The sequence below is a fragment of the Crotalus tigris genome, unplaced genomic scaffold (assembly GCF_016545835.1).
Source record: "Crotalus tigris isolate CLP2741 ecotype Arizona unplaced genomic scaffold, ASM1654583v1 scf7180000017674.1595824, whole genome shotgun sequence".
NCBI classification, from domain to species: domain Eukaryota; kingdom Metazoa; phylum Chordata; class Lepidosauria; order Squamata; family Viperidae; genus Crotalus; species Crotalus tigris.
The window spans coordinates 983,564-1,271,921 of record NW_024096559.1 but is presented as its reverse complement, the minus strand read 5'-3'; the positions used below and the strand labels follow the sequence as shown (position 1 = coordinate 1,271,921).

The window sequence follows — 288,358 nt, the reverse complement described above, 5'->3', positions numbered from 1 at the left end:
AAATTGAAACATAAAAAGGACAAGTATAGAAAGTGGAAAGAGGGGCACATAGCTAAGTCAGAATATCAGCAAATAGCCCGAGCCTCCAAAGATGAAGTGAGGAAAGCCAAGGCTCAAAATGAACTAAGGCTTACGACCAAAGTCAAAAATAACAAAAAAAAGCTTCTTTCAACATGTAAAAAACAAGAAAAAAGTGAAGGAAATGATTGGTCCATTAGTGGGTGAAAGTGGCAAGAAGGTGACAAGCAACAGGGAGAAAGCAGAACTATTTACCACATTTTTTGCATCTGTCTTTACACAAAGGGAAAAAACAGATCAACCTATCAAAAATAGTGCCATAAAAAACAGAATAGAAACACAAGTTAAGATAGGCAAGAAAATGGTAAGTAAGCACCTGTCCAGCCTAGACGAGTTCAAATCGCCAGAACCAGATGGATTACACCCCAAGGTTCTCAAGGAACTGGCAGATGTGATCTCAGAACCACTGAACTATATTTTTCAAAGATCCTGGAGCACAGGGGAACTACCAGAGGATTAGAAAAGAGCTGATGTAGTTCCCATCTACAAAAAAGAAAAAAAAATGGACCCAGGAAATTACAGACCTATCAGCCTGACTTCAATACCTGGGAAGATCCTGGAAATGATAATCAAACAATGAATCAGCGAACATCTAGAGGCAAACAAAGTCATTACTAAAAGCCAACATGGGCTTGTCAAAAATAGATCATGCCAGACAAATCGTATTGCATTCTTTGACCAAATGACGAAATTAATGGATCAGAGGAATGCTGTGGACATAATTTACTTGGACTTCAGTAAGGCATTTGATAAAGTACATTACAACCTACTACTTGACAAGATAGAAAAATGTGGGGTAGACAGCACCATCACCAGATGGATCCATAGCTGGCTGACCGGCCATACTCAGCATGTGGTCCTCAATGGAACTGCATCTACATGGAGGGAAGTGTGTAGTGGGGTCCCCCAGGGCTCTGTTCTGGGCCCCATGCTCTTCAACATCTATATCATGTTGAAGAGCACTGGACGAGGAGATAGATGGGGAACTCATCAAATTTGCAGACAACACCAAGCTGGCAGGAATAGCCAACACTCCAGAAGACAGGCTTAAGATACAGAAGGATCTGGACAGACTTGAACACTGGGCACTATCTAACAAAATGAAATTCAATGGTGAAAAAAGAAAGGTTCTACATTTAGGCAAGAAAAACCAAATGCACAGATATAATATAGGGGGTGCCAAAAAGGCCAACACAGTGCTAGGCTGCATTAACAGAGGGATAGAATCAAGATCACGTGAAGTGTTAATACCACTTTACAATGCCTTGGTAAGGCCACACTTGGAATACTGCATCTAGTTTTGGTCACCGTGATGTAAAAAAGATGTTGAGACTCTAGAAAGAGTACAGAGAAGAGCAACAAAGATGATTAGGGGACTGGAGGCTAAAGCATATAAGGAACGGCTGCTGGAATTGGGTATGTCTAGTTTAATGAAGAGAAGGACGAGGGGGGACATGATAGCAGTGTTCCAATATCTCAGGGGCTGCCACAAAGAAGAAGGAGTCAAGCTATTTTCCAAGGCGCCTGAAGAAGCAACGGGTGGAAACTAATCAAGGAGAGAAGCAACCTAGAACTAAGGAGAAACTTCTGACAGTTAGAACAATTAACCAGTGGAACAACCTGCCTCCAGAAGCAGTGAATGCTCCAACACTGGAGGTTTTTAAGAAGAGACTGGACAGCCATTTGTCCGAAATGGTATAGGGTTTCCTGCCTGAGCAGGGGGTTGGACTAGATGACCTCCAAGGTCCCTTCCAACTTTACTATTATTATTACCTCCACTATCTTTGTTGTTGCTCAGATTTCCTAAGGCCCATTTCACTTCACATTCTAGGATGTCTGGCTTGAGGTCAGTAACCACCCCATCGTGGTTATCTGGGACATTACGCTCACTCTTGTATAGTTCTTCTGTGTAGTTTTGCCACCTCTTCTTAATCTCTTCTGCCTCTGTTAGGTCCCTGCCATTTTGGTCCTTTATCATGCCCATCTTTGCATGAAACGTTCCTTTCATATCTCCAATTTTCTTGAAGAGATCTCTGGTCCTCCCTATTCTGTTGTTTTCTTCTATTTTTTTGCACTGTTCATTTAAGAAGGTATTCTTATCTCCTCTAGCTATTCTCTGGAATTCTGCATTCAATTGGGTGTATTTTTCTCTTTCTCCTTTGCCTTTTGCTTCCCTTCTTTCTTCAACTATTTGCAAAGCTTCCTCAGACAGCCATTTTGCTTTCTTGCATTTCTTTTTCTTTGGGATGGTTTTAGTTGCTACCTCTTGTGCAATGTTGCGAACCTCCGTCCATAGTTCTTCAGGCACTGTCTATCAGATCTAATTCCTTAAATCTATTTGTCAGCTCTACTGTATATTCATCAGGAATATAATGCCTAGTGCTTTACCCTACTTTCTTCAATTTAAGCCTAACTTTTGCAACAAGCAGCTCATGATCTGAGCCACAGTCAGCTCCTGGTCTTGTTTTTACTGACTGTATAGAGCTTCTCCATTTTTGGCTGCAGAGCACATAGTCAATCTGATTTCTATGTTGACTGTCTGGTGATGTCCATGTGTAGAGCCGTCTTTTGGGTTGTTGGAAAAGAGTGTTTGTTATGACCATTGTATTCTCCTGACAAAATTCTATCAGCCTGTGCCCTGCTTCATTTTGTACTCCAAGGCCAAACTTGCCTGTTACTCCAGTTATCTTTTGGCTTCCTACTTTAGCATTCCAATCCCCCATGATGATAATGTACACCGCTTAGAGAGTGCTTGCACTTAAAGCGGTATATAAGTCTCATAAATAAATAAATAAATAAAGACATCATTTTTTGGTGTTAATTCTATAAGAAGCTGTAGGGCTTCATAGAACCGGTCAATTTCACCCTCTTCAGCACCAGAGGTTGGCGCATAGATTTGGACTATTGTGATATTGAATGGTTTGCCTTGGATTCGAACTGAGATCATTCTGTTATTTTGGGGATGTATCCCAGTATTGCTTTTCCTATCCTTTTATTGATTATGAAGGCTACCCCATTTCTTCTGAGGGATTCTTGCCCGCAGTAGTATACCTGATGGTCATCTGAGTTAAATTCACCCATTTCTGTCCATTTTAGTTCGCTGATTCCTAAGATGTTGATGTTCAGTCTTGTCATCTCTTGTTTGACTACGTCTAGCTTGCCTTGATTCATGGATCTTACATTCCAGGTTCCTATGGAGAAAAGATCTTTACAGCATCGGACTTTCCTTTCACCACCAGATATATCCACAGCTTTCGGCTTTGGCCCAGTCGCTTCATTCTTTCTGGTGCTACTAGTACTAGCCCTCTGCTCTTCCCCAGTAGCATATTGGACACCTTCCGACCTGAGGGGCTCATCTTCCAGCGTCATATCTTTACATACATACATACATACATACATACATACATACATACATACAATGAAGAGTTCTTGGGTTGAAATGTTAGAGAAGGTGGTAACATATAGAATAGCTCTTTTCAAACATTTCCAGAAACTTATTTCTTAGAAGAGCTAAAGTTACAGCTCTAAAAACATTGAGTAAATTTAAGCTATACAGTAGCTACAGCTTAGTCTACTACCTAATAAAATTATTTTCTTCCCATTTTAACAGTAAGTAAAAATAGCTTAACTTGCATTAGTTTCTGAATTGTTTTTTTTTCTTGTTCCAGAAAATACCACATTTTACTCAGAAGTAACTTTCTATATCCCCTATTGGGAAACATGCAGAAATGCAAATGAAACTCCCTGTGGTCAGTAAGGAGAAGAGTTTTGATTCCAAGACCAGCTTTACTTCTACAAACATCCTTCTGAGCTCTAATGAGGTGAAGATTCTATTCTTGATTACACTCAGTAGATTTGGAAAGCTTTCGAATGCTAATAAATAATTATTACATCAGAAAACAAGCATTTCCTAACCCAGAGGTGCCATTCCATTTTAGGGGAAGAAAACTGCTATTGCTACTAATGGATTGGTTTACTTTGAAATGAAAACACACAATTCAAAGGTGGGATCTTAGTTGGAAATCATAACAGCTGTACAATGAAGGAAATACAAAGTGCTGTAATTTGCAGAATATCCAACTTGGTCTTGAAATGAGGGACACAGGTTATCATTTGTGCAGTTTTCCCCAACAGCTGCCATCCAAATTTGAATTTTCTCAATTAGTTCAGCCAGTGATTACAGTTAGCTGGGACAGATGGTAGTTATATAGATCAAAATATCTGGAGGATAGATTGCAAGTCCTCACTGACCCTTAAGTGAATGAAAGTTCACACGCTAGATTTACTTGTGTTGAATGTGAAACTGGTTCATCTTGGCGTGTGACAGTAATTCAAATTGCAGCCATTCAGCACATCCACCTTAAATGGAACAACTGTATTTTACTTCAACAGAATCGCCAAAGCTGGGGTTGAAGTTGCCTTCCGTGATTACTCAAATCTTCCCAATGCCAGAGCTGGATGTTGACACTCAATATGTAAACTCAAAACAGTTTGGGGCATTCCCTACGTTACTCCCATCACTTCCAAAAATACATTGTTCCTCTTGATATCTGCGGCAGGGAGGGACAACGACTTTCAGCAGCCTTTGTGCTAGACCCAAATATCGTAATAAGAAGTCCTTGATGTTTCTACACCAAGGCTATTCACCTGTTGCTTGATACCTGGAGTTACCAGATTTGGAATGCATCACTCTCTAGGTCAGAAAGACTGAGTAGGGCAGTGTTTCCCAAACTTGACAATTTTAAGGCATGTGGACTTCAACTCCCAGAATTCCACAGCCAGCAATGCTGGCTGTGGAATTCTGGGAGTTGAAGTCCACATGCCTTAAAATTGTCAAGTTTGGGAAACACTGGAGTAGGGAGTAGAAGCCCATTGGTGGGTTTTCTGGAAATAGAGAGACGAATTGATACCAACTGACTAGAAGGGCATCTTGTCCCTCTGCTTTAGAGTAACCATTGCCTGATAACCTGTTTTAAAGAGGATTGTTCTATGAAAATCAGCAGTCCACAGCTCTTCAGGTAATCTCCACAATATTCAGCCATCCTTCAGGGCATTGTGGGAAATAAGATTCCTTCTCCTGCTGTCTACAAAGAGGTTCCCCAGTATAAATTCAGTTTAAGATGAACCAGGAGGAGGATAAAGGAAGGATCTTGGGGTGGTCCATCAGAGTGAACAATTGGACAGCAGCCCCAAATAAAATATTCCTAGTTTTGTACTATATCATTTGATCTGTAGTAAAAAAAAATATGTTTTTCATTGTAACAGTTGTGTTCCTGTGCCTTTCTTCTTCAGAAAACACCTGTTGCAGGCCATTTATACTGACAGTAGTTGGTGGATTCTAGGAATTGTAGAATCAATTTTCTTTTTAATTTGAACCCTGGAGGTACAGCACATAACCTTTAAATTAAAGCCTTTTTGAGCCAGCTTATTTTTTCTGAGAGTCAAGCTAACATGATTGGCCAAGGCTCAGAAAGAAAGGGGTGTGCTTGGATCAGCCAAAGATTACAGATATTCCTTGATTTAAAGCCACTATTCCAACTAGAACTTCCATTACTGATCATTAAATAAACCACACCCAATTTTACCACCTTTTTGCTGAGATTAATAAGTGAATCATGTAGTTACGTTAAGGAATCATGTGGTCATTAAGTGACCTGTGAATCTGGCTTTCCCCATTGATTTTACTTATCAGAAGCCCCCTGGGAAGGTGGTAAATGGTGATCACATCATCCTGGGATGCTGCAACTATTGCAAATACATACCAGTTGCATTTTGATCGCATAACTCCTGGCATGGGTGTGACAGCTGTAATTGTGAAGACTGGCTGCAAGGAACTTTTTTTCAGTGCAGTTCAAATGGTTGTTAAATGGATGGTTGTAAGTTGAGGACTACCTGTATCAATCTTTGGTCCCTATAGCTCTTGGCCATCCCACTTTGCCTCTAATGCAGGGGTTCTCAACCTTGGCAACTTTAAGACTTGTGGACTTCAACTCCCAGAATTCCTCAGCCAGCTTTGCTGGCTGAGGAATTCTGGGAGTTGAAGTCCACAAGTCTTAAAGTTGCCAAGGTTGAGAACCCCTGCTCTAATGTAAAGAACAATGAAGCATTTTATATATCTCCCAACTGGTTTTTGGATGCACTCAGCTTAAGGGGGAAACCCCTACTCAAGAAAGGACTTAGCATCACTTAAAGGCTTTGAATGAAATGACTGTAATGTCATGGGGGACACGGCCAAGGAGAAGGTTGCTGGGCTTATTTGTATTACCCTTGGGTGCAACTGGGAAGGTAGCTCTGTTTTTCCCATGTAAAGACCAAAATGACAGATCTTACTTGAAGCTGCCTTATACAGACTCAGAACTTTAGACCTCCCATTTTTTCACTGCTTACTTTTGGTTGACCTGGTGTTGGATTACAGCTGTGTCATCCCCACCAAATTAGGAAACTGGATGTTTCCTATCCTGGACATCAGCTTTCTTTCACCTGTGCATGAGTATTGTATTAGGATCTTCTTGGAATCTCTGTATGAATTTTGGATTTTCTAGCCGAGCCTTTGACACAGATCTGGAGTAGATCAGTACTCCTCTACCTGGGGCAACATTGCTTTTATTTTAATCAAGCCGCTGTTGATCTGCATTTGATCTCCATCACTACTAAATACTTGTATCTGTGATAGCGTGGATAGATTTTACTTTCTTTCTTTTTAATAAAGCTTGATTTGATAAGCAATTGCAGGATTAATTTACTTTTCAGAAAGGTGGGTGGGACAAGAAGGGCTGTAACTTTCAGTCATAAATTAATGTGCCACAAGGCCACAAAGTTGTATTATAGAAATGCTTTAATTATTCTCCAGTTTTACTTTTTAATCATCAGAAAAGCAACACAGGTGGTGAGAACCCTCCTTTACTAACTGTGGTTAGAGGAAATGCTATGTAGGATACCTGGAAGACAGATGGTGACAGCAGTAATTTCATGCAGCTGGCTGAAAACAGGTGATGGGAGTTAAGACTATAAAACCAGAGAGCTAAATGCTCCATGCTTTGGGCTCAATTTTTCAATTATCATGATGACATTCCATGATATATTATAAAATATAATTGATATGAAAGAGTACACCCAAATGAAAGGAGCACATACTGTATTTATGCTGTGGCAAGTTAAACTTACATCTGGCTGAGAATATGTAAAGTATGAGTCTTCTATGGAACAGCTGACATGAAGCAGCATTCTGAGGATGCAAGTTTCCACATTTTTATATCTCACAATTCGTGTCACATCTAGCAAACAAGCAAGCTGATAGTACAGTCTCAGTGATGTAATGCAACTGCACTCTGGCCTGTATCTACAAATGAGGGCAGAGAGGGTACCTCTCCATTCCTTTCCAGTGGCTAAAAATACTAAAAATTGAGTTTGAATCAATAGAAGAAATTTATTTACTATTACAGAATTATTACCAAACTATGTTGCAGATAATATTCAAGAATGTTTTCCATGCATTGTTTGTGATTTTCAACCTGATTAGTCACTGCAGAATTGTTACAACTATTTATAATAAAATACTGTATTGTTTGATAATCCTAGAGCATAACTTCTCTATTTTATATCTGCATGGATTAAAGTTAGAGTCAATTCTCCAACACATGGAAAATTGCTGGGCTAAAAAAAATGAGCAGTCAGATCTTCAGATAACATAGGACCATCAAAACTTCATTCAGAAAGTGTCATATCTTCCCCTGACTCAAACTGTTTCTTTTTTTTTTTTAAGGGGAACTTTCCTTTGGGTCTCTTAACCAATTAGCTTGGGGGCTTGGTACTGCTACTTACATACATGCAACTGAGCAATGAGGATGCCAAGTATGACACTAGCTCTCCTTTGTATGCTATTAATTTATGAAAATAAATTAGGCAGGAAATTACTGAAAGGATAGAGAGCAGAGAGTCATTTGATTGTTCTGGAAATGATGAGAATTATGATGGAAGGAATTAGGTTGGCTGAATGGATTTCAACCAACGGGCTGCTGCTGCTTCATGTATCAAAAAAGCCAATTAGATGCCTTGCATATTTTTTTTTTAAAGGCAATAATTGCAAGATGCATCTGTGCAGAGGCTCTCCCGACCACGGCTGCCATCTCCCCTTCTGGCTTGAGGAGAAAGCCCCTAAATTATGCACCAATTTTATCTGGGAGAGGATGAACCCATCCAGAACTCCAAGAAGATGGACCTTAAAATTCACAGCCACTCAATCTTCCTTAGGTTGCGTAAAGAATCAGGGCAATGACCTTGAGCCATTTTATAATCAAAGAGGGCTAAAGCATCCCTGAACTCCTGGGAAACAAGATAAGTCATCAGAAGCGACAGAAGCAGGCTCTTTGCTGATTGCACCAAAGCCTGATCTTTTTCATCCAGACCCTCATCGCTTCAGACCTTGAGAAAGAACTTGATAGCACAACTCAAACACAGTATAATAATAATAATAGTAGTAGTAGTAGTAGTAGTAGTAGTAGTATTAGTATTGGAAGGGACCTTGGAGGTCATCTAGTCCAACCCCCTGCTCAGGCAGGAAACCCTATACCATTTCAGACAAATGGCTGTCCAGTTTCTTCTTAAAAACTTCCAGTGTTGGAGCATTCACCGCTTCTGGAGGCAGGTTGTTCCACTGGTTAATTGTTCTAACTGTTAGGAAGTTTCTCCTTAGTTCTAGGTTGCTTCTCTCCTTGATTAGTTTCCACCCGTTGCTTCTTGTCCTGCCTTCAGGTGCTTTGGAGAATAGCTTGACTCCCTCTTCTTTATGGCAGCCCTTGAGATATTGGAACACTGCTATCATGTTTCCCCCCCCCCCCGTCCTTCTCTTCGTTAAACTAGACATACCCAATTCCAGCAACCGTTCCTTATATGTTTTAGCCTCCAGTCTCCTAATCATCTTTGTTGCTCTTCTCTGTACTCTTTCTAGACATGTATTATTAAGTATCATCGGCATGCTTATGATGCCCGATCCCAAACTGAAGCAGTTTCATGTAAATGATAAATAAGAGTGAGGAGAGAAAACAGGCTTGAGGGATCTGCAAAGGCTTTCAGGCCAGATCTCCACCCCTCACTTGATTGGGACTGGCTCTGGAGGAAGAAGGACAACCACTGGAACACTGAGCCTCTCATTCTTAAACCTTGAAGCCAGTCCAAAAGGATACCAAGAATGATGGTATCAAAAAAATGAAGGAGTTTGGGGCACACGCACTTTCCAAAGTTTTCTGTTGGATACAGATCATCTACAATTTCTATATTTCCTATTACTATCCAGCTTGTTCTCCAAATTACCAGTTTGGCTAGATGAAATGTTTGGTTGTCTTCTAGAAGATGTTTTCCCTGAGATTGGATAGCTTTTTGGATTGCCAAAAGCTCAGTTGGTATTTACGCACTTCTATTTTTTTTTATTTTTTATTTTATTTGATTTGATATTCCTGACATAAATAAGTCTTTTGTTCTGGTACAGCATTGTGGTTGTCAATCATGCTGCTTCAGATTCACATAAAAGTCTTTCCTCCAAAGCTTAGGGTATACAAAAGGATTTGACCAACACCGATGTAAGGTTATCTAATAAAACCTGCACTTGCTCGGGTGACATCCGCCTGCAGGTCCAACTCCAACTGAATTAAAACCAGCGTATACGTTAATGCTATTCTGATTACGCTTAACGAGAGAGATGGTGATAAAACAACACACGATGACGGTGAATTAACAGGAGAAAAAGCAAACAAAAGGCTGGATTGCAAAGTAAGCACCAGCATTTTTATAGTCTTTATGCAACCTTGATCACAATTTACATACAGAAAAGATTAAAAAGCCATGAAACGTCCATGACAGTAAGAGTCCAGCTCTGGATTTTTTTTAGGAACAACTCCCAGCTAGAGGAGAGCGCAGGCGCCTCCTGCAAGCTCTACTAACAACAAAGACATGTGTAGAAAGGATCTTGAAACACTCCATCAGTCGCTTCTCACCATCTTGTTATCAAGAACAGCCTGTTCCTAAGCGCCCAATGGCTGCCGCACCATGTACTGGGGGAATGCACAGAGGTCTCTGAAAGGAACTGTGACCCCTCTGTGGCCTGCACCAAAACATGTACTCTCTTGGCCCTGGTTGTTTAAAATGTGACCTGAGATCCAAGAGACTTATTGGGAAACCCAGAAGAAACCCTTCACGCTGACCATGCCTTCATTACAGTGCCTTCCTGTCTTAATACATCCATGCTATCTTTCAGTCCATTCGTATCCGTATTCCAGGGAGTAGGCTTGGGACGGTTCTCTTCTCAAGGGACACTGGAAATGATAGGGCTACGTGGATCAGAGAGACAACACAGCTGAGAACACTGCCGCACCTGCCAAAGAAAGACAGCACAGCCCTGTGAATGAGGGAGAAACCACAAGCCTTAGCTGAGCAAGGATTTAAAGGTCAACATCCCAGGACCAGAAAGCAGAATATGGGCAAAAGGAGACCAAGCCTAAAGACAACAGTCTCTACTGGACGATTGTGATAAACTTAAGACAGAGACGTACAACGTCCCTTGGCATATGGAGGTCAAGTTTCATATTTCCCAAAGCAAGCAGAATCAGTTTCTTTTTGGAAAGGGGGAGTTTTACAGGGAGCCCCTGCAAAGGGGAGGTCACCCATCTTGTTCCTTAAAACCTCCAAAATTGCAAAGGAAGCAGACAACATCCAGCCTGCAGGCCGTATTTTTTTTATACCCTTAAAAATTAAGGCTTCACATCTGCATCTTCCACTTAGCCTAAGAAGACTTTCAGGGAAATGATACACTTTTTCTTGGCTTTGTTGCAAAGCAAACACTCTGTAAGACTTTAATTTCCAGCATCTTTGAAGCAAATTCTGCTCTGCAGGTGAAAGATAGAAGGACTGGAGGTTTGGTCTTTCTATCTGAAGGCATAAACATGACCACCATCCATGTATTTAAATAGTCTGTGTTAAAGTACACACACTTTTACAGGTTCAAAGGCAGATATGAAGGCTTATATTTGTAGCCATGACACTTGAAACACAGACTATAATAGGGGTATGCCAAAACGCCCTCTCCTGCATGTGGTCACAAGCATTTGTAAATCCTGTAGAATATTTATACTGAACCACTGAAATGAATCACCCAGTTGGGAGAATCCTTGCAGATCACCTATCTCATGTCCAGGCTTAGGGCAAGAATCTCCTAAACCAGGGGTAGGCAACCTTGGCTCTTTTATGACTCGTGGACTTCAACTCCCAGAATTCCTGAGCCAGCATGGCTGGCTCAGGAATTCTGGGAATTGAAGTCCATAAAAGAGCCAAGGTTGCCTATCCCTGTCCTAAACCGACAGGGAACCATTTTGCTATCCAGGTCTAGGGAGACTGTCCCATTAACAACTCTCATCATGAGGTATTTCCTCCTAATATTCAGCCTAACTCTCCTTTCTTTTAATTTTAGTCTGTCGGTTCTCATTCCAATCTCAGCTTCAGCAAAGAGGCAGGCCTACACCCTTTTGCACACTGCAGCATTTAGCTGTCCACACGTGTGTTGCAACGCTTGCGAAGTCTCTTCTATTGTCAAAAGATGGTCAGCTCCTTCCATTCTTTTATATGGGACTTGATTTGCAGGTCATTCCATTTTATTAATTTCATGTTTTAAAATTTATTAGCTGTCCATCTTACCGTGCAGTAACCCTGGAGCGGCTTATAATTTATTATTTTATTGTTACACGTATTATTCTGGTAGCCTTCCTCTAAACCCACTGCAGCTTCTCTATGAAATATTTCCCATGACCTGGACATGTTTCCATTAAGCCAGGCCAGGACTGGCCTGGCTTTCTAAAGGGCTGCATCCCACTGCTTGCTCATGTTCAGCTGACACCTTTTCCCAATTCATTCTGGCAAGTTTGATCTCCGCAGTCCTTTATCAAGGAATCTGATTTTTTCCCCCCCTTCCAAGATACAGAATCTTCCACTTATCACAGCCAAATACCAGATGGTCACAGAACGCTAACGCTCAACAGTCCAGGCTACAGAAACGTACTCTTGGGGCTGCTCTGGCCATCAGGTTCAGGGACTTTCCAGTCCATTTTTCTCCCTTTTTCGTAGAGGCCCTTGAGCACCTTCCGGAACTCCTCAGGTTCCAAACCTCCAGTGCTCAGTTCCGTGTATTTACGGTACAGCTGGAGTGCTGTTCGTGCATCTTCAATGCTGTCATGCGTCTCTCCTTGAATTTTCAGGTCTAAGCAAAAAGAAGAGAGAAAAATCTAACCCATAGCAAATGTTGTCTTGCCTACCTGCTTTAGGTTCAAGAAAGAGGAAATCTCTTTAGGCTAAGGCAGTGATGGCGAACCTTTTAGAGACCGAGTGCCCCAAAACCGCCTTGCCCCTGCCCCGCCCCCATCTCTCCGGCCCGCAGGGCCACCCACCACCTCCACGGCCTGCCACAGCAGATCGCCCAGGCGGCCCAGCAGCGTTATGGCAGCCACGCCCTCTGTCCACACCCCGCAGCATCATCTATACATGATGGGGCATGAGGGCTTGTCCCCGCTGCCCAGTCCTTGGCCGCGCTGCTCCGCGCAGGCTGTGCCCAGGGCGATTCTCCTCCGGGGGTCTGCTGGTGAGGAGGGGGGCATGGGGGGGCAATGGCATGCATGCCCACAGAGAGGGCTCTGAGTGCCGCCTCTGGCACCCGTGCCATAGGTTCGCCACCACTGGGCTAAGGTTAGGGGCAAGAATTTATTTCTGTCACTGTTGAAAATGAACTCAACTCCCAGGCTTCGATATTAATCTAATCTGGAAGGCCTTCCTTGCTCCCCATTCTCTATGTCCAGTTGCAAAGCAGCGTTTGAGAAACTGTAAAACTCATGAGGGCAGTCAGCCTTACTAGGTAGACTGGACCAGGAAATCAACTCCACAGGAAAACATAAAACTCCTTTTATTGCGTGTTGGCTTCAGTAACAAAACTGTGCAAGTCTGCTTGTGTTGCACCTCCTCCTCCTCCTCCTCCATTTTAAAGTTCAGTGAATTGGGGAGGCCTCTGCCTGAGCAGTTTCCATGTTCTAGCTCTGTTATTCTGGATTTAAAGTTTCAGCTGCTTTTGCTTAGATAACAGTTCCTGCACATTTTCATCAATATCATCTTCCCGAGAACTGTACCGGAGGGATTCTTTAGCAACTACATTATTCTTTCCGGCAGGGCGGCTTGGCTGACTGGAAGAGGGGCGCAGCTTAATTTTGCCCACAGGATTATTGTACTGACCCAAGAAATACCAGGCAAGGAAGCGCAGGGAGATCATCCTCTTCCTAGGCATGTGGAACAAATACACCGTGTCGATTACTTGATCTCTGGGAACCTGTAAGAGGCAGGCATAGCCCTATTAGCACACCACCACATCATCACGAGATCTCAGTCTACAAGACCTTCTTCTAACCTTAGATTGAAACCAGACTTAGCCTAAGGTCCACTTGCTCCAGTGGAGGCAAGACAAACAACGAAATCTGGTAATTAGTGTAACTGAAAGCAAACTAGCTGAATACCTTTGATTACTCCTGTTTAATAATGTTTTGCTTTCCAGATTAAAAGTAGTGTCCGATAGCAATTTCTGGGCGGCTCAGGAGCTGACCCAAAGCTTTCAGGCACTGTGTGCCCTAATTTAAATAACAAAAAATACAGTTGTTGGTACTGGCTAGTATCAGGCTTTATTACAAGTGGGCAAATCTGATGGCCGAGGCCTACTGGGTGTGCTTTTCAACTGGACTGTCCCTCAGTCAGCACTTGTGGCAAGATGTCTAAAGTAAAATTCTACTAAGAGACAAATCTAGGAACAAGACAACAAGCGTAACCAAAGATAAGAGTTAATGTCTATTCTTTGATAGGCATTGGCCTCAGTAACAGTAGAAGCAGGTAGTTCAAACTCTAAACCAGGGATAGGCAACCTTGGCTCTTTTATGACTCGTGGACTTCAACTCCCAGAATTCCTGAGCCAGCATGGCTCAGCTTGGAAACCTCTCCCTTTCCCCTCAGCATGGCTGGCTCAGGAACTCTGGGAGTTGAAGTCCACGAGTCATAAAAGAGTCAAGGTTGCCTACCCCTGGTCTAAACCATAATATCAGAGAATGTGCCTAGTTATTCAAATTGCCAACCAGGCACGTGCTCTCACTCTTGCCTCTTACGAACTCAGAGCCAATGCATTCAAACACAGCCTCTGGGATTGCCCAAGGCAGGGGGAGAAGCCTAAATGGGGGAAAATAGGAAACGTCAATGACAGGCTGTGAAAATGGAGAATGTCTGCAAACAATAACTTCAGATTCCTCAGTGATTTCAACAAGGGCAGAGGTTCTAATGTAGCTGAAAAGCTCTTAAAAATTCAGGAAGATATTCAGAGATGCATCTGCCTTGAAAGTAGCCCATGCTGAATTGTATAGCACAGTCAAATGTTAACAGTTGACCACACGTTTTGTGACTTTTTTGTATTGTGCTATAAAATGCTTTTACGATAATTTATGTCATAAAATGTTTTATAAAATTTGCCAAATTTCAATTCCACAGGCATTCACGGGTCCTGGACTTTGGACACAGTCCAAAAGGAATCTAAATTAAGGTATTAAGTCATTTACACATATCACTCATATTCGATTACATCTTTGTTATTATACTTTCTTTACACGTGCTCTATTCTTACTCAGTATAAGAAGTTAACCTGTGAAAGAGAGAGATCAATCAAGATTTTATAAGGAGATAGTCACCATGATATTGATGACCCGGAAGTCTTTTTGCAATCCATGGCCCACAAACTTGACTCCAACATCTATAAGGAAGCGTAGCTTTAGATAGGTGGATTTGAGGGTAGTGAGATGTTTGGATGAAATTTTGGCATCCAAATCTCCCGGCTTTATTCCTGAGTACTGAGTAAGATAATCCACAACCTATAAGAACAAAGAAAACAGAATCACCGTGTATTGAGGGTCTGCCTGTCCCTTCTCAATTTCCAGGACTTCCTTCTTTGACCACTGAGTGGATCTACTTCCCATTTAAAAACATATACGTATTATCTGATAGGAAAAAGGAAAAGAAATAATGAAAACGAAGCAAAACTGAAATAACGAGCTTCGGCTCAACCACAGCAAGACTAAGTGATTTTGGTGTTAGGGGCTCCTGGTCCTTGAGACTTGCCACTTTTTATTTTGGATGGGGTTCTGTTACCCCAAAAAGAACCTGGGTGCAATTTGGAGGGGGTTCCTCGCAGTTCCTGTTCAAGGAACAAGCGGTAGCCATCCCCCTAAGGGCCTTTGCACAACTATGTGTTGTGTGCCAGACGTGCTTGGTCCTGGACCAGGAAGCCCTGCTCAGGGTCTCTCATGTCTTGATCATACACCTCTCCTTTGTGGGATGCACTGGTTTCCACCACTGCTTCTAGGTGCAATTCAAGAGGCTGGTGATGACCGATAAATCCCTACATGGCACGGAACCAGGATATTTGAAGCACCGTATTTTCCGGCGTATAAGACGACTTTCTAAACCAGTGGTTCTCAACCTGTGGGTTGGGACCCCATTTGGGGTCGAATGACCATTTCACAGGGGTCGCCAAACAAGGCTGTCCGCCATTTTTTCCCCTTTTCTTTGGCCGCATCCCTGGCACCTGGTGATGTATAAGTGGTTGGGGGTCACCACAACATGGGGAACTGTATTATGGGGTCGCGGCATTAGAAAGGTTGAGAACCACTGTTCTAAACCATGAAAATCTTCTCAAAAGTCAGGGGTCATCTTATACGCCGGAAAATATCGTATTTTCTGGTGTATAAGACGACTTTCTAAACCATGAAAATCTTCTCAAAAGTCGGGGGTCGTCTTATACGCCCAGTCGTCTTATACGCTGGAAAATACAGTATCTTGTCCCCAGCCAGGTTCCATCAAGTTTTTTTCTGTCCTGGCTCCTTCTCTGTACAACATCAAGTTCCTCCAGAGCTCAGACTGGCCTTGACCCTGTTGACTTTTCGCACGCTCTTAAAAACATGGAATATGGTAGAGCCGATGCAGTGGCTACAATGACTGTTATGGAGATGATTGCCTTAGCTGTGAAATTTGATTTATGTTTTCTGTGGTTTTTCTATTGTCTTTATCGTTAGACTGGTTTTCTGTTTTTAATACTGTTTCATTGTTTGTGAGCCACCAAGGATCTTGAATTGAGATGAGCAGTTATATAAATTTGATAATAGACGCGTTGTATTCAGCCTAATAAGGGCAGATCAGATAAGACTGAACAACTCCAAATCTAGCTGTGCTAATTCTTGGGACAACACAGTTGTCATCAGGAATGACAAAAGAGTAGCTGCAGTTAGAGAGCATCGTGTGTTAGGTGGCTTTCCCCATCTGAGTTTTAAGGAAGCTGGAGGAAGCTACTCTGTATAAAAAAACTTGGAACATGCTTCCTCTGGAGAAGCAAAGGGGGTTTTTACCCTTCTGCCCAGTTTCCAGCCATTGGTTAGCATCCAGTACTAGAGTTACTGCTGGGAACAATCCCCAAATATATCACCCCAAACATTCAACACTTAGCAAGCAGGAAAGAAACCCTGAAAAAAAAAAAAGCCCAAATGGAAAAGAAGGCTTTGTAAGAGTTGAAGAACCTTAAGGCAATCTGTTTCCTCAGTGAAGAAAAGATATAAATTAGGGGGAAAAGAAAGACCCCTTTTAATTGCCAGGAAGAATCCTCTATGTCAGGAAGTACTCTTTCTCTATACAGCAAGTGTTTCTCAACCTTGACCATTTTAAGGCATGTGGACTTCAACTCCCAGAATTCCACAGCCAGCATTGCTGGCTGTGGAATTCTGGGAGTTGAAGTCCACATGCCTTAAAATGGTCAAGGTTGAGAAACACTGCTATACAAGGAGAGCTGCATGAGAGCGACTACCGAGTTGTAGCTAAGCAAGACATTTCGCACACCGGGAAAGGGGCATGAAAACGATGTTTTCAGACTGAATTAATTTCAGACTAATCTCTTCCAAAAGATACCTGCTGTACTTCGTGACTGGCACGAGCCTCACTCACTCAAGCGTGTTCCTCTGTTCGTAGGAGGACCATCACAGCATGCTGGGGTGCGGGTTCAAGTTCCCACTTGAGCTGTGATGGTTTCAGAGAGGCCCCTGCCCCCCCCCCCCAAATCCAGTGCCTGAAAAGGGTTTCACACGGCCTCTCATATGGTCAACTCCAACTATGCTTCCTGAAACGGACTGGGGAGGGGGGGGTCTAGCTTCTGTAAACCCTTCTCAGAATAGAGCACTAGCGTGCCCTTAGCGTGGCTTTTCTAAAGGGAGGGTTGCATACCTGTTCTTGTGTGGAAATGTAATCATCAATGAAAGGAACGCCCTCATTGGGACCCTGCCCCCGGACACACGTGATCCTGGCCACTGACATCTGACTGGGTTTGATCGTGGATTTGGTCCCGTCACTGCGAAGCTCAGCTTCCTCCTATCGCAGATGGTGAAAGGGTGAGTCGGCGCTGCCTGTGATCGAAAGGCAGTATCCTGGATCCAGAAATCTTATCTCTCGTCCTAATGTGTGAGGCCTACCTCATTGAGGGTGACAAACTCAGCATCCAGTCCCACCAAGTCTCCAACCTGTGGCATTTCGCTCAGCATGAGGGGGATGAACGTGGCGTGACATTTGCGCTGTTTGCGAGCCAGGGAAGCCTCAGCCAGCAACACGCTGGCTTCAATCGGGTTCTTGACTTGAAACAGAAAATGAAATTTGATCGGCTGACTCACTTCGGAGATTACACTCCGTTTACAGAAAAACCAAAGAGAAAGGGAAATCCCACCTCAGTCAGGGAATGCCCCAGAGAAAACCTCAAGAGCACAACTTCTTCCTTTGCACAACTGATACTATTTTCTAAGAATCAGTTGATTCCCTCACACATAAAGGGCCTAAAACTCTTAAAGAGAAAAGCTCTGACGTCATAGGACTGACTTCTCTAGAAGAACTGAATAACAGAATTTAAAATAAGGATTTTATTTTAATAAGACAGATCCATAACAAGAAGTAACTCAATCCTGAAGCTGGTCGCATCAGTTCCCAGTTCTAGAAACAAGCCAAATAGATTTCTGATGGAACATAGAAAAGGGCAGTTTCGGGAATCCACAACTGCCATTCCCACCCAGTTCAATTCAAAATACATTACAATTAAGATGAAGAACACCACTGCAGCTGCTTCTTGAAAAGCGACCAGTGGCCTTGCAGTAAATATCTGGACACACTGGTTTGTGTGGAAGAACAGCTGCATAGCTACTTCGGCATTCATCTAAACACCCTCCAACAATTTCCACTTCACAGCACCACAAAAGTGTTTTGGCTAGCAATGTTTTTTTATCCTTGATGTGACCTCCGTTTTCTATGCTGATGAGCTTTTTCATCTTATGATGATCGCTCAGTTGGTTTCACTTCTTCTTGAGAGTACCGCACCTCCTTACAAAACCTATTTACTTTGTTCTCTCAATCTTTGTGGTGTTAACTTATGATCGCCTCTCAAAAATTCCATCTTCACACTCACTGACTGTGAAGGAGGACGAGGCTATTTCTCCTCCCAACCGTACAACACTATTGTATGATACTTCTCGGTGGAATTTCCATTTGGGCATAAAGGCAATTGTGGAAAAAAAATCGAAGAGTGGATGCCCAGTAACTGTAAGGAAGGCTGAAAGTGAAGAAATTGGGGTTGTTCAGCATGAGAACGCAGGTCACTCCAAGCAGGATAGAAACCTTCCCCCCCCCCCCTCCTAGGCCACTGAAGGTTTCATGTGCATGGGCTGAATGTGTACAAAATAGATCTCTGAAAAACAACCAAGTGAGGATATAAGAAAATGAACTGGCTAAAAGCTAAGCTAGTCATATACCCCACTTGTTAAGCAGACAGAGCTATCTTTTTAAAAAATGGAAGCAGGAAGGAAAGCTTATCTGCCTTGATTGATAAGGAGAGTTCACGGGGCAATGTAAGACAGGCAGGATCCTCTGCCACTCCAATTGGCAGTCTATGTGCCAACTAAGCCCTATGGCTGATTAGCATGAATATAACCTCTGGCTTTTCAAAATGAGTGTCGTGTCAAGTGAATTATCCATTTGGGGTATTATTATTATTATTATTATTATTGATCATCGCACAGTCTGCCAGATGTTCAGACTGGATTTGGCATTTTGTCTACCCATCGAGTCCTTACCCAGGACCTGGGATAGGCAGATGTGGATGTTTGATGGTATTACAGATATCGTCGCAGGATGGAAGCAGTTCCTAATAAGGCCGCCTTTTGCAATTGACTAATAGCGAATTTGTCAATGCCAATGGTGTTCAAGTGGTGCTCCAGTTGTTTTGGGATTGCACCCAAGGAGCCTATGACTATTGGTACTACCCTTGCTTGCTTTTGCCACAGTCTTTCTATTTCTATTTGTAGGTCTTTGTATTTTGTTATCTTCTCCAGTTCTTTCTCGTCTATTCTGCTGTCTCCAGGCACTGCCACGTCCACTATCCAGACTTTTTTGTCTTTCTTATCGACAATTGTTAAGTGCTAACTAAGCCCTATGGCTGATTAGCATGAATATAACCTCTGGCTTTTCAAAATGAGTGTCATGTCAAGTGAATTATCCATTTGGGGTATTATTATTATTATTATTATTATTATTATTATTATTATTATTATTGAGTTATGTGGGAAGCAATTTTCTTCAGGCAGGAGAATGAGAGGGCCCAGAGAAACAAACTTAAATTAAATCCTAGTTATGTTCTGGATGAACATAGCTTCTTTCCTATACCTAATTTCACCTAATCAGTGTTTAAAACAGGTGGTTTTCTAAACATATTACTTGGACTCAATATTCTCACCAAACATTGTAGCTTCCTGGGATCTATGAACCCGGCTGATGGCTGGAATGACGTACAATTGAATCACACACTATTCGGACTTCAAAGCTACTTGCTCAATAACATCTCTCTCTATATAGGTACCTGTGTACGGGTGCTAGTTGCTGGAGCTTCTGAACAAAGATTTCAGGACACATAGTCCTCAACTTGTGACTGGTTGCTTAGTGATTGATCAAAGTTACGAGGGGCCTCCCTGGGTGTACTTATGACTTAGTTCCAAAGTTGTGACAGCCATTCCCCCCATAATCAAAAGGCCGCATTTCGCGCTCTCGGTAGCTGCCCCACATTTAAGGCTGTTTGAGGCATCCCATAGTCATGTGACTGCGTAACACGACATTTTTTGCCAAAAACTGGCATTTACTTCTGGTTTTCAGAAAACTGGCCCATAGGGAACAATAGATTTGCTTTATAACCATTGCAAACAAGTCACAAAATTGTCTCGGTCGTGTAAGTGGCCTGTTTTACAAACACCACTATTTATGACCATGATGGGCAGGCTCCATTAGGGACCACATCTATGTCATTAGGAATCCCAGCAGTCGTCCTTCTTATATACATACATATACAGAGGAACATTATAATCCTGCCCTAATATTATTGGATACCTGGGTTATAAGACATTAAAGACTATCATCACGGCTGAACCTGGTTCTCAGGTTTTAAGAAACAGCAACTCTTAAATTCTTGCTACCTTTGTAAGTGCACTTCTACATCCACATACACTCACTGTGTAAATTGTACTTGGAGTGGAGGTTCCTCCGCACATAATAAAGAATAGCAGGCACTTTCCAACTCATGTCAAATTGTACAGCCTCGCACTGTAAATCCAAAAGCAGACAGGAAAAAATCAGATAGACAGCAGTGGGAGAACAGACAGATCAGAAATGAGTTCTGGAAGCTGCTGGAGCTGTTTTTAATTAAAATGAAAAAAGAGTGGGGAAAATTAGTCCAAAATAAGAAATGTTGACTTATAATTTTGCCTCTCTGTGCTGACTCAATTTCTTTAGACTCGAATGCAGAATGTTAAGGAAGTTTCAGCATGGATACAAGTTATACTTGGACAAATCAATACCCACATTTGTTTATCCAGGGCAACAGTTCAGGGCAACCCTGGCTAGGTTGTAAAATCTAAGATCCTCAAGACGAGATTTCAAATTTCTCGGGGGGAGGGGAAAGGAGGGGGCACAGCACAGCATCTTGATGCATATTTCCTGGCACAGGGCATATACATAACAAAATATGCCTCATAAATACATCACATCTCTTCTGTAGTACATTATATGTCTCCAAGTAAAACAAGTTGTTTTATGTCCACTTGACTAAAAAAGACATTTCATGTACCGTTTTTAAATAAACAACTTAATATCGTTTGCAGGAAAAAATGTAACATAGAATATAATGCCTCAGCTAGGCTTCCAATAAAACAAGAGATTTACAGAAGCTTTAAAACAAATATCAATTCTCATTAATACGGAAATATGCCTTGAAGCACTCCAATTTATGTAAGGCTACTTCTAAGGATATGCTCTTTCAAATCTATTCGGTTCTGATCTTCATTTTATGTCAAAACACTCTATAACATCCAAGCTATCTAGTTTTAAAAAGCTTGGAAAGTCAATAACTTGGTATAAATATTCATTTCTATTTCTGTTATGTGTAGAAAAGCAAGAGCACAGAAGATAAATCATCATAATATCCTCACCTTATCCACAGGCTCAATGAGAAAGTCATTAAAAAGATACCACTGCTGGTGTGTGACACCCTTAAGAAAAGAAAGTTATGCGTTAAATACAAAGATGTTCAATCAGTGAACATCTACAATCAGATGCAATCATATCCTACAATTAGGTGCAATTTAATCCTTTTAATAGGAACTGACAGTTACAGTCAGTTAGAAAGATCAAGAAGCTCTGCTTTTCATTAAAAGACTTACCTCCTTCCTTTGATGGTAGGTCTCTCCAACTTTGATATGCCCCACAAGGCTGCCCCCCGTCCGGGAATCCAGAATATGTACAACTGTTGCCATGAGGTCATAGACATATGTAGATTCTTGATCTTCCAACATGCCCAACTGCAACGAGAAAGACCGTTCCAGAAGTGGGCTAATTTTCCGTGTGGCTCTAACACGGTTGTACATGGTTTTAATGCATTGGTGCATTTTCCCCAAACAAAGAGGAAAAGCGCACTATTTTTAGTACTCCTGAAGCCAACTCCCTGGATAGTTCACCTCCAATATGCTAGCCTTTCCAGAATCCTATATCCTATATCAGTGTAGCACACGGGTCTTCAAACTTGGCCCGCTGGCTGAGGAATTCTGGGAGTTGAAGTCCACAAATCATAAAAAGAGCCACGTTTGAAGACCCGTGGTGTAGCAGAACAAAACTTGAAGCCAAACTTGTCTTGATTTGTTCACTTATCATCCCTGTTTTTCTCTCCTGTTTCTATGAACTGACAAACTATTTGTTCTCTGAGAACTGATTCACAGTAGATGAATGCAGATAAATATAAACAGGTAGTCTGACTTACAACAATTTGTTTAGTGACCATTCAAAGTTACAACGGCACTGAAAAAAAGTGACTTACGACCATTTTTCACACTTACGACCATTGCAGCATCCCCAGGGTCACGGGATCAGAATTCAGATGCTTGGCAACTGGTCCATATTTATGACGGTGGCAGGGTGTCCCCGGGGTCATGTGATCATCCCTTGTGGCCTTCTGACGAGCAAAGTCAAGGGGGAAGCCAGATTCACTTAACAATGATACGACTAATGTAACAACTGCAATGATTCACTGAACAACGGTGGCAAGAAAGATTGTACAATGGGACAAAACAACAACACTTAGCAACATAAATTTGAGGCTCAACTGTGGTCACAAAATCGAGGACTGCCTGTACATATGAGAAGTTTGGCTGCTGGTGGTTCCCCAGCATGCTTCTGCGTCACGTTTTCCTTTATCTGGACTTATCCTGCCTTCCCTTCCCCACCAGGGCTACTGCTGTGCTATATCTCAACTGTTAGCAGGCAGATGAGGGCCAGCTTGTTTGTCCACGCAACCTTTGTTTCTGATACCTCTTGCCGAGGATCAGGCCAAAATGAACTTTGCATCTTTTCATTCCCACTGCTATGAATATTCAAATAATTGTGTACTGAATGTATAATGATTGTCTTTAATTTAGGTTAGGAGAATAGAGAGCTGGCTGCAGTCTCTCCGCGTTTTCCTGGGATTAAGTCCCATGGCAGTCAGTGGGAGTGACTTTTCAGCACACAGACCTGGAATGGATTGTACAGTGCGACAGGAACAGACTGGAAGGAAGTAGCAATAGCACTTAAGACTTATATACCGCTTCACAGGGCTTTGCAGCCCTCTCTAAGCGGTTTACAGAGTCAGCCTATGGCGCCCAACAATCTGGGTCCTCATTTTACTAACCTCAGAAGGATGGGAGGCTGAGTCAAGCTTGAGTCCCGTCAGGATCAAACTGCTGGCCGTCAGCAGAATGCAATACTGCATTCTAACTAACCACGGCACCATGATGGCTCATAGGAACTACTGGTAATATTTATGATGATTTACAACAGATTGGTAAACTATTGCAACGAATGGTATTTCTCCATAAAACTGTGTTGTTTTAGGAAGACTGTTTCAGGGAAAAATCAAATATGAATTACTGTGTATATTTTCAAGCTGAAATCAAATCCCTGGGTGGCAGCTACATTCAAAAGTATCCTGTCTTTAGTTTGATATATTTGAAAGCTTCTTGAGCCGTTGTTCCCCATCTTGCTCTGGGATAGATGGAAGAAAAGATGCATCAATCCTGAAGTCTGCCTATCCCCACCCTAATAATGTAAGAGACAGATAGGCAGGTGTAGATAACGGAATAGCAGAATTGGAAGGGATTTTAGAGGTCTTCTAGTCCAACCCTCTGCTCAGGCAGGAGACCCTATATACCATTTCTGACAAGTGGCTGTCCAATCTCTTCTTAAAAACCTCCAGTGTCGGAGCACCCACAACGTCTGGAGGGAAACAATTCCACTGGTTAATTGTTCTCACTGTCAGGAAATTCCTCCTTAGTTCTAGGTTGCTTCTCTCCTTGATTAGTTTCCATCCGTTGCTTCTAGTTCTGTCTTCAGGTGCTTTGGGGAATAGCTTGACCCGCAATCTTCTTTGTAGCAGCCTCTCAAATATTGAAACACTGCTATCATATCACCACCAGTCCTTCTTTTCACTAGGCTAGTGAACGTTCTTTGTATGTTTTAGCCTCTAGCCGCCTAATCATCATTGTTGTTCTTCTCTGCACTCTTTCTAGAGCGTCAACATCTTTTCTATATCACGGTGACCAAAACTGGATGCAGACTAGATAATCCAATCACTGCCTTTTGGCTAAATTCAGTCAAGATCATGTGAGGCACTAATACCACTCTATGAAGCCTTAGCAAGACCACACCTAGAATGTTGCATCCAGTTTGGTCTCCGCACTATAAAAAAATGATGTTGAGACTCAAGAGAAGAGTGCACAAAGATGATTAGAGGACTGGAGGCTAAAACATATGAAGAACAGTTACAGGAACTGGGCATGGCTAGTCTAGTGAAGAGAAGGACCAGGGGAGACATAATAGCAGTCTTCCAATATTTGAGGGGCTGTCACAAAGAGGAGGGGGGGGGTCAACCTATTTTCCAAAGCACCTGAAGGCCAGACAACGGAATAACGGATGGAAACTGATCAAGGAGAGATTCAACTTGGAAATAAGGATAAAATTTCTGACAGTGAGAACAATCAACCAATGGAACAGTTTGCCTTCAGAAGTTGTGGGAACTTCAACACTGTAGGCTTTCAAGAAGAGACTGGACTGCCATCTGTCAGAAATGGTGTAGGGTCTCCTGCTTGGGCGAGGAGTTGGACTAGATCACCTGCAAGGTCCCTTCCAACTCTGTTATTCTATTCTATTCTAAATTGCCATTTTTCCCACATTGGTCTAAATCAATGGTTCTCAACCTTTTTAATGCCGCGACCCCGAACCGGTCGTAAGTCGAGGACTACTCAACCGGTCGTAAGTCGAGGACTACTCAACTGGTGCAGCACCGTTTGCAGAATGGGACTTTTGGCGGGCTCAGCAGGGCAGAGACAGCCTGGACAATTCCTATTGGCTTTTGAAAGCCAATAGAATTAGACTCTATTCAAGAGAGTCTATTCTATTGGCTTTCAAAAGCCAATAGAATAAAAGGGAGTAGCACAGCTAAGGGAAAGGGGGAAAAAATGGCGGACTGCGTTGTTTGGCGACCCCCGTGAAATGGTCGTTCGACCCCAAATGGGGTCCCGACCCACAGGTTGAGAACCACTGCTCTAAATAGCCCCAATTACCATCTGGGAAGAAGCTTTACCAGCTTTTATTTGCAAGCTGCCTTAGCATCTTTATGGTGGAATAAAAAACAAATCATCTGAACTTGGTTTTTCCTGCTGAGTACTTTCTCGACACCTTATGATGTTTGCAGCTTAGATAAGCAATGAAGAAGTGAAAACTTGTTCTCACCCGCTGAGGCTTTTGAAAATTAGCTACTTAAATTCTTTGTGGGATGATTTAAGTATAGCTGATTCTCTCTTAAAAGTGAGCAATGGTCCTATGCAACACCATCACCTTGGGAGCACTCACAAGAACTAGGATACCGAGAAAACATTTCACATTTAAGTCAGGTGTAAGGGAAGTATTTTAAGGAAGTATTTTCTTGTAAACGAGAAATACTTTACTTCACTGCTTTCATCCCAGTTGTAAACCTCCAATTCCTTGTTCTTGGACAGCTTCATCTTGATGGAGTAAGGAATCCAGATGTTCTTTAGCTCTTCAATGGAGGTGTAGGAGTGTCCCCCTTCAGCCATGCCTAACTCATTCCTGAAAACAAAGCAAATGCCAATCCTTATCACAGAGGTGGAAGGAGTTATATCAGTGAACAGGGTTGAGCACCGGACTGACTTTTTTCCTTTGCTCAAGCACCCAGTGCTACAAGCCAAAGAAATACGGCTGATTAGTTCAGCAAGAAAAGGTATTAATTATCTCATCATTTGTAATTATAATGGGCCAATGCCATATTCTTTGTGTATTGCTGCACTTTTCCACCTGCAGTTATGATTGCGATTTTACTGCTTCGGGGTCTTTCTTTGTCCTTTAGTTCTGTATCTTGGTATAATTAAGAACGTGGCAGAAGTGGTCATGTATTCAAAAACAAGACTTATCATTAAGGAATGGTAGGGTCAGGACAAACCTTTAAGAAAAGTAGGGATTCCCTGGATAGAAATGGTACTTACCATGCTCCAACTGCTATTTCTCTACTTTTGGGGAATTCCAGGCAACCCTTCTTCATCATTTTCTTCTTAAAAGCATACTGTCAAAGAAAGGATGAACCTGAAGCACAGAAATCTAAATACACATACCTTGAAATATTTTTATTTACCATCGACTCGGGTCGATGTCAATAGATCAAGATAGGAGGCCAGCCAGATATATTTATGTATATATATGTTCTCCATCTGCTTCTCAACATGTGGTATGGGGAACACATTTTATTTCTATTTGCCTATGGCACTTCTGGTTTATGCCCCAAGACACTGGCTCTTTAAGGAGGTTATACCATTTGTGTGGAGTCCATATATATATATATATACAGGTTAAGAAATCCTATGGTCAATTTCCCCGGACACATCTTGACAACTGAACAGCTGAAGCTGACTTCCTTATTTTTGGTTATCTTAACAGAGGTCCTACCTGTAAAAACAGAGGCCTTAAAAATGGAGGGAGGATCTTGAATAGGCCTGAAGCAGAGATGGGGAACTGCTTGACAATGCATTGTCTGATGCTGCCTAAGGGAGGGGATTGCACATAAAGAAAAGAATGGCAATAGAAAACAACGTATGTGTGCATCTCCCTACCTCAGCTTGCATCTTCCAAAATTCTGCTTCCTTGTAGCTGTTGACTTCACAGTTAATGACTAACACATCTGGCAGACAGCGGATGTTGCGTGTCTGGACCTGGAATGGCAAAGAGAGAGAGAGATGATGATGTGTAATACTGACACAGTGGCACAGATTTATTCTTTGATACTGTCAATGTAACTTTATTTGGTAATGTCTAGTTATGGGCATGTTCTCATCAGACTAAAGATCCCTATTTTGATCTTTTAGCAGTTGTTGCTTCATAGAAAAACTGATAGCAGGAGCTGAAATTAAGGGAGAGGGGAAAATACTTTTCTTCTTCAAATTATCTACTTAATATTTTATCTTGAAAATCAATTTACCATTGACCTTGCCATAGGTACTTGAATACTACTTTGGCCTGGTCAGCTGTCAATCAAATGTACAATTTCTATTCTCAAAGCAATCCCAGATAGTATGCCAAGTTTTCTATGTATCAGTGCTGCAAACCTCTTATTGCCTCGGTCTATGCAACGTTTCTCTCCTCACTTACTGTGGGTTGGTACTTCTCGCAGTTCTCACACCAGGCCTGAGTGTTCTGTTCCAGACAAATGCTTCTTTTTAATATCTGGGCAAATTCATAATCCATTGTTTTATCTGGGAAAGATGGAGGCACAAAAAGAAGGTATTTGCATTGCTGCAAAGATTAGAATAGTGCATCAAACATCATGAGTCTGAGATGCACGGGGAAGAAAATGGAAAAGCAGGTGGCATCAAGAAACAGTTGCCTGGACCAGTTGAGAAGCCCAATTCCAACAACTCTCTTCTCAGGAATCTTGAATTTGGTCACTATGAGCACCATCCAGACAAGTAACAAACTGTTTTAGGCCCACTTGACAAGGATCAAGCATACAGACAATTAACATCTATTCCTGCACGAGGCCTAGGAGTGCTCTAGGACAGGGCTTTTCAACCTTTTCACCCATTGTACCATTTTTAGGATATGGCACTATCTGAGTACCACCAGTCGCCTTGCAAGGTGTCAAAAACTTGATGACAAAAAAAAAAGGAAAAAAGTGATAAAGTACAGGTAGTCCTCGACTTACAACAGTTCGCTTAGTGACTGTTCAAAGTTACAATGGCACTGAAAAAAGTGCCCCCCAAGGCACAGCCGAGCAAGACACCTGCCTGCCCACCCATGCTCTTCCTCCTGTCCGAGGTTTTCATTGTTGTGAGCATTTCTGTTGAGGATTGGCAGTGGGGGGGTGGGGGTTGTTTGGTTTTTATTCCCCCCCCCATCTGCTGGGTGGTTGCAGCAGGTTTTGGTCACTTCGCATGACCCTGGGGCACTGTGACATCATAAATATGAATCAGTTGCCAAGCATCTGAATGTAAATCACAAGAGCCTGGAGATGCTGCAACATTCCAGCTGATCGGCGCTTCTTCTGGGCTCAGCAGAAGCGCCAGGATCAGTGCTGCTTTCCAGTTGATTGGTGCTTCTTCTGGGCTGAGCAGAAGTGCCAGGATCAGCGCCAAGCTCCAGCTGGAGCCTGGCACTGATCCTGGTGCTTCGTCTGAGCCCTGACAGCCCCAAAGAAGCGCCGATCGGCTGGAAAGCAGCACTGATCCTGGCACTTCCTCTGAGCCCTGACAGCCCTGCAGCTCCAGCCGTCTCTCACTCAGGCTTATGTGGTGCTGTCACCTGTTCAGCTCATTCCCCTCCCCCGCTATCACTTTTCTAGGATGGTTGCGTACTGCCTGCCAGGTGCCAATGTACCACAGGTGGTATTCATACCACTGGTTGAAAAGCCCTGCTCTAGGAAGAAAGAGAGCAGTTTGAAAACTGAATTTTGTCAAATCCTTTTTTTTTAAATATAAGCAACCTGTGGAAATAGAAGCAACCCATGGTTAATTAATTGCTTCAGTGTTATTGAGATGACTGTTTAATGTACGCATATCACATTAAAACATAGTCTTTTAAGATTTGCTTTCCTATTCTTCTTAAAAACCTCTTTTTTTTGCATCCTGTGTTTTAAAGTTTCTGTGAAAGAGTGGCTTATGTTACCGTGTTTCCCCAAAAATAAGATCTGCCCCCAAAATAAGCCCCAGCCTGATTTTTTGGGGTGGGCCTAATATAAGCCCTACCCAAAAAATAAGCCTGGAGGGGTGGACGTGGCCAGCACAAGCAGTGGCAAGCGCATGGGGACCAATGGTGTCCGGCAGCAGCCGCAGCCTGTCGGTCCCTTGGCGCAGCGCTGGTAAGTCCAAGTGCGGAGGCAGAGGCAGGGAGGCAGGCGATCCAGACGCGCCACACACTTTTTGCCCAGAGGGAGACTGGAAATGTCTGCTTGTGAATGGTGCACTTGGGAACGGAGCGATTAGCCCTGTTCCCTAGCACCCCATTTACAAGAAGAAGCTTCCAGTCTCCGTCATTTCTCTGCCCGGGCAAAAAGTGTTTGGGCCCCTATGGGGCATTTGTAAATGGAGCGCTCCGTTTCCAAGCACCCCATGGGCACCCACACTTTTTGCCCAGACAGAGGAATGACGGAGACTGGAAGCTTTGTTTGCTTGCAAATGGGGCACTTGGAGACGGAGTGAATTACTTCATTTCTAAGGGTCCCATTTGCAAGTAGACGAAGCTTGCGGTCTCCTTCTGGGCGAAAAGTGTTTGGGCACCCATGGAGCACTTGGGGCAGCTCCACTCCACCACCTGCCTTGCCTCACGATGGCAGCAGAAGTGGGCTGGCAGCCACACGGGCTCTTGCCCGACGGGGCTATTGGTGCCACGGCTGGGAGGTGAGGCAGATGTGAGGAAAAAAATAAGACATCCCCAGAAAATAAGACCTACTGCCTATTTTGGAGGCAAAAAAATAATATATTTTGGGGAAAACACAGTATTTTTAATCAATCTGGCTAGTTCTTGGATCTGTTTGATGCATGAGGATGGTAGAAATTATTTAAATTAGGGCAAACAAACTAGTCTTGATTACTCATGCAAGCTAAATATATTTTATCTAATTAATTGTTCACTCAATCAAGCTATTGTATTATGCTTTAGAAACCTGTGATTGAGAAACCAAAATTCTTGTTTCAATCATCTTGTGAACTTAGTATGTTTCCTTCAGCACATTTCTATTTTTTTCAGGGTAAAATGAAAAGTATCATTATAAAATGCAACAGGGTTGGTTTGAATAATAAGGTAAAAATGGAAAAGCACATGAGAGAAACTGCCACAGAAATTAAATAACAGAAGGTCCCCTTTTGGTTAACCAGAATTTAAATTAGGATCAACCAAATGGATTCCAACAACTAAATATCTAAGATACGGTTTGAGATATTAAGGTTTATAAAGCTTGGTTATTGAAATGAATGAATATAGCAGATGACCAAGCTTAGCCTAAGGCCGTGGTGGTGAACCTATGGCACACGTGCCATAGGTGGCATGCAGAGCCCTCTCTGTGGGCACGCGGGCCGTCGCCCCAGTCCTAGGCCTTCAGCTGGGTTTTATAAAACCTTTTTGCTTTAGGCCTCCGCCGTCTGCAAAAAAAAAAAAAAAGGTTCAATCAATCAATTTCAACTTCTCGCGAAAAAAAAAAAAGATCTCGCAAAGTTGGAATTGATTGATTGAACTTTTTAGTCCCACCCAGTCTGCCGTTACCACTGCAACCATGCCTACCCAATGGACCATACCCAGCCAATTGGCCACACCCACCCAGCACCTGGTGATACATAAGTGGGTTTTGGGTTGCAGTTTGGGCACTCAGTCTCTAAAAGGTTTGCCATCACTGGCCTAAGGGAAGGGGTCAAGCATGTCATCAATCTCAAATCCCCTTGTGCTCAAAAGAGATCTACGCCCAACCCAGTTTGAATTCCATTGATTCCAATCTATTGTAATTTACTTTGACAATTAATAGTTCAGATTCTTGTAGAGAGCGGTAGCACACAATAAACTTGTATTCATTTGAACCGCCTTGCTTCCTGATTTCTTGTGCCTGACAGAATAGCCTTTAACTTTTTTAACAACTGCCTTTGATGCTCTAGGTGGAATATTTTTTATTATCATTTAAAAACTTTTAATCCAACTTTTCTCTAAAAAATAGGGGTTTAGGCACGATGAGTCAGAAAAAAGATAAGTTGGAAAAAACCTCGAGCGCTTCGCGTTTGCTGTGCCATGTTTTGAGAAAAGACAAACCCAGTTCCATTCAGCACCATTTATCATTATATTATTTCTGAAACTCCATACCATTGTTTTCAGGATAAGAGAGAGTAAAGAGGAGAGTAGAAGAGACTCGGACGGTCTCTTTGCCACAGCGGCACATACTGCAATTCTCCACTTCACAGCTGAAAAGCTGCCCAATGACTGAGTCCCCGGAAGATCCAAAGTTGCTAGAAGAAACACAACTAGATCAGTAGAGAATGTCACGAGATGATATTCAGGGGCACAAAGCCAGGGCAGACAGGGCGCTCAGGTTGAGAAACACGGCAACAGCCTAATTTAGAGATGTGGTTAGAGAACTGAAAGTTTTAAGAAACAGATGCAGAATATATTCCAGTGGTGTCAAACCTATGGCACGCGTGCCAGAGGCAGCACTCAGAGCCCTCTCTGTGGGCACGCGCACCATGTCCTGGAGATGGCAACCGTCCCTCTTCAACCAACCGCCCGCTAACTCACCGAGCTCCCACGTGGCTGGATGCATCCCAGCATGGCTGGTTTCCCTCCCCCCCATCCCACCCTCCTGGCCTCACATGCTCTCCTTTTCCTGGGCACAACCCACTGCATTGCCTCCTCAGCTGTTGGCTGGCTGTCCAGCTCAGAGACGGCTTCTCTGAACTGCTGGCGGTGGGCTGCAGAGCCCCAGAATGTGCCGGTTGAGGGGCTGGCACGCTGTGGCTACTGACGGACACTGTCGGCCCCCATGCGCTCGCTGGCCTCTGTGCATGGGAGCCAATGCTGTCAGGCAGCAGCTGCCCTGGCCCCTGCCTCTCTTTGCCCCGCAGCAATGGCACCCTTACCCTGCCTCACCCTGCAGGATGAGCCTCCTGCCCACCGCCCCACTTGCCAGAGACCCCCCTGGATCTCCCCTAACCCTGCCCGGCCCCCAGAGATATCCCTTCCCACCAGCAACATTGAGGTGACCACGCCCACCTTGGCCACACCCACCCAGTCTGTCATGACCACAGCCATGACCACCCAGTGCACCACGCCCACCTGGCCCCCGGCGGTAAAGAAGTGGGTTTTGGGTTGCAGTTTGGGCACTCGGGCTCTAAAAGGTTCGCCATCACTGATATATTCTATAATCAGTATACTGTACGACTCATCTTTCTCGGTTGACTGTACTTTCAAAGGAATGATTATTAAATATAACACTGACCCTTAAGACTTTTTTTCTTTTTCTGGAGTACAAAACGCAGACGAAGACCAGACATGGGGCAAGTACATCGTTGTCACAGCTGTCCCACGCAGAAGGTGTATTACCTGCTGCCAATGCCTCGGTAAGCCTGAGGGCCTTCCTGCTCTTGGGTCTCCTGGTGGAGCTGGGTCAGAATGAATCTGTTCCAACTTTGAATCAACCGACCTAAGTTCATCTTCCCTGTGGCTTCATCTGAGTCAGCCAAGATCAATCCCAAAGCAGCTGCTTCTGGGATGGTGCGGAAGGCACGGAGAAAGTTACTCCCCTGAGAGAAAGGGGAGAGAAAATCATGTATCAAAACAATAAGCAATCTTAAGCCATGTCAGCTCTTGAAAGACTACACTCAAGAACCCTCCGCACCAGGGGTCCTCAAACGTGGCAACTTTAAGACTTGTGGACTTCAACTCCCAGAATTCCTCAGCCAGCTTTGCTGGCTGAGGAATTCTGGGAGTTGAAGTCCACAAGTCTTAAAGTTGCCAAGGTTGAGGACCCCTGCTCTACACTCTCTTGTAAGCATGCTTGGCCTGACACTCCCTACATTAGGAATCATGTGGAAAGGACATGAAATCCAAGCTAACCAAAGGTGAAATTAAACAGTGGGAACAGCATCGATACCTATTGCCATACCTATTGTACGATACCCTGCTGAAACTAGACACAAGCTGAATTGGACAGCTTAGACCAGGCATGTCAAACTTGTGACGTCACGTGACGTCGCCCGAGTTATCGTGACTTTTTCCCCAATGACAGCAATGGGGTGGGCGTGGTTTCAGCGTGACGCATCCAGCCCGCAGGCTGGCAGTTTGACATGCCTGGCTCAGACTGAACAACAAGAAAACTCATGACTCATGGCATCCCTGAAGCGATACTGATAGGTTATACTTGCCCCGCAGCAATGGAGGCAGAGGTTTATTTGAAGTCAAACAAAGAAGAAAAGCATGTGTTGGTTGATTATATAAAAGATAACCAAGAACAAGCATTGATGCAAGTTAAAAATTGGAACTTACTGAAAACAAAACATGAATATCAAAAACATATGATTGAAAAAGTGAACAGAATTCTGGCAAGAAAAACATTACAAAGGCAATTCCCACAAAAGAGTGAGGGGAAAGGGGATAAAGATAAAACCTGGCAATAGCTTCCAACCGGAACATTACTGAAGTCTTGAATTTGGCTCTGCAAAAAACAAGCAGTTCAAACTAGTACAATCAAGGCCAGAATTGAAAAAGTGTCAAATGATTCAAAGAACAGATTATGCAAAGTGGAAGAAACAGTAGACTTTATGCTCGATTCATGCAAAGAGATGACAGAAAGTGATTATAAACAACAACATAACACAGTTGCCAAAATGATTCATTGGAACATCTGTAAAAATTATTATGAGCCAGTAATGAAAAACTGGTGGGAACGTATAGACAAAAAAAAAAAAAAGTTGAAAATGAGCAAGTTAAAATACTGCAGGGTTTCCGAATACAGAAAAAGCCTTGACTAATAAAGACACCAGATTTAACTGTGGTTGAAAAGAAGAAAGCGTGAATAACTGATACGGCAATAGTGCAAGACAACAGAAGACAAAAAAATTAGATAAGATCACAAAGTATCGAAATCCGACAGTCAAATTTGAAAGACTGTGACATAAATTGGCCATCAGCCCAGGGCTTATCAGCACATTGGTTGCCATACTAACAAATATCAGATGCATTGGACAAAATTTCCATCTGCCAAGTACAAAGTACCACACCGCTTGGATCCACCACATATACATTTTAACATCCTAGGTTCTTGGGAAGAATGTGATGCATATAAACACCCACACCAACTAAAAAAGTAATCGTTGTAATTTCACATATCACCTATATAATTTATTTACATTCGGTCCAATTTCCAACAATTCTGGGTGACTCACAACAAGCAAACAAGTTACAATAAAACCAATAAAAGAAAAATAATGGTTTATACACGACAGCCCAATAGAAGGAAGCAAGGTGTCTCACTCTCCCTAGCCAAATGCTTAGGTAAAGATCCAGGTCTTCACCACTCTTCTGAAGGATGTATATGAAGAAAGGAGGGCAGCGGAAGGACGTCTATGAGGAAAGAATGAATGAGCAGAGAAGAGGAAGACTGAGAAAATGATCACTGGAGAGAGCATCAACTCTATCGTGAAAGATATCTTTCTCTATCGTCTTCTCTTCATAAAACTTTCGAGAAAAAAGGGCAGTATATGAAGCAGTATATGGATGCGATAAGAAGCAACAGTGGTTTGCAAGGAAAGAAAAGTCTGGAGAGCTACAATGCATGGTACAGTATAAACCAGGTTTAGCTATGTTTAGTTTTCTTACTTCACGTTTTTACTGTTTTGGAATTACTGTTTCTTATTCCTTTTCTGCTTTGCAGAAACATACTTAGCCCAAAAGACAACAAAGCATGAAGAGCATGTATGTATACAGTTTTAAGACTTGTAAATTTTATGATGCTAAATTAATTAACAAGTGCAACAGCACACAGAACAGGGTTAAGTGGTCAACTACAAAACTGATCAGATTAAAGAAAGAAAGACATCTGAAATTATGAACAGCACAAGCCCCAAATTTTATCGTATTGCTTGAAGATAAACGAAGAGGCAAATGCAAATACTGGCAAAGTCAGAACAAAGGAAAATGCAAATAAGGGGAAAAACATATCAACAATCCAATATTGAAAATCAAGTGTAGATGTCTCCTAGCAATGATGTATAATTCTTCTAACCAACTGCCATACCTGAAACTCACATTTTGACAAATTTAACATTTAGCATTGTTTGTATTACAGAAATCCTAAATCCCTATTTTGCCCTGTAACTCTGCTGCTTGACATATCTCAAAGCATTGCCATGCCCAGATAGAAAGCTCCCACCTGGGATTGCTGTAACACACTATGCCTCTACGCAATTGACTCTTCCTAGTGGTGTCCCATCATATTCAACTATCAATAAGTGTAAACCAACCAATGAACAGTTTGTCCCAAACTTGGTAAACCTGGTTTTTGGCCATTAATCATCTTTGTCCAGAAAGCTTATACAACCCCCTGCGCTTCATGCCATTTGAAAAGAAGTTGCTTGTGTTCTCTTCTAAATAACCTTTGACCAAAGTCCCAAAGGTTCTGTTTGTCCTTCCACTATCTCATAAAGATCTGATGAACATGAAGATCTGTTTATCTTTACCTGACAAGGGTCTCCCCTGGACAAATCCAGCATATGGAATAAAAAGCCCAGCTCGCAGCTGAGGCAGAACTCCTTCTGGCATAAATGATTCTGGACCAAACAGCGCACGGGCTCTAAGAAATAAAGAACCTATAAAGATATGATTGATAAACAACGTAGAATTATATAGGAGGAAGGGGAATGTTGCATAGGCATGTCACAAAAAAAGAGAGAAAGAAAGAAACAACACTGTGTTTACCTGTATCATGCAATTGCAGTAAGCATTTGGAATGTGGGGTTCAAGACCACCGAAAAGAGTCTTGTTGTAATGTTTGAAGTCAAAATCTTCCAGGCCCAGCTTGGAATATTTTATCGTGACCTAAATAAGACGAGCCAAAAAACATTCTGGTGTGACAATCATACAAATCCACAAGGACGGTGCACGTATGGTAATTTAGCAAATCAGCATACTGTAAGTCAGAGGCCTTCCACACCACAATTTCTCTTTCTTATAAACTTCCCTAGAGTGCAGATGCTTGATTCTTCAGAGCCTAATTCGGGAAGATTCTCAGATCATAGTTATACTTGTGACAATACCTAAGTAATCTCAATTTCAACATTGGCTTTTCTTACTCCCCAGCTCAAAATTAGTGATAATCTAACTGAGGAGGCTGAGAAGAATTTGTTCCCAGATGGGATTGAAACTTATAAGGTATAGTGTAAAAGACGGGTATTTTTTTTTCTATCTTTGCCCCCTTGAGTATATTCAAACTTTCTCTAAAGAAAACGGAGAAAGATTCTGATAAGCACTTAAAAACGCACCTTCCTGTATTTCTTTGCCACCATGTAAATCCGCGGCTCCTCTTCTCTTCCAATGGGGGATTCAGGGACTTGACTGAAATTATCAAATTCGTGGTCAAGCTCCTTTAATCGGTAGGGAATCTGTAGTAAACAGGAACATACTCATTTTCAGTTTGCCCATTTATCTTTTCCTGTTTTACATTTTGCAACACCAAAACAAAGCAGATACACAAAATGAGATATCGTTAAAAGTAACAAAACCTTCAACTCCCAAATCTATATGGCTGGTTCTTTTTCCTTCCATCTGGTTCTAAATCACACATCAATGCCACACCTTTTGCAGTTAATGTTAACTCCAGACTCAAGCCGAGATAAAGATCTTTACACTCCAGCCAACTCTGATTCCTAATTCTCAGCAACCTGAGCCACTCTGGCCCACAGCATGGAGATCTGAGAGCATTAATTCAATAGTATTTGTAGGATTCCCCTCCTAACTACAAACAGCATGCTCTGCTAAGGCAGTCCTTAATACTTCTTACAGCCCCCTCACATAAAATGGGCAGGTCTCAAATTGGCTACCTGATTCCGGAGCTTGGTCCTGGGGTTTGGAGCATAGCCAATGAAGCCAACTTTCTTCATGGTCCGAAGGATATCTGGATCAACAGGTGGAGCTCGTCTGCAAAATAGGCAATCGTTCAATCATTTTTAAAATCTCTTTAATAGTGACGATGATACCACCAAATTCCCCAACTCAAATGATGTTACTTTCACACAACTTCTATCCCCTTCTTACCACTTCTAGGTTGAAGAAGTACCTGGGTGCAGGGATAGAATTGGCTGCAGGCCAATCAGACAGCAACGACTCCGTGGTCAGAGGTACAGGTATAAGTGACAAGGGCATGAGATCTTGGTTCCAGTCAAGGTGGGGCAAGGTGTCCACAATACAAGGTAAGGCAAAGTCAGTTTCCCGGGAGTAGGCATTGAAGGTGATCTCAGGTGAATCAGCCCATAAGTGGACACAGCCTTCTGAGTCTCCAAAAACCATAGCTTGTTTGCTGGATGACACATCAAAGCTCATTATTAGTTGTCCCACTGTGTTAACGTGAAATATGTCAGCAGGATTGGCTAATCCAGTAGGTTCACAGAACTGACATTGACCTAGAACAGAAAGCAAAAGAAGAAATGAATTCTCGCTAGATCATTAACATAACATTCCCCACATGACTTCATTTATTTCCTAGGGTTAGAGTTTGATGAAATTGCATTCTAAAATTCCAACCCAATAAAGATCAAAGTTTCAGATCAGAGGACAATTCAGCAGGCTACTTGCCTGTCTGAGAGATGATGGCCAAGCGGGATGTGTAGGTAGGAATAAACTTCAGAAACAAAGGATCGATATGGACCTGCAGAGGTGTAATGGCTCGCAACATGCGTAAGTCGTACACCTTGAGGAAACGATCACAAGCTAGGCCGTTCATTCGACTGGAGAAGCCACATGTCACCAACAGATTGCCATGGACGTCAAAATCAGACAAACTGCCTGAGTAGGCATCAAACTCATGTTCTACAGCAAAAGTGCGGAGATCACGCAGGGAAACCTAATGGAAAAGCCTGAGATATATTATATGAGAGCGGCTTATAGCTCTCAGAAGCCAAGAGGTTGAAATAAGGAGGTTAATATTACCTTTCCTGATGTGTGACCACAAAAGAAGAAACGATTTGACTGTCTCATAATTGTAACTCCAGGAATTTCCACCGAGTACTAAAATGGATATAGATACAGATAAAAGCTGGAGTTAAAAAAAAAACCTGGACAGGGAAAATTTAAGCTGATGTTCCTTTTTAACCAAAACTTCCACCAGTTGCCAGGAAAACTGTGTTGCTACATTACCAGGGTGACCCCTTTTTTCTTCTATTCATATTTGTATTATGATTTTGTATTATGATCTTATTCTTAACATTTGTAACACAGACATGTTTGTTTTGAAATATGTACCTTAATTTAACATATCCAAAATTCCATTGAGAAGAACATAATTTTTATTTCAAAGGTACTTCTTTGAGGGAGAGAGAGAGCGTGTATCATTTCATATTGGCCATAATAAAAAATAGTAATAGGTAATCCTCGACTTACAACCACAATTGAGCCCAAAATTTCTGTTGTTAAGTGAGACATTTGTTAAGTGAGTTTTGTACCATTTTACAACATTTCTTGCCACAGTTGTTAAGTCAGTCACTGCAGTTGATTACTTAGTAACCCAGTTGTTAAGTGAATCTGGCTTCCCTATTACATTGCTTGTCAGAAGGTAGCAAAAGGTGATCCCATGACCTTGGGACACAGCAACGGTCATAGATACGAGTCAGTTGCCAATTTTGATCACCTGGCCATGGTGAGGCTGCAAAGGTTGCAACTGTGAAAAACTGTCAGATTACTTTTTTCAGTGCCGCTGTAACTTTGAACAGTCACTAAACAAACTGTTGGAAGTTGAGGACTACCTGTGCTGTCTGAAAAAATCATTACAGGGAGGGAACAATATCTCTCAATTAATTATCTCTCTAACATGAGCTAGGCCAGTGGTTCTTAACCTTTTTAATGCCGCGATCCCCAACCGGTCGTAAGTCGAGGACTACTCAACCGGTCGCAAGTCAAGGACTACTCAACCGGTGCAGCACCGTTTGCAGAATGGGACTTTTGGTGGGCTCAGCAGGGCAGAGACAGCCTGGACAATTCCTATTGGCTTTTGAAAGCCAATAGAATTAGACTCTGTTCAAGAGAGTCTATTCTATTGGCTTTCAAAAGCCAACAGAATAAAAGGGAGCAGCATAGCTAAGGAAAAGGGGGAAAAAAATGGCGGACTGCGTTGTTTGGCGACCCCCGTGAAATGTCGTTCGACCCCAAATGGGGTCCCCACCCACAGGTTGAGAACCACTGAGCTAGGTGGTATCTCTTCTGCTTTAGACTCACAGTTTGTTTATAGGACTGAGACAAATTGATATTTCGGTAGAAATTAGTCTTGCTTTCACCAGATGTCTGCATTTAACCCATCCACCCTGTGCAGCAGTCTGAGGTTATTAAGATCAGTTCCATAGTAAAACAGCAAGTGTGTTCTCAGCCAGGCTGTACCTTCTGAGTTTCCTGCACTGTGTTGAGGTCTATTTCAATCACATGGCTGGTTAGGCCTCCAACAAGCAAAGTGCCAGGATCAGTCAGTAAAAGGCTGTGCATGTCCTCACTTTCATCCATTCTTCAGGAGAAAAAGGGAACAGTTGAGGCCAGATCTGATTGATACCTTCCATTCACACATGGTTTTCTTATACCTTTTTAAGTAAATACAGACAATGTTATATCACCCCCCCAAAAAACAACCACCCGTGGTCATCATCACAGATATTGACACTGTCCCTTATTTTTCCTGAGAAAAGACCGGCTGTGAAATCTAAACTTTCTTCTACAGTTTCTGTGGAGGTTTTTTCAAACAGGCAATAATCTGCTAGGTAATGCATCAGAAATATAAAATGAAAAAGCCGCATCATGCTTCTGGGATTCTGTGTTTCCCATCAGTCAGCAATGAACAACCTTATTCTGCAAAATCCCCACTCAACCTTCGTGTGATAAACCACATGATTCCTAAAATATGGAATCTGTTGTCTTATAAAAACGTTTTGGCTTTATCCAATTTGGGGTTTACCAAAGAGGATAATCATATCTAACTGGAAAGAAAGGCAACTTCCTGATATAAAGTTGTTCTTTACATTTGAAAAATCTCTCTCTTTAAAAAGACTCCATATTATGCTATTATACAATCCAGATTCAATGATAAGCTAAACAAATGAAGTGATTTCACAAAGACATTTATACTTACCATATCTACACCGCCCAGAGTATACAGAGGATAGTTAAGAAATATGAAATATAAATAAATAAATATGGATCATTTATGTTTTGCGATGATTGGTTAATTTCATCATGGAAATTACTTAATTCCTGTTTCACTTCATTATCATAATTCAATGTAGACCTTTACTATATTTTACTATTTTAATAATATGTTTAAAATGGTGTACTATAGACTGAACTCCATAAAATGGATGAGTTCTGAACAAAAAGAGGATTGTGACTAGGACAAACATTGTGTGGAGAATTCCAGAATGTGTCTTAACCTAAGGACATGCAGTTTCAAGGAAGACCAACATCATGATTGAGTGCCTAAATATCTATGTTTAATAATTTTTTATTGAACTTTAAAAACACTTGTAAAAATTAATGTTAAGAAAAATATAACAATTTTTCAACCAAAACTATCTTCATTCTATATTTCATTTATCAGAAATAATACTCATCATTCAATTTTAATCAGCAAAACTGCATTAAGAGTTGAATTTATATGTGTGTGTGTGTGTGTGTGTGTATAAACCTTACACAAATAAATCAATTTTTGTATTTTTTCCCTTTTCTTTACACAATAATTTATCACTTTCTCTAAAAATATAGCCAAAAAATATCTTCTTTCCTTATCTTATATCTGTAAACAAATCTTTAAAGTCTCATCATTCAATTTTAGTCAACAAAAATTCCATTAAGAACTACCAGAAATAATGATGTATTGAAAATCTTGATATTTAATCCCTTCAAATAATATCCCACAAATTAATTTTTTATCATCTTCTCTTTATCTTCTCTCAGAAATTCTGTCACAAGTTAAGCACTTGCCTTTTTTATCATTTTCTCTAAACATGAAACAAAAATTCTTTTTCCCATATCTTATCTACACACAGATTGTTAAAGCTTCATCAAGGAAAAAACCATTAAAAGCTACTTAAAGAAAAAAATATTTCACCTTGATTGAATAAACCAACTTTATAATTCTTTGTCTTGCTTTTAAAAATCTTGATATTCATTCCTTTTAAGTAATGTCCCTAAAGCTGATTCCTTTTCATTCTCTAAAAAACTTGTCCAAGTCACTTTTCTAAGTTGAATTCCACACATTCAAGACACTCTTTAGATTTATTATTTGCGTGTCTCTTCTAGCTATTAAAACATCAACCTGTTTCATTTGCAAGTCCTTATAACATCTTTGTTAGCATCATTTTTGTAGCCTATCGTTTTTAAAGCCATACCCAAAATAGCCTGATTATGTTGTATCCTATTCTACCTTTTCTACTTTCTTCTTTAAATTAATTTTTATAGTAGCAGACAATCTTAAGAAATAGCTGAGTACATTGTTAAATATCCACGAATTCTTTGAAAGTGATTATATAATCACTTTTGTTTTTAATCTTATACAGTAATACTACAAGCTGCTCAGAGTCTCTGTAAATAGAACAGTACATACGTTGTAATAATAAATATATGATAAATACATTTACAAAATCTCAGACCATTTCTGGTGTGCACCATTCACTTTCCAAGAACTGCCAAACTACCCTCTTCCAAGACTAAGTTTAGCGTAGTTCAGAGAGAAACTAAATGTTCTTGCAGTTTGTGGGAATGTTCCGTTCCCACAATTTACGAAGTGTACACATCCGTTTAAATTAGATTTCACTTAAATTCTGTCATGCTGAAAATGCAATTCAGCAAGAGGTCTTGGAGGGTGCTAAGAATTACATTTAAGATTTTGTAGGAAACAAGTTAAAACCCCTTGCTGAATATAAACGAAAGGCTAAAAGAAACAATAAATAGCTTTTGCAGTGATCCAAGAACTCCCATAAATAGAAGGTACTTACAGGTAATCAAAGATTATGAGCCCACCTCTGGACATGTATTTTAGGTTGTTTTTGGTCAGGAAGAGCACACCATTTTCCAGGCTCTGGATCTGTCGAATGTCATCATTGCTGTGTACCTGGAAGGAGGAATATCGTTCCAGGGCTGGACCGAAGAAAGAAGTGGCATGACCCTAAAACAGAGAGAGGCACGTCAATCAACCTTGTTTCAACGTGCAGATACTACAGCGAGAGAGACTTAAAAAACAAACCCAAAACGTGCTCAATTCACAGTCTTCTCAAAGGGCCAGTTTATTTTTATTCTCATGAAATCTTCTGTTTCTTTCACCTGCTCAAATATGTAATACTCTCTGCTAAGTCAACCGACCTTAGTTTGTTTTTCCTTTGGCTAACATACGTGTTACTGTTTGGTCAAATATAGTGAGATCACAAAATAACTAAGTTACAAACCATTCATCTGTTTCATTTTCAAAGCTCGTATCCTATACTTTCCCTAAAATCACCCATCAAGGCCACCAAGTTAGTTTGAAGTCTTCCTCAGCGTATGGTCTAATACAGGGGTAGGCAACCTTGGCTCTTTTATGACTCGTGGACTTCAACTCCCAGAATTCCTGACTCAGGAATTCTGGGAGTTGAAGTCCACGAGTCATAAAAGAGCCAAGGTTGCCTACTCCTGGTCTAATACAAACATATAATCAATTTTAATCAATCTGGCACGTAAACAAAAAACCTACTTACACCATGGTTTCCAACCCAGAGCATTTCTTCATGTAGATCAAAGTGGGAGAAAGAAACAGGTACACCCACTTCTGAAACAACGGTGTGGAGTTCGGAATACATGCCCTCCATGATATGCACTGAGTCAGGCACAGTGATGCCTTCCAGAGGGACTCCTTCTGGATCTAGCTCCATATTCTGTAACAGGCTAGGGTTGAGGTGGGGATCTAGGGCAGGATGTAGGGAAGGAACGTACTCTGCAAGGGCTGGATCAAGACCTTCAAAATTCATGGTGGGTGTTTATCTGTATAGTGGAGAAAAAAATTACAATCCTTAATTTCCTATGTAGTATATAATATGGTAGAAATATTTATTTAATGAGTACAATAAGCTCTTCTTTTAGTCCTAAATGTGAATCAAAGTGTAAGATAAAATCAACTGAGTTATGAACGTGCATCAAGCAATCTGGTTCTCCTAACTGTCAATAGAAGTCTTTAGAAAAGCAAGTCGAGAATATCTACATTCCATTTTTAATCAGAGAAAATTGCTCATGTTCAAATGTTACACTCAGAGGTCACAATCTAGAGAGAAAGCGAGGCAAAGGACTATATACAATAATGCCCGATAAAGGAATAAATTATGATTAACATGCAATTTTAACCCAACAGAATACTGGAAAGAAGTTATGTAAAAAGGCTGATTTTTCCAAAGGCAAGCTAGTTCTCCCTAAACTAAACAGAATGCGTGGAGGAGAGGAAGGGAAGAGAGAAGCCAGCAAAAGAAAGACTGCTCAAATATGGATTAGTGGCTGTGGACAACAAAAAGGCCTATTTTTTCCCCAATGTAGCCTTATGGTGGAGACAGTTGGGACAGTGCACTAGAATGTTGCCGGCTACTCCATTCTAAGCCCCCCTCTTGGTCATGTGACCTATGTCCAAGCTATTATTGACGGGTTGGAAACAATTCCAGAAGCAAGCATTGGTTTTTTTCCTTGTCTTGTGTATTCTCATACTTTCTATGGTTATACTGTATATTGCTGTACAATTATTTTCTGCATAATTACATAAACACTTTTTAACTGAACAATTACATAAATAAATATATACTCAGCATATATTTATTGCTGAATTCAGGAAGGTTTACTCTCAAAACTATGCACTACTCATTAAAAAAATGGAATTAAAAAACTGTAGCTGGTATGAATAATTCAATTTCCCTCTACAAAATTATAGCATCCCGAGAAGGATGTCTGCTGTAGCTGGATTTCAATTATTGTAATGGTGTTGTTTCCAGGCAAGAGGCATTGTCATATCAAAAACATAAAGGCATTACATAGAATGATGTCCATTATTTATTAGATTTTTCTCACATTACTTTATAAATAACTCAAGGTGTCAAATATACCTAATATTTCTTCCTTTCCCCCCCACAAAAACAACGCTATGAGGTAGGTTGGGTGGAGAGTGACCGGCCCTAAGTCACCCAACTGGCTTTCATGCCCAAGATGGGACTAGAAAGTCTTGTTTCTAAGCCAATATCTTAATCACCACAGCAAAGTGGCTCTCTCAATAATAAATTATGATCCAAGCCTCAACTTTTAGGTGTGTAACTTGGAAAAAAGTATATATTCAGCTATCAAACATTTCACAAATGCTGTCCTAAACTCTGGTTTGTCCTAGCACTACATTATGAAGCAAAATTGGACCAAATATGTTGTCTTTCAACTAGAAACTAAATCAGAGGTAAAGCCTAGGGGAAAAAAATCATAATAAAATTTCTCCAATACTAAAATGTGTGCCTACATGTATTAAGTGTGCATTAATTGCCACTGAAGAAACTGAAGATATGCTGGAAACAAAAATAAAGTTGTGCTGTACAGCCACCAAGTCTGTACCTCTAAGTTGTACTCTATGAGATTTACGTCTAATTAAACATGCATGTCTCACAATTAAGCAGAACCAAGTCCTTCCTTAAGGAAGTGTTCTATGCTAATCTATCTTCAGCTCTGACACAGAATCAAAATTCCCAAATTCATGGCAAAGTTATAAATTGTTATGATAACTGGAATTGGGGAATTGCAGTCTTGACACATCTTCCCCCAGTATTTTTGAGAAAAACCACACTAAAAAAGGCTGTCATTCAGGTTCTGATCTTCTCATGCCTGGACTATTGCAATGCGCTCTACATAGAGCTATCTTTGAAGAATATTCAGGAGCTATAACTAGGGCATAGTGCTTTTCTGCCATAGTGCAGTGGAACGATGTACCCCCCCCTCCTGAAGATGTAATCCATACCCTCCCTTCTGGCTTTCCAAAAGAGCCTGAAGACCTGGCTCTGCTAATTTACCTGGGCCCCAATGGGGATGCACCACTTGGAGGTGGCTATCGGATTAAGAGAAGATCCCCCCTCTCCTCTTGTACTTCGCGCTCCCTTCTTCCTCACCTCTCAATTGTAAATGTCATTATTGTTTTATCATTTTAATGTTTACTGTTTTTTAATGCTTGTAAGTCTCCACAAGTCAGTTCTAGCCAGGATGGGGAGCACACAAATCTAATAAATAACATATCTTCTTGTAATTAGCACCTACAAACATCACATTTTCACCATTTTTTATTTATTTATGTTATTTATTTCCAGGAAAGACAGAAAGACGGGGAGGTAACAGACCCAAAGGAATAGCCCTCCTTTCATTAGGTGCGCAAAGAACGACACTGTGTCAGCTGTATGTTATGACAGATAGCTGACTATTCCCTTCCAAATGATCACCCGCCATAAAGCTGAAAGGCTGAGGCTCTTTATATCTGCTGAACTCATCATTGCTCTGCTGGCTCGAGCCGCTAAGAGTTGTAGTTGAACCAGATCTGAAGACTTAAAACGTTTTGGCGACCTCTAGGAAAGGCGAGTAGAAGTTGCTGAGAGGTAGAGCCCAACGCCATTTCCCCTTCGGATTGGGACAGGGGTATTAGGAGCACCTCACAGACTGGCCTCCATAGCCTATTACAGTGTTTCCCAAACTTGACAATTTTAAGGCATGAGGACTTCAACTCCCAGAATTCCACAGCCAGCAACGCTGGCTGTGGAATTCTGGGAGTTGAAGTCCTCATGCCTTAAAATTGTCAAGTTTGGGAAACACTGGCCTATTATGTCAGCCGAATTCATAAGCTGACTCTCCCTGCCCATAACCCACCGCGAAAAGTGAGGCTACGGGAAGTTGTTCATAACTTCCTGCTCCGTAACCTCGATTACTTGGGAGCCGTAGTGTTCACACGTTAAGCGCCTTCCCATCCTTTCGGGAAACGGTACAAACTCCCCTCTCGAAAAGGGGGGGGGGAGAGAGAGAGAAGAAGCATTACCCACAATGCTTTGCTCTCCGGGTTCGCTTCCTTCGGCGGTTTCCGGTTCCTCACCTCCTCGGCCTCTTCGCCGCCGCTATAGCAACCCAAACCGTTCTCATTTCTTCTCCCTCGTCCACCTCTCAAGGCTCGCTGTGGAACAAAGCATCCCCGCGCCTCGACCAATCAGCAGAGGCCTCGTGGGAGAGAATCCAATCAGCGAAGACGTCGCGTGGCCGTTCAGCGTGCAAGGACGCTCTTTCCTCGCTGCGTAAAGGGGAAGGACGGAAATTCAAAAGGGACAAAACAAAAGCTGTGTTGTCACGAATGTGACTCAGCCAATTAAAGAGAAATTCCTTCCCTTCCTTTCCCCCTCCCGCCAGGAGTGAGGTCGTTTTGTCGGAGTTCCTCCTTTTTTACGTCTCTGAGGCATGTAGGAGTAATAAGGGAGCCTCGCCCATCCAAAATAGTGACACCGTGTCAGAAAAGTTTTTCCACTTGGCGGGAACAATTATCGGATTCTTAAAAGTGTATTTTTAATCTCACTGAATCACATTCGGTACAATACCCACATTCAGAAGCTGCCTCTTCCTTTTCTATAATGATGCAAGGAAGAGTGAAAAATTTCCAAGATCTGATTGGAAAAAATCTGGCTCGGTTACACAAAAGTACGTGTCTTCATTAGAAATACCTGAAACAAGTTGGGAAAATGCTAAGAAAGCTCTTCCTTGATTCTGCCAAAATGCCATCTAAAGAATTCCTTCAGTAATCTTTATAAAGCACTATAAAGGGTATTTCCTGGTCGAGCCCCCCTGAGAAGTCAGCTATTATATTTGCTTGTATAAATGAGCATATATAAATGCTCCCTCTTAGAGCATTTCTGCACTGCAGTCTCAAACCAGCTGGAAACAAAACTGGCTTAAATCTCCAGATTTCAACCATTGCCATATTTTGATCAAAGAGTTGGAGCTGATGTTCTGTGTGGACCACACTTATTTCCTTGCTTCTCCACCCTTACCACCTGGGCAGAGGAAGCAAGCACCAATCCCTTTCCTTTCCATAGCTTTTTGAGAAACTGTGACTTCCACTGATATTTTTTGTATGAGCCCTCCTCCATTGACTTCCTGTGGTATTGGACACCCCCTCACTGATGTACCGCCTGAAGGACTAGTAAGAAAAGAAAAACAATGCCGCAAGTTCATTAGTACAGTACACCTATCACTTGGACAAAAGGGGAAACTGGCATTCCAGACTAGAAAGTGGGAGACCATGAGTTCAGGTCCCACCTTAGCCATAAAAATCAGTGGGGTGACTTTGGGGCTCACTCTCATCAACCCAACCCACCTCACAGGGTTGTTTTAGGGAATATAGGAGGAGGAAGGTGTGTTGGATATATTTGCTGCTTTGAGATATTTGTAAAAATAATAAAGGCAGTGTGGGAAGTCAGTCCCCCCCAGAGAAAGAAATATTTTGGGGATATTAAAAAGGCAGAATATTATATTTACCCAAATGATCTTGTGGGAAGTCAGCCCCCAGAGAAGGAAATATTAAAAGGGCAGAAAAATATATTTCCTCAAAGGATCTTAAAGAGGCAGGAAAGCATGCCCAGTTTTCTTAATAGCCCCAAGTCTCCTTCCCCCAAGCAGAAACCAGCTCTGTAGAAATGCAGATGTAAACCATTCAGGAAGGTTGAAGCTAGGAGATTAAATAATAATAATAATAATAATAATAATAATAATAATAACATCATCTGAAATAGAATCGCTGCTCAACACTGTCCGTATATATAGCCAAGATATTGTAATGGAGTTTGGCTTGGACAAATGTGCCACACTTACTATCAAACAAGGAAAAATAATGAAAACTGAAGGAATCAAGATGCCCCACGAAAATAACATTAAGAGTCTGGATGAGGAAGAGTACTACAAATACTTGGGTATCCTTCAAGCTGACAACATCAAGCACACTGAAGTCAAGAAAAAGATTAGAGGTGAATACATCAAGAGAGTGAAGAAGATCTTAAAATCCAAACTCAATGGAGGAAATACCATAAAGGCAATCAACACCTGGGCAATCCCAGTCATTAGGTACACAGCTGGAATAGTGGACTGGACTCAAGCAGAACTAAAAGCAATGGATAGGCAGACCAGAAAAATAATGACAATGAATCATGCCCTTCATCCACGCAGTGACATTGATAGACTTTATCTACCAAGGCAAATAGGTGGGCGTGGAATGCTACAAGTACATCAGATGGTTGAAGAAGAAAAAATGGCTTTGGAAGAATATCTGAAGAACAATGATGAAGATGCACTGAAATTAGTATATCAGGAAGGCTTACTAACTACTGGAGAGACCAAACTGGCCTACAAGAAAGACCAAATGAAGAACAGAATAGAGGCATGGGAAGACAAAGCACTACATGGCCAATACATGAAAAAAATAGCTGGGAAAGCAGATAATAATAAAACCTGGCAATGGCTAAGAGCAGGAAAATTGAAGAAAGAGACCGAGGGACTAATTCTGGCTGCACAAGACCAAGCCTTAAGGACAAATGCATACAAAGTCAAAATTGAGAAGACAGCAACAGACAGTAAGTGCCGCCTATGCAAAGAAGCTGAAGAAACAGTGGACCACTTGGTAAGCTGTTGCAAGAAGATTGCACAGACTGATTACAAGCAGCGGCATGACAAAGTAGCAACAATGGTGCATTGGAAGATCTGCAAAAAATATCATTTGCCTGTAAGCAAAAACTGGTGGGATCATAAAATAGAGAAAGTCATAGAAAATGATAAAATTAAACTGCTCTGGGACTTCAGAATTCAAACAGACAAGCACCTGCAACATAACACCCCAGACTTAACAATTGTCGATAAGAAAGACAAAAAAGTCTGGATAGTGGACGTGGCAGTGCCTGGAGACAGCAGAATAGAAGAGAAAGAACTGGAGAAGATAACAAAATACAAAGACCTACAAATAGAAATAGAAAGACTGTGGCAAAAGCAAGCAAGGGTAGTACCAATAGTCATAGGCTCCTTGGGTGCAATCCCAAAACAACTGGAGCACCACTTGAACACCATTGGCATTGACAAATTCGCTATTAGTCAATTGCAAAAGGCGGCCTTATTAGGAACTGCTTCCATCCTGCGACGATATCTGTAATACCATCAAACATCCACATCTGCCTATCCCAGGTCCTGGGTAAGGACTCGATAGGTAGACAAAATGCCAAATCCAGTCTGAACATCTGGCTGACTGTGCGATGATCGATAATAATAATAATAAAGTTGGAAGAGACCTTGGAGGTCATCTCAGGCAGGAAACCCTACACCATTTCAGACAAATGGCTGTCCAGTCTCTTTTAAAAAACTTCTAGTGTTGGAGCATTCACCACTTCTGGAGGCAGGTTGTTCCATTGGTTAATTGTTCTAACTGTCAGGAAGTTTCTCTTTAGTTCCAAGTTGCTTCTCTCCTTGATCAGTTTCCATCCGTTGCTTCTCGTCCTCCCTTCAAGCGCCTTGGAGAATAGCTTGACTCCCTCTTCTTTGTGGCAACCCCTGAGATATTGGAACACAGCTATCATGTCCCCCCTCGTCCTTCTCTTCATTAAACTAGACATACCCAATTCCAGCAACCATTACTTATATGTTTTAGCCTCCAGTCCCCTAATCATCTTTGTTGCTCTTCTCTGTACTCTTTCTAGAGTCTCAGCATATTTTTTACATCGTGGTGACCAAAACTGGATGCAGTATTCCAAGTGTAGCCTTACCAAGGCATTGTAAAGTGGTATTAATACTTCACATGATCTTGATTCTATCCCTCTGTTAATGCAGCCCAGCACTGAGTTAGCTTTTTTGGCAGCTGCAGCACACTGCTGGCTCATATTTAAGTGATTGTCTACTAGGACTCCAAGATCCCTCTCAGAGTTACTACTATTGAGCAAGGTACCCCCTATACTATACCTGAACATTTGTTTTTTCTTGCCTAAATGTAGAACCTTACTTTTTTCACCACTGAATTTCAATTTGTTAGATAACGCCCAGTGTTCAAGTCTGTCTAGGTCCTCCTGTATCTTAAGCCTGTCTTCTGGAGTGTTGGCTATTCCTGCCAGCTTGGTGTCATCCGCAAATTTGATGAGTTCCCCATCTATCCCCTCGTCCAAATCGTTGATGAAGATGTTGAAGAGCACTGGGCCTAGAACAGAGTCCTGGGGCACCCCACTATACACTTCCCTCCATGTAGATGCAATTCCATTGAGGACCACACGCTGAGTATGAGATTAGGAAGACAAAGACACCTAAAATCTGCATACCCCACCCAAACTCTAAGAGTCATTAGCCCCAGCACCAGGGGAGCAGGATATGACCTTTGGACTTAATAAGATTGACCTATCACCATCAGAATACCAGAAAGGCATACTCAGGCTCAGGTCAAAGTTCATACCACAGGAACAACTCCAAACAAAAGGCTCCGGAGGGTATAAAAACTCACTCCCTGCATGTGTTCAGCCCTTTTTTTTCACTTCTCTTGCTGCCAGAACCATCTTTCTGTCTGGCTCTCCTCTCCAATAAACTACAACCAAGTAGCTGCCAAGTTTATTCCCAGCTTGGATGAACCACGATGAAGACCTTTCTTCCAACAATCTTAAAGGCAGAAAAGCAGGCCCAGTTTTCTTAATAGCCCCAAGCAGAAACTAGGCAGAGGCCAGGTGTGTAGAAATGCAGATTTGATAATCCCATTCAGAAGGGGTGAGGCCCCATTCATGAGCAAATACTGCCTGCAGAAACCCATTCAAGACAGGATGTTTTGAAATCCCCTGCAGTAAAACTGACAGCTAACAATAGGAGAGTGATTAGAACCAGCAACCCTTCACCCCAAAAATCCAACACAGGAAGTAAGCCATCAGCCACAGAGAAGCAGGACATGACCTTCAGGACATAATAGGACTAACTCGTCACCATAAGAATACCTAAAGGACATGCTCAGAAGCTCAGATCAAAGTTCATGCCACAGGAACAGGAAACAACTCCAAACCCCAAAGCCCAAGAAGTTATAAAAACCCACCACTCCCAGCTACATGTGGTCAGCTTTCCCAAAGCCATATTTCTGTCTGGCTCTGCTCTTCAATAAACTACAACCTTCTTTCTAAAGCAGTCTCCATTTTGTTTATTCCTGGCTTGAAATGGACCCTGATGAAGATTTTTCTTTCAACAGCGGGATACAAATAAAATAAATATCCTTACTCAATTTCACTAATTTAAAATAAAGAGAAGTCCAGAGTTCTACCTTTTCACCACTGAAACTATTTAAAAGAAACAATTATTGGAAAGGAGGGGGAGTTTCAGCCACGAGCATAGGAACCAACCAGAATGGAGGTAATTGTATAATGAAATGAAGTAAATTGGACAGCATCACTTGAGCTGTTCAAATTCGAAGTATTGTGGATTTTGTTTTACATATGTCAAGAAAAGATGGATGGAAATTGTCTTTCTGACAGGTTGAGAGAAGGTACAGGACAATGTCATGTATTCCTGCCCTTGAGAAATGGTTGATCACTGTATTTTGAGTGGGACAGGCTGGTCATATGGATCAATGCTGTCAGAAGAAAATACTGGTTCATTCTGAGCCGGAATAAACCAGTATCCAATGATCACAAAAGGCAAATTGCTTGAAGCAAAGGATGGGTTTATTTGACAATGTAACAGTATAGAAATCGAAGGTGGCCATGAGTTAAAAGACAGGAACAGCAATATCTATGGCAAAATTTATCCTTTATTTGTGAGGTGTGCAGATGTGTCTGCTGGCATGTTTGCCTGTGCAGGGTCCAGTAAGGAGGGAGGAAATGCAGTTTTCTCACCTTACAGAGTATGATAACCTTTGTCTGTTTGTTTGTCTAGAAGTTGAATTTTGGATGATGGGTCTTGTGTTGGGAAATTGCATTAAGTGGGTAAAGATTTCCACATCTTGAGGGGATTTTTTTTAGTTATGATTGCTGTGTTTGTCAATTTCTTAATGGGAGACAAGTCAGTTTTCACCTACGTGAAATACAGGTGAAAAGATCTAACTGGTGTTTTGTTTTGTGTTTGTGAATTCACTGACAGATCAGGCGTGCTCAGGGTCTTTGAGTGGAATTGATGGCAAGGAGTAGAGTTGGTGGCATGGGTGGCTTATGGAATATTTCATCTCACAATATTTTAGGACTTTTAAGTACTACCCATTAGGTCTTGTGGCAGAGAATGCTACGAATCAGTTGTACATTGTATAAAGTATAGCTATCATTATTTTCCTAAATCAGTTCTGGATCAGTTTCGTTGGCTTACTTCAAGTGCTATTAATGAGATAGCCAATATGGAGTCCCTTGAGCTCCAATATGCAGATAAACAATTCTTTTATGCTCAATGACTGCCTATCTGCCCCTTCTCCCTTTGATTATTTTAATTTTTTAAAGAAATACATAGGAACGTATATGCTGTAAATTAAAATGCCAACCTCCAGGATCTTAATTTCCAAGAAATGACACTGGGCTTTACATAAACCTGATAACCTGATTGATTAAATGCTGGAACATTTTTAGAAACCACATACTATAGATAGATCTTCTCAGGAAGTTCTATCCTCAGCTTGGCCCTTTAGATTTCCTACACATATACATACACCCATCTTGTTGCTGATGGGCTTCTTTCCTTCCATTTTTCTCAGCATTATGGACTTCTCAAAAGAGCTGTGTCATCATATAATCTGTCCAGAATATGAGCCTGGTCATTTGTGCCTCAAGTGAGAACTTTAGATTGATTTGTTATACGAGCCATTTTTTTTTGTTTTCTTCGCTGTCCATGGTATTCTCAAGAGTCTTCTCAAATATTAAAACTCAAAAGCATCAATGCTCTTTCTAGCCTGCTTCTTCAAAGTCCAATTTCCATTACCACAGAGTATCAGAGGGAAAATTTCAGCCTCCTTCATTCCGATCTTTGTAGGTATGGACACATTCCAATGACTTTATTGCTACCCTAACAAATGCTTATCTGCAGCATATTTCTGATTGCTGGTTTCCTTATTGTTGATAGTGTTAAAAGGTATATGCTACCTATCAATAACTTCTTATTAGCTAGAAGGCTAAATGCTGTACCTAAGGTCTTAGGTTTCTTTTTTAATTTTAGTTCCATTTCTTCACAGTGCTCCTTGAGTCCCATTAACAGAGCTTCCAGATGATTTGTATTTTTAGCTATCAGAATATTGTTGCAGTCATTAAGTTTTGTCTGACTTTTCATAACCCCGTGGTCCATAGCACACCCCATCCTCCACTATCTCCCCGAATCTGACCAAACTCATGTTCACTGCATTGATGACACTATCTAACCATTTCATCTGCCATCTCCTTCTCCTTTTGCCTTCATTCTTTCCCAACATCAAGGTCTTTTCCAATGAGTCTCTTCTCATTTGGTGGCCAAAGTATTGGAGTTTCAACTATCTGTCCTTACAAAGAACAGTCAGAATTAATTGCCTTTAGGATTGATTGATTTGATCTCCTTGCAGTCCAAGGGACTCTCAAGAGTCTTCTTCAATATCAATTCAAAATATCAATTCTTCAGCATTCAGCCTTCCTTGTGGTCCAACTCTCACAGCCATACATTACTAGTAGGAGCTATCAATATAATGTTAATTTATTTATTACATTTATTTGCCACCCATTATCTTCTTTTTCACCCTCTCCTTCCCATATTCTCTTATCTATACACAAATGTTTAAAACCTCATCATTCAAACTCAATGAAGAAAAATTCCGTTAAGAACTACCACAAATAACAATGTATTGAAAATCTTGATCTTAAATACCTTGAAATATTGTCCTATAAATTAATTGATCATTTTCTCTTTGTCTCAGAAACTCCTTCATAAGTTTAGCACTTTCCTTCAGCTTTAGCACCATAACTAATCACTTTCTCTAAACATACAACAAAACAATTTCTTCTTCCCTTATCTATAAATTCTCATTGTCATAATTTTTAACTGGGCAAAATACTGCATTATAGGGCAACAATTTTTGAACTAAGATACCTCAAATAGGCTAATTTACAAAATGTGTCCAAAATCTGGGACCCATGACTCCTGAGGGAATGAAATTTGGGAAAGTTGTGGTTGCTTCAATGCTACTCCCTGTTGTTGCACTGCTAGACTGCTGCTGCAGTCACATGATCTCCATTTTCAATGTGACAATTTCCTAGCCAATCTCACAATCCCTTGCTTCCTTCCCACCACCAAGCAGCATCCACTTATCTGCATACAGGGAAGGGAAGGAGGAAGAAAGGAACATAATGACAGAATGACAGATAAAGAGGAAGGGAAGAGGGAAGGAGGCAGAAAAGGAAGAAGGAAGAAAGATGATGACAGAATAATAGGGAGGGGAGGAATGAGAGAAGACAGGGAAGGAGGAAGGAAGATAATGTCAGAATGGGAGGGAGGGAGGGAGGAAGGAAGATTTCTGATGCTCTCTGTCAGCTTCCCTCAAGAAAACTAATGGGGAAGCCAGAAGGAAGTTGGAAGTCAAGTGTCCATATTTCTCCCTTTTAGCTAAAGTATCAATCAGTTTCCCATGGTAAAAATTAACTCACCTGGTGCCGTAAAATGTGTTGATCCAAACATGGATTGATGTGTTTATGTGCTGTCCGGATTTCTTTTTGAAGGGGCCTTACTTAACTCAATATTTTTCACTTTCACTATGCACTTTGGAATGGTGTAGAAATTAATGCTTTAACAAAGGAAATGGCTCTTCGGGTCTTTATGTGTCATAAGAATTTGACCCCACCAACTTCAACTTGGAAGAGAACACATTTTCAGGCAAATTAAGGCTCTAAACGGCTTACTCCATTTTTCTCTGTTTGAACAAACGTTACACCTCCAAGAATTATATTTAGAGGTTATTAGAGATTTCTCTAACAGAGATTTCTTTTTCTTAGAATCTACTAATGCTTTAACAATTAAATTGGATGTTACACATAGTGCTAATTCCCCATATATATTGAGACGTGTTTGTGTGTGGTTCTTTTTTTCCTTCTGCTTGGCAAATAATAACAGAGAACTTTAAAATGACATTAAGAAAGCTCGAGCGCAGGTTTAATGCTCCCAGTCTCTACTTAAAAGAAGGAGAGAAAAAAGAAGAGGTATGACATCAGGTCATAATCATCACTCTGCAACCTGTTCCCTTTTGCGGATATCAACATAGGCATCTGAGAGTGGTAGTGGTTAAGGCACGGGTGTCAAACTCGATCACATCACGTGACGTATTGTGACATAGCGTGACGTTTTTTGCCTTTGCGGAGCCAGGGTGGGCGTGGCCTGCGCGTGACGCATCTGGCCCGCAAACCACCAGTTTGACACCCCTGGGTTAAAGCATCCGGTTAATAAACTGGGGGACCAGGCTCAAAACCAGCTAAGTGACATCACTTTCTCTCAGCCCTAAGAAGGAGGCCTCCTTCCAAAAACCTTGCCAAGAATACTGCAGGTACCATACATGTCCAGTCAGTCTCTGAGAATCGAACATGATTGAACAGAAGGGGGGGGGAAGGGGATGATGGAGAAGAAGTAGAAAAAAATGGGAAACGTCTATGACTGTGGCAAATATAACGGGAAATTCCTGCCTAAATTATTCTAAACTGCAGCCTGGAGAAAGAGTGTAGATTTCCTTATTTAGGGTTGCTTGTGAGCCATAAATGTCATGCTAAATGATCAGATATGTGGCAGAAGGGCTAATATTTTTGATGTTGAATCATAGCACCTAGTATTGCTCCCTGGTTTTACATTCATTGGTAACAAAAATGGGGAAGTAAAAAATAGTATTCGGTAACTATTGTCAAAACGCAGACTACAACTTCCTACTATAAATTAGTGGCTATAGCAGAAGCAGGAATGAGATAGCAACACTTACTTTGTGCTATTTCATTCTTCTTCAGTTATTTCTTCCACTTAAGCATAAAACGTTTATCTAATTTTATGAAAATTGTTCTATTTTTTCACATTGTTCTTTCCTCAGTTCAACCTTTTATGATACAGGGTTGGGATATCTGCAGGACTGTCTTCTTCCAGTAACCTCTACGACTCATAAGAATAAACACGCTTCCCTCTGCATTCCCATCGTCAGGGCCACGGAAACATGCCTTCTCTATCCCCTACATTATGATAAGAGCCATGGTGGCACAGTGATTAGAGTGCAGTATTGCAGGCTAATTCTGCGTACTGCCAGGAGTTCAATTCTCACCAGCGCAAGGTTGACTCAGCCTTCCATCCTTCCAAGGTCGGTAAGATGAGGACCCAGATTGCTGGGGGCCATAGGCTGACTCTGTAAAATGCTTAGAGAAGACTGTAAAGCATTGTGAAGCAGTATATAAGTCTAAGTTCTCTTGCTAAGTGCTATTCCTCTGGACATTTGAACGGCATTTTGGAAGTTTCTTAAGATCTACCTATTTAAACATTTCTGTGCTCTGGAAAATTTGTTTTTCTCTCTAGCAATTGAAAGTTGTTAAAATGCTTTGCTAGCTGTGGTTTATTCTCAGGTATTATGTAGGTAATTTCTTTGGTTATTTTGCACGGTTTGTATTTTTGTTGTTGTTGTTGTTCCATTTTCATCTTGACTTACTGAAGGGGAATTGTATGCAAAGCCAGTTTTGATTGGAAAATCTACAATCCATGATTAAAAAAAACAAAAGTATGATAAATAATACTGTCATTCGCAATTTAAAAACTACAGTATTTGTAGAAGGAGGGTTTTTAATAGGATTATTCCTTACCAGCTATCTTTATCAGCCTCTTCCTTGCCTATCTACTACATTGAAACATTAATAAAATATGTAGCTCTGCTGTGAACCAGGCTGAAAATTAACACACTATTTCAAAAAAAAAAAAAAAACATGTTACAAAAGTGAAAGGGGGCTGGATAGTACTGTATTTTTAATGCTCCCATCAATCAAATAAAAACAGAGCGCCAATTTGGTCTAGTGGTTAAGGCAACAGACTAAGAAATGGGGAGACTCTGAGTTCTAGTCCCACCTTAGCCATGAAAACCAGCTGGGTGACTTTGGGCCAGTCACTCCCTTTTAGTCCAATCTACCTTACAGGGTTGTTGTTGGGGGGGGGGAATAGGAGGAGGAAGGTTTGTTGGATATGTTCGCCACCTTGAGTCATTTGCAGAAATAATAAAGGCAGATAAATAAATAAATAGATAAACAAACAAACAAAGAAATAAATAAGAAAGCCTGTGGAAATGACAATGAGAACTATATACCAGAGAGCTGATGAAAATAGAATCCAGGGAAGCTGCAGAAACAGAAGCCAAATTATTGGTGGAAGAGGGGGAAAAAAAAAAGCGGGGAGAAATCAATTTTAAGTATCATTCTTCAGAACTAAGGAAAACAGAAGACCTCACTTCCTGACTGATCTGAGATAGTTGATGACATGCAAACGGAACGTGCTATTCTCAGATCTCGCAGCTTATAAGATAACAGCTTTACAAATGCTGCCAAAAAAAAAAAAATATATACCCATTGAGGGCTTAAGCAGTCTTCAATATTATGTTATTCAGATAGATCCAGCCCAATGATAATAAAATGGAAATAGGACTTCTTGGTGTTGCTTGCTGAACAGAAGCTTTACCCTTTATTAAAAGGCCCCACCGATTCAATGAACTTTTGCTCTCCCCAGCTTGCCAACAGCAATTCTAAGCTGAAAAACAACAAGTGCAAATCACGCAGTGGTCCTGTTTACATGATGTATACTCAAAGAGGGTAGGCAAGTTATTTGGGATTACGGAAACTCTAAAATCCAAATAATCCAGCCAATTATAATCCCTCAAGGTGTTATTTTAAGTGCTTTGGGATTACGGTAAACTAATTTCCCCACTGCACTCAACAATTCTGCCATGTCATGTGACCTCCGGGGGGTTACGTGTCCCATCTTCTGTCCACCATTGAGAGGGTGCCGCAACTGGATTTCTCTAGGAAGGGTCTGTGGCTGTTTCGATGTTCACATCTTGATGTTTGCATGTTCACTACCACAGCCATAGAAGAAGGGGCAGAAAATAGGGTGTACCTTTGGCTCTACCCATAGAGGTTACAAAACATGATTGCAGTGCAGTTTTGCTCCCTGCTGGACTGAAAAAATGGTTGCTGTTCAGCTGATGGAATCATCCATGATTATGTGCATTGCTTGGAAGTCAACTGGGTCAGCTTCGTTCTATGTTCAGAACCAGAACGATTTGCCCATCTCAGACAGTTGCGAGTGCTTCTCTAGTTTCACAGGCAATAGAGAATGCACATCATCAATACATGACTGTTCTGTAGGCTATGGTATTCTTGCCTTTCTCAGGAGAATATAAGGTTTTCTATGTAGGGCTATAGTACTCCACTTGTATTGGAAAACCCTGGACAACCATTAGAGGACAATAAGGAAATGGAGAAAACCATCATCTGTATTTTAGCAGCCTTAGAAGTGGTAGTCTTATTGTATGCCAAGGAGTCAGGCAAATGTCAATAAAATAGTAAGCAAAACTATACGCACTTCTTCTTAACAGAACTTACCTGAAGCTTGGGACAAAATGGAGGTCACTCATTATGTGCAGCACTTAAAGAATATTTTTCCAGTCTTAAAAAAAAAGCAGGCTTAACCATTCACCTTATTAAATGCAATCTAAATTATTCCGAACTGCTGTATTTGGATTTCATTATTGGTCAACAAGAAGTTAAGGTAGAAGAGAAAATATAAGCTATTCAACACAGGCAGTCTGTAGCTCTCCAGAAGATCAAAGCAATCCTAGGAATTGTATGGTACCAGAGATAGTTTATATCTCATTTTTCCACAAAAGCCAAAGCCCTTGCAGACTTAACAAGAAAGAATTCATGTACCAAAGTTTGCTGGATTCCTGCATGCCAAAAAGCCTTTCAAGAATCAACAACTGCTTTGTGTAGTCACTCTGCATTAAGAGGACTACAGTCTTCCATTTATTTCACATGTTGATAGATTTGATGTGGGGTTGGGAATAATCCTAAACTAATAATCTGAGGATGGGGAACATCCAATTCTTTGTCTTCAGAAAAAAATACTACCTAAAAAAGAGTAATACGGTATCATACAAAAGACTTACGCTCTGAAAAAAAAATGGAAAATCTGTGTAGTTATGAATTCACTGTAGCCAAAAGCCACAAACCACTAGTTTGTTTGAAAAAGAAAAAAAAAAGACTAATGGGAGACTCAGCTGTTGATGTCTGACAGTATACAAGTTCGTAGTTTATCACTACTCAGGGAAAACACAGTCAAGTTGCTAGTTTTTGCTCTAGTTTTGGAACTGATCCAGAGATTGATGTCTGCAAAACTGATATCAATGAGTCTAGTGGAAATCTTGGTGAATATTACCGAATGGAGAAAGTAGACTCAGCCTGCCATCCTGTCACGTGACTTCCCAGACATGTAATAATAATAATAATAATAATAATAATAATAATAATAATAATAATAATAATAATAATAATAATAATAATAATAATAATAGTAGGAACTTATTAGGAACTGCTTCCATCCTGCGACGATATCTGTAATACCATCAGACATCCACATCTGCCTATCCCAGGTCCTGGGTAAGGACTCGATAGGTAGACAAAATGCCAAATCCAATCTGAACATCTGGCTGACTGTGCGATGATCGATAATAATAATAATAGTAATAATGAGGTTGGAAGGGACCTTGGAGGTCATCTAGTCCAACCCCCTGCTCAGGCAGGAAACCCTATACCATTTTGGACAAATGGCTGTCCAGTCTCTTCTTAAAAACCTCCAGTGTTGGAGCATTCACCCCTTCTGGAGGCAGGTTGTTCCACTGGTTAATTGTTCTAACAGTCAGGAAGTTTCTCCTTTCTAGGTTGCTTCTCTCCTTGCTTAGTTTCCATCCGTTGCTTCTTGTCCTGCCCTCAGGCGCCTTGGAAAATAGCTTGACTCCCTCTTTGTGGCAGCCCCTGAGATATTGGAACACTGCTATCATGTCCCCCCTTGTCCTTCTCTTCATTAAACTAGACATACCCAATTCCAGCAGCTTTTCCTTATATGCTTTAGCTTCCAGTCCCCTAATCATCTTTGTTACTCTTCTCTGTACTCTTTCTAGAGTCTCAACATCTTTTTTACATCACGGTGACGAAAACTGGATGCAGTATTCCAAGTGTGGCCTTACCAAGGCATTGTAAAATGGTATTAACACTTCACATGATCTTGATTCTATCCCTCTGTTAATGCAGCCTAGCACTGTGTTGGCCTTTTTGGCAGCTGCAGCACACTGCTGGCTCATATTTAGGTGATTGTCCACTAGGACTCCAAGATCCCTCTCACAGTTACTACTATTGAGCAAGGTACCGCCTATACTATACCTGTACATTTGTTTTTTCTTGCCTAAATGTAGAACCTTGCTTTTTTCACCATTGCAATTGATAATCTGTGTCTGGGGAAAAAGCTGAGAGAATCATCAGATGTGTTTTTCCATACTCACTTAGAATCCCTTACCAGGATCAGGTGGAGTTGAAACGGCTAAGGAAACTGGGAGGAAAGAGTTGCAGTTGGAAGGAATGAGAAGGAAAAAAGGCTGGCAAGCTAAGATGGACTTAACAATCTTGGACTGCCAAAAAGACTCAGCCCCCTAAGTCATTTGAGACGCCAAAGATGAATGTGATATGGTGTGGAATGTCTACCTGGTGCAGATTTCTAGAGAGAGTAAAAGAGATCAGGTTTGTGCTAGCTGTGATGTGTTGCAAGGTTTTAACTAATGCCCTTGATTAATTCTATGGGGAATTTAGTAATAGCTGCACATTTAGCAATAGCTTAAGAAAGGCATGCTGACATAGAAATGGAAGTGTTACTATTACAAGTAGAGATAATTAATTTCTGAATGGTAGAGCAAGGGCCATAAATTGCCACACTCTACTCAGAATTTAGAAGCAGGAACAGATTAATGTTTATGTTTTAGCCATATGCCGCTTGCCTAGTTAGCTTTCAGTCACTGAAAAATAAATTAAACATACTTAATATCTGAACTGTTATGAAGAAAAAAAAATGAACTGGTTCACAAAACATCTTTGTGTACTGCATTTTATCTACCCTATCCCAAAGAACTCCTCACACAGCTATTTTCACATGTGTCAATTTTTTTTCTTTCTCCTTTTACACTCAGTTTAGATTTTTAGAAGCTTTTAACAAGTATCTCATGAACTCTAACCCACAATCCGACCCCCATTCCTCGGCACATACCAACAACTTCAAGGTCTTGTGAAAAGCCAACAGGGTCAGAGCCAATCTAGTCTCCGGGGGGGGGGGGGTGATGTTCTAAAGCGGGTGACGTGTTGCCATGTATCGTGACTTTTTTTGCATTGCAGGAGCTGGGCTGGCAGTTAGACACCCCTATTCTAAAGGATAGGCACCATGACAGAAAAGCTTTGTTTCTGGGGTCCTTAATTGACAGGACCCATAGCATGCTTCTCTGCTGGATCTTCTTCTGCTTGGAAAAAGTGCAAGAAGAGCTACTGATTAAAGGTCTGGAGACCAAAACATATGAAGAACGGTCGCAGGAATTGGGTATGGCTAGTTTAGAGAAGGACTAGGAGTGACATGATAGCAGTATTCCAGTATTTGAGGAGCTGCCACAAAGGGGGGATCTACTTATTTTCCAAAGCATCAGAAGGCAAGACAAGAAACAATGGATGGAAACTAATCTAGGAGAGAAGCAACCTGGAACTAAGGAGAAATTTCCTGACAGAACAATTAACCAGTGGAACAGCTTGCCTTCAGAAGTTGTAGGTCAGACATGTCAAACACAAGGCCGGGGGCCGGATGCGGCCCGCGAAGTAATTTCATGTGGCCTGCGAAGCCATCCTGGAAACAGTGAGGGAAACGGCCCCCGCTGCCTTGGCACTGGCCCAGGCCAGCCGGGAGCCAATGTACAATTTTGTGGTGGCCATCTATGCTGAAACACATTCAGTCTTAGCTCCACAAGGCTGTCCGGAAACAGCGAGGAACCAGCCCCTGCCACGTTGGCCCCACCCCCTGAGTGCATGCTGGGGAGGTGTCACCCTTTGTGAGGAATGAAGAAATGCACCATGCCTTGGCGCTTGCCCCAGACCTCCCCCTTCTGCCAGAGACCTTCAGATCTGTCCCACTCCTGCCCAGGCCCCCACAGGGACCCTTGATGCGAACAATGTAGAGCTGGCCATGCCCACCCAGTAGACCACATCCACTCCATCCATGCCTACCTAGTAGGCTGCACCCACCCTGGCCACACCCACCCGGGCCCCCAAGGGCAATCGCAGTGCTGATGCGGCCCTCAATGAAATTGAGTTTGACACTCCTGTTGTAGGTGCTTCCTCACTGGAGGTTCTTAAGAAAAGGCTGGACAGCCACCTGTCTGATATGGTATAGGGCAGGGGTAGGCAACCTTGGCTCTTTTATGACTTGTGGACTTCAACTCCCAGAATTCCTCAGCCAGCATAGCTCAGCATGGAAACCTCTCCATTTGTCCTCAGCATGGCTGGCTCAGAAATTCTGGGAGTTGAAGTCCATGACTCATAAAAGAGCCAAGGTTGCCTACCCCTGATATAGGGTCTCTTGCTTAAGCAGGGGGTTGGACTAGAAGACCTCCAAGGTCCCTTCCAGCTCTGTTCTGATTGATTGATTTAATGGGATGGGTAGAAGTGATTTGGGAGAACTGAATTCAGAAGTAACCCAGTCCCATGCCACAAATGGCTTTATACATGGCCATTGGCCCTTTGAGTTGTGCCAGAAACATAGTGGTGGTCAATAGCTAGTGTAGTTTGTAAGGACTTAATATTGATATTAAAGCCACTAGGAGAGGCCATCTAAAGATTGTGTTGATACTATGCTGGCTTATACTGCATTTTCCTAAGATAGAAATGAGGTTAAGAGGTGCTGGCTCAAGGCTGAAAGATAGTAATGGACTGGATGCAAGCAACAACAGAGACCATTTTTTTTCTGGCTGGGTAAATGTTTAAACAGTTGTGATGGCCATACTTTCTCTTGCAAAATATCAGCTTTTCAATTGGAAATGCTGGTAGATCCAGTACTGTCATTCGTCAAAGCTAATTTCTAGGATCTGCTGTCCCTTTGATTAGTAATACTCCAGCTAGGAGTTTAGTTAAATGTAAAGTGTAGCGGTATCTGGAAATGGTCTTGAAAAAGGAACGCAAATCATCTTTGTGCTAATACCAGCATAGCCCAGAAAAACAGCAGGAGGAAGAAAGTCAGGATTGCCCCACCCTGTTTCTCTTCGGTATGAGAGGGTGAGGGAAAGAAATTCCATAAGGCTTTCAAGATTCCATTATTATAACAACAAAGCAGAGTTATAGTAATTCTTGTAGTGTCTGTTTCCTGACTTGGCCTTTTTCAAAGGGCTGGCAAGAATTAAATGAGCTTGTCTTCCATTGTTCAGATCTTGGAGTCTCTGATTTAGACTGCTGCAATGCATTGTTCATGAAGGTGCAATTAAACATAGTTCAGAAACCACCTTAATTAAAAGCAAGACACCAGGTCACTATCAGGTAGACCTAGGTGATTTTACTGTATTATGCCTGGTTTTTATCAACCATCAGACCCAGGGTTGATTTTAAGAGCTGTTGGTAAAGCTCTAAATTCTGGGGACCAGGATACTTAAAGCACCTTATTTAACTATGTGATTGCATATATATAGAAGTAGATTCTCTCTCTCTCTCTCTCTCTCTCTCTCTCTCTCTCTCTCTTCTCTCCTTCCCTCCCTCCCTCCCTCCCTCCCTCCCTCCCTCCAGATGAAATAAAGATTGTAGGCACTAGAGAGTAGCTCTTAAGGTAGTGGGTTTCAGAAATCTTCCCTAGCAGGTTTTTTGTCCTTATTGAACTAAGTTCAATTATAATGTAGTCAGTGCGACTTCCTGGATAAGAAACAAGTTTAAGTAGATCTTTGGCCAAATCATTCTTTTCTTTTATTACTAACTGATCTTTCATTCAGGAGCTCAAGGTGGCATACACAGAGCTCACTCCTATTTTTCTCCAAAGCAACAATCTTGTGAGGTACTTTAGGAGAGTGGCTGGCTCAAAGTCATCAGGGATCTTCTGTGGCTGAAGATGGACTAGATAGAATCTGGGTTTCCCTGCTTCTATCCAACACCTTCACTACTATACCACAGTGGTTGTGTAATTCATCTCATATGTGCCCCAAGCATCTTTTTCAAGAAGTTGGACAGGTTCAATCTCTTGTCTCCAAAATAGTATGGATTCTGTTTGATCCCCTCACCTTCCTAGTTTATCAGGGGTGCTAGCTTTTAAAAGGAAAAACAAGATTCTTGACTTTGATCTCCTCTACTCACTGGGCTTGCTGGATAATCAGAACCCGCTTTCTTCCTCTGCTTTCTTTTTTATATTTATTTTTTTCTTCACCAATACAATGAAGTGGAGCTTATATATATATCATTCATGACTACAACTTCCATCCCACCATAGACCTCAGCTTGAATGTATCTACTGAATAAATCTTATTTCCTTGATGTCACTGTAAACTTACAGAATGGAAATTATTATTCTTGTTGTTATTGGTTGCGCACTCAGCCAGATATTTATAGTTATACAAACTGTGAAATTACAGCTACCAGTTCTTTGACTGGTATGAAGCTTCATACACATCAAGTTCTTCCCAAGAATCTAGGATGTTATTTATTTATTTATTTATTTATTTATTTATTCACTCCATTCATTCATTCATTCATTAGACTTGTTTGCCATCCAACTTGCTTCAAGGTGACTATATGTATAGATTCAAGCAGTGTGGCCTTTTGCAATTGACTGGTGGAAATTTTGTCAATGTGCAAATTTTCTAAATGCTGTCCAAGATTTATGGGTATGGTACTCAGTGCGGCCACCATGACTGCTTTATGTCATTAACTTTCAACTTTGATTTTCAGATCTTCTCCAATTCTTTGTCTTCTGTATATGAACAGGTTACATTTTGAGAAGCTGTTTGCCAATCTGTTTCGTTTGCAAGTCCATACTAGTGTAAAAAACATGTGCAGTAGAGTTCTGACCTTACATAAGTGGCAGCAATGTCACAATACCTGACAGCAATGGCATTGGTTATTCCTCTGGAGTTGATATGGCACATTTCTCCACCTTCTTGAAGAAGTGGTGCATTGAGCTTTGGGTGGCAGCCCTTCCTCTTATCTATGATGAAAATGAATTGCATCACAGACAGCTGCAAACTCTTTGGTGAAATATCAATGTTAAGTCCTGCGTCTTGAACATTGACAGTGCTTTCTTAGTCATGCTGAACCTCTACAGACATATCTAAACCCATTCAAGTTTATAGGAATAACCAGGTTATATTGATGCAAAGGCAGCCTTGTAGATGTCGTAGGACTTCCAAAAATAGCACAAGGTCATCTGTGAGTCTGCTTCAGTTGCCTGAACTGCCTGCCTAAATGTATGATAAGGATAACATTTTTTCAAGGTTGCTATCGCCCCACAGTCCACAGGTTGCAGGAAGGAGGTGGTGTTTGGAGACAGATACAAGACCTTCACATTTGGATGGAAATTGTTCTGGCAAGTGGATGACCCAGGGCATTATCCAAAATTGGCAAAATCTTGAACTTGATATTTTTGTCTCAGCAATACCTCTCCACTTCTGGGGTGAAATGATGGAAGAATCTTTCTTCAACATTGAGAAGAGTGACCAAAGCTTTCCTATTAACTTTCCACACAACAGGAAGTAAGCTCTTTTAGATGTTCTTAAGAGCTCACGGGTCTTGGAGTGATAGACTAGTAATGGCTTTAGGTCAGATTACCAGAAGAGTTGCCACCTAGCATACTTCACAGCTTTGAAGTTTAGCATCATCTTCTCTTCCTTGCTTATATAGGTTCTCTTCGGGATTTTCTTCCCATAAAGTCCTTTGTCATCCACACTGAATATTTGCTGGGGCGAATAACCAGCTTTCTCAAAAATCTCCTTGAGAGTTTCCAGGAACTCCTCGGCTGCATCCTCATCCACGCTCACTGCCTCTCCACTCACTTTCACATTGTGAGGGTTCACATGAGCTTTAAAATGCAGGAACCACCCATGTGTTGCAAGAAACTTGTCTTCAAGAGCTCTTTCACTGGCCATATGTTACAAATCATGAAACAAGCTCTTGGATCAGCATTAGGCTACCAGTGTTTCCCAAACTTGACAATTTTAAGGCATGTGGACTTCAACTCCCAGAATTCCACAGCCAGCAATGCTGGCTGTGGAATTCTGGGAGTTGAAGTCCACATGCCTTAAAATTGTCAAGTTTGGGAAACACTGGGCTAAGCAGTACATGTCACTGATGCTGATATTCAACTCACATGCTGAACAGCATCTCCATCTTTTCCATCTCCTCGTGCTTATCATGGATTGGATAGGTATTGAACTTTTCACTTGTTCCATGATTGTGTCTTTGTTCTTAATTATTGTTCCAATTGTGGAATGATTCATGCCTAAGGAATATATTGCTTTCATCTCTCTCTCTCCCCCTCTCCCTCCCTCCCTCCCTCCCTCCCTCCCTCTCCCTCTCCCTCCTTTCCTCCAATATGTTCACCTTTGTCTACTCAGGGCTAGGGAACTATTGCCTTTTTATGACCTGTGGACTTCAACTCCCAAAATTCTTGAATCAGCATGGCTGGCTCAGGAATTCAGAGAGTTGAAATCCACAAGTTATAAAGGGGTCGTAGTTTCCCACCTGTGGTCTGCTTCATGATGGAGTGACACTTCTTTGTGCTGCCTCCTCCTCATTATCACTCTGGTGTTTATTGCAGACGTTTTAGGACAGTGGTTCTCAACCTGTGGGTCAGGACCCCATTTGGGGGTCGAACAACCATTTCACAGGGGTCGCCAAACAACGCAGTCCGCCATTTTTTCCCCCTTTTCCTTAGCTGTGCTACTCCCTTTTATTCTATTGGCTTTTGAAAGCCAATGGAATAGACTCTCTTGAATAGAGTCTAATTCTATTGGCTTTCAAAAGCCAATAGGAATTGTCCAGGCCGTCTCTGCCCTGGCTGAGCCCGCCAAAAGTCCCATTCTGCAAACGGTGCTGCACCAGTTGAGTAGTCCTCGACTTACGACCGGTTGAGTAGTCCTTGACTTACGACCGGTTGGGGGTCGCGGCATTAAAAAGGTTGAGAACCACTATTTTAGGAGAAGGAAAGAGAAAGAGGCAGAAGATGGGAAAGATTTAATTTCTGGTGTGCTGCTTATGTATGCAGTGTTCCAGAAACTAAACCTTTCCCATCTTTTCCTGACATCCAGGACCTTCTAGGATGGACTTGTGGACCAATTTGTTCGTATTAGTGAAAGTTTGCAAAGTTTTGTAAGTAGAGTAATAGCTGTATTCTACTATCCCCTCGCATTGCCACATCAATTATACACACTTTCTTCTTTTTAACCAACCATTTTCTTGTTATGTATGAAGACTTTATCTTTGTATTTGGAAATCCCATAATGTTTTGACCTGCTCATATTTGACTACTTTTTTCAACTATATAATCCCACCAATTTTTCATTATTGGCACATGAAAATTTTTACTGATGTTTCAGTGAATCATTTTGGCAACTGTGTTACGTCATTTTTATAATCAGTGCATGATATGATCATGCATGAGCGGAATGTATGATCTATTGTTCCTTCTGCTTCTTTGCACAAGCTGTACTTTGAATCATCTAATGATTTTTCAGTTTTGGCCGTGATTGTAAGAATTCAAATAGCTTGCTCTTAAGCAGCCAAAAATAAATCTTAATTTCCTTTTTAATGTTGCAGTTGTAAGCCATTGCCAGGTTTTATCTTACCCAATTTCCCCTCACTCTATTGCAGAAATTGACCACGTCAGGCTTTTCCTTGCCAGCAGTCTATTAATGTTTTTATTACATCATTTTGATATTCATGTTTTGTTTCCTGTATATTCAGTAAGCTCCAGTTTTTAATTTGCATCAGTGCTTGTTTTCAGTTGCTTTTTTTACGTAGTCAACCAATGCAATGGTTTTCTTCTTCAACAATTTGTTTGCTTTGAATTAAACCTCTGCCTGCATTTCTGCCTCTCAGTATCACTGCAGGAATGTAATGCATAGATAGCAATCAAGTATATGTGAGTGAATGTAAATATGAATGTGAGTGTGAGTGAATGTGTGTTTAGCTGGGCACCCTCTTAAGAGTTGTAAAGAGAAGTGAGTTAGGCCCTAGCTTGCGGACTAGTGAAAGAGGCTGATTAAGGAGATGCAGTTGGATGGGGTTGCGTTAGTGGCTTCAGGCTCCCAGTGGTGTTGAAGGCAGGGCTAAGCGCCATGGGGGCTCATCACTACCTTCAGACAGCTGCAATACCAGAATGGATGGAAGGGACCCTAGCTAGGGGAGCCAGGAGAACAAAGACTCTGAGGTCTTGGAGTGGGTCGATCTATTCAAGTGGTGATGGGCATAGGATAGTTTGACAGGAGACAGAGGGTGGATCACTCCCAGAGAAGATGTCTCTGGTGTTTGGTACCAATGCCATTTTCTAGCCTCTGTACTCATGCCGACCGACAGAGACCCAGGCTTCTTGGGTATCATATCTTAATGCCAATTGGTAAGGTGACCAACTTTTGTACAATGAAAGGGAGGACACAAATAAATTGAAGAAAAAAATATCGTAAATAAAAGAAACATTTTATTCGTTGCAACAGTACAGACAACTTGCATGTGCAAAGTTTGCCAGCCGGGTGTTTGGCGCACTCAGCAGCAATTCCTATTGGCTTTCGAAAGCCAATAGGGGGAGTAGCACAGCTCATGGAAAAGTTGATAAAAACCCATCAAAAAAAAAGGTGCCGGAACGCCGTTCTGAGCGTTCTATGAGAAAAAAAAAAAGCCCTGCAGATTAGTCTTCAAATATCGAAAAGGAGGACATGTAGGAGGACACTTTTCGAGGGAGGACAGAACCTACAAAAGGAGGACTGTCCTCCCTTAAGGAGGACAGGTGGTCACCTTACAATTGGTAATAAATAACCCCTTCTTTTATTTGTGATCTCATTAGTGAGGAACATGCCAGCCTAGCATGCATTACTGTGCCATAGCTATGCCTGAGGTGGGGGTTTGTCCCTCTTAGAAATGTGCCTGACCAGGTTTAGGGTAGGGCGTCAGCCAAGACCAGGGGAGAGGAAGGGAGTAGCAGTTGCCATCTGGGAGTCTCTGTTGGCTTTCAAAGGTGCTGTTCGCAAGTTGCGCAGTTGTGAGACCCTGTTTTTGAAAGTAGGCTCGTGAAATCAGTTGGGACTGTTACTACTGTACCAGCCTCCTTGCTGTGTAACAACCTCCCTTTCTGAGCTGTTGGAGGCTCTCTTGGGGGTCGGCTGTGGAGTTCCTCAGGCTTATGGCCTGTGGAGGCTTCAATCTCACATCTTTGGGGCATCCCCTATCTGGGAAGCAGCTTGGAAGTTCATGGCCGCCATGGGGGCCCTGGGCTTATCCCAAATCATTTATGGCCCAACTTGAAACAGTGATCACACACTGAATATGGGTTGTTTTTTTTTCAGAGCAGTGGCAATGTAATGTCAGGAGGGAACTATCTTTGACCTCTCTGGCATGGTCAGATCATGCCATAGTTACTCTGGGATTCTCTTATGCTATCCTTTCCCACAGGAAGATGGGACCTAATTCAAGGGTCTTCAAATTTGGCCCTTTTATGACTTGTGGACTTCAACTCCCAGAATTCCTCAGCCAGCGTGCCAGGCTGAGGAATTCTGGGAGTTGAAGTCCACAAGTCATAAAAGAGCCATATTTGAAGACCCCTGACCTAATTGATTGGTCTACCTCCAGCAACTGATTCCAAAGGCTTCTAAGGAGACGTTTTGTGCATGGTCCTGCTGAGGCCCCGGCCACTGCCCTGAATAAAGAGGCGACTGAGGCCTTGAATAGAATTGCACCTATGAGACCTCTCTTGGCCCATCACTTCCAATATTCCTCATGTGTGACAGAGGATTTGAGGGAACTGAAAAGGTTCAAAAGATGTCTAGACTCTAGAGCACTGCTGGAGGAAGAGGAAGGATGAATTCAATCAATCATGAATTAAAGTCACTATTAAGACAACTTGTGGTATGAACAGTGAAATATCAATATTTCTCCGCTCTTATTGCATCTGCAGAGAACTGCCTGGCAGCCGTATTTAGAATACCCACACCTACTGGATAAGAGGAACTCAGAGGTTCACTTTCAGAGGAATTTTTGGTGCATATGGTGGATAAAATTGTTCGGATCCGTTCTCAGTTGGAGACCAAGCATGGTGCAGGTCCTTTGGAGATGCCCAGGGAATGCACTTACCCAGTTATTTGGGAATATTTTGATACCGTTGGACCTGAAGAAGTGGACAGGGTCCTTGGGACTATAAGTGCAGCCATCTGTGAATTAGACCCATATTCCTCCTGGTTGGTCAAAGCTATCCAGGAGATGGCATGTGATTGGATCCTAGCAATGGTTAATTCACCCTTGAGGGAGGGAATGTTCTTGATACCATTTAACTAAACTGGTACCTCTTCTTCCCAATATGTTGTCACTGGCTCTTACTGCTCTGGACAATTTTATACTGTGCTATATTACTTGATTCTGCTTTTTATGGTTATTTACTGATGTGGTGTATGTTCTAAAGAAACAAACAAAAAAAAACACGATTAGTATGCAAAAGGACAGAATAAATGACAGAGAGAGAATAAAGCAAATAGAACTGCTGAATAAAATGGATATCTCTTGGGTACACATGGGATCAAGTTGATTTTTATTCTGATTATTTCCGTCCTGCCTTTAACGCTCTCCAGAAATATCAATACAAACAGTAGAGACAGGAACTTAAAAACAATTTTTCAGGGAAAAGAAGGAGGTGGTTAAGCCACAACAGGATAATTTAAAAATAAATAGCCTACTGTGTTATGTAACATGACATGCCATCATCACACATATTAGTTCCTTTGTTCTTTTGAAATCAGGAATGAAGCAACAGAAACAGAAGCCAAGTCCCGAATGTGCCTCGGGTTACTCATTACATGATTTTTCTTCCCTTCCCACCTCGCCCCTCCCAAACACACGTTTTTCAAGCAAAGAGACATGGAAAAGGAGGGTGTTGTAATGAGTTCAGGAGGGTGAAATGTGTCATGTGGATTTCATAGCTGCGTGCAGTATCTTTCTGTGCAATTTTGGATCATCAGGAAAACAGGAAGGGGAGATTTCCTAATGGTTTCAATTGACAACATTTGGAATCTCCACTACACTAGCCATGTGCCTTCCTAGCCAGAACTTGCCGTGACTTCCACTGACAGGATGGCTGGATTCAGCCCTGGGTCAGGAGGGGAATCCAAGAACAGGACAGATTCTTCCTGGCTGTAATGGGAAGAGAAACAGGAGGCAGAGCTGCAACCAAGGCAATGGCCAGATAAAAGAAATCCAAGTCTGGCCCAGAACTGTACTTTGAGAAAGTGCCTCAGATGGGACCCTCCCTAATGCTCATGAAGATAAAGGGGGGAGGGGGGAAGCAGGGGCAAGCACATCAGACTTGCGAGCTTCTGTTACTGTAACCTTATCTTAAAATTACTATTACTTTGTGTGTCTTTAGTTTTCAAATCTGGTTTGGAAAGTCTTGGAGGACTGATACTGGCTAATTCTAGGTTTATCTATGCAGGCAATTTGCCATGGATCAAAATAAATATGAAAATAACACTCCCATTTGTGTGAATTACAGGTTTGTTTTCCTGGCTGCTCCCTTTCCTTTCTTCCTTTCCTGCACAATTGGCTTGCTTATTTTAAAATTCCATCCTGCTTTTCTTCTGCTTGGTTAACACAACTGGGTATGACCATTCAGTGCTGATATAATGGGGCAGCACCAAGCTGACATTAAATGACCTTAGAAAAAAGTTAAGCAAGGATTGAACTGATTAGTTCTTGGGCAGTATCCGGAACTTCTGTGTATTCCAACAGCCCTGCCTTGCTAGTTTCCCCTTTTTAAAAAAAATTAAGAGAAATCATACTGAGTAGACTATTATATGCATGTGTTTATACTTTTTATGCACTTTGAACTGACTTTACAAATATATGCATGTAGAAAGATTTCTCCTAATGTCATTGTATATCAGAATTTATGGAAGCAGAATCTAGCTAGGATTATCTTCTAATGAATTCAGTCAGTGTGTTCAAGGATGCCCAAATCCTGTGAAATGTTGAATATGTCAATCAGACTATTCTTTCTCTACAGCAGGGTTTTTCAACCTTTTCACCCATTGTATCACTTTTAGGATATGGCAATATCCGAGTACCACCAGTCGCCTAGCAAGGTGTCAAAAACGTGATGACCAAAAAAAAAAAAAAAAAGGAAAAAAGTGATAAAGTACAGGTAGTCCTCGAATTACGTTCGCTTAGTGACTGTTCGAAGTTACAATGGCACTGAAAAAAGTGCCCCCCAAGGCACAGCTGAGCAAGATACCTGCCTGCCCACCCAGCGGTGCTCTTCCTCCTGTCCAAGGTTTTCATTGTTGTGAGCATTTCTGTTGAGGATTGGCAGCGAGGGTGGGGTGGGGGGTGTTTGGTTTTTATTCCCCCCGTCTGCTGGGTGGTTGCAGCAGGTTTTGGTCACTTCACATGACCCTGGGACACTGTGACCATCATAAATATGAACCAGTTGCCAAGCATCTGAATGTAAATCACAAGACCCTGGAAATGTTGCAACATTCCAGCTAATCGGCCCTTCTTCTGGGCTCAGCAGAAGCGCCAGGATCAGCGCCGAGCTCCAGCTGGAGCCTGGAGCTGATCCTAGCGCTTCCGGTGAGTCCTGACAGCCTTGCAGCTCCAGCCGTCTCTCGCTCAGGCTTGTGTGGTGCTGCCACCAGTTCAGCTCATTCCCCTCCCCCACTACCACTTTTCTAAGATGATTGCATACCATCTGTCAGGTGCCAATGTACCACAGGGGTACCCTGCTCTACAGCACAAAAGGCAGGTGTCTTCTTAGCTTCTGGAACAAGCCTCTTTGGCAAAAAACTTGAAATTATCCAATCAGCACTCTAGGTATAGGACACTTTCTTCATCTTCTTTAACAAGTGGAGGTAGATGTAGAGAAATCCTCTTCTGTTATCTTAAGATTTCCAGATCAGAGCTCTCAGAGATTTGTGGCTAAAGCAAAAGGATTATTAAGCCAAAATAACCAAAGTATAGAAAATACACTACAGGCAGTCCTCAATGTTTGACCACAATTGAGCCCAAAATTTCTGTTGCTAAGTGAGACATTTGTTAAGTGAGCTTTGCCCCGTTGTATGATCTTTCTTCCCACAGTTGTTAACATAACCATCAGCCACAGCCCTAGGGAAGCAGGACATGACCTTTAGGACATAATAGGATTAACCCACCACCATCAGAATACTAGGTCAAAGTTCATGCCACAGGAACAACTCCAAACACAAAACCTCAAGAAGATATAAAAACCCAGCACTCCCAGCAACAGTTGGTCAGCTTTCCCAGAGCCACATTTCTGTCTTGCTCTGCTCTTCAATAAACTACAACCTTCTTTCTAAGGCAGTCTCCATTTTGTTTATTCCCAGCTTGGACTGGACCCTGATGAAGATTTTTCTCTCAACAAAGGTTCCTTGAATGAAGCAAAATAAATGGGAAGGTGCATTGTAATTATAGTTGTGCTACAAAATCAAACAGCAGCATTCCATATTCTATTTCTGTACAAGGATGCATCGCTGTTGCACATGGTCCAGAAAGTTTTCTTTTCCACATTATTGTTTGACCTTGCCCAGGAAAATCTTCTCCCAAGTGAACATTCTAGTTTTAACAGGATTGTTCTTTCCTATCCAAGTACAGAGCTTTGTGCTTCATTGGCCATGTCTACTGTGGTTGCTGAAGGGAAAATAACTTCCTATCAGCCCACATTTTGTGTTTGTGTATGGGGCGGGGGGGGGACTGTGAAGAGATTCTAAGTGGTTAGCAGCCCAATGGAAAATCACCTGACTACTGGTCCTTCCAGTTTCTCAATCAGGATTTTATTAATCTCTTATAAGCCCTCCTGATGTCACATCAGTTACCTGACAGACATCATGTTCTCAGACTGCAAAGATAGTAAAAACACTATCTATCGGTATGCAGGGTCTATCATTTAAATTGTCCAAAGTTCAGGAAAGAAAATAAATTAAAGCCAACTGATTAAGTAGAGAAAATATACTTACCAAGCATCATCATACATTCCACGAAATTAGAATTGAACACAGTTCCATCAATGGTGAGAATTCATCCAGTATAGTCAAGGTTTCTTTTAAAGCAGAATCCAGGTCTGGCCAATGATTTTGTATTGGTATTTCCATACTTTTCAAGGCGATATATAAATGCATTTAATTACAGAAGAATATAAAAGTACTGAATTTTGTATCTTTATAATTGATAGCACTTAGCCAGTAAGGACTGAACATGAAAAAACTAAGTAGAATTGAACTTGGTTAGTATTTGGATGGGAGATCAACAAGCAATTCCAGAGCCACAGGGCGGAAAACATTCCTAAAGAAAGCAATGGGAATCTATTTCTATTTTTGCTGTTGTCAAAAATATGTCCATGAAGTTGCAAAGAGTTGAGGTTCCTCCTTAATATAGATTTAACATGTAATCATTTTGAAAGCAGTCCTTACTGTTGCAATTTCATGAAACAGTTTAATTGTTTCTTTTCTCAATTACACTAATACTGTTATGCCAGCAAATCATAGATCAGCTGTGTTTTGCCATTGGATTTCCCAGAGTTTGTATTCTGAGATCTGAAAAAACTGTAGCACAAAAGTGATAATCAGTAAGGGTTGTAATTAAATTATTTCCCTGAGGAAATTAATCAATGTGATGTGATTAGTATTTGTGGGATTTGGCAGCCTCAAAGTAGGATATAAATGTACATATACTGTAGATATACATGTACACATACATACAGAATACATATTATAGGTGTGTGTGTGTGTGGAGAGGGGGGGAGTGAGAGAGAGAGAGAGGTAGTGAGAGAGAGAGAGAGAATGGCAGATAGGCAGATAGGCAGACATTTTCTCAATCTTGGTAACTTTAAGATACCTAGAAAAACGTAACACAAGGTTCCAGCCCTATGAGCCAAAGATTGTTAGATGACATGCTTCAAAGAGAACGTTCCAATCCACTTAAAGAATTGCAGGCAATGATGCAGGCAATCCAGGAAGTCATGATGAAGAACCATGAGGAAATCAAAACAGAACTAGAAGTAGTTAGGAATGTTACTGGAGAAATGAGAGAGAAAATTCAGGCAATGGACGGAAGATTTGAAGCTTTTCAGCAGCAAATCGCAAAAAATGAACAGAAGTTGCTGGCAGGAGAGCAAAGATTGGATAATGAAGAAAAGAAGGTGGAAGAGATGGACAAAACTTAACTGAAGCTAATAAAGAGTTATTGACAGCGGTGACATTACTGGAAGCGGAGAAGGAGACCCAATATCTTAGATCCCAAAATGTTATTGAGGAAAAAGGAGAAGACCTTCCAGACTAGATGGCGGGTTTGTTGGCAGGAGCTCTGGAGATTGACAAAGAAGAGATGATTGCTAGAATGGACGAGACATATAGGGTGCAGACAAATTATGGGAGACGACATAACCTTCCCAGAGAGGTCCATGTGAAGTTTATAAAAAAGAAAATTAGAGATGAACTATTATATAGAACACGTGATGAACAGTTAGAATACGGAGGGAAACAAATTATTGTATTAAACAGATAACCAAAAAAGATGAGAGACCTCAGAAAGAACTACCTCTTCCTGACGTCCAGGTTACATCAAAGCAATGTAAATTTTAGAGGGTTAACACCAGAGGGACTTATTGTGACTTGGCAAGAGAAGAGGTTTAGATTGGATACAGTAGAGAAAGCAGAAGACTTCTACAGGCAATATTGTGCTGCAGAGGAAGACCTGAGGGCTCTCGGAGAAGAAAGAGTTATGGTTGAAAAAAGAAGAGATATTGAACGAATGTTGGAGAAAAGAGGGACAGAGCAAAGCATGGAGGAAGTGAGAAGGGGAAGAGGTCATGATAGGCTAGAACAGCAGGGGAGAAGCTTAGAGGAGGCGAAGGAAATAAGAATTACTAGAAGCACAAAGACACGACAAAAACAGGACAATAGAAGAGGAGTATAAGATTTGGTCAACAAATATTTGAGGGTTGAACGCACCAGTAAAACGTAGGAAAGTTTTTAGTAAGCTTATTAGACTAAATGCAGACATTATCATCTTACAGGAGGTTCACATAAAAAATGATCAAGAATATCTATTAGAACAATCTAAATTAGGTAGGCTATATGTTTCACTAGACGAGAAAAAAAAGAGGAGTAGCTCTGTATGTTAAGCAGAAGATAATTTCGAAACAAATCTATAAAGACAAAGAGGGAAGGGTCTTGATAGTTGAGGCTAAGCTGAATAAAAAAAATATAATAATTGTTGTAATATATGCCCCAAATGGAGCTCAAGTATCCTTTTTTTAAAATCTTCATAATAAGCTGAGTGATATGGAAGGAGATGGTTTCTGTATAATCGGAGATTTTAATGCAATTGCAGATAAAACAAAAGACCATAAAAGTACAGAGGCAAGGAAAGGAAAAAAAATACTTCCCAAAACCTTCTTTGAGATGTGTACAGATCTTAGCTTACATGACGTTTGGAGGGAAAGGAATTATGATAAGAGGGAATACACATACTTTTCCAATAGACATAGATCATGGACCAGGATAGACATGCTATGGTTTACCAAGGAATTAGCTATGGAAATTGAAGAAATTGATACTGAACCTAGCCTCTGGGCAGACCATAATCCGATAAGTTTTCACTTGAAAGGACAAAGAAGCAGGCTAGATGGACTCTCCAAAGAGTGATTCTTAAAGAAAAAGAATTTTTAAAAAGAATGGAGAAAGAAATGCACTTTTTCTTTCAAGCGAATGACAATGAGGATACATCCTTGCAGAACATTTGGGATACGGCAAAAGCATACATGAGGGGTGTAGCAATTTCGTACATAGCTAAGAGAAACAAAGAGAAAAAACAATATAGAATGAAACACAATTTCAGAGAGATCCTGAAAACAAAGGATTGAAAAACAAAATGGATTTAATTAAACATAAACTCCGTAAAGAGGATTGTGAAAAATTAGCACAAAAACTAGAGGCAGCTAAGCAAAATAACTTTGAGCACGCGAATAAACCAGGAAGATGGCTAGCGTATAAACTAAGAAGGCAGAAAGAGAAGCAATGGATTATTAATTTGGAAGATGAGAAAGGAGAGACCCAGGGGGAGGAGACTATAAAAAGGGGAATCGCTCAAAGATACTATGAAAAATTATATAAGAGAAATGAGGGGGGAAATGTAAGAAGGATAATAGAATACTTAGGGAAGGTAGACATACCGAAGATTCCGGAGGAAATAAAATCTATGTTAAATGAGGAAATAAGAATGGCTGAAATAATCAGGGCTATAAATAAACAAAAGATCAATAAGGCGACAGGTCCAGATGAAATACCTGCGGAACTATGTAAAGAACAACAAAGTGCACTCAATCAATACCTACTAGAACTTTTCAACACAGTATTAACCGATGCTAAAATACCTAAGTCCTGGTTGGAGGCAAATATAATATTGATTCCAAAAGAAGAAGCGGAAAACACACGGATACAAAATTATAGACCTATATCATTATTGAATTCTGATTATAAAATTTTTGCCTCAATAATGGCAGAGAGATTAAAAAAATACCTAGTTGATTTCATACATTCGGATCAAAATGGGTTTTACCAAACGGGCAGACTAAGCGGAATATAAGAACAATTTTAGACATCCTTGAATTTTATGAATCGCATAGCAATCGTCAAGTGGCACTTCTGTTCCTTGATTACCAAGCAGCGGTCCTAACATGGATTAGAGACTGGATAACCTTAGAATATAAAAGATGTTTACATTTAGAAGGTTATGACCTCCAGCAGGGCTGGCATGCTCACATATGGATGGGGCAAAGCAGAAACCATCAATATTTTTTAAGACATAAGGTTCGGCAAGAATTAATAAAAAGCTGGAATATAGTTAAACATCAATATTACACAAAGATCCCAACTTGGCTATCGCCATTGGAGGCAGTCACATACCCCAATTTGTACAGGACAGACAAAGCTATTATATATAAAGACATCTTGACAGAAGAAGGTTATTTAAAACAAAAACAAGAGCTAAAACAACAAGGAATAGACATGGAGTGATGGTCTTATCTCCAGATACAAGCAAGATATATGAAGGATAAGCAAGAATGGGGAATTAACAGACAAGATACAGGGTTAGATAAAATACTGCTAGGCCCGGAGAAAAAACAAATAAAGAATATTTATAAACACCTGTTGGAACATAATCTATATGAGGAGCAGGTTAAAGAAACAATAGTGACATGGGCAATGGATCTAGGATATAATATAAATATGGATCAATGGCAGCAAGTATGGGAGCGAAATAACAAAATCACAGTGGCGACATCATATAAAGAAAACCTATATAAGATGGCTTATAGATGGCATCTCCCTCCGGCCAGATTAGCCAAAATGTATAATGGATATTCATCTATGTGTTGGAAATGTAAAAAAGAAAAGGGCACCTTTTTTCATGTATGGTGGACATGTAGAGAAGCACAGGTATACTGGCGTATGGTCTGGGATTGGGCAATAGAAATGACTAGGCAAAACATTCAATACAAACCGGAGACATTACTATTAGGAATACTAGAGAAAAATATAAATAAAGAGGACACATATTTAATTATCCATGTGGTCACAGTAGCAAGGATACTATTTGCTCAAAAGTGGAAAGCAATGGAAGTACCGAGTGGGGAAGCACTAATAAAGAAAATTATGTATTGCGCAGAACTAGATAGGATAACTAAAAGATTAAAAAATCAGGAAGAAACAGAATTTTTATCGAATATGGAATAAATGGAGGTCACAAATAAAGAGATAAGTTAAGATAGAGACCAGAAATGTATAGTTTGTATATAGATATATGTAATTAATGTACAACATGGACTGAGATGTCAGTCAAAGGCGATTTACCATGTTCAGTGTTTTTAATTCTTTTTTTTCTTTGTACTTAATAAAAATTTATATTAAAAAAAGATACCTAGACTTCAACTCCCAGAATTCCCCAGCCAGATTGAGAATCACTGAGAGAGAGGAGGTGAGTGGGAGTGGGAATCAACACAAAATACCTAATATGCAAGACTGACAATCAAAATGCTTGGATTCCGTCTCTTGTTGTGTGGAATGTTAAACCAATTATTCCCAAGCTGGCAGAATACACCCATGCAAAAGAATAGCTACTCTGCCGTGACAATAATTAAATGTTGCATATTGTGAAAGTGAAGCATCCGTTGAAGGTACGATTGCCTGTTGTTTCTCTGCATGATGTCTTTTCCTCTCCTTGCCTTTTTCCAATCAGCTGTGCAGTAGTAAAGAATTCTTTGCATTGAGTTGCCAAGTACAGATCAGGAGAGGAAGCTGCTGTTTTCCGCAGGTCTTAACATTGCACTGGCCTTGTTGTGAATACATTAGGAAGTTCAGAACAAGGACTCATGCAGAGTCACTGGAGCTGGACTCATAGTAAGGGGGTCAAGTCATACTAAACCATTTATTATGCCTTCATTGTGTCAGAAATTTTAAATCAGATAACTCAGCACTCTGATCTTCCTTGTCTGCTGCCATTCTAATCATGCTCTATCTCTATGGTCTGCCGCCTTCCTCCAGCAAAGCAGATAAAACAAAACAAAAAGAAACGAAAATCTCAAGAGAAATCTATCAATAATCATACAATGGGGGGGGGGCATAAAATAAGAAGAGCGCCATTCATCAGCTAATCAGAACAGAAACCCCAGAGGCTGGACGGGAACTGACAGTGGGACATGAAATGTCACACCAGTATGGTGACTCAATGGGAAAGATCCTATGATGGGGAAAAGTGGCATAAATGAATGGCTTGGAGGCCAAAGAGGTTTGGTCCTCAGTGATCAGAGACTCCATTCTCAGGTTTCCTTTAGGAGACTTTAGCAGGCTTGGATGAGGCTAATCCAAACACAAACAAATACCAGTAATCAATGTAGTAGTCCACAGCTTACAACAGTTCACACTTCAAAACGTTGTAACATCCCCATGGTCACATGATCAAAATTCAAATGCTTGGCAACTGGTTTATATATTTATGATGGCGGCAGTGTCCCCGGGGTCACGTGTGCCTCTTTTGCTTGGTTGAATTTATGAACTATATTTATGAGTTATAAGATGGATTCTGATTTTTGAGAATTAGGCTGAGGTTTTGTCAGTTTATTATATTTTGATAAGAACTGTTAGATTCTTCTCTTTCTGTCTAGTGTTCTGGACAATGTACAAATTCTTTGCGGACACTATACATTTATAGATTTTTTTAGCTCAGATTGCCAAATTTTATTCTGTTTTTGAACAGAACAAATACATAAACAGAAACATTAATAATATAAGTTGGGGTGGATAGAAAAGCATTCAATTCCCCAAGGAGAAGTAAAAGGTCTTCTGAGTTACTGTCACTTGGAGGACAGGAGATTAGATTCTTGTTTTCCTCTCCCACAATCATTTTCTAATTCTGAAATAGATATTAGCTGGGATCCCAAAAATACTATGGGGTTTTTCTCTGTATTTATGTTTACAGGTAGGGAGAGAAATGGGGATTTATGATTTGCCCAAAGGCATCATTAGGCAAATGAGCTGATCTCTGAGGTTACTGATCTTTGGAGAGCCCAAAAACGGGTATCACTTCTGCTTTTTTTGGTGGACTCAGCTCTGTCACCCTAATTGTTGGCCATATCAGGCCACTCTGATCCCTGACATCAGTGCACTTGCAATACCACCCCCACCTGTCTCTCTGGGGTGGAATTCCCCACTATATGCCTGAGTCACCTATAGCAGCAAGATAAATATGATCCTGGTTCCTCTGACTCCCAGTATCAAACAAGATCCTCCAGCATCACTTCAGGTTCAGTCTAAAACCTTCAGAGATGATGCTCAACCTATGGCATCCCTTCCAGAGCACCTTTCTTTACCTCCTTCTCCTCCTCCTCCTCCTATTTACTGCTTCCAGAGGAATGACGCTGTCCCGGGAAAGTGATATAGACTGGCAGGGTTGCAAAACTGCCTCACAACAGGTCCTTGAGCACCTGCAGAAGCTGAACGTGACTAAGGTGGTGAGTAGAAACAGAAGGAGAATGCTTCGACTTCTTCACAGAATGCAGTGGGACCAAATTCCAGATAGGAAGTCTGTGCAGGGAAAAGGGGTGCAGTATATAGGGAGAACCCCAAAATGAATATAATTGTATAGGCTTTTATTAATTCCTTTTGGCAAATTGAAATGTTTGTTGGGTTTAGTTAGTTGGAAATGACTGGGCTTTCCTCTCAGTTGAGTGATCTGAATGGGGCTACGGTTTTATGATGGAGCATCATGGTTGATAACTCCTAGTAGAGGTGGGGCACTAAACTGAAAACTTTGGATGCATCCCTGTAGTTTTTGTAAGCTATGGTTTAAGATTTACCGTGTTGTATCAAGCCAGCTAGTTGTAATTTATTTAATAAACTCTGGTTAAGCAAAGAAATGACTTAGAGGGTTGCAAAAAGATGGCTTTAGCAGTTCTGTGAGTGGGGTTGGAGTTTGGATTAGGAAAATTCTGATCCAAATCCCAACCCCATTCATATTGAATCAAAAAATTCTCCAGTGGACTTTTTCTTTCCTGTAATGCAAATGATAGCCACGAGGTGCCTGATTTCATTTAAGAGCATGAAAGGCATGTGTGTGGAAAGATAAATACATCTTCTCCTGATTCAGAGAGCTATGCTTGGTCTGATTTTCTGGAAGAGTTTTCCTTAGCCTAAGGCTGGGGTGTGTGGCATCTTCCTGATCAAGAGACATACAAGAGTAAAAGGCTCCAAACTGAATCATTTTTTTCCCTTTAGTGGAGTCAGGTCAGAAGCATCATGTACGTTTCTAGCACCAAATATAGCTAAACACGATCAATTTGGATTTCATGTTTAATAATGTTAAAGTCGCCAATGATTGGAAGGTTCAGCTGCCTGTCAGACTGGGCTCTTTATGCATCCCTTCACTAAGGAAAGGAGCAAGATGAAGGGAAGGCCACTTTCAACTGAGTTATTGATAGAAGAGAATATTTGTAGCTCAGGGCTAAATTATGGGTGCTCTCTGAGCTTGGTAGTTTTCTTTCAGACAAGGACCCCACAACTGAGTTTTTTTTGTGTGTGTTTTTGTGTGTGTGTGTGTTTTGTTTTGTTTTTTTGCTTAAGGAGAAGGATTTGGCTGAGGAAAGGGGGTTGTTTTCAGGGTTCTAGAGAGAGAGATAACCTTTACTGTCATTTTTTTTTTACTGTGTGCACAATGGCACACATCAGAAATGAAATTTAGTTGCCCGCTCTCAAAGTGAAACACATACATGACACACACCTAAACATACTATATACAACATATGTATAGACCCACACCCTTACATATACATAACAAATAAATATTAAATACTGTCCATCTTGAATATATAACAGAAGGAGGAAGCTTGAGAGTTCACAAGGTTAATGCTGTATGGAATGAAACTGTGGCTGACAGGAGAAAGTATTGAAAAGGGGGCATTTCATGGGAAAATTGACAAGATTTGAAAACAGGCTTGAAGCATTATCTTATTATGAAAAAAATCAGGTAAGAATTGGGAATATCCTAAAATCACACTTGCCGTGAATTGGCTCCAGGTAAAAGCTCTTCCTCATAGCCTGCTAACCCCAACAGAAAGATGCCTCTCTAATTGTTAAAAGATTCCTTATGCCTCTTTATATACTGTAGACAAGATTAAAATACCATTTTTATGTTTCTCCCAGCATATGTTCTGCCGTAGAAAATAATTACACAATGAAGCTGGGGATGGGATTTGCAGTCCTATAGGCAATTTTAAGCTCCCCAGGCAGACCTCCCTCCCTCCCTCCCTCTCTCACACACATACACACTCATTCATTCGCTCATTCATTCATTCATTCTCATTCCTTATTCATTCATCCTCCCTGGTTATATTAACTTGGACTGCAGGAAAGAAAACCTAATTTCTACACAACTAGCTTTCAAATGACCACACAACCCCCTCTGTCACCTAAAGTAGAACAAGTTGGGAGGGTTCCCTTGAAAATATGATTCTTGTTGTCTTCCAGGAACCACAAAGACACATGATTAAGAATAAGAGCCCCCTCAATTTTCTGCTAGCTAGCCCCTCAAATGGATGATAGACAGGGAGTAACAGTTTAGCTCCTTTCTTTCTATCTGTTACCTCCATTTCCGGTCTACTATCCTTCTAATCAGGTAACACAGTACCAGGCTTTGAGAGATACAGGCAGTCCTTATGACCACAATTGGGACCAGAATTTCTGTTGTTAAGTGAGGTGGCTGTTAAGGGAGCTGTGCCCAATTTTACAACCATTTTTGCCACAACTGTTAAACAAATCACTGAAGTTATTAGGTGAATCATCTGATCGTTTATGGTTCTCAGAAGCTGGCTGGGGAGACCGTAAACGGCAATCACATGTCCCTGGGATGCTGCAAATGTCTTAAATACCTGAACAACTGCTAAATGCCCAAATTTTGATCACATGACCATGGGGCTGCTGCAATAGTCTTAAGCATGAGGACCAGTTGTAAGTCACTTTTTAAGTGCTGTTGTAGCTTCGAATGGTCCCTAAATGTTGTAAGTTGAGAACTACCAGTATTCTTCAGGAAGAGCAATTTTCCACTTGCAGGTGATGTCAGGGGAATCTACCAACTGCTTCCCTTAATTTTTCCCACATTAAATGAGAGGTCATCATCAGACAGCCATTTTACCTACTACCCAAGAACCAATATAACCAAGAGTGAATACAGAATAAAATTCCCAATATTGTACATCCATCAGCACATCTGATGAAGAAAGTGAAACAAAATCCAAATCTGAAAGCAAATATTGATTGAGAAAGCCATTCCAAAATATTCTCACGTAAAAGAGTTTACTGAAAATCTTCCATCACTTTTGCTCTTATCTAGAACATTCTCATCCCCTATAAAGCAAATCTGATTCCAATATTTTTAATATAACTCTCCCCACCTGTAACTTAATATCTTTTTTTAAAGCTTCATATTCAATCTTATTGCTTTTCATTTTGAAACCACATATTCTGATGCAACTCCTGCTTTTCTTTACTTGTTACTCTAGTATTGCAGCATGGCTGGCCCCTGTGTTCACATGACTAAGGGGGAAAAACATCCTTTTCCCAATGCTTAGCCACACTGATGTAGCATAACTGAAAATATTCAGGTTCATGAATCTGAGATAAAATGATTTTTAGGTGCCTGAAGTTCCTCTGCAGCTAAGGCTCTGCTCAATGAGTTTCAGACAATTAACCTAAATCAAGAGTTGTAGTATGCTTCATGTGTATGACATCTTGTTGGACATTATTTCATTTTCTAGTGAATAAATCTGGTTGGTTACACAATTAGCCAGATGTTTAGACTGGATTTGACATTTTGGGCACTTTTAGTCCTTCCCAAGGGATAGGGAGGGGTTAGGCAGATGCTGTTGTTTGATATTATTTATTTATTAGTAATTATTTAACATAATAGAATTAAAATTACAAGTTTAATAATTTAATTAATTATAAATATTATTAAATGTTAATTTGTTAATTACACAAGGCCATAGTGTTCAGATCTACATATATACCATGCCAATACATTATAACATCTTAGGTTCTTGGGAAGAATTTGATGTGAATGAGAGTTAACACCAGCTAAAGAACTGGTAGCTGCGGTTTCATGTTGCTGTATATATCATCATCATCATCATCATCATCATCATCATCATCATCATCATCATCATCATATCCCTATCTAGTTCTATAGGCAGATAAAAATGCCAACTTCAGTTTAAACATCTGGCTGACTTTGCAATAAACCATAATATATTAAATTTGTATGCCAGCTGACTCTTAATGACTCTTGGTGGTTCACAATAAATCGAGAAATTACAATAAAACATTTAAAATGAAGAAAAATATAGCAAGTATGATAAAGTGAGGGTCTCCTCCCTAACCGAAGGCAAATGAAGAGCAAATATCAACATACTATTAAGCTACTTGTCCTACCCATTTTCAAGATCAATTTGGATTTACCTTTGAATTGTCATCTGAGACCGATTTTTTATTTTTCTGATCACTTGTATTCTTCTGTCCATCTCTCTGTGTCTGTTATTTTGTTATTTGTGACCAGATTCAGAGGAAGATCACATTTTGCAATTCAGCTTTTCTTAAACTGTCATAACCTACAGAGGTGACAAGGCCCATTTCTTAGAACTGCTGAAAGTAAACTATCTTGCTCATGTTTTCCATTTGATCTTTCTTAGTGTAATCATTTATTAAATTTTAGTTTGCCTTTTTTCTGAGAACTCAAGAAACCTATAATTTGGGAGAGGGTCTCTCCTCATTTTATGACCATCACACTTGTGAAGTGGATTTGGCTGAAAGTATGTTTGGCCGAAAGTCTATGATCATGTGAGCTTTTGTCTCCCGGCCTAGTCCTTCTCATAAAAAATTAGAAATGTAGACCTGGAAGGGGTCATTTAATTTTGCAGATATCCAAATCCAAATGCTCAAAAAACAATGTCTTTATTTGAACACATATAGAGAACGGTATGGAGGGGAATAGACAGACATTTTCTACTCAATATTATTTCAGAACAGAAAAAAAAAACAAGGGAACAAGATTAAAGATAAGTTGTATATGGTAGGGATGGTTGTATTCCAACATTTAGTTCTATTTTAAGTATGCTCGATGTACTTCTTTATATTTAGTGCCTTTATTTTTTTCCCCTAGGAAAAAAGTTTAACTATTTCACTTCCTCAGCGAATTGAATGCAACGATCACTGTGATCCAGATTCCCTGGGAAAGAATAGCATGGTAATTATTTCTATCCAAAACAAACCATATTGAAAAGCACAAAAACATCACAAATAGTAAAACATTACTTCATTCTATGGATTGTGATTTCTGTAATCTTGGTGGTTTTTTACTAATTCAAGAACAGTTGCAAATCAGTTAAGACAGTTAAAACTGTTTGTTTTTTATATATATATACATTTAGATCATTTCTCCAATAGTGATCTAGGGAGTTTCTAAAATCATCCAGTTGTAACGGTTCAAAAATAATAAGTTATGAAGACAGGCGTTACTTAAATAATGGCTGAATGATACTAAGCAGGCATTGTAAATTATGGAGATAATTGTACAAACATAGAACAATAGTGCTTAAATTGTATTCTAAGGAAATTTTTTGATTATGATCATGATTTATCACTTGTTGCTTGCATGTACCCTGAGAGCTTATGCACCAGAAACAAATTCCTTGTATGTCCAATCACACTTGGCTAATAGAGAATTTCTATTCTATTCTATTCTATTCTATTCTATTCTATTCTATTCTATTCTATTCTATTCTATTCTATTCTATTTTATTCTATTCCTATTCCTATTCCTATTCTATTTTCTATCCTATCCTATCCTATCCTATCCTATCCTATCCTTCTTTATTAAATGTATATGATGCCCCTCTCATTGATAAGGTGATTTCCCTAAAAGATGACTTGCCTGATACACACAGTAAAGTAGGCAGAGTATGCATCTCATTCTCAAAGAGCCTTCATGAGAAAGTCTGAAGAATCAGGCTAATACTAAATCTTTTGTGGTATACTTGCAGGATTGTCCTTTTAGCTGATGAATGTGAAGGCTGCCTTTATGGGAAGGGACAATGTTTATAGCTGGCAATCGAAAAAGAGAGCCAAAATGGAAGAATAAATTTCCAACTTTGCATGACAAGAGAAAAATTAGTACATATCTGATCTCATTTCCTTCAGTAAGCAACCCCCGTCAGACTTCATCATTTATATTTAGTTGTTGTTAGTTGCGAAGTCATGTCCGACCCATCACAACTCCATGGACAACGTTCCTCCAGATCTTCCTGTCCTCTACCATCTTCTGGAGTCCATTTAAGTTCTCACCTACTGCTTCAGTGACTCCATCCAGCCATCTCATTCTCTTTGTCTGTCCCCTTCTTCTTTTCCCCTCAATCTTTCTTATATTTAGTGGAGGTCTCCAAACTTTCCATCTTTAAGACTTGTGGATTTCAGCTCCCAGAATTCCTCAGTCAGCTTGGCCTATTCTAAAAGATGTGTTTTAAAAGCAGGCTTGAGTCTGGCATTTTAAAAGTGAACAGGGGGTGGGGTAGAGGAGGGAGATGATCACACACCTGTGCTGCTTTTGCCTGTCTCTTTAAGTGCCCTCCTCACCTCAGCAAGGCAAGGTTACCTATAAAAGCTGAGTAGGGGGAGGGGGAAGGGGAGATAAGAGAGAGGGGTGTGGGGCAGGCTGAAGCAACTTGAAAGGGATGCTTTTCTCTAGCAGTACTCACAAGCAGTTCTAGTAGGAGTAGCAGCTGTGGAGAAGAGTGTTTAATGTTTAATAGTATGTAAGGGCTTGCGTGTGTTGTCTAGGGACCTGTGTTATTGGCTCTTTTGGGTCTTGAGCCCACCAAATTGGGGACAGTTAAAAGCACCTATGACACAGAGTTCCCCAGCCACATTAAAGAGGGCCATACAAGCAAGCCTTTAGCTTTGAATAAGTTCCCTCTACTGAGGGATCTCCAAATCTGGTTGATGGATCAAATTAAAATGACCACTAGCTTTTGTTCTGTTTTAGCTATGTCTGGTGAAGATTCATCGGGCCCTTCAACGTTATCAGGAACTTCTGACACAGTATTCAAAATCAGATACTACTACTGGGCTACGAACTGCTGTGACTAATTTGTTGCAGTTCCTTCCAAAGGTAAAGTATGTTTATGAGGCAAAGGGAACAGATTACAGGGACATTGCAACAATGCAAGTGTAAGGACTAGTTGTCACTTTTTTCAGTTGAAGACTACTGGTCAAGGAGGCACTAACAATGTTAGGAAAGGCCCTATTTTTACAAAGAGGAAAATTATTTCCCTTACCCTTACGGTTCTCGTAGCCACTTTCATAGGGTAAACACAAGAGTTGCACAATTCCCGAAGAGGACCTATAGCTCCAAATGTCTCCCTTTGGCCCTGTTTAGTCACCAGCTCAGATTGTGCCAAATTATTTTCCTCTAACTTGAGTATCCAAACCCCATCACCAGGATGAGCATTCACAAGGACTGACACCTTGAGAATTGGGTAAAATGCAGATCTGACTTATGTCCTTTTCTAACTACAGTATGAAAGCAGAAGTCGAGCCGAAGAAATACAAGCATGGGAGGAATCGCATGTGGTGGATGTCATCTTACAGCGCCTACAGTTGTTTGCAATTTTGATGGCACGGGTCTTTGCCCACTGTGCAGCATTGAATAAGAATGTAACTCTCTGAGCTAGAATAATGCCAGGGTGGGAGGGAGAATATTTCATTACAAACCTTCATGTACTTCCACATTATCCAGAAGATACAATTCATTGCCTGGGAATGCAAAAATCAACGAGACAAGAATAGTTGGGGGAGGGTGACCTGGGAGAAACAAGGTGTGTCATTATGTGCTCTTATTTATTTAATATACTTATTTAATGTATTTATTTTTATTTATATGGCTCAATTCCTGTTGAGCACGGCTGTGCTAGTGACCAAGAATGATAGGAAAACTTAAGGGCCAACTGTTAATATCAAAAGTGGGGATCATTCAAGAATCTCTCACTTTCATTTACAATGTAAAATGTTATGTTCATCCTCTTTTGAGGGATTATGAGAACAGTGTTTTGTATGACCGACTGCAATAAAAAATCTGCATTTGTGTTATTGAAATGTATTGAACAGTTCCATAAATGGTAAAAGGACACAGAGGTGAGACTTCTCCCTCCCCTCTAGTATCCTACAGGGACAGGGCAGAATGCTGTGTGAACTCATACAGTACTGGGATGATGGGAGCTATGGGGGCATCATTGGTAGAGGGCCTAGAATCCCACTACATTTTCCTGGAACCTTCCCTTTCCCTGGTGGTGTCCCACATTAACACTTCCATTTCAACGTTTTATAGTAAATCAGAATTTGCCAAACTTTGCGAGGATTGTAAAAATTGGACGAAATTATGCTTGCTGCATAATAGTAAGCCAGTGTCAACATCCCTACAATTTATTATTGCATACCTCTACATCTGTATCTACAAACAGTGCCTCATGCTGGACAGGACAGAAATATGAAAGCCAGGAATTTGACAATTATCTGAATGTTTTATTAAAATAAACAGAGTGAATAAAAGGACAGAGATCCCAGAGTTGCAGAAGATAGTAAAAATTACACACATGTATTTCAGGAAAGGATTGGCGTGAATGTAGCTTGTATTTGCTCAATTTTACCAAAGTACAGTTTGATCTGGTTGGTTGGTCCCTGCCACTTCTCCAAATGAAGGGAAATTCCAGAGCAGCTTGACCAGGCCACTTTCCCATAAAGGATGCAGACAGAAGCCATATTTTGTAGCATCTCTTTATTTACAAATTTATAGCTGAGAGGCAAGACAAACAGAAATGAAAGCTCAGTATTACGTCATTGATTACCGTCATGGTAATTCTAATTCTAGCAAATGGCAACTGTGATATTTTATTTTTAAAACAAACACACCTGCTAATAAACTAGATGGATGCTGAGCCATTAATTCAAAAGGACCCCAATTTACCCTTTGACTTTTTCTTAACCTGGTCCAACTATAATCAAGAGTCAGTCAACATGTAAGCCTTTTGGAAGTCAGTGAATTTCAGCTTTCATGAGTTCTATAAGGATGTGCATATAAGGAAGGAAGGAAGGAAGGAAGGAAGGAAGGAAGGAAGGAAGGAAGGAAGGAAGGAAGGAAGGAAGGAAGGGTTCAACAATTCTACCAGTTGTCCAACCCTACATCTCTAGTTTTGCCCTAATCCAGGCACAATTAAAGATAGACCTGTAGTGGCAATTTATGGGATAAACTTTTATCCAAAGATTTGTGGAGAGGAGCTAAGACAGGGGTCTGCAACCTTAAACACTCAAAGAGCCACTTGGACCCATTTCCCAGAAAAAAGAAAACATTGGGAGCCGCAAAACTTGTGTGCACAAACGCAAGGGATGAGGAGCTTGATTGAAGAGTTTAATTAAAAAGAAATAGAGGCTGCTGTGCATGAGTTCTCTCTCTCTCTGTGTTTCCTCCCCCTCTCCCTCTTTCCTGTCTTTCTCTCTCCCTTTCCTCTCCCTCTCCCTTTTTCTCTCTCCCTTTCTCTTTCCTCTTCCTCTCTCCCTCTCTCTCTCCGATCTTCTGCTCACCTGGCAAGCTGGTTTCAGGCTATTCTCCAACAAACTGACAAACATTCTTATTGGGTTGGCTCTCTCCTGCCCTTCCTGCTTCCTGCAGAGACGCAGCCAAGGTAGGAGCCTCGCCCAATAAGCTTGTCAGTTCATCCGAGAACAGCATGAGGCCACTCTTTTTACACACCACCCACCGAGAGAGAGAGAGAGAGAGAGAGAGAGAGAGAGAGAGAGAGAGAGAGAGAGAGAGAGAAGCACAAGTGCCTCTCTCTGTCTCTCTCTGCAAATGGCAGAGAAGGCTGGGAGCCGCAGGAAATGCTCGAAGAGCCGCATGTGACTCCGGAGCCACGGGTTGCTGACCCGTGAGCTAAGAGAAACCAGAGTAATTTTTTTCCTATATGAGTCAATGCCCTTGATTGTATATTATAGGCAAGAAAGAATGGGGGGAATAAAGGACATATAGAGAATTGTGTGTGTATCTGTCTGTCTTTGGGAAATAATCTTGGCATTTCTCTCAGAAGCCACTTTAAATATATTTCTGCTGGGTAGTAGAAACATTGCCCAGAGATGGGCAGACATATCAATCTGATGAATAAAAAAAATAAAAAGTAAAAATACAAAACTATGGCTGCCAGCTAAATTCACTTATGTTGTGGGTCTACTGCTCTTTTTATATTAATTTTACAACTAAAACCTAATTACTCATTGGTTTACACAAAAATATGAAGGGATCAGGCCTACATATACTATACTTCTACCTTAGCATAAAGGTTCATTAAATCCTCAATATCATTTCCAGAAATGCCAGTGCTTGTATTCTCAAGAGGAAGCAGACATTGGAAAACTGGGTCATCCACATGCAGTTGTGGAATCTCATGGAGGTTGAAAGGTTCGTGGAGTGGTTGCTGCTCTTCATCTGACTGGAAAAGAAAAGGATCTAAGAAAAAAGAAAAGGAAAGAAGGAAGAGCAAATCAGCCGAACTAAAATCACAAAGACAAATGAGAGAGTTCCAAAAGAAAAGAGGGAAAATGGAAACAAACAAACAAAAAAATCCTGCAACCATAGTCTCAAAAGGATTACTTCTGGGATAACAATTGCCTAACTTAAGAGGGCCCAGATCCATTACTTACCTTCCTTGGCAATCAGAAGATCCTCCACTTTATACTCAGGATTCTCCAATTCATCAGTGACCGGCTCATTGCTTATAGGGAGTAGTTCCTTTGCCTCTGGTGTCTGAGTCTCCCCTGGTTGCCTGGATGGAGGTGAATTAGAGGAGAAAGGAAAAAAGAAGCCTTCTACCACCTTCAGTATGGGATGAGAGGACAGCGTCTTCTCTGCCATGGCACCCAAGTTGGGGAATTCTCTTGCTAAAGAAGTTCAGCTGAAACCTCTTAAAACCTTTTTTTAAGACTGAGGCAATCAGCTCAGATTTTATTTCTCCATTTTTTTTAAAAACCTGTGTTCAGGTGTTTGCCCCCCTCAACTGGTTTTCATAAAAAGACTTTGAGATAGCACCTCCCTGAGTGGAAGGCACAAGCAACAATAGTTTGATAGGAAAACCCTTCATTCCCTTCCAAAGGCTGTGCAGGACATATAACATCAGGAAGGAGTTCCATAAACAAGAGAAGCTATTTGCTTTCTGAACTTGCCTTTCCTGACTATTCTTTCCTCTAGTCAAAACTCTCTCAAAAGCTGAGGGATGGTTTAGAACAGTGATGGCGAACCTTTTAGAGACCGAGTGCCCAAACTGCAACCCAAACCCCACTTATGCATCGTCGGGTGCCGGGTGGGTGTGGCCCATTGGGTGGGCGTGGCTGCGGTGGTAATGGCAGAGTGGGTGGGACTAAAAAGGTCAATCAATCAATTCCAACTTTGCAAGGTCTTTTTTTTCCCGTGAGAAGTTGAAATTGACTGATTGATTGAACCTTTTTTTTTTTTTTTTGCACGTGGCAGCGGAAGCCTAAAGTGAAAAGGTTTTATAAAACCCAGTCAAAGGCCTAGGACTGGGGCGACGGCGCGCGTGCCCACAGAGAAGGCTCTGAGTGCCGCCTCTGGCACCCGTGCCGTAGGTTCATCACCACTGGTTTAGAAGGAGGGCAAGAAGAAAGAAGACAACTCTATGAGATGTACTGTCTACGTGCATTTCTCTGGATCCAAGTTAAGGCCTTTGTAAAGGGCCTTTAATCCAGTGAAAGGAAACAGAAGTTCCTCTTCAGCCCAGCGTCTCACATCTATCAGGAGATACAGAGCCCATGAGAAGTGGGACCGCAGTAGAATACTGGATTCAGGTGAACCAAAAACATTTTGGGAGTGATGCATGAGACAATTACAGTCAACTGCTTAAAGAAGCAAAGAAAGAAGAAGAAGGTATTGCTCACGTAGAGACTCTGATCAGGCGACGGTTCAAGTATCTTCTTTGTTCCGTCATGCTTGCTGGAAAGAAAGAACAGGCTATGAAGGGCAGAGAAGCAGCAACACTATCAATACTTTGCAATCCTCGCCCCAGATTTAACAGAATGTCCTTCATAGTTTCCTTGACAGAGAGCTGGTTTGTGGTAGTGGTTAAGTCACCAGGCTAGAAACAAGGAGCCTGTAAGTTCAAGTCCCGCCTTAGCTATGAAAGTCAGCTGGGTGGCTTTGGGCCAGTCACTCTCTGCCTCAGCTCAACCCAGCTCATAGGCTTGTTGTTGTGGGGAAAACAAGAGGAAGGAAGTGGTTTGGATATGTTTGCTCCCTTGAGTTTTTTGTTAAAAAAAATAAAGGCAGGATACAAACAAACAAACATATTCAATAAATAGTGAAATGCCCAAAGACTGCACAACCATTACCCGATAGAAGACTGGAAAGAATTCCTGAAATGCATATCCTTGTGATGGAGATAAATGTTTGCACTATCATTTCATTCAGAATAGGATGAATACTTTGGAAGAACTCTGATGGAAATGCCATGTGGAAAAGTGAATCTTTTGCCTCAATGGTTGAAATTTGCACGACAAAGAAAGAGCCCATATTTACTAATTGAAGTTTTGTTTCCCGTGCCAATGCACATCTGAGGCATCATCTGTCTTTGCCTCCTTGAAACTGTAAACCCTCCGGAACAATTTAGGTTGCTCTGTAACGTATCGTCATAATCCATCATCATCATCCATCTGACAAACCTTCCCTATCCAAACAATTTCATTTACTAGGTATCAACTCCCAGCAATTCTGGAAATATCAGAATACACATAAACTCATCCATGGGTAAATGCAGCTCAGCTAAGTTGCAGGGCGTAAATAGAGTCCTGGTGGAGAATGTCTAAGGAGAAACTGGCAGCCACTAATACCTTCCCGCCGTTCTTTGTAATAAGAACGGAAAGCTTCATCCCGTGGTTTGTCAGGATACAGGTAGAGGAGTGGATTCTCTGGGATGACCTCCTTAGCCAGGAGCTGGTAGTCTCGGATGATATCAGGTAGAGAAAGGGACTCCAGCTCTTTCCTGGTGTAGGGCTCAACTGAATTGAACTGGGGAGCACCTGCAAAAATGATATGGAGAAATTTCTGTACCATCCTGAAATTTGAATCTGGGAGGCCATGCCCTTGATGAGAAGAGGGATTCAGAACAACAGAACAGAGTTGGAAGAAGGAACCTTGAAGGTCTTCTAGTCCAGCCCTCTGCTCAAGCAAGAGATCCTATACCAAACGTGTCAAATTTGCGACTGTCACGTGACGTATCAGGACTGTTTTGCCATTGCTGGCAATGGGGTGGGCGCGATTACCATGTAAAGCGCCCGGCCTACAGGCCGGCAGTTTGACACCCGTCCTATACCATTCCCAACAAATAGCTGTCCAATCTCGTCTTAAAAATCTCCAGTGATGGAGCAGCCACAACTTCTGAAGGCAAGTCGTTCCACCGGTTAATTGTTCTCACCTTCAGGAGGCCTTTGAAGATTCTTTTTGTTTTTGAGGAAACCTGTTAACTGTTTTCTTTTAAGTCAGTGTTTCTCAACCTTGACAATTTTAAGGCATGTGGACTTCAACTCCCAGAATTCCACAGCTAGCATTGCTGGCTGTGTAATTCCGGGAATTGAAGTCCACATGCCTTAAAATTGTCAAGGTTGAGAAACACTGTTTTAAGTGAATAGATGGTAGGTCGACTTGATAGATGGACAAAGGATCTCCACCTTACTGACGTCTTTTTATGTAGCACAGTATTTTAGTAAACATAGATGAGAAAATAATAACTAGTGGTAGACCTGTTATGCAAGTGGGGTGGGGAACGTATCAGATATTTGAAATATATTTTTCAGCATTCAATCAGGGTGGACATTGTATGTGGAATGTTAATGCTGATGATATATTTGTTATTTGTTGTACAAACATTATTTATTATTTTTTTTTGTTTAGTTGTTTTGGTTGCAGTTGATGTCTTCTTTTTTCTTTTTATTCTGTATTTTAACTTTGGAGATGAAATTTTTTAAAAAAATTAAAAAGAGACAAACGTCTAATGATAGAAAATTGGCTGCTTTTGAGTGACTTTTTTTTTTTAATTGCCCTCAGTCTTTTACAGAACCCCATCTAGTTTTAAGGAACCCTATGGTTCTTAGCGCAGTTTGAAAAATCCTGGTCTATTACCATGCCAAAGCTTAATAAGCTGGAATAAGCTATTTTGTAAGGCATCACTGAAGATGATGAAAGGTAAGGTAGGAATCCAAAAACTCACCCTCATTGTTAAAATCTACCCAGGTAAAGGTGATGCCACCATTGGCGGTACTCTCACTGAAACGTATTAGGAAGGTGCCCGCTCTTTTCTTCTTCAGCAAACGCTTTTCATGTTTGCGGCTCACAAATCCCATGATGAGACTAGTCAAATTTGGAAATGGGAAAGATATATATATCAGGAAAAACGACTCATTCTCCTTTGCTTTCCAACAGCTTTGGTTTCATCTCTTCCTCGCTGTTTCTTTTCAAACCCTGTTTCCTACCTGCAGAGTCACGATTAGTAAACTGCTGTTCCAGGCAAAAAAACCCTAAAGTCCAGTGTTTCTCAACCTTGACAATTTTAAGGCATGTGGACTTCAACTCCCAGAAATCCACAGCCAGCATTGCTGGCTGTGGATTTCTGGGAGTTGAAGTCCACATGCCTTAAAATTGTCAAGGTTGAGAAACACTGCCCTAAACGCTGTGCTCTTTCCTGGCTTCTGCAATCTCAGTTAAGGTCAAGGACAGGTTTTGTTTTTTTTAATACTTGGCAACTTCAAAGTATGTGGACTTCAACTCCCACAAGTCCCAAGCCAGCATATTGCTTGGGGAATTCTGAGAGATGAAGTCCACGTGTCTTCAAGCTGCCAAGGTTGAAAAACAGTGGTGTGAAAACCATGGGAAAAAGCTGTATCCCCAGCCTTCCAAGATAAGAGTTATGAAATTTTCTTCCTAAATCCAGGAGAGATGCTGTTGCTACCTCGATATTTGGGACTGTCTCCTGAACAAGTAATACAGATAGTCCTCAACTTACAACCACAACTGATCCCAAAATGTCTGGTGCTAAGTAAAACAGTTAAGTGAGTTTTCCCCCATTGTGCGACCTGTCTTGCCTCAGTTGTTAAGGGAATCACTGCAGTTGTTAAGTTAGTAAGACACTTGTTAAGTGAATCTGGCTTCCCCATTGACTTTGCTTGTCAGAAGGTCCCAAAAGGTGATCACTTGGCCCTGGGACACTACAACGGTCATAAATATGAGTCACTTGCCAAGCATTTGAATTTTGATCATGTGAAAAATGGCCATAAGTCAGTTTTTTCAGTGCCACTGTTAACATCGAACGGTCACTAAACTGTTGCCAATTGAGGACTATCTGTGTATGATTTGGTGTCTCCCCCAAAGGCTAGAAATAATCCAGATGTCCTAATTTTTATCACTTTTCCTTTCTCCCCAATCTTTACTTGTGGTTCCAGAGCTGAAGCAGGTGCTCTTGAATCAGGAGTAGGATTCCATCAACCCAGGTCCAGAAGCTGAAATTATTGTCCTCTGTCGCTTCCTGGAGAAAAGAAAAGAGGACAGATAAGTGAGGAGGCTAGCAGCTGGAGAGCAAACACTCCCGGAAGCTGTTTCTGGGACAATGGCTCACCTTTGAAAACTTGTCCCATGTGATGGTACTGTCTGAGTTCACACCTGGCCCTTTGATGGGAAGAAAAAGTAAGGAGAAAACCATATAACTGCCTTGATAAGGATATGTACCTGAGTAGAACATTATTTCTTACAACAGTGCTATTCTTGTCTCACATTACAAGGAGAATGAAAACTGCTGAGAAGCAGAATTGAAGACCTTGAACACAGTTCTCCAATGAATCAGGCACGACTACTATCAATTCTGGGTCTACATTCCCAGCTCTTGACCATTTATAAATGCCCATTTTGCCTAAACTTCTCTGCTGAAAAGACAGAGACAGAATAAGCCCTGGGCAGGACTTTCAACCCAGACCTGTCCATGTCAGTGAAATCCCTGCTTCATCTCCATATGGACAAAACTTCCCAATTTACCACAGAGTTTTTCTCCCAGCATTTTGAGCTGTTGGTTGTCCAGGCCTCGCTCAGTGGCTGCTGAGAATTGCCAGGACAACACAGTGGAAAGCTGGATCCAGGTGGCAGCTGGTGGTTTGGAGAAAAACAGTTGGTTCTAGGAAGGAAAAAAAAAAAAAGCATTAATCGGGCACTTCATTTTATTTTAAACTGTCCTCTGCATGCAAAGGCTCCCCAGGGAATACATACAAGGAACAGTTTTAGAGACATAATTCCTTGGGCTGTCCAAAGAAACTGGGATTACCGACTAGCTTTTTGCTACCTTTTCTTATCGGTTTCCACTAGAAAGTTCTCTGACCATGGCCATAGAGACCTTTCTCTTACATGCCCGGGGGAAGATTAGATTAGGAGGATTGCTTTAAACTCAGACGCCGGAGAGGTTAAATGTTGTGGGATAAGAATAGGTGTTACTTTCCATCCCCAAAGTGATGGTATCCTGCCATATATGTCTGGCACAGTAGCTAGCTGCTAGAGGACAAGTGGACATCAACAAAGAATGTAACTTGCACTCAAGAACATCCTTCTTCTATTAGGCTCCTTACTCTCATTTATAGGATTCTAGAAACAGAGGTCCTGAGGCAAGGTGCTACCAAAGAAGGTTTTCAGACATGGAAGTTAAGCAGAACTTTTTTGGATGATTTCAGTGCTCTTGAATTGCATACAGGAGGGAAGCATGAGAGAAATGATTCCTTCAGAGAACACCTAGAGCAGTGATGGCGAACCTTTTAGAGACTTGAGTGCCCAAACTGCAACCCACTTATGCATCGTCGGGTGGTGGGTGGGTGTGGCCCATTGGCTGGGTGTGGCCCATTGGGTGGGCATGGCTGCATTGGTAACGGCAGACTGGGTGAGACTAAAAAGTTCAATCAATTCCAACTTTGCAAGAGCTTTTTTTTTTCCTGCGAGTTGAAATTGACTGAACTTTTTTTTTTTTTTTTTTTTTTTTTTTTGCACACGGCGGTGGAGGCCTAAAGCGAAAAGGTTTTATAAAACCCAGCTGAAGGCTTAGGACTGGGGCGATGGTGTGCGTGCCCATAGAGAGGGCTCTGAGTGCCGCCTCTGGCACCCATGCCATAGGTTCGCCACCACTGACCTAGAGACTAATGATTCATGCAAGCAGAATGAGAGGCCTTCCCCATCCAAAATAGAGAAAAGTTGGTCCCAATACAAGTGATAAGAACAATAATGCCCACTTCTGAAAACAGCTGTAAGAAAACAGGTTCTTACCTTAGTATCTGTGCTGAGCATAATAAACCATAAAATGGAAGCCCAAGCGCTGGAGAGCTGGTTGGCATTGGAAACAATCACCACAGGCAAGGTTGATGTCTGATGAAGAAAAAAGTTTGGAAAAGAAGGAATCAATACAAACACAGTGCAAAGATACTCCAGGGCATTGTACACTACAAAAAACTCATTGCTGCATTAGTAAGTCCATTCAGTGGCAGGAAAGCAAGATGTGCAGACACAATTCCAACCACAATGGATTATAGTCATCCCAGTTCTTAGTACTCAGCAGTCCTTTTGGGGAGGGACAGTGTAGTGGCAATGCAGAAGATGATAGTTACTTCAAGAGTTAGTAAGATATTTTAATTTCTCTGTCACATTAAAAAAGTCTAGAAATCCAGATTCATACAGAAAATAGGTGATAATGTTTGTTTATACAGGTGGTCCTTGAGTTACGAATGTAATGCAGCCTGCTCATTCCATTGGTAACTCGAGGATTCGTCGGCGTGAATGGCGTACCTTGAATGCAATCACTCCCTGCTTTCACCCACACATTTGCTAATCAAATGCGCGGTTCGTTAAGTGCACATGAGGTAGCTCAGGGTGGGGAAGGCCATGGGGGGGTAGAGATGGAACAGGCCACCTGCTTCAAAACCATTCAAGACCTCTCCCTGACCCACTGAGATACCTCATGCTCCCCACAATTGCTCCCCCCCATCCTACCACACCAGGTCACTTACCTTGCGAAGATCTAGCAAGCTGTCTCATCTTCAGCCTCTCCGCCGCACAATATCACAGCGCCCAAAAGCTTCCAGTCTCCATGCAAAACGTTTGCAAGCTAATGGGAGACTTTGGGTCAATGAAATTTCTGCCTCAAAGCATCCGGCTAGCTTGCAAACACTTGGAGCGCTGAGACTGGAAGCTTCTGGAAGCTGTGATCTCGCAGGACTTCAGGCTTCCAGTCTCCACACAAAATGTACTTGAGAAAAAGCCTTTGCGGTTGAGAACGGAAAGAGGGAGTAACATGGGCATCAATCCGGGACTCTGTTCTCGCCAGCAAAGACGTTTTGCAAAAATGGCAAAAGGCTTTGCAAATGGAGGATAGGCTTTGATGGTTCAAGCCTTCTCTCCTATTGCAAAGCCCTTTGCCGCTTCCAGGCCTCTGTTTGCAATGAACAGAGGCCTAAAGTACCATGAGCTCAAGTGAGATCAGAAGCGTCAGATTTTGTGCTACTGTTCTCAAGTGATCTTGCGGTACTTTAGGCCTCCATTCTCTGCAAATGCACCAAAGGCCTGAAGCAGCCAAACAGGCCAGAAACAAAGGCTCTCTAGATCAGGGGTGTCAAACTGCCGGCCCGTGGGCCAGATGCGTCACAACAAAACCGCGCCCACCCCATTGTTGGCAATGGGGAAAAAGCTCTGTGACATTGCGAGTTTGACATGTCTATTCTAGATCTTCGCCAGGTGAGTATCCACAGTGAGTATCTTAGTGTCTATGAAAACCCGGCTGCAGGCGGGGAGAGGGGAAGAGAGAAGGGAATAACTAGGGTGAATGTTGCAGTGCCTCTGTGGTCGTTTGTAAGGGTGAACAACTGCCACAGTGCTGCAACGTTTATAATTTCGGGGCTTGTTCATAAACACTAGGGGGCGTGTATTGCCTAATTTCAAACATTCGCTATGTGAACGTTCGTAACTCAGGGATTACCTGTATAGCAAGTTTATATAGCTGCCCATCTCATAAGAAGAACAAACGTTGAGTCATTTGGTTTTATAACCACCGAGACGAAGGGATGCATCTTATGCCATCCCTGATCAGAAACAGATCAGAGGAGAACCTAGTTAACCAGGATCTCCTCCAATTCAGCCTAAGTCGCCCCCATGCCACACGAAGTAATAATAATAGTACAGCTGCCTTCCCCTCCTATGTTTAATGGAATTAGCAAGATCCTCTTACCTGCAGCTGGCACTTGATACCTTCATAGCAGTAGTCCAGGGTGAAAGTGATAATGTGCAATTCTTCGGTGACAGACAATGATCCCTGTCGTCCAAACCCCAGGAGAAAATGAACAAAGACTGATCAGAGCTGCTGAGACTACTGTGGGGCTATGCTTTCAGGTTTTACTGCAGCACAAGCTTACAAGAATCCCCTTTATGTGTTCTGTTTAGCGGGTGACACGCTGGGTTTATACATTCAAATAGGTAAAGAAATCAGTACAGGGATTCCTTACTTTATAATGGCAATTAGGAGCACAACTTCCATCGCCAAGCAAAGCAGTCACAAAGTGCAACAACATCGCTTAGCATTGCCAATCCCTGCAATCCTGATTGATGTCCTATCACTGAATGCCATGGTTGTTAGGCAAGGTAGTTTCTTGCTGGTTTCCCACCAGCAAAGCAAGTGGGGGAGTTGGTAAGAAGTTGCGAGTCCCAGGCCTGCAGGCAGGTAAGTAAAAATGGCTGCTGCCAGTTGGCAGGCACAGTTCAGGGAAGGTATGCGTCAGGTCCCTGTTGGAACGCTGCCATTCCAAGGGGAAGGGGGACGGCTAGTTGGGGTTTGAAGAATATGTTGCTTTTGTTTTGATATATTAGTGTGGGAAACAGGGAGGGGGGAATGGGCCGCCAGGCCCATCTGGATGGACTCCTTTCTGGCCGGTTTCAGCCTGCTACTGAGAAAACACTTTGTTATCAACCTTTCGTCTTGGAGTTCTCAAAACACCTTTGGATGCCTGCGGATTGGTTCCTGATGGACTGGGGTGTTGGGGTGGGGGCTGAATAATTTGGAATTAGTTTAACGTTTTCGTACGGGAACTGGCTTCTCTGCAATCACATTCTCTCAGTAAAAGATCCTTTTGAAATAACGCTTGTTTCAGGAGTCATGCTTTCTTGAGTAGATAGCTGAGGCAGGACCTTACAGTGTTCTAGTGGCTGGTGTAAACACAGAGATGCTGGGGGTGAGGGTGGTTGAGCTTATCCTGGTGACCTGTGACCTTCCCTGCTAATTTCTCCACTCACTTTCTAGGGAAAAGTCAGGAGAGAAGGCTGCAAAGGGCGAACATGTGATCACAGGGTGCTTGAGAACCAATTTTAAGTGTGAATGGATTGTCAAGCACCCAGATCATGATTATGTGATCATGGGGTACTGGGACAGCCAGAACTCTGAGGACTGGTAGTAACCACCATTCTTTCTGTACCCTGGTAGCTTGGAAGAGATGCTGACTGAATGGCCATAGATCAAGGACTATCTATATACGCAGATTTATACATCACCTACTCCAGAACCTCCACAGTAATAATAAAGCTTCCCACAGAATAAAAAACAAAGCTGGGATAGACTTGGTTTATATCTGAATAAGGACTCCCAGGCCTTAGGATATATTGGGAAGTTGAAAATCAACTTGGAAAAAGGCAATACTACTTCCAAGAAAATTGCACAAACGTATTCATGAAGACACCAGGAGTAGAGCCTTATTTAAAGGAACTTTTACTTTAGTGGAAAATATTATACACAAATGAATGTAAATAAACAGAAGTGCAAGCAATGGGGCCAAAGATCAGTGAAGTACTGGAATTTGCAATTATTCCTCATTTTTAACTTGAGACATGTTTCCCAATCTTTAAGCTTGCTCTACCACCTCGAGAAGGAGATCCTTAACACTTCCTGGGGATAACACAGCCTCTGGGTATTGATTATTAACCCCAAATCTATGGTCAGGTCCACAAGTAATGTAGGATATCTTTACACTAAACCATCACCCGTTGTCTAACTGAAACCTCACCTCGCTAATCCCTTTGTTGCCTTTCCCTGCACCAGAGATTTTCTGCTCTCTCAGCGACTTGAAAAGAGAAGACAATTTTTATTAATAAGACTGAAAAGGAACAGAGATCACATCAAACCAAATCAATATATTGCTGAGTCTTCTCCAATCTATTGCCTTCCAAATGCATCACTTCAACAGGTTATCTTTATCAAGAAATGCTTACCATCCTACTCAGTTGTACAAACAAAAGGGCTTATTAGAAAACAAACCTAGTTTCTATGATTGTGACCACTTAGAAAATAGTTTTAAAAAAACGTTGGACTTCTTCTGCAAGCACAACACCTCTCTGCTGTTCACTGAAGCAGTCTGATCTTTTTAGTCTTCCATGTAAGCTTGAAAGAAATATGCAGCTGTTTTAAAATAAATGAATCACTGATGCTGGACATCTTTAATGCAACTTTTGAAGGAATGGGGTTTTTCTTACAGACTAACATAGAACACCTGGAAAAAGAGGTCCTTACTTTAATGAATAGCAGAAAGCTGATGTGCTTGTGTGAGATCAGAAGCCTGTCTTTCAAATCATTTTGGGGTTTTTTTTCACCAATTTCAGCTTCCCCTCAACTTCTTCTCTTGCATGTTGAATGTTCAACATTGTCTTAAAGGATTATTTAAATAAAAGGCTGAAGCATAGGAAAAATCGCAGCGCCATTCATTTATGCAGATGAAAAAGCAAAAGTTCTCCGGGGTTGTTTTGCATGCTCCCGACTCACAACAATTTTATCAGAGCATCGTTATTTTAACATCTTTTTAGAAGAAGGATTATAGATTAATTGGGGCTTTGATGTGTGCAATGCCACTTTGCTGCCACAGTAACAGATATTGGAACAGCATACTTCCTGAAATAGTTAAACACTAGATCAGGGGTAGGCAATCTTGGCTCTTTTATGACTCGTGGACTTCAACTCCCAGAATTCCTGATCAGCACAATTGCCAATCCCACGCCTGCTATCTATTCCAACACCTGCTTTCCCCCTTTACACACACACACACACGCACATACCCACACACCCACACACCCACATAGGAAGGAGAAAAGATAGTTGGAGCAAGGGGATCCATTTAAATGATAGAAAAGGGGGCTGCAAACATTGCTCCTCAAAGGGAGCATTGATTGGTTGGTCAGGACCCATGACGAGATCCACGAGTCAGGCGCAGATGGCTTTTTCATCTATAAATAAGTTCTCCCATTGACCTAAACGAACCCTGACGATGTTGGCAGTAGCCAACGAAAGCTTGGTACTTTACTCAATTAAAACTTTTATAGTTTTTAACTTTTGGAAATTCAGTTAATACATACAATGTACTTAAAATCACAAACGAGTCCTTGCTTTTGATTGTCCATCGTCAAGGTTTTTTTACTGGATGTTAAAATATTGAACCTCCGGAACCTTCAAAATGAGAGACACAGAGTGAGAAGGTAGAAATACAAGGATCAGTCACAACACATGCCATTTCCTGCTGGTCAAAGATAGATATAGTATGTATTTGGATATAGTGTCTTGCTTTAACAGAGAAAATAATAATCTTTTTGAACAGTTGGCAAATTTGGAATTCTGAAAGTAATTTATGAATGCTTTCCCAAAATGGCTATAACGATCATTCACAAAATAGCTGCCATGGTGAATATACGACGGTCACAAATACTATTTTTCTAGAAGACAAACTGAGGAGGTTCCTTACCATTCCAAGGAACCTTTCCTCCTGTTGTCTGGGCATCCTCCCAAATAAAACACTGAACTCTAGATACCCATCTTTTTATGTTCAAAAAATGCCCACTGAGCCTATGAAGGATCTAGGGACATTCTTGGGCATTAAAACAGCCCTGAAGACTGGCTGTTTCATCTGTAACCACATCTCATTTAGCAGTGTATAATTTTAAAAATATTCAGTTAAAGAAATCAGACTGGGAACTTGATGGGAACCTAGACGAGAGCTTATCTACTTCTGCTTTACTCAAATTATATAGGGCAGGCACACTACTGCCTTCTCCAAAAGTCTCCCCTTCTCTGTATCCACTGCAGTTTTCTAATCTCAGTTGCCATCTTTCTTTTCAATTCTGCTAAGCAGGTGATTTTGGAGATGCGCCTGAGGGCTGAAGGAAGTTCTTCAAATCTCACATCTACCAATAACCCATTTATCTCTTTCTAAGTAGGTAGCTGAAGGGTCCCCCTATGAACTCCTCTTCCATTAATCAGATAAGTAAAGCTTTACAATCTCCAGATTAAGAATCACGGTCCATTACCCTCCCAGATAGGAAAGGCTCATTATTCCCCATTGCTTTTATTTAGCCATTTCTTACCCAGTCAAATTAGTAGCATCCCTGCAAAAGATAAGAACAAGGAAGATCTATCAATGGGTGAGGTCCCATATCTAGTCCCCTCCCACCACAATGCTACAAGCTCCATTAGTAAGTATGGTAAGATCTATAAAGCCTACAGCATGGGTGTCCAGCCTTTTGGCTTGCATGGGCCGCATTAAGTGAAGAGGAATAGTCTTGGGCCACATATAAATATATAAAGCAGTTATTGTATATAAATCACAAAATAATGTTAACAGTTTACAATCTTGTGGGGCTGCATTATGGGCACACCTGGCCTAGAGAGTTTTTTTTTTTTAAAAAAAAATACTTGTTATTAAAGAGTTTTAATAACAATACAAACTGAAATCAGGGGAAAAAAGAAAAGAATAGAAAAAAAGAAATACAAAGTGTAAAAGAAAAAAGAAGAGAAAAAAGAAAAATAGAAAAAAGAATATCTAAAAAAGCAACACCCAATCTTCCTTGCAACAAGTACAGGCAAATAAATATCACTAAGATATTAATTTATTTACTTACTTATTTTATATGCCGCCCATTTCCCTGGAAAGGCAACTCTGGGTGGCTTATATTACATACATCTCACTTCTTCCCATAACCTTCCCCCACACTTGGATCTTTTCACAAATATGCACACTTGGATCTTTTCACAAATTGAAAAACTGTTGTCATTTCTGTCCCAAGTATGGCAAAAAGTTCATTTAGGGTTTCTAGAAGTTTAAAAAATATATTTCTTATTTTAACCCTGACCAAACATGTCATTCCTATAAAGCAGTGGTTCTCAACCTTTCTAATGCCGCGACCCCTTAATACAGTTCCTCATGTTGTGGTGACCCCCAACCATAAAATTATTTTCATTGCCATTTCATAACTGTAATTTTGCTACTGTTATGAATCATAATGTAAATATCTGATATGCAGGGTTTACTTTCATTGTTACGAATTGAACATAATTAAAGCATAGTGATTAATCACAAAAACAATATAGCAATGCTCTATTCAATAGAGTCTATTCTATTGGCTTTCAAAAGCCAATAGAATAAGACGGGGCAGCACAGCTAAGGAAAAGGGAAAAAAAATGGCGGACTGCATTGTTTGGCGACCCCCGTGAAATGGTTGTTCGACCCCAAATGGGGTCACGACCCACAGGTTGAGAACCACTGCTATAAAGGCTAGAGTTTCAGTAGAAGAACCTACCGGTCAATGCCAATCGTCACCACCATTGAGTTATTTCGATCCAGCAGTTTTACCAGTAGTCTGAATCATGGAAATAGCAACCAATTAAAATCCATGTGATCAAAAAAAAGGGGGGGGGGCAGATATTTATATTTTCAAATTGAATTGTTTTTCTACTAGTCAAAAGTGTTTCTGCAATATCCCGTTTATTAATATGGTCTTGAGGTGTTTTTGCATATTTTCCCTAAATAACCAAATAATATATAACAGTCTTATTTCAAGTGAAAAAAACTACTTTTTCATGATCTTGGCACTAAAGCTTCATGGAGCGGAGCAAATTAATTCTGTTTTACTGTCTAATTCTGCAATCTCAATCAAACACTTGTGATCACAAGAGCCTTTGAGAACTGGAAACAGTAACTGTTCTTCAAAAAGCTTGTTGCTACTGAAGTTTTTTTTTTTTAATATTTAAAAAGAGGAAGCTACTATTTCTCAGTTTCCAGTTAAAGCTTCTAATGTTAAATGCAATCCTTATCCATTCCCACCATGGATATTTGGAAGCTTCAACTGGTTCAAAATCCCGCATATTGGCAGTTATGCATGCTACATAATTTGAACATGTTACATCTTTTGTCCATGAGTTGTAAAAGGCTGCCCGTTTGCTTCCGGGCTTAATTCAAGGTGCTGGTAATGATCTACAAAGCCTACATGGCTTGGGACGAGCTCAGTGGCCCCCAGCCCTTTGGGCACCAGGGACCGGTTCCATGGGAAAAAAAAAAATTTCTGCAGATTGGAGAGGGCGTGGTTTTGCATGCTGTCTGCATCCCGCGGATGGGGCTTCGCTTGTTTGCGCAGCCCAATTGCTGGCATGCCGTGACCCGGTGCTGGTCCATGGACCAGAGGTTGGGGACCCCTGGACTACCTTATTTGAGAGACTATCTCTCCCTAACTACATCTACCTATCCCGTGAGATCCAGCAGGAGAGATATGCTGTGGATAGAGACGTGCAAGCCTGGAAAAAAACCCGTTTTTTCCTATTTTTTTTCCAAAAGGCTTTGGAAAAAGAAAGGGGGGAGGGAAGCACCGGAAAAAACCCCTTATTTTTTCCCCCAATGTTCTTGGTCTTCTTCCAGCCCTTTCCATCCTGTCCACTAAGGAGTTACCACCTGATGAGGCCTGGGGAAACAGCCTTTTCTATCATGGGGCCTGCTCCTTAGAACATCCTGCAGAGGGAAACTAGGATAGCCCTGATCATGCTAGCCTTTCCAAAGACTCTACAAACATGGTTTTGCCAATGGGCATGAGGACCAGAGAATGTGGCAGAGCTGGTCCAATGTTGCATTAGTGCAATTGCTAGATACAATTATCTTAGCTATAAATTTTAGGAATTTACTATGATGGGAGGTTTTATGTGCTTTTATATTGTTTTTTTTTAAATTGTTATACTATTCTTGTTTAATCTGTCTTAATGATAAGCCACTGGACTCATCTTTATGAGATCTGAATAATAAATAAATACTAAGTAACCTAGCCCTGTTCTGAGAGAAAGCTACTTTCTTTAAAATGATAACAACCCCAATACTGAAAATGTTCTGTGACCCACACGCTTTGATCCGGTCCCCTCTAAAATTTTCAGTTTCCTGCCCGAAACAGTCTCCAGGAACAGCCACTGTCGGAGTGAGGATTCTCTCACCTGGCCCGGACGGAGAACTTGTGGCTGGTTCTCAGCACCAGTGGACGTTGATTGGGGACTTGCATCTTAGGCTGTACCTCCACCACAAAAGCACTGGCAAGAGCAGAGCAACATTAGTTTTCTATAACCCATCTATTCCCGCCCGCCTCCCTGTAACCTTTCCTTAGTGGCAGAATCCTTCCCCTCTCTTGTCACCTTTTCAAGAGGCAGATTATTTGCTCCTGAAGAGTCTTGAGCAGAGGGGGCAACCGGCTGTTTAAGGGATCTGTCAAGTAAGTCACTTTTTCATACATCTCTTTTAACATCCTTAATAGCTGTTGCAAGTGGAAGAGGATCTCAGCACTGTTCGTAAACCTGCAATTCAGGGAGGAGATCAGTGGATAACAGGACGTTCCAGGAACAGGCTGTGAAGAGGGGTGCAGAGATCTGCAAGAGTCAAAAAAAGCCTAACTAGAAGCCCTGACAGGAAACCTGAAATTAAATAGACTGCAAGTTCCTTTCAACGGGCTTGATAGGGAATTCAGGGAAGAAAAACAAGAAGTGTAGTATAGTACTGTAATGTCAGACCACAAGGCGCAACCGGAAAATAGCTTTGCCTCCTAACAAAACAAAGCTACTAGGGGGCTATTCAGGAAACCAGCAAAGTACACAGAGGGCCCTTTAAAGAGTAAATTCACAGGCATAGTTAAAAACTGGCCCAACTGCTTGGTTATGACCGTGACTGCCTGACTCCTTCTGCAATTACTCTTGAAACAGACATTTATGTAATTGCTAACTACATGAAATACTGGCTGAGTTTATTCATCAGACTCAGAATTGATAGTTTGCTTACATTTGTATGAACCCAACTACTGTGGCTTGCAAAGCATGGTTTGTTTACTGCATGAACCCAACCCAGCCAATTATGCCTCATTCAATAAAGCACTTTTAGATCAAACATACTGTAACTCACTGTGATCATGAATTAATTTAATTAGGGGTCACATTTAACTGTTGCCCTAGGTCACGGACTCGGGACTACCTTCTAACTAAAGATCAATGATTCAGAAAGATGTAGAACTAGCAGTCCTGGGATAACTCACTGCAGTTTGCCTTGCCTTATAAAATGCCTTAAACAGCCATGTTACTTACCACCAAGTACAGGTGGTCTTTGACTTATGATATAATTGAGCCCAAAATTTCTGTTGCCAAATAAGGCAGCTGTTAAGTGAATTGTACCCCATTTTATGACTTTTTGCCACCATTGTAACTGCAGTTGTTAAGCGATCCTGGCTTCCCCCAATGATTTTTGCTGGTTAGAAGCCAGCTGGGAAAGTTACAAATCATGATCACCTGCCCCCCCCCCCAGAGAGTGCAATGTCATAAATAGATGCCAAGTGCCCAAATATTGGTCATGTGACCATGGGAATGCTGCAACAGTCCTAAGTGTGGAAACCCGTCATAAGTCACTTTTTTCAATGCTGTTGTAACTTCAGATAGCCACTGAATGAATGGTAGTAAGCCGAGATCTTACTGTAATGCATTTCTTCAAAGGGATCATTTTATAGAAACCTATATTTATGGAAATGTCTCATTAAAAACAAGTAACTGGACCAGCTGGATCATTCCCACTTACCATTCTTCCAGACGCCCTAAGCTGGTATCACATTTCTGCCCAATGCAAGCTAACCGCTGGCGCACTTGCCATGCTGCTACCTCCTCCAGAAGTAAATCTCTTAGAGTAGCAGAGCGTCCAAGAAGTTCGCAGATTTGATCCAGCATATCCTGTTTTAAAACATGCTGAATATATAACTTGTTTATTTTATTTATCAATTTTTAAAACCGCTTACCTCCCTCACAGAGCAACTCTGGCAAGTGTGCAGATATAATACCAAAATGTGAAAAACAGTATATAAAATTGAAAAAAAAAGGCAATGATGAATTAATATGTTAATATAAATATTTTTGCTCTCAGTCATTAACAGGTGGTCGTCAACTTACAACTGTAATTAAGCCTGATGTCCCAGGTTCTTTTATATGTACCCAGGTCAGTGGGCTCCAAAACTCTCGAGATTCAACACAAGCACACCTGGCCTCTAGGCAACACACTCTCAAGCACTCAAAGGCTAGTACCCACTCAAGCACTACCACTCTTCCCCAGTTCTACTGCAACTTCTGTTCCTCCACTACTTCTCTTTATGAGTTCTTCTGGAGAACTATAACTGTAACTATTTGCCTTAGGCTTCTTCAGGCTGTTTTAGTTTCCCAAACATACACAAGCCATCTTCCCTCGCACTCCACAACATCCACCTGCCTCTCTGCTCAGCTTTTATACCACGTATAACAGATATTCCTCAATTTACAACACTTCGTTTAGTGACCGTTCGAAGTTACGGCAGCACTGAAAAGAGTGACTTCTGACCGTTTTTCACAGGTACAACCTTTGGAGCATCCCCATGATCACGTGATCAAAATTCAGACAGTTGGCAACTAGTTCATATTTATGACGGTTGCAGTGTCCTGGGGTCATGTGATCCCCTTTTGTGACCTTCTGGCAAGCAAAGTCAATGGGGAAGCTGTTAGCGAATTTTAATTTCTCTTTTGGTGAAAAAATAAATCAGAAGCTCCCACAGTTGACTGCATTTAGCTGATTCAAAATAACTTCTTTATATTTATATCAAAATATTTACAGTACCATACATTCTTCTTTACAGCAACATAGCTCAATTGAAGACTTCTTACAGAGAGCTACAAAGACAGACCTGAGACTGAAAAATCAGCTCCTAACTCAATACCTTTTGCACAGACTCAGTAGCGCTTTCTTCACATTGGCTGACTGAGTTACCACATGACTCTTCCTGCTCATGAATATTCCATCAGAAGCCAGTTTCCCTTAAACAACCGTGCTACTAACTTTTTTCTTTCAATGGGATGGGACGGAATTTAGTACAGGTAGTCCTTGATTTACGACCACAATTGAGGCCAAGATCTCTATTAAATGAGACATACGTTAAGTGAGTTTTGCCCCCTTTTACGATCTTTCTTGCCACAGTTGTTGTTACTGCAGTGATTCACTTAAAACTGTGGCAAGAAAAGTCATAAAATGAGGCAAAACTCACTTAACAAATGTGTCTCTTAGCAACAGAAACTTTGGGCTCAATTGTGGTCGTAAGTCGAGGACTACCTGTACTGGGTTGGCTAGGGAGAAGCCTTAAAAAGGACAGGACACCAGCAGCTCAGGCGCTGGCCATTTTGCAGGCAGCCTGTCCTCTCACAACTGGCAATTAGAGTTGTAAGTTGTGACAGTCATAAAGTGGGTGACAGGACCAGACTTGATTTTGTGACCTTTTTTTCCAATGGTTGTTAAGCAAATGCCATGGTCATTAAGCAAAACTATTGTTAGTTATGGGGCAGTTTTTGCCAGAAACCAGAACTAAAAGGCAGTTGCCAACAAAACTGTGATAGATCAGTCATGTGTCCTCGGGGTGCTGCAAACTGAGCTGGTTGCTGAGCACCCAAAATGCCATCATGTGACTGTGTGCAGGGGAGACGAGGGTTACATTGGAACTTCAAAACTGGGTTATAAGTTGCTTTGGGGGAGGTCTGTTGTAACTTTTGAATAATAGTTAAGTCGTAATGAAGGACTACCTGTATGGTTCTTGTTAAAAAAATATGTAATTGCATCTTTTAAGACAGACATGTCAAACACAAGGCCCGGGGGCCGGATGTGGCCCGCAAAGTGGTTTCATGTGACCCACGAAGCCATCCTGGAAACAATGAGGGAACGGCCCCCGCTGCCTTGGCCCTGGCCCAGGCCAGCCGGGACCCAATGTACAATTTTGTAGTAGCCATCCTGGCATTTGCCCCAGTGGACCATGCCTTGGCACTTGCCCCGGTCCCATCTCCTTCTGCCAGAGACCCTCAGATCTGTCCCACTCCTACCCAGGCCCCCCATAGGCACTCTTGACGCGAATGATGTAGAATTGCCCACGCCCACCCAATAGGCCACACCCACCTGGCCCCCCCAAGGCAACCGCAATGCTGATGTGGCCCTCAGCGAAATTGAGTGTGACACCTCTGTTTTAAGACATCCAACATGTTTTTGTATTAGTAAGTTCAAATCCATGCTTTTGCAGCACTTGAAGTTTACTGAAATTAGAACTTCCTTTAAAAAAAAAAAAAAAGATAGGAAAGAGGGGGAAAAAACATGCTACTGTACTGGCCAGTACTCATACTCACCTGGCGGAAGCGGTCCAAATTATTTAACATGCTTTGTAACTTGTTAATGTTTCTGGTCCGCTGAGGCTCCCTAGCCGGAGTGGTGCTTTCTGCAAGAAAAGAGGGCCCCTTTAGAGGAGGACTCTAACCTTGAACCTGTTCTCATATGAGTATTGATTGCCAAAGAGTGCTGATTCTCCAGGTCAAAGCGCTCTATGATTTTGAGGGAGTCACTGACTCCCTCTGATTTTCCTGTCTGGAAAAAGCAGACAGGAAGCTGGATTCATCTCTAATAAGGAGCTCTTTAGGATGGGTGATTTGACTCTCTAGGCCAGGGGTAGGCAACCTTGGCTCTTTTATGACTCATGGACTTCAACTCCCAGAATTTCTAAGTCTACCAGTCATAAAAGAGCCAAGGTTGCCTACCCCTGCTCTAGGCTGACTGTGTATGACAGGACCTACAGTAGGACCTAAGTATGATATCCTCTAACACAGTGTTTCCCAAACTTGACAATTTTAAGGCATGTGGACTTCAACTCCCAGAATTCCACAGCCAGCAATGCTGTGGAATTCTGGGAGTTGGTCCACATGCCTTAAAATTGTCAAGGTTGAGAAACACTGCTCTAACACATTTCAAACATCTGGATTGTGGTGAAGCGGCATCTTTTTCTACCAAGTTTATGTATATAACCCCAATTTCTGTAATCAGATTCATTTTCAAAACTACTCAGCATTCCAATTCATATATTGGCAACTTGCTGGCCCTGAACTCCTCTAAGCCCATAGATTTGAGCTGGGAGCATGTAGGTGAAACAATGCATACGGCTGTTTGTTGGCAAGTGAGTCTCATCCTCAATCCAAAAGAGCTGCCCAATCTTTCCTTTCCCAAGCACCAACAGGGGTCTGCCACAAATGATTACTGAAAAAAATCCATAGAAATGGTTGGACTCTCATTAGTTACACACTGTAGGACTAACAGTAAAGCATAATGGGAACTAATCTCCAATAGATCAATAATTTTTCCACTTGTAAAACAGTCTGGGTGCTCTTGATAAGGGGCTCATCAAAAAAATAAGCTACCCTTTCTTCCCAAATCAGGTTTGTATGATAGGTATAATAAGCATAATAAATAGCTTTAGTGATTTTCAGGTAATCTTCGAGGGAGGAGTATATCATTAAAAAGCTGTATCCTTGGACAACCTTATACAGTACATCGCAGAGCTCTTTAAGTGTCTGGACAACAAGTCCCTCAAGGCTCCTAAGTGATTTCTTTGGAAAGATTTCACCATCCACCATCAACCTACAAAATACCCTGCCCTTTTCCCATCATGGTTTCCAAATAGAGAAGGTTTGCATTAGTTTCCTCACCTAAATGCGAATGGGTCCGATAACAAAAATCAAAATTATCCTGCAAATCACCGTGTTGCTCAATCAAACATTTCAGGCCCTGTGGAATACAGTCAGATATCAAAGCACAGATCAAGCAAGGAGTTTTGAAGAAGTACAACAATTAATAGGACACACTGAAAAGACAGGACCTCAGGCTCAATCTCCATTCTGTGATGCACAGCTAGAACCAATGGCAAGGATGCAATCAGTACAAAGGAGGCCAATCAGGAACAGCATTTTACTCCATTTGGAGCATCCCAGCATAAGTGTGTGCCAATAAAATGTGGGGGGGGGGAGGGGGTTTGGCTTCTTATTCAAAATCAAATGCCTGTTCTTAGTTCCACTCTTAGTAACCCCTAAATAAACCCCGAACTATTCAGGAGACTAATATGGACCCACTTCCTGGTATATCTTTCAAAATGCAAATGAGAGATTTCTGGGAGACAAAATGCTCCTGTCTTTACCCTTAAACCCTTCATTCCTCTCTCTGGGCAGGATTTGATTAATAACTGACACAACTAAACAACAAGAATATGACTTTCTAATACATAATTTTTAGGTGCAAAATTAATTTCCCCTTCCTGTATCTATTACCTAAACAAAAGTGTGAACGTGGGAATAGAATCATAATAAAATAAAATAAAAATGAAATAGCTTAGTTCAAACATCACACACACTTCCATGTTTTGTTCTAACCATGGCTGGTTGAAAAAACCAGAGGTCTAGTGCATATTATCATAAGTCATAATATTTGCAGATTAGTTGTGCATCCAGACTGTGTAGTTTGCAAACTTTGATTTAGGGTTTAGCATTACATGAACTCAGCTGCTGTTAACTCGAGCACAGTTCAAGCAGACCATGGCTTAATATAAAGTATAAACTAAGCCATGCTGTGGCTTGCATCAACCTGAAATGACGTTATCTAGCAACCTAGAATTTTGCGGGAAAGAGTTAAAAAGCACTGCCGGGCTTCCCACTCTCACCTGAATTGACTTGCGTATCTCCATTAGCCGCTCCTCAATCTTATGCTGTGCGGTAGGCACAGGAGGATTACGGGGAGGATCCACACTTGCCTGAAGAGAGAGGAAGAGAAAATACACAAAAATTGCTAACTCATTTGTATGGATCATCACTGAAAGGCCTTTCCCCCCCCCCAAGTTACTGTTGTTAAAAGAGACATCATGTATCTTGCTCAAATCCTCAGATCTTTCTCCTTATTTTTATAGCACTGCTATTTTATACATTCTTTTATTCTTTTTTTTTTATTTTTCCTATCACAGCACACAAGATTTTTTTTTTCTCTCTGTTTCTGGATTTTCCTTGCAAATTCAGTGAATTGCCCAGTAGAAATGTTCACCCAAAGCATACGTAAAATTAAAAGCTTGGGATGCATTTCATTTTGGTGCAGATCCCAGAGAGGAGAATGTACTAAAATTATGCTGGAAGTGTGATGCTGGTGGAATAGAAAATACAGCATTAGTGTTTGTAAATTTCTCCTGTCCTAAGCCCACATTCCCAGGAAAAACAAACTCTTTCCACAACTACAGAAACATTTGGCCATAAAGAATACTGATTAAAACATAGGAGATAAAACTGAATACCCAGCAAAGTAACACATCAATTCCAAGAAGACAGCCCTTGATTAATTCAAGAAGCTATTGTCTTTGTAATGCTAGCCTCATGACCTCACAATTCCACCCTCACTGAACACATGACAAGTCAAATACACTGCTGTAAACCAACTCCTAATTTTATTGAATTCATCATATGTATACTGCAATTTGCACAGTCTGTATACAGAGGGGGACGCCTGACCCTTTCCAGGTTTAGCAACAGCTGCCTTCACCACAATAATAACCAATGCACACATCAGTAAAATTTAAGGGTTGGTTACTGATATAAAACAAACTTTGGGGGAAAATGTCACCTTGTGACAATTTGTGACAACTGGCACCTTGTGGCAATTTGTCATCAAGAGTCATCGTGTGGGAGAGATGAGCGGCATAGAAATTTAATAAATAACTAAAATAAATTGGGAGAGGAATTTTTTTCTTTCAATGGGATGGGTCGGAATTTAGTACAGGTAGTCCTTGATTTACGACCCCAATTGAGGCCAAGATTTCTGTTGTTAAATGAGACATTTGTTAAGTGAGGTTTGCCCCCTTTTACGACCTTTCTTGCCACAGTTGTTGTTACTGCAGTTGATAAGTTAGTAACCCGATTGTTAAGTAAATCTGGCTTCCCCATTGACTGCTTGTCAGAAGGTCACAAAAGGTGATCATATGTCCCCGGGACACTGCAATCGTCATAAATATGAGTCAGTTGCCAAGCACCTGAATTTTGATCACACGATCATGGGGATGCTGCAAAGTTCGTAACTGTGAGAAACGGGCATGTCCCTTTTTTCAGTGCCGCTGTAACTCTGAATGGTCACTAAATGATCTGTTGTAAGTTGAGGACTATCTGTAATAAACCAGTTCATATTTCAGTAGAATTATGGGTTGGGTACTAGTTTAAAACAAACTCTTGGGGAAATTGTCACCTTGTGACAATTTGCCATCAAGAGTCATCTTGTAAGGGAGATGAGCAGCATAGAAATGTATATAAATAAAATAAATTGGGAGACGAATATTTTCCTTCGCTGGGATAGAATGGGCATTTAGTAAATCAAGGGTGACCAAGTATTGCTAGATGGAGAAGACTGTTTTGTGACTGCACAAGGCAGGCAGGCAGAAGACCAAGCAGAGTTTTTTTTTTTTTTTTACCTGAGAGGCAGCAAAAGCTTCAGACAGAATTGCTCTCTCCTGTCTCAGTAGAGCATCAATAGCAATGGCTAGTTCCTGGGGATGGTCTTGATACTTGCTCTGGAAGGCAGGGCACAACAAGATAGAAAAGCGTAAGGCTGTACCCAAACAAAAACTTTTTATATCCTCGGCTGCCAAAAACACCAGACCTTTTTGGAATCACCACCTGCAGGTCATCTGGGTGGCTCCAGTGAAAAACGAGATATAGTCTTTCATTCTTTGTTTCTAAGTAGCTCTCCACTGCTACTAGCTAGGTTCTTCTTTCTACCTGAGATATGAAATCTCACCAGGATAGCTATCATGGCCATCATATGAATGCAGGAAAGGTCCACAGGGCAACTAAGAGAGTCCCAATACATGCACACACGTTTTGTCTCTCTTGGCCAGCAAGGATAAGATTCTAAACTACCATAGGTCAATGCTTCTCAACCTTGGCCACTTTAAGATGTGTGGACTTCAGCATGACTGGCTGGAGAATTCTGGGAGTTGAAGTCCACACATCTTAAAAGCGCCCAAGGTTGAGAAACATTGACAGAGGTGGTTGCACTTAAAAAATGTCAACGTCTTTTATCCTTCAGTTCTTCCTCTTGTCTTGGTGTCTTGAAGAGAGGTTCCCATCTCATTCTGGCCCTTTCCCACTGTGCAGGCACACACACACATACATGTCCTACGCATACCTGTAGATGCAATTTTGAACGGCGCAAGTTGTGCTTGAGTAACATGTTAGCACTTTTCTCTTCCCCCAACGCCAGACCTCCGATCTGATCATCCAGTAAAGACAGCATGGTATGGAAAAGATAGCTGGCTTGTGAGGGGTCCAGTTCTACGGCTTGGCTCCTAAAAGAGCACAATGAAAAAAATGCAAAGCAAGACTCAGATGGCCTTGGCTGAGATAAAGAGAAAGTCATTGCCAAAAAAGGCATTCCCATGTAGTGTTGGAGGTGGGAAGGTAACGAGAGTGTTGATAGTCAGAAAATGGAACCATAGCATACCAGGTCTTATGGCTCTTGGGTCACAGTTTAGGTAATATATGTCTCTGAGGAAAAAAACTGGCATCATGGTTAAGACACTGAACTGGAAACTGGGAGACTATGAGATCTAGTCTTGCCTTAACCCCCAAAGCCAACTGGGTGACCTTGGGCCAATCCCTCTTTCTCAACATTGAGAAAGAAGCAAGGGCAAACCATTTCTGAAATCTTGCCAAGAAAACTGTAAGAACTAGTCAAGTCAATTACCAGGAGTCAAGATTTGAATCATCAAATCCACAATTAGGAAATAATTTTATGAATTTTCTGAATTTATAGCTAAGAAAGTCTGCAAAATGTACCACTAGCCTGCTTATTTACATGAAGCATAATATTCTTATAATTCTTATATTTGCTCTTCCTCTGACAATGGTGAAGAGAATATAACCTACCAGATTTTTAGATTAATAAATGTTCTTAGATCTTTAAATACACATTTTTAAGGATCTACCTATATGACAGAACTTTTGGATGGGCTTCTCAAATTACTACTGCACTGTGATTCTTTAAGGTGACTGAAAAAATACGTAGTTGTTACTACAGCTGGGTAGTGCACTGCATTTAAATCAGGAAATTGCTTCCTTTCCTCTGTTAAGTGCATGCATTTAATAATGTTAATACAATCAGTAGACTTCAAACTTTTGTACAGATAGTCCAACTTACGATCACAATTGAGCTCAAAATTTCTGTTGCTGAGACATTTATTAAGTGAGTTTTGCCCCATTTTACTACCTTTCTTGCCATAGTTGTTAAGTGAATCAGTGCAGCTGTTAAGCTAGTTAAGTGAATTTGACTTCCCCATTCACTTTGCTTGTCAGGTTACATAAGGTGATCAAATGACCCTATGACACTGCAACCATCATAAATATGAGTCAGTTGTCAACCATCCAAATGTAAACCTTGGGGAATGCTACGACAATTGTTAAGTGTGAAAAATAGTTATGTCATTTTTTTCAGTGTGGTTGTAACTTTGAACGGTCAGTAAATGAACTATTGTAAGGCAAGGAATATTTAACATTCTATCATGGTCTATCATTTCAGAGTTAGCTGACACCACATGATGTATGTCAGAAAGACCTTCACTCATAGTTGGGGGAAAAACACCATTGTACAGAAAGCGATGTTGATAATAAAAACCAGCAGATCAAAGACAAATTACTTTCATGGAAACGACTATGACAGAAATAGCATTACCAGCTCTGCTCCTCAATCCAGTAGGCTAAATACTGACGCACTTCCATCGGTAAGCAGTCATCTGAGTAGAGACAATCTATCTGGTTCATGTGAATCTTGTCCAGCATTTGAATGCGTTGCCATTGGGACATGTTGGAAGATGCTGATGAACTCCACACACCTAAGCAACCAAAGACATCAGGAACCCTTTGCTAGAACACCAATCAACTGAAAAAAAGTAATCCTTTTGTATCACAAATGTTCTCTTTCAAAAGAATGTCTACATTAAGTACAAAATAAAAAATACATTTTACACAGGATTGTCATATATGATGGCTTGTGCGTGGCATAAGTATGAAAAAGATGCAGAAATACAAAGGAGCCCCTGATAACCATGGAAAAAGAGGAGAAAATAAGAGAAATGAGACCATGATTTTTCCTTCTGTGTGAAGGGAGGCAATAAAATACTGTAAATGCCATTGTGGTTAATTTCTCTAATTAGGGTTGGTTAGAGTCCCATTAATAGGAAAAATGTAGACATACTGAGGTAGCCAAAGTAAGGTCATCCCATAGTGTTATCAGATGTGACATTCCAGCTGTAAAGTCATAGTATGATTTAGTTTGCGTTATCATTCCTATGTAACCTTTCTAAAGGAATATAATAGCAAGAGCATTTAGACTTATATACCGCTTCACAGTGCTTTACAGCCCTCTCTAAGCGGTTTAGAGTCAGCCTATTGCTCCCAACAATCTGTCTCCTCCTTTTACTGACATCGGAAGGATGGAAAGCTGAGTCAACCTTGAGCCGGTGAGAATCAAACTGCTGGCAGAATGAGCCTGTAATACTGCATTCTAACCACTGCACCACCATGCCTGTATAACCCATAACCTTGCTTAGTACCAGGCTGTCTTGCGTTCTTTTGGGCCAGGGCGCAGTTCATACTGTAGCTGTGCATGCCAGTGAAAATTATTTTGCTCCATCTATTACTTAAAGTTTTGGTTCCTTATTCAAGTGGGCATTTCTCTTACAAGAATTTCTTACCAGGTACTTAAAAAGTGTGTTTGCATGTGTGTTTCTCTCTCTCTCTGTGCGTGTGCGTGTGCATGTGCGCATATAATCAGTAGCCAGGTTTCAGTAAGGAGTTCCTTGCTACAACTGATAAAACCCAATCTGTACATACAGAACTTAAACAAGTTCCTGTATAATGGGCCCATTTAGAAGTCTTCACAAGTATCAAAAGGAAGGTATCCTATGCTAAGGGGCATGCCTAACTATGAAAGGGCATATGATTTAAACCACAATATTCCCTTGACATCAGCAGCTTTTTCCTTTTTCAGGAAGCTTTTTGTTGTCTTTTCTGAAATTGAGAATAAGAGAGCAAAGAAAATCAAATAAAAAAAAAGATTAAAGAGAGCAATGCAAATCAAATGAAAGCTTCATGAATGTAGAAAATACAAGGTTTGTTCTGTTTCCATATTCTGTCAGCATTAAGGCTAAAATAAGTATGAGTTTCATAGCTGAATGAAAGCAAAGGGGATGTGAGACAAAGGAAAAAATGTCAGAATGAGTCAAATGTTGTAAACAAACAAAGCAGGGAAATATCTGCACAGTTTTAGAAATCAGGAGGTCTTGACAGCATAGCTCACTCCAAAAAGTAGTGAAAAGCAGAAAGCCTTTGCACAAATACAGGGGAGATCCTTAGTGCAGTTGAATTTAGATTTTAGACTTAGATTTTACTAAGGAATTCCCATTTTCCTTGATTATTTAAGGGACTAATCCTATAAGAATATTGCACAGGGGCTATTGGAAATTACAAACCTCCTTCTTTGTAAATAGAAAGAAAATCTAACTAAAAATACTACTTCTGGAATGCAATAGGCCAGTGGTTCTCAACCTTTTTAATGCCGTGACCCCCCAACCAGTCGTAAGTCGAGGACTACTCAACCGGTCATAAGTCAAGGACTACTCAACTGGTGCACCACCGTTTGCAGACTGGGACTTTTGGTGGGCTCAGCAGGGCAGAGACAGCCTGGACAATTCCTATTGGCTTTTGAAAGCCAATAGAATTAGACTCTATTCAAGAGAGTCTATTCTATTGGCTTTCAAAGCCAATAGAATAAAAGGGAATAGCACAGCTAAGGAAAAACGGGAAAAAATGGCGGACTGCGTTGTTTGACGACCCCTGTGAAATGGTCGTTTGACCCCAAATGGGGTCCCGACCCACAGGTTGAGAACCACTGCAATAGGCTTTCCAAAGTTTTTAAATGGCCAAATAGCAAAAGAAATATTGGTTGGAACATGATGCAATCATTGAATCTACACAGGATCCTTCTTCTGCTAATATACCTCTAGACAGAGCTAATAACTGTGCCTGGTTTAGAGCTACAATACATTATCATGAACTTTGGAAGGGGTCCTATTTAGATTAATAATCAATTAACAGAACAAATCTATATCTATTTAGCTAGATATAATTCCTCTTGAGTTCAAAAAGGTTTTAACCAGGACTTTCCTGTTTTAGAATTTTCTCATTTCTGCCAATCAGATAACTGTCTTATAACTGCTTTGCTATACAATATTCTGATGAAGTAGAGTCTTAAATTTGTGTGTGGGGGGAGGGGGGGTTTGAGTAATCTTTGATACTTATTAATTTGATTTTAATATAATCACCCCTACTCCAGAAAACAAATTTTATTTTTAGATTCTTATCCTGCTTTGATAACATACCGAAGCAAAATACATAATACTCCATAAAACAAAATATTTTAGTTGATGAAGATAGCAATTGTGTTTTTAATGGATTTTGAAATGTCGTGTGTGGATTGGCCATCCTGTTTTCCCTTATGAACAAGTCTTTAAATCTTGGCCTTAGTTGTATTATTATCAGGGCCGGAGACTTTTTAATAGTATAATATTTACAGACAGTATAAAAAGATCTTATGTTGGAATTTTTATGTGTCAGATGAATTTTCTGCTTTCTGTGCTTCTAACATTTTTGTTGGCTGCTTACAAAAAAAGAAAAAGTAAAGGAACAAAGAAAGTGCATGAATGTATCAAGTTTCATACCGAACATTAAAATATATATTTACTGTAAACCATTTGAAGAGGATTGTATGGGAATCAGTATTGAAATATATAGAATACCACAGAGCCCACATGGTGTCTTGATGATGGTGTTGAACTAAAAGCACAGAGATCCAGGTTCTAATCTTTCCTCAGCTCCAAAAGTTCCCTGGGTGTGGGGTTCAAGCTCAGGGACAAGACAGTGCAATCCAATTGAATTCAGTCCTTTATTTGCTTATATCTAATGGACTGAATCTTGCCAGACTAAAGCTATAAACTTCTAACCTACTAGATATATCCTGAAAATTCTGAATCTCTTCTCCCTTCCCTCCACCAGCTCAGGATTGCACATCTCTTGATCTGCATCTCAAAAATCCTCCCCCTCTGCTGCTGCAGGTGCACATTCCATCATAGTGGATGACTTTGGGCCACTCATTTTCCCTCAACCCAACTAATAATAATAATAACAATAACAACAACAACAACAACAACAACTTTACAGAGTTGTTGTTTGGAGGCAAATTAGGAGGTGGGGTTACTTTAACTTCTATACTAAATGAGGGATATAAATCAAACACAAAAACCAAACAAATAAGAAGAGCTAGTGTGGTGCAATGGTTGAGCTGAGAAACCAGGAGATCATGAGTTCTATTCCCGCTTTAGGCACAAAATTGGTGAGTCTCTTAGGCCAGGGGTAGGCAACCTTGGCTCTTTTATGACTCATGGACTTCAACTCCCAGAATTCCTGAGTCCACGAGTCATAAAAGAGACAAAGTTGCCTACCCCTGTCTTAGGCCATCCCTCTCTTTCAGTTCTAGGAAGAAGCCAAAGGCAGACCACTTCCTAAATCTTTCCAAAAATAACTAAGTGGAGCCCAGACAGTTGTCAGGAGGAATCTGACTGGACAGTCTGAATCACAAATTGTGCTATTTCCCCCTGGGCTCTAATGTGAACATTGTTAGCAGAACTGCTAAGTTTACAGACAAGACAGTTCAGCTAAGAATCTGAAGAGATTGGGGTACTGTATAAAAGCAATGCATTTATCTAAACATCCCTTTTTTATTTAGGACATATGCATTTTTGTTATTGTATTTCCTTTTATCTATTTTATCTTGCAAGTAGACCTCATATTTTAACCTTTTATTTTACTGCTGTTGAAATGGCTCTGAGACTAATCAATAACAAACTAAAGCTGACTCAAAGGTAAACACACACAAAAATTAAATAAATTAGTAGATGTCAGACAGTCTGACAGAGAACAAACAGAGAATGGGAAGACCAGTAAATGGAACTGCAGCTCAGTGTTTTCTTTTTGAAAATTAAATCAGAAAGCCAGGAAAAGTGTTTAACATTTGATTAAGTGGCTCACAACAGTCTGATGCAGTTTGCTGGCTCTGCCCAATTTCTTGAAAATGAAACTTAATTTCACCACACCGCCAGCTCCTTGCTGAAACAATTCTTTGATCAACCTATACCAGGGGTAGGCAACCTTGGCTTTTATGACTCGTGGACTTCAACTCCCAGAATTCCTGAGCCAGGCTGGCTCAGGAATTCTGTGAGTTGAAGTCCACGAGTCATAAAAGAGCCAAGGTTGCCTATCCCTGACCAATACCCAGCAGGAATATCAATCTATCCCTGACCTATAACCAGCAGGAATATCAATCAAACGAATCCTATTTTTTTCGTTAATTTCACAATCAAACTCGTGTCTGACCCCACCAGTCAGGATCAAGCAAGCTTGTAATCCTGCCTTACCCTCCCACATCCAGAGGCTCTTCAGTGGTGGCGAACCTATGGCACGGGTGCCAGAGGCGGCACTCAAAGCCCTGTCTGTGGGCACGTGCGCTGTCACCCCAGTCCTAGGCCTTCAGCTGGGTTTTATAAAACCTTTTCGCTTTAGGCCTCCGCCGCAGTGTGCAAAAAAAATAATAATAATCAGTCAATTTCAACTTCTGGGAACTTCTGGGGAAAGTTGGAATTGATTGATTGAACTTTTTAGTCCCACCCAGTCTGCCGTTACCACCGCAGCTACGTCCACCCAATGGGCCACACCCACCCGGCACCCGACGATTGCGTAAGTGGGGTTTGGGTTGCAGTTTGGGCACTCGGTCTCTAAAAGGTTCCCCATCACTGCTCTATGCAGCACCCTACAACCACCGTTTAGCTGGCTGAAAACAAGCCCAGCATCACCGCCAGCAGGAGCTTTTTGACTGAACTAGAAGGAAGGGTGCCTTCAAAACCGCTGGTTTCCCGACTTCAAGCTTCTGCTTTACCGTGTCGGCTTGCAAATAGTCAAGCAGAAGCCATACTGAAGTGGAACCGATCAGCTCGATCAAATAAGGAAGCCAGATGGGCGGTAGACGGGATATTCAGGGAGAAGCAAGCAAGCAGCCCAACTTCGAAAGAAAAGATAGGGCAGTTTTCATCAGCGGATATCCCTCATTTACCGCTTTTCTCGAGAATTTTGCAAAAGCCTTTGGGCTTCGCTAAGATTAATTCCACAATCTTTTGCTCCCTATAAGGTGCACTTTGTTTTCTACGCCGGATTGTCGATCCCTTCGTTTTTCTTAACTTTATATTTGCTGTTTCCCTCCGAATGGACATACCCCCCCCCCCTATACATTCACTGACCACGTTTAATAACCCCAAAGTGGCCACAGATCTCTGAGCCCTGCAAGTCCCCGCGAAAACCGCTACCTACCAAAGGAAGCCACCGCTCTTCCTCCCGGGAATGTTATTGTACAGCTCGCAATTCAAGCTCTTTGCGAAAAACTGCCCCCCTCCGCCCGCCTTCAACACCCAGGGTAGCTCCGCCCATCCTTTCCGTGATTGGACGAAAGTCTGAGCTTTCGCCTAGAAGCGGAGGGAGTAGGTGCTGTCAGAAGAAGAGCCGACTTTCGGACCTTGGAGATTTCGATTTCCCAGGAATGATGTCAGAAATGGAGGCGGGACCTGAAAGGATTATGTAAATGAAGAGGACGCTGCCTATTGGCTGACGGAGTGCAAGCGTGTTGACTTTCCGGTTTGAGTCTGCATGGGTGATGTTCGGGTTGTCTGGCGGGGAGGGGAGAGGGTTCGTTGGGTTCAAATCTATCGAATTCATGTCTAGAGGAAGCTTCCTGTTCTGAAAGAAGTTAAATGCGTATTTTGGCTCTCTTCCCTCATGTGAGCGTTTAATGGCAGCGCAGGATTCCCTGCCGTTATATAGGCTATATCGCCGTTATATATGTCTATGGAGATTCTTAGTCATCCAGGTCATGGTTGTCCCAAAGGTGCTTTTTCAAGGGGCAACTGGACTTTCTTGTTTTTCTTTGAAGACATTTCGCTTCTCATCCAAGCTCTGAAGCTTCTTGGATGAAAAGCGAAACATCTTCAAAGAAAAACAATGCAGTTGCCGCCTGAAAAAGCACCTTTGGGACACCATTTTATGTGTGTTTGTGTGTGTGTATGTGTGCGCACACACACACACACACACACACACACATATAGCATTCCTTCAGCTAAATCAGGAAAGCTAAGGGAATAGCTATCTGGATCCGCTTTAAGAGCAATAAAGGCATGGAGAAAGAGGTTAGCATTGTAGTGACTTGCATAGTGTGCGCTGTGTTTGTATTCCTACCCAAGGAGGGCTTTAGCTATAACTGCACCAGTACAAACTGGTTATATTTTTGGAGGAGAAAGTGTAGGGTCTAGGACAGGGGTCCCCAACCCCCAGTCCATGGCATGCCAGCAACTGGTCTGCACAAATAAGCAAAGCCCCATCCATGGGATGCAGGCAGCACGCAAAACCCCGCATTTTCTGATCCGTGGAAAAACCTTTCTCCACGGAACTGGTCCCTGGTGCCCAAAAAGTTGGGGACCTCTGGTCTAAGGCATGGTTCTCCACTTGAGATTCATCCATGAAAATGAGGAATTCCTGGAAAAGGCAGATGTCTTGTCTACAAACTGAACGCAGCAAGGAAGAAACAACTACTAGAAGAAATGGAGCCCTAGAAGAAGAGCAATGGCAGCATGTCACTCGGAAGCAAAAAATAAAATAAAATGAGAAGACTATCCTTGCCACTGTAAGAAAACAAGGGATTATCCCTTTTGAGAGGATTTCTAGTGAGATTCTTGATTGTCAGTCTTCACATATAACAGTGAGGACTCTGGGAACATTATAATAAACCTTTATACACATTCTCCCTTCTCCTCCCCCATTTTTTTCAAAGATAGGAGACCTATAATAAAATATTCTGAATGAAGCTCAGAATTCTGCTTGGGTATTCATATCCCTCTGAGGATTCTCCAGACCATCCAAAATGCAAAACTACTATGCCCAGCTCTGTTTGACACAGTGATTTGTAAAAAAAAAAAAAAAAATCACCCTATGCAACTGGGCATCTAAAAGCCACTGATTTAGAAAAAAGAAAATAGCAAAGCATCTGCCATTTTCTGTCACTTAAGTATCAGCACCTATTTTTAAAATACTGATATAATTTGTAATACCTTCAATAAAGAGTTCTCAAACTTAGGATTGTGACATCCCCACTTTGGGGGGCCAGGGACGTGGGAAAGATGTAAATGAAAGGTGTTGGAGCTTTCTTTGAAAAAAACTGTTCAGACTTAGATAAGCAAAATTAATATATCAATCTTTGGTCCCTGTTCTGGTCCTTGGTTAATTGCCTGAACCTATTGTTGGGAGGAACTCCCCGGTTCAGGCTCTTTCAGCTGGGATTTTTGCAAACGGCTTGGAGAAGAACAAATAGAACATGAAGCCAACTACTGGAGAGGTTTAATCACGGAGATTAAAGTTGAGTGACAATTCAGCATGAATCCTAGCTAGACAGAATGGTCCTCAAACATAAGTTTTTATACCTTTTCTTGGTTTTCAAAACTGTCATATCTGATTCATGAGTTTAAAACTCATTTCTAAATTTGTCAAACAGAGTCTATTGATGGATTAATTTCTTTATCAATTCTGCCTAGAGAAATCTTAATCTTAGCCCCAGGAGGGATCCAGTGTAATTAATTTTATTATGTACTTCTTAGTGTTTCTATTTTAATCCTATCAAACTTAATTGTTGATAGCCAGTTCTGCATTCCTGTGTTTTAGACTTGATACTTTGTAGCCAGTGTGTGTAGAGTGTTTGTTTATTTAGCCTCAGCTTCTGAGTCAGGCTGGTTTGTGTCAGGTTCTTCCTGTATTTGCCAAGGTATTCTCCCTTTGGGGTGAAGGGGAGGGTGTCCTGCTCTCATCACTATCTAGTTCAAGAATCATAGTATATAGATTAAAATTTAATTATTTAAGTGATATATTTATTTCTTGCTCAGGCTTAACTGCAACAGCATCAATACAGAAATTTTATTGGATGGGTTGCACATACTCATTTGTTATTTTAGGTGATCATAGCAAGTGCAAAGTTTGAGAATGCCTGGATTAGTTTTTGGTGACGTTGGTGGGGACTGGACAAGGCGATTGCTTTTCCTTCTGATGTTCGTCAATGATAGCCTGTATACCTTTTTTGAACACTGGTTTCACTACCATAGCAACCCCCATCCTAAAGGGAGTCGCAGCCCCCCCAGACAGAGCAACCAAGGAATCAAAACCCACGTCTATGGCCCCCTCTATAGCACGCTCCTTAGCCAAGTCAATGCAGTCTTGAACATAGTAGTATATGCTAGCTGCGAAGTTATATAGAGGGCTAACTCCAGGTATGAATCCCAAAACCTTGTGTACCCTCTGCTCCGTGTCATTTACACACTCTTTTGGTGATGAACGTTGCACTCGTGAAGGCCAGTGGCACTGATGAAGCCAGGAATGAGAGCCATTCTGTGGCCAGAAGTAGCTGCCATTTCTAAGCACCACTTGGAAGAATTCGCTGCCATTGGTGACCACTCCGCCACAAACATTCCCCAAATTGTGACAGGATGCAGCAGCTGTTGGAAACGATTTGTATTCATGGGACACCTGGCCATGCAAAAGAGCTCCATTGACCTGCACCAGGCCTCGGCAGTGCCAAGCTTGTTTCTGGGCTAATTGGTCCAAGTTGAATTCTAGGGCAGCAAAGCTTGTATTTTCACCTGTAGATTTAGCTGTGCCCAGGACCTTTATCATTGTCAACAGGAGGGCACTTGCATCTTTCTGCCCTAGTTCCTGGTAGAGGTCTAGCCCAAGGGTTTCGGCATGTTGGCTGCAGCCTGCATTTTGCAAGGCAAGCGCCAGGGTAGCTTGAATCATAATCTGGGCTGGTCGAGGCACAGTGTTAAAATGTTCAAGGTTAGCAGGCATTAAGTCACTGCAAGAAAGCTCCTTTCCAGACAGCTGGATGGAATTAGAAGAGATGGAAGCGAGCAAAGTGCGGAGAGAAGCAAGGCTGGAATCTGAGGTGGAATTTTCAGTATAGTTTCTTGAATCAATTGTAGTCGCCGAATGCCCTCCCAATCCATGATGCGGCAGGAGGCCAAGGAAAGTCAAGAGTATCAGAGAGGGTGATAAATACATGTCAGCTTCTCTGGGCACTGCTACAATGGGAAGAAATTTATTTGTTAGTTCATTTAAATAATATAGAAAGCCACCCACCCCTGGGCAACATACAAACATTAAAAAAAAACAGCAGTTAAAAAACAATAACCCATGATCCTTGAGTCAAATGTTACATTCCAATGTTAAAATCCCATCTACAGTAGAAAGGACTAGATCAGTGGTTCTCAACCTTTTTAATGCCGTGACCCCCAACCGGTCGTAAGTCGAGGACTACTCAACCAGTCGTAAGTCGAGGACTACTCAACTGGTGCAGCACCGTTTGCAGAATGGGACTTTTGGCGGGCTCAGCAGGGCAGAGACAGCCTGGACAATTCCTATTGGCTTTTGAAAGCCAATAGAATTAGACTCTATTCAAGAGAGTCTATTCTATTGGCTTTTAAAAGCCAATAGAATAAAAGGGAGTAGCACAGCTAAGGAAAAGGGGGAAAAAATGATGGACTGTGTTGTTTGGCGACCCCCATGAAATGGTTGTTTGACCCCAAATGGGGTCCCGACCCACAGGTTGAGAACCACTGGACTAGATCTTCAAAGCCCTATGAAAGACTACTAGGGTTGTGGCCATCCAGGTATAGGAGGCAAAGTTCCTGAGTTCAACAAGATGACATCATTTAATGGAAGGACCTGGAACCTGTGCTATCTGCTAGATTGGTATGACAAGCAGAAACAATGGGAGAATGGTGGTCCTGCTAAGGACCCTGTCCCTATGTGGGGGAGGGACAGATTTATAGATAATGACCAGCACATTGAATTGTACCCAAAAGCCTCAGAGCAGTGATGTTATATGGAAATAGTGAGAGATACCAAAAACTGCCCTCAGTGTTGCTTACTGGATCAACTGCAGCTTCCAATGCCCTTCATGGGCAACCATATGTAAAGCAAGTTGCAGTAATCCAACTGTAAAAAAAATGACTAAGGGCATCGATTGATGTGAGCAAGGACTTCCAGTCTAGAAATGGGAACAATTGATGCCCAAGCTGAAGAAGTGCACCCCAGGAAGAATTAGAGATGGAAAAATATCCAAATCACAACCACTCAGCTTGGCAGAGTTGAATCATGTTCTCCCCTAGGTAGATCATCACAGTCTCCAGGTATTGGAAAGCACTTTGAGAGCATCACTTGGTCAGGGCAGAGAAGTACAACTTGATCTCTCCAGCACATTGATGATCTTGCATTCCATGCAGATGGATGACCTGATCCAATGGCTTTATGCAGATATTAAATAGTACTGGCAAGAGTTTCTGTCATTCCTGCAGCTCTCAAATTCTCTGAAACCAAGCCAATAGGACTTCTCTATGGTGGGCCCCCTTTCCACTTTTGTATCATTGGAACTTGTTCAGACCAAATTTCCAAGATTGGCCCTTCAAGTTCTAAAATGTGTCTCCAGTGTCACCCTAAGGCTAGAGACAGGCCTCATGAAAGTGAAGCTAGAGTGTGGGTGACCAGTTTAACTATGGTAGCCCCTGAGATATTGGAACACTGCTATCATGTCCCTCCTTGTCCTTCTCTTCATTAGACTAGACATACCCAATTCCAGCAACCGTTCCTTATATGACATTCAGTCATTAAGTGAATCTGACCTCTCCCGTTGACTTGGCTGGTCAGAAGCCAGCTAAGGTTACAAATGGGGATCACATGACCTTGGGACGCAGCAACTGTCATAAGTATGTGCCATTTGCCAAGTGCCTAAATTTGTTTTGCCCCACTAACTATGAAGGATAAATTTTAGTCCACATGGAAAAAGACAATGACAACTAAAACATCATCCTTGTGATGGAATGTAGTCTGGATTCCCAGGAGGAAGGAAGTGTATTCCAGAGGAGAAAGAACTCAGTTCAGATAGATGTGAACTCTCAGATTAAAAATGTGAGAGAAAGAGGGTGAAGACTGCTCCTCCCTAATAGTTCACAGAGTACATGCTTTATGAGGATGGTTTGCCAAGATTCTGTTCATAGGTGAGGAACAATGAAAAAAAAAAACTGCTTGAGAGAATCACACTATCTTTCTTTGTTTTGGGAGCCTGAATTCCTTGAGCTTCTCTCCAGGTCTTCTACTCAGCATGGGATATTAGGCCAAAACGCTCATTAAACAATGTGTAGCAGACACAGGCCTAGTCAGATCTCCAACCATTATTGCCAATGAATCCAACAGATACTTGGCATCCTCTAAGGCATACTTAACTAATCTTGAGGTATTTAACTATTAGAGGGCCTTTACTCTAGCACATTGATATGCCCTCCCTTCAGCTATCCTTGAAGGTCAGTACAGAAAGATCCCCCACCAGGAATGACCTGTGATTCTCAACTGGCAGAAACAACAGAATGTGTATTTCTCCAAAATCTATATTACAGAGGCATTTGTACCTGCCTCATCTCACCATTACTGCATAAATACCAAGGTCACAGGACAATTTTACACCTCTCTCCTGCTTTCACATACCAACCCTTCTACATGTTGCCCGGTTCTGCACAGCAATACTTAAAATCTATCAGAAAATTTTCTGTGCCATAAACCAGTTTTAATGAAAAGCTAGTTCACTATTCTAGAGTGCTCTATACTGTGATTGATCTAGTTTGCTATGCTCCTTTACGTGCATTTAATGCTCCTACCCCTTCTTTTAGATTGTTTTGGTAGATTTGTTTTTAGCTTTTTATATTTATTTTTTCCCATACCATCCCTACCTTCTCTGCTCTCACCTGAATGGAAGGGAAGAGCTTACAGGGCAGATGGTCTATACCTGCCCACCCCTCTCTTTCACCCAGGAGAAAAACAATAACAATGCTCCAGAAGACAACCTCTTAGAAAACCCTCACCAAAAACCTCTTAAACCAAAGAGCAAAGGCCCAACTCTCTATGGATACTAATTCTCCAAATAGCAAGGGAAGGAAAGTCCTGAAAGTCCTTGTAAATTAGAGTTTGTGGAGCTGTCAAGGCGATCTGGTAAGATGGATGAAACTAGCAAAAAAAAGTGAAGATGACAAAATGGCCTCTATTGCATGTGGGCAGTCCATTGGCAACCCCAGGACTAATCTAGGTGGAACTTGGCTTGATACAGTCAAGTTGCTTCCTAGCCACAGTGAAAATGCAAATTCAATCAATTTAAGCTGAATTCAGTTTAAGGGCAGACTTGCACACTCAAGAGACATTAGGTATCTACCTTCATTTAGTTGGCTGAGAACTTACTCTTTCAGGCCATCAGGCTAGAAAGCAGGAGACCATGAAAGCCAGCTGAGTGACCTTGGGCCAGTCACACTCTCTGCATTCAACCCAGCTCATAGGGTTGTTGTTGTGGAGAAAATAGGAAGGTATGTTGCATGTGTTCACTGCCTTCAGTTATTTATAGATAAATACATACACCCTAGAACTCTAGGACTACATTTTCCAAAATAAGGAACCATAAGCGTCACGCTCAAGCAATGAATATGGTGTGATCTTTCACAAGATTTGTTAATCTACCAACCTAGGGTCACCCATTCTAGGGTCCTCTTATCCATGTTGCTCAGCCATCATGCCTTGGTAAGGGTTGGCCAGCACATCTAGAGAACCCCAGATTGTGGAAACAGTGGGCTTCCCCCAAATCACAAGTTAGGATTCAGTTGTCTGACTTGTGCCATAATTCAAACAAAAGACCAAGTTAGTGCAGCAAGAGCCAACTGGCTCATAGCATTTAAGCTGCTTTTTTGCCACTACCAGCTATGTTAATGCGCCAGCAGGGTTCTACCTTGGATGCTGATCTCCCACTAATGAAACACAGACTTGACAGCGTGACACATTAGTCTTACTTCCAAATTAACCCATTTCTTTGCTCATATTGACAGCTATTCTATGCCTTCCCTCTCCCATTCCTTCCCCCGGGAAAGAGAAACTTACCGGCTTTAGGAGGCAACACAAACACAAAATGCTTCAGAGTGAACTGAGAACCGATTAAAGTTGGTCTTTATACACTCTTATCTCTGGCAATCAGTGTTATCTGCAAACCTCATTACAACACTCTGTGCCCCTGGACCGTTTTGGCCTCTTAATCTTCTGCCAAAGCCCATAGGGTTACTCATCTGATTGAATACCTATGTTTCATGCAGTTTTCCTTTATTTTATGGTGAAGGGGGTAGAAATTCCTGAGTAGCCTATAGGTAGAATCATAATAAGAGGGAGAAACAGGTAATGCTGAGCAGTGCATTAAGGGAAGAACAGCATATCAGTTGCTTTGTTTGCATAGAACAAACATTTATGTCTGCACATCTGGAGTTACAATGGATTGAGCGATGGTCAGCCATTCTGATCTCTAATCCTCCATCAGACATTTTTGGTTAGTTCATTCAGTAAGAGCCTCTTGTCCGGCCAGCCTTCTCTTCCAACCTCTCCCATCTTAAAGACTGATGTATCCTACTGTCATTGCATTTACAATTGGGAACATGAATCGCAACCCACAGTGGCTTAATCTGTGCATCAGAATAACAACCAGAAACAGCAGCAAAGAGGCTGTCGTTTTGTCCTGGCAGCAAAGTTCCATGTGACATAGCATAGAACAGTGATGGCGAACCTTTTAGAGACCGAGTGCCCAAACTGTAACCCAAAACTCACTTATGCATTGTCGGGTGCCGGGTAGGTGTGGCCCATTGGGTGGGCGTGGCTAAGGTGGTAACGGCAGACTGGGTGGGACTAAAAAGTTCAATCAATCAATTCCAACTTTGCAAGATCTTTTCCCCCACGAGAAGTTGAAATTGACTGATTGAACCTTTTTTTTTTTTTGCACAAAGCGAAAAGATTTTATAAAACCCAGCTGAAGGCCTAGGACTGGGGCGACGGCGTGCATGCCCACAAAGAGGGCTCTGAGTGCCGCCTCTGGCACCCGTGCCATAGGTTCACCACCACTGGCATAGAACCTTTACAACATCCTACACAACCTGAAGTCTAGAAGACTTTTGTTGCTTTAATTAGAGTAACTCTATTTTAATGCCAAAGTAAGCCAATACTTAAAACTGTGGCAGTTTGGTTTATTGATTTATTCATGTGCCTGTGGAGGTCAGCTACAAAAATGAATGTCCTCTTTACCCTGAACAGGTAAAGGAGTGAGCTTCCCTCCACAGAAAAAGCATGGGATAAGGAATAGTTTCTTAACTGCAATGCTAATGACAGCACGCATGCTAACTCATAATTGACTTGCCAATTTTACTGAAAGGAGCTAATTGAACTGGGGGTAAAACAAATCCAGTTTAAGGAACATAGGTGGGCTTAGAAAAAGGCATAATGCCAGCAGCTGCCTCCTCATACTTGTTCCATAAGTAGGAAATAATGCTCACAATCGCAATAAGGACAAACCCTCCCCCGCCCAAACATACACAGTTTGAACCTGAAAATACTAGGAATTACTACAATCATCCTGTTTCTATTGAAAGCAAAACAGAAATATCAGTAGGATAATCCTTTACAATAGTCTCATGTCTGGCGAAATCCCAAATCTTCTGGTTGTTTTAAGCAGTCACGCGCAGGACAAAGGCAGAGAAATCTCATCAGGATATTTTATACTTTATTTTTCAGAATTTTTTAGATATTTAAAAAAAAATATCAAAAGTACAACAAAGAAGTACACAAATATCCACAATTGTTATAGATCATCCGCTGACATTGGGCGGATTTCAGAAGGATCAAATGTAAAAACAAACTCTTAACCAAAGGAGGCAAGGCAGAAATATCAGAGATGCATGCAATTGCAACTTTAATATCTCTTGTATCATTATCCCATCACTACTTTTTTAGCAAGGCTTGGCAATGGCCTACTTCCAGTTCCTTTTTTTTTTTTTTTTTGGGAGAAGAAATTTCACAAAAGGAAAAAAGCAGAGGAACAGAAGAAACCAATATTGATGTGTTCAGGTAATTAAGGCAAAATGTGACACACAGTATAAGCCCATGATATCTAAGCCAAACCAGAGACAAAAGAGGCAGATCCACAAACAAACCAAACACTGTGGAAAGCCAGTATGTCACATTCTTGCTTGGCAAACTAGCTGGTAAGGGTGATTCTTAGTGACTCTAAGCCAGGGGTAGTCAAGCTTGGCTCAGGAATTCTGGGAATTGAAGTCCACGAGTCATAAAAGAGCCAAGCTTGACTACCCCTGCTCTAAGCAAACGATACTGAGGAATGCCAGGAAAGCAAGAGCGGGCAGGCAACAACCTGGAGCGGTTTGAAAGGTGACTGTCACATTAGCATTAACAACAATTGCATCTAATCATAGGGCAGAAGTTATGAGCTGTTTACTCTTTCTAATTCTCCCGCCACATTGGTGATCATACAGATTTTTATTATGATATAAAAGTTTAGTTTCTGTATTCCTTCCCTAATGTTTTCCCTGGGGATGTTGACTGCTCTCTAATCTTGCCCAATCCAGTTCTTGAGGTAACTGGCAGTAGCCCCAAGGCTTGCTTTCACTGGTCTTTTTGACATGCTAAGGGAGATGTTTCCAATTTCCTCAGTCCTCGTCTTCTTCAATTCGCAGGCACTTCCTCTTACTGGAAGGACATGGTCCATCCTCATCACTGGAATCTGTAGGGCCAAAGTCAAATGTGAAAATAGGGATAGATAAAAAGTGGTGCTGGAAATACTTGCTGTCACTCATTCATATATTCCAATATCATAAAGCAGTGGTTCTCAACCTTTTTAATGACGTGACCCCCAACCAGTCGTAAGTCGAGGACTACTCAACCGGTCGTAAGTCGAGGACTACTCAACTGGTGCAGCACCGTTTGCAGAATGGGACTTTTGGCGGGCTCAGCAGGGCAGAGACAGCCTGGACAATTCCTATTGGCTTTTGAAAGCCAATAGAATTAGACTCTATTCAAGAGAGTCTATTCTATTGGCTTTCAAAAGCCAATAGAATAAAAGGGAGTAGCACAGCTAAGGAAAAGGGGAAAAAAGGGCGGACTGCGTTGTTTGGCGACCCCCGTGAAATGGTCGTTCGACCCCAAATGGGGTCCCGACCCACAGGTTGAGAACCACTGTCATAAAGCTTATTGAAGGCAAGGCACAGAGCTCCTCTACGGAGCACAAGTAAATCTAGGATTCAACTATGAGAAATTGGAGAGACTAGGCTTCTTAAGAAAGGTATTTCAGGTAGCAAAATAATAATAATAATAATAATAATAATAATAATAATAATAATAATAATAATAATAATAATAGAAAGAACTGGAGAAGATAACAAAATACAAAGACCTACAAATAGAAATAGAAAGACTGTGGCAAAAGCAAGCAAGGGTAGTACCAATAGTCATAGGCTCCTTGGGTGCAATCCCAAAACAACTGGAGCACCACTTGAACACCATTGGCATTGACAAATTCGCTATTAGTCAATTGCAAAAGGCGGCCTTATTAGGAACTGCTTCCATCCTGCGACGATACCTGTAATACCATCAAACATCCACATCTGCCTATCCCAGGTCCTGGGTAAGGACTCGATAGGTAGACAAAATGCCAAATCCAGTCTGAACATCTGGCTGACTGTGCGATGATTGAGATAATAATAATAATAATAGTAAAGTTGGAAGGGACCTTGGAGGTCATCTAGTCCAACCCCCTGCTCAGGCAGGAAACCCCACACCATTTCGGACAAATGGCTGTCCAGTCTCTTCTTAATGTATGTGATGTGTGACTAATTTTGTTCTATCTTTGGAGGCAGAGCTTATACAAACGTAAACAAGTGTATGGCTATGTGGACCCAGATAATGCTTAAATACCCACTTTCAGCCTCAAGGTCTGATATATCTTAGGCTGACAGATGATTTTCACTCTTCTTGAAAACATCAAGTAAATGACAAATAACACAAACTGGGATTCTCAAGTAAGATGCTAATGCACCTGGAAGAAGAGCTGGCAACAGTAGTCCTTAGAAGAATTATTGACATAGAATTATAAACAGAATATGTCTTTTATTTATTTTTTTAATGTTTTATATTGCTGTTATAAGCCGCCCAGAGTTGCTTGATAGGGACATGGGCTGCATATAAATTTATTAATAAATAAATATCAGGATGTCATTTAGAGCTCCATTAGGGCACAGCAAATGTCCTTTTAAACCAGCATTATATTTGATCCAACTTAACAAGTAGCAAACATTACATCTGTAGCTTCTAGAACTTGGCACTGTGACAGCAAAATAGGCTATGCATGACTTCAGGTCTTTGTCATGATTTTTGATCTGTCCCATTGTAGTCTGTATTGCATACCGGCTTTATTTTCTAAACAAAATCTGAGTCGGTGACTTGTAATAGTTTGATCTGACGTATCATGAAGACTAGAAACAGATGTTTAAAACCCCAGAATTAGAGCCAAGCATACCTTGGTCATGGTTTTCCTCTTCATCAACCAAGCGGCTTCTTTTAGGGCCCAAAGGATGCTGGATATGCTCCTCTCTGCAAATAGCAAGAAGAAACAGCTTGTCAGGACAAACCAAGAGAGGGGGGGTCAAGAATACAAATTGCTTATTACATCCACCAAGTCCATTTCTCTTACACTTTAGTCCTCTTCTTCCATCCTTAGAGCATTCTGTAGAAAAAATCATTTCTAACAAGTCTCTGCTACCATATTTCCATTTCCCAAGTGCAAACCAGTGTTGAAACCAAAACTCGCTCCAAAGGAAGAGACCACCAAACTGGATAACCAACTGATTGTGTGCCATCAAGTTATTTTCAACTCCTGGTTCACCTAAATTGATTTTTTTCTCTATGATGATCGATTCCTAACCGCTTCTTTCAATTCTCCCAAATGGTGCATTCATGTCTACTGTAACGCATAAATGAAAACTATCAGGCCAATTTCACTCCTTAATAATGACTACAAACTTTCACATCTATTCTAGCTGAAAGACCTAAAAAAGTTTTACAGGATTATATACATGAAGACCCGTGTGGCTTCTCACCTAAAAAGACAACTAAAAGGTAACATAAGGGTAATTTTGAATAAAAATTGAACATTTACAACAACAAACATGTCAGTGACAAAGAGGTTGCATTAATTTTTCTGGATGCAAAAAAAATGTTTGACAACTTGAACTGGGCCTTTATGATTAAAGCAGTGGAAAAGATGGACTTTGGATCGGGCTTTAAACAAGGTCTTAAGTCCATCTATATCAGTGTTTCTCAACCTTGACAATTTTAAGGCATGTGGACTTCAACTCCCAGAATTCCACAGCCAGCAATGCTGGCTGTGGAATTCTGGGAGTTGAAGTCCACATGCCTTAAAATTGTCAAGGTTGAGAAACACTGCTCTATATACTTCAGAAAGCTTAGATTATGGTGAATGGAGATTTGACAAAATCATGTGAAATTTAGAAAGGAACAAGACAGGGGTGTCCTTTTATTATTTATTCTGGTGTTGGAACTGTTAAATAGAGATATTAGACAACAGAGCAAAAGGACTACAATAGACATGTCAAACTCGCGACGTCACATGACATCCCGGAACTTTTTCCCCATTGAAGGCAATGGGGTGGTCACGGTTTCCTTGTGATGCATCCGGCCAATGGGCCGGCAGTTTGATACCCCTGGACTACAAGTTAAAATGCACAATTACAAACTTAGCACATTTGCTGATGACATGGTATTGACCTGCTAAAGAACATTGAGTATTTTATGAGGAAGATCAAAATGTTTGGAGAAATGGCGGGTTTAAAAATAAATTAATTAAAGATGACAATATTGCCTAAGAATATAAATGTGGAAGAATCAGAAGAAATTGGAATTTAAAACTGGTTTTAAAGTTGTGAAAAAGATATAGTATTTGGGGGTGACTCTTACTGAGGAAAATTCTAAGTTTTACAAAATAATTACATTAAAATATGGAAGGAGATAAAATTGGATTTAAATAGATGGCAAAAATTAGATTTGTCATTTGTCGTTAATGGGAAGAATTTCAGTAATTAAAAAGAATGAACTACATAGAATGTAATTTCTATTACAGACTATACCAATACTGATGAGAGATCCTTCTTTTAAACAGTGGCAAAAAGATATATCTAAATTTATTTGACAAAATAAAAAAAACAAGGATTAAATAGAAGCTGGTACAAAATTCTAAAGACAGAGGAGGTTTGGGTTTGCTGGATCTTAAATTATATTACAATGCTTGTTGTCTAGTGTGGCTAAAAGATTGGATAACTTTAAAAAAAATCAAAGCTGTTAGACCTTGAAGGTTCTGATTTGAGATTTGGGTGGCATGCTTATCTGTGGTATGACAAAGTAAAAGTTAACCCTGGTTTTAAGATTCATGCTATTAGGCAATCGATTGGGCATGTATGGTGGAAGTACAAAAGAAGATTAGCTGATAATATACCACTTTGGCTATCACCTCACAAAGCACTACATAGAACAAACATGGTATCGGAATGTAAATGTATGATATATCGGGACTTATTGATGTTTGAAAAAGACGGATTCAAGATAAAGACAAGAGAACAATTAGTAAGTGAAGGATTTGTTTGTGATTGATTTAATTATTATAGAATTTTTGAAAGATTTAAACTTGACAAAAAAAATTGTTTTTACAGGAACAAAATCTGAACTGGATGTTAATTTATGTTCTGGAGGTGACCACTTCATTGCTATAGAATATAAAATGTTACTCAAAATGAATCTGGAAGACAAATATGTAAAAGATTGTATGGTAAAATGGACAAAATATTTTGGATATAACATAACGCTAGATCAGTGTTTCTCAACCTTGACAATTTTAAGGCATGTGGACTTCAACTCCCAGAATTCCACAGCCAGCATTGCTGGCTGTGGAATTCTGGGAGTTGAAGTCCACATGCCTTAAAATTGTCAAGGTTGAGAAACACTGCGCTAGATAAATGGGAGAAAATAATAATGGACTAAACTTTAAATTATTAGCCTGAAAGAAAGTTATTATATAATGATGTATTGTTGGTATTTGACATCTGATAGACCAGTGAAAATATATAAATGGATTTCTACTAAGTGCTGGAAATGTAATTAAAATCCAGGTTCATTTTATCATATGTGGTGGTCTTGTAAATAAGTGAAAACATACTGGATAAACGTAATTATTATAATAAAGAAATTATTTAAGATACAAATATTAATGAAACCTGAAGCTTTTCTTTTAGGTATTATGGACAAACTAATTGAAAAACAATTTGCAGTTCTATTCCTTTACATGCTGACTGCAGTGAAAATCATACTTACCAAGCACTGGAAAGAAAAAGAGATGCCGACTATTGAAGAATGGATGTAAAAATTAACTAAATTAGCAGAGATGGCAAAATTAACAGCTTTGTTTAGAGATAATGGACTAGACCAGTGGTTCTCAACCTTTTTAATGCCGCGACCCCCCAACCGGTCGTAAGTCGAGGACTACTCAACTGGTGCAGCACCGTTTGCAGAATGGGACTTTTGGCGGGCTCAGCAGGGCAGAGACAGCCTGGACAATTCTTATGGGCTTTTGAAAGCCAATAGAATTAGACTTTATTCAAGAGAGTCTATTCTATTGGCTTTCAAAAGCCAATAGAATAAAAGGGAGTAGCATAGCTGAGGAAAAGGGGGAAAAAAATGGCGGACTGCGTTGTTTGGCGACCCCCATGAAATGGTCGTTCGACCCCAAATGGGGTCCCGACCCACAGGTTGAGAACCACTGGACTAGACAGTTTTATAAGAGACTGGAAGCTGTTTGTGGATTTTCTACGTGTTAAATACAAAAACAGATGGTTAACAGAGATTTGAAGATTAGTCTAATATTCAGTTCAGCATGTTGACTGTATGTATGTATGTAGGTAAAAGGGGAGAATTTTTTTTTCAGCGTCCAGCTGGGGTGGATTCTATGTTTAATGTTAAATTTACTTGGTATTTGGGACAGCTTTTTTCCTTTTGAGCACATCATTTTTTTTTCTTTTTTGTTGTTGTTAGTGTTGGATGTATGTCTTTTTAATTTTGTTTGTTTTGTTTTGTTTGTTTTTCTGTTTTATCTTCTATGATAAAACTAAATATAGTTAAAAATTAAAAATCTAATGTAGCACATCTGTAGGTTTTTCAAGGCCAGTGGCTGATCATTATATGGCACAGTTATATATAGCTGAGTTATATGCTCAGTTCAGTAGTTCTTGACTTATGACCACAATTGAGCCCAACATTTGTGTTATTAAGCGAGACATTTGTCATACATATGAACCAGTTGCCAAGCATCTGAATTTCAATCACATGACCATCGGGATGCTACAACAGTCATAAGTGCGAAAAACAGTCATAGGTCATTTTTTCCAGTGACGTAACTTTGAATGGTCACTAAATAAACTGTTGTAAATTGAGGAGCGCCTGTATTAGGCAACAGGTCAAGATCTCACAGCCTAAGAGGAATCCCTTTCCTATGACTGCTCAGGATGTAGTCACTTTCCAGCTGATGGTTAGACTTGTGGGATGGACTGAGGATCCTGTCTCTACAAAGTGGATATGTAATTCTGAGTTTGTGGATATGTAATTCTGCCCAGTTCCAAGATCCCCTAAAACAGTGGTGGCGAACCTATGGCACGGGTGCCAGAGGCAGCACTCGGAGCCCTCTCTGTGGGTACATCTGCCATTGCCCCAGCCTCACCTCCCCCCACGACCCCCTCCTCACCAGCAGCCCCCTTGGAGGAGTCGCCCCTGAGCGTGGCCCATGCGGAGCAGCGCAGCCAAGGACATGGCAGCCAGGCAGTATAGACAAGACTCTGCCCTCATGCCCTCAGCATCATCACACACAGTTGATGCTGCAGGGCGCGGGCAGAGGGCATGGTCACCATGGCACTGCTGGGCTGCCTGAGCGATCTGTGGTGGGCCCTGGAGGCGGTGAGTGGCCCTGTGGGCAGGTGGGGTGGGGGATGGTGTGGGGACAGAGAGGGGGCATGGCAGGAGGTGGAGCAGGGGTGGGGCCAGTTTTGGGGCACTCGGTCTCTAAAAGGTTCGCCACCACTGCCCTAGAAATAGGGGGGGGAAAGCTTTGGTAAATGACTGTGGAGATTCTCAGTCATGCAGGTCATAGTTGTTTCAAAGGTGGGTTCCCCCCCCAAAAGGCAACTGGACAGTTTTTTCCTTGAGGAAGAAGAAAACGTTTTGCTTCTCATCCAAGAAGCTCCATCAGTTTCAACAGGAAAGCTTTGGCATGAAATAAATATGTGTCCAAAAAAACTCAAGAACATTCAATTATGAGTGATTTCTTCTTGCCTATCCAGCAACTATTTACTCTGAAATATGTAAGGTTGCTTTAACCCTTCCTGTCACTTTCTTCCTTCTGCAAGACATTTTCCTCTCATTCTGAACTTCTCTTCCCATCTCCCTGTTCTTACACCCAATACTCACGTTTCTGCTTTCAGCCCTCTTGGTTCCATTACTTTGGGATGATCTTCTTCTGAATGATCTTCTGAAATCAACAAGAGGAAAGCACGTCAACTGGGAAAGGCCAAGGCACCTCAGGAAAAGGCTGGAGCAATTTAGTATTAATGCTGGGCAGAGTAATTCATCTTTGATGCTCTCTGTCTGTTTGGGTAAGAAACATCAAGCATTTCTTATGGCACCGAAACATTCGGTTACAGCAAACAGTCAACTATTTACGATATTCTTTCTTATGGCTGCAGAGAAATCTCACTACAAGAATGGATGTAACAAGAGGATCACAGTTAGGAAACATGGTGACCCCTCCCTTTTAGGCTACTTGCACATCAAAATACTTTGTACTAGAGAGACGGACATACAGAACTGTTTATCAGTTTGTGATTCACTCTGCTTAATCTGTATTTTTTTTTAATAAGTAGGACAATGCTCAATCCAGATTTTTCCACTCATGACTCAAAATCATTGACTGCTTGTGTTCCCGTCAGCCACATGCTTGCCAGCCTTCTATGATGCAGAATGAAAATTTATCAAGCCACCATACATGTCTGGGGTTTTTTTGACAGCTAAGCAAGATTAGGCCCAGGAATATGCCACATCCCAATGTGAGATTTCCAAGCTGAGAACGAGGACCAGAAATCTAGTTTGAACTATGTGCGTGTGGGTGGGATTTGGCAAAAGTTTTCCTGAATAGGAAAATGGGATAGTATTAGATGGCAGCAACCTATTTCCTACAGCCATGTGTTTTTTGAGAAACGAAAGTTAGCAAACACCGCTCCATATTGAAAATGTTTTGAGCCAGCAGGGGGATGTCAAGATGACCTGAGAAGTAAACTGGGCAAGAGATCAGCAGTGGTGAGAAAATGTTTTGGGTTTGATTTTGCAACAAGAAGAGTTGACCTCCAGTGTTAATATGTAACCCTTTTTTGTCTACTGCTTATTGAAGTTTTAGATACCTAAATGCAAAAACAAATAATTCAAACCAAGTATGCATAATTACAAAGGCAGGGACAGACAAAAACGGCAGTGCCTAAAGATACACCATCTTACAATTGTTCCTCTATATCACTGTATTCCAGGGATGGGCAACTTTATCTCATTGGCTGAGGTCTTCTGAGGATGACTAAGATCTGGTAGTGACATCCGCAAATGAGACCAGGCCAATGTTCTTGTTCCTTTGGTGAGAAAGGATGGGTTACTTAAACTCAAAAGGGGGTTGCTTATCAGAAGCTTATTGCACAATGGAGGGGGGAGAGGGGCAAGAGATGGTATGGAATTAAATAGTTAAAAATAAAAAAATGTACTTCTCAGAACTGGAACCTGCGTGAAATTCAGCAGTATGAACCTGGGGATGGGGCATGTTAGATGGAAGCCAGCTGCAGCACATAGTTTGCCCACCTGGTTTAGTGATGTGTTAATGAATGATTCCAACCCCTTTTAAATTTCCCTTCTCTTTATGCATAACTTACCAGCTTGCTGTTTTTGAGTCTCCCCCTCCATTTCTTCCGAAGCAATGAAAGCAGCCATGTGGCGTAATTGTTCTGAGCTGAGTTTAGCTGGGATGCGCCAGAAGGATTCCTATAAGAAAAACAAAGGCAAAGAAAGTTCATTCCTGACCATGAGATTGCAACCTGCATCTGCTACTGTTTTCATTCCCTTGCAAGTTTTTTTTTACCATAGCACATTCTTAATTTTTTTACTCTTTTTAATTCTAATATTGCTTTAGTTATGTCTCTTTTTATGTTTTTTATTCATAAACCACCCAGGGTCACTGGGATGAGATGGACGGTGTAGAAATATGATCAATTAAATAAATTGCAAATGAGATCAGTTCAATTCACATCAGCCTAAAGGAAAGAATATCGTCACTAGAAAATGTCATTGGAGGTCCAAATGAGAAAGAATAGATACAGTGGTACCTCAGTGCTTGTCATTAACTGGTTCCAGGAGGCAGAACAAGCACCAAAAATGATGAGTGTCAATGCTGCAAATATTGTATATGCTTGCTTTTGACAATATGCAGAACTGTCTGGTATTTATGGGGTTAATACAGAGCAGAAGGGGGGTGGGGGCAAAGCCGGGGAAAGAGAGGAAGGAAACATTTGACCTTCACACTAATTGGATAATGTGATATATGCCAGGCTAATTTAGGGAGGGAACATGCTGTTAATTTAACTGCTCAGAGGAAAAGAATTTAGATCTTAGCATCCCTCCCTTATGTCTGTGCCCGACAATTTGCAACAATAAAAGACTTTTAGGAAAATAAATGCCTGGAAGTTCTTTGAAGTGTTTCATTAGCCAGAACCATAACATCGAGCACTAATAAATTTCTTCCAGTAAGGGTGACTCTTTGTTTTGGCTGGAAAGAATAGCGATTCAGGAGGCAACTGACATTGACAAGTTCTAGCTTGCGTGTCAAGTACCAACAAACAAGTACTAGGACAACATTTTCGTGTCAAAATGCATTGAGTACCAAATTTGACATATTTCACAGCAGTCAACTACCAAGGTATGACTCTACTAGGATAAAGAGCTAACTGCTCACAGAAACATATACAGTAATAAAGATATTACCACCCATTTTACTGTAAAAAATGGAAATCGCAGAATTACTCTATCAGGAAGCTGAGATCAGTATATAGCAAGACCCTGTAACTCAGGGGTCCCCAGCCATTTTGGTTCCGTGGACCGGCAGTGGCGGGGCTTCAAGCAGTTTCGGCTGCGGTGGGGGAATGGTTTTGGGCACACAACCTAAATCCTGCGCATGTGCAAATGAAGCTTCGTGCACTTGCCTGCCACTTTGGCGGCCAGGTTCCAACGGGCCATGGCCCGGTAGCGGGCTGCGGTCCAGGGGTTGGGAACCCCTTCTGTAAGTAATTGAAAATGTTGTTCTTTGGAACTGAGGAAGACAGGTTGGTAAATTATTCTCTTTTGCTTTTCCCAGCATCTAGTTCAGTGGTTCTCAACCTTGACAATTTTAAGGCATGTGGACTTCAACTCCCAGAATTCCACAGCCAGCATTGCTGGCTGTGGAATTCTGGGAGTTGAAGTCCACATGCCTTAAAATTGTCAAGGTTGAGAAACACTGATCTAGTTCTATATATATTTCAACACATGCAAAACAGTTTCTCTCAACAGAAACTGATATACAGTTAAACCCAACATTTGTAAATATGATTGCGTCAAAATAATCTTAAGAATTTCCTCTCTACTGAGCTCTGTAGTTCATCGATTTAATAAAGAAGAATGTTAATGGTCAATAAATGGAAGATCTATCAAGCAGATGAAATCCTTCAAATATTTAGGCATTTACTTTCGTTCTCTACCAGCTGGGGTACTCAAGCAAGGGAACTAACTATACAGGCCGAAAGAGTATTTCTAGCAATTACGAAATTTGCAAATTTTGTCCTAGCTGCTATTAAGCTATTCAGATCCAAAGTTCTGGGTATGCTGCTTTACGATGCCCAGAAGTGTGTCTAAAAAAGAAGTTTCTGAACACAATAACATGCATCTCCCCTTCAATCTCTAAAGTTGCATTATCCTTAGAACTGGGTTGCCTCCCTTTCACAGCCTTTGCAAGACTATGTCACTTTAGATCATGGCCAAAGGAAATCATCTGAGGAAAACTCCTTGGTTCATTTGATCCTGAATGACAGTTTTGCATCCACTTGAAAAGCCAAACTGAACAAAACCCAATATACTGTAGTTTGTCAATACCAGGTCTACTTATTTTAGGCCTCAATAAAATCTTAGCAGATCTTAAATGGAAGGCCTGGGACAGATACTCAATAAGGCAGGGGTCAAATCTCCCATCTTAGAAAAATTACCCCATCCTTCCTATTTTTTTAAGGTCATGCATGCTCTATATAGGCAGTCTTTTTTTTCTGACCCAAATTGGTAACACTGCTGAAGTGACAACTGGAAGATATTTCAACCTCCCAGGTGAAAATCATATTGGTACATATTCAAATTGGTACAATCTCCATATTTAGATATGGAGATTGAATCAACATGCTATGTTCTATTAAAATATTCACTTTATACACAATGGCAATTAAAACATACTGCATAACACCATTTATACAAAGGTTTAATTTCCCTCATAATGAAGAGGTCATTGCTTTCCTTGTGGCATAATATTTAAGCAAAAGAAATAGAGATGGGGGAAAAAAAACCCTGAGTTTTCCCATTTAGAAAAAATAATACAAATAACACAACTGTTTCAGGCCACGGCAGACATTTCCTATAGTCTCTCCCTTTAAATTGGGAATGCACAACCTTCCTTGGGCTGAGGGATTCATTCCAAAAATGAAAGGGGCCAAGACAAATAATTGTCTGATTTAAATTAAATTAATTATGGGTCACATGATTATTCCCTTTATATTTCATTTTTCCTTATATATCAGAAGAGATACTATTCTCTCTCAGCCCAACCCATTCACATGGTTGTTGTTGTGGGGAAAATAGAAAGATGGAGTTATGTTCGCCACCATGAGTTAGTTATAAAAATACTAAAAGCAGTATAATAATTAATTATTTTTTTAAAAAAATTGGTGCAGCGTTTGGAAGCATCTAAGATCTGCACTGAAGGCACAAGAGAGGTCAGCTGTAGTCCCTCCCATCAAAATCCTCACCTGCTCATTGGCTGGAGATCGTACCCCCACCTTCCACAACAGTTTCTGGAAATTTTTGTGCTCCATGGCATCCTCACTTTCTTCAGTCAATGGCACCAAAGGAACAGCCTGGGCACATCCTGGGGAAACAAAAATCTATCCAGCTATAACCAGAACAAGTGAAGAATGCCCTTCTCTGTGCAGAACTTGGGATAAGTAGTTCTTTCCTGCGAAGGAAACTAGAGCATAGACCTGGACGTTACTTTATGAAGATTGGCTTCATAATTAGTAATATGAAATAGCAAACTTTTCATGCTGGATGTAGGAATGTCACTTCCCAAACGGACTGCTGTAAAATACTCTACACGGGGCTGCCGTGGAAAAGTATCCAAAAGTGCAAAATGCGGCAGCTCAGGCAATTATCAAGCTTCCCTAAATGGACACATGTTACACCTCTGCTCTGTGAGCTGCACTGGTTGCCAGTTTGCTACCAGGTCCAATTCAAGGTGTGGGTTTTTCACCCTATTTGGCACGGGGCCCAGGTTATCTGAGGGACCACCTTCTCCCTATTACCTTGACCCGTTCCCATGAGATCTGGCAGGAGAGGCACGCTGTGCTTAGGTCTGTGAAAGAGTTCCATCTGAAGGGACCCAAGAGGTGAGCCTCTTCTGGAATATCTCTGCTCCTGAAGTGAGGCTATCCCCAGCCTTTACGGCAGTGTTTCTCAACCTTGACAATTTTAAGGCATGTGGACTTCAACTCCCAGAATTCCACAGCCAGCAATGCTGGCTGTGGAATTCTGGGAGTTGAAGTCCACATGCCTTAAAATTGTCAAGGTTGAGAAACACTGCCTTACGGCCTTCCAGAAAGCCTTCAAAATGTGCTTCTTTCAGCAAGTCTGGGGATCTCTTGATAAATAGGGAAGCCTGCATGCTGATTGCATTGTGTGTAAAATCCTCCCTCTCGTGATTTCATTTTATCTCCTCTCACTGCTTTAATGGGTTTGTAAAATGTTTTAATTCCTTGTTTTATTGTCAGAGTCATTTTGAGTGAAAAGGGCAGCCACTGTAATTTTGTCAAGTAAATAAATATGATGACCCAGTTGGTTTGTATTTACCATTCTCTCCTCGGGCAGCAGCTGTTTTGTTCAAGCAGTTCTGAAGCCAGAGCAAGGGGCCAGCAAAACCTGTGGGGCGAAATTGCATGGGGAAAATGAGCAGGCCCAGAGATGCAAGCAAAGAAGTAAAAAAAAATAATAATAATACAGGCACAATGATCTAATCTTACAAGATGCCCCAATTATGTATTGACATCAGGATATCAGACACCTTTGCATGAATATAATCACACAAATTGAAAATCCCTCTCCCCCTTCAGATATCCATCAGTAGTCCTCCTAGACCAGGGGTAGGCAACCTTGGCTCTTTTATGACTCGTGGACTTCAACTCCCAGAATTCCTGAGCCAGCCATGCTGAGGGGAAAAGAGAGGTTTCCAAGCTGAGCCATGCTGGCTCAGGAATTCTGGGAGTTGAAGTCCACACCTCATAAAAGAGCCAAGGTTGCCTACCCCTGGCCTAGATCAAAGATTCACATTATCGTATTCCTGAAGGCCAGCTGTACAGAGAGAGAAGGAAAATGTCATGAAACAAGGCAGTCCCATTTCAGAACAAAGCTTTTGGAAGAACCCAAAAACAATAGTACACTTTAATGTATCAAAGTTCTTAGAAACAGGAATACCAGCAAAACTAGAAAAAAAGACTGTTGTAGACTTTCATGACCTGAAGCCCATCACACACAAAAAAGATCAATTTGAAAAATTGTGCCTAGGAGTTGGGCTTCTTATTTGCAAGGATAATGGGGAAGGAAAAAGTGAAAAGCAAATTCAATCAGAATAGAGCTGGAAGGGACCTTGGAGGTCTTCTAGTCCAACCCTCTGCTCGAGCAGGAGATGACCTTTACAGAAGTACACAGTTGTTTTTTACGAATTATGAAATTACAAAAAAGGAACGATAATCCCACTTGGGTCCAAGAAATAAAATACAGCTAATAGATGTAGCTGAGGCCCACATCAAAATATGGATAATGCATGGGGATTATGGGAGAAATGCATAGGAAAAAGTCCCCGTTACGTCAATTAGTGATCTCCAAAAACTCCCACCCCATATCGGATTACTTATTTCTCCTCGTAAACCCTTTCTACAGTATGCAAAGTTATATACCAGTGATGGCGAACCTTTTAGAGACTGAGTGCCCCAAAACTGGCCCCGCTCCTCCACTCCTCCACCCCCCCGCCTGCCGGTAGGGCCACTCACCGCCTCCAGGGCCCACCGCAGATCACCCAGCAGAGCCATGGCGGCCACGCCCTCTGCCCGCACCCCGCAGCATCAACTGTGCGCGAGGGGCGTGAGGGCAGAGTCTTGTCTACGCTGTCTGGCTGCCATGTCTTTGGTTGCTCTGCTCCGCGTGGGCCACGCTCGGGGGCGACTCTCTTCCGGGGGGCTGCTGGTGAGGAGGGGGTTGTGGGGGAGGCAAGGCTGTAGCGACGGCACATGTGCCCACAGAGAGGGCTCCGAGTGCCGCCTCTGGCACCTATGCCATAGGTTCACCACCACTGTTATATAGTTTGGAAGCTAGAGAATTTGGTTAGCCCATACTCCACACCATTCTGGGCGGTTGTGCAGGAGATATTTGGATAATTTTTTTAAAAGATCATTTGAAGGGGAAGAAATTCTCCAAGCTCAGAAAGCTGAGTAACTTGTATCCCACCGCTACAATTTTGTGACACTAGACAGCACTGTAGTTCCTCCTTTTGCAACTGGGGAGATCAATTTCTCACCTTCTAATCTAAGGCTTTGTACAAGTTTTCGCTCTGAAGCGCCTCCCCACATTTTCTTGGACCACCCATCCCAGGATTTTTGATCCGTGTCATTTCCAGGATCCTCCTTGGCCAGTTCTTCTTCTTCACAATCCAAGTCATCCATTTCTTCTTCCTCTTCATCTTCACCATCTATCTCAGCCAGGTCAGGCACCTCAGAATCGTTGGGGAACGAGGCTTTATTCTGAAAGAAAGGAACTAAGTCCATCTCTTAAGAGTACGCGACAGCAGGAGATGCTAAAATAGGGTGTTCCTCCTTCAATAATCCACACTAGAGAGAAAAAGAACTATCACCTCAGATGTAATAATTTTATCACCCCCAGTATTTTTTGGCTGACTCAAATTAGTCTCCTAGAGGACATTTTATATTAAAAGAAAGGTAAGATTTGGGAAATCCCTTGTGCTACCTTTGTTTTAACTGATATTTTGAAAGGCTCAGTTAGAAAAGATTGACAGATTGAAATAAATGTCAACTTGACTAAAACAGGGGTTTTCAAACGTGGCCCTTTTATGACTTGTGGACTTCAACTCCCAGAATTCCTCAGCCAAGCAAGCTGGCTGAGGAATTCTGGGAGTTGAAGTCCACAAGTCATAAAAGGGCCAAGTTTGAAGACCTCTGGACTAGAACAACAATTCTATGCTATTGGGAGAAAGAATAGACGTTCGAAGAAGTAGAGCAGAAGGAAAGAAGAAAGCTCAAAGACCAACTATGGAGATTCTGAATCATCCATGTCATAGTTGTCCCAAAGGTTCTTTTTCAAGAGCAACTGGACTTTCTTTCTTGAAGATGTTTCGCTTCTCATCCAAGAAGCTTCTTCAGCTCTGACAGTTGCCTCTTGAGAATGCACTTTTGGCAGAAAACTCAAAGATCATATCTGAGAATCTGCATCTGTGAGAACAATATATATATATATCCCTTCCCTCCTACTATTAAATAAATCGAACTAGCTCAGGATTTAAAATGCTGTAGATCAGGGGTGTCAAACTCAATTTCATTGAGGGCTGCATCAGCATTGCAGTTGCCCTCAGGGGGGTGGGTGGGTGTGGCCTACCGGGCGGGTGTGAACAAAGTGGGTGTGGCCTACTGGGTGGGCGTGGCTAGCTCTACATCATTCGTGTCAAGGGTGCCTGTGGGGGCCTGGTTAGGAGTGGGACAGATCTGAGAGTCTCTGACAGAAAGGGGTGGGACCAGAGCAGAGCCCATCAAGCCGGATATGTGAAGTAAGCGAGGGCCATTTGCTGGCCACTTCCAGGTGATGGTGCATTTCTTCATTCCTCACAAAGGGTGACACCTCCCCAGCATGCACCCAGGGGGTGGTGCCAACGTGGCAGGGGCTGGTTCCTCGCTGTTTCCAGACGGCCTTGTGGAGCTAAGACTGAATGTGTTTCAGCATTAGAGGGCCACCACAAAATTGTACAGGGCCAAGGCAGCGGGGGCCGTTCCCTCACTGTTTCCAGGATGGCTTTGTGGGCCACATGAAACCACTTCGTGGGCCGCATCCGGCCCCCGGGCCTTGTGTTTGACATGTCTGCTATAGATGCATATATGTGGGCGTGCTCACATTGTCAAAGTGAGATGTGCAGATAGAAAAAAGGATGGGTGTGTGTGTATGTGTGTGTAGCATACCTCTCTAGGGGAACCAGCTTTCCGTTTGCGCTTCTTGTAAAGTTCCTTGCGATCAGACACCAACCCTATGCTAAGCATCTTCTCAATAATGCGGGCTTTGGATCGTTTGGCTGTGATGTGCTTCATTACATTGGATAGGATATCTGCAGAGGGAGAAAAGAGGCAAAGGCAGTGTGAGCAAACAGAAGGAGCATACCAGCATATTTAGTTTCCCATGCTAGCTCCAAGAGAGACTACCTGTAATTATTTCAGAGAAGCCAATTCAAAACTTGGTGATGGGGAGACAGAGATTGACAAATAGAGATGAGTAACCCCTTAGCTTTAGGAGGCTCAATGGAAAATAATCCCTCCACAGTAGAGAATTCCACCGCCCAAAAAAGGTGTGTGGGTAGCCTTAAAAAAGTTTCCGGTCCCAGCTTCTTCATCTCCACCCGGCTTATCTCATTCCTCCAGACCAGTGGTTCTCAACCTTTCTAATGCCGTGACCCCATAATACAGTTCCCCATGTTGTGGTGACCCCCAATCACTTATACATCACTGGGTGCCAGGGGCGTGGCTAAAGAAAAGGGGGAAAAAATGGCAGACAGCCTTGTTTGGCGACCCCCGTGAAATGGTCGTTCGACCCCAAATGGGGTCCCGACCCACAGGTTGAGAACCACTGCTCCAGACACAAGTGCTGTACTGTGTTGGCTGTAGATCAGTGGTTCTCAACCTGTGGGTCGGGACCCCATTTGGGGTCGAACGACCATTTCACAGGGGTCGCCAAACAACGCAGTCCGCCATTTTTTTCCCCCTTTTCCTTAGCTGTGCTACTCCCTTTTATTCTATTGGCTTTTGAAAGCCAATAGAATAGACTCTCTTGAATAGAGTCTAATTCTATTGGCTTTCAAAAGCCAATAGGAATTGTCCAGGCTGTCTCTGCCCTGCTGAGCCCGCCAAAAGTCCCATTCTGCAAACGGTGCTGCACCAGTTGAGTAGTCCTCAACTTACGACCGGTTGAGTAGTCCTCGACTTACGACCGGTTGGGGGGGGGGGCGGCATTAAAAAGGTTGAGAACCACTGCTGTAGATGAAATTGCTGCCAGCCAGCCAGCCAGGCACTCTCACCATCGGAGTCACGGAACTCCTCAAAGAGCCGGCGAAGCTCCAGCTCCTGATCCTCTGTCCATAGCACAATGCGGGCTCCTTTCCTGCTGAAAGAAATAAACAGGGCTTGTCACTACAGTACAGGTTAAAACAGCCGGCCTTTGCAACAAAAAATACCCAAGAGTTGATTTCGTCTGTCAAAGTGTAGAGTCTTGTTTTTTTTCCCCCAAAGGTGTCTCTAGAATGCAATCTTCTAATTGAGAAAGGCAATATTTTGGCTGCTAAGGGCCCATGTTACGTTTGTTGGGCAACGGAAGCCACAGTGGGCAGAATGATAATAACAGTCAAATGAATGGGGCCAGGATTTCTAGGGAGGAGGCAAAATGAGGAGGGGTATTATGGTCTGTTTTGTTTTCTAAGTCAGAGGTCCCCAACCTTTGGGGCACCAGGGACCGGTTATGTGGTAAGTTTTCCGCGGACCGGAGGGGGTGTGATTTTGTGTGCAGCCTGCATCCCGCGGATGGGGCTTTGCTTGTTTGTGCGGACCGGTTGCTGGCATGCCACGGCCCAGTACTGATCCACGGCCCAGGGACCCCTGTTCTAAGTGGGTCAAAATTACGGGTAGTTCTCATTTAACTAAATTCCAAAGTAACAATGGCACTGAACAAATGGTACTTATGATCAGTCCTTGAAGTTCCAGTTGTCCCAGCATTCCCACAGTCACATAAACACCATCTGGGAGTTTGGCTACTGCCTCACACTTACAACAGCTGCAGTGTCCTGTAGTCACATGATCATCATTTGGGAGGTTCCCTGGCAGTTTCCCTCAAGTAAAGTCATTACAGAAGCTGGCAGGAAAGGTTGCAAGTTGCTCTGTCAAGTTACTTGCCTGCTCTATCTTGCTTGCCAGCAGCCACCCCTGACCCAGCTGCACTGTAGCTGCCTGCGAGTCACTTGGGATTCCCTTAACTACCCACGATCCTCATTTAACAACGGCAAGAGGGAGTGCTAGGATTGCCGTCACCAAGTGATGCAGTCCCCTGGTGTCGCTCGTTATGACCGCCTTGCTTAACAGTGGAAAATTCTGGTCCTAATTACCATCGTTGGCCAAGAACGATCTGTATCCTACAACTCGTATGTCCTTGTTTTATTTATGAAATACATCTTATAGCCATCCATCTCAAGGACGTGACTCTGGGTGGCTCACAATAAAATAAATAAAAATGTATACCAATACAAAATAAGAACTAAAACACACAGCAGTTGAAGCATCATAAAAACCCATCAGCAAAACCAGGAAATGAGCTCCATCGGTCCCCAGGACACCAGGCCTAAATACGTGTCAGGAAATTACACCAATTTATTGTCTTTAAAGCAGTGTTTCTCAACCTTGACAATTTTAAGGCATGTGGACTTCAACTCCCAGAATTCCACAGCATTGCTGGCTGTGGAATTCTGGGAGTTGAAGTCCACATGCCTTAAAATTGTCAAGGTTGAGAAACACTGCTTTAAAGCATTCAAATAACTTGCAAGCCAGGATGCTTATCCCTCTTCCATGTACTTACTCAGGAGTTAAGCCCCGAATGAAACTTTGTTTGGAGTATGTGTTAAGCTTGCAGCTCCAGTGCTAAGTACGTTGGTGAAATATGGAAACAAAATCAATAAAGTTCCACAGGACTGTTCTTAGATATATTTCCCACATCTCCCTTGGCATGTCTGGAGAGGCCAGGGGTTGAGGACAACGCTGTCCCAGGCCCCTCAGGCACTGGGGAGGTGGTCGACCAGATGAAGAGCTGCCTGCCCTCACAGACACAGGGGAGGATCAGCTGCTGACAGGCAGTAATGCTGATAGGCAGCTGATCTCCTCTGATGAGGAACCGCTGCCTCCTCCACTTGATCCAAAGGCAAGGAGAGCAGAGCAGAGGCAAGGCCAACAAAGGGCTGCAAGGCTACTCGGGAGGAGGTTGCCCCACCCCTCCTCACAAGGAATACTAGGAGTTGATTAACTTTAGGAGAAGCCATGGGGAGTTAACCTTTGCCAGGAACAATTGTTTGCTTTGGCTTACACTCCCCTGACTTGGACTAGTGTCTGTTGCTGTTTGCCTTGCCTTTCTTGGAAGATTGCTCTTTGCCCTTTGTCTTGGACCTTGCTCTTTTAGCCTTTGCTTTGTGTGCCCTTGGAACTGCTTCTTGCCTTGGACCTTTTCTTTGCCCTGAGCACCGCCGCTGACTTGTACCTGGACTCTGCCTTGTGGTCTGGACTTGGAACCCTGGGCCTTGCCCTGTGATCATACTCCTACTCTGGGGACCTTATCTGTACTATAGGGGCTGTTGTTTGGGGGACTGAGGGTGGCTGCCCTCAAGGTAGCATGGAGGTGGAGCCGTACTGGTTGTTGGAGGGCCGTTTGCTGGGCCATTTGTTGAGATAAACAAACTATTTTCTAGAGCAGTGTTTCTCAACCTTGACAATTTTAAGGCATGTGGACTTCAACTCCCAGAATTCCACAGCCAGCATTGCTGGCTGTGGAATTCTGGGAGTTGAAGTCCACATGCCTTAAAATTGTCAAGGTTGAGAAACACTGTTCTAGAGGCTTGCCTTGCCTTGACCACCTGGGTCATAACACATCCATATGTATCCCAATTGATTCGCGCCCATCATCATTTGTTTTAAAAGAAATCTGTTTATGAAGATCCCAAATTCACGAGGAGTGTTAACGTGACCTACCGCGCCTGAGGAAAGTCTCGTATGCTGCTCACCAACCCCAAGCGCACAAGTTTCCTGGCCACCTGCATTCGTCCCCGGGGATGAGAGCCGAGATGTGACAGGATGTTGTCAAGCACATCTTCACCTGGGGTTGAAAAACAAGATGTGAGAGGAACGGAAGGCCTGGTGCTCGGACTTTGGCTCAGGTGGTGGACAGAAGCAAAAGAGCTTGGTTGGGCACTGAAAAAAAGTGACTTATGGCCAGTTTTCACACTTAACAACTGTTGCGGCATCCCCACAGTCGCACGATCAAAATTCGAGCACTTGGCAACTGGCGTGTGTTTATGTGGTCCCCGTTTGTTACCTTCCCAGCTGGCTTCCGACAAGCAAACTCATTGGGGGAAGTCGGATTCGCTTAATGAACACGATTCACTTAATAACAGCACTGATTCGCTTAACGGTAATGGCGAAAAGGCCATACAATGGGCAAAGCTCACTTAAGAACTGCCTTGCTTAGAAATGGAAATTTGGGGCTCCATTGTGATAGTAAATCACAATGGAGCCACAAACATGTGTCTAGTTATGGCCCCGATAGCCATTTGTAGCATTTATAAGGATAATCTTTCCTTGGTTAATTCACTTTCAGTCACTACAATCATTCTTGCTGACTAGTAGCCTTTAAGTTTTCTGCAATACAGCACCAGTTTCAAAACTCCACCTCCCGTTTTCACACACACACACACACACACACACAGAGAGAGAGAGAGAGAGAGAGAGAGAGAGAGAGAAAGAGAGAGAAAGAGAGAGAGAGAGAGAAACACACACACACACACTTCCTTTTCCTTATTTTCTTTAGGAGAACAAAAGTGAATGATACCTTCATGCTTAAAGGTGCATTAACAGAGTGTACTCTGACATTGCAGCCTGACGTGCCAGGATAGTTTTTTCAACTATGAAAAAAACATTTATTAATTTAGATTATTTATACAGCTTCCCATCTCATAAAGTGACTCTGGGAGGCTTGCAAGATTAAAAACAAACCCACCAGAGAACCTAAACCCATAGCAGCAGAGCTCACCTGCACCTTTAGAACAGTTGCTGCTCACCTTTAGAGCAGGTTGGAATTTGAAAACCTATCAGCTGAAGAACAGCACCTTGGGACATCAACCCAGTGACTGCTTATGAAAAAGTTTGGAAATCTCTTCTCTCAGAAACTTCTCTTTCATTTCAAAACTAGGACTCCAAAAAGGAGGAGTCAGGAAGATGCCGGAGGCTGCTCTGCAGTGGTCCACCGAATAGAGTCTTCCTCATGGGGTCCCAAATTTTTCTTATGAAAGTTTCAGCTCACCCCAAGCACTCAGTTACATTTTCACCAGCCACGGAACGGAAGGCCCTTAAACGAGTTTTGATTTTGCACTACTTATTAGCTGGCTTTTCTTCAGACGTCTCCTTCCTGCAACTAGGTGCCTACCTTCCATTTCTTTATACTTGTGGTAGAGCTCCTGAAGTTCTTCCTCCTCTTCCTCAGTCCAATGGGAGGCCTTGTGCAAATTAGAACTGCGAAGGAAAGAAATATCCTAGTGAGAAAATTCCCCCCATGAAATATTATCTAAAATTTGAACATTTCTGTAGAAAGAAAAGCATTCGTTGGGTTTCTGATTGATGTAGAACTGATGGCATCCAGCAAAAATAACTTAGTGGTTGTTTGATATGGCTGCCTTCATGTTGATATAAAGTTAAGTTAACCTGTCGTTGGCCAGGTAGGTTTATAGGTGAAAACTAGCACTCTGATTTGCACCCATAAACCTATCACATGCATATACACATACATATGTCCTTATATCCTGGAAGCCTGTTTGATCAAAGAAATTAGGAGAACTGTCTTTTTTCCCCACCACAACTTTAGCATCCTGGATATGAGGTAGAAGCTGCTGGTTTTCCTTTCTATTTTTTTTTTTCTAGGTCAAATCAATGGCTGAAACAAAAGCAGCTTTTGATAGGACTCTGGTTAGCCCCCTCTCCCCCTTTAAAATGCACAGCTTTCTTAAACCATGGTTCCCCAATTTTGAGAACAATGTCTAAATGGCTGAAGGTACTTCCTTCTGTTATTCAATTCTTAACCTACAGACAATGCTACGGGGGGGGGGGGGGAGCAATCCAGCATCCAGTGCAACATTTCTCAAAACGTCCTCCACCCCTAGAAATTAGGTATTAACCAAAACCCCAAGGCTCACCTTCCATCTTCCTGTGACACTGTGTAGCCTTCGGTCATTTCTCGAACCACAGCTGTGTTTTTCCAGAACAACAGTTCCATGTAGGCTTTTTTATTGGTCGATGCCAATGCGAAAAATTTGCCCACAATGTATTTGGCAAAGGTCACCAGCTCCTAAAATTTACAGGTGTTTTGTTTTGTTTGTGGTAAGTCCAAAAGCTCAAGAGAATAAATGGTCTTCGCTTAACGTTTACTCATTCAGTGACTATTCAAAGTTTCAGTGAAGCTGAATAACAGGGACTTACAATAAGACCTCATAGTTGCAATCATTGCTGCATCCCCACAGTTACATGATCATGGTTCATGTGCTTGGCTACTGGATTGTAATTAACGATATCACAGCATCCTGTGGTCATGTGATTGCCATACGCAATCTTCACTGCCAGCTTCAGATAAGCAAAGTTAATGGAGTTGTAAATGCGGATCACATGATTACAAAATGTTGTGACTACATGGGATTCACCTACCAATGGCAAGTGTCATACAGAAAGTCAGAGAATCACATGACATTGTGCCTTATGACTCTGTCGCTTAGCAACAGAGTCCCCAGTCCCAATTATTGTTAATAAGCGAGGGCTAACTACATTTCTACAGTCAATATTTGGAAGCATTTCATTAAAGAAAATTCTCCTTTTCTAAAGGAGGTGGGCAGTTCAAAAATGTGAATGAATAAACGAATGAACGAACGAACTAACAAACGAACGAAATGTTCCCTTGCCTTCCCAGTGAAGCAGATTGCTGACATGTATTCTGTATATTTTTTAGTTTTGCTGAGGGATATTGTACTAGATGGGAGAAAGTAGGATGCACGTCCAAATTAAGAATACAGAAAAGGGTTTTTGAGATTTGGAATATACATTTATTTATATGTGTGTGAGGATTCTGGATTAAAAATGTCAATTATCTTTGTAGATATCTTTTCCATAGGTGTTGTGGTCTGATTTCCATATTCAAATAAGGCTTTGAAAAAGAGCTGTATGAATACTGGTTAAGAATTCTGAAATCTGAAATCCCAACATATCCTATCTTTCTCCACTGGAAGAAGCCTATTAGGACTGCAGGATTCTGTGTTCTGCCAGTCTGCATTTATTTAAACCATAGATGGTATCCTGCAGCTTCAGAGCTGCCAGTAAGCCCAGGATAGCATGATTCATGTATTTTAAGCTGCAATTGAAGTCCTGAAATATCTTTTATAGTTTTTTTTTTTTTAAAAAGCACCCACTTTGATCTAGGCCAGTGGTTCTTAACCTTTTTAATGCTGCGACCCCCAACCGGTCGTAAGTCAAGGACTACTCAACTGGTGCAGCACCGTTTGCAGAATGGGACTTTTGGCGGGCTCAGCAGGGCAGAGACAGCCTGGACAATTCCTATTGAATTTGAAAGCCAATAGAATTAGACTCTATTCAAGAGAGTCTATTCTATTGGCTTTCAAAAGCCAATAGAATAAAAGGGGGTAGCACAGCTAAGGAAAAGGGGAAAAAAAATGGCGGACTGCGTTGTTTGGCGACCCCCGTGAAATGGTCGTCCGACCCCAAATGGGGTCCCGACCCACAGGTTGAGAACCACTGATCTAGGCAATTTGTATCACAGGTAGTCCTTGACTTAGAACTATTCATTTAGTGATTGTTCAAAGTTGCAATGGCACTGAAAAAAGTGACTTAAGACTGCTTGGCAACTGGTGTGTATTTACGATGATTGCAGTACCCCAGGGTCACATGATCACCTTTTGCGACCCTCCGATAGGCAAAATCAGTGGGGAAGCCAGATTTATACCTGCATTACTAAATTAACAACTGCATCACTTAACAACCGTGGCAAGAAAGGTCACAAAATGGAGCAAAACTCACTTAACAACTGTCTTGTTCAGCAATGGAAATTGTTTTGCGTGTGTGTGTGTGTGTGTGTGTGTGTGTTTAATTGGTTTATATGCCTGCTTATCTTGTAAATGTGACTCTGGGCAGCTAACAATGCATTAAAACAATAAATACATATGCAAAATGAAAAAAAAAACCCATATATGTCATTAAACATGAATCCAACAGAACAGATAAATAAAAACTACTCAACAGGCCATTTAACTTCCCAACCCTCCAAGCATTGGAACATATCCAGGTCTTCAGTGCTTTATGAATCACTGGCAAAAAAGACCAGCTCTATGGAAGACCAGCAGGGGCCAATCCGACCTTGGAGGTTGTGGGTTTTTTTTTAAGAGGGCAAAGAAAACACATGCGATACAGGCAGTCTTCAACTTACAACAGTTTGTTTACAAAAACTTACAATTCAAATCTAATCTCTAATCAAACTCATAACCAACCCACATCCTGTTCCACCTCACCTTATAAGCTCCAGCGGCAGGGTCACTGAGAAGATGGTTGAAAAGGCAGAAGACCGACAGCTGAAAGAGTAAGGCCTCCATCTTGAGGTCACAGGCGATGCGGTGCAACATCTTGACCACGCAGTGATTAGTGTGGGGGCTGTTCTGCTGGTAATTTCTGAACAGCAGGACGTAGGCCTTGACGACATGAGCACTAGCAAACCTGCACCACAGGATACAGACATGAAGTCATGTTCTGGGAAACAGCAGGGGAAGATTGTTTGTGCATGTAGGCTGGAACTCAGAACGTCAAGGGAATAACAACATTCACTAGTTTCAAATGCATCAATTACTGTTTCTAGTAGTTGTCGATTAACATTGCTTAGCAGCCATTCAAAGTTATGACAGACCAGGAAAAGGGTGACTTAAGATCTGATTTTGAAGTTCCAACAATTGGGCTCCCTCCATGATCACATGACTGGAACTTCGAATGCTCAGCAACACGGCCGCAGGTATGGTCATTTGCACCATCCCACGGTCCCTTGATCAAGCTTTACAATGGTTTTGTCAAAACTGGATACTTACTTCAAGTTTTTGGCAAAAACCGCACTCAGAGAAATCTTGCTTGGATTAAAGATCAGTGTTCGTTTTACAACTGTGGCATTCCCTTAACGGCCGCCGCAAAAAAGGTCACAACGTACGACTGTAACGGGCAGACTCCATTACGGTCATTTGTCAAGGACTACTTGTATGATGGGTAAGGTAAGAATGCACAGAAATTTTTTGTCATCTGAAATACTCCTTGCACAGAAAAGATAAAGAGACAGAGAAAGAACTTACCGCTTCACATAGTCCAGGAAGCTGAACTCTTTTTCAGACACCTGCACAGATGCCAACTCTTCCTCAGCAACTTCCTCATCCTCAGCAGCCTCCTCAGGCTCATCTGGGTCAGTTGCTGCTTGCCCTGAATACACACAGGAGGTTTAAAGGAAACTGTCATTAATCCAACTCAGAAACACAGAGGACTTGCCTGAGAAAATGTGTGTCTGTGCATACATGCATGATACACTGTTGTTATAGCAATATGAGAAATGCTGCCTTAGGGATCTGTAGTGTTGTGTTGCTGTTTAAAAAACAGCCCAGCCAGAAAAAAGACCAAGGTAACCTAAATTGTTGAAGAATCCATGAAGAGCAAGTATAAGACAAAGTCTTAGCAATAGCACTAGCAATAACACTTAGACTTATAGACCGCTTTGCAGTGCTTTGCAGCCCTCTCTAAGCCATTGAGAGAGGTCAGCATATGGCCCCCAACAATTTGGGTCCTCCTTTTACCAACCTCGGAAGGATAGAAGGCTGAGCCAACCTTGAGCCGGTCAGGATGGAACTGCTGGCAATTGGCAGAGTCAGTCTGCAATCCTGCATTCTAACCACTGCACCACCAGGGCTCTTTCAAAGTCTGAGGGAAGTGGCATACTCATGAGGAAGTATACTCACGAGGGAGGTTGGCGAAGAAGATTTGCTTTAGCAGCTCCATTTCTTCAACTGGATCAACGGCGGATGATCCAAACACGTCTCCTTCAGGCCACACCTCCCTTATGGAGCAGAACAAACGAAACTTAGCTAAGTGCAGGAGATGGATAAACTTCTCTTCTCCTCAACATCAAGCACTGCAGACACTACAAGCAGGTTTAAACACAGAGCTACCAATATCTATCTACTACTTACAACTATTATTGTAAAAGTTCAGCAAATGTAACTGATCTGTGGGGGATTTATAAATCTCACATTGATACTATTGAGAAATGCAGTATGTTATGAAGAAGTGGCTTCTGATCGTCTTAATAGCAATTATCAGTACTTTTATATTTTATCCTGTTGCTAAAACTGTATCTTAATTTATTTCTTTCCATAATCTACCCTTTCAAATCATCAAATCCGTAAATAATAATTCATTTTTCTTTTTTTCAGCAAAAAAAGTCCATAAAGGTTTTCCACTCACTGATAAATTTAGTAGTTGTTCTTTCTTTAAGCAAACAAGTTGATGTTGCCACTTCCGCTAGTTCTGTCATCTTCACCAACCATTCCTCATTATAGTACTTCACAGTCTTTCCATTTTTGCACATAAAGTAGTCTCACAAAAGTGATCATATATAAAAATAATATTCTATGGCTCTTTGCTAATTGTCTGTCCCTTAATCCCAATAAGAAAAGTTCTGTTTTCAGTTGAATATTAATCTTTAAATTTTTTTGTGTCCCGGTATGCATTTGACCCAAAATTGTCTGGCTTTTGCAAATCCATCAGGCATGATAAAAAGATCCTTTACGTTGTTCATATTTCCAAGATGGATAGAAGTGCCTTTATACATTCTTAGATAATTTTTCTGGAGTCATATATCAATGGTACACCAATTTATACAATTTCTCCTTTTAAATTATAACAGTGTGAATTTCATTCCTTTCGACCACATGCTATCCCACTGTTCCATCAATATGTTATATTCAAAGTTCTTTCCCCATTTTAACCTACACTCTTTAACTTGTTCATTTATTTATTATTTTTATAAATGCCTCAAGGCAGGGAATATAACTAATACTCCATCCTCCTCCTATCTTCCCCTCAATAACAACTCTGTTAGTGGGGTTGGGATGAGAAAAACTGACCCAGTCATCCAGGCAGGACAAACTCACAGTCTCTTGGTTTCTAAGCTGGTGCTTTCACTACTACACCTAACTGGCTCTTCTGTTTCAAATTTCAACAAAGATTTACACATTTTTAGCACTGATATGTACATCATTTGTACATAATTCAGCTTCAAATTCTGTCTCCTGTCGCTCAATTGTCCTAATGTCTACCTTATCTCTTTAATTGTGCATATAAAAAAACCATTGAAAGTTAAATCCCTCTGCAGTCAGTTGCTCTCATCTTATTATAATAGTTCTGTTCGTTAAATAAGACTGTTAACGGGATTCTTGGGGTTTTTTTTGAAAAAAATAAATAAATAAACAGTCTTAGAGGATGATGTTTTGACGAATCATGAAGCTGGAAGGGTTCGTTTGAGACCATGAGGGTCTCCTCAGTGCAGGAATTCAGAAGATTTGCTTATGCGTTGATGAGCAGACTCTCCTACCCAATCATTCTCCTGGTCCCATTTCCAGTTGCTCAAGAGCAAAAACCTGGCTGAATCAGGATAAGACAGTGATGGCGAACCTTTGAGAGACCAAGTACCCAAAACCTGCCCTGCCCCCCGTCCCTACTCTGCGCCCCTCCACTCACCGCCTCGATGGCCCATAGCATATTGCCCAGGCAGCCCAGAAGCACCATGGTGTCACCCCTCCACCCATGCCCCGCAGTATCATCTGCTTGCGACGGGGCACGAGGGAGGAGTCTTGTCCCGACTGCCATGTCCTTGGCTGTGCTGCTCTGTGCAGGCCACATCCAGGGGCAACTCTCTACCAAGGGGGTTGCTGGTGAGGAGGGGGCTGCGGGGGGAGGCAGGGCTGGGGCGATGGTGTGCGTGCCCACAGTGAGGGCTCTGAGTGCTGCCTCTGGCACGCGAGCCATAGGTGAGCCATAGGCGAGCCATAGCCATAGCTGCCTCTGCCACCACTGGGATAAGATATTGCTCTGAAGTGTTGCATACAGACCTACACATTTTTATCTGCAAGCTAAAAACACATCCACAGATGCATCTTTGAAGTTGCTCTCTTACCTTGCCGAGCGCAAGAGTGAGAGCGCTTCTGGTGCCTGGCCAGTTAATAAGCTGTCCTGGATCCGTATCATGGCCTCAGCTCGCTGTTCCTCTAATGGAACTTCTGATGTGGCGTCAAAAGGAATGACATCATCTGGAAGAGACTCAAAACCCTGGCAAGAAAAAAGATATTGGATGGAAGCCTGTGTCAGCAAGATCCTTTTTTTTTTCCTTTCCCAAAAGAAAGAAATTTCAGCAAGAAATGTTACAGATCCAAACAAAAGATTTTGAATTTTGCTACAGCCAAACCAAGCAAGCTTTACACAGGTGTAAATTAGTCAAGGGTAAGCCGGAAAGGCATGGAATCTACAGGAATGACTTGAAAAGGATAGAAAAGGCAATACCAAGAACCATCGTTCCTCCTTCTAGCCTGCGTTCTGCCCACTTTCATGAAGTTTTGAGAAACAGCAATGCCCTGTAATTATTAGGAGGAACCATTTAAAAAGACCAGTTTGTGGCCTCAAAATGGGCTTGGAGGATAAAAAGAAGGGAAGAAAAAACCCGGCGTTGAAAGTAGACTAGCTAGAGGCTGCTAGAACGAACTATGTAAACAAAAAGGATAAAACCACCACCCACCATCCCACCACTTTAGCGAAAGGAGAGAACGAAGAAAAAAGTGCTACTGATCTGGTGTTCATATTCCTTCCACAAAGAATGATCTGGAAACAAGGTGTCACAACCTGCAGGATCAGCAAGAAAGAAAGAAAGAAAGAAAGAAAGAAAGAAAGAAAGAAAGGAAGGAAGGAAGGAAGGAAGGAAGGAAGGAAGGAAGGAAGGAAGGAAGGAAGGAAGGAAGGAAGGAAGGAAGCTATCCAGGAGAGAGAGCTCTTCTTTTGTCTGCAAGGACCGTGTGCAATTGAAGATTTTTTTTCCCAAAGATGTCACAATGGGTCTTTTTCTATACCTCAACTTACAAAGAGTTCCTACAAGGGTTTGTATGACTTTTAGGCAAAGGCCATAGCTTAGCAACAGGGTATTTGTGCTTTGTATACAGAAGGTAACACATTTCAGCCCTGGTACCTCCAGGCAGAAGGCTCTTCTCTGAAAACCTAGCCCAGTGATGGCGAACCTTTTACAGACCGAGTGCCCAAATTGCAATCCAAAACCCACTTATGCATTGTCGGGTGCCGGGTGGGTGTGGCCCATTGGGTGAGTGTGGCCCATTGGGTGGGCGTGGCTGCAGTGGTAACGGCAGACTGGGTGGGACTAAAAAGTTCAATCAATCAATTCCAACTTTGCAAGATCTTTTTTTTCCCTGCAAGAAGTTGAAATTGACTGATTGATTGAACCTTTTTTTTTTGTACATAGCGGCGGAGGCCTAAAGCGAAAAGGTTTTATAAAACCCAGCTGATGGCCTAGGACTGGGGCGATGGCACGCGTGCCCACAGAGAGGGCTCTGCGTGCCATCCCTGGCATGCGTGCCACAGGTTCGCCACCACTGACCTAGCCTTTGCCAATCGCCTCAAGGAAGTACCCAGCTGGCACTTTCTGCAACACGACTCCTATCTTGTTTTACAAGAGAAGACGCCAGAGAGGAGAAGGACTTCTGCTCATTGTGAGCAAGAAGGAACCCAGAAGCCCTGACTTCTGCACTCTGAAGAGCCAACTTCCTGCTATCCAGCTGGCAGGAGGCCCTCTTCCTGCCAACTAGATTCATCTTACCTTGATGCACCTATCAATTTGCTCCACCAGCTTTGGCCACACCTCCTCTAACTCTTCAGACGATTGGGGTCGCGCACTGGGCCCAGCAGAATGAGCCTTGGATTTCTTTTTCCTCCTGCACTTCTTGCCCTGCAGCAAAACAAAAACCATTTTTGAATCGTGCTTTGAGAAGAGAGAATACTGATATGAGCATTATTTGCCACGTTGATTGGGGTCACTGAAAACCTTACTTCAGCAGCATCTAGAGGACCCAAGATCCTCCAGCTTTAATCTGGTTAGATTCAAACTCCGCTTTCTACGTGACGTTGGCTAAGCTGCTCTCTCCTAGACCAGGGGTAGGCAACCTTGGCTCTTTTATGACGTGTGGACTTCAACTCCCAGAATTCCTCAGCCAGCATGGCTCAGCATGGAAACCTCTCCCTTTGTCCTCAGCATGGCTGGCTCAGGAATTCTGGGAGTTGAAGTCCAAGCCTCATAAAAGAGCCAAGGTTGCCTACCCCTGGCCTAGACCAACCTGCCCCAGTTAGGTCCCTTAGGAAAGAATGGCCCTCCGCTCCATTTCGGTGAAGTGATAGTTCTTTTACTAAAGGTTGCTGGCTGTGGTAAAGTCAGGCCCGAACGAAGATTCCTGCGCAAAAGGTTACAAATTTTTTCCCCTTCATCCCAGCCCTCCCCCCTTGACCAGTTAATCTTCATCCAATGAGGAGCTGGATGGGTGTTTTGAGAATCGCTGAAATGTTTGGGGCAATCTACATCCCATTCTCAGGGTGTATGGCCTTGAGGACTGGCACAAAATTGGACCCATTCTTTCGTGGTCTTCAGCAAGCTGTCATCCCCCCCCTTATTTCCCATCACATCCCCATACATGTTTATTGTCCATTTCTCCCCCCTTGTCCCTCCCCCCTCCCTCTCCATCTTTGATGGCAGGATGGCGGCAAGGCACCAAGCCAAAGATGGCAGAACTGACACCAACCACTTATGGCAGGGGTGTCAATTTCATTGAGGGCCGCATCAACATTGCGGTTGCCCTCAGGGGGCCAGGTGGGTGTGGCCAGGGTGGGTGTGGCCTACTGGGTGGGTGTGGATGGACTGGGTGTGGCCTACTGGGTGGGTGTGGCCAGCTCTACATCGTTCGTGTCAAGGGTGCCTATGAGGGCCTGGGCAGGAGTGGGACAGATCTGAGGGTCTCTAGCAAAAGGGGGTGGGACCAGGGCAAGTGCCGAGGCATGGTCCACTGGAGGAGCCTCACCGTTCCTCTCAGGCCATGCTGGGGGGGAGGGCTTATGGAGCTAAGACTGAATGTGTTTCAGCATAGATGGCCACCACAAAATTGTACATTGGCTCCCTCCCGGCTGGCCTGGGCCAGGGCCAAGGCAGCGGGGGCCGTCCCCTCACTGTTTCCAGGATGGCTTCGTGGGCCACATGAAACCACTTTGCGGGCCGCATCCAGCCCCCAGGACTTGTGTTTGACATGTCTGACTTATGGGGAGCATAACAACGAAGAAAGGAAGCAGTTAGCATCTTGAAGAAAACAAATCATGTAAAGTGAAAAGAACAAATATGTTCACTGACCAAAAGATTCCAAAAGAAATAACTGGAAATTCGAAGGAAAGGAACTCAATTCTCATATCCCAAGAATACCTGGACCACAAGGTTTTTCCTCCCTTTGCAAAATTTCTCCAGCATCTTCAAGAAGAGATGAGTTGTCTCCACCAGATCTCTCAGGAATGACCTGGGTTGCTTTTTCTCATCAAACTTACGGAAAAGAGTGAGGAACAACTCCCGATATTCCATCAAATAGAAAATGTTATCTAGAGGAAGGAAGGGCTTGTCATTAGTTTCATCCAAGCAACACCAACATTCCCTAAATAATGGAGAGGGGAAGTAGTAATAAAGTGGGTAAGATTCCCCCCCCCATGTAGTTTAATTTTGGGCGCTGAAAGGCCACTGTTGCTTTTCTCTTCATTCTCTATTTCAGGGGTGTCAAACTCAATTTCATTGAGGGCGGCATCAACATTGCAGTTGTCTTCGGGTGGGTGGGTGTGGCCAGGATGGGTGTGGCCTACTGGGTGGGCGTGGATGGAGTGGGTGTGGCCTACTGGGCAGGCGTGGCCAGCTCTACATCGTTCGCGTCAAGGGTGCCTGTGGGGGCCTGGGCAGGAGTGGGACATATCTGAGGGTCTCTGGCAGAAGGGGATAGGACCAGGGCAAGTGCCAAGGCATTGTCCACTGGAGGAGCCTCACTGTTCCTCTCAAGCCATGCGGGGGGGAGGGGGGCTTATGGAGCTAAGACTGAATGCGTTTCAGCATAGATGGCCACCACAAAATTGTACATTGGCTCCCTCCCGGCTGGCCTGGGCCAGGGCCAAGGTAGCGGGGGCCATTCTCTCACTGTTTTCAAGATGGCTTCACGGGCCATATGAAACCTCTTCACGGGCCGCATCTGGCCCCCGGGCCTTGTGTTTGACATGTCTGCTCTATTTGTTCAGCAAATATACTTTATTTAGCCTTTCTGGTTAAATCTGATAAGAAAAACATGGAGGCTCCTGAGGTAAAATATTTAGTGACAGAGAACAGAGTATCCGTTCAGAAGACTACAACTTCAATTTATAGTTATGTTCAGGGATGGCTTGAAAGCTATTTAAAATACTTAACATGTTACTCACGTTAACAATTCTAGCCCAGCCAGACCAAAGGCCTGACTATGATCCTATCCCTCCAAGCAAATGTAGTTCTAAGCCTTTCCCTTGGAATTGGTAGAGATTACAATTGGTTTCTCCTTCCAGCAGGAAACCTAGAATGTTATCCCAGGAAATAACTTGGCATATAATGAAAAAAAACTTTACTTTTAAGGATGTGGCTGCTGTTGCGCACAGCTTCTTCCTGGGAACGGTCCATTTCATGCATAGTCATCAGCAATTCTTGGTAAGCCTTGAGAGCCAGATGCATCCTGAGAGACAAGGAAAAGAAGTTGAGAAGCAGGAATTCCTCTGACTTTGCATAGGAAGATGAGATAATAAATGACATTATTTAAGTCTGCACAGGCAAAAAAATCAAAAATTCCACAGAATACTCCATGGTGAGAATGTCCTCTCACCTTTTAGTCCAAGAGGTGATGTCCTTCTTATCTACCAGGCTCATTTCATAGTAGTTGGTCAGACTCTGTTCAATGAAATGGAAGGCCCGAACGCCAACCGTCTCAGAAACCAGCTGAGGCTGGAAAGAAGAGGCCCGGTTGAAGGCCATGAAAAAAGCCATAGCCCATAAGTAGTATGTCTCATCGTGCTGTTGGGCCTTTTCCCTGATCAAGTGATCCTGGGGGAAAGAAAGAAAGAAAGAGAATGTGCAAGGCCATCTATGATCTCGTAGCCTCTGCTCTTTTGGCTCCCTATCAGATGCATTCAGTTTCAGAACACAAGCAGATCTGATAGGCCAAGATACTTTAGAACAGTGTTTCTCAACCGTGACAATTTTAAGGCATGTGGACTTCAACTCCCAGAATTCCACAGCCAGCAATGCTGGCTGTGGAATTCTGGGAGTTGAAGTCCACATGCCTTAAAATTGTCACGGTTGAGAAACACTGCTTTAGAAACTCTAAAATACAAACAGTGGAGATTAAACATGCATAAAATAACATTTAAGCACTTAGAGCAGTGTCAGGACAACAGTCAGGAGCCCTGGTGGTGCAGTGATTAGAATGCAGTATTTCAGGATGACTCTGCCCACAGCCAGGAATTTGATCCTGACCGGCTCAAGGTTGACTTAGCCTTCCAAGGTCGATAAAATGAGGACCTAGATTGTTGGGGGCAATAGGCTGACATTGCAAAACGCCCAGAGAGTGTTGTAAAGCACTGTGCAGAGGTGTTCCAATATCTCAGGGGCTGCCACAGAGAAGAGGGAGTCAAGCTATTTTCCAAAGTGCCTGAGGGCAGGACAAGAAGGAACGGGTGGAAACTAATCAAGGAGAGAAGCAACCTAGAACTAAGGAGAAACTTCCTGACAGTTAGAACAATTAACCAGTGGAACAACTTGCCTCCAGAAGTGGTGAATGCTCCAACACTGAAAGTCACTGGACAGCCATTTGTCTGAAATGGTATAGGGTTACCTGCCTGAGCAGGGGGGTTGGACTAGATGACCTCCAAAGTCCCTTCCAACTTTACTACTACTACTACTACTACTACTACTACTACTACTACTACTACTATATGTCTAAGTGCCATTGCTATAAATGAATTTGAGAATGCTGTAAAGCACTGTGCAGAGGTATATAAATCTAAGTGCCATTGCTATAAATGAATTTGAGCCAATTTAAATCACATATCCCTTCAATAGCAGTTTAAAGGAATGGCAGAATTGGGGGGGGGAAATATTTGATGCCCTTCTAAGAAAGAGAATTTCTCAGAGGAGGGAAATTTACAACTGGGCCGTGTCATCAAGAAATTCCACTTTTTTACTCCCCAAACCTATCTCCAAAGATGGCAGAACATATAACACAGCCTTAGATATTGAATACAATGTAAATGGAAGGGATCCATCAAAATATGCTGGTCTTTAACTTTAAAGAGAATAAGCTGCATTTTAAGAGCATCCAAGAACTTTTCACTGTGGATAAGGAGCAATAATGTTCTTATTCTTCCCTTTGGCACCAGAGGAGGAACAAGAATCATTGAAAAATTTGACTTCTAGTATCTCCAACCTGAGTGCAAATGGGCTCAGTAAAGCCACCCTGATCCCAATGAATCTGACTGCTGCCCAGTCCTATAAACGAGGGTCGTAGATGGCTGACACCTCCCTCTTCTCGTATTATGGTACCCAATTGCAATTGGCTAGCTCCAACACTTGAAACTCCTTCTTCTCACCTTGACCAGGTACATGAGGCGATTGTAGCAGTTCTCCAAGAACTCCACACAGAACTCCTGGAGGAAGCGCCGCACATTTAGGGCAGAGCGGCGAGGGGGTCCTTCACCATCACTGGCGAGCTGCTGCCTTTTTGGCACCCGGCGTACCTCCTTGCACAGATCGTGGCTGTAGTTCTTCATCTGTCCAGGAATGGGGCAGAATGTGAATAAGATGGAAGGGGGGGGGAGGGGGCACAATATGGATTCAACCCCTTCCACATTAGCTCCAATAATACCAGACGGAAAGTTTACCACAGCTCTATGGTTTCCGGCAGAAGTTTCCATTTCATAATAAAGTGCAGAGATAACATTAGACAAACTTGGCAATTATACTGTTTTTCAAGTGATTGTCTCCAGTGAGCATGCAACATATATAAGTGTCATTAATCAGAAACATTTTCTAATGCACATTACAAGGTTTCTGTAAAAATTAGCTTAATCTAGAGCAGGGGTAGGCAACCTTGGCTCTTTTATGACTCGTGGACTTCAACTCCCAGAATTCCTGAGCCAGCATGGCTCAGCTTGGAAACCTCTCCCTTTCCCCTTAGCATGGCTGGCTCAGGAATTCTGGGGGTTGAAGTCCACGAGTCATAAAAGAGCCAAGGTTGCCTACCCCTGATCTAGAGGGTCTAATCCAGTGGCCCCTAACCTTTTGGGCGCCAAGGACTGGTTCTGTAGAGGGTAGTTTTTCTGTTGAAAAACTAAGCACGTGTATATGTGTTTTGCGTGCTGCCTGGAGCTCGAGCACGTGCAGATGGGGCTTTGCAGTCCACGGTCTGCTGCTGGTTCGCATCCCGGGGGCGGAGAACCCGTGGTCTAATCTAAATGTATATGGTCTACTTGGCCTGGAGAATATGGTTGATGATGGTGCAATTACTTCTTTACAATGGTGGATTGATCCACGTTATAATCTGGTAGTTTTATGAGCTAGCGCAGGGGTAGGCAAGTCCACGAGTCATAAAAGAGCCAAGGTTGCCTACCCCTGAGCTAGCGAAAAGAAGTTCGGAAAATTGACCTCAACCAACTTATATGCTAAGAAAACTGGAAGCCAGCTTATGAAAAAGCAGTGATCTGCGCAGGGGCCTGCACTGGAAGAGGATGTCCACCAACACCGGCCAGAAATTTCTGAAGACACAAATGATGGCATAGGGGTCTAGGAAACCCAATAGCTATAGTAGTCTTTTATTAAACTCTTCAGTGACAGTTACTGTAACAAAGACAGGCAGATCTGAGGACAAATAAAAAGCTACATGATTCATGTGCCCATAAAATTCCCATGCTTTCCTTTCTCTGTTTCTTATAAGGGCAGAAAGTAGCGTCACTCCTTTGAAGAAATACCCTCAACACTATACAGATGTGCAGATGCTGCATCCTGAAAAAAAAATCCACTCTCCCCAACCTTGCACCCAATAACTTGAAGTGACTTACATTGTGTAGCCCCTTGTGCATCACCACATCTCTTTCCCCAATAGCTTTCAAGCCCTGAATAACATAACAGCCACCAAAACGAGAGTGTCTAAGGGAAAAGAAAACAGGTAAAAGTGTGACTTTCCTAAATAAGACCGAAAATTATTCAACATATTATTTTATGATTTCAGCAGAATCAATTAGAACAGCCATTTGTCTGAAATGGTATAGGACAGTGATGGCGAACCTTTTAGAGACTGAGTGCCCAAACTGCAACCCCAAACCCACTTATGCATTGTCGAGTGCTGGGTGTGGCCCATTGGCTGGGTGTGGCCAATTGGGTGGGCGTGGCTGCAGTGGCAACAGCAGACTGGGTGGGAATAAAAAGTTCAATCAATTCCAACTTTGCAAGATCTTTTTTTTTCCCGCGAGAAGTTGAAATTGACTGATTGAACCCCCCCCCTTTTTTTTGCACATGGCGGTGGAGACCTAAAGTGAAAAGGTTTTATAAAACCCAGCTGAAGGCCTAGGACTGGGGCAATGGTGTGCGTGCCCACAGAGAGGGCTCTGAGTGCCGCCTCTGGCACCTGTGCCATAGGTTCACCACCACTGGTATAGGGTTTCCTGCCTAAGCAGGAGGTTAGACTAGATGACCTCCAAGATCCCTTCCAACTTTATTATTGTTATTATTGTTGTTGTTGTTATTATTATCATCATCATCAGACTCTTTTACCAAAATACCACCTTTTGAACAAGATTCATCAAGAGGAGGCAGAAACTGACTTTAGAAAACTTTGGCCAACCTACCCAGAGTTGTCTACTTTGATAGCAGCTGTTTTGCTCTTATGCAGGCAATAATTGTACTGTATTCAATTCCCTCTGTCCATTTCTGTCTCTTAAAAATTGTCCAGTGAAGTATTCATAATGAGAACCAACTGAAAGAGTACTGGACTTCATTCTTGCAAGATTCCTTTTCCCCTGCACATCCAACCCCATTTTATTACTGGTATTGAAAGACTCGTTCATGTATTCTGGCAGCATTAATGGGGTGATAATGATAAATGATGAACTTCATCGGACAGTAATTTCTGGTCTACAGGCTACTGCCCTCAATATAGAGCTGTGGGATATACAAATTTGTACCCAAACTTTCCTTGAATAGTATGGAAAACTATACTACAGTTCAGACTCTTTTTTCCTTTCCTTTTCTTCCATTTCTTGATCATCTAAATTTTAAACTTTTAAACCAGTGGTTCTCAACCTGTGGTCTGTGGATCCCTTGGGGGCCCCGATGTCACCACAGATTTAAATCTTGAGTTAAGTCTTGGTGATCCGTGACCATGCTCTGTGACCACAAAAGGTATTTAAAGAGCTCAGTGGTGAAGAAAAAGTTGACAGCCACTGTGATAAACAATATCTCTTCAGCAAATGGGAAGATGAATTATTATATAAGACTAGAAACTTGGCTCTTGTGGGGCTTCTGTTCTGTTGAATATATTCTTCAGAAGAAGCAGTCCCAAGTTCTACCTTGATTTCGCATGAACAAGTGCACTAATTTATGAATCATAACATCAACCATTTGTGAAGAATGATAATTATCTACCCATTTCAAATCAAAGATAACTCCTCAATAATAAATATTTTTTCCAAGTATAATTGATTCTGCTGAAATCTTAACATGTACAAAAATAGGACTTTGGATGTGAACTGGAATGAGTCAGCTTAGAACTCCTTGTTGAATAAAAAATAATTTTGGATATTATTTGGGAAAGTCATCAAAATTAGACTGTAAAAAGAAATTGCAAAAAAAATTGTAAAAAAAAATTGGTTAATGACAACAGCTGTTCTAGATTAAATTTATGAATTTAGCCAGAGAACTAAAAAGTTACACAGACTAAAGAGCCATCTTGTGTAATGGCAAGTATAATTCACACCCCCTTAAACTGCATTGAAACAATTAAAGACTTTCTAAATTGTATAGGGAAAGTTTTCATCAAATCCACACTTATTTTCATCTTTAATGATAATGGACACTTATTTTGGTTTAAGGACTTTTTAGAAAGTGGAAAAATTGTACAATTTCAATAACTAATGCCGGTGCTGCTTTCCATCCAATTTTTCCAGTTTTCTTAAAATTTGCAATATTTTCTTTAATGTTGTTTCATTTTCAGTGTCATTCTTGTGTTCAAAAAGATGCAGTGTTGTTTGCAGTGGTTTACACACCATAAAACAAAGGAGCTCAGAATCCGAATCAAGTAAAAGGTATTTGATTCTGGCACATGCATCTTTCTCCCTGTAAGAACCGCACCTTAAAGAGGTTCTTTTTTTTTTTTGAAGGGGGGTTGTAGTAAAAAATGATTGCACACCGTTGTTATCTTCTTAGTTCAAATACACATTTCTGTGAGCCTATGCAACTGTTCATTCGAGGATTAACTGCTAAGTTCCTTTGCCAGTGCGTATTTTATTGTTCTATTGTTTTACTTCTGTTCTGTTTACACTCTTTTCATTTTTCCTTCCTTTTTATTATTGTAAGCTGTCTAGAGTAGCCCCATGGTGAGATAAGTGGCAAATAAATTTAATAAACAAACAAATAGGTACAAGGAGGGTGCCCTAAATAGATTGAAGCATCCCTGTCTGCTTTGAATCTGAATATTGTACAAGAAACCATGATTGGGACAGTAGTAGCAGCAGCAGCAGCAACAACAACAACAATAATAATAATAGTTGGAAGGGACCTTGGAGGTCATCTAGTCTAACCCCCTGCTCAGGCAGGAACCCTACACCATTTCAGACAAATGGCTGTCCAGTCTCTTCTTAAAAACTTCCAGTGTTGGAGCATTCACCGTTTCTGGAGGCAGATTGTTCCATTGGTTAATTGTTCTAACTGTCAGGAAGTTTCTCCTTAGTTCTAAGTTGCTTCTCTCCTTGATCAGTTTCCATCCGTTGCTTCTCGTCCTGCCTTCAGGCGCCTTGGAGAATAGCTTGACTCCCTCTTCTTTGTGGCAGCCCCTGAGATATTGGAATACTGCTATCATGTCCCCCCTCGTCCTTCTCTTCGTTAAATCAGACATACCCAATTCCAGCAACCGTTTCTTATGTGCTTTAGCCTCCAGTCCCCTAATCATCTTTGTTGCTCTTCTCTGTACTCTTTCTAGAGTCTCAGCATCTTTTTTACATCGTGGTGACCAAAACTGGATGCAGTATTCCAAGTGTGGCCTTACCAAGGCATTGTAAAGTGGTATTAATACTTCATGTGATCTTGATTCTATCCCTCTGTTAATGCAGCCCAGCACTGAGTTGGCTTTTTTGGCAGCTGCAGCACACTGCTGGCTCATATTTAAGTGATTGTCCACTAGGACTCCGAGATCCCTCTCACAGTTACTACTATTGAGCAAGGTACCCCCTATACTATACCTGTACATTTGGTTTTTCTTGCCTACATGTAGAACCTTACTTTTTTCACCATTGAATTTCATTTTGTTAGATAGCGCCCAGTGTTCAAGTCTGTCCAGATCCTCCTGTATCCTAAGCCTGTCTTCTGGAATGTTGGCTATTCCTGCCAGCTTGGTGTCGTCTGCAAATTTGATGAGTTCCCCATCTATCCCCTCGTCCAAATCATTGATGAAGATGTTGAAGAGCACTGGGCCTAGAACAGAGCCCTGGGACACCCCACTACACACTTCCCTCCATGTAGATGCAGTTCCATTGAGGACCACACGCTAAGTACGGCCGGTCAGCCAGCTACGAGTCCATCTGGTGGTGATGCTGTCTAACCCACATGGTTTTTCTATCTTATCGAGTAGTAGGTTGTGATCTACTTTATCAAATGCCTTACTGAAGTCCAAGTAAATTATATCCACAGCATTCCTCTGATCCACTAATTTGGTCACTTGGTCAAAGAATGCAATAAGATTCGTCTGGCATGATCTGTTTTTGACAAACCCATGTTGGCTTTTAGTAATGACTTTGTTTGCCTCTAGGTGTTCGCTGATTCGTTGTTTGATTATCTTTTCCAGAATCTTCCCAGGTACTGAGGTCAGGCTGATAGGTCTGTAATTTCCTGGATCCATTTCCTGGATCCAAAGATAGTAAATTATCTTTGCAAGAAAGAAATATTTTTGGGAAGGTTGCCCAAGTTAGAGATAGCATTTACAAGGAAGGGGAATGGCTTGGTTAAAGATTACAGGTTCAATTCTTGACATTTAAAGGATGACATAACTGGGAACAGAGGGGATCCTTTTTTTCCCAAATCTCCCTTAGTGACAGTGATTGGCTGGGAAAGCCAAGACCTCCAAGTTCACTTCCTCACCTGCTACTCCGCTGGAATATACGAGTCTTCTTCTCAGCCTGTTCCTTCTGCCTCAAGATTTCCAGGCCTGCCACATCTATGCTCTGCTCCTTGGCTGAACGGGTCTTTCCTGTGGCTGCCAACAGCTCTGCATTCTATTGGGAACAATTTTCTTCCAGCAAAGAAAGCTATGTTTATTCCCTCCCTTCCCTCCATGCACCCCAGCAGAAAGCAAACCAACAGAGTTTACACTGGACAAGGAAGCTTTTGCCTCCCCACAATGCTGAAACTTTAAATGTTAATTAAAAGTTCAATTAACATTAAATTAAATGTTCATTTAAAAATGTGAATGACAAAAGCTGTTCTTCGTTAATGAACCACAATATTCCGACTCTGACAGAGGCCAGCCAGAACCAGAGGATGAAACTGTAGCATGGGCTAAAGGGCCACATTTTCTAACAAAAAGTACAACTATCGATCTTGGTCAACAGTTCAACTATCTCTCAACCTTCCTTTTTCCTCTTCTACTTTCTGAAGCTATATAGGTAAAAAAGTAAAAGTTTCTCTGCGGGTTTTTACTCTGCTAGTCATAACCAACCTTAAGGCATAGTGCTCGCCTCTATTTCTTAAGCCAAAGAGCCAGTGTTGTCCAAAAACATTTTCGTAGTCGTGACATCACCATAGCACAGAGTATGCGGCGAAACACAGAAGGCTGTTATCTTCCCACATGCTTATATGCAGTACCTATTCATCTACTTCAGTGGTTCTCAACCTGTGGGTCGGGACCCCATTTGGGGTCGAACGACCATTTCACGGGGGTCGCCAAACAAGGCTGTCCGCCATTTTTTCCCCCTTTTCTTTGGCCAGGCCCCTGGCACCCGGTGATGTATAAGTGGTTGGGGGGTCACCACAACATGGGGAACTGTATTATGGGGTCGCGGCATTAGAAAGGTTGAGAACCACTGGTCTACTTGCATCTGCATGCTTTCAAATCGCTAGGCTGGCAGGAGCTCGGACAAGTGACGGTAGCTCACTCCATCTTGCTGTGCTTGAATTGTTGAATTGTAGACCTTTAACAGTCTAAGGCAGGGAATCCCCAACCCCCAGGCTGTGGCCCACTACCTGGACGTGGCCTATTCAGAACTGGGCTGTGCAGGTGGCGGGCCGGCCGGCGTGCGCCATTCAACTTGTGTGAGTCACAGGCCGACGCATGTGCACATGCATGCACAGCTCAACTTGCGCAAGTTGAGCTGCGCGGGCCTGGGCCTGCAAACCAGCCCGCCACTCGCGTGGCTCAGTTCTCTCCACCACCCTCTGCCAAGCTGCCAAGGTTGGGGACCGCTGGTCTAAGACCCAATGTCTTAGCCACTGAGCCAATGCATTCCCCTTCTGAAGCTATAAAAAATTTAAAATTCCTGGAAATCTCTTTGGAGTTCCAACCTAGAAACACTGTATCCTTTGCTTCTTTCTGCCACCTGCAGATATTTCCCACGCTACCCCAGCCTTCATCTCTGATCCGAACAGACTTGCTTGCTTACCTGGTCACGGAACATAAGGGAGATTATCTCTAGCACGTGCAGACTCCACTGCTGTTCACTTGTGGAGCTGGCCAAGAATTTGAGCAAATCATCCATCCCGCTAATGTGCATAGCCCAGAGCACCCGGTCATGGATGTTGGCATCATCGTCAATGTTCTATGGGAGAGATCGGATGGGATTAACCCATTAGAATACGGGTAGTCCTCAAGTTACAACCACAACCAAGCCCTAAATTTATAATGCTAAGTCAAACATTTGTTAAGTGAATCTTGCCCCATTTTATGACTTTCCTTGCCACAGTTGTTTTAAGTGAATCATCGTGTTGTGTTAGTAACACAGTTGTTAAGTGAATCTAGATTCCCCATTGACTTTGCTTGTCAGAAGGTCGCAAAAGGAGATCACGTGACCTCCAGGACACTGCAACCATCATAAACATAAACGTCAGCTGCCAAGTTTCACAATTTTGATCACGTGACCATGGGGATGCTGCAGCGGTCGTTAAGTGTGAAAAAACGGTCATCAGCCACTTTTTCAGTGCCATTGCAACTTTGAATGATCACTAAGGGAACTGTTGTACATCAAGTGGAATTTTAAATCACAAGAAGCTATAATGTCCATTTTGCTCAACCTCGTGTCACACCACACAATAGGCAAAGTGTCCCACTGACACACTCATATTCTTGGGGAATATCCTTGATAAACAGGATGAGGAAGAGCCACAGCCAGGCAACAGTCAGATAAAAGACCTATCAGTCCACCCAAGAAATGGGGGAGGAATGGGGGAGGGGAAAGCATCCCAGAAAGGACTCCCCTTAATTCTCTGGAAAGTACAGGCAAGGGAGGAGAGACGTGCTGTCAGACTTGCAAGAACTTATTACTGTTAATCTTACAACACGTTCTGAACTACACTGAAGGGCTGACAGAACAGACACCTCCCAGGTCATATAAAAGAAGAGCTGGCAAGGCAGACGTAGTAATAAAGACCACGTTCCCCTCAGAATGTTAAGAAAAAAAGGGAAATCACAGTGAGAGCATCCTGGACAGGAACAATGTACCCCACATTTTTCTTTGATTCTTCTGCTATTATCATTCAGCTGAAGTATATTGGCTCCCTAAATAACAATATTCAAACCATACCGGAAGCAAGGCATTATTTATTAAGCTTCAGACATTCCCACCCCCTAAAATAACCATGGAGAGTCATTCAGCAGTACCGCAGAGAGTTGTTGAGATAATGCAGATGAAACACTGAATAGGAAACTTCCGATGATTTAAATATCGTCAATATCACTGTCAGACCTGCCCTCACTTCTGCCCTTGCTAGTCCCTTATTGTCCAATTACATTTGAATAAATTGTTTCGGGAACTATCTCTTCAACGGAGGGCTGGTTGGTGAGCTGTTATATTCCATGCCCAGCATTTTGACCTTGAGATGGCGTCTCTGGAAGGTATGATGAGTAGTTAGCCTTCCCCCCCCTTCCGACCAGCTCCCTCCTCCCCCCATAGTTCATGGCAGACTGGCAGCTAGCTAATGCGAAGCTCAAGCGAAGGATGGCAGTCCTGACCATCACCTACAACAGCACCAGCTAGTACAGTGGTTCTCAACCTTTTTAATGCCGTGACCCCCAACTGGTTGTAAGTCGAGGACTACTCAACAGGTGCAGCACCGTTTGCAGAATGGGACTTTTGGTGGGCTCAGCAGGGCAGAGACAGCCTGGACAATTCCTATGGGCTTTTGAAAGCCAATAGAATTAGACTCTATTCAAGAGACTCTATTCTATTGGCTTTCAAAGGCCAATAGAATAAAAGGGAGTAGCACAGCTAAGGAAAAGGGGGAAAAAAATGGCGGACTGCGTTGTTTGGCGACCCCCGTAAAATGGTCGTTCGACCCCAAATGGGGTCCCGACCCACAGGTTGAGAACCACTGAGCTAGTATAACTCAATGGGGGAGGAATTTGGGAAGCCCAGATTCCTCTTATCTGCAGGTAAATGCTTGTATGTTTACTCCATGCATCATGCAAGGCTGGCATTTACCAGCCCAAATGCCAGCCTTACACATCCATACCTTCTCTTCATCAGGATCAGCTGGCACATGCAGCACATTGCGCACCAGAAGCAAGATGCGCTCAATTAACAGGTTATCTTCTTCCTGGCGCTGCTCCCAGTCCTAGGATGAGAAAGAAGAGATCATAAAAACACACACACGTATTGGAAGCCCATGAAAGAGATGAACTCAAGGAGGAGTTCACTGCTCCCACTCTAGTCTTGTTTGACAAAATCTTGTCTCTTTTCACAATCCTTTCTTGTCCTCATGCCACCACCACCACCACCCCCCTTTTGATCTGGGAAGTGATTCCAAGTGAAACTCACCAGCTGCAACAATTCATACAGCTTCTCGCTCAGCACCCCAAAGACCTTCTCGCTGGCAAAGGCCTAAGGATTGGAAAAAGAATGTACCGTATTAGGATCCCGTGAAGACAGAGCAACCCCACAAAGCAAGCTACAAAGACTTGGTATGGAAACTGCAACCTGCTTCTTCCCTTCATTATCTGCCTTTTGTTTAAGTTTATTTTTTTTAAAAAAAACTTCCACCCCTTGGTGTTCTTCAAATTAGCTGCAATCCCAGAACCAACCATTCTTTTTACCTTCAAAGATCTTTAGTTTAAGCACAGCAAAACTTACTGTATAAAGCTTCAAGTGTAACTACAAAGAGCACTGTGGCTCAGAAAAGCAGGGTCTATTTCCTCATAATCCTGTTATCCCCCAAACTATGGAACAAGGACTAGAGAGCACCTCCCACTCACTTCTTTATAAGCCTGCAGGTAAGAGACAGTCTGCAGGAAGTGATGGCGGAGGTTAATGTCCTGGGGAATTTTTCCAAAGCAGAGGATAGCTGGTTGAGTTAAATTCACCATTAATCTAGGAAAATAAGACACAGAGACTTTGTCAATGATTGTAACATAAAGCCAACTTAATTGTGTTGCCATTAAACCACTTCAGTATTAAAACACTTCACAAACATCTTAAAAGTTATATTAATTTCCCACTGACAAATTTAAGCAATGAATATATTTCTACACTGGTATATTAGTCCTTAGCTAATTCATTGTGATGGCTTCCTCGGTATTTCATTTTTTTTTTTTGTAAGTATTTTCTGTAGTGAATACCTAATTGCCACTTATATTACATATAGTTCCAGTTCAGGATTTGGTTCAGGTTTAAATTTAAGTGGATAATGGCTTCATCTAGACTTGGATCACCATCTGTGACAAGCATGGGATTTAAAAATATTCTGGAGATTCTTTCTTTAAACCCATACTATATAAAGAGTTTAATTTTCTAAATAGGCTACACTTCTTTTCATTCTAACATTCAATCTAGATTGCCTTCACCTCCAGAGATAATAAAAATTGTTATGACAGCTGCATTGTGTACATTTTAAAATTTGTTTCTTTGAAGGATATTAGTTCCTCCTCCCAGCGCAATTAAAGTATTGATTTAGTTAAAACTCTCAGTCATATATTTCAGAAATATGCACATTATTCAAACTGACTGTGTTTAAAAATTGCCAGAGCATAGACACCCATCATTCTCATTTATATCTAAAGTCCTCAATTGTTTCAGACTAAAATTATCATAATCTCTTGCCACTGATCAGAGAGTTAGGCCTTATGGGATAGGACAGTGTTTCTCAACCTTGACAATTTTGTGGACTTCAACTCCCAGAATTCCACAGGCAGCATTGCTGGCTGTGGAATTCTGGGGGTTGAAGTCCACATGCCTTAAAATTGTCAAGGTTGAGAAACATTGGGATAGGACCAGGGCATGGATTGTTCCCTGATCTCTGTAATGCACACTCCTTTATTCCTATCTGTTACTGATATTCTTCATACTTAAAACCTATAACCAATACTCTTTCCTTCCATCTTCTTTCATCCTGCCATTCCTACCTGATGACAGCATCAAACAGCTGTTTATCTTGGGGGTACTGGACAATAATAGGGATCAGGTCATTTTGCAGAATCTGAGAAGCTCCCAGCTGTCGCCGAATATCCCGGGTCTCATCTTCATGGCGCAGATAGCGGATTAAATCTTTCACGCTCTCTGGAGGAATCCAAGCCAAATGGGAGACAAAAATTCAAATGGGTGCAAAGCTAGAGCTCATAAAATTGCTATCTCAGGATGCATATTAACAATTAACCAGTAGAACAACCTGCCTCCAGAAGTGGTAAATGCTCCAACACTGGAAGTTTTTAAGAAGAGACTGGACAGCGATTTGTCCAAAATGGTATAGGTTTCCTGCCTGAGCAGGGGATTGGACTAGAGTGGTTCTTAACCTTTTTGAACGAATCGCCCCCTTGAGCCAATGAGGAAGTTGTCATCGCCCCCCTCTCCCAACATAACCTCTCAGTCATAACATAGGAAATAATTCTTCAATTTATGCAAACACTTTTTTGTTTTCTTTAAAATTGCCATCAGGACATATTGATGCAAATAATTTATTTCCAGTCTTTTTCCCATATCTCCCATATTCTGGCCAATGGTGCACCACTGTATGGGTAGAGGCTGCTGTGCAACGTGCATGAAGATAAGTGATGCGTATTCACATATGTACGGCGTTCTGTACTGAAGCTAGTTGGAGGAACATTTGAAAACACAATTCAATCCACTAATAGCGATCATCTGATGTTTTTGTATGACAGATATACAGCGATTCACTGTACGAGAAAATCTCAAAAGTGTCCCCAAAACTTCTCACTCCATCGACCCCATATCGCCCCCTTTTCATTCCTTCACCCCCACGTCACCCCTTTTCGTTCCATTGGCCCCTTGAAAAATGAAATTGTCCCCTAGGGGGCAATATCGCCCAGGTTAAGAACCACTGGACTAGATGACCTCCAAGGTCCCTTCCAACTTTATTATTATTGTTATACCAATATACTAAAGAAGAAATGGACTACAACTCCCATCATAGCTGGCTAGGACTGATGAGAGAGTTACAACATCTGGAAGATAACATATTGTTTGATTGATAAAGTTGTAGGACTAAGGAATTAAACAGTTTTGTTGCGCTCTGGAACCATCCAAAGAAGGAGGACAAGAAGATATCTCCAACTTTTTCAAAACTAAAACAAAAAGTTAGAATGTACCTTTACAGAACTCAAATGTTTCCTACTTCATGATTTAGTTGCCTCCATCAATAGCTTGAGACATACACAGCCCTTACACATTCTCTAATATATACTTCCCAGTCTTGATCTCTCACCTATACAGTCTGGTTCTTTATGGTAGGTGTCTCCTTCTAAGAATCCAAGGGCACTGCAAGTTGCTAGGAGTTCACAATTCATCATGTACAAGTCCATAAATCTCAGACTAAGAAAAAGAATGGAGCCTGCAGAGAACAGACAGACAGTTTGGTTGTGCAGTTGAATGTTCATAAAGCAACAGTCATCATTTGATGAAACAAATGAGTACTTGCTTACTATCTCCCATGGAAGTCTGAAAAAATCCAAAGCAGTTGTAATGTTAGAGTTTTTAACTAAAGTCAAGGTATTTTAAGATTTTTACATGGGTTTATCCATTGTTGGTGTTTAAAATTCCAGATCTGGCCTTAAAAGAAATGAGGGAGGGCTAAGAAACTATCTAGTGTTTTAACTGTTTATTTCTTAAATTAAAATTATTTTATAACATCACTTTTTTAAAAATGTCTGGGATAGGCTGCAACAAGTTAGGTCAGTTTCCCACATTCATGGATTGTAGACATGATTAGAGTTATTACCACATATACGTTCTGCAAATAGAACAAGTTCATAAAAGAAGTTTGAGGTATCTGGATCACATATTTGACCTTGAAGAAACAATTATTCACTTCTGTTAGAAATCCCAATTTGCAGTTAAAATACAGTACTGCCTAAACCAAAATATCATAAAATAAACCAGCTTCTTTTATGTCTCTACGTATAATCTAGTTTCCAAATTACAGAGGCAAACAGCAATGTGAGATGTATCCTAGTCTACAGGTCTACACTGACATTCTTACCTGAATTTATCCAGGCACATGTGTTTGCTTATTTTGACTCTAGCAACTGACTTCAAAATCAAGTCCCACTAAAATTAACCTTTAAAAATGCTAACTACTGTACAGGTAGAATTGTACAATACAGCTGAAAATATATGTGAATTTTCTGGAATTTTAAGACAAAGATCTAGAAAATAACTCAACTGTCACCTCAAGACTGGATTACTGTAACGCGCTCTCCATGGGGCTACCCTTGAAGAGCGCTCGGAGGCGCTCTTCAAGGGTAACGAAAGCCGTTAAAACTCTCCTGTTCCGGCAGGCCTGGGGCTGATGTCCCTGGGGGGGGGGGGCGGGATATGATCGGACATGCGGTATGATTGTATTATTTTATTGTATTATTGTTAGATGATTGTTTTAATTTTGTACGCCGCCCTGAGTCCTTTGGGATTGGGCGGCATATAAATAAAATTAAATAAATAAATAAATAAATAAATAAATAAAAAAATAAATAAAAAATAAAATAAAATAAACTGAGCTTACAGATGGGGAAAAATCAGAACCCATTGGATTTATCCAACCTGTTTCTCCTCCCCCCAAAGGATGTTATTAACAGCAAACTTTCCCATTCAAGAGGCATAATACAATCAAGCAATAACGTAGCTCCATGCTGTTTTGCAGAACTTTTCAATGTCTTGGATTTGATTTCAATGCCCTTTGAACTGTGTAGGAACAGGAAGGTAATGCCTGTCTCTAATTTTTGAAAGCAGTTCCCTATTCCCCCTGCAGCTATAACATGACCTAGGAACAAATGCGGCTACCTTAAAAAGCTGCAGTGTGTTATCTTTGTGCCCCTAAATGCTCAGAATTATACTCTGGAATCCAACCCAAAGCATGCATAGCTCTGCACTTTTATTGTCATATTAATGCAGAGCAAATTAGATAAAAACGTAAACACTAATTCATTAAATGTGCAATTGGCTATTTGATAAACATGATGAAACTCCTTCTTTGCACTCCTTATTGAATTAAAAGTATACATGACGCTTATATCTTCTGTCCACTTATTGTCCTAAAAATTAATTATGTGCCAGATACAACATCCTTATTCAAGTCCCCTTGCAAGTGACAAATCTCAGAAGGCGGCTACTGGGTTTATGTAACACATCAAACCAGAAATGAAAGATTTGCATTTTAATCTTACATGCACATAAATACATACAGTTGGTCTATGATTCAGTGTGTCATTATGTGAACACAGAAAACTATAAGTAAGAATGACTTTCAAACTCAGTCAATATATTTACTTTTTTTTTTCCAAAAGAAATTGTCCTTCCTAGTCTGTGGAGAGAAAAGGGTACACAATACTTACTTTCTCCCAATAGAGAATGAAACAAATAAGCAAAATCTCTCCACTTCCAAAGATAAAGGCTGATTATCAAGCCAGCTCAGCCCACCACCAGTTTAATAAAAACATGTCAAGGGCTAAGGAAATCCTGTTTCAAGTCTACTTTCAACCTCAGGTCGTTATATATATAGCAATTACAAATCAAAGTAACAGTCTCAGCCACTGGAGATTTAGGACCAACATTCTTTTAATGCAGCCTTTCTCTCCAAACTGCTATTATGGTGAAAAAATAATGGAGGAGGAAATGCCATGCTATGTATGTCACGTCCTTCTCCTGGGGGAAAAACAAGATATAAATCTAACAGATACTAAAACAGACATCACCTGCAGCATCCTAACTCCTGCGAACCTGCCACTCTGGCTGCAACAAACAATGGCTCCTCCATTCTCAGTTCATAGATTCTTTAATGAGCAAAATAAAAGGAAATCAGCAAACGAGGTTTCCATACGGATTACAAATTACCTGGACTTGCACAGATAGTAGGATAACTAAGCATATATACGTATTTACATTCTGTGTCAAGCAGCTCAGCCGTGATCCCCAAACAAGACTGAAATTTAGGGCAACCCACAGCCTAAAGAAGGTTGCAAGACAGCCAATTATTATCGAGGGCTAAAGATCATAAACAATAGACTTTCCTCCATCAACTCCAGATAAACCACTGCACAACTTATTTACCAGCCAAATCTCCCTCCTGTGACTTTTTATGCACCCAAACTCCTCAGATAAGGTATGGCCGCAATCCTTCCAAACTTCCAGAGCCTATGAGAGACGGGCAGCTAAAGAGAGAGACCTCTGAGGACCAGAGATTTGACTGCATCTAGCAAAACCCCGACTCCTTAAAAAAGGCTGTGTGAAGATGGGGGAAGGGGATGACTTGTTTTCTCCACCCACTTTTGACAAGGCAATTCGTCTTAGCTCCTGCTTTGTTCACACTGCTCTCCAGACGACAGCATAACCCGGTTTACATAACTGGTCCACTTACCCAGCCTGCTAAAGGGATCTAACCTACTTTCCAACAATCCTGGAGGTAATGATAACCAAGGTCACTCTGCACAAATGTTGGGAATATGGTAAATGCACAGATTTACTGCAGAGTGTCTTGTTAGAAATACACGAACGTTTGGAAGATGAGATAATATTAAGAGGTTAAGAGGTTGACTTGGGAAACTAAGATTCAAGACCCTCTAAATTCACCAAATAACTTTGGGCCATTTCTCAATTAAAAAAAAACCTCAATCATTGTGGAAAAAAATCAGGATACTGGCTCTCTGTACAGGTAATCTTCAACTGCCATTTGTTTAGCGACCGTTCAGTTATGTCCCAGAAAAAGTAGACTTACAAATGGTACTTGCACTTAAAATGGTACTTGCATCAAAGCCTCCCTATGGACACATGGTCAAAATTCAGGGGCTTGGCAACAGGCATGTATTTAAGGCAGCTGCAATGTCCAGAGGTTATGTAATTGCCATTTGCAACTTTTACAGCTGGCTTCTGACAAGCAAAGTCAATGGAGGAAGCCAGATTCACTTAACAACTGCCCTAAATACATGCCTGTTGTAAATCAAGGAGTAACTATATTAGGATTGCATACCCCTTTGTAAATCATTTGGAATATAGACTCTAGAGAAGGCAGGAGCAGCAATGTTTTTGACCAGAATCATGCAGCTGCTTTAAAGAGTTTCAGGCAGGATATAGTACAATACAGAAGTGGCACTACCTACCCCTTTGACATCATCTTCTAAAACTTGTCTATCACCAAGAGGTTCATGAAACTCAGCAGCACTGCATTTTTCTTCACAAAAATGCAATCTGTTGATATAATCAACTTGGTTTCAATATTTGACAGGCTTTCAAGATTCAAGATAAAGTGACTAAACTAGTAGACCAGCGAAATGCTGTGGACGTAGTATACTTAGATTTCAGTAAGGCATTTGACAAAGTAAACCACAACCTACTCCTTGGTAAGCTAGAAAAAGGTGGACTAGACAATATCACCACCAGATGGATCCGTAGCTGGCTGGCAAACCGTACTCAGCAAGTAGTCCTCAATGGCACTACATCCACATGGAGAGAAGTACTCTTCAATATCTTCATAAATGACTTAAATGAGGGAAGTGAAGGGGAACTCATCAAATTTGCAGATGACACCAAATTGGCAGGAGTAGCCAACACCCCAGAAGACAAACTCAGGATCCAAAAAGATCTTGGCAAACTTGAACAATGGGCCCTATCCAACAAAATGAGTTTTAATGTGGAGAAAAGCAAAGTTTTACATTTAGGCAGGAAAAATCAAAGGTACAAGTACACATTAGGTGAGACCTGGCTTCAAAACAGTAACTGTGAGAGGGACCTTGGAGTCCTAGTGGATGATCACTTCACTATGAGCCAGCAGTGTGCAGTAGCAGCCAAGAGGCATAGAATCAAGATCAGACGAAGTATTAGCACCGCTTTATAAAACTCTAGTAAGACCACACCTGGAAAACTGCAATCAATTTTGGTCACCATATCACAAAAAAGATGTTGAGAGTTTGGAAAAAATCCAGAGAAGAGCAACTAAGATGATCAAAAGCCTGGAGACTAAAACATACAAAGAACGGCTGCAGGACTTGGGTTTGGCTAGTCTAAAGAAAAGAAAAAATAGGGGTGACATAATAGCAGTATTCCAGTATTTAGGGGTTGCCACAAAGAAGAGAGGGTCACGTTATTCACCAAAGCACCAGAGGGCAGGACAAGAAACAATGGTTGGAAACTGATCAAAGAGAGAAGCAACCTGGAATTAAGGAGAAACTTCCTGACAGTGAGGACAATTAACCAGCAGAACCGCTTGCCTCCAGAAATCATGGGCGCTTCATCACTGGAAGTTTTTAAGAAGAGATTAGACCAGTGGTTCTCAACCTTTCTAATGCCGCGACCCTATAATACAGTTCCCCATGTTGTGGTGATCCCCAACCACTTATACATCACCGGGTGCCAGGGGCGTGGCCCAAAAAGGGGAAAAAATGGCGGACAGCCTTGTTTGGCGACCCCCGTGAAATGGTCATTCGACCCCAAATGGGGTCCCAACCCACAGGTTGAGAACCACTGGACTAGACAATCACCTGAGATGGTGTAGGTTCTCCTGCTTGAGCAGGAGGCTGGACTAGAAGACCTCCAAGGTCCCTTCCAATTATATTGTATTCTGTTCTGTTCTATTCTATTGTTATCATGCCCTACAACAATATAATAGCATTCCTGAAATCCTAGCAGTGTGTCCTGGTCTGTCCTATTTCAAAGAACTGACAAAGTGACAAGGTTCTTGGAACGCAGTGTTTGCCTTTTGCCGAGCATAGTACTTTTCATTCAAACCAAAAGGTTTCATTCATCCCATCCACAGAACATTCTTCCAATAACTTCCTGGCTTATCCAAATGGTCTTTCCCAATGTGTACACACGGAGCAGCGTTCTTTTTAGAAAGTAGTGGCTTTCTCTTTGTAATCCTGCCATGCACATTATTGCACACGTTGTTCAGTGTTTTGATGGTGACCTCAGGACATGTGCCAACATAGGAGAAGTCTTTAGTTTCTTACGTATTACCCTGAAGTTCTTTGAGAGCTCCCAGGGTGTTATGCATCTTGCTCTTGGTATGATGTCGTCTGATTGGCTACTCCCAGGAGGTAACAATGGTGTTAAATTCCCTTCATTTATACACAATCTGCATCGCAGTGGATTGCTTAGAAATAGTTTTATAATCTTTTCCAGCCTATATTAACAACTGTTTTTTAGAAGTCCTCATAAATCTCCTTTATTCTAGCCATGACATACTTCCACATATATGCATTGTGAAGATCCCAGACTTTGATAGTGAATATTCAAAAGCCTATTCTTTAAATAAAGCAGGACGCTCAACACTCACATCTGAGTATCGTCTCATTAAAACACCTGACTCCATTTTCTCCTCAATGAATTGATAATCCTAGAGGTTTGTATATTCTTGCCATATACAAATATGTTGCTTTGGATCATTTTTCTCAATGAATAAATGAACAAGCATAATATTTTTGGCTCAATTGTTTAATTGGGTTTTTCTTAATCTAGTTGTATGGAGAACATATCATGTTTTAGATCCTATTAACTGGCACGTGTTTATAACAGCTGTAGCATTCTGGAGTCAATTATTGCCATTTACAACTTTCCCAGGAGGCTTCCAACAATCAAAGTCCATAGGGGAAACCAGACTTGCTTAACAACTATATGATTCACTTAACAACTATGATTTGTTTAATGACCTCAGCAAAAAAGTTCATAAAATTGGGTGCAACTCACGTAAAAACTGCATCACTTTGTGACAAATTTCGGTCCCAATTGTTGTTATAAGTCCACCTGCACTACTCTCCCACATTTAAAAACAAAATTAAAAACAACTCATGTTCCAACTCACTTTTCATATTTGGAGGGAGCTAAGTTGGAAAAGATTGATAGAACATATTGACTAAGAGTCTAGGCTGTGAACCATCCAAAACACTGGCTGATAATGAAGGTTTCTTGTTTAGTTTCCCCTCTCTAGGGAAAAAAAATGATCACCTTGCTTTATAATATTGTTTTCAAGATCGCCAAGAAAATGTATTTGTATGTGATTCAAGCATTATACAGAAGATTAAAAGCATTAACAAGTAAACAATATCAATTCAAAGCAATACCTGCAACTTAGAAGAAAGAGATAACTAACAGGAGAACAATTAAGAAAAGCTGAGATGTTTTTAAAAAGAAACTGTATTTACACAGTAAAGGCGTAAAAAACATATGAACCCTTATTTTTCCTTTGCTGGCAGGTGAGGAAAGTGAAAACCATGATGAAAATGCTTTTCGGCAGTAATTGGCCTCAATCACAACAATGCGGCTGCATTGATCCATGACTCTCCTGAGAGCCCCCAAGGGTTCAGGAAGGACAACAATTCATGTGATGTGCAGGAGTTTGAAACCCAGTTCCATTCAAGCTTCTGAGAAAAGAGGTCCTCTGGAAATGAATGAGATAGGCAAGAGCCTATCAGAAGACGTAGGACTGAGTTACACAACAAACCTCATTCTCAATCAAACACCACAATGCTCTGCACTAACAATGCCAGAGAAATTTAAAAAAAAAAAATGGGTCAAGAAAGAACCCCTTCCTACGACATTTCCAGACTGGCATCATATCTTTGAAGAGGAATTTACAAAGTGCTCAAAAATGTTTTCTTCTGGGTCCCAAATTTGACCAGGTGCAAGAAACTCATAAAACCTGGACACTGCTCACTTATGCAGTTCTTTACTTTCTATAGCAAAACTTTGATTTAATGAACTATGGGGGGGGGGGAGTATCCACTAAACCTGAATTTATCTTTTATATAATTTATATCATTTGTTTAATTACAGTCATAATTTAATGTATTTAAATGTATTTATATAATTATGTGATTATATAAGTGACTAACTTAATCAAATGACATAAATTGTAGCAACTACGTCGTTGCTTTGGGACATTTTTATCCACTGCTTCTGAAGTCCACTGTATGGATCTTAGGACCTTTCATGAATATTTTCTATTATCACAACAATTTTTCTTTGTGCAAATCAAATCCTAAAATAAGGGATTAAATTCAAAATGTTTCTCTGCTTATAAGGTATACAAATGCACACACACCTACACACAAAAACAAGAAATCTATTTTATATGTACTAATCATATGAATTAATAGTTAAATTAATAAATAAACAACATGCTTTTAGGTGCTTTGAATTTTTAAATTTTATATTCCCAAATAATATTTTGGCATAGATATTGTGAGAAGTAAGTCTTCATCCTGGTTCATCCAAGCCGGGAATAAATAAGGAAACATGGCAACTGCTTTGAGAAGAAGGTTACAGTTTATTGCAGAAAGATGGTTCTTCAGGAAAGACCAGAAGAGAGAAGGGCTGAGCACATGGGGTAGTAGGTTTTTATACCCCCTCTAGCCTTTTGTTTGGAATAGTTTCCTGTTCCTGTGACATGAACCTTGAGGCTGTTTTTGAGTGTTTGTCTAGGCCTTCATTTCTGTGGTTTAATCCTATTATCATATCCTGCTTCCCAGGTGATGGGCTAATGACTCCTAGAGTTTGGGTGGGGTATGCAGATCTTCTCTTTGTCTTCTTAATTGCTCTGGCTCTAACTTTCTGATGGTTTTACATCTGCATTTGTATGGGGCTAAAGTCTTGCTTGGGGCAGAGAGATAGATTTGGGGCCAGGTTTGGTTTTAAAGTCCTTTTGAGGAAAAATATATTTTTCTGCCTTTTTAACATTTCCTTCTCTGGGCTAACTTCCCTCAATATCAAACATCATAGTTGCAGCACAGAACTCTAAGACCCTGTAAATTGCAATGATATCCAGAAAGTAAATTGAATCATATGAAGACACTCTAAATAATTACAATATAGCTAATCTTCCTCATTCAAAATCCTCTAAATGACTCCCTAAGTCAAATAGTTAACCTAATGACCTTGTATGATCTCAATCATTGCCAAACACATCATATTAACTTTGTCACCAGGGTGAATAAGATTGGATACTAAAACCTTTATTCTGACATGGATATGGTCAGAATGAAAAAATATTTTTTCTAGGGCAAAAAAGATTGGTCCCTCTTCCTTCCAAATGCAGAATAGAAACTCAATTCCATTTTTAAATGTGGGGTATTATTATATATCAACATTAAGATGTGAGGTAATTCCATTTATCAAAATAGCTAGAAATTCTAGCAATTACTCCTGTCAGTTCTGATTCAGCAGTCTTTTCAAATGTTGATGATTGTCTAAAAACCTAATGACAGTTAGCTGACTTATAATTACATGTACATAAGCATCACTTAGCCCTTTTATAAAATTATATTCTACAATATTCTTGTGATACTGGATTTTTAAAAAAACTAAATGAGATCTGAAAAATAAATTGATTCAAATTTATCTACTAATAGTCTCCTAATCCCAAGGACATTTAAACTACCAACAATTTGGTTTCTCTCACAGATTATCATTGACATTTCAGGGCAAAAAGTGTACTTGGAAACCATGAATCAGTTAGTCTGACCTAACCTTTTTTGATGATTGAAAATCTGATAAACATTACAAAGCTGATTGGCCAGCACAAATTATGTTATGGCTTTCAAACATGCATTTTTTTTTCTGTATTCATGCTGTGTAAGGAATCAAGCAAGCAGAGCATCCTGTTTTCTGCTGACATTCTAAAAAGATACCTGTATTAATCTCTATTTTTTAATTAATCTAGCTTTTCTGGGCTAGATTATACTTCCTAAGAAAGCTTGAATTGCATGTGAATATGTGACACATGCATATTTTTCAGGGTGTGAAAAGTATATGCAGAGACATTTGGGGAGGTTGCAATACAGGATACAGTACTGTAATAACATAATGGTGATTTAGATATACTTTTATTAATGACAGATACATATTTAACCCTATTGAAGTGTGGAAAGAATCGAATCTCTCAATGAGTTTTTCTTTAGCTCTTTCATGTTGGAGCCTTTGTTCTAAAATTGCCACCAGAAGGTCAATGTCCAAAACAACAACAACCACCACCACCACCTGTGAGTTATATCTCACCAACTCTTTCTTAATATTGCCGTATTTCCTTACAGTCTATTCAAAAAAGACACAAAACTATAAATATGTCTGCTAAACAATTCAATGTGATATATGCCATAATTTACCAGAATAAAAAGTACCTTTCTGTAAAAACCTGTTCATGTACGAGTTAAAACAAAATAATTGGGATCTGGTATACAGCCGTGTCAATTTCCATCATCATTGTTGAGATCATATCTTTGTCTAGATGATTGTATCTTACCTGTGTTCATTTCATTACATATATTGAGTTTGACTCTCCCTCCCCCCCCCCATGTTAATATTTTATTTCTGTGACTGAATACTGCTGAACATAAACTTTTCTGCCTTTTATGACAGGGGAATGGAGGATGACCTAAATTTATTACTCCCTGCAATAGAAGACTCTCAGCAGTTCACAGTAACAAAAGATATAAAAACAACCACAGTAAAAATGTGAAAGTACATATTTATAGTATACTATAGTACAGTCAGCCTAAGTGTCATGAATCACTCCATGGCTTTTAGAGCAGCCCTTTTTCAATGTTTTCCAAAAGGCCAAACTATGGCAACTTTAGTTCATGTGAAAAGCTGTTTCAAAGTAAAAGTACTGCCATAAAATAGCTCCCTGTGGACCTTCTTGGTTCATACTATATAGAGCGATTAATTAGCATATTGTTTATGAAATTATTATCTATTATTTCTTGTTAAACACATGAACCCAGACATTATGCTGTTTGCTAAATATTGAGAATGAATTTGGGAAAACCCTAACCCCAACCCTAATCCTAACCAGAACCCAAATCCCAATACTGATCCCATTTCATTCCTAACCCTATAAAAACTAATAAAATTTATACAATACAGAAATTCCCTATACCATGTCAGCAGTTTATCTCAGACTCACAAGTCTAGCAGATCAATTCTGGTTGGAGAAGGTGGTCCTGAAGATACTTTGATACCAAGTTATATAGATTCATGACTAATGTCATGGTTCGACAGACAAAGACAAATAAAACAGAACTCTGAGGTTTGCGAATTCCTCAAAGAACATGTTTATTCTTACAATGTATCCGCACTTCAAAAGTGAAACCAAGACTAAAGAGATACATAACAATTCCCCAATACAAAGTTAGAAAATCCCACTCCCAAGTCTATGCAAACAGCTACATTTCTCCATATAGCTTGTTGGTGGGCTTTTCATGGCACACCCAGCCAGCAGTCCCGGGAGCAGAGGATGACCTTGGTTCTCACCAGAGAAAGCCCAATAGAAAGTTTGTTTTGACTAGTGAAACACCTGCAACCCCCCTCCCTCCATGCTGAGTGTGTCAACTAAAAATGAGAAAGAAAGGAAAATGGCCATAGCCATTCAAAGTTGACAACTAGCAGCTTGAATTGCACTTGGAAGCTATATGGAAGCCAGTGCAGAGCTCAGAGCACAGTTTTGATCTGTTCATGGTTTCAAGTGCCAGCTAATAAATAGGACATCATATTCTGGACTACTGAAACTTCCAAGTAGTCTCCATGGGCAGTCCTATGTAGAGCGCACTGCAATAATCCGAACCTTGTGGTGATGAGGACATGAGTTCCAGTATTGTGAGGTGTTTCCACTCTAGGGCACATCCTTGTTAAACCCTGTCACCCTAATCAAAGCTTGAAAAAGACTATTCTAGCCACCTAACTGTTAAGCCCAGAGGGATTCCAAAATTATGGATCTCTTTGGGGGATATCAAAGAGACAACAACAGAGCTATTAGACACCTCGATGAACAAATAACAGTTCTATCTTGCTAGAATTCAGTTTCAGCCTCTTTCATTATATTCACACCTCTAAATACACAACAGGTTTTTGGCTAAATTATTGGTCTTTCCCCTTCCATCAAATGTTATGTTTGCTCAAATGATTGTCCTAAAGTTTTAGAAATCAGATACCCCCTCTGCCTTGCGTTCCATTCTTAGAGAAGTTACTTTTCTTTCAACTTCAGGAAATGGATATTGTGGATCAGGCAACTGCAGTACAAACTTCTGAGTAACAAATGACACTTCCAACCCCAAGAACCTACAACATGCATATAAAATTCCAAGTGGGCCCAGTACACTGAAAAGGCTGGGGAAACCATTTACATTAGATGTACTTTAAGGGATATCTCAGTTCTTCATGCTTTTTTTGTGTGTACTTAACAATCAGCAAATGTCAAGCATTAATACTGTAATTCACCAGTTTCTCCCTCAGACTGCCACTCAGTTGCTTTTTCCCTGCCTTGCTATATTCCTTGAAAATCATTAGGTTGAAAGTATTTTATTAAATACTTTATGTTAGTAATATAATTACTACTTGAACTAATAGCACTATATAACAGTAACAAACAATGGTGTTATAAAAATAGGTAATGCTGTATTTAAAATATGAAAAAGATTTAACATGCCTTTACTTAAACTATTGATATCCACTTCATCCTTAGGAACAAGGACTAGAATGAAGCTGTGCAGCGACCCCAAAAGATAAACTGACCCCAAACAACCTTCCATCATTTATTGACCACCTATTGACCACCATTTATTGAACCCTATTTGATCTCTAGCCTTTTGACAGTTGGGAGTTGATATTGACCACTTTGAGGAACCCAGCAATAGTTTAATGGATTGCAGATGATGGATTAAGCCCTGATTTTCTTGTGTTTGCTTTCATTATTGTTGTGACTTGCCCATACTGTAGTTGGTTTTTTGTTTTTGTTTTTTACAAGATGGGTGGCCACATAAATCTTATAAACAAATTGACAAACCAATAGCCGTTCAGATTAGGAATTGTAGGAGTTGTAATCCAGATATCTGAATGGCACTGGACAGGAAAAAAAAAACCCTATAATTGTTTATAAACACTAATTTGTTTATTTATAAACATTACTACAATAAAATTCCCTTCTCTCACTTCAATACTATAGTTCTACACCAGAAGCTGAGAAGATGGAAGAAATGGTAATTGGCTCCGATTTAACACAATGACTAACATCAAAGCTAATCCTGTGGGTGACAGGGACAGGCATCTGGAGTTGCAGGGATAGGAATGATTGGGGGTGGAAGGCACCCAACACTTCTTAAAAGTACTGTATAGGACAGGGGTAGGCAACCTTGGCTTTTATGACTCGTGGACTTCAACTCCCAGAATACCTGAGTTGGCTAGCTCAGGAATTCTGGGAGTTGAAGTCCACGAGTCATAAAAGAGCCAAGGTTGCCTACCACGGGTACAGGATAACTACTTGGAAATAAGAATTGAAGGTTTCCAAAAAGTAAAGGATTACAACTCAGTCTATTGGTTCAGCCAAGTTTTAACAGCCTCATTGCAATGTGTTTCTATGGGGCCCATCCTAAACTCGGAACCTTGTAGAGCCGGGTAAAAATCTGCTGTCCTACTCGTAACTATTTCCACACAGATTATTCAGCTCTCACTCGATTTACTCAACCCGCACTCTCTCACAAAAAGCCAGTTTTTCTAAGCCACGTGTGGCTCACTCCGCTCACGCGTCCCAGGCGGGGTTCTAGAGTCCCCAAAATTGTTCCCAAAAGAATCACGCGACAGAATACCCAATTCTCTTCCTGCTGCACGCACACAAATTGAGGGTTCCCACACACACAGACGAGCTCAGGGAGAATGCGCGGATTCAACCAAAAACAGCCGGCAGACCCATGTCAGCAGCTGAGAACAGCCGACAACTCAGCTGGGTCAGAGCAGAAGCAAAGGCGGACGCTGGTTTGCGATCATGTGCACCTCCTGTCATGAAAAGGAGGGAAAGGGTGGATACAAGCCGGCTCACACGGCCCCTGCAGGTGTCGAACCCTGAAAACAACGCATTGGGACTTAATACCACGAGACCACATGCAGCGTTGAGGAACTGGAGCTCAGTCTCGCTTTAAAAAAACATCCGTCTAACTCAGTGGTGGTGAACCCATGGCACGGATGCCAGAGGCGGCACTTGGAGCCCTCTCTGTGGGCACATGTGCTGTTGCCCCAGCCTTGCCTCCCCCTGCGACCCCCTTCTCTCCAGCAGCCCCCTCTGAAGGAGAGTCGCCCCCGAGCATGGCCCACATGGAACAGCACAACTAAGGACATGGCAGCCAGGCAGCATAGACAAGACCCTGCCCTCACACCCCATTGTGCACAGTTGATGCTGCAGGGCGCAGGCAGAGAGTGTGGCAGCCATAGCGCTGCTGGGCTGCCTGGGTGATCTGCGATGGGCCCTGGAGGCGGTGAGTGATCCTTTGGGCAGGCGGGGCAGAGGATGGGGGGGCAGAGCAGGGGCGGAGCCAGTTTTTGGGCACTCGGTCTCTAAAAGGTTCGCCATCACTGGTCTAACTAAATGTCAGCGTTGTAGACTGTGGCTGCCTTCTCAATGCAAGAATCCAAATTAAAGCATCATCCCGGACAAATGGCTGTGTTGCAGCAGGGGGCAGCACCTCGTGGACCTGGCTAATCTCAAAAAGCTAACTAATCAAAGTTGCAGGGATGGCAAGTTCATGGACTAGAGACCATCAAGAAACATCAAAGTTCTTGGAAGCTAGAAAAACACTGGAGAAGAGAGCAGCAAACTATTGTCATCTTGTTGACAAGAAAATGCAACGTTTAGATCCATTCAATCATCAGGCTCAAGTTCCACCTGGGTTCTTACTGCTGTGGCAAATGGCTATGCAGCCTTTGTTTGAAGACATAAAGTGAAGGAAGGAGCGCTTGTGAGCTCCTTGATAATGGTGTCATTAATGAACCACTATTACTGTTTAAAGTTAGGAATAGATTTCTAGCTGGCTTCTTGTAACTTAAAAGTTGATTATCTCGTGTCCTGGAAGGATAGTGAACAAATCAGGGCCTCTCTAATATTCTTCCATGTCCTGTACTTAGAGGCTGGGTTCATACAACATGCTACTGGGTTTTATAGTCTGGTCTATAGATCAGTACAGACAACAAAGCAAGCCCAAATGAACCAATCTAAATTACAAAACCCTAATTATGGGGAGAAGGGTACATAATAGTTATTAAGTTACACTTTCTTTCAAACTTTCAACACTTTCTTCTATGTTGAAAATGACAATTTCAACTGAAACTATTTGTGCTGTTGGTCTCATGGAATACAAAGGCTTATGAATGCCGGGAATAGGATATAACTTCAGAAATATTTCCAGTGTTATAAACAGAAGTCTGACTCTAAAGAATAAAATGCAAATTGAAATATATATCTAGATTGCCAATAGGGAACTGCGATAACATTCACAAACGACTAATCTGATATCTTTATCTTTTTTTATAAGAATAATGAGTATAAAAGTTACTTTCATTCTACTTGTGATTAATGTGAATAAATTAAGAGAGATGAAGTCAGCAGCATTCAAAGAAGTAAAATGACAGATGTTTTGAATTTGAAAATTCAAATAACAACACACTATAAAGGATCAAATAAAAATATTTTAATTTTTTTTTGCTCCAGTTTAACAACAAGCCCCCACATATTTATCACTGGATATATAAAGCAAGCATAAAATGATGCTTGTGAACTGTATTCCACAGAGCAGTCTTGACCACAATAGACATCCTAAAATATTGGTTATACAGGATGCTTCCAAAGGCATACAATACCTATCATTATTAATACAAGAAAGCCACATTTCTTCTATTTAAGAAAAAGAAAAAAGATGCTTAGACCCTTTAAAACTAATAGGTGAGTCAGCAGCTGTATTTTAATAAACATTATTTGAAAACATACTGGAATCTATTTCCTTCAATAATGTACCCTTGAAATGCATTTAGCTGATAAACTATTAGCTATTGTTACCAACTGCACATCGGTTAAAAGCAAAGTACGTTTTGGCATTTCATTGTAACTTTTTCCTAGATAGCATGCTTAACGTGCAATTCCAGTTATAGACTTTAGCCAACATTTTCAGGGTGGATTAAACGAGACAAACAGATAGCATTACAAGCAACCGTTCATACAATAGCAGAAGCGTGCTATCCTTACCTCAGAATCACCTTGAATATAGTAGCCAATTGAGTGGGAAACCTAATTTCCTATACTGAATCTATCTACTATTGCTATTATTGCTGTTATGTTTATTACTATTAAACATACATTTTCCTGGACTCTGCAAGAGAAAATACCCCACTGAGAAGCTGTAGAATCAGAACACAGAAAGTGGGGCTTTGGATCTCAAAACAGTCACCACTGTGTCCCTTGAACTTAACAAGCAGAGTGGCAGCCAATGAAAAGCCACAGGAGCTAAAGCGAAGAAGCAGAAGTTTCCCTCTTCGGGGTAATGTGTAACTTGGATAAGGATGGAGCTCCACCTTTCCATTACTCTGACATTTGAACTGCTTTGACACATGAAGGAGCACCAGAAGCATTGGCAAAGTCTCATCCTATATTTTCAGCAGTAGGACATACGCACTGTATAAAGGGTGCAATTTTGCCCCTCATGGGGCTATTTGAATCCCTTCACTTTTGAGTTTAAGCAACCTACCTGGATGTGATTTATTGCTGCAAGCGACAGAGATGAATACAATCACTCTTTATGTTCAGGTAGGGTAATACACTGAACTATGGTTGACTCAATTACCCGGAATTGTCAAACCTAACTATACGGGGAAGTCCTTGAGTTACGACCACAACTGAGCCCAAAATGTATGTTGCTAAGTGAAACATTTGTTAAGTGAGTTTTGCCCCATTTTACAACCTTTCTTGCTACAGTTGTTAAGTGAATCACTGCAGTTTTTAGTAACACGGTTAAGTGAATCTGCTCTTCCACATTGACTTTGCTTGTCAGAAAGTTGCAAAAGGGGATCACAGGACTCCAGGACACTGCAACCATCATAAATATGAACCAGTTGCAAAGCATCCAAATTTTGATCATGTGACCAAGGGGATGCTACAACAGACCTAAGTGTGAAAATCAGTCACAAGTCACTTTTTTCAGTGCCACTGTATCTTTGAATGGTCACTAAATGAACTGCTGTAAGTCAAGGACTACCTGTGCTTGCTGGGTTCACACAACACCTTGAACTATAAACCCATTTAAGTACAGCATATTCTGTAAACCCATCCTACTGGAACGACATTAATATTTTTCAGCGATACAGATCCAACTCTTAATTGATCTAGTCCAGTGTTTCTCAACCTTGACAATTTTAAGGCATGTGGACTTCAACTCCCAGAATTGCTGGCTGTGGAATTCTGGGAATTGAAGTCCACATGCCTTAAAATTGTCAAGGTTGAGAACCACTGATCTAGTCAGAAGTAGGAACCCACTACTACATACTTTTTCTACAGATATCTTCAGTGCTCCATTTCAGCTTTCCTTTAATGGCCCAAATCCATCTGATTCAACCCCCGTGAATTATGTGGCTGAATTTGCACACTCTAGCTTACCTAGAGCTACCCATGGTTTACTCTATCCAGTTTCTCAGAACTTTAACTAGAACTGGGTGCATAACACATGCCAGCAGATTTAACAGGTGGTTGGCTAACCGGCAGTCCTGTATGATTTGTAACACAGCCAAGAAGATTTATTTACAATACTGCCAAATACTCTGTAAACATGGACGCAGTGAACTACCTCCTCCCCAGTTGCCTCTTGAAGGAAAAAAAAAGTCCAGTTGCCTTTTGAAGAAAGAAAACACCTTTGAGACAAAGTAAGACCTGGATAAACTGAGAATCTCCATAGACCGTTCTCCCCAGTAAATGTAATGCGGGTGCCATAATTCTGTCATCAAATTAACTAACCAAACCAAACCTTAAACATATTTTAGGCTTATCGATATAATTTAGTCTTTTTAGGCAATGATTCCAAAGCTATTAAAATAGAATTTAAGCGCCAAAGAAGTAATTAACATTCGTTCCCTAATAAATGGCTGCTGAATGGGACGTATATTGTTCAGGAGGGAGAAGCCCCATTAGGACTTTCTCTCCAATAATCCCTGCCCTGACGCCCGTGCACAGATATACCCAATTTACCAAGCTCTCCATTTGTGCTTTTAGCTCCTGCTTTCGCTGCGGGAGAAGCAACTCGATCCCGACGTCCTCCCGTCTTCTACCGCGATTCCCGCCTCCTACACTTGAAATGGCGCGCAAATGAGCTTTAGCTCTTTAAAGGGTCAATGCCGACTAAGGCACTGACTTAGAAGTTGCTTGTTGCTGAGACAAGCCCATCGAAATAATCGCCTTCCTTTTGCCCGGGAAGATTGTATAGACTTGCGGATGCGCCCGACTGAGTGTGCTGCACCCCCCAAGCCTTGCTGAATAAATCACAATTCGCAATGGCCACACAGCACATTAAACCATAATTTATAAAATAATTGCATTCATTGGCAGCGCTAAAATCACAAGCAGAATTGCGGTATGGAATGTTTATTAGGTTCAAGAATTCTAAGAATCCAGGGATTTGAATTAATTCCGTTGTATTTGTTTGCCCATCCGATTCATTCTTTTTATGATTTAATTCGCCCACGTCTCGGCAGTTTTTAGCTGCACGTTCCGGATTATGTTGTAATCCCTGACGCTCTTAAGAATACGACAAATGACTGCCATTTTGCTGATGGAATTTTTTGACCCCACTCTTCCACTTTGGCTATGGCATCGCCCTTTTAAGCGAAAGCTACCTTCAAGCAGCTCAGTGGGTGGAGCAAACTAAGACCAGGAAGTTCGTATACATACAGTATTCCAAGCAGGGAAGCCCCCTCCGCTGGTCGTTCTTGCATTACAATGCTTGCTTATTTTACATATTGTATTACAATACTTGCTTATTTTTTATACTAGCAACATATCAGTCAGACACCGGGTTTTAAGTAGGTTGACCCGAGACACTTAACACCCATCAAATCACGTCATAGCGCAAAGCAGCAGAGAGACTTGCTTGGCCTTAGGGCAGGGGTAGGCAACCTCGGCTCTTTTATGACTCGTGGACTTCAACTCCCAGAATTCCTGAGCCAGCAAAGCTGCAGCGGGAATTCTGGGAGTTGAAGTCCACGAGTCATAAAAGAGCCGAGGTTGCCTACCCCTGCCCTAGGCTGAATAGAACAGTATTTGATTATTGCAGGAATATGTAAGAATCAGAAGTTCTGGAAAAATCCTTGCGCTGCCTTTACTACCGAGAAGCCTTCTGGTTTCCCAAGTACAGTTTCCCTTTAATTACGTTTAGTGGGCGGTACTGCAGCGAGGCCCCCAGATCAGAGAGGACTGCTGGGAGACAGCAAAGCATTGGCTTTTTTGTGGCTGAATAGAAATGATCTTTCGGAGTTAGAAAAAGCGGTAGAACAACAACGGGTGAATGGGGCGGGGGGGGGGAAGCTGGTGCTGACTGGAAAGTGGGTCTGTAAACTCTATGTTCTATTTAAAAAAAAAAGTTTTGAAGAAAAAATTTCAGTTTATTACTTGCAAGGAAAAGAAGAGTGGTATTAGTACCTCATGTGATCTTGACTGAATCCCTCTGTTAATACAATTTAGTATTGCATTGGCTTTTTTGGCTGCCGCTGCACATTGTTGGCTCATATTTAATTGATTGTCCACTAAGATTCCAAGATCCCTCTCCTAGTTACTGCTATTAAGCCTGGTTTTGCCCAATCTATATGTGTACTTTTGGCTTTTCTTTCCTAGGTGTAAGACTTTACTTTTTCCTACATTGAATTTCATTTTGTTAGATAGGGCCCAGTGTTCAAGTCTGTCAAGATCCATCTGGATCTTGAGCCTATCATCTAGGGCAGTGGTGGCGAACCTATGGCACACATGCCAGAGGTGGCACTCAGAGCCCTCTCTGTGGGCACGCGTGCCATTGGCCCAGCCCTGCCTCCCCCCCAACTCCTCACCAGCAGCCTGCCCAGAGGAGAGGCTGCCCCACACGGAGCAGCACAGCCAAGCACATGGCAGCTGGGCAGCAGGGGCAAGACTCCGACCTTGCGCCCCATCACGTAGAGATGATGCTGCAGTGTGTGGGCGGAGGGCGTGGCCACCATGGCGCTGCAAGGCTGCCTGGGCAATCTGTGGCAAGTGACCCTGCGGGTGGGTGGAGTGGGGGGCAGAGTGGAGGCGGGCCAGGGGGCGGGCCAATTTTTGGGCACTCGGTCTCTAAAAGGTTCGCCATCACTGCTATATACCATGTGACAGGTAATTTGATGGACTGCCTCTTCCCAGTTACATCTGGCAAGAGTAGCATGTCTGCTAAGGAGTATTATCTGACAAGGTCCAGAAATACTTTTAGAGGGCATCTGTCCTGGCTCTGACCTTGCTGGCTTTTCAGAAAGCTCAGGCTTCAGTCGTGGATCACAGCCCTTCAGCGATTATGCTAAAGGCGGTAAATGATGTTTATACCACTGCTGCATATGTTTTATACTTTTAATATAGTTTTATCATAGCTTTATATGCTTTGATGGTTTTTATTTCTATTTTGCTATTTGAAAAGTATTCCAATTAACAAGCAGCTAGAAAAGAACAGGAAAGATGTGCTTTATTCTATCATAATAAAAGGAAAGAAAGAAAAGTGATTACAGGAATTAAAAGGGATTAACAGTTTTCATGGTAGTGATCCGTAATGTCTTATACTGCCATTCAGCCACTGCTATGGCAATATAAAGCATTATTGGTATGTTGACATTATGCTAGCTAGACAATGCTATAAATAACTAGAGTAGAAATGGCCAAAATGGGGTACTTCAGTAAGTGGATTTGGGAACCAGTATGTATATGACATACAAAAATTAGTTTTCCAGCCATAATATCAAACGGGAGACCATAGAAATAGAAGTTAAATGAAGGTGTCTGTCTCCTCTCAAGGCTGATAATCTACCTGAAAGATGCACAATTATTTAGAGGATATGGAGATAAACATCACTAGAAGAAATCTAGGAGCTTTGTTTACTTCTTGTTTTTTGATGAAAGGGAAGGGAGGGTGAGGGGACAACAGGGGCAGGGAACTTTAGCTTTTGAAACCTAATAGATTCTAAAAAGAAGCAAATGGTATGACCTACATTCATATCCAAGTTCAGGGGCTGAACATATAACTAAAAAAACCCCACCATATGATTTGACAAATCACACCATGATTTGTTTAGTTACATGTTTCTGTCGTGTTGTGGTACCATAGTTAAAAAGCCTTCTGGATTTATTTATATATTTATTTGATTTATTGTATATAGCTGCCCATCTCATATAAGTGACTCTGGGTGGCTTACAGGATTAAGAACATAAACCCACCAAGTATAACCCCACTGCTCAAGGATAAACAATGACCCTACTCACTAGCAGTAGTAAACCTGACCCAAAACCTGCAGAAAAAAGTCCCCAAAACCAGGGGCTCTTAAACCCACAGTTATTCTGTCTTGCCAGGGTTGAACCTGTTTTCAGACCCTCACAGCATCATTTGGTTGGTCCAGGGAGGAGATGTACAACTGGGTTTCATATGTGTACTGATGACCCTATACTTCCTGCTAATGGATTATCTCATCCAGTGGCTTCATGTAGATATTAAATAGGAGTAAGGAAATGGTAGAGCCTTGAGGCATCCCACAAAGCAGGGGTCTCAGGCGTGACCTCTCCTACCAACACCAGCTGGAGTCAGCTCTGGAGCAGAAGACATAACACAATGCTTTCCACTCCCAATCCACTAAACGTGAGCTGGAAATATAATGAATATTGAAATCAACTGGGAGATTAAGAGCGTTTAGGGTAGATGCATTATGCCCATCTTGAGCTCATCAGAGATAATCCACAAACATGATCAGTGCTGTCTCGGTACTATAATCAGGTCTGAAGCATGACTGAAAAGGGTACAGATGGATCTCTCTCTCTCACCACATAAATATACAGACTCAGAGAATGTGTGTACGTATGTATACTGTATATACTCCCTGACACACATATTCTTTTATTATTTATAGCATCTAGCTTGCTTTATTAATGTTACACACATAGCTTTTAAATGTACAATTACAGGTAGTCCTTGACTTACAACCATAATTGAGCTCAAAATTTCTGTTGCTGAACTAGACATTTAAGTGAACTTTGACCCTTTTTATGACCTTTCTTGCCACAGTTGTTAAGTGAATCACTGCAGTTGTTAAGTTAGTAACAGTTGTTAAGTGAATCTGGCTTTGCTTTTCAGGTCACAAAAAGTGATCACATGACCCCAAGACACTGCAGCCATAATAAATATGAGTCAGTTGTCAAACATCTGAATTTTGATCACGTGACCAAGGGGATGCTGCAACAGTTGTGTCAAAAACAGTCATAAATCATTTTTTCAGTGCTGTTGCAATTTCGAACAGTCACTAAACGAACTGTTGTAAATCAAGGACTACATGTGTTTTATCATCCTCCCAGCAGACACTGTTAAATAATGTAAGAGAACTTGCAGGAGTATAATGCATGACAATAACTATGAGAATATTGTTCATGTGTTCATGCAAGGCACACTTTATATTTGCCAAATATAAATATTTCCATGGGAATTCACAAGAGTAATAAATAAATAATTGGATGCATTAAAAATAACAGACAATGTTAGTATAAATGAGAATGGTGCATTAAGAGACCTTTCTCACTCCCTTTAATTCTCTCTCTTTTTTTCATTTCATTTAATTCATTATATAATATACTTGTGAAAGCCTTTACTAGGGTTTGTGTGGATACACAGCATGGAGGTACTAATGTTTTGTTTGGGATTGTCAATTACTGTTTTTTTTTTTTTACCTAGCAAGATTTTATAAATTGACATCCTTAATGATAGAGGTTAATTTAATTGTATTATATAAAAGTCTTTACAAGAAAATTTTCTGAACATACAGCATTGAGTCATGATGTTTTGTTTGTCATTGTCAATTATGTATTTTAATCCTAGCAACATTTTACAGATTGAGCTGCTTGATCTTAGAGACTGAGGTAAAAAATTAGGATTGTCATTTCCTAGGCATATAAATCAAATGGGCAATACATTGGAATTTAATTAAAATGGCCTCTTTTTATATTCTGATAAGCCATATGTGTGCATTCAGGACAGAATATAAACTTTATGTGTATTTTAAAATACACTCGACTTTGCAATAAAATTCAGTCATCCTGGCTTTAAGGCAGCATTTTATCTTCCAATTTCAAACATAACCGACCAGATAAGAACCCTGCTAGATAAGAAGTAGGATCTTAATGTAGTATTTTGTTTGTGGTGCCCGCAAACAGCCATGGAAACAATCAGTCTCTCTCCAGTAACTGTAGATGCTGCTGAAAGAAACATTCAGCCAGCTGTACATTAGACAGCCTTTACTTGCAAATACCAGAGTGGGCCAGGTTGAATGTTGAATAGCTGTTTCTCTGTTCCATTCTATGCAGTGATGAACCAGTTCCTTTCCTAATATTTGCTAGTATCAGTCCAGCTAAGGTTTTGTATGTGGAACAAGAGAGGGAATTTTGTTCTCCTTTCACTTACATTCAAAATGTATTTAGCTGACCACCCACAATAATTCTGAAACTGAAAGATTGAGTAGTGCATAGATCTGTTTGTAGGTTTAGTTTCCTATACAATTCCCTAGTATAATTGTATTAAAGAAGAAAGCACCATTATATTCAGTATAGATTTTGGAATCAGTGGAAATCTCTGTATTTTGAGTCATATGAGTCTTTGGGCCGAATAGAGACTCGTGCGATTTAGACATGAACGTATAAAATACTGAATTATTTTTCTGCATCATGCTAAGTTCCTCTTCCTTACTGTAATCGTAAATTTGTCAGATTTCTCTGATGCAGAGCTATTAGCAAAAAATTGTAGCATTTAATTAAATAAATAAATTCCAACACAACAACTAAAAGAATTATTTATACCTGTGAAACAGAAAGTTAAACAGCTCGTTGAAAAAGATGAACATCTTGGCCACACGAGTGGCAGGAGAAATAAAAGCAAGACATAAAAAATAAATTGTCATATCCTGTAAATAATCTGAATGGAATAATTTCTAACTGCAGTGCAAATCAATCCGAATAAAATGACTCTGGTGGAGTGATTCCAAGTTAATTTTGGTGACTGACCTTGAATTTACACCATTTTTGTTATAACAGTTGTAGAGAGATTGAGAGAGAAAAAACAGTTCACACCAAAACATCTGAAAATAGGATCTACCTCAAATATTAATACCGCAGAATTCATAAGCATGCCCCAGACATCATCTGCTATACCCTCCCTCCCCACTTTTCTTTTGAGATATTGGTCACCCATTTTTTCATTCCAATAGTTTGTCTGTGAAATCTCTTAAAACGCATCTACTATTAGAACTTCCTGACCAGTAAATAAACCACTTTGTACTCACATTTTGGCCTTTCTTAATTTGGCCCCCTCCAATATATTGGATTGCAACTCCTAGATCTCAGTAAGCCCAATGATATCTGGGAATACTTTGGAACTGCACTTCCAACCTATTTGGTTGGAAAAGCTGCTGTTAAAGATAAGGAGCCTTAAAAAAACCACCCTGCAGGGTAAAATAAATAGTTCACCTAACTACGAGAGAAATTCTGCTGGACCAAATTAGTTGGCATCGTATTTACAACATATAGCAATTAGAAACTTTTGGAAAGTCCAGAAAGCAGCATTCAAGGCTCTTACACAGGGATATATAGTTGTTCTATCTATAAAACAAGGTGATTCAACCCTCCTCCCATCAGATCTTGGTCTCCCGCTTTAAATAGCTGAGTATACGTATGCTGATACTCCCTCCCCAAAAAGAAAAATTAATAGATCAGCCAAAAGCTTCCCTATCCTTAACTTTTTCTAAAAGCCGTACTCATTTTTTGTCAGCAAGAACTGGAAGATTGCTCCAATGTGGGGTGCCTAGTGCTCCCTGAACTTGCAGCCAAGCTTAGAGAGTACCAAGGACCCCACAGTTCAACCCTGAGCTGCAAATATTCTCTTATTGATCGTTCTAATTTTTTAATTTTTAAAAAAATCTTACTCATTTTTTCAAGCAATTTTTCTGAACTTTTGAAACAGATACTCCAGTAAAGATGCCAGATTTCCTGACAAGATGTATATTTTTTAGAAGACCAATAATTTATATGTGAATCTTTTAATATTGGCCAAGCGTGTACACTCTACTAAATCATAATGTGGTTACTTCAGATTTGACATAGCACGGTGCTAGAATCTGGTCGTTCTAGTTTATAGTATAGGACAGTGGTTCTCAACCTTTCTAATGCCGTGACCCCATAATACAGTTCCCCATGTTGTGGTGACCCCCAACCACTTATACATCACTGGGTATCAGGGGCGTGGCCAAAGAAAAGGGGGGAAAAATGGCTGACAGCCTTGTTTGGCGACCCCCATGAAATGATCGTTTGACCCCAAATGGGGTCCCGACCCACAGGTTGAGAACCACGGGTATAGGATGATGTACTGTATGAAACCAATCACTGGGCAACAAATTATGCTTTTAAAATACAGCTTAGCCTGCTGAGTAAGCCAAGCCATAGAGGTATAAACCTGACTTCCATGGAAGCAAGGTGAGCTATGAATGGAAGATTGTAAGATTTTGTATTACTAAGCACGCTGATCAGACCAGAGATTAGTTTTCATTAATGAAGAGGCTGGATTTAGGGGCTCTTGAGTGTATACTGTTTCATTTGTTAATTTGATAAAGAATAGTAGTAGTTTGGTTTGGTTTGGTCAGAGTTTATGCTCTTCCTTATTTTGAGCATCTGAGCAAAATTTTAAGTTCTAAAAAGTACATCATCTTTAATAGCTTTATTGATTCTCCATATTGAGGTCCTAGAGGATTCTACAAAAAAGGACGATTTCCATGCAATGTCTTGATAGCAAATAGGAAAAGGGAGGTGAAATGGTATCAAAGAATATGATGGAATAGACTACGATAGCAATGAAAAATTGAGCCCACAACATTTCACAGGTTCTATGGCTGAGCCTACAGTTTAAAAAGCGATTCATAAAATGTGGTTTTGATGAGGAGAAGATTATAGAGATTTATATTCAACATCAAGTCTCCTTTGTGTTCAATTTATTCTTCTCACCTCTTGCCCTAAATTTGCCTTTGAGGATGAAGTCACGGGGCTTGAAAGTTTAATTTCAAATTAGGCTAAACTCAGACTGATGGAATAGTTTCAAACTGCTTAAAGTAGAATTCCCATATGTGTGGTAGGCTAGCTGACAATTAGATAGCAGCAGAGAGAAACATAAAATACTTTTGATGCCATCTGTTGGCTGTCACGATTTCTGCAGTCCAGATATGGCAACCCTATCCTAAAAGACAAGTGAAACCATGCCCTAATTCTATTTCACTTCATTTTTTTAGCACTGGGATAAATTATGTGGGGTAATGAGGAAAATGAAAGAGCAGTAGCAGTAGCATCTGATGGAAAGAGATGACACATATGTAAACATATCAATAAATACTTTAAATAAAAAGCTAGATTCTTCCCCCCCTTAGGAAACTTATTTTGATTTAGTGATTGTTTGAAATGGGTGTTATAAGGTGTTCCTACCTAAGCTGCTAAATCCCTACCTGGCATTTTGAATTTTATAGTGGAGCTTTGTATTGCGTAGCACACACACACACAAAAAAAAATCCAAAGCTGGCACTAGCAGCAGGTCCAAGATCAGCACTGAGCATATTGAGGTCACTACCCAAGATGCCAGGAATTGAACTGAGACCTTCTCTATGTAAACACATGCTTTATTCAGTGATGTGTGTTCCCTGCTGGGGTTCTGACTCTGGCTCTGCATTTGCTTCCCCCCCAAATTATTTCTCACGTATGCACAAGCCAAAATTATATATGTATATATTCTACATGGCCACAAGTCACTTGCTCTTTCTCAATACTCTCACCATCCTATGTCAATAGGTAATCTGAGCATGATTCCTCCAAGGGGGAAGCTACTTTCATGGAACGAAAGAATTGTTCCTCTTATTCAAGTCCTCAAACCCACTAGAGCCAAGGGTTCATACCTCACTGGCACAGCCCACAAAGCTGGAGCCAGAATATTAAGAGCAGCAGGGGAAATGAAACATGCCAGTGGCAAACTCACAAAGAACTCTAGCAATCCCACACTAAACAATCTGCCTCCCACAACAACTCAGGAGCAGAAGGGAGAGCAGCGAGGTCTGCAAAGGGTGACTCAGCACAAGAGATGTGAAGGGAATGCAAGTTTTGCAAGAATTCAAAGCAGAGTTATTATTCTCTTATACCTTTGGTTTCCCCCCACAAAGCAGTTTTTAAGACTTCTCACTGCAAAAGAAATCGTTTAAAAATCAGGCAATGACATAGTCCCCCTCCCCTCCCAACCGCACTCTCTGCATTCTATTATCCCATTTTTTGTGTTTCTGTTACTTTGTTTTTATGAGAGAGAAAGACTGGATAACATATTTTCCTCCTCTGATTTGTGCCTCCTTTGTGCAACCACTTCCCACTGGCCAGGAGCAATAACAGTCTGTATACTGGGCCAGTTATTCTGCCCCATCTCACCCCAGAGCAGGGGTGTGTGTATGTGCTATGGTTGTGCCACCCTATGGTCATTGTTTATAGTGCTTGGGTCTTCAGCTCAATAGGATCCCCTGGAGGGTCTCTGGATGTACTGGTTTCAATAGGCCGATCACCTTTGAGAATAGACAGACGTTCTGAGATACTACGCATCCGAGGGAATAAGATGAAGTCGTACAAAAAGGCACCCATCAAACCACCAATAATTGGTCCAACCCAATATACCTGGAAGAACAAAAGACAAAAGCATGGAAAGGGGAAACAAAAAGATAGGTTAGGGATACAGAAACAGCTTAGGCATAGCATTGCAGGGGAAAAAAATACTTCAGGGTATTAATCCTAGCAGATTAAAGTCCTCTTCACCCATCACTGATAAATCATAAAGTACTGGCAGCACCTCTAGTCAGCTAATCTCTTCTACTTTATTAGTTCTACTTCATCATTGAGCCTGGAAATGGATTCCTGGGCTCCAAGAGGTGACAAGCAAAGCAACATCTCTTCCATAATTGCCTGATCTCTAATTCCATTGATTCAAGATTGCTCGTAGTTTTTCCACCAAGCTTAGATTCATATGTTGTCATGTACCTGATAATTAGTAGAATCTTAAAGTAAGGTCAAAGAAGTTTGACATTGGGGTGCTCTGACATCTTTGGTGTCCTCTCAACATTTTTTTTTTCTTTTTGAGTCAAGCAATTGCCTGGAGAAGTCCTTTGTTTTTGTTGGCAAGATTTCAGAAGAGATTGCCATTACTTCCTTCCCCAGGATGAGAGAGGGGAACTGACCCAAGGTCACCCAGTTGGCTTTGTGTTTCAGGCAGGACTAGAATTCATGGTCTCCTGGTTTCTAACCTGCTTTTAACCACTACACCACACTGGTTCTCCCCTCTCAACTTACCAACAGAATAAAAATTGGAACTGAGCTCCATTTATTTGGGAGACTATTTAAAAATATTTACTTTTATGGAAAATTAAAATGCTCCCACGTTGCCTCTGCTATGTTCTCTTCTCAACCAAACAATGTCTTACTTAGGACTTCCTGCGAGTCAAATTTCAAGAGTTCGGATGCTGGTTGGGATAAAGATACAAAAGACTCCCCCTTCTGAAGTTGGAATTATTTCTCCAAATTCAGAGAGGGAAAATCAAATAATCATTCAGCCCCTTTGAAACTATTGTTTCAAAGAACTGTAAGATGTCATCATTTCTTATGCTTACAAACCCCTCCCTTACCCAGTGGTTGGTGAAGTTACGGGTTATGACAGCTGGGGCAAATGATCGGGCAGGGTTCATGCCAGCTCCTGTGTAGTACATCTGGAAAAAAGAGTAGGGTTATGATAGGGAAATAATTTTTTTCATCATACAATTCAGGTTTCTAGTCCTAAAGGGTCCAACTCCCTTATTTATATGTTTGCTTAAATATTAGCAATTATATAGTGCCTTTAGGCACATGCACAAGGCAAATAATAAATATATAATAAAGCAACAATAATTTCATTAAAGCACCAAACTCTAACTTAAAAATAATGTATATTAAAAATAATGTATACCCACTGAAAGATAGTTTAAAGGATGCCGTTAAAATAAATAAAAGGGACCAACTGTTACACTGAGTAGATTCCATATAGCAAACTGGAAATGTTCACCTGCATTCCAAGGAGCCCTGAACTCATTTCATGTGGCCATAGGCTTAATTTCAAAAGCTTTCTTCAAATCCATGCCGGCATAAAAGTAGTTCCAGAAAAAGGCATGACCATCCCAAAAGATTCCCTTTGATGGGAAGAAAGATTCCCTCCCCCCCCCTCTACTTTATAGATTCAAAATAGTTAAACAGAAGAAAGATCCGAAGTTAAACTGCTAGTTGAAAAGGATGCAGTTAAGAATGAGGGGAACTATTGGAAGTAAATCTCCATCCAGGCCTGATGAGGTGGCTACTACAGAGACTGCCTAAATATATTACAGCTGGCTATATGTTAGTGCATCTTGCATATTGAATCATTACCCCAAAGAGATGTCCAAGTGTGAGAGAGAATCCAACTGCCAGGGCCACTGATCCCATGCGTCCATTACGTCTCTCGTCGTAGGTGGCAAAAACACAGAGGACAAACTGTAGGGTCAGGATGATTTCCACAATGGTAGCTTGACTTACGTTTATACTAGGGTGCATCTGTAGCCAGGAAGATAGGTGGAAGGATAGAACTATGAGAATAGCAAAAGTTATAATTCATTCAATACCCAACTATACCTCTTAGGGTCTTTGGTTTCCAGAAATTATTTATGCATACTAGGAGGGAGCACTGATTGCACTTACATCTAGCATAGGTTTGTAGAATGAAGATATTACATTTTAATAGTGCCCATGTGATTATCTACCAGACCTGACTTTAGTCAAGCTAGAGGTTCAACAAGGTGAGGCAGGGATAAAGGAAAGTAAGATAGGTCTATAAAGGAACAGGAAGTCTGTAGCCAGGAAGAAAGCTTTAGAGATGCATAGACGAATGAATGAGACAAATCTTGAGAGTCTATTATTTATATCAAGTGGATAAATCAAACACAGCAGGGGCATTTTCTAATGTACGCCTGTCTCTCACATATATAGCTGATTTTCTTCTTTCAGTTCTCTCTTGTTCGTTGGGTGGAGGCTGGACAACTCCCAGTGACATGCTCATCCAGTTAATTAATGCTGCTGTGCCTTTAATTTTTATGAATCATCCTGATTTAATTTTTGGAACCTGAGGTAAACTTATATTTCAATCATTAATCTAGGATATTTAATCACTCCTAAAAGCTATCTAGTCTGACTTTTTTACACTACATTTCTAACCAAGGAAGCAATTGTTTATTAGTACATTAAATCTAATTAGTACATTAAATTAGTACATCCTCATCTAAAACCTGAACCCCAAAATTTTCCTACCCCTTTGTTTATCTCACCATTTACATATGTATATGTGTCACTGGGTAAACAACGAGGGAAAATGTAAGAAAATGTAAGGGACTCTTAAATCCACAAACTCCATTTCTGACGCCAACCAGTTTTAGCCAAATTGTGTCCCGTTGCCGCCACCACTGCACTCTTCAAAATTAGGAGTTGAAAGAGGTTGCATAGAATAAGCCCTCTCTCCTAATAGTAAAATTCAAGCACCAATTTGTGGGTTGTGAATTTGCAGACTTTCTAAATCTTAGAGTCCTGTTTTATTCTCAGCTGACTAGGTTTCAGAGTCAGTTCCCGGCTTGAAATGTGTTTTGATGGCCACCCATCTTTGCTGACTAGTGGATTTAACTGAGGGGAATTTAACAGGGCGGGGATTTTAATTTCCCACAATGCCATCCAAAGTGATGTTTTGGGCAAAAAATTAAAATGGCAGCTAGACACTCCTTTTTGGAACTCAAAGCATAAAGGAGTGAGGTAAAATGTATCTAGCTAATCCCTGCTAGTTTTCCTTCAGTCTACTGTCTTTTTGGCTTGTTGTCTTCCTTTTATGACATCTTTCTTTTGAGACTGGACTGGAATTAACATTCTGTCAGATTGCAGTCTCTCACCAAAGAGCCCATCTCATGCTCACTCCACCCCACAAATTTTTAACCGCCTCTGGATGAAGCCGGGGGTCCAGTGGCATACAATTTTCTCCTCAGAGTCAAGGTCGTGGGAACAGCTGGTTAGAACATTTTGTACTGAAGAGGTTTTATGTACAATTTGGAGATGAAGAGGATGCCCTCTTATCATGTGTCAGGAAAATCAGTGAAATGGTGGAATTTTACTGATTAAAAAAATTAAGCACAGAGAGACTTGAAAATAACAACAACAACAACAGCAATAATAATAATAATAATAATAATAATAGATGTTACCTTGAGTCCTTGGTTAGGACTTGAACTGTTAAGTTTTTACCAGTTCCAGACTGTGAATCGAACTGAAGATTAATAATCATAATAAGTAAATAAATAATGCCCCTGCCGAGTTTCAAAGCAGCAACATTTGACTTACAAGGCAAAATTTATATTGACTACAGGTAGTCCTCATTTAGTGACCACAGTTGGGAAGGGCAACTCAGTCATTAAGCAAAGCGTTTGCTAAGTGACAACCGTGCTTATGATCTTATTTTAGCTTTCCTTTGTTTTACAGACCTGTGAAGGTCATAAATGTGAGGATTTGTTACTTTTTCATCACTGTTGTAACTTTAAGTGGTCGCTAAAGGAAGCAGTCACTAAATGAGGACTACCTCATTTAGACCACAATTAGTGGTCTAAAAATCACTAGAAGTCATACATTGGCTCAGCTGAAGGGCCAGTCCTTCTGCAAAGTAGCCAATGAGCTATTGAAATTTGTCCATGGGACGCTGTAGCTCAATGTGTTATAAGGTGGAAAATATGCAGAGCAGAGAAATGTGCCTTGAGGTTGTTTGGCAGGCAAGTCAGGGATTAAGAGAACCCCTCCAAAAACAAGACAGCAAGACAACCAAGCAATGCTGAGAAGCTCTGAATCAGCAAGGGAATTGGTAGGTATATTTCAGTTTTTCCCATAGCAAAAATGGGAGGAAATCGGTTCAGTTTAGAACTTCTCACTAGAAGACACAATGATATAAATGCGTTACAATAGTGCCTTTTTGGGGGGCATTGTACCTATAAGGTTGCCTTCATTTCATCCCCAGTCTGTGCGGTTTGATGCTCTCTGAGCTTAGTTATTTGCTATTCATTACCAACTACGTAACATCATCAGTGACATTATTTAGTTGGGTAATGAAACATCTGCAAAGAAACAACCAAGCTCAGAGAGGATCAAGTACTTCAAAGTCCAACCCTGAACTATAGAAATCCTTTTGTATTGGCATCCCCAGCCTGTGAGTGAGAAAGTGCTGGTGTTAAAATAACAGTCTAAAAGCCGCCTCATGATGTGTAAAATCTGTTAGGCTGTTAGGCCGCTACAGACAAACCTCTAAATAGAATTAAAATAATTTCATTGTCTGTAAGAGAAGGATGAATACAGATGCCTTCCATTCATCTAGAACAGAATTGTATCACAAGAATTCATCTAGGAATTTGAATATCCATTATTGCAAACCTCCAAAATCTGATATCTAAAATTAGATCACCAGCAAAATGTAAAAATAGGTACAGTACACGAACAAAGACTGTATTCAATACAATCTAATTCACTCAGATTTTGATTATTCCAAGATACATTCCTAGTATAATTTTCATTCTGATAATTGATATTTAAATATCCAGCAATTATTGCTCAAATCCAAAATATGTCAATTCAAAATCCATAATTAAAAGGCTTTTAAACTCAGCTGAAATGCTGGTCTGAGGGTTTTCTAAAATACAGTACTTTTGCCTCCTAAAAACAGTTCATTTACTACAAAAAGGAAATTTATTATCCAAGGGAAGCTTTTGCTATCCAAGGGAAGTTTTTAATATGATATGCCATTACCCTATCGAATGACGAGGATCCTGAACTTTATCTTTCACTTGAAATGTTCCTATGTTTTTGTACAAATTCTAACTTTCTCTTTTTACACAAACAAAAATAAGTTTCAGAATTAGTAATAGTGATAGTATTCGCCGATTTCCATCAGGGAATATTCTAGCAGTACAGTGGGTTTACACCAAGTATGGAAGGGTTTTCACATAGAAAAGTTCATTAGATTTAATACTAACTCACACATATTTTTTTTATTTGCTAAATTTATATGCCGCTCATCTCACTATCAAGTGAATCTGGCTTTCGGGTAATATACCTGAAAACCCTCAAGTTAAGATTGTTTTTGACAAGAACAATGTTCTCTGATATGATCAACCAGCCAGATTTGGTTAGGAAAACAATGCGTGCTTTTCTTTCGAAATGCAGTAGAAGTGATTTACTTCAAAATTAATTGCAGATCTGATTTAAAGTTACAACAACGACAAAATTCTTTCATGAAAAGTGCCTTTGATATCACCTATCCCAAAAAACCTAATTTGCATCTCTCTCATCCTCCCACTCTTTAACTAATCTTCTTACTATATCCAGTTACACTGATATAAAATTCGATCATATTCTCTTTTATGCTCTACAAAGTTTTATGTAGAGTATCCCGGGCAATCTGGCGTTTACCCAATAACTACTCCAAGAGACTTGTTGAGACAAAAATAATTTACCCGTGAAAACATTTCAATTCCTGTTTCAGGTTCTATGCTAGCAGATTCATCTTTCTAGATTTAGGATTAACAAGCTTTCCTACATGGGGTATACTTTGTACCTTCATACTTCTGGTTCCCAATAATCTCCCTAGTAATCCAGATTTTAAAGGGCACAGTGTGCAACCCTTTAGAAAATCTCCTATATACGGCAATGATAACTCATTGTTTGTCTCCAGCTGTAGGGATACCCCCCTCTTAAAAACATTTCCAGACAGCTTTGCATGATTCCATTACCGTGTTGAGTCCCAGGTTACCCCGTAGTGCTGTCGGGGTGACTCCATAAAGCACAGCTGCACCGGCCAGTCCTCCCAACACCTGGGCCACCACGTAGAAGACAGCACGGAAGAGGGAAAGCTGCGAACCCAACAGAAAGGCCATGGTGACAGCTGGGTTGATGTGGGCACCACTCACGTGGCCTAGAGACTGCACCATGGTAGCTGCTACCAAGCCAAAAGCCAGGGCCACTTGTAGAACGTTTAAGGGGCCAACAATCCAGCGAAGGGAAGCCCCCAGCCCAAAAAACACATAGAACATAGTCCCGAAGAACTCAGCAAAAACAGCTCTCCAAAAGGAGAATAAGCGTGCCTCCCACATGGCGGGTCAGGAGGAGGGCAGAGACTGAACAGGGTGCAGCAGGATGGTCTTGAAGCTCACTGCTGCTTGCTGCACCACCCCTCCACCTAAGACCCTTGTTTTCTATTGTGGCTGTGAACTTTATAAGGTTTGCTAGTATAGTCCAGCCCAGGAGGTGGGAACTCAGATTGACTGATTGGGGTCTCTTAACTCTTCATTGTCTGACGTAAAGGTGTAGGCATAAGCCAATTCCTAGCTCCTGTGGCTGCTATCAGAGCTTTAACTCCAATAATTCGAACCCTTTCACTTCCACTTTGCCCTTTTCCTTGCTCAAGTGTTTTTCCTCCTAGCAATTATTGTAGAAAGATTTTTTTTTGATGCAAATGGCTTCTGTGGCATTCATTGGGAGGTAGGGGAGATGGCATGGAATCCTCCTTCACAACCCAAATCAGAGTCTTGGAGGCTAGAGGGACACTTGCATGTTCTTCCCAACGCAGAGGTGCATGAGAGGGAAACTGCCTAATTTCCAACATTAGCAAGCAGCCAGAGTTTTTGACTACTTGTGACATGTCATGGTTGGTTCATGTGTGCGATTGTGCCAGGGAAGCGTCCACTGCTATCATAGGATATTGTCTCCTGACTTTTTTCCATTGCTGAATTGAAGAGCTCTCAATTAATTCATGAGTTGTCAAAATGGAATTGGCTATTTTGATTGATTTTGATTGATCATCACTACTATATTTCTATTGCCTTTGAGTGCATTTCCACTGCCACCTAAGTGTGTCCAGAAAGTGCTGAACATACATCTTTATATGTTGCCTCTGTCTCATTATCAGCCTGCTGTTAGGGGAGCATGAAGATAACTGGAATGGAAGTTTCAAAGTTATGCCAGCAGAAGACCATCCACATGGACAGTCTTAGGAATATGGAAAAAGCTGTTTGGGATGATGTAATCAGAGTTGATCTGCCAGGTTTACATTCGGACTTCCTCCTTTCATTTGGATACTGGGTTCTGTACCTGTGGTGCAGGGCTGCTTTGGCACAGACCAGAAACCAGGCTTCTGCAGCCAATTTGTAGTTTATTTAGTTCTAATAATTCTGTCAACTGAAATGATTGCTTCCTAAACTGAGAGACTATAACCCAAAGCATCTGACGGACAGACATTGCACAGACACGATTTCTATTTCTGAATATCATTTCCATGCATGTTGGATGGGAGATGGGCAGAGGGCCTTCCTCTGATTCTCTATTGCTTTAATTATGAAGAAGATTGGAACCCAACTTCTGCAACTGCTGTAGTTGCTGTGATTTGAAGAATAGGTTGACTTGTCCACTTGCACACAGTTGGAAAACCCCATTCTCAAAATCCAGCTCTTTAGCTATACTTATTCAGCAGATCCCTCTCAGTTGCACAAATCTGGTTGATTTCTAGATGGAAGCCAAGATCTCTCTCTTGCCACTTAAGATCAGTAGCTTGACAGATCAATAGAGTAATCATTTTGGGAAAATGTTATGGCATGTATTAAAGAACCATAGAGTTTAACACTTCTTTTACTTATACCCAGTTCTTAGGAACATTATGCCAGCGGCCGCAAATGAGCAGCACAAAGCAGGAAGATTGTTATATTGTAGTCAAAAGAGACAACTCTTCATTGTCAACTAGTGGTCATTAGACCAACAGATCAACAATCCTTTGGAAAAACAAACAGGAAAAAAAATGGATTGGGCAGAGTGCTGGGACCTTACAAACCTTGCCCCAGAATATATATCCTATACAATGATTAGGGAATGGTGACCTTCAGATTTTGGGCAGTGAGGAATCCAGTCCCTGCCTATACAGCATTATGTAGCACAGATGTATAGTCAGCAACATGGGAAGGTCCCATTGTGGATGCACAGTAAGGATGCATTCTGGGGCAGCAAGATTTAAGGTGATAAGATTTCCTCAAGGTTCCAGAAGAGAAGGAAAGCACTACAGAAACGGATGCAGGGAGATGTTCGTGTCAGTTCTCTGCTGCACCAGATTTACTTCCAACATCATACCTACCATAACAGCCTGATAGAGAACTAGTTTTGTGTATGGCTAAATGGTTAGAGAAATCAAGGAGACCACTGTGAATTCTAGTTCTGACTTAGGCATGAAAGCTGGCTGGGTAGCTTTGGGCTAGTCACTCTCTCTCAGTCCAATTCACCTCAAAGGGCTGTTGTTCTGGGGAAAATAGGAGAAGGAAGGAGTATTAAGAATCTTGGCCACCTTATTTATAAAACTAATAGAGGTGGAATATCTAATAAGTAAATAGTAGCTTTTGCATACCTTGTGACTGTTCTTGGATAAATAGGGAGGAGGAGGAGAGAAATGCTGCATTAAGAAAATGTTAAGGCTATCTCACTCGTGGGCTGGGGGCAAGGTAAAGGCAGCATCTTAGAAACTCAGCAGAAAATAATTGTTGTTAAGAACAAGTTTGTCCTAGAGTTAGCTGTGAGTAGGAAAAGACCCTATGTTTCGTAAGACTCTTAATGATATTATTTCTGACTAGGACTGGAAACTGAAGGCATGTCAGATGTTTTATGATTTTATATTTTCTGTGTTTTTCCTCCTAGATTCAGCATCCCATAGGATACAGTGAGGTAAGAGCTGTTCCACTACTTCCAGCCTAGTCTGAGCACAGAACCATCAACATGTCATTAGCAGGTTAAAAACATACCAATATATTGATTGCTTTGTTTTGAAGCTCCGAACCAAATAATTTCTCTTTATATCATTGGACATTTTTCTCCTAGAAGATAGAGTGGGCAGTCCTATCATGATCACTGCATAAAATCAGATCAGACGCTGAATGTTTTTGCTTCTGATATTTTTCCTAGAGTTAGGTACAGGTTTGAAAAGCCCCCGTTTGACAAGACTCTTTGTGACATTGTTTTGACTGGCACTGAAAACTGGAAGCACGTCTAATCTGGTATGATGTTCTTGTGTTTTCTGTACAGTATTTCTCCCCCAGCTATCTTCTTCTGATATTTTTTTTAAACAATTCACTCATTATCAATCCCAGAATCTATGGCATCTTTAATACAGGATTGCACAATTGATTGCACAGTTTGGTTGAAATCAAATTCCCATAATGCTGGTTCAAACAGTGAGTTGATACAAGGTGGTAGGAGCTATCAATATAAACCACATTAGTTTATCTCAGGGATTCCCGCAATTATACACCACCCATTTCTCCTCCACTATCTCCCACCCCCCATGAGCTATTTTTAGACTGAGATCTAACAATTTAGCTCATAAACTTGGGGACAGCATTATTGAACTATGAAGGATGATAGCTATTAGCTGTAAATATTATCATTATTAAAATAGAACAAAACAAACTGGTACTCACTAGTTAAGACAGAGTGGGATGGGATAGGATAGGATATAGTCACAACAGTCAAGATATAATGATGGTTCCTGAGTACTAGTTTGGTGATTAAGGCTTAATTTAGTTATAGGCAGTTGCTGCTAATGCTACCCTGCTAGCTGATGCCATTGGAATAAGCAACAATAAAGAGCTGTTGAGAATGCTCTGTAGTATTTCAGCCTTCCCAAACTTACTGCTCTACTGATGTATTGAACTTCAACTCCTACCATATCACCAATAATTCCTACCAACGAAATATGTTGCAGATAAACAGCTCTTTGTATTCTATCCTCCATCATCATCCCTGGAGTTCAACTATTATATTGAATGACACCACAGATCTCTCTGTGAACAAAAAATGCCATCCATTGCCTGCCCTAAAGCAAGATAAGCAGGCTACATGAGTCTCTGTCACTTGGCTGAATGTCTCTTCTGCAACTCCAAAGTGGTATTATCTATGATTTTTCAGGGGGAAAAAAAGAAAAAAACCCAACATGGAAGCCCTGCCAAAGGTAGTCTTCAATCTACAAAAGTTACAGATAAGGAAAATATTGTCTGGATCTCTGTAACATTTCTGAACGAGGCAAGATAATTGTATAATAAAAAATTTTAACAGGAAGCACTAGGATGTATCAGGAAATACCTTGGCAGAATTGATTCTGCCCATCCAAACAAACTATCAAGAGAGAGTCTGTTGCAGGTCCTTTCTCCTCCCAAGATACACAGAGTATGAATCAGGTGTCAGGCCTTCTGAGGGATGGCCCCTATTTTATGGAATATTCTCCTCCTGGAGGTCCAAATGACCCCGGCCCAGCTTAAACAAGCTAAAACAATTCTAATCCATGTTATGTTCAGCCCTTAGATTATTACTGTAGATTTATGGGTTTCTATGATCTTTAGTTTTCAGATGGTTTACTATAATTGTTTATTATTGGTTTTATTATTCCTCTTGACCTTGTTATACCCTGCTCAGAATCTACTGGAATTGATGCCAGTTATAAAAATAAATGAATAAATAAGTAAATAAAGTTAAACTGAGAGAACAACCAAGGTAGAAATACATCTGTGGAGGTGAAGTCTTAGGGGTTAACTGCTCAGTGAAGGGATGGGAATAAAACCATAGGGCCCTTGTGCTTCAAAAGAGGCCTCTCTGGAATATTTGTCACCGTAGCATTTTGGAGCAGCTATTTAATCAGAACTGTTCAACAGACTCTAATTCTCTTTCTGCTCTAGGGGATTTATCTGCCTGCTCTGGGATTGGGCAAGTTGAGGAAAAACTGCCAAGTCGGAAAGAAGCAAGGACAATGGGATATGCTGGGCTCAGCATTTGACCAGGGCCAGCATGTTTGAAGGACACAGGAGAGGAGAATCAGCATATGCATGCTCAATCACAGTCTCGTATTTTATTGCACATCAGGTCCAGGGATGGGTGTGAGTACACTGGCTTAGGCCTCTTGTCAAAGTCCATCCATGTGGCAAAGAGAAACACGCTGCTTTTCCTGAAATGTTTGCTCATGAGGGTTCTTAGGCTTCCAGAATCTATTCTGGCATTTACTAGAATTCTGGTTCTGCTAAGTAGAATTTTAGAGGAAAAAAGTTCGCATAACATTCTGAAGGGAAGAATTTGGAACCTAGAAACTGGTTCTGAATACTGAGTATCAGCAATCTAATTTAGGAGTTGTTGTTAGTTGCGAAGTCGTGTCAGACCCATCACGACCCCATGGACAACTTTCCTCCAGGCCTTCCTGTCCTCTACCATCTTCTGGAGTCCATTTAAGCTCACGCCTCCTGCTTCAGTGACTCCATCCAGCCACCTCATTCTCTGTCGTCCCCTTCTTCTATTGCCCTCAATCTTTCCCAGCATTAGGCTCTTCTCCAGTGAGTCCTTCCTTCTCATTAGGTGGCCAAAGTACTTGAGTTTCAACTTCAGGATCTGACCTTCTAAAGAGGAGTCAGGGTTGATCTCCTCTAGGACTGAAGTAAAGGAGTAATATTGTGGCTGGTTGTCAACCAATCGGAAATTAGAAATTCTTAACAATTAACTTTTGATTGCCCATAGATATATCAGTACACAGTATAGTATCATACGGTGTTATAATACAAATGAGACACAAATGTGGGGAAAAGCTTTTGTCTAAGATCATGCAATAAAATTACAAGTAGAGTTTGGAACAGAAGGCAGGAGGCCTTGTTCCAATCTATCTTGCAGATTATTATATCTGTCCTTAGAACAGAAACTGGAACAACCATTTTTTCTTAGTTTTTTTTAGATCTATCTCACTAGATCAGCAAACGTTTGGGGCCAAGGGCCCATCTGGAATTTCTAGAACATGTCATGAGTACCCCCATAAAACCTGTGCCATCACAGGAATGATCAAAGACAAAATACTCAACTACTGGACAGTAGGACTCTTGCTAGGCCTTCCCAAATCGGGAGACCCTGCCACCATACCTTACTTATATCTCTTTTCTGGCAGGCAGACATACTTCCAAACAAAGCACTGGGCTCTTAACCTGCAACCATTTTTAGTTTCTAAAATCTATGTGAGATCTATGTGGGGTTTTCATTAGCTTTCCATTTACATGGGTTTTAAATTAGGTGTATCTCAAATCAGAGACTGATGGTGGCAAAGGAGGAGTCACCAAGTATAATGAAGCTGATGACCATCATGTACTAGGTCTTATCTAAAAACTATGAGAATCTAGGAATCCTGGCTTCTATCCTTCCTTGAATTACTCTATTTGACTCTATTTTTGTTGTAAACTGTGAACAGAATCAGAATTCTGGTAGAGTCATGATGGCAGCACTGCTTTAAGAGCACCAATCTCAAAAAACACATAATGTCAGTACAAATATAAATACATAGGAAGCTGCTTAAGATGGAAGGAAGCTGGAAGCTGAAAAGAGGCTTTATAAGAAGACGAAGAGATGGGGAATTGCTGTAGCTTCCTACTCAGTGCCATGTTCTTCTTTGTCAGGTGATTTAGCCTGAGCAACAGCTGAGAGTGAAGACCGAGACACGCTGGCAGCCTCCACAATCTCAATGTCACGACACGTCAGGCAGGCCACAAGCTTTTCCTGGGAAGCACTGTCAGCAAAGAAGAATTCATAAGATACTCCAGCCAGAACGGCACCCAGAATAGGGCCGAGCCAATACACCTGGAAAGTGGGAATGAGAGATCGGGTGAGAGAGAGTCATGACGTGGTTTCTGAAGCAGTATATATATCAGCCCTTGGAAGGGTTGGGAGAGATCACATAAGTTCCAACCGATTGGCAAGAATGTGGTTGTAAAGTATCCTAGCAAGGCTCAAGCAACATGCTGGTAAGCCTAAGGGAAGACTAGTATAGAGAAAAAGACACACACAGAGAGAAGCAGGAAAACGCATATTGGAGTGGGGGGGGGGGAAATACCTAATCCTGGCTGAAATTAGTAAAGATGGGAGTGTAAGGTCAACCTAAATACTATTTTAAAAGTTCTGCGTACTTTGTAGTCAACATCTCGGCTGCAGAAAATTCAACATAACAGCAGATAAATATTAAAATGTTCCAAGTTACAGATTTAAATGCTGAATATAATCTTCCATTCAAGGTCGTCCTAAAACTGGAATTTCCAGAAAGTTATTTGACAGGAAGCAAGGGAGTTTCTCTTGGGTAGGCAATCCAGAGGTAGCTACCAAAATTGCCCCCCCTTCCTTCAGGGCATCCAAGAGATGGAAAATCTCAAGCTCTTCCTCTCCATAGAAATAAGCTATTCCTCTCCACTGCAGTAACTACTTACCCAGTGATGTTCCCAGAATCCTGTGATGACAGCTGGACCCAAAGATCGGGCTGGATTCATACTGCCTCCAGAGAAGGTACCCTAGGAAATATAAGTTTGAGACCAGCTGCAATTGTATTTCAATTCCTCCCTTGGCAGATTGTTCTATGAAAGTTTCCCCTGTTTATTATTTTTTTAAAAAGGGGGTCTTCCTTCTAGCTGTTGCTGGTGCGTTGGCTGAGCTTCAGGACTATTTACTGTCCCTGAAATTCTTGGCTGGAACCAGCTTAGGGTAGTATTGAAAGTGCTAGCCTAGGAACTGGAAATTACAAGTTCTAATTCCACCTTTGACATGAAAGCCAGCTGGGTGACTTTAGGTCAGTCACTCTCTCTCAGGCCAGCTCACCTCATAGGATTGGTGTGGAAAAAATAGGAGGTAAGAATATTTGGTATGTTCTCTGCCTTGTTATACGGAAGAAAGGTGGAATAAAATAACAAGAACAACAAAACCAATATTCCACAAAAAGTCCAGTAAAGAGGATGACCTTACCAGAGAGAGAGAAGAACCATTACCGAGACTACAAAGCGAGAGCTACAGTATTTCTTGATCTACTCTACCTTCTAGGGCTGACACTATATTACACATTGTAATTTTTAATAGGAGGAAGGAATTTATTAAATACGTGGGTAGTAATCGTATTAACTTAATGGCCTTTTTCAATGAACCCGTAGCTGAATTTAAACAAGTTTAGGTTTTGTCCTGGGGAAACACATTTCTTTGCTTATGCCAATTATATTTGGAAAGCTCACCCCAGGACCAGGCGTGGCATACACATAGAGAGATATAAAACTCTCAGATTTGATCTATTGTATGCAGTTATTTTCCCCCCAATGTGTGAGAGTCAGTCTGTTGAAATTCTGAAGCATTTTTAAGGTACTGATGTCAGGCTCTGTCCAAGAATAACACAGAGCAATTCAGCCACAGTTCAGTATACAGAATCTTGCCAGAGTAACCCTTATTACTCTTACCCTGATGGAGATACCCTAGGACAGTGTTTCCCAAACTTGACAATTTTAAGGCATGAGGACTTCAACTCCCAGAATTCCACAGCCAGCAACGCTGGCTGTGGAATTCTGGGAGTTGAAGTCCACATGCCTTAAAATTGTCAAGTTTGGGAAACACTGCCCTAGGACAGGGGTAGGCAACCTTGGCTCTTTTATGACTTGTGGACTTCAACTCCCAGAATTCCTGAGCCACCATAGCATAGTTGGCTTAGGAATTCTGGGAACTGAAGTCCACGAGTCATAAAAGAGTCAAGGTTGCCTACCCCTGCCTTAGGAGATTCCAGGGAGTGGCTGTCCTGTCTCTCTTCCTCTGTCTCCTATCCAGCTCTGTGCTGTGCTGCCTTTTGTCTTGCCCCAATCTTGGAATATTCTTCCTCCTTCCTGAGAAACTGCCACTTCACTGTAACTCATCATACCAGTTTCCCCCTTGCAGGGACCCTTCCTCACAATTCATTATTTATTTCAGCTTTGAGTGAGGCTGTTAGCTCCAATACCTTCCTTCTGCTTTTTCCTACCATAGCAATTCTGTTGGGTAAGTTGGGTGGAGAGACTGAGAGAGAGAAAGAGACTTGCTTAAAGTGACGCTAGGAGCTTCATGGCCAAAGTGGACCAGAATTGGAATTTACCTGGTTCTAGCCTGTAATGGTCTGTGGGAATGACCTTGGGAGACAGGACAGACTGGATAACTATCATGTAACAGATTTTTATTTTTATTTTTTTTAAGGAAAGGGGGTTACTTTTAGTCTTGCGAGATTTTTTTAATGTAACCTTACAATAAAGATAGAGCTAGTACTTCTGCTTACACTTCTTGTCTGGACTATCTCACCAGGCTAACATAGCCTAACACTGTGGGAGATGAACATTTTTTTTAATTACAGCTAAAGGCCAGCCACTTAAGACAGCTTCTTAAAATATCCAGATAATAAAGCAGCACACAGTATAACACATAGGAATGTAAAAAGCAATAGGAAATTATATGCTACAGTTGCTGAGAGAGATGGATTACAGTTTTGCCGCTGACTGTTCATTATCCGTAGCTGCGCAAAGCTGCTGTGCAAAAGTTTACAACCATAGAAGTAGCAGGAAACTGCCTGTACCCGGGTAGTTTAATGGGCAAAATAGGTTTATTTAGATCTCTATAAAATTTATAATACAGCAAGACGTGCTCAACTGGTTTGACCAGCCATGAAGGGCAGATGTGCTCCTGGTAGGGGTTCCTATTAAAGCTGCCTTCCAGCTGTGCAGATGAAAGTGAGTTAAATTAAGCTTGAGAAAAAGCTCTGTGATAGGCATTTTCAAGGTGGCAAGATGCTTGGTAGGCTGCAAGTTTCAGATTCAGAATACTAAAACTCTCAACAACCTAACACCAACAGAAGTAGGTTTGACTCATTTTTGTCACTTGCCTTCCAGGACTTTCTGTTTAAGAATCATTCTAGTTTCGTTACTGTCCATGGATAGCAAAACAACAACAACAACAACAACTGTGGATAAAAGTTGTAATTGCACTTTTTACAAGAGGATCCACTTACAGAGGATGAGCTCCACTGAACAAAAATCCTTTAGACCAGGATGTCAAACTCAATTTCATTGAGGGCTGCATCAGCATTGCGGTTGCCCTCAGGGGGCCAGGTGGGTGTGTCCAGGGTGGGTGCGGATGGAGTGGGTGTGGCCTACTGGATGGGTGTGGCCAGCTCTACATCATTCATGTCAAGGGTGCCTGTGGGGGCCTGGGCAGGAGTGGGGGTCTCTGGCAGAAGGGGGTGGGACCGGGGCAAGTGCCAAGGTATGGTCCACTGGAGGAGCCTCACTGTTCCTCTCAGGCCATGCGGGGGGTGGGGTTATGGCGCTAAGACTGAATGCGTTTCAGCATAAATAGTCACCACAAAATTGTACATTGGCTCCCGGCTGGCCTGGGTCAGGGCCAAGGCAGAGGGGGCCATTCCCTCACTGTTTCCAGGATGGCTTCGCGGGCCACATGAAATCATTTCGCGGGTCGCATCCGGCCCCCAGGTCTTGTGTTTGACATGTCTGCTTTAGACCATGATTAAAGATCACCAGCCGAACACAAGTATCTAACTTAATTAATCTTAATTAAAATCAACCTTAATTAAAATTTGCTACTTGGAACATATTTGGGGGGGACTGAAACTCTGGTGTCAGAAATTGGGTGCACTTTGGAGCATTTATTTATCTGTGCTGTTACCGCAGCTAGAGCTCCTGCTATCACAGAGAAACCAATAGCCAAGGTCCCAGCAGGCTCCCCTCGTTCATGCCTCCGGTGATCTTCTACAGCGAAAATGGTGAGAGCCAGCTGGAAAGTGGAAAACAGCTCCATCCCCAGAGCCTGTCCTGCATTCCCCTCAGTGTTGACCTAAAATGAAGAAGGGAAAGAAGGAAGGGTTCAGAGTGAGAGCAGAGATCTTCTGCAAGTCATCCAAGGGCTTGCCATATTAACTAGCGTAAGTTTTTACTGTCCCATAAAATATTGTGCGGTCCAAATATTAACGGTTGAAACTATGCACAGGCTACTCGGATGCAAGACTATTTGGGGTATACATCGTAGAAGAAAGCAGTGGCAAGCTATTTTCATATTGTTGCTAAGAAATCTATGAAGTCAGCAGAAATCAGGGACAGTTTACTCGTATGATTTCAAAACAGTTAATCTATAATATTTTTAGACAGCTTATATCAAAGTGACCGTATGATTTTAAACATTTATTGTTTTTATTTATTTTTGTTATTAAAATAATAAAAGCAGACTTTAAATGACAACCAAAACTTGATATAACAAAGATTTAATTAAACTCATACAAATATGTTTGTTCCTTGTTTTGTCATTATAACAGGACAGCTAACTATTTATTCTTTGCTATGCTTGAAAATACCCGATGCCCATCTTATATTAAGACTAAAACGTAACCTTTTTTTTTTATTAAAAGTTTTACAAATTTAATACATTATAACCCAAACCCCTCCCACCCCTTCCCACCCCTCCCTCACTTCCCAGAGCTGATTACAGGGTAAAAATAAACAAACATAATCTAACTAACATAACCCGACTATACTATCAATCAAATCCATAACACACTTTAACTCCTTTTCAAAACAAGTATTAACAAATTAAAAACAAAAATAATAATATAATTAAACCATAATACTAAAGATAATATAAATTCAACCATATTGAACTATTAAAAATAATCTAAAATCTACTCATAAGCAAGATAATACTTTTTAGTCTCATATTTCTTTTGAATATAATCAATCCATCTTCTCCAAACCGAAATATATTTTTCTTGTGAATGGTCCTTCAAATAGGCGGAGATTTTTGCCATTTCTGCTAAATTAGACACCTTAACTATCCATTCTTCCATAGTAGGCAAAGAGTTTTTCTTCCAATATTGCCCCACAAGTAATCTTGCAGCTGTTATAAGGTTCAGCATCAAATCAATTTCTTTGACATCAAAATTTACAATAATACCCAGCAAAAATAATTGCGGAGTAAACTTTATCTTTCTCTTAAAAACCTTTTGAATATTCCACCAAATCTTAATCCCAAAAGCTTTTATATCTCTACAAGTCCACCAAATATGAAAATATGTTGCGTCTAAGCTTCCACCTCTCCAACATTTGGGCTGTAAATTAGGATACATGCGGGACTAGACTAAAATGTAACCTTTATAAATTGCACAAATTCATAGGAAATAAGGTATACTGGGCAAGGCAGAGGGAGTATTTCTGTCAGACTTTTCCCCAGCAAGCTAGACTGGAGCCATTGAAAGGTAAAAAGGTAAAGAAGTCCCTACAGATTTTACTCTGCTAGTTGTTGCCAACTATAAGGGGCAGTGCTCATCTCTTTCGAAGCCATTGAACCAGCGCTGTCCAAAGACATTCTGCAGTCAACTTGCCAGCATGATATCACAAAATGCTGTTACCTTCCCACCAAAGTGGTACCTATTTATGTATTCACATTTGCATGCTTTTGAACTGCTAGGTTGGTAGGAGCTGGAGCAAAGATGGGAGCTCAACCTGTCAGGTAGTGCTCAGATCTTGAACCTGGGCTGCCAGCTTTTCCAACTGACAAACTCAGTGTCTTAACCACTGAGCCACTAAACCCACAAAAATACTGATACTTATTTTAATTACAAAAAAGCAAAACAGGTACAATATTTCAAACAACTTCCAGTGACTGTTGTGTATCAACCGAAATTGTTTTACATGTATGAATGTCAATGCTATGGTCCTGGATGAAACCCAGAGCATCCAGGAATACATCAATAAGATGGCAGCCAAAGATGAGCTGCTAAGAGAATGCCTGAGGCAGCAGAATACATGAAGGAAGACCAGTAGCAGCACATATAGGAGGAAGATCAAGCAGAGGCAATGCAATGGCGGAATAAGGTGGTGCATTAGAGGTACCATTGACAATGAGCTGAGGTGGCAGATATTGGGAAATCCTATCAGTGGCTGGACTAAAAGACAACATTGAGTCACTGACTGTAGTACAGGGGTAGGCAACCTTGGCTCTTTTATGACTTGTGGACTTCAACTCCCAGAATTCCTGAGCCAGCCATGCTGGCTCAGGAGTTCTGGGAGTTGAAGTCCACGAGTCATAAAAGAGCCAAGGTTGCCTACCCCTGCTGTAGTAGCACAAGAATAGACACTAGGCATCAAATCCATAGAAGCACAAGCCTACTACACTAAACAAGAACTGAGATGCAGACTCTTCAGAGGTCTCAGAGACAGTCCAACACATAATGGCAGGGTATAGGTGCAGGCAGGAACAGCATACATTGAAAGATATAACCAAGTAGCTGGCAATTGTATACAGGACCATCTGCACAGTGTATGGGCTAGACCCTCACAAGTCCAGATGAAAGATTCCACAAAAGGTCATGGAGAGTAACAGGGCTAAGATCCTATGGGACTTCCAGATCCAGACAAACAGGCAGGTACTGGCTAATCAATCAAAAATTGTGGTAGTTGACAAAGAACAGAAGATGGTGGTGGTGATGGATGTAATGGTGCCAAGAGAAAGCACCAGTAGGAAGAAGGAGATGAAAAGCTGGAGAAATACCAGGACCGAAAGGCGGCTCTGGAGAGGATGTGGAAAGTAAAGGCCAAAGTGGTCCCAGTGGTGATAGGAGTACTTGGCTATGTACAGGGGGTTGGACTAGATGACCTCCAAGGTCCCTTCCAACTTTATTGTTGTTGTTATTATTATTATATTCCAAGAATAATATCAGAACTCTCTGTCCAGAACAGTGCAGTGCCAGGAATAGCTTCCTTGAGTTATATAAATAAAGACTGGATAAAAATCTAAAATTAAATACATTTCCACCCTTTGCTACAGCTAATTACTTTGCACTTTGATGCAATAGGAGAAGCACAAGAAGGCAATGGGTTGTCGAAATGGGTGAGAATGAGGTTAGGAAGCAGCAGAGAGTAGAATAATTTACAAATGTTATGTGTAGCTAGTAAAATCAGGCTTCCCAAGCGTAGGAGTTAGATTTTCTACAAATCAAAGAACATCTGGTAGCTGGTGGGTAGCAATTAAAGTAGTAGATTTGAACCTGTGAACCACAAATTCAAGTCCATCCTCAGCTGTAAAGATGTGTTGAATGGGATCAGTTACTCTCTTACATCACTCTATTTTATAAGGTTGTAGTTGAGGGAACAGAGGAAAGAGAGATCCCACTGTAAAGAAATAAATCTAATGAACAACTGACAAGAGTAGCATGCTTTGACTCAATGAAGGAAGGTGACTTCTTCAGCTTCGTTTTGCTTTAGCCAGTGATAGCAATACTGAACCAGGTACCTTAGTAGAGAACAACCACTGTGGGCTCCTGGCATAGAGCACTGGAACACGTAATAAGTTTCATTTTTGATTCTTGATATTAGCAGGCAATGTTAATTTTCATCTCCAGGGATGTCTTACAGCAGGGGTCCCCAACCCCCGGGCCATGGCCCATTGGGAACTGGGCCACGCAAGCGGTGGGTGAGTGCACAAAACTCCATTACTGCAAGTGGTGTGCATGTGTGCAAAACCACCCCCTCTTCTCCCCACCATTGCCAGTCCGCAGAGCCAGAATGGTTGGGGACCGCTGTCTTACAGAAAGGGAGATCAACAGAAAGAGAAAGAAAGAGATGTAACTAGCTTACCTTTGTGACCAATTGCCCAATGGCTGAGCTGGGCAACATGAGATAAAAAACGCCTGATGCTAAGATGGCACCCAGACACTGGGCTAGAATATAGCTTGAGGCATGCAGAGCATCCAGTTTACGAGTGCACAGGAAAGCCATAGTGAGTGCAGGGTTGACTTGGGCACCACTGATCTTACCAAAGCAGTGTGCCAAACTGATAGCTACCAGCCCTGCAGCAAGGGCTGGCTGGAGCGAAGTAGGCAGCACATCTTTAGGACCTGCAGGGGATGAGGCACCCAGCACTATCCAGACAAAGATAAGGGTGCCTGTGCCTTCTGCCAATAGGCTACACCAGAACTGACGGCGCTGCAGTTCCTGGAGAAGAAGAAACAAAGAAAAAAAATAGATACAAATTGACAAAAAAGATATATAGGTTGTTGAGATATGCCACTAAAATAACCCATTTCAGCCAGAAATACAGTGAGATACAATGCTACCAATCAAAATACCTATGGCCAAACAGATTCGAAGAGATTTTTAAAGAAAAGATTGTGATTTCTGTCTCATAAGTGGACTTGTCCAGCAAAGTAGGTGCATTACAGAAAGACATCCTGGCAGGACCTCAGGAAATGCATCTATTCTGCATAATTTCTGCCCTCTGGAATGAGCTCTCTTCAGAGATTCATGAGGTTCCCACCCTTACATCATATGGGAAATCTCTAAGGACCTGATTATTTTCCCACACTTTGAAGACAGAATGAATATGGGCTTTCTTTTTGTTTTCTTCTGTTTCAATGATCTGGATTGTTTTTGTTTTGCTTTGGTATCATGCTCTTCTGATTGGCTGTATTTTTTATATATTGGTTTTATAGTTGCAAGCTGTCCAGAGTTGTTTGGGAGTTGGGCAGACTGTTAAATAAATGAATAATTAAATCCCCAATATAACAGAATAACAATGCAATGATCATTAGAAGGGACCGTGGAGATCTCCTAGTTCAACCTCCTGCTCAAGCATCAAGCATGATATCTAACATCAACAGAGGGGTGTTACATTATTATCTATCAATGGTATCTGCCCTCAGTTGTCATCATTCCAATCTTTCAAAGGAAGCATTCTCTACAGAAACTCTGATGGAGAATCAGAACATCCTCTTTTCTGTTCTAATTCTGTATATCACAAGCAAACCTTCTAAAAACCAACATTTCCCTAGCTTTGTGGCCAGAATCCAATGAGCATCCTTTTGAAGAAGTCAGTGGTATTATTTGTTGTTGTTAGTTGCGAAGTCGTGTCCGACCTGTCGCGACCCCATGGACAACATTCCTCCAGGCTTTCTTATTATAGAAAGCTGCAAAATCTTTAAAATGGTCAGATGCAACACCAAAAAGTAGAACCTCAGAAGTAGTCTTCTCCAACATGGTCTCTTCCAAATATGTTGGAACTACTACTCCCAGAATTCCAACCAGCAGGGAAAATATTTAAGCTATCTGGGAACTGAGGCACTAGATTGGGAAAATCTACTGTAAATCAGTGGCAGTTGGCCTAGGGCAGTGATTTAGGAACTTGTCTCATTTCTGTTTCAGATGCAGTCTTACTAGCTGTGCTCCTAGAATCTAGCCATTGGCCCTACACTATCAAATTAATACAGGGTTCTGCTTCATGTAATTTCTAATGTGTAGTTTCACCTATTGCTATCTTCCTTCAGTTGTTCCTACCCTCTGGTAGCAGATTTTTTTTTTATGGATCGGGGAAATCTTTTTTTTATTCTCCAACCAGATCTACAATATGAGCCTCTCTGACATAGTTGGCACAGGTGGCATCCAGGCTTTTTCTTAAAACAATCTTCTTCAACTTGGATCCCACCTAATGTTTTGAGCTACAGCTCCCATCAATCTTGACCAATATGACCAATAGTCAACAATGGCTGGTCTCAGCCCAACTCACCTCACAGGATTGTTGTTGTGGGGAAAATAGGAGGAGGCAGGTGTATTGGATATGTTTGCTGCCTTCTCTTGTTTGTAAAAATAATAAAGGCGGGATACCAATAAATAAAATAATAAAAATAATGTAGTCTAAAATATCTTGAGGGCAATATGTTGAAGCTCTTTTTCTGAATAATGAAGACAGATTCAATTTTCAATTCAACTAACTTTCAGTTCTAGAGACATCAGGACAAGTATCTTCTAACCCATTGGTTTGCCAATGATAATCCAGAATCTAGCTAATCTATAACATAACCCAGCATAAGTCAAATCGGTATCATGGAAAGAAGGCAGGAAGAATTAGATTGTATAATTAAAGAATCCTTCCATACTTGATTTTGGAAAACATACCGGTATCTGCTATTATTTCTTTTAACATCTTTGAAATTGCCTCACCACATTAAAAAAATAGCAAAACAAAATGAAAATACACTTTGACTCTCTGAAATAGCTAGTATAGAAATATTCTGATTAATAAAACTGAAACATCCATTTTAAAAAATGTTTGACAACTTTTAAAAAAATTCACTAGTTGAACTTGAATTTACATAGAAAATGAGTTTTTTCACCTTATTTAAAAGAGAAAAATTTCTACATTAATTCTAAATAATGGAAAAGATTGTCTTTAGATGGGAAAAATACAGTACAGGAAAGAGGATAGAATTTCTTAGGAAGAAAAGAACCGACACTAGAAAGAATTCAGAAAAACAGCCAGTAAAGTAGATTTATGAACAAATACATTTTTATAGAAAAAGCCAGATGGGCCAAAATTTAAAAGAGGTTTGTCCAATTTATTTGCTGAGAAATATTCAATCTGTCTATGTGGTTACTAGGAATCAAGGTAAACTTGATGGACTCTTCATCATTACAGTATCTCAACATTTAAAGAGGGATCGCCTTACCTGTCTGATGCCCATGGTGTCCTCCTTCCAAGTCTGATCTGAGCAAAAGAAAGTGCATTGCTGCTGTCATCTAGTGGTTGACCAAATACTGTCCTCTTCCCACATTTACCTCCGTTCTCATCCTTTCGTGTAATCAGCTGAAATCTAAAAAGTGAAACAAAAAAGAAAAAATTTTCAAGCAGCAATCCAGCGATCAGAAAGACTTAATACTGGAGTTTCTGAGATAGCTCAAGATATTCAAGCAACCTTTTTTTTTTTCTTTAATCAGTATCAACTTAACTCTATGTCTTTGATGCAGCTCCACCTATAACCTATAATTACCCTCAACTCTTCCCCTTCCAGCTTCTGGAGTAAAAGAGAGAAATCACTTGGGACAAAAATGTTAGAAATAATTAAAAAAAATAAATAAATAAAAAGCAAGCTACCTGGATGTGTGAGTAAGGAGTTTCTGGCACATCTCAATAGTAAGAATGTCAAGGCAACGGGCTCTTTGAACTTAATCAGGAGGTCATCTGAAGGGGGTTGTCACAGTTACCAGTGTTCCAGCATGGGATTTATTTTTGTATGATCAAAGGAGGCTGCGATCACATTTAAATGAATTTGCATGGAAAATGAGTGTTTTCACTTTATTTAAAAGAGGAAAAATCCTACATTAATCAATTAAATAGGCTGCAGGTGTTAGCATAAAAACATGTCTAACCAAAAATGCACAGTAGGAATTGTTTGTTTGTTTGTTTGCATTCAAGTTTAAATACAGCCTATTTTCATCCCCAGAGAGTGCAGAAAAAGAAAGTCAATCTGGGAATAATGAAGCAGTCTCAATGGACACACCTAAAATTGCAATATATTGCCTTGAAATAGTCCAGAACATCTACCTTCCATATGCATTCATATAGTATCCACTTTCCCCCTGATCTTTTGTGGAAATTGACTACATAAGGCTTTTTCTTGGCAGCATTCTGTTCTTATTTTTATTATATAATTTCAATATTCATGTTTTGTTTCCTGCACATTCAAGAAGTTCCAATTGTTAACTTGCATCAGTGCTTGTTCTTGGCTGTCTTTTATGTAATTAGCCAATGCATGCCTTTCTTCTTTGACAGTTTCTTTGACTTGAAGTAAACCTTTGCCTCCATTTCTGGTGAAATCTATCAATATTGCTATGGGGATGAGGGAGGAGAAGGCTTGGGTGCGAGCTGTAGGTGGCAACCAATGGTGTTCTATATTTCTGTTTTTCTGAGCTGTTCTTTAATAGGTCCTCCTTGGGAATTGATCTGACTATTGATTGATCCCACTAGGTGGGTAGTTCAACGTCCTGAATATGGATTTAATCCCATTAATTGAGCATCTCTGTCTAGTGGGTCAGAACAAACATGATTGTTATATAGGGCCTCGGTACAGATCTGTGATGGCGAACCTATTAGAGACCGTGTGCCCAAAAACTGGCCCCATCCCCGCTCCAACCCCTGCCCGTCCCCCACCCCGCCTGCTCGCAGGACCCCTCACCGCTTCCAGGGCCTGCCGCAGATTGCCCAGTAGCGCCATGGCAGCCACACCCTCTGCCCGTGCCCCACAGCATCGATTGTGCGCAATCGGGCGTGAGGGCAGAATCTTGTCTATGCTGCCTGGCTGCCATGTCCTTGGCTGTGCTGCTCCGCATGGGCCACACTCAGGGGCGACTCTCCTCCAGGGCGGCTGCTGGTGAGGAGGTTGCGGGCAGAGGCAAGGCTGGGGCAACAGCATGTGTGCCCACAGAGAGGGCTCCGAGTGCCGCTTCTGGCACCCGTGCCATAGGTTCGCCACCACTGGTATAGATGATAAGATTTCATTGTATGTTAATCCCATGCTAGTCAAATCATTTTGTACATCTGATGAAGCAAACTGAAATTTATGCCTTGAAAAACTGGTTAATCTTAAAAGACACTACCAGACTTTTCTGATTCCTGTCTGAATCTATTTGGTATTCTTTTAGTTTCTATATCATTTCTTTGGCTCCTGTCCCCTTCAAATAATCAGTTTCTCAGAAATTGGACTAATAGCAAGTTATTGTACTGCTTTCTTTTAAAAATAAATAGCTGTTCTTCAATGGACTAGTGCAAAGTTAATGTCGTTTTAAGATCTATTGTTGATGGTTGTCACATGAATGGCAGTTCTCATATGTTTTCATATATGATTTCCTCCTTATTATATCACAAATCATAAGATACAACACCGAGTATTGTATCTTATGATTTATGATGATTGTATTTATGATTATGATTATAATTTATCACTTGTTGCTAGTATATACAGGTAGTCCTCGACTTACAAGTTTGTTTAGTGACCATTCAAAGTTACAATGGCACTGAAAAAAATTACTTTTAACTATTTTTTACACTTATGACCATTACAGCATCCCCATGGTCATGTGGTTTACATTTGGATGCTTGAAAACTGACTCACATTTATGATAGCTGCAGTGTCCAAGGGTCATGTAATCACCTTTTGCAACCTTCTGGCAAGTCAGTGGGGAAACCAGATTCACTTAACAACTGTTATCAATTTAATAACTGCAGTGATAATAAATTTGGCAAGAAAAGTCATAAAATGGGGCAAGACTCACTTAACAAATTTATCACGTAGCAACATAAACTTTGGACTCAATTGTGGTTGTAAGTTGAGGACTAGAGTACCTATACAATGAGAGCTTATGCACCAAAGATAAATTCCTTATGTCCAATCACACTTGGGCAATAAAGAATTCTCTATTCTATTCTATTCTATTCTATTCTATTCTATTCTATTCTATTCTATTCTATTCTATTCTATTCCCAGGCCATTCTTAAAACTCATAACAAGCCACTTCAATTTTCATCTGTGACAAATATTTTTTTCCATAGATCAATTGCGAAGTGAAGTTGGAATTATGCATCTGTCCACAGAATGTAAGATCATCTTATATTTTATATTATCACTAACATATTTTTATGTTGAATTCTGTTGTAAACTCAAAATATATTTTTTGTTCCTATGAGCATTTGACTTTTATTTGCAAGCCAACCTTCCAAAATTATTTTTAGCCACTTGAAATTACACATCCTGATCTTCAGCTTCATTAATCTATAGCTTTATAGTTTTCATTGCGAATATGGTACCATGATGGTTGAATCAACGTCCGAATCTTTTTCAACACTAAATAGGAAGGTACAACTAAGTGCATCTTCCAACATAAGGACTTCTCCTGGACAGTATCAGTTCTCAGTTTATTTCTATAAGTGTGTGCCATCATATCCTGCATTTCAGTGTGCTAAAGAGGGGCAGCTGTCATAATTATATCTAGCAACGTGATCTGAAAGCACTATTACAACTAACCATAAGTATATCAGTGAGAATGCTCTGTTCCAAACAACTTTTTCCATTTCTTTGCATTCTTGTTCTGTTGCTGACAAGCCTGTTTGCCTGTTCACTGTATTGCTTCTGGTAATTATAATGTAGGAAGTATTTTAGAAGAGGGACATTAGAGACCTAAACTCTCTGCTGTAGGTCTGATTGTTCCCACTGTATATATTGTCTGTTTTGTCAGCTGGTTATACTTTGGGAGCTCTTCTTTGATCACCAAACAGAAGCAGAAATTTGGCAAGAAATTATGCGTTCCATAAAGGAGAGTACAGTATCCCAATTATATTGGTAGCATATTCTAAATTGCTTCAAATTGATTTTATTTATCAGTAGGTGCAGTACTTATTTATCACAGGAGTTTTTATACTATGTTAATAATCAAGACTAAGCAATTCATAACAGTAACATAAAAAGCATTAGAACCAAAATCATGCAAATCGTAATATTTAATAATAATAATTAAAAGTTCTTTTTATTGTTGCATGCTGCCCAGAGTCCTAAAGCATTTGAGTGGCTTATTATAAATACTGTAAATAAGTACAGGCAGTCTCTGAGTTACAAACAAGATCCATTCCTAAGTCTATCTTTAAGTCAGATTTGATGGTAAGTGGAAACAGTTATTTAGCATTAGTCAAATGTTTGCCTTAATATATATTTTACCATTTTATGCACATAAAACACTTAAGAAACATTTTTGGAATCTTTTAATAACTAATTCTTGATAAAGACCAGAAACCCCTTCTGGAGCAGCCATTTCTATAGGAATCCATCTTCTGAATAATAGGAGAGTTCTTACTTTTGACAAAGTATATTAAACTTTGTCTAGCACAGTGGTTCTCAACCTGTGGGTCGGGACCCCATTTGGGGTCGAATGACCATTTCACGGGGGTCGCCAAACAACGCAGTCCACCATTTTTCCCCCTTTTCCTTAGCTGTGCTACTCCCTTTTATTCTATTGGCTTTTGAAATCCAATAGAATAGACTCTCTTGAATAGAGTCTAATTCTATTGGCTTTCAAAAGCCAATAGGAATTGTCCAGGCTGTCTCTGCCCTGCTGAGCCTGCCAAAAGTCCCATTCTGCAAACGGTGCTACACCAGTTGAGTAGTCCTCGACTTACGACCGGCTGGGGGTCGCGGCATTAAAAAGGTTGAGAACCACTGGTCTAGCAGGTTGCTATAAGATAGGGAAAAGAGTCAAACTTTGGTAACCCCAACCATGCAATCAAACACCTTTTTATGTGGATATTAAAAAGGAGTGGGATCATCTTATCTTCTTTAAAACCCTCCTGTTTCCCAGTGCAGGGGAAAGAGGGAATGGCCTTGAAGGCAGGAGGAAGAGCTGCTGTTAAGGCAATAGTCAGATAAGAGTGGATTGAGACTGGGCCAAAAATACATGAGAAAACATCTCAGACAAGCCCCTCCCAAGTTCACATCAAGATAGAGGGAGGGAGGGAGAAGCACATTCAGACTTGCAAGATGGTTTTACAGTGCAATAAAAATACAGTAGTCCTGACCTACATGACATTGATTTCTTAATCTGATATACCTTGTTAGGCTGACATCTGGAGACCTCCCTGCTTCCCCCCCCCTCCAAAAAAAAAGAAAAGAGTGTGGCTGCTTCTGTTTTAATTGAAGGAGGAAGGGAACGTACTCCAGTATCTGATGTGCACTATTAGGTCTGTCCCCAGAGGAAACCTGTACTTGAGGGCAGCTCAGATTAGACAGCAACAGAATCGTTTACCTCAACAGCTACTGGAATCTGAGAGGCTCCAGCCTTTGCTTTGCCATGTGTTTGCTGTCATGTCAGCATCTGACTCAGCAAAAACAAGGTCTGGTGCTGACCTCTGGCTGACCTAGGTTCCCCCCCCCTCTCTGTTTGTCCCCTTTCTGTGGCTGATCTTTGCTGACTTACTACAAACAGCTAGAACAATCCTGTCAATAAAAAGCTAGCAACCAAAGTCATCCATCCACACCCTATTTCAGTCATGTGTCCTTGTTGCATTGAATTAGGGTTTAGCGGAGACTTGGAAAGCCACAAGGAAAATGAAGGGAGCAATTCTGAAATTACCCACAGGAAAATAGAGGCAAAAAATGAGGTTCCCGAACATTTGCAGAAACTTGGGAGTAATATTTCCCACATTAAATTTGTAATACTTGGGAACACCAACAACAGATTTATAAATCAAAAGCTGGTGTCTTCCTGGCAAAGGTGAGTTCTGATACTCATGAGAAATGACCCTCATCGCTGATCATTTCTATAAACTCAACACATTGCTGTATATTCTTTCAGGAGGATCAATGCTATTCAAGGGGTAGGAAAAAAAGTAATGTGCCAAAGAAATTAAAAGCATAATACAAGAAAAAGAAACCTAGCTGAATTCTAATTTATTCCCCATGCCCTTCACTACACCTCTACATATCAAATGTTCTTCAGCACCATAATTCCAAGGTACAGTATTCATCTTCTTTGCTTAGTCTTTTTGATGATCCAGCTTTCATAAGCACATAGTAAAAAGGATAAATTATGGTTTTGATAATAGGTACATTTATTGTCAGAGTGATCTTTCTGCAGTTTAATATTCTAAGTTGCGTACACACACAATTACCATGTGTTTTATTGCAAATATTATTTATTTCATTTGTATGATTTAGAAGCCACCACTACCAAATTACTTTAGGTGGCTTACATTTAAAAAGCAAGAAACAATAAAAGCAAAAATACAGAAAACCTGCTCCCAGAAGGCAAATCATCCATAACAAACAAAAGATCCTACAGGAACTTAACGACCATCCTACCTCAAGGCCTAGGAGAATAACCAGGTTTCCAGTGACCTTCTGAACATCATACAGATCTCTGGGAAGATGCTGTTCCAGAGGGCAGGTGTTGAAACAGAGAAGGCATACTTCCTAGGTATCAATTGTTTAATTGACAGGACTTGAATCATACCCACTCTGCCTGATCTTACCAGAGAAGCAGAAACTATTGACATGGATGGTCCCTCAAATAATCAGGCTGCATGACATGAAGGGCTTAATAAGTGGTAACCAGCATTTTGAATTACACTCAGAAGCTGACTGGAGATCAATGTATCTTATGGAGCAGGTGCGGTTATGTGGCTATTCTAAGGCATTCCCCTTATTAGCTGCACCATCATGTTCTAGATCTGCTGTAGCTTCAAAGTGGTCTTCAGGGACGGTCCCAAGCACTTTGCAGTAGTGCATTTGTGAGGCAACTGGAATCTGAAAGGCTTTCTAATCTAGGAACAGGCACAATTGGTGCTTTAGATGAATCTACTGTATATGGAGGCTTCTTTGCTATAGCTGCCACCTGCTCTTTGAGTTGGAGTTGCAAATTCAAGATGACCCTCAATCTCAAATGGAGAAGTATCACAAGTATTACAAGAACTACATGTACAAATTCAGGTGAAGCAGATTCATTTTGCAGAAAGCAAGAATTCTGTTATTTTCTATACAGTATTGTATTTTAATACTACCACACATTATAGTGTAAATGTAATACACACACCCATATTATAATGTACTGTAACAGTGAAACCCCAAATCCTCTAATTGAAAATGCATGCACTGATGCATAAAACATCTGCATATCTTCATCATTTAATTGTTTAGAGGAGTGGGCAAGGGAAGCTGGAGGAAGATTCATGAACCTCAGAACTACAGTACCATACTACACTAAGTATGTAGAACTTTTGTTGGGCTATTGTGCTTTGATTATCTTGGATAAGGGCAAAAATATGGACTAACAATGTTTGTCATTTTCATACTAATGATTTATTGCATCCTATAGAATTCTCCAGCCATTGCTGTACCAATATATCAGTAATGAGGACAGGCTTTGTATCACCTTGGTATTGGCTAGAGGATTCTTTGTTAGACATCTCCAGTGCCTTGTCAAATTATTATAATGAAGCATGCACAATGAATATTAAAAGATCCATCCAAAAGATGCTGCTGCTTTACCAAATTATTTCTTTCTAGAATGACAGGATTAATTATTCTTCATACACAATACTGCTTCTTGCATGCAACCCATGAGAAAAAGGAATAAGTTGCTGTTGAATTAATTTAACACTAGTTTTGCTAGCCAAGCAAGAGCAAGCTGCACATTTCTAGTTGTTGATTCAGCAAGAAACCAGTAAAAAAATTGTAGTACAATCCAGTCCCTGAAATCCAGGAAGATTTCTCTATGGCTGCCAAAAGTAACCATTCTTTTCATTAAAAGATTGGTCAAAAAAGGATCACTTTGTCCCACACCCACAGAAAATAAACATCTTGGGAAAGTAATTCATATTGGAAAAATAACATAAAGGAAAGGCTTATAAAGATCTCATAGTGCAACAATCCTAGAATATATGAGTTGGGTTGGACTTTATAGGTCATGTACTCCAATTTTCTACTCTATGCAGAATAATTCTATTGGATGATCCTTCACAAATGCTATCCAGTTGTATTTAACAACCCACAGCCATGGAGTTGATCCCTAGTCTGTGCACAGTAGATCAGGGGTCCCCAACCCCAGGCAGCAGATGGGTACTGGTCTATAACTTGTTGAGAACTGGGCCACAGAAGTGAGTAAAGCTGCATCTGTGTATGCAAGGGAATTAAGTAGCACACAGAACCATCCTATCTGTGGAAAAATTGTCTTCTTCAGAAACCAATCACTGCTGCAAAAAAAGTTGGAGACTGTTGCAGTAGATAGTTCTACTGCTTAATCAGGAAATTCCTCCTAATATTCAGCCTGAGTGCCCTTTTTTGTTGCTCCTTGTCCTGCTTTTGATTTCAACACAGAAAAAGACTGCCTCTCTCTTGCATATAATAGCCTTTAGATATTTTAAAGTAATATTTTCCATTAGGCTTCTCTTGGGCAAGCTAAACATACTTAGGGCTTTTAATAGTTGCTTGTAAGATTGGATTTCCAGAGCCTTGTGGCAACGCTCATCTGGATCCACTCTAGTTTCTCCAAATCTTCTTTAAGGGATGGTGTTCAATACTCCAAGGGTGATCTAACCAGCACACTTTTCAAATGAATAATTCTGGGAATTCAATACTTTTTTTATAAGGCAGCTGAAGTTTTTGCTCCATCACACTACTTCTTCATCTTGGCTGGGGTCCACCAGTATTTCCTAGATCTTTTATATATAATTCAGTCTCTTCCCTTCCTTTCTTTATCCAACACACATTCCTCCTATTTTCCCCATAACAACAACCCTGTGAGGTGGGCAGAGAAAGCAACTGGTACATTTTAAAATCATCCCCAGATTTGAATTACATAATCTTTCTAAAATATTGCTTTAGGAAAACAAAAACCAGACATTCAGTTTCTTAATGAACTTACAAGATGGAAATTGAGGTATTGGGCAATATATTTTTGGCTATGAGACCAAGGATCAACTAAAAAATACCTTTGGTTCCCAAATTTAATCATTCTTTATACAGATTTTTTTAAAAAAAACTTGCCATTTCAATAAATGTGTTTTTTACATTTGTTATATTAATAGAACTGCTGGATTTTCAGGCACATTATAATTTTTTTCTGATGCAAGTAATCCTTCCTTACAACAGTTTATTTAGTGACTGAAATTACAACGGCACTGAAAAAAGTGACTTATGACCATTTTTCACACTCATGACCAGTGCAGTATCCCCATGATCACGATTCACATTTGAAAGCTTGACGACTCACATTTATGACAGTTGCAGTATCCTGGAGTCATGTGATCCCCTATTGTGACCTTATAACAAGTCAATGGGGAAGCCAGATTCACTTAACAATCACGTTATTAAAGAACTGCAGTGATTCATTTAACAAATGTGGCGAGAAAAACCGTAAAATGGAGCAACACTCACTTAACAAAATTCTTACTTAGCAACATAAATTTTGGGCTCAATTGTGGCTGTAAGTTGAGGACTACTTGTATTCCAAACCATAGTAAAGTGGGAAAGAAATAGAATAACATAGAATAAAGAAGAATAAAGTAAAATAATAATAATAATAATGAAAAATCACTAAAAGCAAAAATCATATGTCTGCATAATCTCTGAAAGAAAGCTGTGTTAGCCAAAAGCTGTATTAACAGTACGTGAATGACCTAATGCATATTTAGAAACATTGTATAAAAGTAAAAACTGCCTTCATTGTATTCCCATGAGAAATGGACCTAACGTGTGAGAAACTATCTGAATGTTACACAAAAGTAGATTCCATATACAATGTAAGATTCCATCTATGCTTCCTTTGTTCCTGAGAGAAAGAAACCTATAAAGCTTTAGTTTAGACCCTCCCCCCTTGTTCAGAAATTTGCTGATTGTTAAATCACTTCTGAACCTTTTTGCGCAAAAATAAAGATCTCTCTTTCACCCATGGAATTTCGTAAAAGCCCTTTATTTTTTTAAGGCTTTATTTTTCCACAAGATTTATGGCGACTTCGCCGGGACATTTTTAAGGGCTTTTAAGAAAAAGGATTTAACCTTCCAAGACGGATTGCCCTGGTGGACCCCCCCCCCTCTCTCCTAAACGACGACAGCAAAGCCGGCTTCGTAGCTTTTGACTATGAGGAGACTTCGAAAGGGAAGGCGAAGCATTCCAGTCTGAGGATGAGGGTGACAGACAGATCTTAAATCAACAAAGGAGTCTGGGAAAACGCCTGCAGGCAAGTATTGTAAAACAGGGGAAACCTGATCCCTTTTGGATCGGAAGAGGGGACTGATCACCCCCTAGAAGGCAAAGGTGGCGTCCTTAAGCCTTCAATAGGCAGGATTGTGTGGGAGGTTAAACCATTGTAGCTCATGCTGAGTGATCGATGGTAGTGTATTAGAGAAATGGGTGGGAAAAAGTCAAAGGAGAGCGTTGACCAGACGCCACTCCAGTGCATGTGCGAAGTTCAAAAAGAGTTTTTCTAGGGATTATGGAGATCCAAAACCAAATCCAGCCATGTTAAAAAGATTCTGTGAATCTGAGTGGACTGCCCTGGGCGTAGGGTGGCCAAAAATGGGATGGGCGAATCCCGAACTCGTTGCACGGGTTCATCAAATTGTGACTGGAAATGGTTATTGGGATCAGTACCCCTATGGAAAATCAACATTGCACAGAGACCCAGATGGTTAGCAAAATGTCAGATAGAGTGTGCAAAGATATATTTGGCAACCCAAAAAGCCAAGCCTCAAACAAAAGCTAAGATTTTCAGCCAGGAAGATAGGGAGGAAATTGCCAGACCACCCCCCTACGTTCCTAGAAGAGAAGAAGGGAGAATAAATCAGAAAATTCCACTCCCTCTGCCTGAAAGAGAAGCCCAATTTCAGCCAGAAGCCGGTGAGAAAGGAAAATTAGCAACAGCTGAATCCCTTCAAGAAACAGATAAAAGCTTGAATAACTTTGAAAGTGAAACCTCAGTTTCTAGCCGCACCAGGAGCAAGTTAGAAAAAAAAAACCAGAAGAAAATATTGCCCCTCTAAGAGAGGTGTTGGTTCCTGGACCAGATAACACTAATATTTCAATGCTTCAATATGTTCCGTAACTGTGACAAGGAGGAGGAACGCAAATCAGATCAAAAAAAAAAAAAAAAGAAAGTTGAAATGTTATCTATGGCATTGGGAGGAACATGCCTAGTACCCAATCAGTGTGCCACCTGTAAACAAGAAGGACACTGGCAAAGGGAGTGCCCCCAGAGGAATGGCCAACCCAGGGGACAATCTCGCCAGTATGGAAGAGGAAGAGGATTTAGAGAGACTTTCCAGAGAGGCTTCAGAAAGAGCTTCAAAGGAAGAGGGCATCCAATTTATCCCAATCAGACAGAGGAAAGAGAAGAAAACATGATCGGCTTAGCTGAACTGGAATGGGAAGACTGAAGAGGACAGGGTTCTATCGCCCACCCCCAGAGCCCATTGTTAAAATAAGGGTGGGAGGACAGGTTGTCCCGACGCTAGTTGACACGGGAGCCACCAGATCTGTCCTAAATAAATCTATTGGCAAGCAATCAAATCCTTGTGGTAGCCGTATATTTAAAAATTCGCCAACGTGCTTTAGTCAAGCCCTAGCCCAAGATTTTGCTTATCTGAAGTTAGTCAGACAAGAGGATTGTTGCCTTCAATATGTCGATGATGTCTTAGTAACTGGCCAAAGCAGGGAGGATTGCTTTGAAAACACGTCCAGACTGCTCCAATTGTTACAAGACTGTGGTTATAGAGCATCCAAAAAGAAAGCACAATTAGTTCAAGAGACTGTAATGTATTTAGGCTATGAACTTTCACAAGGACAAAGAACTTTGGGCCCCCAGAGAAAGCAAGCTGTGTTACAGATTCCCATCCCAGAAACAAAACAGGAAGTTAGAGCCTTTTTGGGAATTACAGGCTTCTGTAGAATTTGGATTCCTAACTTCGCTCTCACAGCTAAACCATTGTACCAAGTTTTAAGGGGACCAGAAAAAGAACCTCTTTTGTGGCAAGAGGAACAAACCCAAGCAATGAGACAATTGCAACAGGCTCTCACCACAGCCCCCGCCCTAGGACTACCTGATATATCTAAGCCATTTTCACTTTACGTGGATGTAAGACAAAATGTAGCTTTAGGGGTCCTTACCCAAAAACAGGGAAGTTGGAATCACCCTGTCGCTTATCTGTCAAAACACCTGGACATTTCTTCACAAGGCTGGCCCCAGTGTTTAAAAATTCTAGCAGCAGTTATGCTATTACTGCAGGAGGCAAGTAAGTTAACCTTTTCAGCTCCAGTGACTGTTTATACTAGTCATGCCTTGCAAACAATCATTGACAATAAAGGACATTTATGGATAAGTAATCAACGAATGCATAAAATACAGGCTCTTTTATTAGAAAATCCACAAGTTACACCGCAACAATGTTCAACTTTAAACCCAGCAACTCTAATGCCAATTCCTGATTCTACCAAACCTGTTCATGACTGCATGCAAACAATAGAACTACAATATTCTTGCAGACCTGACCTTACAGACCAACCCTTGCATAATCCAGACTATCAATGGTTTACTGATGGTTCTAGTTTTATGGATAAAGGATGTAGATACTCTGGTTACGCAATAGTTTCTCAAACTTCTACTGTTGAATCAGCACAGTTGCCTAGTCAAGCCAGTTCACAGTTTGCAGAATTATATGCCTTGACCCGTGCATTAGAAGTAGCAGCGGGAAGGACTTTAAATGTATATACAGATAGTAAATATGCATTTTTAACAATACACGCACATGCGGCTATCTACAAAGAGAGGATATTTGGATTCCACAGGCAAAGTTATCCAATATGCAACTTTGATTAAAAGACTTATCAAGGCAGCCCAATTGCCATCCAAAGTTGCAATCATCCATTGTCCTGGACATCAAAAAGACTCAAGCCTTATTACCCAGGGCAATAGGAAGGCAGACAAAGAAGCAAAAAGAGCTGCATTAGAAGGTCCCCCTCTCCAATCAGATGTCACAAGGTCATGTATCTAGACACTTACTTAGAACAACTTGATCCTACATATACGAGGGAGGAAACTCAAAAATTACAACAAGATGTACAAGCCAAACTAGTTAAAGGCTGGTACATTTTACCTGATGGACGCATTGCTGTCCCTTTGGCACTTGCTCGCCCACTTATTTTTCAGGCACACAAGCAACATCATTTGGGAAAAACTGCATTATTACAGCAACTTGAACGATTTTTTTATATTCCATTTGCTTCTTCGTTAATAGCAGATGTTTGTTCTCAATGTACCATTTGTGCCCAAACCAATGCACGCCAAGGACCAGTAATACCACCTGGCAGACAACCAATCGCTTATTTTCCTATGGACTATGTTGTTGTTGATTTTACTGACATGCCTAGAAGTAAGAAATATGTAGCATTGTTAGTAATAATTGATACCTATTCAGGATGGATTGAAGCATTTCCAACTGTAAATAAGAAAGCTATACAGGTTGCCAGAATATTTCTTAAAGAAATTATTCCTAGATTTGGTTGCCCTTCTAGGATTTCATCAGATAATGGCCCTGAATTTGTACACCAAATCAATCAGGCTTTAGCCCAAGCATTAGGAATTAAGTGGAGATTTCATTGTGCTTTCCGCCCTCAATCGGCTGCTAGAGTGGAAAGATCCCATAGAACAATTAAAACACTTATTACCAAATTTTGTTTGGAAACTCATCTACATTGGCCAGATGTTTTGCCTATGGTTCTGTATGCAATCAGACTGGCCCCCCGCACTAAATTACAACTTAGTCCTTATGAGCTCATGTTTGGCCGTCCTCCTTGCCTGTTTAAACCTGACAGTCAAGGATGGCCCGATTTGGCACATAAGGGGGGAGTAGATCAACAGAAATTGTTACATCAGTTACAGCTTCATAATTTGGCCGTTTCAAAATTGCGCCATTATATGATGGAACAACAACCCCCTCCAGTGGTTACAGCAACACATGGGTTCAAGCCTGGAGATAGAGTGTGGGTAAAGAACTGGAAATCAGATCCCTTGAGCCCAAGATGGAAAGGACCGTATACTGTTGTCATGTGTTCTCCTTTGGCAGTGAAAACCCTGGAAGGAAAATCTTGGATCCATTGGAGTAGAGTGAAAGCAGCTGCACCTGCAGATCCGGTGACCTACAAGGTGGACAAGACTGACAAGCCTTTGGTGTTGAAATTTACAAGAAATACAGCAACGGGTTCCCAAGACACGGTGTGATCAACAACCTTGCTGAGACACCCCAGGAAGCTGTCTCTCTACGCACGGTGGAAGATATGAGGAGTCTACAGCTCATAATATTTGTTAATTATTTAATATGCACACACATTCCTACACGGATCGGTGCGGTGGCTGCACGGGAGGTCATGGTGCAGGGACCCTCTAGTGGGGAATTATTGAGTGGCACACGCCGGGGGGGAGCAGGGACACAGGGAGACCAGGGCTGTCAAAACTGTATCAAAGCTACAAAACAGGGAAACCAGATGGCCAAGACTTTGATTTGCCGTGCAGTTGAACCAGAGGGGTGTCAGGATGGTTCTCCTGACTCTTGTGCATACAGTGGAGCTATATATGGGGTTTGTAGAGGGGGTGTCCAATATCGGTGTTGTGGCCCGGGGTCTGATCCTGGTCGTTGGGCCTTGCAGGTCAGGGCGCATAGAGCGGGAACTGGCTGTGGGGACCGGGCACTCTTGGGGATCTCCCAGTGGAAATCCAGTCCACACTCCAGTTTTGGCGTCACCTTTGATGTTTGCGAGGCGGCTGGTTGTTGGGCTCCAACGTGTGGTTGCGGAGGGATCGGTGATGTTCACAGCTTTGTCCCAGAACGTGGATACTTGTGCCCACCAGATGGATGTGCGGTCGGGTGTGGGTGGTGGTCGTGTGTTGAGTGGCGTGCCCGGGACCCGGAAGGGATGGACCACATCTTGTTTGAGAGGAATGAAACGGGGGCAGGTTCCTGTGGAACGGATAACTGTGGTTTGGTGGCTCTCGCAGTCAAGAGTGGCGGTTGGTTCCTGGGGCAGGGTGGGTGGGAGGGTGGGGGGTGGATGTTTGGGATGGGAGTGGATGCAGGTGGCTGTGACCCAATATCAGAAATGGAGGTCAAGATTGTAGCTGCGGCCAAAAGACCAGAACAAAAATCATTGTTTTGGTCATATTGTGAGGAGATGGAGAGCCTGCATGTTCCTGGGGTGTCTAGACATGTGGCCAATGCCTTTGTTGGGTTAGCGGAGGACATTGCCCATGCTTTGGGCGTGTCTGGCCGTGGGAGGCACAAGAGTTGGGTTGTGCCAGGGTACTGGAAATGTCTAGGGATATTAGCTTGGCCTATACGGGTGGGAGGGATGGTGATTGGGGTCTCACTTCTAGCTTGGTGGGACATGTGTGTTACTCAAGAAACAAAGGGGATCTTGTGTAGCGGTGGGTGACCTCCTATGCACGGGGACATGGGAGGATGGTGGATGGTGGTCTGGAACCAATGAGGCCACTGCTGTGGATCTTGGAATTGGCGGGGCTGCTGTGGCTGTGAAGGTTTGTAGGCCTGGGAGTTTTGTTGATTCTAGGATGTATTTTGGTTCCTTGCTTGATCCCCTGCCTTGTGGCCATGGTTCGGAGAATCTCAGAGGGTGCAGCCCAGTTGGCAGCGAAGCATGGGACAGTGTTGGCCTTGTGGGAATGTGAAGTGGTGCCTTCGGGAGATCCGGAATCGGGGGTGGAGTGATGGAAGTTTAAGCTGGAAAACTTCCAAAAGGGGGGAGTAAAGTGGGAAAGAAATAGAATAACATAGAATAAAGAAGAATAAAGTAAAATAATAATAATAATAATGAAAAATCACTAAAAGCAAAAATCATATGTCTGCATAATCTCTGAAAGAAAGCTGTGTTAGCCAAAAGCTGTATTAACAGTACGTGAATGACCTAATGCATATTTAGAAACATTGTATAAAAGTAAAAACTGCCTTCATTGTATTCCCATGAGAAATGGACCTAACGTGTGAGAAACTATCTGAATGTTACACAAAGTAGATTCCATATACAATGTAAGATTCCATCTATGCTTCCTTTGTTCCTGAGAGAAAGAAACCTATAAAGCTTTAGTTTAGACCCTCCCCCCTTGTTCAGAAATTTGCTGATTGTTAAATCACTTCTGAACCTTTTTGCGCAAAAATAAAGATCTCTCTTTCACCCATGGAATTTCGTAAAAGCCCTTTATTTTTTTAAGGCTTTATTTTTCCACAAGAATAGAAGCATGTTCTTCCTTCGTTCCTGTCCTTTTAGATTTTTAATCATTTTGTCTAATGAAAATGTTACAAAACTCCGTTTGCATTTTTAACGTAGTATAGATTTAAAGTCGATATAAACTTTTTTTTCTTCCCTCTCACAGTAAATTGGCCTACTTGTACAAGCCGTTAATCAATCTAGGCACGTGATACCAGATAGTCTATATTGGAAAAGAAGCTTCTTTTCAGATTAAAATGGCTCCACGGGGATGTTTTGTGAAGATGCCGCGCCCTAAAATAAGATGGCGGCCCCTAAAACGCATTCGGTATCAAACAATCCAGCCCTTTGAATTTCAAGATGGCGGTCGTCATCTATAGGTTTGCTTAGTTATGCCCTCCTCCAAGATGGCTCCTCTATTTATCTTCAGACCGCCAGTTTCACGTGACCTATGAATGTCAACATGGCGGCGCCCATCCTGAGAGGCATGAGAGGTCAGGGTAGGGATTTGTGCAGTGTCGGCTACCGCCAGATGTTCCGGAGAGGTAGATTTTTTTTTCCTTTGCGTAATAGAAACTGGTTGGTCTCAGTGAGCGGCTAATGCTGCAGCCAACACTCCCAGGGCTTCTTTCGTTCCTTCAAGACTTTGGCCACCTGTTTGGCGCTCAGATTTACTACTTTAAGGTGGTTCTGTGCCTTTTGCTATTTCGGGAGCAATATAAATTAAATAGTAAAAATATCTTCAATTTCCATAAAAGAAATTCAGTTTCTGTTGAATTTTCCAGTCACGCTGCTATTTAAAGATATATGCAGGATTTAAGATCAGGATGTATGGACGTTTTTCTGTTAGTGGGATCCGCTTTTTTTTTTTTTAAGATTAAAGGACCTGATTCGACAGTACTTTTTGTTGAGGCGATTATCAGTTTATTTCTTTTAGTAGCGGAATTATTGGCAGGGGTCCAGGATTAAATAGGCAATCGGGAAAGTGCAGATTTTTCTAGCTTGGGAAAATGTGTATTTTTCAAGTGAATGCAAATCCGAGCATGAACTGAACCTACTTATAACCATCTTAAATTTCGTTGAGATTGTTTCCAAGGAAACTTACTTAGAGAGGTTGTATGAATATTAAAGTCTTTAATTAAATATATGCAATAAACGGGAGTGATACATATGTTTTAAAAAACTTTCTGATGCTAAACTGTTCCTTGAGCTGACAGCTTTTTATTCTCACATAATTCATTATATTCATTATATGCACTAGAAACTTATTTGGGAGGGCAATTTATTTTTTTTCAATTTTTGTTGCTTTACCAGTGGTTCACTTGTTTATATTTTGCTCCACTTTGTTTTTATAATCTAGTTCATTGCTATGGGTAACAGTTTTGCCTAGAAAGAATGTTAGAATCAGTAACAATTGGCAGATCTATTCCCAATTAGCATTCAGTATATAGCCTTCAAAATTGACCTGGAATCAGATGGCCACTAATTACTATTATACACTATTATTCTGCCAATTACTTGTCCATAATAAAAAAAATATTCCATCTTTATATATGCTGACATGGAAAAATAATTATTACAAATAAATTATAGTTTCTGCCTTCTGAAATGCCATCACTCCCCCCTCCCCCTTCAAGATTAGATTGGCCTTGATCTTACCATCTTTTAGTAAAGCATTGAAGAAGTGGATGTGTTCCAGAGCATGGGAACAGAATGTTAGATAGTCCAGCTACTATATCAGTTTTTTAAATGTTCTGTTGATACTGTTCTCTTTTATTTTTTGTAATGTGTTATGAACCACACAAAATTTCATCTGTAAAGTGGATGTCCATAAAAATTGATTTACTAAATAAAATTCTTTATTTGGTGGCAGGTGAAATTCCAGTGAGATGTAACTATAACTCTTTTTAAATATTGTTTGTTATCAGATAATGTCTTGAAATTGCTTCTCAATACTGCTACATTTTCATAGGTTACACTTTTCTGCTCTACATTTCATCTTTTAGATTGCAAGCTGTCAAGAATCGTTGAGTCAGTCAGCATATAAGTTTTATAAATTTATTTATGAAAGATTTGGGCATAGATGGGCATTCCACTCCAAAATACTGAATTCCCTCCAAATTAGTATATTAACAATTGCAGTACTTGTGGGAATCAGTCCTACAGGAGATATATGTCCTTGATAAAGCTTGCTATTAATGTATTGTCATTTACAGTAGTTGGATGCCATTTTCAGACATTTGGAATAATTTTAATTATTAAATCTTTAAAAATGTTGGTTACGTATGTACATATTATAGCAACCCTTTTCTGAAACAATTCCAGTTATAAAGTGCAGATGCGTAATTTAAAGGAAAAATATTTTTGAACTATAACGGTATGCAAACTGATCCAAGTTTAACTTAATCAGCTAAGTATATTTAACTGAATGAAAAAGGTACATTTGCTAAACTAATCATCATATATTACAACTTTCCTGGCCCCATACCTTCCTGATACTTTGAACTAGAACTCTTGGCTTTTTGGCTGTGTTAGTTGGGAATTCAAGGTGTTCTCAAAGCATCTGAAGGATACCAGATTGGAAAGACTAGTTAGCCAAAATATAACATGTTTAAATGATTAATAGAAATGTGCCCGTCAATAGGAGTTGGTAAATTGTTTTATCGAGTTATGAAGACAATTCTTAAAAACAAAGGAGTCACATGTAAAGGTAAGGCAATTGTTTGGTCCTTATACATGTTTTTCTTATTTCAGAGATCAGTTTCAAATTAGATGAGAAAACAGCCCATAGCAGCTTGGATTTATTCAAAAAGGACACTGGTGTCCTCTATCGCATGCTGGGGATTGACCCCACCAGAGTGCCTCGAAACCCTGAACGCTTCAGAGACTGGTCTGTTGTTTTGGGTGATACCACCATCTCCAGGGGCTGCCATTACTGGGAAGTGACGGTGAAACGATCACAACAGTTCCGCATTGGGGTGGCAGATGTGGACATCTCCCGGGAAGTCTGCATAGGAATGGATGACAATTCCTGGGTCTTTGCCTATGGGAATCATTGCTGGAATGCTATGTTTGCTAATGAAACCACTCCAATCACTAACATTGGCCAATCGGAAAGAGTTGGTCTGTTCTTGGACTATGACCGCAAAAGATTCAGCTTGGTAGATATACGACAACACATGTTCATCCACAATATGTCGCCAGAGTTCCGAGGTCCTGTAGTGCCTGCCTTTGCTCTCTGGGATGGTGAACTGCTCACCCACTCAGGCCTGGATGTACCTGAGAAGCTCAAGCAAAGTTGAAATCTATTCAAGAGTGTTGATACTGAGATTTTTTTTCTTGGAAGAGCAAGTTCTGCCAAAATGCTATTGCCATATTACAATCCAGAGATTTTCAGGTTTTCATAATCTGACTCCCTCTCCTTATAGGAAATACCATATCTCTTCCTAGCAGATTGAAATATATTTCATTTTGCCATGTCGTAAGATTTGACTCAGTAATGGACCAACGCATTTAGACATCTTGTTTCCTTGCCTTTTTGAGTGAAATTTGCCATCCTTTACCTATGTCACATTGATCTTGCACTGCTATTTTGGTTTTGTCAGGAAAAGATTTTCTTAGGGTTGCTTGAAAAATATGAGCTTTTTAAAAGCAGCTATTATCTAAGTGATCAGCTGCACCATTTGATACCTTAGCTTTATGCCTTTTAATTATATAAAATATCCTTTTCCTGTTAGAAATATGTGCTCAAGCTTTGAAATATTTGAAGAGATTTCCATTTTGATGAGAACAGTGATTTTTAACACAAATGAACTATTGCTTCGTACTGGTGTGGTGGAAAGATTAGCTTGGAAATAAGCAGATGGCATCTCATGACCAATGGAAATCCAACTCTCCTGAATTCATAAACAATAGGGTACACATATTAATGTTATAGGAATTACTTTATTAATACCAGCCCCAGATCATCCTGTACTAGATTGGTTGAAGGAACAGGAATCAACCCAATATACATCTGCAGATATATATATTCATGAAAAAGGAATGATAAAGAATTTGCCACAGTTTTATTACAATCACCATAGATAAAATTAGCTGAAATCAACATATTTAAGCAGTGTTTTCTTTTTCTTGGTGTTGGATGTAGCAAGAGCAGTTCTGTATGCTCTGTTGATCATATTGTAATAAGTAAAAATAAAAGCATCTAAAACAAAATGTTATTTTATCTGGACTTCTGATTGAAAATATCCACCATTTGGAAATCTTGTGATAAAAAAAACACACACAGTAATTAAAAAGTCTAGATGGATAAAGTAGTCTACCAACCCTGCAGGAATGTCAGGTTGGCAGCAACAGTGAAACATAGCATTGTACTGCTTCAAGGTTTCAGTTTTTCCTGTTCCATAGTGACTGATTTATGATGGATATTTTGCCATTCTGCTCTAAAATAATGCTTTTATTGGAGCAGTAGAGTGGTTGCTGAAAAGATACGTGCAGGAAAAATGACAGTGCATTTCAAGCAGCTGATGGAATGTCTTTTGCCATGTTAGGAGGACATTGCAAGATTGCACTTATTAGCCCTCTGGAATTCAAGAGGGACTTATTTCCTGTGTGGCAATGCATGTGCTTAGGATCTGGCAGTAGTATTCTACACATGGGGGTAATGACTGAATCTTTCCCTATACGTGATTAATTTTTAGGAGAGAAGGAGAGAAATGAATGATTGGAGTGTGAACAAGTGTTTGAAGTAGTGACCCAGAATATGAGAGAGCAAAGGTGTAGATAAAAGTAGAAAAGCTATTTCCCCATTTTTGCCTTCCGTTTTGGTGCTTGTGTAAATTATTTTTAACCTCTTGAGTTTGGCTTTCTCAAAATAGAGGTTTGGGAATAGCTGCAAGCATCTTAGCAGTCATGTTATGACTGTGCATGTAATATGTTGATGAAGATTCTCAATCATCCAGTAGAGTTGTCTGAAGTTGTCTGGTTGAATCATTACAACTGGACTAATTTTTGTTGTTAGTTTGAGAGACGTTTGTGCATGTAACACCTTCAGCATTTCAAATGTTGAAGGGATTGGAGACTTGGAAACTCCCTACTGCTTGTTACTTAGTCATTGCAAGTTAATTTCCTTCTTAAGCCCTTGGACTTCCCTTAAAAGCTAGGGCAAGGCTTATTAACTACGCCTTCTTGATTTAACATCTTTATCAATTTATTATCTCTTGAATATGCCAAGAATTGCTTGAGATAAATGTGTACAGGTAGTCCTCGACTTACAACCCAATTGAGCCCAAAATTTCTGTAGCTAAACAAAACAGTTGTTAAGTGAGTTTTGCCCCCTTTTACGACCTTGCCACAGTTGTTAAGTGAATCCCTGCAGTTGTTAAGTTAGTAACACAACTGTTAAGTTAATCTGGCTTCCCCACTGACTTTGCTTATCAGAAAGTCGCAAAAGAGTATCGCATGATCCCCAGGACACTGCAACTGTCATAAATATGATTCAGTTGCCAAGCTTCTGAATTTTGATCACGTGACCATGGGGATGCGGCAACGGTCATAAATTACTTTTTTCAGTGCTTTGTAACTTTGAACGGTCAGGTAAACGAACTGTTGTAACCCAAGGATTACCTGCCTCTTTTTGCTGTATGCACCGTACATCACTGTAATTCATTTCTTAAATGCCACAATGAGAGTACTAAATGAAAAGAAGTTGTGCAGTATACTGAAAAGTTTTGCTCCCAGGTACAGAATATATTGTATGGCTTCTAGCAAGCAAGGCAGATCTGGAAAACACATAGACTGCACCCCTTTTTTGTAGCCCCCATCATTCTATCAAATAACACGACCAAAATTTGACATCATGCATTTTTTTTATGAAAATAAGCAAAATAGATGCACTACATTTTTGATTTGGTCATCAGCTGCTGCACTTTAAAATTCAATTCCCTAAAAAGCAACAGTTGTATCTCCACACCCTCCAGTGGCATAACTGTATTATGAGATAGCCCTGCAGCTTTCCCGGATGGTGTGGGTGTAGGAAAGGGAGTGTAAGCTGTAATAGCAGGAATGGTTGGCTATTTTTGAAGGTGGGGACAGACAAAAGTCAGAATTCATTAAAAACATTAGAGACAAGTATGTTTTCCCTTCTTGCTTAAGTACCTATTGGGGGAATGGTTGGACAAGGGAGGATGGATTCATAGTAGAGGAAATGTTTTGTTAAGTTACACAATTGAAGGAGACAGAAATTGAAGAACCCTTTTTCCTTAAATGCATTCAGCCTTTATAGTGATAGCTGCTTGGATTTTATCAGGCAACCCAAAATGGCAGTTGAGCATTCTTTTTCTCCTTTTTCTGAAGCTAAAATTGGTTTCTCACCAAAAGTTACTCGGTTCCTGGGGACTTTATCAATTTTACTTGTGCTGTCAAAGGGCATACTGAACTTTCATACAAGGTTCACCAGAGAGCATCTCTTGTACAAGACTGTTTTGGAAAAATACCAAACAACTCCGCATTGCTCAAGTGGGTGGAAGAGTTTGGAATGAGTTCTCTCTTTATACATCTCTCTTATTCTTCAAGTCCTTAGCAATAGTATGTTTACTGTTACACTCCTTTCAGAAGTGAGATGAACCAGTCAAAACAGGGATAATAAAGCAGCTATAGCAACTACCATTCTCACACCATACTTTCCAAATTCTCCTTGGAGAGATCCTCAGCTGCTTCCTTGGCCTGTCTGGAACCCAGTATGTAGTTTTCTTGATAATCCTTGAGCAACTTCACCACTTCCAGATGATGAAACTGGATGGCATCATCCAAGGCAATGTTTCCCCATCTGCAAAGAAGCCAACACTATGAAGATTTGTATATTGTAATTGCTGTCCATTGAGAGCAGCTTTTCTCAACCTGATGGTCTCTAATGGGTTGAGGCTACAAATCTTATAATTTCTAGGCAAAAGGCATAGTGCAGGGGTCTTCAAACTTGGCCCTTTTATGACTTGTGGTCTTCAACTCCCAGAATTCCTCAGCCAGCATGCCTGGCTGAGGAATTCTGGGAGTTGAAGTCCACAAGTCATAAAAGGGCCAAGTTTGAAGTCCCCTGCCATAGTGAATAAAAACCCTGAGAACTCTGTTCCCAACATATGCTGAAGATGCCAGAATGGAGAAGAAGACTGTTCTAGGTGCCGAGGAACAACTGAAAGCTTGAATCACCTCTTTCTCAACTAAGCAGATCAAAAAGAAGTGTTTGTGGATCAGGTATCCATATTGGCTTCAAATTAGGACAATGTATATGCCCCTCCCCAAATTACTATGTTATAAAGATTACTAGAATATTTTATACTGTGTTACAAAATGAAGATTACTACTAAAACAAGCAGGGCTTTATGTTTCTGGGGTATCAAATCATATTGCATGCAGTAGGAGAATGTAACTTCTTAGGCCATCAATGTTCAATGAAAATCTTTCTCCCAAAAACATGATATGTCAGGTAATAACATTTCCCCAAAGTTATGGCACACCTTATTGAGACAAGGAATCTGACAGTTTTTGTACTGTTACAGCAGTTCCTGATGTACCAGGGCAAAATATAGAGACTGGTCAACACTCTACTCTGAATTTACAGAGCGTGCTAAATTGAAACAACAAACTAGATCTAAGTTTAGCAATATATGAACCTTTTTCCTACTCTGGATCATCAACTGTATTACAGCATCCTTTTCTCACACCTAAAGGAGAGAGAATCTAAATTACAACTGAGGCCTTTAGGTATATATGGATATCTTGATAGTCACATTGCATCAGACTAAACTTTTATTTTTTCACAATTCTGTTCCAACAGAGGCCAATCAGCCCCAAAACAAGTTATGAGCATGCAAACATCTTGAGTAACAAGATCAAGAAACTGATTTGATCAAGGAGTACTAAACAGAGAAACAGGAAATATATTATAGGCAGCTGCTGTTGGAAACAGTTCCTTATGGCAAATAAGGTCCCTGTCATTAGCTTAGACGGAGAAGCTGGGTCTAAGATTTTATAATTCTGAGAGTGAAAAGCAAGATCTTGAAGCTGTAACTGTCAGCCCATTTATTCCTCACCTGTCCTTGACAAAAGGATTGACTCTGCAGGCCTCCATCAGAAACTTCACAACCTCCAGATGTCCTGTGGAGAATCATAAAACTGGAACAATTTAAAAAGAGGCTCTTCCTCTCTCTTTCCAAAGATGAGCTTTTGAACCATTCCCAATAGATCATGCGACATGTAACCTAGTCTACAGAGTTCTTCAAGGTGCAGGACTGCAGAACAGGAGTTACCAAGAAAGTCACAGTAGACATTTCAAGGATGGAAAAAATTGTTTCTGTTCAGCTATGTAAACTCTCTTGTAAGATGCAGATTTCCAAAGAATCTCTTGGTGTTCAGCAATACAGATCAGGAGAATTGACAAATCAAGAGTTATTCTGATACATATATGTGTTTCAGAATGCTTACGCCATCTCTTACGAAATGTACTTCGAGGAAATTATTGTGATTGTGCAGTTAGCAGTCCCATGCTTGCTGTAAGAGTGAGCTTTTTTTATTTTGGAGGTGAGACAGCATGATTTATTTAAACCTTTACTTTTAAAACTCTTTTAAAAACCCTTCCGTTTACTATAGCAATGTTTGGAAAAATTTCTCCAACCTGGAGACAGAAATACATAGCATCTAAATTTGCTTACCATAAATCTTGCCAATCTGAGTACAATTTGCAGTTGGAGGAATAAGCATTGAGCTTCTAGGAGTCTCAGTCATATGGCACTGAGCGGTTACTTAATTTTTCCTTTCTTTGTTTTGTGGTAGGGGAAAAGATGGAAAAGATACCAAGAAAATGATGACACCCATTTAAGGCAATTACATAATAAATGTCTGGGAGAACATAGGATTTCCTATCTTTACACCTGAAATTGCTTTGGATTTTTAGAGAGATCTAAATGTAGGGAAATTCATATATTGATAGAATTCTCTTCAATGTATTTATCGCGTACTAAATACTTTTCACCTTTTACTGATACTTTTCATACGGCATCTTCCCTCAGATCCATTACGTTGTTTTTATGATGGCTTGTTTTAAAGTGCACACTGATCAATGGTGATGGATCAATATTATATTGAACTTATATGAATGAGAGCATTGCCTTCCCTTCACAAGCCCCCTTCCCCATTTTTGTTAGAAATGAGCCCAGGTGAAGCACTAATTACATGTATGTGTTTCTACCATGCCACCCTGCAGATGCAAATGTGGATAAAGAGCAGGTGCCTAGAAATCATGGCAGATTTGCATCCCGAACATGATACCTTCAGCTGCAGCAACATGCAAGGCCGTGCGAGAATCATAGTCTTTCTGTTCCATGTCCATAGCTGACAGAGCAAATCTAGAAGAAAGCCAAGAGGACAGAATTAAATGTTATGGAAGGGAATTTCACTTATTTCACTTATACTCAACATCTCTCTTCAGCACCATCTTTCCCTGGATAAGTAAAGTCATACCTCCGAAGAGCAGAAATATCTCCACTGTGAGCAGCAAACAGCAGATTCACAACAGTTTTGTTCTGAAAAAATATGAAGTATATTAAGCACATCTGGCCTACAATAACTCATCTTCATGATTCTGGAGGCTTTTAAAAACTCTCACAATGAAATATTCTGAATATATACCCCCCCCAAACAAAAATATTCTACAACTGGGTTAGAATATAGCTAAAATAAGCTTCCAGTTGACTAGAATAGAGGAAAACATCTTCATTGCAGGCAGTGCTGGTTGCTGTTTCCTTGCAGTTTTCCTATACACCATGACTGATCAACTCTTTGTGCAACTGTGAACTGGGCGTGAAAAAGCATCCCTGCATATCCACTTCTCCAGCTTATTTGTAGCAGCAAGAGCACAGCAAAGGTTGCAAATCAGCTACAACTGGCATCCAGAGTAGATGGTCATATACGTTGAAGGAGTGAATGAATGAATGAATGAATTCTTTTTTTTTTATTGAAAATTTTTAGGTTTTACAAAAAGAAAAGATTCCCCTCCCCTACACCCTCCCACCCCTCCCCTACCCTCCCCCAATCTTCCCAGAGCTGAATACAGGCTTAATTAAAAAATTTTAAAAGAATCTTGAAACACTTATAAACCATAAACAAATCTAAATACGTTAATTAAACAAATTATAAAATAATTAACAACAATATATAAAAAAATACAAGAAGAAAAGAAAAAACAGAAAAAGAAAAAATAAAAAAAAATAAAAATAAAAGAAAATATCTAAGAAATATCTTAAACTTTAATTATAAATTATTCAAAAACTAAGTAATATTTTTTTATATCCAACTTATATTGTATGAAATCTATCCATCTTTTCCATACCAGGAGATACTTCTCCTGCGATTGATCTTTCAAGAAAGCCGAAATTTTTGCCATTTCCACCAAATAAGAAACTTTAAAAAACCATTCTTGCAATGTAGGGAAAGATTCCTTCTTCCAACATTGTCCTACTAACAACCTGGCCGCTGTAATTAAATTTAACATCAATATAATCTCTTTACTGTCACAATCAGAAACAATACCTAACAAAAACAATTGTGGGGTAAATTTTATCCTTCTTCTGAAAATTCTTTGAATATTCCACCATATTTTAATCCAAAAAGCTTTTATATTTTTACATAACCACCAGATATGGTAATAAGTAGCATCCAAACATCCACATCTCCAACATTTAGGCTGCAAGTCAGGATACATACGAGACATTTTTTGTGGATCAAGGTGCCATCTGTAAAACATTTTATAAAAGTTTTCCCTTAAATTTTGGACTTGTGTAAATTTAACATTCCTCACCCAAATAATCTCCCAGGTATCTAATAAAACCGGTTCCTCAAAATTTTGTGCCCATTTAACCATACATTCTTTAACTAATTCTGCTTCTGAATCCAACTCTACTAACACCCCGTAAATTCTCTTAATGTGAGTTCGTCTTTGATCTTTTATTTGTTTTAACAAATTCTCATCTTCTCTAAGCAAACCCAAATTATGATCTATCTTCCACCTCTCTACTATTTGTCTATACTGAAACCATGAATAAATAATATTTTCTTGTGTTAAATCTTCCAGAGATTTTAATTGCCAATTTTTACCATCCCATCTAAGTAATTGTGCATAAGAAACACTATCCATCTTGACTCCTCTCCTTATCCCTTCTGTCGCATGCCATGGTATAGCCCATAATGGAATTTTAAAATCATTTCTATAATATTTCTTCCAAACCCAAAGTAAAGAAGTCCTTATAATATGAGATTTAAAAACCCTGTCAACCTTTTTATTGAAAATTAAATAGGCATGCCATCCGAAAAGCAAATCCCAACCCTCTAAGAGGAGTACTTCTACATTTGTTAAATTAACCCAATCACTAATTAATGTTAAAGCCACAGCATCATAATACAATTTCAAATTCGGTACCTTGAGTCCACCCCTCTCACGAATATCTTGTATAATTTTAAGTTTTACTCTTGGTTTTTTCCCTGCCCAGATAAATTTATTGATACCTTTCTGCCATTCATTTAAATTAACCTCATTCTTTAAAATGGGTATCATTTGAAATAAAAAAAGAAACTTTGGCAAAACATTCATTTTAATCACCGCAATTCTCCCCAAAAGAGATAATTGCAGCTTCTCCCAATTTTCCAAATCTCTTTGTATTTTGACCCACAACCTTTCATAATTATTTTTATACAATTTGGCGTTAGAAACAGATAAAGTAACCCCCAGATATTTTACCTTGTTAACAACCTCAAAATCTGTCAACCTAACCAAGGTCTCCTTATCCAAATTAGTCATATTTTTAGGCAATATTTTAGTCTTATTATTGTTAATTTTAAAACCCGAAACCTGTCCATACTGATGTATCAATTGTAATAACTCTATTACAGAATAAGTAGGTTGAGATAAAGTAACAACAAAGTCATCTGCAAAAGTCCTTAATTTATATTCTTTTTTGTTAACTTCTATTCCTTTTATTTGCTGTGATTCTCGAATTTTAATCAACAAAATCTCCAAAGTTAGAACAAACAGCAATGGTGACAATGGACAACCCTGTCTAGTCCCCTTCTCTATTGAAAACACCTCTGACAAACCCCCATTAACTATAAGTTGTGCCGTTTGCTTTTGATAAATAACACAAAGAGCTTGTAAAATTTTTTCTCCAAAGTTCATTTTCTCAATTAATCTTAACATAAATTGCCAGTTCAGCTGGTCAAAAGCTTTTTCAGCATCTAAAAATATCAATCCTGCAGAAATTTGATTATTTTTATCTAAATATTCTAATAAATTAATAATTTGTCTAACATTATTCTTCATATACCTTCCAGTTATAAAACACGTTTGATCCATATGTATTACATGATGCAGGACCCTCATGAGTTTATTAGCTAAAATTTTGGAAAAAATCTTATAATCTACATTTAAAAGAGATATAGGTCTATAATTCTTTGGTAAAGTGAGATCTTGATCTTCTTTTGGAATCAAGGATATAAAAGCTCTACCCCATGACGGGGGGATCTTTGAACCCTGTAATATATTATTAAAAAGCTCCCTTAAAGGTTGAATCATCTCTTGTACCAAAGTTTTATAATAAATAGATGTCAATCCATCCGTACCCGGTGCTTTACCTAATTTTAATTCTTTAATTACTGTCTCAATTTCCTCACTAGTAATCAGACCGTTAATTTCTTGTTTCTGATCTTCTGTTAGTTTAGGAAAATTAGCATCTTTTAAATAATTATCTATATCTAAAACCTGTACTTTAGTACTCATATATAATTTTTGATAATAATCTAAAAAAGATTTCTTAATCAACTCCTTCTGATATACCAACTTACCATTGTAATTTATTTTATCTATAGTTCTCTGTCTCTGCTTCTTTCTCAATTGATAAGCCAACCATCTCCCTGGTTTATTGGCATTACAAAATGTGTTTTGTTTCATATACAATAAATTAGTTGCAGTTTGATCAGCCATCAACATATTAAATTGTGATTTAAGCAATTTTATAGATTCCTTAATCTTCTCATCTGTGGGATTTAAAATCAGAGCTTTTTCTTTTAATTTAATCTCATCTTCCAACTCTTTACGTTTCTGCACCTGTTTCTGTCTATGAACCTTATTCATTTGTATCAAAATCCCCCGCATATAAGCTTTACCTGCATCCCAGACCATTGACATTGAAGTTCCCTTATACATATTTAAAGCAAAATAATCCTTTAATTGCTCCTTTAATTTTTGAACATTCTTTTCTTGTCTAAATAAATTTTCGTTCATCCTCCAAGATCTCCTCTCCTCTTTTTCATCAACCAGTTCCATCCAAACTGGACTATGATCCGTCAATGTCCTAGGGAAAATCTTAACATTCTTTACCCTAAAATATAAATCGGTTGTAATCAAGAAAAAGTCAATTCTTGAAAAAGACTGATGTCTGTCCGAAAAGAAGGTAAAGTCTCCTCCAAGTTATGTTCACGCCAATAATCTCGCAGCTCCCAATCCTCTTTCAAGTCAAAAAAAGCTTTAGGTAATTTAGCCTGTTTAAAAGAAATAGAGGGTCCTTTTTTGTCTCTTTGTGTATCTAAAACACCATTCCAGTCTCCCATTAATATAACAGATCTATAATCCAACAAAGTTAGTTTTTGATGTAAAAATCTATAAAATTGTTCCTGATGTTGATTTGGTGCATACAATCCCACTATAAGTACTTTCTTACATACAAACCCACTTCAATCATAACATATCTCCCTTGAGAATCAGATTCTACTAAACAGGCTGATAGATTTTGCTTAACATAAATAACTACTCCCCCTTTTTTCCCAGGAGCAGAAGATACAAAATGAGATCCCAATCGAGCGTTAACTAGATATTTTTGATCCTTAGAAATAATGTGTGTTTCCTGCAAACAAATAATATCATTGTTACGTTGCTTTAAGTAATATTTCTTTCTCTTTTGAGGGGAGTTGAGGCCATTAGCATTCCATGTCAGGAGCTTTACCATCTCCCTTGACCAAAAGCCTGGAGAAGACTGCTTGAAGATCTGCCATTGAAGAATGTACTGCAGAGCTCTTAGGTCTTGCTCCTCCCACAGGCACCGAAGCCATTTCTTGTAGAACCTCTTTAACATCTTTCTTCTGTTGTTCCTTTTCCTTACGTCTATGGGCTGCCCGGGTCATTCTTTGCTCTTTCATCTCTGCTTGTTGCAACCACTCAGCCTGTAATTTTCCACTATCAAGAATGAATGAATTCTTGAAACCAAGAAAGCAAAGATCTCCTGTGCTTTTAATAACTGCACAGTCCTCCTGAATTGAGAGCTTCACCTCTCTAGGTTGGCAACTCTTACTCTGTGCTCTCTAAGACTTCAGGTCCATCATTTCTTGATAAAATCTCTCTTTTATGCATCTTAAGCCCTGGGCCATTCATCTACCTCTGCTATTCTAACTCTCTAAGACTTCTGAGTTTCTCTTCCACTCTAGTTCACTTAAATCAGTAGTATCTTTCCAATACAAGGGCCCTTGGTCTCTTACCCTAACTTCATCTCCTTCACGGCGTGGGTCCATCTTGCGGGTACAATGCAGCAAGTTGTCATAGTTGTGAAAGTTGAAGAGGGACACCAATTCCTGAAGAAATAACAGTCAAAAGACAAGAATAAGAATCAAAAGGGAACCCAAATGAAAAGTTATAAAATAAACTGTGTAATGCTTTCTAGTAATTGGTTCAAAGTAGATGAAAGCAACGTCAACATCCAAGATGCCACAGAACAGTGGTTCTTAAACTCTGGGCATTTTCCTCCAAGAGGCTAATTTGAACATATCCTGGGAGTAATTAAACAATTTGTAGTTGCTTTTTAATGACTTGATGTTCCAGTTTGAAACTCCTGCTGCAAAATGCTCATGTAAAACAACAATCTGGGGATTTTTGTGTGTGTGTGAGAAAGGTAATGACGTTTGAGACCAGGAAAAGGGGTAATTGGGTTAATCAGTTTAAGAATCATTGCATTAGAAGATATTCCCTACTTACAAAAATCTCTACATTAGAAGATGAAGTCAGATCAGCACCTGGGTCATTACCAAGTCTGAAGACAATAGGAATTGATGGAATAGCTACAGATATGTGGCAAACAACAGAAGAACAGTCACTTCTAACTTAGCTCTAACCAAACTATGCCAGCAAATTTGAAGTGTGAGAAGATTCAGTCTTCTAATACCAATACCAAAGAAGGAGGACTTAATAAAATGTGCAAACAATTGCCTAGTATCCTTAACATATGCCAAAAAATAATGCTCAGGACCATCCAATGCTGATTGGAGCCCCTTGTGAAAAGGGAAATATCAGATGTTCAAGTTTATTTTAGAAGAAGCTGAGAATCAAGAGGCAATACTGCTGAGGCATTCTGGAAAATCTAAACATCCAAAGAATATCAGAAAGAATCAATTATTTTTTATTTATATCCCATTTTATTTTTTTTTATAAATAATTCAAGGTGGTGAGCATAGCTAATGCTCCTTCTTCCTTCTATTTTCCTCACAATAACAACTCTGTGAGGTGGGTTGGATTAAGAGAAAGAGAGTGCCTATCCCATGGCTGACTCGGGAATTCTGGGAGTTGAAGTCCATGAGTCATAAAAGAGCCGAGGTTGCCTACCCCTGGCCTATCCCAAAGTTACCCAGCTTAAGGCAGGACTAAAACTCACAATCTCCTGGTTTCTATCCTGATGCCTTAACTAGTAGACCAAACTGGCTTTCAGTTCATGTTTCATTGATTACAGAAAGTCTTTTTATATTATTGACCTGAGTAATATCCTTAGGAAAATGGAATCTCAAATCAGCCATATCCTCATGTGAAACTTATATATAGGACAGAAAGCCACAATCCAGAAAGAACATGACAAAACAGAATGGCTCCAGACTGATATAGAAATGAAACAAGGCTATCGACTCTCTTCTTCATATTCACCCTATATAATTAATATACAGTGAAGGAAGCTGGATTGGAAGAAGATGACAGTGATTTTAAAACTTGAAGAAAAAAATTGATGACACTACTCTAATGGCTGACAATGCAAATGATCTAAAAGCTCTACTAATGAAAATCAAGGAGCATGGAGAAAATTGGATTAACTATAAGTGTAAACTATTAATAAGTATAGCAACCAACCTTCATACTAATTGAAGACAGATAGGTTCTGTCTTTTAGGATTGGCTGTCTAGTAAAGGAACTGGCAATCAAAAAATAAGTCACTAGTTAGCATTTGGTAGAAGATAAATTAAAGCCTTGGAAAAGATTTTCAGATATGACAACGTGTCTACCTATAAATATCGGAAACATGCATGAAATTCTTTTCCCAGGGGCAGTCTATGGAAGCAAAAGTCAAACTCTGAAGAAACAGGATAGAAAGAGTATTGACACTTTTGAATATAGGTGTTAGAGAAGTTTCCTGAGAATACCATGAATAGCCAATAAACAAATGGATCAAAGGACAAATCAATCCAGAATTCTTATCTGAGATTCAAATTACCATATTTTGGATTTATTATGCAAAGACTTAGTAGTCCCTTGAGAAATCCAGGATGCTAGAAAAAGTGGAATAAAAGAGAAAAAGAAAAAACAATCAGTAGCAAGGCTGATGGATCTGATTTCAGAAGCCATGAATGCATCACTGGAAGACCTGAAGGGCCATGTTGGGGACAGATCATCTTGGAGAAGTTTTATTATGTAGTTACTACTGTGTTTCCCCCAAAATAAGATCCAGCATTACTACTACTACTACTACTACTACTACTATTACTACTACTACTATTATTATTATTATTATTATTATTATTATTATTATTATTATCACCTCCAAAAGAGGCACCAGGTCTTATTTTTTGGGGGGGTGTCTTATCCCCTGTCTCACCTTGCACCGGTGGCACCGACAGCCCCACCGAGCCGTCCCACTTCTTCTGCAGCCATTAGCCGCTACTCACGTGCGTCACCCCCGGCCTCCATTTCACTGTCAGAGGCCTTCTGGAAAGACCTCTGCAGCTGAGAACAGAGCTCCAGACTGACATGCATGGCGCCCCCCGGGTTCCATTTCACCATCAGAGACCTTCAGGAAAGGCCTCTGCAGCCGAGTGCATCAATCCGGAGCTCAGTTCTCGGCTGCAGAGGCCTTTCCTGAAGGTCTCTGTTGGTGAAATAGAGGCCAGGGGGTGATATGCGCAAACGGCAGCAAGCAGCTGGAGAAGAAGAGGGCGAGGCAGGTGTTGGGGCATGGGAGGCCTGGCTACAATGGTAAGCAGGTGCAGGGTGTATGGATCAGCTCCACCCTCCCCACCCCTGCCCTAGCTTGATTTTTAGGCATGCGCCTCGCCCCAAAACTAGGCCTTACTTTTGGAGTAGGGCTTATATTAGGCCCACCCCCAAAAATCAAGCTAGGGCTTATTTTCAGGGTAGCTCTTATTTTCAGGGAAACACAGTAAATATCAACATCAACTTGATTATCAATACCAATATAATCAAGAATTTCAAAACTTGGCATACAAAAAACGTGGGACTTCAGCAGTTCAAGCGCTTCACAGTAAAACTACTTGTATTTTCTCGTAGATGTTAATTTTGATATGTTTTCATGGTTGTGACATAAAATATAGCCCATAAATACCTCAAATACATCAATTATGTTGTCATTTTCCCCCCAATTACCCTTTGTTTAATATGGAGAGTGCTTTTCATATTTATCTTTATTATAGCGTTACTCTTAAGAAATGGAGACCAGGAGAGTGGCTTGCACAAAACCTCTGTGCCCACCCATCAATCCAGTTCTGTCATCATTCCATCCATGGTTCTCACAGGCTCTTTTTAAAAGGTTCATTCTGTCATGTCTATAGTTTCATGAAACTTGCCTGACAAAACCCAATTCCTCTTGTACTGTTGCCAGCTTTATCCAGAGGGGGCGATAGACACATCACTCCCATAACATTGGGCACTACCAGCAGGATAGCCCCAGAGACTGCAGATTTGGCAGGAAGACCAACCTGGTAATGAGAAAGAGATTACATGGAGGATACAATGAGTCACATTTTAAGTATCTCAAAACTCTTCCTCTTATTCAGTTTTAAACCAAGTAAGTATAATTGAGGGACAAAGAGATAAAGTTGATCACTGCAAATGGCAAAGCAGATACCCAATTTGCAGTATATTCCAGTTGTATTATTAATTCTGGAAGCTCTTTGCAGGTGCAAATTAGGCTTTGCCTGCTGCAAAATTACATTTCATGCTGGGCTGGGAAAATGAAACTGGTGGCTATTACCATGCAGATGAAGCAGGAAAGTAGCACTAGAGAGAAGAATTTCTGAAAGCAGAAGTGGATCTGTATATAAGTACTGTAATCACATTTCTGGTCTGCTACATGCACACCTATTTTTAAGAATGGTGCATTTTTGGTTGTCCCTCTTTTGCAAAACATCATGCCAAGTGTTAGGAGATGACTGAAGAGAGTGAATAGGTGCTACTTATCATTCAGAAACAAGTGCCCAAGAGAAGAGCTTGCTTTGCATAAATCTAAGAAGTGTCCTATATTTTTTCCAGAGAATACCGATGTACATCTGTCAGAAATGAGCTGAGATCAACACAGGCCAAGAGGTATCCTACAGCATCTCATGCCTCAGCAAAATGTCTCCCTCTGAACCACAAGTCTCCAGCATGTACAAAAGCTTCTCTAGACAAAATTGTACCATCTCCTGATTATCTTGAATATTTGTGTGAGGCAAATATAGGATGAGGTAGCTGGTACAAGCTTCCTAGATTTAGTTCATACATCATATTATGATATAATGTGGCTTATTTAGTTTTAGTTGACTATGTCATTTGAACCCAGGCAATTATACAGGTAGTCCTTGACTTATGACTGCAATTGGGGCCCCAAATTTCTGTTGCTAAGTGAGATAGGTTGTTAAGTGAGTTTTGCCCCATTTTACGACTTTTTGTGCCATGGTTGTTAAGTGATTCACTGCAGTTCAGTTAGTAACTTGGTTGTTAAGTGAATCCGCTTCCCACTGACTTTGCTTGTCAGAAGGAATCAAAAGATGATGACGTGACTCTGGGACGCAGAAACAGTCAGAAATATGAGTCAGTTGCCAAGCGTCCGAATTTTGATCATGTGACCATGGGGATGCTGCAACAGTTATAAGTGTGAAAAACAGTCATAAGTCACTTTTTTCAGTGCTGTTGTAACTTTGAACAGTCGCTAAATGAATGGTTGTAAGTCGAGGATTATGTGTACTTTATTAAATGAGGCAAGCCATGGCATAGGCCTCAGCATAGTACAGGAACTTGCAAAAGTGTTGTTTCTGCTTCAGTAGCACCTGATTCATCTGACCATTTCAATGGCGAGGAACGCCTTTAGAAGAGAATTCTCACTGAAATCAGCTGTCATGAAAATAGTCCCACCCTCTTTCTGGATGCTCACTGTTTCTTCCAACCCACCCAAAACACAGCAGAAACTTACATGGAAGGCAAACTGCCCCGAGAAGTCGTACATGCCACAAGAATGCATGAGGCTAAGGGTGTTGCGGATGGCTTCGTCACTGAGGACACACTCGCCTGTGATAGGGCAGATACCACCATTGGCAAGTGTGGCTGCCATGACACTGCCAGACTCACAAGTCACTTCAACAGAACACAACTTCATAAGGGGGGGAAAAAGTTTTTTTTAAAAAGAGAAATTAGTTATAACAACATCTTAGTAAGAAGCCCAGAAATTGTTCCTAACCTCTGCTTGGAGTGAAAATTTAGGGTCTATACACAAATGTGGTTTAACACAGAGAAAACACCTGATATAATATTTCTTGAAAAATGACAGATTGCATATGTGAATTCTGATTATGTGAAGGTCTCTTTTCAGGTGAAAGAGTAACATATAATGGAACAAAAAATAAGGTTCTGGCCAAATATCCAAAATCAACCTTTTTGACCTAATGCCAATTATACGCATCAGTGTAAACTGTCAGTCCCAAGAATCTGCTAGTTGAGGATGATGGGGAGTATAGCATATTGCAGTTTGAAGACACCGGCCTGTGGGATATTAATCTAAAGTAGGAGTGGGGAACGATGGCACCTTTATGATCTGAGGACTTTAATTCCCAGAATTCTGGAAGTTGAAGTCCTCAAGTCATAAAGGGGCCATAGTTCCCTACCTCTGATCTAGAGGAATAGATTTAGAAGAAGAAAAAAACAACCAAATGGCTTTTTTTTTGTCTCCCTCAAACTCAGATGGATTTGTTTTGTACCCAACATACCACCTCAGCTGCAGTTCAAAATGCAACTTACCTGGAAATACAAGTCAAGAGCTGCCATCATGTCCACACCACGTGGAAAGCACTGCCAAGTAGGGATCAAAAGAAAGTAAAGTTGGGTCAGGTCTTGGCAAAGTTGGTCTTTCCCAGCATGAGGGGTTTCTTTCAACTTTCAACTGCATTTATCCTGATCTGCTAGAAAGCCCAGGGTTTCTCTTCCCACTTTCCTCTTGTTACCTTTTTGTCTTTGAGATAGTAGCCAATGGCATAATTCCGATCTCCTGTTTCTTTCTCTGACTGAAACCTGCAAAGAAATGTGCACAAATCCTCATTTCTCTCAGCCTCTGGATTACTCCATTTGGAGAATTATCATTCAGATTAAACCTGACATGCTGCTAGGCACTCTAACTGCAAGCCCATATATAAACACAACGCATGTGCCTTACGTGGTATTGCTGAATCCCACGTATTCATTTCCAGCCATCTTCTTCAAATAATCCACCACCTAGAAGAGAAACAAAACTGCATTTGGAAGAGACCTCTTTATGATCCAGCTCTTTTTTAATTTCAATCTGGATTTTTCCAGTCTTTCAGTAACCTTTCTTTCTTTTTCTCTTGCTAGTCAATTCTTTGTATGCCTAACTGCAGTATTTTTTAATTTCACACAGAACAGTTTGGTACCTATTTTGTTGATTATCACCCATCCTTCAAAATAATAAAAAAAACAAGCACATTAAAAAAATAGGGATGCTGGACGACTGAATGCTCCTGTAAGCTGAAGCTTCCCCATTCTTGTCCCTAATTGAATGTATCAGAAATATTGCTTGTCACTTTGTCATTTAGAGAGCATGCCCTTGTGTTCTGCATGTTTTTCCCCTTTCATCGGTAAATATTCTAGGGGATTTTTAAACAAATGACTAAATCAAATGTCAGGATTGTATTGCAAGATGAATGACTTGATCAGCCAGCCTTTCCAGAAAATCAATTTCCCCTCCAAGTCCGAGAAAGGGCAGACTCACGTAGTCAAACTTCTCTGCTTTATTGCAGCCCATCTGATGAAGAAGAAAAAAGAGATAAAAGAATCAAATGCATTCTGAGACCCAGTTTAATCTTTGACAAATGTAAACATCCAGGATGATTGTTGTTAGAAAGTTTAGAAATACATTATAGTTTTAGCAATGCATTCTAAAACTTCTAGTTAAGATAGTTACAGGGGTCCCAGATCAGTTCTTGAATTGGATAGAACAGCTGTTAAATCTTGTGTAGAACTTCAAGGACAGAAGAATGGAGGAATATTCATCTTTGAGAGAGTTTTGGGTAGATGAGAAGAGGCTTGAGCTCCATATGCATCTGCCATATGAAACAAGGGATCCCTCAACTTTGGTCAAGAGTGAGAGAGTAGGGCAGTTGTAAGTCTGACTAAGGAAGAAAATCATAATGGGAAGATCACTGTAGTGACAGCATATTATAAATGCAGCAAACAAACCCAAATTATCTGTAATCCCACACCCTAGAGATAAATTGGAACCAGAATCTACATTTGTAGGACAATATCAAAGGTGATCCTTATCAAATAGCCCAAATGTTGTTTCTAGGGTGGGAGGAGTAGATGTGACAATGTGTGCATTGCAATATAGACTTTGCACCTTATCTACCATTCCTTATATGGGAGTTATTCACACAGAGTCAGATCTGCCATCACACTGCTGCAGCCCTGCTTCGCTTTGATGGCATCCTGCCATAAAGTATGGGAAGGGGAGATGGGAGGATATAGGGCAGTGGTTCTCAACCTGTGGGTCGGGACCCCATTTGGGGTCGAACGACCATTTCACGGGAGTCGCCAAACAATGTAGTCCGCCATTTTTTCCCCCTTTTCCTTAGCTGTGCTACTCCGTTTTATTCTATTGGCTTTTGAAAGCCAATAGAATAGACTCTCTTGAATAGAGTCTAATTCTATTGGCTTTCAAAAGCCAATAGGAATTGTCCAGGCTGTCTCTGCCCTGCTGAGCCCAGGAAAAGTCACATTCTGCAAACGGTGCTGCAAGTTGTCTGCAGTGAAGGCGAGCTGTCTGGAAGTTTCCACCCCTCCCTGCTGAGCAAGTACTAAAAATGTAAGTAAAAGAGGGCCAGGGGTGGGAGGTGGGAGGCTGGTGGGCGCAGGGAGGGTTGCTGGTGTGCGTGGGGCCCGGCGGGTGCCTTACCTCCCTTGGACTGGGCCAGCTGGTGGCCCAGCCGGTGGTTGGCCTGTACCGTCTCTGCCGCTTGCCAGCGATGCCTCGGCCGGCACAGGGGGCGGCACCACGCATGCGCGACGCTCCCGGGCAGGGAAAGTCCTTGACTTACGACCAGTTGGGTAGTCCTCGACTTACGACTGGTTGGGGGTCACGGCATTAAAAAGGTTGAGAACCACTGATATAGGGAGTGGGGATGACAAGAAACAGAAGTGCCAACCAGAGACAACAGTTGAATGATCCAATGGACCACAGGCAAGGGAATGGAATGCGAATGCCACCAAAGAGGTGCCAAACTTTAGAACTGTTACCAAAACGACTGGTTTGAATCTTATTGGACACTAAAAAAGATGACCGAGGGGAGAGGGCCTGGGAGAAGAGAAAGTTACGGGTTTATGTGGGAATCCTCAGATCTAGCTTTGCTTACACTGTAACCACTTGGCCCTTAGTAAAAGTATACTTTTCACTACAAATGGAGTCGAGGGTCTTTCTTTCCTAGATGCCCAAGCTGGGACAGGCCTGACACATAGTATACTAAGTCATACTGGTAGTTTACCAAACACAGAAGCTACTGGGTTCAAGTTACATGAAAACCAAGCAAACCACATTCCAGTATTTGTGAAGTGAGTGTTGTCTTTAATCCAAACTGTATTATACTCTCCATTTGCTGGGTGACTCCAGCCCATGTCTAATACCAGTACTATAGCCGAAGAAACTTTACCTTGATAAGAGAGCTCACCACAATGGCTCCTGCATTCACCATAGGGTTGTGTGGAATCCCTGAATGCAAAGGAATGGATTAAAACAGGATTCTTTAAATTTTGCACCTTCCTCTTCTTTAATTAGGTTTCTCTAAAACACTGGCCTTTTCAATATCAATCTGTGTTGATTGGAACTGCCAATCAAATAATAGTCACGTAGGCCACCATCTTTCTGTTTACATTCTAGAGAAAAACTGAGGAATTATGAATTTGGGAGGTATAGGTGGATAAATCCGAGAAAGGCTGAGAGTTTTAACCCTAGAAAACCTCCATCAGTCAGGGAGACAGAATTAGAACTAGTGCTAGAGTAAACAAATTGTGATTGGCTATAACTACACCATTGAATCAAGTTAACTTATTTAATGAACTATTTAAGATTATTTAATGTAAGTCCATTCATTTCTTTGCTTTGAAGTTAACCAAGTAAGAGTTGTCCCTTATCTTACCCGTGTTCCATTTAGTCATATTACCTCAGAAATAAAGGTTAAATAAAGCTGCCTGGAGTCTAAGAAAAGAAGAAAAAAAATTTTCTAAACCTCAGCAGGGTTATGATGGCAGCAAGACAAACAGATCTTGCAGAGATCTTGCACAGTTTATGGGATCCACTTTAAAATTAATTAATTTTAAAATTAACAAAAAGAAAATAAGAAAAGTACACTCTCATCAAAAGGTCTAATTGGTGCCAGGTTTTTGTTGTTTTTAATGTTTTAATTCAGAGGTGTCAAACTGCCGGCCTGCGGGCCAGATGCATCACACAGAAGCTGCGCCCATTCCAGCTCTGGCAAGGGGAAAAAAGTTGTGATACGTCGTGACATGTGGCAAGTTTGACACCCCTGCTTTAATTGGTTGAGTTTTATAGCTTTGAAAGTGATTTTATATGTCTTTTAATTTTTCATTGGGAGCTGTCCAGAACTGATTGAAAGATGGGATACTTTATAAATGTTTTAAATAAATAAGATGGAACCACAGTTTCCAAATCTTCACTCAGTACTGACCAACTTTTCTGGCTGGACTTTTTAGGAGCTATAGAAGCCATTGATCTGCACGACCTCTGAATTGGGAAAGAAACATGGTGGTGCAGTGGTTAAAGTGCAGTATTGCAGGCTGACTCTGCCTACAGTGAGGAGTTCAATCCTGACTGGCTCAAGGTTGACTCAGCCTTCCATCCTTCCAAGGCTGGTAAAATGAGGACCCAGATTGTTGGGGGCCATAGGCTGACTCTGTAAACTGTTAGAGAATGCTGTAAAACTCTATAAGTCTAAGCGCTCTTGCTATGCTTGCTGTAGTCATGTTAACAGTATAATAAGAACTATTGTTTTCATTTTTTTGTGTGACCCTAAATTATTGTTTCTTCATATGCCATTATGCAGGCTTTACTGAAAAAGAAAAAAAATCTACAATTACTTTAATGAAGCATGCATACTTTTTCACATGTTCATTAAGTATCATTCACTTAATATATAAATATATAAATCATAAGAAAAAATAGGACCAATGAACTAATGGACTGTTAAACATATACCCAATGATCAAACACACAGAAAAATAAACATAAGAGGTAAACAGTTCTCATTCCCCCCTTGAATATTTTCTGCGGGAAGAACTGCCTCAGTTTTGCAAGGAACTTAAAGTGGACTGAAAGAGAAAACGTTTTAATGGGATAGATGAAGATTCAGAGAAAAGCTCTCCTTCTTACTTTCCATGGGAATATTAATACGGAAAGTACAGATATTTTATGACCTGCATTTCCATACAATCTTTCAGTACACCAGGGCCTGAACACTGTTGCTATCCTAGAAGTTTAAAGCAAGTATTTCGCACATATTACACAACAACAAACTTTGGTTTGTCTTTCAACAGAAGTTGCACCCTGGCTCAGACATGGGAGATATAGATGTTTTCATCACAACTGGAATGGTCTCATTCAAACAATAAGGCTTTTAGTAGTCAAAGGACAGCATCTGTGTTACAACTGGATCAGCAAAGATTTAAACTGCGGTCTCCTGTTCCTCAGCACACGTAGGCTCCTCTCCCCCACTCACCTTCTTCGTTGAGAGACAGTTTGTCATAACGCAGCCCACTGGGCTCTTTGCCCACATACTGATGGACTCTCTCTGTGCCCAGTTCATTGATAGCAATGGCATATTTTAAGGGCTTGACACATGACTGCAGGCAGAAGGGAGACTTAGTGTGGCCCATGGAATGCCTAGGGGAGATGGAGGGAGAGAAATGATGTGTACCCAATGACCCAAACATGGTGACCTGACACTTGTACAAAGCGTTGGAATGCTGTTCCCAAAACATTGGGGCTGGACCTTCTTCTGGTTTTATACTGCTAACTGACTAGCGGAAACTTCAGAATTTCTAACAAGAGGTGCCAAAAATTAAACCAAAGGACTCCTATACGTGAAGAACTCTGATCTCTGAACTTCAGGAAGTCTCTCAACGCTCCAGGATGAGATAATTAGTGACACAGCAGAGTTCATAATTCAGAATCTCCAATATTAAGGGAGCTAAGGGTACACATGGAAGATGGAAAAGCTCTTTTTGCGTATCCCCAAAACTTGTTGCAGGGGTTGTGGGTCATCACAGAATATCAGGAACACCCTCTATTCTCTCCTCTGATAATCTCTTCTGTCTGAAAGACCAACACCAGCATCTTGATGAAGAGGTAGGCGGGAGTTTATCCCCAAGTAGTTCATGCCACAGCCAGTCACAAGGACTGATTCAATCAAAGTCATCATTTGATAAACCTGAAGCAGCCACAGTGGCTGGGCTGACAATATCCTAAGCCCAAACCAAACTGACTTCCCTGCTGTTATCCAGAACTACAATACAGGTAGTCCTTGACTTACAACAGTTCATTTAGTGACCATTCAAAGTTACAATGGCACTGAAAAAAGTGACATGACTTTTTCATGCTTACAACTGTTGTAGCATCTCCGTGGTCATGTGATCAAAATTTGCAGCGTCCCAGGGTCATGTGATCCCCTTTTGCAATCCTATGACAAGCAAAGTCAATGGGGAAGCCAGATTCACTTAACAGTTGTATTACTAACTTCACAACTGCAGTGATGTACTTAACAACTGTAGCAAGAAAGGTCTTAAAACGGGGCAATACTCACTTAACAGAGAACGTGACTTATGACAGCAAAAGAGGGAAGGAAAATGCTAGCAAAATAACTGCTCTGGGATGGAGATTTCAGAGCCGAGGTGGCGCAGCAGTTAGAGTGCAGTACTGCAGGCCACTTTAACTGACTGTATTCAGCAGGTCAGTGGTTCAAATCTCACCGGCTCAAGGTTGACTCAGCCTTCCATCCTTCCGGGGTAGGTAAAATGAGGACCCAGATTGTTGGGGGCAATGTAAATATATATATACATTGCTTACTGGTGTACACCGCTTAGAGAGTGCTTGCACTTAAAGCGATATATAAGTCTCATAAATAAATAAATAAATAAAATCTTGGCATCCATCCATGCTGTGCCGACACTCTGTTACACAGGAATAAAGGCTTTTTAGGATAAACAATGCGTGGAAGTTCTTTGAAGTGTTTCATTAGTCGGAACCTTGACAGTCTCACTTAGCAACGTAAATATTGGGCTTGATTGTGGTTGTAAGTCAAGGACTACCTGTATTACAATCCCATTGAATTTGATTTGGTGGTTAAAGCACCAGGTTAGAACCAAGAGACTGGGAGTTTTAGTCCCCCTTATGCAGGAAAGCTGGCTGGGTGACTTTGGGCCAGTTAGCCACTCTCAGTCCAGCTTACCTCACCGGGTTGTTGTTTGGGGGAAAATAGTTTTTCCTATTCTGTAATATTCACCACCACCCCTTTTTTGCCTCTCAGTTCTTTATACACACCGTTGTCCGTCCACTGTGCAGAGAGATACACCCCAGATGTCTGGATTACATTTGGCCATTTGTGGAATGTAATTTTCTACCTATATAAAAGGAAAGAGAAATTGTTCAGACATGAGACGAGCCCTAGGGAACAGTCATTAACCATTTGCAACCCATCTAACTGAGGGCAGTAGAGGAAGTTTCCCTTGGCCTCCGTTCTATACCAGTGAGATTGTGGGAATAAACTGAAACTAAGAGAAGCAGTCTGCACGAGTGCACTAATGAACAAAATCAGCAGCAGAGGAAGATATCTTAGACTGCTACATACATTTGTGGTTTTATTTTATTATGATATAGCCCTTGACTTACAACCATTTATAGTAACCATTTGAAGTTACAAAAGCACTGAAAAAAGTTTTGGGGGGATTTTAGTAAGAGTTAAGGGTACTTAAGGGGAGATATTCATGTTTCCTCTTCCCATGCAGGTTGAATAAGACAACCTCTCTCCTTAATTCTAAGGCCAGCCAACCACCCTCTTTACCTTCTTATCTGCCACTCTCATAGTCTACCCAAGCACTGGGAAGCTTTCCATACATATTAGGTTTTTTGAAGGTAGCAGAGGAATCCTATTATTTGCCCTCTGCTATGTGCAGTCAGATCATTTTTACCTTGCCCTCCCGAAGTCCTTTGGTACACTCAAAGATCTGCTCCACATGAGATGTAAACTCCTTGAAGTCAGGGATGACAAATTTCTTCCGGAAAGCCTGGGTCAAGAGAACTATATTGCTACTCACACACCTGAAAGCCAAAATTATAGGTGAAATATTGAATGGCACATAGGGGAAGAAAGTAGGATGCCTTATTTGGAGACCAAGCAGACATGAAAACTGTAACCACTATTTTATTTTCTTGTATCTTTGCCTTGAAAAGCAGCTGACTTGGCAATATCAACCAAATGACTCAGAAGCATGCTTCCTCTTTTCTTGCACTTTGAACATCTGAACTTAACAAGTTAGCCAATTGTTTTTTTAAAAAAAAACTTCCAGCTTTTACGTAAATGCTAACTGACTTATCATCTCTCCTATCTTTCTCTATCATTCTTTTTTTTGGATAACCTCCTGTAGTTTCTAGCTGCCACTTGTAAAATCCACAGCAGAAAGAAGCCACAGAATAAACTTTCCTTTCCCATATATTGCTTGAATTGTATAGTGCATTGTGGTATGGTTTGCTTAGTTGTAGTTTGTTTGCTTGGCCACAGTTATCTGGGTTCGCACAATGGACTATGTTGTGATTGACAAAACCCCACGGGTTGGATCCATCCAACAAAGAGCCCAATCGAAAAAATACCACATGAAAACTCAATATGTTGCTTGAATGCAGCTACCATTAAATCAGATGTTAGGCATGGAGTAAAAATTCAAGGTATCTAAATAAAAACTTGAGGTTTTTCCAAAATAATTGGACATTTCTTTTAACATTCTGAAACTATCCCTATTTCATATTTGCTGTTCCTGAACGTGCAAATTTAAGTATTGTAGCATGTATATTGCTTAACCAAAGTAGCTCTCGTGTTTTTAGGCTATGAAAAATTGTGGTGGGCTGAGGGGAAGAAGATATAGTGAGGTAGGAAGAGATGCAAACAGGAGATATGTGGGAAAAATGACTACAGAAGGAATTCTGTGAATCGGGGTGCGATTGTTTACAGAACAAAATTTGTGTGCGACAGGATGAACGAAAACTAAATTTGCCTGCAGGAGCTGATACGCTTTGTTAAACAAACATAGATTCAGGGCTCCAGTTGCAAAGGGGCAGCCACAACACCACCAGGTGCAATTCAGTGTAATTCCTACCTCCGAAAAAGTTCTCGACTCAGCATTCCTGCACTGCTAGCTCCTTGAATTGCAGTCCGCATCAGATTCATGCAGTCGCGAAGACGTGGATCTGAGGTCCAAAGGCCAGTGCGCTGTAAGGCCTGAATGAAAAAGAACAAGTCAGGGATGAGGGTTGTAGAACTGGATGTGGTACCCATTAGAGCTAGGCCTCGACTTAGGACCACAATTGAGCCCAAAATTTCTGTTGTAAAGTGAGACATTTGCTAAGTGAGTTTTGCCCCATTTTACGAGACCTTCCTTGGCACAGTTGTTAAGTGAATCACTGCAGTTGATAAGTTAGTAACCTGGTTGTTAAGTGAATCTGGCTTCCGCATCGACTTCGCTTGTCAGAAGGTCACAACAGGCGATCCTTTGACCTTGGGGCACAGCAACAATCATAAGTATGAGTCAACTGCCAAGCATCTGAATTTTGATCACATGATCATGGAGATGCTACAAAGGTCACAACTATGAAAAACAGTCATAAGTCACATTTTTCAGTTTGAATGATCGCTAAATGAACTGTTGTAAGTTGAGGACTACATGTACTTTAGAACTTATCGGTATGAAGGGTGAATTCTTAATTAAACTTTGGTACATGTCTTTCAGAGGGTGGATGGGTCTCTCTTTAATCAAGAACTAAGAGGAAATTGAAGGCTCCAATGAAAAATTATGGATATTGCCCAGAAAAATTAACTGTGAGAATAAATTGTATTATAGGTAAAACAGAACCCATAGAAACTCCATTTTTATAGGTATCAGAATAGCAGATATTATTGCAATCTTTCTTTCCTACAGGGTAGCAATTATGACAGTAGCATCGCTACTGTCAATGACAGTAGCATCGCAGACAAGGCTCTTTGCAAAGGATGTGCCCAGTCTTCCAACCCAGAGACCTTTTTTTGCCACATATATAGCAGTCATACAGAACAGTTTTCAGTAACCCTCAGCAGTGACCAAATTGGCTGAGGCATTTGGGAACTGCAGTTCAGCAACAATTGGAATGATGAGTGAATTCATGGGACTATGACAGGGCTTTGTTTTCAGACACTTGCTCCAGAGAGATTAAATATCTGCTCCAGAGAGATTAAAGCAGGGGAGTGGTGTTCTCCCTGACTTCTTAAAGCAGGGGTCTTCAAACTTGGCCCTTTTATGACTTGTGGACTTCAACTTCCAGAATTCTTCAACCAGCATGCCTGGCTGAAGAATTCTGGGAGTTGAAGTCCACAAGTCATAAAAGGGCCAAGTTCGAAGACCCCTGTCTTAAAGCTTTGCTAGTTTAAATCCAATTATATACTGCCATTTGTTTTACTACTTGTACAATTTTTTTTTTAAAAAAATCTGGAATTAATCATGCTAGCCTTCACTTTTGCATTTCTATTTTATCTTCACATTGTCACGGGATTTTTTTTTTTTAAATTAAATGCACACTATTATTTTCAAAATAACTGTACAAGATCTAAAGAGTTTGTATGATAGGTATGGCATAAATAATGCAGCATTTTACAATACTAGTGTTTCCATTTGTCTACAATGAACTGTAGAAGAATAATCGCCCTTTATAAACCTAGAGATGCAGCATGAAAACTTTTTAAGCCATTTGAAAGACCCGTTTTAAATAATTTTAAACAACCGTAGCCATTCTTAAGGTCATATCTTACAGTGGTAAATTTGTGAACAGAGATGCTTTCCTGTCCTTCGGCTATTGTGTAAAAGAGCAGATCACTGAGACGTGGCAGCATCCCATTCACTGAGGAGTCCCTGGAGAGAGATGGGAATGACATATCTATCATCATCATCATCATCCCATAGCACTATGTAGGCTTCTTCATTGAAGATGACAGATCATAATATCAATGATGGAGAATATTTGTAGCTCAGAGTTGAAATGAGGGGTCCTTGGTGCTCTCTGAGCTTGCTTGTTTTCTTGCAGACGTTTCATTACCCTAACTAGGTAACATCATCAGTGCTGATGATGCACTGATGGGAGCACTGGTGATGTTACCTAGTTAGGGCAGTGTTTCCCAAACTTGACAATTTTAAGGCATGAGGACTTCAACTCCCAGAATTCCACAGCCAGCGTTGCTGGCTGTGGAATTCTGGGAGTTGAAGTCCACATGCCTTAAAATTGTCAAGTTTGGGAAACACTGAGTTAGGGTAATGAAACGTCTGCAAGAAAACAAACAAGCTCAGAGAGCACCAAGGACCCCACATAGATCATAATCTACTATGGTGGTCCAATGTGGTTTGATAGATGTTTTTCAATTTCCCAGTCTAGGGCTTAGAAAATGTGACTGGCCAAAGTCACCTAGCCAGCTTCCATCCCTAAAGGAGGACTACTGTAGATCTCTCTGCTTCTATGTACCAAAATTAATTAATTCCTGGGAAGAGAAGTATCTGCTAAAAGAAAAGAATATGGGCAAATTAAAGCCATGCTACCAAGAGAGACAGGAAACATTTTCCCCACAGGAAAACATAATTCCACACTCAATTTATTCTCTTCATTAGCTCCTACAGGTCTGCTTCTCAGTGCTCAGACAAGAAGAAAAACAGATTTCCCCTTACATCAGGGATGGTTTACAGCAGAGTTGATGGGACTGTACAAGGAATCAATGTGAATGATATTTGTCATATCATTAAAGTAGTATTTATTACATTATTTTCATAGAATGAAAATTTGAGGTTTGATGAACATCTGAAATTTCATGGGGTCGAAGTTATCTATGTGGACTACTTATCAGGATCCTTCTGACTCAGGAATTCTGTAAGTCTACACCAGTGATGGCGAACCTTTTAGAGACCGAGTGCCCAAAAACTGGCCCCGCTCCTGCCCCGCCTGCCCGCAGGGCCACTCACCGCCTCCAGGGCCCGCCCCAGATCACCCAGGCAGCCCAGCAGCACCATGGTGGCCACGCCCTGTGCCCGACCCCGCAGCATCAACTGTGCACGATGGGGTGTGAGGGCAGAGTCTTGTCTATGCTGCCTGGCTGCCATGTCCTTGGCTGCGCTGCTCCACGCGGGCCACGCTCAGGGTCGACTCTCCTCCAGGGGGGCTGCTGGTGAGGAGGGGGTTACATGAGGAGGCAAGGCTGGGGCAACGGCATGTGTGCCCACAGAGAGGGCTCTGAGTGCTGCCTCTGGCACCCGTGCCATAGGTTCGCCACCACTGGTCTACACTGTTCCAAATATTGAAATGCCTCATAATCAGGATTTTCTGTATAATAATGCTGGAGTAACTCTCCCAATCTAGCCATTTAGTTTCTATTTTCTCCACTGTCATGGGCCATGGGAACATAGAAAAGACAACAAGATAGTTAAGGGAGGAAGGAATGCTGGCAAAGAAGAGATTCTTGAATCCCAGGGAAGCATTAGAAAGAGAGTAATTCTGCCTTAATTACACTAGACATAAGTTATGCAGAAAAATTACTGTGCTATGCCTTTAAGATTCTGTTGTATTGCTATACAAACAATAAATATATTTTTAAAAAACTCAAGTCTTTTTGTTTACTATGGAACTTGACATCTACCTACAAAACTCTAAACTGGCTTTTGCTTTTTAATCATAAAGGTGGATTCAAAAATATCCCCGTATTTTTTTATTCCTGAAAAATCCATTATACCTCATTCAAATTCACGTTTAATAATTCTTTGGTACTAACTGATGAGGCCTGTTGTTTTTAATCTTCTCCACTTTATTAATTTATTTCTGGCAAGTATTTGGTATTGTAAATTTGATCATTATAACTCTGAAATACATTCAGTTCCAGCATCTTATTTAATATACAAAAATATGCCAGAATCAGGAGAAAAGAAGAAAAGAATTATTTAAACCTTAAAGATATTTGAGATATAAATTGTACAGTGGATAATAATGTTCCAATGCTATTATTTTATTAATTAAAATTAATCTGAAGGAAAAATAATTTCTAGATAAATGAATTTAAAACAAAAAAAATCTATTTAAAATGATTTTCAGAAATGGATGGGTTCTAAAAAGTAAAGAAGCATGCCACCATAATATTGATATAATGGACACTAATCAATATACATTCAGGTACCTGCACATTGAATTGTACATCAAATATGAAAAAAGGAAGACAAAACAGCAAGAATAACAGCCTTGCGTCACAAGTGGCAAAAGAAATATTATGTACAAAACCCCAATATTTCCCAACAACTAGAAATGTTATTTGAGTGTTAGAAAAATGCATTCAAAAGTAAAATATGTATTGCTATGTTTGAATCTACAGTGTCAAATTATGATCAGATCAGGCATCCTACAGAAACACAGTCGCCATCATTTAGGACTTGGTAGATATTTTCTGCCCTGGAAAAAAATTTCCCCTCAATATTAACCATGTCCGATATATTTTAGATCATAAAATAGGACCAAGGCTCAGTTTGTTTTTCCTTTTCCATAGTTGCATTTTGGAACAAGTGCAATTCCGCTACTGAGGGGATGTTTCTATGGCAGCCAGCATTTCTGCTGGGAACAGCCTCAGATCTCACCCCTCAGACTGGCAGAAGTGAAGATGCTTAGCAGGTCTCTAAAAGTATTACTGGCTATAAATACAAAAAAACATAGAACATGAAAATGCCAAAACCCAATAGGTACCAACCAAAAGGCAGTGACAATGACTTCTGTATATTTAGAGAATTTAGTCAGAATGTTTCTTTTGTGTCTTGGATTGATAGAAAACTCTCCGATTGTGGCTGCACAGGCAGTGTGAAGGTCTAGATCAGTGGTGGTGAACCTATGGCACAGGTGCCAGAGGCGGCACTCAGAGCCTTCTCTGTGGGTACGGGTGCCATCGCCCCAGTCCTAGGCCTTCAGCTGGGTTTTATAAAACCTTTTCGCTTTAGGCCTCTGCGCTGTGTGGGAAAAAAAAGAATCAATCAATCAGTCAATTTCAACTTCTCACGGAAAAAAAAAGATCTTGCAAAGTTGGAATTGATTGATTGAACTTTTTAGTCCCACCCAGTCTGCTGTTACCACCGCAGTCACGTCCACCCAATGGGCCACACCCAGCCAATGGGCCACACCCACCCGGCACCCGACAATGCATAAGTGGGTTTTGGGTTGCAGTTTGGGCACTCGGTCTCTAAAATGTTCGCCATCACTGTCTAGATGCATTAAAAAAAGAAAAGAAGCACTGAATGAAACAAATTAAAAGGCTGACACCCTGCTCTGGGAAAGGTTTCTTTTTCAACGCCATCTCCTTTACCTATCTACTTCATTTACTTGATTGAACAAATAAAGCTGGAGTACAGGTAGTCCTTGACTTATGATCACAACCAAACCCCCAAATTCTCTTGTTAAGTGAGACATTTATTAAGTGAGTTTTGCCCCATTTTTCGACATTTCTTGCCTTAACATTTCTTGTTAAGGGAATCACTGCAATTGATAAGTTAGTAACCCAGTTGTTAAGTGAATCTGGCTTCCCCATTGACTTTGCTTGTCAGAAGGTCACAGAAGGTGATCACATGACCCCAGGACACAGCAATGGTCATAAGTATGAACCAATTGCAACGCATCTGAATTTTGATCTCATGACAATGGAGATGCTGCAAAGGTCGTAACTGTGAAAAACGGTCACAAGTCACTTTTTTTCCAGTGCCATTGTAACTTTGAATGGTCACTAAGTGAACTGGTGTAAGGCGAGGACTACCTGTAGCTGGAAAGCAGCATTTATCCTTGGGTGCCAATGTGAAAAAAAAGTCTGGACTCACACCCCTGGATCTATCACATGGAGAAAGTTCGCTAGTAGAAGCAGGGGGCTGCATTCTAGGAAAAGGCAAAGATTGGGATTAAAGTGATCTTGCACATTTCGCCATTGGAAATGGCCAGACGACCCCCTCCCCTCAATTTAAGATCCTCCAAACTACAGCGTGACAAGCGGTAGCCCACGCCTCCCTTACTGGTCTGCGAGGCGCTGTTTAGGCGGCTGCGGCTGCTGGTGACGACCATTCATCACCGCCTCTCTCCCTCCGGCGGAGTAGAGGGCTCTGCTCAAACCCATGGGAAGGACCAGCTCCAAACCGCGTCCCGACGACCCTCTCCTCCAGTGGCGCCGAATCTCCCGAGGCTGCAGCGCTCCTGTCACGATCCTGAAAGCGCCCATGACTGCAGCCGATGCGTTCGGGTCTCCAGAACGGGAGCGCACCTTGAAGGTACGGCACGAAGCGTGAAGGAACAGCGCGGCCGCCCCGCGGCTCCTGGCCCTTTAAAAGGAAAACATCAGGCCGGCGGTTTCCAAATGGGGAGGGAGGGGCGAGGGGGAGCTCCAGCCAATCAGCAAAACAACAATTTTAAGGAACTATAGAAAACCAATGAGGAATGGCGGGAGGAAGGGTCTTTGCATGGACTTTGCATTCCTTACCCTCCAAAGGCAGGGTAGGAAAATATAGACAATGTTTCTTGGGTCTCTAAAGGCAGTCCCCCTTTCAGTGAACTGAGGGACTACACAGTATATGATATAAGAGTCTTCCACTGGCTTTGTATTCACTGTTTGGGATAGAGAGTACTACTAACGTGATTCTTCCCTGAAATGTTAGGGGGGAAGATTGTAGTAAAGCTGTCCCTTACACTAGCTGGAGAGTAATTAACAAAGTGCTAATTTTGATACTAGTAGAGATGCAGTGATTGAAATTTATGGGGATAAAGCTTCTATACTTTTTTAGACTTTTTTATTCAGATTTTGTTGTTTTTATAAATAACTCAAGGTGAGGAACTTACCTTATACTCCTTCCTCTTCCTATTTTTTCCAAAACAACAGGTAAGTTGGGCTAAGAGAAAGTGACTGGCTCAAAGTCACCCAGCCAGCATTGCAAGCTGAAGTTCTCTTCTTTGAAGGCTCTGGACTGTGCTCCATTATGCTGGTTCAGTGTGGGTTGATAGACAGGTGTTTTTCAGATTTCTAGGCTATGGTTGAGAGAAAAGAATTGGCCCCAAATCATCCAGATTGCTTAAGCAGGACTGGAAGCTGGATTTCTTTTTCTTTTCTTTTTTCTTTTTCTTAATCACAACACCATATTGGTTTTTATATACATATACTTACAGATCTATTAATATGGGTATGTTAATCATGGTTTATGGAATTAACATCTTCCTGGGTTCACGTGACACAAGCAATCCTATCCTAACCTTATATCTTCAACCATGTAGCATACAACACTCATTTCTGTAATATGATGGACTAAATGGTGATTCAGTACGTGATGCGGAACCTGTTTCCATCTGTATAGAATATGTTAACATTCTTAAATTATCAGGTTTAGTGAAAGATAGAATATTATATAAGGTTTCATGTGGTGCCATTTCCTTATGTGGCCATTTGTGTTATTGAATAATCTTGATACCTACCTTCTTTTCTTCAATTAAACACATGCTAAACTATGTGTTTCATTGTTCTACCAATTTAAAAAAAAGTCAAATTTTCTTCCATTATTTCCAAGGAAGCAGCTTTGTTTTTTAACTTAGATTATTGAATATGCAATACAGTTAGTCCTTGACTTACAACAGTTCATTTAGTGAACTGTTCAAAGTTACAACAGCACTGAAAAAAGTGACTTATGACAGTTTTTCACACTGATGACCACTGTAGTTTCCCCATGGTCACATAATCAAAATTCAGACACTTGGCAATTGACTCATATTTATGATGGTCACAGCGTCCCGGGGTCATGTGATCACCTTCTGACAAGCAAAGTCAATGGGAAAGCCAGATTCACTAAACCATGTTATTAACTTAATGACTGCAATGATTCACTTAACAACTGTGGCAAGAAAGGTCATAAAATGGGGCGAAACTTCACCTAACAAATGTCTCGGTTAACGACAGAATTTTTGGGCTCAGTTGCGGTCATAAATCAAGAACTTGCACTGATACAAAAGATAAGTGAAAAGATCAGAGTTCGGATCAGAGTTTTGGCTTTAAAAAGTAACACAAAATCTTGCAGTTGCTTGTAATCAAAATGGCCATTCCTGAAAAGATAATTCTGTCTGAATGGTGTTATTTCCAGTACTATGCTAAGTTGCTTTAGCTTCTTATTCATAAAGAGTTATTCAGATCATAAAGTTTAGGAGCAATGACATACTCTAATGCAGTGGTTCTCAACCTTTTTAATGCCGCGACCCCCAACTGGTCATAAGTTGAGGACTACTCAACCAGTCATAAGTCGAGGACTACTCAGCTGGTGCAGCACCGTTTGCAGAATGGGACTTTTGGCGGGCTCAGCAGGGTAGAGACAGCCTGGACAATTCCTATTGGCTTTTGAAAGCCAATAGAATTAGACTCTATTCAAGAGAGTCTATTCTATTGGCTTTCAAAAGCCAATAGAATAAAAGGGAGTAGCACAGCTAAGGAAAGGGGGAAAAAAATGGCGGACTGCGTTGTTTGGCGACCCCCGTGAAATGGTCGTTCGACCCCAAATGGGGTCCCGACCCACAGGTTGAGAACCACTGCTCTAATGAGATTCAACCAGTGTTTATAGCTTTACATTCAGGGAAAAAAACATTATTCCTTGCTCTGGCCTTAGGGAGAAATACTGTATAAAAACTTAGCATCTCCTCACAGTCATTACATTCATTAAAGGAATGTTTTTTTTTTTCTGTCATGAGACCCATTTCCTTTGAGGAAACCATGTTAGCAGTGGAGAAGGCCAAAAACAGAAAAAGGGATGATCTAATGTAAAAGTGGTTGCAACCCTTCTTTTCATTCCCACTGCCACAATATATTGTGTTTTTCTATCGTTTTCTCTCTTCCCATCTCTTATTTCCATGCTTCCCTTTTGGCTGCCAGAGATCAAAGTCACTTGGTCACTCATCCCCTGAAGACAGATCTTTGAAATTAAGATAAATTGCTAATCTCTAGCACAGTGATGGCGAACCTTTTAGAGACCGAGTGCCCAAACTGCAACCCAAAACTCACTTATGCATCGTCGGGTGCCGGGTGGGTGTGGCCCATTGGGTGGGTGTGGCCCATTGGGTGGGTGTGGCCCATTGGGTGGGTGTGGCTGCGGTGGTAACGGCAGACTGGGTGGGACTAAAAAGCTCAATCAATCAATTCCAACTTTGTAAGATCTTTTTTTTTCCCCACAAGAAGTTGAAATTGACTGATTGATTGAACCTTTTTTTTTTTTTTGCACACAGCGGCAGAGGCCTAAAGTGAAAAGGTTTTATAAAACCCAGCTGAAGGCCTAGGACTGGGGCGACGGCGCGTGCCCACAGAGAAGGCTCTGAGTGTCGCCTCTGGTACGCATGCCATAGGTTTGCAATCACTGCTCTAGCATATAAATATACATTTCACATAGTGAGCTTTACAGGTAGTCCTCATCTTACGACCAAAATTAGGACTAGAATTTTGATTCCTAAATTATGCAATTGTTAAGTGAATCATCACATTACCAAACCCAATTGTACAACAATGTTAATTTTGGTTGTTAAGTGAATCACATGATTGTTAAGAGAATCTGGCTTCCCCAATTGACTTTTCTTGTTGGAAGCTGGTTGGGAAAGTTGTAAATCACAATCACATAACCATAAGATCTGCAGCTCTTTTAAATGCCAGGTGGTTGCATGTGCCCAAATTGTGATTTGTGTGACTATGGGGATGGTATGACAGTTGTAACTTCAAGGACAGATCATGTCAGTTTTTCTGAGGCTGTTGTAAGTTTGAGCCATTGTTAAATGAATAGTAGTAAGTCAAGGATTCCTGTATTTAATCATGGTTCTTTCAATCCATGATTGATTGGGTTCACACAATTTGCTAAATGTAAAAGAGTAAACCAATATTTAAACTTAGCATGTATGAACTAATATTTAATAATATTAAATATTTTAAAAATCATGTGGTCATTCACTACTGCATTGAGACATGCCACTAGATGGTGATAGTTCTCCTGCTTCCCAATCAATTGACAAGTATCTTTTATTAAGAGTTCTGAAGAGCACTATCAGTTTGGACAATATAGGGCTTCGGAGTTATATGAACTAAATGAAAAATAGTTAAGCAATTACAGAATAACAAAGTTGGAAGGGACCTTGGAGGTCTTCTAGCCCAACCCCCCGCTTAGGTAAGAAACCCTATACCATTTTAGACAAATGGGTGTCCAGTCCCTTCTTAAATGCCTCTAGTATGGGAGCACTCACAAGTTCTGGAAGCAGGTTGTTCCACTAATTGATTGTTCTAACTGTCAGGAAATTTCTTGCTTGACTAGTTTCCATCCATTACTTCTTGTCCTGCCTTCAAATGCTTTGGAGAATACGTTGACCCCCTCTTCTTTGTGGCAGCCTCTTAGATATTGTAACGCTGCTACCATATCACACCTAGTTCTTCTTTTCACTAGACTAGACATACCTAATTCCTGCAACTGTTCGTTGTATATTTTATCTTCCAGTCCCCCCTAATCATGTTTCTTGCTCTTCCCTGCACTTTTTCCAGAGCCTCAACAACTTTTTTATATTGTGCCGAGTCATTGGCAACCAGAACTGGATGCTGTATTCCAAAGGTGGTCTTACCAAAGCATTATAAAGTGGTATTATCACTTCACGTGATCTTGATTCTCTCCCTCTATTAATGCAGCCTACGACTGCATTATGCTCCATATTTCATATTTTCACGAAAATCAGAAACTTTGTGCAGGATAGATCTATGATCTTTTTTGAGAGATGTGTTGATAAATCCTACATAGTCAATGACATTTTATAATTCAGTATGTCTTGCAAATCTAGCAAATTGAATAAATCTTGGTTACATTATATTGATTTGACTTCGGTACTTCTCTAACCTAGTAATTCTTCTCTGTGATCAGAATCTATACTGCTGGCACCATCTGTGGGGAAAAGGTCAACAATGAAAAGGTGTCTATTGTAACAAGT

General features: G+C 41.0%; 8 protein-coding genes and 1 long non-coding RNA gene across 19 annotated transcripts; 3 read left to right on the top strand and 6 right to left on the bottom strand.

Moving 5' to 3' along the window:
* Positions 1–9,836: 9,836 nt before the first annotated feature.
* PAN2 (poly(A) specific ribonuclease subunit PAN2) lies at positions 9,837–46,291 on the bottom strand. 4 transcript variants are annotated; one of them, XM_039337366.1, is made up of 26 exons: positions 46,124–46,291; positions 42,738–43,020; positions 42,003–42,172; positions 39,403–39,523; positions 37,963–38,040; positions 37,609–37,876; positions 37,094–37,436; positions 36,858–36,954; positions 36,300–36,419; positions 35,737–35,856; positions 35,499–35,627; positions 32,365–32,564; positions 31,132–31,274; positions 27,442–27,545; positions 26,907–27,005; positions 26,286–26,362; positions 25,731–25,872; positions 21,918–22,055; positions 21,687–21,746; positions 20,712–20,802; positions 17,646–17,803; positions 17,401–17,544; positions 14,826–15,005; positions 13,339–13,432; positions 12,122–12,319; positions 9,837–10,444 (listed from the first exon to the last, which is right to left on the bottom strand). In XM_039337366.1, the coding sequence occupies exons 2-26, from the start codon at positions 43,005–43,007 to the stop codon at positions 10,410–10,412; spliced, it is 3,579 nt and encodes a 1,192-aa protein (XP_039193300.1). In that variant the 5' UTR covers positions 43,008–43,020; positions 46,124–46,291; the 3' UTR covers positions 9,837–10,409. The 4 variants fall into 4 exon arrangements, with proteins under 4 accessions (XP_039193300.1, XP_039193298.1, XP_039193299.1 ...); XM_039337364.1 differs by having other exon boundaries at positions 46,070–46,290; XM_039337365.1 differs by having other exon boundaries at positions 46,074–46,290.
* A 34,037-nt stretch (positions 46,292–80,328) lies between these two features.
* IL23A (interleukin 23 subunit alpha) lies at positions 80,329–89,286 on the top strand. The gene is made up of 5 exons (XM_039337380.1): positions 80,329–80,432; positions 81,234–81,336; positions 86,034–86,117; positions 87,912–88,094; positions 88,445–89,286. Exons 2-5 carry the CDS (start codon positions 81,238–81,240, stop codon positions 88,592–88,594), a joined length of 516 nt encoding a protein of 171 aa, XP_039193314.1. The 5' UTR covers positions 80,329–80,432; positions 81,234–81,237; the 3' UTR covers positions 88,595–89,286.
* Positions 89,287–89,425: 139 nt separating this feature from the next.
* Positions 89,426–123,750, bottom strand: STAT2 (signal transducer and activator of transcription 2). Of its 4 annotated transcripts, XM_039337361.1 has the most exons (25): positions 123,619–123,731; positions 117,875–118,081; positions 116,333–116,492; positions 115,617–115,715; positions 113,835–113,924; positions 112,831–112,909; positions 111,484–111,572; positions 108,881–109,029; positions 107,461–107,619; positions 107,266–107,358; positions 105,594–105,653; positions 104,382–104,402; positions 103,380–103,470; positions 102,041–102,097; positions 100,219–100,302; positions 98,268–98,366; positions 97,002–97,137; positions 96,589–96,638; positions 96,404–96,498; positions 95,188–95,327; positions 93,812–94,000; positions 92,864–92,918; positions 91,616–91,737; positions 91,243–91,421; positions 89,426–89,717 (listed from the first exon to the last, which is right to left on the bottom strand). In XM_039337361.1, the coding sequence occupies exons 2-25, from the start codon at positions 118,003–118,005 to the stop codon at positions 89,712–89,714; spliced, it is 2,433 nt and encodes an 810-aa protein (XP_039193295.1). In that variant the 5' UTR covers positions 118,006–118,081; positions 123,619–123,731; the 3' UTR covers positions 89,426–89,711. The 4 variants fall into 4 exon arrangements, with proteins under 4 accessions (XP_039193295.1, XP_039193297.1, XP_039193294.1 ...); XM_039337363.1 differs by lacking the exon at positions 91,243–91,421 and having other exon boundaries at positions 123,619–123,732; XM_039337360.1 differs by lacking the exon at positions 89,426–89,717 and having other exon boundaries at positions 89,724–91,421; positions 117,875–118,034; positions 123,619–123,750.
* A 9,200-nt stretch (positions 123,751–132,950) lies between these two features.
* Positions 132,951–199,768, bottom strand: TIMELESS (timeless circadian regulator). Of its 2 annotated transcripts, none has more exons than XM_039337357.1 (30): positions 198,871–199,768; positions 181,108–181,233; positions 179,792–179,945; positions 178,646–178,760; positions 178,212–178,274; positions 177,907–178,008; positions 175,842–175,997; positions 174,325–174,458; positions 170,037–170,124; positions 168,570–168,749; positions 166,808–167,025; positions 166,557–166,660; positions 165,352–165,521; positions 163,711–163,839; positions 162,010–162,161; positions 159,794–159,891; positions 159,140–159,263; positions 158,321–158,522; positions 155,948–156,099; positions 155,185–155,270; positions 153,735–153,858; positions 151,031–151,116; positions 149,925–150,067; positions 148,259–148,481; positions 146,539–146,607; positions 145,443–145,561; positions 142,278–142,386; positions 140,779–140,839; positions 135,773–135,846; positions 132,951–133,981 (listed from the first exon to the last, which is right to left on the bottom strand). In XM_039337357.1, exons 2-30 carry the CDS (start codon positions 181,202–181,204, stop codon positions 133,908–133,910), a joined length of 3,606 nt encoding a protein of 1,201 aa, XP_039193291.1. In that variant the 5' UTR covers positions 181,205–181,233; positions 198,871–199,768; the 3' UTR covers positions 132,951–133,907. The 2 variants fall into 2 exon arrangements, with proteins under 2 accessions (XP_039193291.1, XP_039193292.1); XM_039337358.1 differs by having other exon boundaries at positions 151,031–151,113; positions 198,871–199,767.
* Positions 199,769–199,890: 122 nt separating this feature from the next.
* Positions 199,891–225,689, top strand: LOC120305464. Its single transcript, XR_005556048.1, has 6 exons — positions 199,891–199,957; positions 217,729–219,954; positions 221,505–221,710; positions 222,295–222,381; positions 224,760–224,978; positions 225,558–225,689. It is a non-coding gene; the product is annotated as an uncharacterized LOC120305464 (long non-coding RNA).
* On the bottom strand, positions 204,700–215,238 carry LOC120305463 (lens fiber major intrinsic protein-like). Its single transcript, XM_039337356.1, has 4 exons — positions 214,788–215,238; positions 210,373–210,537; positions 209,604–209,684; positions 204,700–208,602 (listed from the first exon to the last, which is right to left on the bottom strand). The coding sequence occupies exons 1-4, from the start codon at positions 215,145–215,147 to the stop codon at positions 208,417–208,419; spliced, it is 792 nt and encodes a 263-aa protein (XP_039193290.1). The 5' UTR covers positions 215,148–215,238; the 3' UTR covers positions 204,700–208,416.
* On the bottom strand, positions 220,394–244,396 carry LOC120305462 (aquaporin-4-like). The gene is made up of 6 exons (XM_039337355.1): positions 244,350–244,396; positions 232,376–232,519; positions 229,512–229,868; positions 225,553–225,720; positions 222,306–222,386; positions 220,394–221,685 (listed from the first exon to the last, which is right to left on the bottom strand). The coding sequence occupies exons 2-6, from the start codon at positions 232,388–232,390 to the stop codon at positions 221,476–221,478; spliced, it is 831 nt and encodes a 276-aa protein (XP_039193289.1). The 5' UTR covers positions 232,391–232,519; positions 244,350–244,396; the 3' UTR covers positions 220,394–221,475.
* A 4,056-nt stretch (positions 244,397–248,452) lies between these two features.
* Positions 248,453–252,671, top strand: SPRYD4 (SPRY domain containing 4). The gene is made up of 2 exons (XM_039337353.1): positions 248,453–249,001; positions 251,211–252,671. Exons 1-2 carry the CDS (start codon positions 248,908–248,910, stop codon positions 251,756–251,758), a joined length of 642 nt encoding a protein of 213 aa, XP_039193287.1. The 5' UTR covers positions 248,453–248,907; the 3' UTR covers positions 251,759–252,671.
* A 1,293-nt stretch (positions 252,672–253,964) lies between these two features.
* Positions 253,965–283,688, bottom strand: GLS2 (glutaminase 2). 4 transcript variants are annotated; one of them, XM_039337349.1, is made up of 18 exons: positions 283,399–283,688; positions 279,141–279,240; positions 277,459–277,580; positions 276,277–276,406; positions 275,630–275,709; positions 273,810–273,973; positions 271,728–271,786; positions 269,795–269,827; positions 269,222–269,280; positions 269,013–269,079; positions 268,810–268,860; positions 267,989–268,165; positions 266,385–266,516; positions 263,028–263,120; positions 257,970–258,031; positions 257,778–257,854; positions 256,544–256,607; positions 253,965–255,282 (listed from the first exon to the last, which is right to left on the bottom strand). In XM_039337349.1, exons 1-18 carry the CDS (start codon positions 283,599–283,601, stop codon positions 255,126–255,128), a joined length of 1,830 nt encoding a protein of 609 aa, XP_039193283.1. In that variant the 5' UTR covers positions 283,602–283,688; the 3' UTR covers positions 253,965–255,125. The 4 variants fall into 4 exon arrangements, with proteins under 4 accessions (XP_039193283.1, XP_039193284.1, XP_039193285.1 ...); XM_039337350.1 differs by lacking the exon at positions 267,989–268,165; XM_039337351.1 differs by lacking the exon at positions 279,141–279,240 and having other exon boundaries at positions 283,399–283,511.
* Between the last annotated feature and the right edge of the window lie 4,670 nt (positions 283,689–288,358).

Excerpts from the sequence above, each read along its gene's own strand:
- PAN2 (XM_039337366.1), bottom strand. The coding sequence starts at position 43,007 with ATGAATTTTGAAGGTCTTGATCCAGCCCTTGCAGAGTACGTTCCTTCC. Across the intron at positions 37,877-37,962 it reads GTGGTCACACATCAGGAAAG|GTTTCCCTGCGTGATCTCCG; the intron begins GTAATATTAACC and ends CTTTTCCATTAG. Across the intron at positions 17,804-20,711 it reads CTCCAAGTACAATTTACACA|TCAAGAACCCGATTGAAGCC; the intron begins GTGAGTGTATGT and ends TTCTGTTTCAAG.
- IL23A (XM_039337380.1), top strand. The coding sequence starts at position 81,238 with ATGACGCTGTCCCGGGAAAGTGATATAGACTGGCAGGGTTGCAAAACT. Across the intron at positions 81,337-86,033 it reads AGCTGAACGTGACTAAGGTG|GAAAAAAGTTTAACTATTTC; the intron begins GTGAGTAGAAAC and ends TTTTTCCCCTAG. Across the intron at positions 88,095-88,444 it reads GGGACATTGCAACAATGCAA|TATGAAAGCAGAAGTCGAGC; the intron begins GTGTAAGGACTA and ends TTCTAACTACAG.
- STAT2 (XM_039337360.1), bottom strand. The coding sequence starts at position 118,005 with ATGTCCCAATGGCAACGCATTCAAATGCTGGACAAGATTCACATGAAC. Across the intron at positions 102,098-103,379 it reads TTTGTGATTTTAAGTACATT|TCGCTGAGAGAGCAGAAAAT; the intron begins GTATGTATTAAC and ends TCTCTTTTCAAG. Across the intron at positions 95,328-96,403 it reads CTTCAGCTCTGGAACCACAA|TCTCATCATGGGATTTGTGA; the intron begins GTAAAGATTGGG and ends AAATTTGACTAG.
- TIMELESS (XM_039337357.1), bottom strand. The coding sequence starts at position 181,204 with ATGGACTTGTACATGATGAATTGTGAACTCCTAGCAACTTGCAGTGCC. Across the intron at positions 145,562-146,538 it reads TGCTGCCCGAGGAGAGAATG|GATGTGCCCAGGCTGTTCCT; the intron begins GTAAATACAAAC and ends TTGTTTCCCCAG. Across the intron at positions 135,847-140,778 it reads AGAGGGCTGAAAGCAGAAAC|AGAGGAGCATATCCAGCATC; the intron begins GTGAGTATTGGG and ends TGCTATTTGCAG.
- LOC120305463 (XM_039337356.1), bottom strand. The coding sequence starts at position 215,147 with ATGTGGGAGGCACGCTTATTCTCCTTTTGGAGAGCTGTTTTTGCTGAG. Across the intron at positions 209,685-210,372 it reads CACTTGGACATCTCTTTGGG|ATGTACTACACAGGAGCTGG; the intron begins GTAATGATTCAA and ends TCTTTTTTCCAG. Across the intron at positions 208,603-209,603 it reads GTAACTTCACCAACCACTGG|GTATATTGGGTTGGACCAAT; the intron begins GTAAGGGAGGGG and ends TTGTTCTTCCAG.
- LOC120305462 (XM_039337355.1), bottom strand. Across the intron at positions 222,387-225,552 it reads TAGCAGGAGCTCTAGCTGCG|GGTACCTTCTCTGGAGGCAG; the intron begins GTAACAGCACAG and ends TATATTTCCTAG. Across the intron at positions 221,686-222,305 it reads GATTCTGGGAACATCACTGG|GTGTATTGGCTCGGCCCTAT; the intron begins GTAAGTAGTTAC and ends CCCACTTTCCAG.
- SPRYD4 (XM_039337353.1), top strand. The coding sequence starts at position 248,908 with ATGAATGTCAACATGGCGGCGCCCATCCTGAGAGGCATGAGAGGTCAG. Across the intron at positions 249,002-251,210 it reads CCGCCAGATGTTCCGGAGAG|AGATCAGTTTCAAATTAGAT; the intron begins GTAGATTTTTTT and ends TTCTTATTTCAG.
- GLS2 (XM_039337349.1), bottom strand. The coding sequence starts at position 283,601 with ATGGGCGCTTTCAGGATCGTGACAGGAGCGCTGCAGCCTCGGGAGATT. Across the intron at positions 263,121-266,384 it reads GAGGAATTGGGTTTTGTCAG|GAATTGGTGTCCCTCTTCAA; the intron begins GCAAGTTTCATG and ends TTATTTCTTCAG. Across the intron at positions 256,608-257,777 it reads GCATGTTGCTGCAGCTGAAG|GACATCTGGAGGTTGTGAAG; the intron begins GTATCATGTTCG and ends GATTCTCCACAG.